Here is a 288,358-nt window from a genome sequence, read left to right as displayed (position 1 = left end):
ATAATCCGGTTTTCAAAAAATCAGGCATTTCAAAAGATGGCAAAGAGCCATCTTTGGAGAATGACTTCTTTAGCAATGCAGACAAACAGGCATAGCCATGGTTATAGTCAGAGCAATTTTCCATGTGCAGTATTTGCAACACCCAGATTATCCAACCCTATTTTGTATGAAACTTATTTTATGTGAATTTAAGGATTTTATACAAACTGCTAGCATTGCATCTCATGCACCTAAACTGATCAGGCTGAAAGTATGATCCAGACCATCATGATGTTCCCAAGTAGACTGCTGGGGACACTGGCCACCTGCATTTGCCAAATGTCTCATTAAAAACATCTGTAACTTTATGTTCAATAGCAGGAGTTGTGGATGTGACCGATTGGCACTTAATACTAATACTATCATTCTGGTGCATGGGTTTTCAAACTTTTCTAAAAACTCAATTCATAGAAATGAGAATATCTTACACCGAAATTGATTGTACACATCTATGTATGTCACATAAAGCAATATTTACGTTATTGATTTGATGCTTTGGCATTTTTATTCTGTTGTATTTCATTTCTTTTAATGCTTATATGACTCCCAGTTTGAAAACTATTACTGTGATGTGCTGTCTACGTTAGTTAGAAGCTGAAAAGCTGAAGACATTTCCCACCTACTTTCTTTTTAAGACAAAGTTTCACTATGCAGTTCAGGCTGATCTTGAACTCACTTTGTAGCCCAGGTTGGCTTCAAACTTACAGCAGTTCCCCTGCCTCAGCCTCCTGGGTGCAGGGATTACAGGCATGTGCGACCAAACTCAGCTCCCCACCCACTTTGACCAAATTTCTGAGTATTTTAGGCTCTGAAAAGTACAATTCCCATTTATTTTTTAAAATTTAATTTTTTACCATATCTGCTGGCCAAAATGTTGCAGAGATATTTGGTCTTCCTTGGCAGTGTCAGCAGAAGGTTAGTCATTAGCACAGTTTCTTTTCATTGGTGTCTAGAAAAAAGGCAAAGGACTTCCACACTTTACTCATTTCTTTTCTTTTCTTCTTTTCTTGTTTTCTTTTCTTTTCTTCTCTTCTCCTTCCTTCTCCTGCTTCTTCTTCTTCTTTTTTTTTTTTTTTTTTCTGGTAGTGGAGGTTAAATTCAGGGCTACACCCCCAGCCTATTTGCATTTTGAGACAGGGTCTTGCTGCGGTGCTCAGGCTGGATTTGAATTTGTGTCCTGCCTCAGCCTACCAGAGTGCTGGAATTATAGGTGTTGTGGCTTGTTGTGTCTACACGTCCTTGCAAGGACTCTTGTACTCATAGGTGAGGCTTTATGAGAAGGTGGCTGGATGTGTGACCCTGGGATTAAGGGTATGAGGTACTAGGTTACTCCACTGATTGTGTTAGCATAGTCTTTAGTATGGATACCGGGAAGGCCCACCACAGGTATGAATAGGACCATGCAAAAAGCTTGGAGCCTGGATGGGTAAAGATGGAAAGAGGGCTGCTTGCTTTGCTGCTTCCTGCCTACTCTACCATAGATTGCTTCTTCTCTGCAATGCCCCTCTGCCCTGCCACTCTGCCTTGGAAACAGCTAGATGACTGTGGACTGAAATCTCTACAAACTATGAGTTAAAATAAAGCTTTTCTCCTTTGACTTTAGGTATCAGGTATTTTGTGAAAATACCAGGTATTATGAGAAAAGTAACTAAGTCAACAAGTGTACACCACCATGCTTAGCTAAGAAATAAATCCAGTCTTGCTGGTAGCATTGGTGTCAGGCATAGATAGTTTTGGAGTTTGCAGTAGAAATGGTACTTTCTGGATTCAGAAAGTCTCTGATGGCAGTGTCTTCACGATCAAGATAGTGGCAGCGCTGGACTAGGACCAGGGGAGTCCTGATGCCAAATGGCAGGAACTCCTTTGGTATTCAGTACTGTGTGCAGCTGGCCAGGGCAAAAGCTCGTCCTAGCCAGTGTTTCATCCACCCTCCCAGTGATTTTGTGGTAAATTTCTACACATCAAAATTAGGCTAAAGGAAGCCTGACTTCTGTAGCACTGTCCTAGACACACGATCATCTGTCCTGTACAAGTACCAATGAAGTCCTAGATGGAGGGGGCCCATCTAGTCCTGTCACTCATCAGATCCTCTCTTTGTGCAGACAGAAACATGATCAAAAGACAATTTCATCTATCAGCATGGGCCAATTTTAATCACATAAGGTTGGACAAACACAGCAAAGCATGTGAACATATGCTGTGTTTAGATAAGAATTTTTTAAAAACAGACACATTGAGCCTGTTTAAGTATCCACACTGGAAGAACATTTATAAAGGTCATGGGAGACTTGTTAGAATATATGTTCTGTTCTGCTCTGGACTGGCACAGTGATTTTACAGATGCTTGAGTTATGTACTTTCATATGAGCATTTCATATTACGTTCTCTCTCTCCCTCTTTCATTCATAAGCACAAAGTAAAAAACTGCAACAATAAACAAAATGTTATTGGGAGTCACAGTTTTTATATATATATTTTATATTTATTATTATTTTATATATTATATATATATAATTTTATTTCTTTACTGGGGATTGAAGCCAGGGACCACTAAAATATAGCCTCAGCCTTTCCCCCGCCCCACTTTTGAGAAGGGTTCTTGCTTAGTTGCTCAGATTGGCCTTTAAATTGCAATCCTCCATTCTCAGGGTCTCAAGTAGCTGCGATTATAACCACATGCCACTACAGTTGGCTATGAAAAATTAATTTTCAGTTGTTCCACATTCACCTGTTTTCCTGATGCTCAAATCTTACTACAATCTGTTTTTAGACAATTATCTATCACTGCTTGACATCTTCTAAGTTGCAGCTGGGTAAGTAGGTGTCACCCTTGAGAGCAGTAACATCACTGGGCAAATAGTAGATGAACCTCTGTGTTTATCATCATTTAATTATGATTGTCTGTCTTCTTCCTTCAACCTCAATGGCGCAGTTACTGAATATCATTTTTATTTTTATTTTAAAGAGAAAAAACCCCAGGAAAATCAAGAAGTAAACAATTAAGAGCAACAAAAACAAAATGACAACAATAACAACAACAAAAACAATGACAATATAGAATTTCAAAACAAGATGGTAGGAACTTACAATAGTCATTGCATATTGTTATTTTCAAAGTGATTGTTCAGCTTACCAGATATAGACATGCAAGACTGATCAAAAAACAAATTTTTCCTTTGAGCAGTTTTTTTTTCCCTTTTACTATATCCATTGTAACTTTTGGATATTATTTACTCTTTCAGTTTTTTTTACACTAATGAAACAAGTTTGATTTATTTCACTTATAAATACATTTCTAATTGCATCCATTCATCTATAAAAGCCTCCATTTATCACTCTTTACAGCTGAGTAGTATTCCACTATATTAAAATACCACATCTTTTTTTTTTTGTTAATCCCTCATATGATGGGCATTTAGGTTGTTTCCAAGATTTAGCTATTACAAATTGTGCTACTATAAACATGGGCTGTGTACCATATTTAGATAACTCAAAGATTATCAACAAATAACATTGAAGCTTAACATCCTCAGGATGTAACATCTCTCCTCCTGATTCTTGAGTAGTTTAATTTTTAGTTAAGAAAGGTATATTCATGTGTTATTTTTGTTATGCTTATAAGAAATATGGCAGCAATAATCAATACCCATAATAGAAAAGGAGATGCATAACTATGGTGTCAATTTTACTTAAGAATCACTTTCTTTTTCAAATATGTTCTAAGATTTGTGAAGGTTATCAGAAGAGCAGAAATGAGAAGTGGGTGAATGAAGACCAAATTGCCTTATTTCAAGGCATTTTAAGACTTTACAGATGGGTTTAATGAACTGAGTAGACAGGAAACAAGTTGGCCTAGATGTGAATGCTCACTCAATAAAAGAAAATCTACTACTTCAACCTTCAAAAGGAGATAAACCATCCCCACCCCAGGACTGGTGTCAATAGTAAACATCAGTTCTTAGAGCTTTGCCAGAAAATGGTGCTGTATAAATTTCAAGCCCATTTGTTTTGCAAGTTCAAGTTTTTGTGTTTAAGAAAACTGCATTTCAGGACAACTTTTCCAAAATATTTTTACTTTTCCTTTGTGCTTTAAAATACTTGAAAGATTTTTCTACTGGTTAGTTTTTCAAACACATAGCAGTACACATAAAGACAATGTATCTTTTGTTTGTCCAGTAAATATTTGCTGAATGAATTACAATGAATAGGTGAAAAAAATTTTTAAAAATACAAATAAACCATATATAACTAAGTGGTTATTTTTAAGTACACAAATTTATACATTTTTATAGAGTTTTTTGGATTTTTTGGAGACAGGGTCTTGCTGTGTAGTGCAGGTTGGATTTGAACTTGTTTATGTAGCCCAGTTGGCCTTAAACTTGCAGTGAGCCTCCTGCCTCAGCCTCATCAGTGCTGAAATTACAGGCATGGGCTACCACACCTGGCATTATAAAGCTTATTTCTGTTTATTTGTTTGTTTGTTTGTTTTAGTGGGGTTTTTTTTTGTACCAGGAATCGAACTCATGACCTTGTGCTTGCCAGGCAGGCACTTATGCCTCTGAGCTAAATCCCTGGCTTTACAGAGCTTATTTTTGAAAGTTAAGGTTAATAGCCCTACTATTAAAAAGACAAAACTAAAAAGGTAGAGTCACCTGTCTACTCCACACAGGCAAAGGGAAGTTAGAAAGTGAAGCAATTATATGGATAATTCAGACAAAAAATCAGCCATTGAGGGGGAAAAAAAGGCCCTTTTTAGTGACCCAAATTCATTTGAGCCGTCCAATAACATGACCCACTGTAGTGGAATTTGGCATTAAACAGGCTTGTCTTGGCTCCTGTCCAGTGGGATTTAGTTACTGAATTCCTTAAAGGACATTGTTCAAACATGGTCTCCCATGTAACTTGGTTCTAAGGCGTGAGCTGCAAGAACCTTCATGTCACCAAGCGACTCTAGGGCATTACTCCATTGGATCAAATTATCCAGAAAATTACTGTCATTCCAGTTTACTTTTCCTGGGTTAGACAAAAGCAAAGTGTATTACCCAGGCTTTGCTACAGAGCAGTTACATGTGACTACCGGGAATTTTTGCTGGCAAAGGTGTTAATAAAATTGATCCTGATTCCTGGATTTTGCAAATAGCAGCAAATGAGTGAAAAGTGACAGTTATTTGGTAGTTCTTCACTCGTCACCCCCTGCCTTCTATATTCACTGTTCCTCTAAACGCACAGATGGCAAATGACAGAAGTCACAGATGAGCCAATTACTCACTCATTCCAGAGTTTCTTGTGGCTCTACTATTTTTCTCTGGGTATTTATTTCACAACTGGAGAAAAAACAAAAATGTTTTGCACAGAGTAGCTGTGTTGCAGAAATAGCAGGGAAGGCCTTTTGCTGGCTTTCCTGGTGCTTTACTAACCATGCCTGAGTAGGATGGTAGTGTTTTGTATGTTTGCTGGTTTTGGTTTTTGATTTTTTGTAAAATTACCTGGATCTGGGCCTTCTGCCCTGTACAACACCTGGCAGGCTACACTCTCCTATCCTTGGGAACTCAGATGCATTCTGAGTTCCAGTTTTCTTTGCCTGCAAAACAGACAAAGACCAGCTGGTCAGTGCTGACACAATTCACACTACTGGTGGGAATGCTACTTACGTGTTTTCCATTTGCTCATGATTTATCAATGGGGAGATATTTCTCTGGACAAAAGCAAGTCTTGTCCTCCAGTGGAAAGCCTATTCTTTCAATGGCGATGACCTAGGAAGAGAAAGTTGATGATTCATTTCCCATGTTTAAATCCCATGTGTAATTCCCCATGTGTTAGTTTTCATTCAGAGCTTTGAGTTCAAATATAAGAAATGAATTGTAGTCCTGGAAATACCAGATACTTTTTCTGTAGGAGTAGAATTTTCAAGAGATGAGTATATCATCTCATGTAACAGATTCCTTTTGTTACCAAATTGAAGCACATTGTTATGAATACAATTAATGATTTGACAATAATCATTAACATTGTTAGCCTCAAGGCATCTAACCATGTAACTGCTCTGTTTAGAGACAACATATGGTGCAGTGTGGACACAAGGACCTCTCAGGAACCTGGGAATATGGGAGACAGCAAAACAGAATTAGACACATGGCTACTAAAGGAGTATGAAAGAATCCTCTAGTACCTGTCCCATTTTCTTTTCACTAGTCACACATTTCCAACATTATGTAGGAAAATGCAGGAAAAAAACTTAAAACTGAAGTTTTCTATGCTGAAACCTGAAATTAAAATCTCCCAAACCCTTACTGTTCCTTCCTCCTCCTCCTCCCTCCTCCCTCCTCTCTGCTTCTCCTGTTCTTTTGAAACTTGTTAGATCCAATATCAGGTTTCCTTTTTTCTTTGAATTATTCATGTTACTGCTTAACATTGTATTCATATTCATCCAAGGAAGCTTATTTTTGCTTAAGTTTTCCAGCTATGAAACTAATAAACCATAATGGAAATGTAACTGATACTGAGCTATTGTCCTGGAAATAGATCTTATTACAATTACACTAAAAGTTATTAAAAATAGCTGTAAAACAGGAGGCATATTTATGCTTTTCTGAAGATGAATAGGCTTATTTATAGGTAGAAAGACATTCCGTAAGATAAGCTAAAATTAATCATGCTGCTGAAGTTTTCAAAGAGGTTAGAGTCCAAATTAAATATAGAAAAGCAAACCAGTTTCTTCCTCTTGTGTATTTTAATGAAGACGAGAGAGGCTGGAGAAATATTTATATTCTTTTATTCATATTTTCACGATTGCCTCATGTCTCAATTTCTTCCCCAAATCTCTCATTTAAGTTAGGATACTTCAAAGGGAATATGGGTATTCTCAACTTCTCATATCTTTAAAAAAAAAAAAGAAAGAAAGAAAAATTAATGAGACTGGAAATTTAAAAACAACAGATGTACTAAAAGTGTGATTATCACCATGAGTAAGACATATGGAGGAGGTCCACCACTTTATGTAGTTTAGTTAAGGGCTGATGATATCTTAAAGAGACCGGAGTCTCAGAGCAGTGCTAAGACCTTCTCTAGGAAATGGCTGCTGATTTCCCTGAGTGTGGTAGATAAGAGGCTGTTACTCTCTAATCTTAGCAATCTAACTGCTTTGTGGCCAGCAAGAGACAAGCATCATGGGTAATCTACCTACAGATGGAGGTTGGAATGTGCTGCGCAGTGAGAGAGAGGAAACACTGCTCCCAAATGACTTGCTGCATTACTCCAAAGGAATGCACGGGCACACAATGATCGCCCTTCCCGTGCTCTCCACCGACCATGGAACTAGGAAAGTAAGCTAAACTCCAGTGTCAGAGACACACATAAGCTCCTGTTATGTCTTAAATATCTCTTCCACTCTGGCCTCAGACTTTTGCTCTCTGAAGAACCACATAGCTGAATCATGATGCCCTGAGTGAGAAAACATCTTCAGACAGTGGCCAAGATAAGAAAAACAAGGCAAAGCTGAATCCCAGGCACAATGGTGTGCATGTTGATATCACTGAGTTATGAACTATTTCCTTTTAATCCAGTTTCAAAAGATGACTTCCTCCATGTGCAATTAATTCCACATATAACTACAAGGAACTGCATATTTTAGAACAGTTGTGTCATCAGTATGAATGTTTAAACAATCTCTGTGGTCTCTTTCCCACAAACTGATTTAACATGTATATAAAAAGGCTTTTGGAATGAGCACTTTGCATTTGCTTCTCAAACTTCAGCGTCTGTTTTCAGTAAATATTGAAGATGAAACTTCCCTCATTGATGCCTGGAGCATTGGCCAATTGCAACTGAGGAATGCAGTTTTGGGGTTTCTCATGAATACAGTTCTTCAGTTGTGAACCCAGCCTTTCTCAGGCCATATCAATAGGTCCACACAAAATGGATAGGGGAAGAAAGCATTTATGGTCAATCTGCTGAGCTGGCCAGAGGTTATCCTAATCGTGTGAGAGTCACCAGATCTGAGCTCCAATCTGGGCTCTGGAATTTATAGCTGCTGTGACCATGTTACCCAATCTGCTTGGCGTGGTCCCTGTTTACTCTTACTGATCTGGTGTAATCAGTAATGACAATTCCTCTCTGTCAAGCACTCTCATTTGTAATAACCACACTCATTTGCATTCTGTGTCCTTACTTTTTATGGGTGCAACAGTCTGTGTTGAGGTTCTCACAAGAGTCCCATTTTATATGACAAAAAAATAAAAACTTATTGTAAATATAACAAAGCTAAACACAATGATCTATGTGGCATAACAATTTATTGAAATGTTCATGTGTGAGTTGGAAGGCAGAAGATACTGACGCTGCCTGACTCTTTCTGTATTTTAAAAAAATCCATAGCCATTCAAAATATAATGATAACTGGGCATGGAAGTACCTGTCTATAATCCCAGCACTCTGGGAGGCTGAAGCAAGAGGATCACAAAATTTGAGCTCATCCTGGGCAACTCAGTATCTTAAGAAGACCCTGTTTCATTAAAACGTTTTAAAGGGGTTGGGGATGTAGCTTACTTTGAAGGTTCTGGGTTCAGTCCTGAGAGAGCGAAGAGACAGAGACAGAGACAAAGAGATGGAGCGACGGACAGACAGACAGTAGACAAACAGAATGGTAAGTGTCTTGGTCATGAAGGCAGAGGGGCAAAAGCATTGTAGGACAAAGAATAGAAGGCATCTTCCTCCTGGAGTAGAGGAAGAAGACTAGAGATGCCTTGAAGAAAGTGATCAGAGGACGTGGTGACTAGGGACAAGCAGTTTGTAAGGTCCACTGCAAAATGGCGCTGAGAAGCGGCTTGTTCAGATTTCAAGACAGCCATGGCAGAGTATTAACAACAGGCTCAAGATTCTTCCGAGATGAGGTTCTAGGAGATCACACAGGTGTTATGTCCATACAGCTTTCACTGCTTAGAGGATATGGCTTCTCTGTGTGCCTACAAGGCCCTCTCTGCAAAGTCTAACCCCAAATGACATCACCAAAATCCAAGGAATTGCTTTGGCTTTCATAGTCTGGTACAAGTGGTACCCTGAAAAACGGGAGATTAGAGGCCTCAGTTATCCTCATTTCAAGTAAGTCTTTCAGATTCTGGGAAGGAGTGGGACTCTAGACAAGGAGGAGAGGTAAACATTTTTGCTATCTTACAAGAAGGATAAAAACTCAGGGTCAGAAAATTAAGATGATTTAAAGAAATAAGGAAATTGATATGTTTTGCACACTTTGGTTTGTGGGCTGAAATTTATTCCACATATGCTTTTATAAATATTTAAGTATATAAAACCAAATGTTTAATATAAGATCCACATTGTAAATATTCCTTTGAGAGTATTTTTCTGCATGGACTGGAATGGCTGAGCTTCTTAAATACAAGTCCATGAAGTGGAGTAGAAGATGCCTGCTTTTTTGGTAAACCTCCTTGAAATACCCAAAGGCTTTCTCTACTGCTTCAAGGGCTTTTGATCTGCATTTAAAATTCAGATTGTTTGCCCCAAACATTTTCCTTGTCTGTTTCATGCCCTGAGAGCCACTGAATAGAAGGTTCTGTGGGAAGAGAGGTCTTTCTGTCTTAGTTAACTAAAGGTTTTAACATCTTATCTGTGACAGTAAATGTTTAAAGATAATTTGTGATTAACTGTGAAGGTGCATAATGTCACAGCAAGTCATTTATCCTGATAGTATCCTTCTCTGTCAAGTGGGTATCCAGGAATTGAGTATGTAGGGACTAACATGGCGACCTATGCAGCACTTGGTACCCAGCTCCTGCAGGGCCAAGGCATGAGTCTACCATGTCAATCATATCCTGGGGACCCACTGTCTAGCTCATGGTTAGCTGAGTCCCCTCCCCTTTTTGATTGTATATAAAAGAACCCCCAATCACTATGAACATTTTTTTTGCTTTAACATTAAAATAATTGCATGTTTATGAAAGGACAATCAAGACAGCAATCTCTTCAGATGCCCAGTGGTCATGGAACAGATTATTTCATGCTGCTGCCAGCCACTCCTGACCTGGGGCAGATATCAAATTATTGGAGGTTAAATTTGAAAAGAAACAGAAAGATCATAGACTTCAGGAATCTTCAAAGAGAACACCCAGGAAGGGATCTGTGGAGGTGGCTTGCTCTGGTGGAGCTGCAGGTTCCCCTGTCCCACCCAGGGCACTGTGGTTCCAGATACTTCCTCTCTACATTGCCAGGGGCCAATTGTATCTGTTTTTTTGTGTATTGGCCATCTATGTAAATTATATTTAACAAAAGGGCTCTGCAGCCAAAAAAAAAAAAAAAAAAAAAGAGAGAGAGCAAAATAAAAGAACACTTGAAAAATCACTGATCTGGTCCAAACCTTTAATTTCAGAGTCGATGAAATCTAAAAGTAGAAGACTAAGTGTCTTAACCAACATCACACAGAAAGTTAGTAGCAGAGCCAGGATCAGCTCCAAGTCCCATGCAGTTTTTTCTCCTGCTGAAAGATGGAGCTAAAATCGCAGATGTTGCAGGGTCAAGCTTTACACCTTACACATTAGATGTACAAAAGACAGTAGCTTATTTATTTTCAATAACTGACTTAATGTGCTTTGAAGTTCTCATTTCTACAGATGGCAGAAATAAACTTAGGAAGCAACAGTTTCTTCCAGACTGAAAGGGGCAGGGGGCTCACTTCACTCAAACCAATACTGACACTCTCTAGCAAAGCCCATGCTAGGCCTCCTGTAGAGCTCCTCTTCCTTCTTCCCCAGTGGTGTCCGGTTGATGGAGAAGCTTATGGATCTCATGGAAGCAGAAAGAGGGCACGTCTTGCAAGTCTGCTTTCTTTATAGGTTTCTGTCATTCTACAGCTGGGGCACGACTCCTTTCCAGCTCTGGGCATTGCTTGTGGTCGCCCTACATGTGCTATGTAAGTGTCTGCAGCTGGTGTAATTTGTGGTCTGTTCTCTCAGCATGGGCAATCAATGGTGATAGCTCTCAGGGAGTAAGGCCATCCCTCCCTATGAAAATTCTAAACAGGGCACCAGTGCCATAGGAAGGCCACCTTCAGAATAGACACTGCTGCTGTTTAGAGAAGTTCTACTTCATCGGGAACCTCAACAACTGAACATTAACTAAAATTGTAGCCTTCTTCCTTTTTTTGTGAAGTAGAAAATTAAAAGCAGACGCATAATTATTTTGAAAAGTAAGTCTTCTTGTTATAGACAGCAGGGTAAAAATGCTTAGGCCATTCCCCCTTCTTAAAAATCCAATGAAAACAATAAATGGAACAAAAATAGAAGGAAAAATCTCTCCATCATGAATGAAACAAGGAAACAGCTATAATCCCAAACCACAACTATGAGGAACACCTGCCAAAGACTGTGGGCGTGGACGGAGACAAGGGAGGCCCTGCGTGCTGACAAATGCCTCTCTGGATCTCCAGCAGGATCTGTGTTTCTCTCAAAAGTGAGGCAGCCTGAATAAAGTCAAACCAACAATGCTTTGATTACAGAGAACCTTGAAGGTTGTGAGATGTGGAAGAAATGAGGACTGTCCTTACAGACAGAGTTTTGGATGCAATAGATTTTTACTAAACATTGTGCTTCTTCGATCTTTTGAAATTATTTATGATTACTTCTCACAAAAACAATAGTTATTCTAGCAATAACTAAAAATGGAGCAAAGCAAAACAAAGCAACTGGCCTCGTTAGCCTTGGGGAGAAAGGTTAAAGGGTAATTAACAATGACAGAATTCTTCTTAGAAAGGACAGACTTTATTATAATATTTTAATAGTTTACTAAGTATAGAAAGATAAATCAGAATGAGAGTTTGGAAGAAGAGTAAGTTCAAACTGTTTTGTGTTTGAATATGGGTCCAGCTACCAGGATTTAGCTGAGATGTTTCTCTCTTGCATCAAAGAGGAGAGAAAAGGAGCTAAGAATAGTCAGAACCAGAGCAGAAGTGGGACAAGTATTAGAAATTGAAGATTCTTTCAAATTTGAAAATTCTGAGATTTTTAAGTTATTTGAATCTACTTTATAAAAAGCAAAGTGAAACCAACTTCTTGACTTCCCTAAACTTCCTGCTACTTCACAAAAATCTTGGTTTTGTTTATTTGTTTGTTGGTTTGCTTTTATTTCATGAGGTTAAGGTGAAAGGACAATTGGGAAGAGGAAATGACCAGTGACGGTCCAAACTCTAAATCACATCTAATTAGAAGAGCCCCAAGCTTCTCCCATCTCTACCCCAGAACATCCACCTGTTGCTCCAAACTTCTTGCCCACACCAGCAAAGGGGGTTTGAGCCATGTCCATTTGTACTTTAGCTGATCTCCAGGCTTATTGTGCTAAACACTGAGTTGGGAGTGAGGATGGCTTTTTTGATTGAGTCCAAGTACAAAAGCATTGCAAGGAGCAGTGAAGATAACAGAGCAGAGAGAGCATCGTGGTTTCCTTGCGCAGGTGACACGGCTCCATTCAGTTGGCCACCTGTATCATGTCTAGTACCCTAATCTTTTTTAGACCACTTCTTCCAGGCCATCAAGGCAAGCCCACAAAATCTGATAAATGAGAAATATTGAAAGACAAATGATAATGGTTATTCCTAATATCTGAAGCCCCTTCGAGGTCTTGATCCTTGTCAAGATATCTGAGTAATGTTTTAAGTCCACAACATGCTCCTTCTCATTTGGGAGTTTCTCTTCTGAAGAACTTTCCATTTTAAACACAAGGGTAATATTGATGTACTAGTCAGCTTTCTGTCACTGTGACAAAATACCTAAGACAATAAACTTAAAATGAGGAAAGATTCGTTTTGGCGCTTGGCTACTGTGATTTCAGTCCAGATCACCTGGCCTTATACCTTTGGGCTTATAGCAAAGAAGCACGTCACGAGAGGAATCGTGTGATGGAGCAAAAGGCTTACCTCATGGCAGCCAGTGAGCCAAAAGAGAGAGTGAAAGAGACAGGGCCTCCGACATTCCATTCAAGAACATGCCCATGTAGGCATGTGAGCTTTCTTACACTTCCTAAAGTTTCCATCACCTTCCCATAGTGCTGCAAGGTGGAATCCAAGCCTTTGGGGCCTTGGTGGAGCATTTCAGATCTAAGCCATTGCAAATGATTACTTCCTAAAAGCCCAAAGCTCAAAAGACAAATCAACAGCTGACATACTTCTTATACCACAGTGAGAATGGGAGTAACCAAGATCTTTAAACTTCAACTTCAAATGAGAGAAAGCAAAGACACCCTCAGGAGTCACTCATCAGTAGCAAATAGTAAGTCCTGCTGAGCAGGGGTAGTAATGACTCCCAGAGCCAATATTACTTGGGTGACGCCCTCTTGGATAATAATCTTGTTAATTATTCCCTATGAATACATCCTTGATGGGTAATAAAGAATATAGTTTTCCTAGGGAAAGCAATTTCCACAGATCTCTTCATGCTGGTGTGGATCTAGAGGCCTGGCATTTGTTTTAAGAATAAAAATCGAAGCCGTTACCAGGTGGGGTTTAGGTGTCATTGACAACATGATTTCCTAAAATCTTAGCTGTAGCTGTAGCTTCCTGTCACTTCCATGTGTATGAACAAATAGCCAAAGATTCTGCATGCCCGGTCTTTAACTCTGCAGATTCCCTTCCCTGAGTTCCAACATTCATGACCTGGCACTGCCTACTCCATCAGGGCCCACTTCTTTGAGACAATCTGAAGTGATAGCTTCTCATAGTGATGCCTCTATGAACCTGAACTTTTCCAATGGGCCCAACCAAGTATCTTGCAGAGAACTTTTAATTCATTATAGAGAGGCTCAGAGTATTTCTATCCCAGGCTATTTCTTTTAAGGCACTGTTGCTTATAGATTTGGAGGGACACGTAGAGAAGACATTGATTGGTCCACAAAATGCCATGTCATGGGGCTTCTCTCCATTTTAGCTGTGGCCATAATCAGTGAGAACCTCCTTTAGGAAATAATATTTGCATCTAGTTTTGGCATCTAGCCTCTGGTGCATAATAAAAACTCCTAGGCACAGTTCCTCGTTTTAGATCCTGATGAAATTTAGATTTACCCTCCGTTTCTTCTGTCATGGACCAAATTTATTACTTTCTTTTCTTCTTTTTTTCAAAATCTTTGTTGTTTTTATAGCTACAAACTATAGAATCCATGCAGTCTGGTTTAAGAAGAAAAGGAATTTATCAAGAGTGGCTCGGTGACTTATCGGGAGGTCTAGAGAAAAAGGAAGCTTAAAGCCAAGTCCGTAAGAATGTTAGGGTCCCAGCCCTGTCCACACAGACGTGGCCCGGTGGGGATGCAGCTGTTTCTGCTCTGTCTTGCTGCCTCCTTTCCCCCAAGCACAAGTTCAAACCCAATCTGTTTCCTGGTGTTGCTGTTCAAAATCAGACCCTCATGTGACCATGCTTCAATAAAGGACCTTTGCTCACGGCCTAGTAGCCAAGGGTGCTAGGAAACTGCTCCAGAAAGTAAAATTCACAATGTGGGAAATGATGAAAATGTATAGTAGAGGTTTAAAGGGTGACAGACCTCTGCTAAGGGTATTTTTTTAAATGAAGAATTTCCCTTTAGACCTCTAGAATACAGCAGGCCCTAATGGGCAGCAAAAACTGTAGAAAATATAGGTGAAGCATGAAGCTAAAAACATGGTGTGGTTTAAGATTTGTGAATGGTACAGCAGTTACATCTCTAGGTTCTTTTGTCTTCCCCCCACACAGCTAGGCAGCTGTGCGCCCCTCTCCTCCCCTCCATTCCACTCCCCTTCCCTTCCCTTCCCTTCCCTAAAAGATTCGGAGACATTCCAGGCTTGGGACACCAGGTCTAAGGGAGGGCAGGGCCAAGGTGCTGCACTAAAAACAAGGAGATTAAATTAAGTTTTGCTTGCTAAGTGTGGAAATAACCTATTTTCATAACTCCAGAAGATATCTTCAACTGTCTAACTCTATCCCATTAGCAAGCATTCTAGGAAACGCCACTGTGGTTCTAAGTACTTTGGTTGTGGGCCACGGGAAAGACGCAAGGAGCTTATGACAAGCAAGAGGGGAATTATGTTCTCATCTCCCTCCATCCGTCTCTTGCTTGTCCTGCAATTCTCAAGAGTATCCTGGACGCGTTAAAGAGAAGGGTGAGCCTTACTCATTTCCAGCTAGAGGAATGAGTGAAATGGGCCTGAGTTACATTACAGGTGAGCTAGACGGCATGCAAATAAAGACCCCGAACCTCAAGCACAATATCTAATAGTCAAAACCAAAATCACACTTTTCTTCTAGCTGCGGTTCAGCCTCCTGTGGTGAAGTTGGCTTTGCTAGGGCTCCCTGTGCACTCAGCCTGCCAGCCTGGCACTACGCGCCATCTGCTGGCTCCAAGCTGCATAGCTCCAGAGTAACTGCAGAGCTGCGGAGGGGCCTCTGCTGCAGGCTGTAGGTGTGAACGCGGTATCCCACTACCCCATGAGGTGAGCAAAATGAAGACTATCCCATTTGGGCACGTACCTTAGGGCTGTCATCATTTACTTAAAGTTCATAACCACGGAGGTATTTCATTTTTTCCCTCAGGTGTTTTAAAGTTTTGACATGAATAGAAAATACCATTTCTAGAAAGATAAAAACCAAACTAACTCAAAGTACCCTGATTTTTACACTAACCCTCTTCTAATAGACAAGTGCAATTAGGTAGTCCTAACTAGCAACTTTTGTGAATGTTACTTTATTTCCTGTTGCACGTGTTATATTGTCTTTCGTTACAGTTGAGTTTTTTGAGCCAAGCAGGTCTGTCCAGTCTCTACAGGCTTTGCTCCTTAGAAAGTTAACAATGGTAACAGGTTTACTCTCAGGGTATGCTTCCAACTGTTAAAAAAAAAAAAAAAAGACTATCGCACAGAGCCACATCCATACTGACCCAATAACCCAGGAAATGAGAGCAGAGAAATTATACAGCTATCTTTGTATATTAAAAAATATTTTAAAATATGGTCACTATTTGCAAAGGGCCAAGTGCACTGTAAATATAATAAGAATCCTTTTCCTTATATCTTGTTCCAAAGAAACACTATAGCTAGTAATTTATTGAGCAATTGGCTTGGAACTTGCCCTGACTTGCAAGGTTGAAAAGGTTTGGGTTAGAGGGTGGCACATGGTTATTTTCCAGTCTTTCAAGGCTGTTGATGGAAATACCAACTGGCCAGCATCTTTGTTTGATCCTCAAAATGTGGCCACTCTTTTGACCAAGGTGCAGATTGTAAATGCTTAGGTTAGTTATTATATGTAAGTATAACAGAAAGAAATTAGCACATAGGGTCAGAGAGGTATTGCAATAGAAGCTGAGCATCCTGAATGCTGAGTTCTAGATCAGCTTTCCCGCAATCAGTTTATTCACAATGTGATTTATCATCCAAAGCTTCAGTTTTTCATTTTCTAATTTCCACCTCTACTTGCTACTTACTCTTTCCCTATCTCCTGTCCCTTTCCAGCCTGGGTTAGGGGATGAGAAGCAACAGAAAGTTCTGCAAATTCCTCAAGGTTACAAGAGTACTAAATCTGTCCTGATTGCTCTACAAATCCCACAGAGCATCGTTAAATTCCCATCCCTGTATTCTGGTCTTTAAATAACTTTCCTCCTCCTTTATCACTGCTCACCTTTCTCTATTGTTTCCTTTCCTGGGCCTTTCTGTTCCCATCAGAACCTTTCCCTTAGTATTTAACCAATCTCCCAGTCCTGTTTCACTTGATTATCCACCATGATTTAGTTCTAAAATGTTCCCCAGACAGTCATGTGTTCAGGAGTGGAGCTTTTGGAATACGATTGGACTTAGGGCACTGTACTCATCAGTAGATTAATCCATTGATAAGTTCATAGCTGAGTGTGCTGTTTGAAAATGAAACTTGGCTGGAAGACGAGGGTCACTGGAGGCATGACCTGGAAGGGTATATTCTTTTCCCTGGGGTCTCTGTCTCTCTCTGTCTCCCTCACCATCTCCCTCTCCCTGTCTTGGCTAACATGGATCAAGCCCCTCCGTTACCACACCCTTCTGCAATGTCATTTCTTCCCTGGAGTCAGCCAACCATAGACTTAACCCTCTGAAACCATGAGCCAACACAACCCTTTCCTCCTTTGTGGGTGTTCATGTCAGGAAAGTGGCTAATACACTGTCTTGTAATGCTAGGTACTCATGGCTAGGTGCTGTCTTTTTAAAAGAATGTTCAAAAATATTGCATGTATGGGTATCTGGGCTTGTTGCAGGAATTTTGGGAAATATTATAAAGTTCATAATGGTGATGCTGATGATGATAGTCACGGTTCACTGAGCGCTCAGTCTTACAGAGCACTCACTCTTCATACGCATGTGATATTAAAAGCATATCACATATATTCCTTGACTTAAGTATCATTCAACTATCATTACAAAAGTGCTAGTATCATTCCTATTGTTTAGGTAAAAAAATTGAGTCATGGTGAAGTTAAGTAATATAAAAGCTAAAATTGCACATAACACCATGCTCCTGGTTTGAGAAAGAGGAGAAGTCCTCTTCCTCCATGCGTGCGTTGATTCACACAAAAGCCACTGTGCTACAATTCTATGCTGCCTTGGGGTCAGTGGTGGAGACCGAAGAGCTCTTTCCAGTAACTCCGTCTTGAAACATGGCCTTTGTCATTGAATGCGGAAGGAATTTCAGACCAGTGGAAAAAATCTACCAACACCCTACCTTTCTTCTTGCATATACAGCCATGCCAGGGACAGAAATTCAAAAAGGAGCTAAAGGTTTTGCCAAATGCCCACTTCTGCCCTGAAAGCAAGCATTTAAGTGATTGGCATATGTTCTAAAATGAATGTTGAGTGTTATCTCTAATGTGTCATTTTCAAATGGGCTCTCCCTGTAATAGTAACTACACTTGAGCATGCATGAGAAAGTGCTATTAAAGGAGAAAAAAGCAACAAAACCGAATGCATGATATGATGACAAACATCATGAAGAGAGGGAAGGGGACGCATGCCTTGAAAATAACTCGGAAAAATAAAAATGTTTTTAAAAATGAATGATCCTATTCCAAGGACATTAGAATATCATTTTATTTCTTTTGGTTTCATAATTTTCAGCATGAACATATACTATGTGTATACTCAGAAAAAGTCAATATATTATCTTTATAAAAGTTGTCTAAGTTAATTAGGAGTTAGCAGTCAATAAATTACATTCAGGTGAAAACTGGTCTTTCTGATTTTTTTTTTTTTTTTTTTTTTTTTTTTTTTTTTGTACCAGGATCGAACTCACAACCACGTGCTTGCAAGGCAGGTGCTTATGCCGCTGAGCTAAATCTCCAGCGAGAATTTTTTAAAAGGGAATAAAACAAATATTTAGTGATTGAGCATTTTCAACTAGATTACTTTATGCAAGTTTCACAGCAATCTGTTTGGATTATTGTGAGGACCGTGAATAATGTGTCTAAGATCACCAGAAAGTGACAAATACGAAATTCCAGAATACTGACAAGGCCCATTGCCCCAGAAAAATACCTCTCCACTCTGGCTCAAGATTCTTTGTGACTTTAGCTAAAATGTAATTTTTCTGAGCATAAAATTACCCTGAGGAACACCATTCCTGAATATAAAAATATTTGTCAGCTTCTCTCTCAAGATATTGGACAAAAAGGATGACTATCGAACATCCACAGGATGCCATGGAAGGCAAGAAGGGCCAGAAAAGCCACTGGAAACTACATCTCTTTCTTTACAGTTCTGCCAATGGCTAGCCTTGATTATAATATTTAGGTTTCTCTGTTTATATCCTGTCAGGGGAAGCAGAATATCGCATTCTATTAAGTCACTTGAAAAGAACCACTGATTTACAACTCCAAGGCACTAACAGAGTGTTTGATTTAAAGGAGTGTATCTATGTAACTGGAATAAACACACCACACTTCAGAAAGTCTCCAGATAGCTTCCCTGTGAGTAAACGGCAAGAATGAGGACTTGTTTATATTCCTTCCCTTCCCCCAAGGGTTATCAGGGCCTTTTTCATCACCTAGAAAGGGAAACAAATGATCAAAAGATGGATGACCTCTGTCCCTTCCATATCTCCTCCGTGGTATGTCAAAAGGCTTTCTAGCAAGGCAGGGCAAGCTAATTATTTTCTTCTAATCAATCAGCTATTTTAATGATGTGTGACATGCCTGATCTATCAGTACCATTAAGATAATGTCTGTTCTGTTGGATAGAAGCTAGTTTATGGACAATCCACTAGCCAGCCTGGACCCTCAGGAAAGTTTAAACTCATATTCATCTGGGTACAGGCTTCAGGGCCTCAAGAGGGAAAAGGAGACAAAGAAGCAGCATCTTAGTGTCTGGCTGATGATAATTTAAGGATTTTTTTAAAAAGGTAAGTCTACCCCAAAGGCCTCCCACAGAATCTGAAATTCCCACTTGTTTCTTTGAACTCTTTCTTGGTATTTCTGTAAAAAAATTTTTTGAAGCATCTCTCAATATACTTACCATTTACTTCGACAGTTACTCAGAAACCTTTATCAAGAGACAAAAGGCAAATTCTGAAATGCCGTCTGGATGTTCCAGCCCTGTTGGAGGGAGGAATAAAGTTGTGGTGTGAGAACATGAGGATACTAGGGAGGAGGTCAAGAGATAAAGGTTAACAGAGGTTGGGAGATGTTGGCAGGAACATGAACCTAAATTAGTAAATATACATACTCAGTTTTGCTATTCATGTTCCTCAGAGCCTTGTGGATTTAACAGAGAATTGTACTTCATTTTCAAGAGCTTAAATTCCCACCCTTGCTCGAGCAGAAGTCCCACAAAGGCCACTGGGGAAAGTAAGAATGGGAGGAATGTGCCTGGTGGGCCTGCACACCCTTCTCCTCGATACTTTCTCAGCTGCCTGGGTGCCTCCTGCAGTGCCAAGCAATGGATGGGGAGCTCACTGGTCTCCAGGGCGCACCAGCTGACAGTGGCTTTGGCCAGATGTTTTGCTGGAAGCCTTCACACCCCTCTCCCATTAGGCAGTAACAGCACCACGGCTGTTGGGGGAGGGGCCCTAGGCCACTTGGCCACAGCTGGCAAGCAGCTTTTGTTCTGGATGACTTCAGCTTGAAAATCTGCCTGAAGACTGTTCTCTCAAAGGAAAGAAAATCCTGTCGAGGCATGGACACAGGCTGGTTTCACCTCTGAACGGGTGACTGGATGAGCAAAAGAGACTATCCCACCTCCCTGTTCATAGATCACTCTGTCCAACAGGAGGAACCCAGGGGAGATGTACCAGCAGCTCCACCACTGGCAGACCTCTATGAGTGGCCAGGTTTCCCTGTGCCTGTCCCCATCTGTGATATAAATTGAAATCTGTAGTCACTCTGCAAAATAATGTAATGCAAAATCATGTTCCAGATAGACACTGGTGTTAAAGAGTAAAGAGGAATGAAATGTATTTCCTGTGCCTAGAGAATCCACCGTGGAAAAAGGAGGCACAAAGCTATAAACATAGAATTACAAGATGGTGCCATAAATCCTCGTGAAGTTCTGTGTGATAGTGGGACAACAGGAGACACAGAGAGAGATGACTACTATAGAAACACTCTAAAAAGGAAGGAAAGGGTTCAGTTCTTGAAGAACAATGATAGGGTTTTGGAAATCAGCCTTATGGGCACACAATTTTCAAGTTCCAAGAACATGCAGACTCTTTCTACATTGTTCTCTATTTTATCTCCAGAATCTACCACATTGCCTGACATATAATAGACATTTGATAAGTAGTTGTTGAATTAAAAGGAAAGTGAGTTGATATCTTGACACAGTTTAAGTTAAAATTCTAATCTTTCTATCTTTCATGCATGGATTACCTCTAGTAAAATACTGAATGTAGCTGCAGAAATCACAACAAATGAAAGCACTCATCCAATGTGATCTTGCAGTTGATAAACATGTTTTGTGCAGTTTATATCAAAGCCATAGCCTGTGTTCATGGCAGTTGAACCAAGGATTTGTAGACGGAGTGAGGCCACGTAGAGAGCAAATCTCAGAGTAAGGATTTTTCACTTCTTTGGCCCCAAGACCTCCTGTAGTGGTACCACCCTCCTGCCCTAAATGTGCACGTGTGCTCATACACAGTTTTCTACACTTTTTATGGAAAACCCAATCAAACTCCCTCCCAAATTCAAGGTTACCTCTCAGAGCTTTCCTGACAAATCTGGTGTTTAATGCATAGGAAGGTCTTCTAATAAGCTATACATCACCACAATGAGTGCAGATAATCCAGAGCCTCAAGGCAGAGAAAAGAAGGAGAGACAGAAGTTTACAAAAAGCGTTGCCCTTTTTGTGCTCATAGGGAAGCAGGCAAGTCAACTCATGGAACTCCTAATTTGCTTGGAAAGCTAAAGGATAGCACAAGGTTGGTGAAATGATTCTTTCAGACTCTCCTGCTCAAGAAACCTCAGAGCAGCCTGCTGGTTGGCGGACTTGCTTTTCATTTATTTCTGAGGCATGAGAGAAGGTTGATTGTACATTTAAATCCTTGCTGACCTGCGGCTGGGAGCTGAGTGGGTTGACACATTGCATCAAGTCTTGGTTATTCATATAAATACGATCTACTTAGTGATTGATTTATCCTCAGAGAATTTTGAGACCCAGACCATTTTTCTACCCCTTCTCCCACTAATATTCTTGGTAAATACAAATAGAGTGGTTTTATAAACATTCTTTTAATAAACCCCAGAAATACAGCCAAGACTAGCACCCACGATCCTGCTTTCGGGAACAGGTCCCCTTCCCTCAGATCATTATTCCTTGTGAAAATACCACACTCAGTTAAACAGACTTGCTGGTGTGGTCAAATAAAATGGTAAAACCCAAAATAAAAAACCTTTTGTATGTAGGAATGAATGAAGTAAAATAATTCTGCCAGCTCAAAAATATCTAAACATCTCGGGAGTGCTGTGACCTTCAAAATAAAGATGAATTTGTGAAGATTAGCAGTGACAGCCATAGGAAACAGAGAAGGATAGCAGAGTTCAGCCTAACTTTTAATGAGGAAAAAAGAATTCAACCATTGAGCAGTCAGGGACCCCCAAATGCTGTATATAGCAACTGAATACAATGTAAGCTTCCCATATCCTGCTTGCAAGCACTGTGCCTCCACCTTTGAAAGGCCAAATTTCTCCAAAAGAATGCAGATCATATGTAATTAACACATAGTATATATTTTTAGAAAAATATATAAAATAAACATATATCTATTGCACTATAACAGTGCAATATATTTAACAAAATACTATGTTAAATGTGCATATTATAAACTATTAACTAAAAAGCTTAATATTTAGGCAAGCTTGAAAGTAAGGAATAATAATAGCAAACCAACATTTAATGTTTATAATGTGCCAGGCACTGTCTTCAGTATTTCACACATATCAATTTGCTCGGTTCTTTTAACTCCTTGAATATACAATTCCATTTAATAGTTGAGGAAACTGAGGCAGAGAGAGATTAAGTAACTTTCCCAAAGTCATGTAGTTTGGTAGTGGCATAACTGGTATCTTTTTTTTTTTTAATCAGTATCGGGGATCAAACTCACGACCCCCTACTGGCAAGGCAGGTGCTTATGCTGCTGAGCTAAATCCCCAACCCCATAACTCGTATCTTAATTTCAAGTTTTCAAGCTCTAGACTTTACACTTTTAATTACTACAATAATAAGAAAAACTCAAAGTAGAAAATTGAAGGTCAAACTTCTTATGGACATGTTGGAACTGGAATACACCTGAAGGTTAGTTAGGGTGTATCAATCGTTCCATAGGAGTTAAGGTCACACAGCCAATGTTTACTGAAAAGCTGCACCTGAGATTTGCTTACAGTTAAGTTCCAGGACGTTTCCTCTTGATGGAGCACAGGAAAACTGTCTGTGAGGCCAGGGATATGGCCCTAAAAAAGGTGAAAGAAGTCATTTACAAGAAATAGAAACCCCAAGACCATTCTCGCTGTCCAACAGCAGGTTCTAAACTCACACTATCTATATAATATGGGAATGATAAATTAAAAACTGGTCTACAAGCAAACTTTGAACTTCCCCATAGTGATACCTTCCATGGAAAACAGCTCTCCAAGGGGAGCTCAGAAGTACATAAGAAAACATCTACAAAACATAGTAAGAAATGCATAGTAAAAACAACTGAGAAATATAGAAAAGAAGCATTAGAAGCATTTTTGAGGGTGTCAAAGTAAAATAAAGAAATTGGCAAAAAGAAATATTTTTGGAAAAAAATTTGTTTTTAAAAAGAGGCAAATGTAGATTGCAGTTATAAGGAAAATAGTCATTTAAAAATTTAAGCTTTGGCTGGGGATTTAGCTCAGCGGTCTGCCTTGCAAGTGTGCAGTCATGAGTTCGATCCCTGGTACAAAAAAAATTAAGCTTTAAAATGTAAATAAATCAAAGTACAACTGAGGAGTAAACTAGAAATTTAGGCACAGATGTGAGGAAATCACTCAGAACACGGCTCAAATTAGTAAAAAGAGTATTTAAAACAGATGATAGAAAGGAAAGGAAATAGAGTAGGAAGCCTTAGATATAGAGGACAAATATTAATTGAAGAAAATGGTAAAAATGTTTGCAAATTTAAAGAAAATTGTAAATCTTCAGATTGAAGAAGAATTCAGGCTGGGTATGGTGGCACATATCTGTAATCCTAGCACTTGGGAGCTGAGACAGGAAGATTACCAAGAATTTGAGGCCAGTCCAGACTACACAGTGAGTTCAAGGCCTGCCTGACCTACATAGTTCAAGGCCTGCCTGACCTACATAGTGAGACTCTTTTTGTCTGAATAAACTGGGAAAAAAAAGAACATGTGATAATTAAATATGTCTATACCTAAATATATATCACTGAATTATATTATGTAAAAGTAAACATACACAATCCCAAGGAGAAAAAACAAATTGCCCTTTAAAGGAGGACAATGAAATTATTAACATGACTGACTTCTCATAAACAACAATGGATTCCAGAAGACAAGGGAACAATATCTTTTCTGTGTTAAGGCACAACTATTATTTTAGCTTTTTATATTCTGTTAAGGTTTCTGTCTTACATGAAATCAAAGTAAAGGTATTTTCATACTTCTTAACCTAGTAAGATCTTCATGGAAATACCAAAGGCTCTTCAGGTGATGATCAAAATATGCACTGAATGATTAATTTTTAAAAATTATTACAGTAAAAGACACACTGATATTTGTCTCCTTCCAAATACTCCCTCTCGGGGGCTGGGGATTTAGTTCAGTGGCATAAGCGTCTGCCTTGCAAGCAGGCAGTCGTGAGTTTGATCCCCAGTACCGATAAAAAGGAAAAAGACCAAAAAAAAAAAAACAAAAAAACAAAAAATATTCCCTCTCACTTCAGATACACTCATCCTTGCCACTTTCTGAAGCAGGTTGGAATCTTCTTTCACGAGTGCCTTCACGAGGTATAATAACAAACACGGGGAATGGGGCTGCCAAGGGCCATCCAGTGAGAAGGCAGGCTTCTAAAACCCCCACAGCATGACTCCTCCAGCTTTTTCACTGGATCTGGCACCATGTGACTTCTGGTTCTTCCTCAAAGTCAAAAGGACCATGAAAGGCAAACAGTTTGAATTGATTTAGGACAGCAGAGACACCATAATGGCACAACAAAAGACATGAAAGACTTTCAGAACTACTTCAGAAAATAATGAGAATGACGGATAAATGTGTCTTAAGTGACAGGCAGTATTTGGGGGGGACTGTTGGCAAGGTGTCATTTATTGTAATACATTTTTACTTTAAACATTTACCGCATATTTTGATCACTCCTTATACTTTAATTAGAACAAAATTTAACCCAGATGGTAAAAGGGAAGTACAAGAAGAAACACGGACAAACAAACAAATTAAGCGCATTGAAAATTTAGATAAGCACTGACAGTAGAGATGCAATATCCTGTCAACAAGAGTAGAGGGGAGGGAAGGTGACTCTGGAATTAAGACTTTCAGGGGTACTTGTCTATTCCTGAAAGCAAGACATTGGTAAACTTCAGACTCGGGAAAAATAGGCCACAAATTTAACAATGTATACTATATTAACTGGCAAAGATAGTACTTTAGTCTCTTAACTAGTCATTTCCAAATCCCCTGAGATTTTTTTAAACAGACATTTCCAGTCCTCGATGGTTGCTGCACAACATATTTAGAGGGGGCTTCTGTTTCTGTACTTTTTAATACTGTGCCCTTCCTTCCAGCCAATTTTGCTGAGCTCTCATAGTTGCTAATGACTGGCTCAATGGGCCACATCGTCTGAGCACCATAATTTTGGGGTCTCCATGATGGGGAGACAAGCTACAAGCCAGAATCCATAGGAAAACCCATGTGCTTAAAGCAAAGCTTCGTGGGCAGGAGGTGTCCTGGGATTACAGTGAGAAAAGTCTCTTTATTTTCCTGGGCATGTAATGTTTTTCCAGGTGATCCGTTTGAGGAGGTAATTTAGTAGGTCCTGATAATCGGAAACAAATTATTTTGAAGTGATGATTTAAATTGAGTATTGGCAGGAATTGAATATTTAGGCATAATGAGTTTAATTGAGTATCAGGAAGTGTTTTTTATAGTTTTGTAATAACTGTTGGCATTCTGTATGTAATAGCAGTGAGGTTTAAATAGTGAAGTGTTTGAGTAGTTATTGCTTGTGAGAAAGTGCTTTTACAAATATGTAAAAGTTATTAGCTCCCTCTTTAGCTGGGGTGAGAAGCAAAAGTCAATGCTTTAAAGTCTCATAAAAATCCAGGGCAGGTCTGATGAAATTTAGTGTTACATATCAGATCTTTGAGTAGATGTCCATGATCTATTTATGAAAAATAAGAACCAATGGGCTCTGCCTTTTGCAAATTCAGCAATGCATGTCTGTGTGTGAAGAGCCGACATTGATAGAAATGAAAATCTACCTCTTTCCAATACTGATATACTGAATTTGGGATTTTTTAAAATCTGTGGTGTGTTATGTTAATTCCACCCCTCTCTATCTGAAGGCCGTGGAATGTGGAACAGTTAGGATTTGGAAACCATAACTAGTCTATGCAGCTGAGCATAGCCAGAGGTGAATCAGTCCTTCCCACGGGAAGAAACCAAGTGATCCTGTCATAAAGTCATGCTGCATTGCTAACACCACTATATGTGTGTCCACTCCTCTAGCCTTTAAATTCCACAAGCACAGGAGTGTGGTTTTGTTGATCACGGAATCTCCGGATCTAGCCCGGTATTGGCATGTAGTAGGCACCTCCGGACTTGTCGTTTTAAGTGACTAAGAAACACAATGAAGTCTGTGACAGTAATGTAATATCAAAAAAATATATCATTTCCTCTCCACCTTTAGTAGCTCTCTGCCCAGGTAACCTGAGCTAGTTTAGGGCTAGGTCCATACAGATCTGGACTTTTTTTTTCTTTTTTTTTTTTTGGTACTGGGGATTGAACTCACGACTTCATGCTTGCCAGGCAGGTGCTTATGCCACTGGGCTTAATCCCTGATCCTGGACTTTCTAATATGTAGCTGTATTTGGCTATTTACACTTAAATTTCTTAAAATTAAACTTCAGTTCCTCAGTTATACTAAGCACAGTTTATGTGTAGTTGCCATAATTAATGGCTGTATTGAGTAGCACATCTATAGAACATTTCCATCACTGCATAAGTTCTGATGCACAGGACCGGGATTTAGCTCAGTGGTATAAGCGCCTGTCTGGCAAGTGTGAAGTCGTGATACAAAAAAAAAAAAAAAAAAAAAAAAAATCCCTGATACAAAAAAAAAAAAAAAAAATTCTGCTGCACTAATAAGGAAGTTCAGCTGGACTCCTACATCCATGTCTGACTCTACTTGGTGTTAACTGTGTAGCCAAGAAAATTACTCAACTTTATGTGTACAAGCTATTTCCTCTGTCCAAAGCCCTTTTCCTTCTGGTGGTAGCCCAATTATGTCTCATCTTGCAGGTTTTGGCTCAGTTATAATATCCCCATTATGACAAGTTGAGTGATTCCTTGGCAAGGTTGATGTTTTGTGTATTTTTATGTAATTATATGATCAATATCTGTCTCTCAGTGCAAAGTGTTGACTCCAGGAGGATAAGAACATGTTTAATTTTGTCCAGCTTTGTACCCCAAGTGCCTAGTAAAGTAAGTGAAACATAGTAAGCATGCAGTTTTCACTGAAAAGAACAAAGAATCGACCACCAATTTCAGTTTCTTTGCCACCACCACTGTAAGTGGTTAATACTCTGCTAGACTGATAATCAGTTGAGACACACAGTAGTACTACATTTGTATTCACAGTCATTATCCTTCAATTGCCTTCAGCCTTCATTAGTCTTCATTTTTGCCTATGTTAAATACTTTCCATATTAGCCCAGGTGATATTTAAAACTTTCAAGGTAGATTAATTAACTATGCCAACTGAACATTCGCAAAATTGGAGAAGAACGCAGCATTATATTCAGGCTTTGAAACAGATTCTGTGAACATTCATATGTAGAGTCCACTCACCCATATATTCCATTAAGTCAGAACCTAATGCTGAGCCCCGCTGCTTTTCAGGATAGTAATTGTCTCTAGGAGACCTCTTACCTCAGGATTAACTGCTGGCCGGACCCTCAGGATTACACAGAGAGGAAGAGAGAAAGAGGGAGAGAGAGACACACACACAGAGAGAGAGAGAACATGTCAATGTTTCAATACACGAGCTACATTCCTCCCAAGTGCCCCAGAGGTTTGCAACTGTCTGGATAATTCTGTATTTTATCCCAATTCTCCTGCTGCAAGAAATGAAGTAGTTCCAACCAAGTGTCCCCTGAAATCTTCAGGTCTGCACAGACCACAGCCATCAAGCACAAGTAGACCAAAACAGCATCAGAAAGGGCCGCCCACTCGGGCTCCTGTAAGCCTTCACGTCTGAGTTCATGTGGCTCTCACTCAGAAACGGAAGTGGAAAACCAAATAAAGTCAACTCCACGGAGGTCCTGGGACTTAACACTGAGCAGCCACACGAATACCAGAGTGATGCATCATGATTCATGTTATTACAATAAATGCCTAAGAAAATAATAAGGATTTGGCACTTAGTATAAAGCATTGGCAAGACAGCTCAAAGTTTTCTGCCCGTTGTAAAGTGTAGCCTGGGACATTTTCTTTCACTGAGTAACATGCATTAGCAACGTTATCTGTGGTAGTAAAGGACTTACTCATAAAGCTTTATTAAGTGATGTCAAGACTCTTTTTTCCCTGTGTCCTTTACTTTTCTATGTTTTTTTTTTTCTTTGCTGTGAGAGGCTTTATAAAAAACAGTATTTTTTTTTATGAGTCCAATATTAGAAGATGAAACACATACCCAGGGGATTAACAATCTAGAAATCACCTTCCCCAAAATAATTTACTGTGAGAAAGAAGTGCTAAAAAGTTAAACAAGCATCTTCTTGATTTAATGCTGTATGTATTTACAGAATAGACTCTGCAGAGGACAGAAACAAGTTAAAACAATGAGCATTCTAATATAGCTAACATTTAGAGAGTAATGGAAAAACCAAACAAAAGAGCCAGTTCTCTGGGCGCTCCTGAGTACGAAAAAAGATGCGATCCTTCACCAAGAGAAAGATTTTTCTCACTTAGAAAACCAAAATAAACTTGCATCTCCATGGTGGCTCAGCTAACTGGTGATGACCCCAAAAGTGTTCCATTCTGGCCAACTTTAAGACAGATACATCACTGTATGATGATCTGTGTAACTCATTAAGGTAGCTGATATAGATAGGGAAGGTGTAAGTCATTTATCTTTTACATAGAATGAATATTTCCCAGGTGACAGTTCAAAGGTATGAATTTTTGGTTTAGGATCAAAGAGTTGAAAGGGACTTTGCAAGAAATTAGTCCTTTCTGGTCCCTGTTGAATGTCAGAATCTTTCCCTAACTTGGCAGAATTAGGATAAGTGCTGTTCCTCTGGCCCCTCCCATCCTGGTTTGCCTCAGAATCGATGGCTTTATGGGATGTAGAATTTTTGATCCTGAAATCAGAATAATCCTAGGCAGATCACAGAAAGTACTCTTCCCATGATGCTCATGTTATTTCTGTCCCCTCTCCTGACTTGAGGCCTTCTGTTGTACTGCCAGTTTATGTGTGGTATTGCAGACTGTGAGTTCCTTGAGGGTAGGGATGGAGGCATTCACCTTTGTAACCCCGTTGTGTACCCTGCATGGATCTCTCAGGCACATGGCAAATAATCTCAAACTCTAACAACAGCTGGATGAATGAATGTAAAATCAACATCCATTTCCAAAAAGTTCTCTCATTCCTCTTCCCACATTGGATATAGGCATGGACCCTAAGATTCATTCTGGTACCTCCTCCACTAACACCCAAATATGCCTGACAAAGGGTTTTGCATACACTCTGCTTTCTGGTTCCCAGCCACCATGTACCCTTAGTCACCAGGACAAAGAAACCAGGGCTTGGAAGACATCTTATTACTGCTGCTAATATCCTTGGCTACCATTAGATGAAAGTTTACATATCAACCGCTGTGCCACGCTGACCTACATAGAAGACCTTGTCTCAACACTACCAACCCCCTCCAAAAGTGGGGACCTGGTTATTCAAAGAAGTTAACAATCTTGCCCAGGTTAGCACAGTTTGTAACAGATGATCCAGGCCTAGACCTATGCTTTGAACCTCTGCTGTCACTCTTCCCTGCAGTGTTGTGGGGAGTCAGTGTAGAGGGGGGACATTACAGTCTGAAGCACTGAGGCATGGGATCATGGAGTCGTTTCTCTGTCTCTTGCTGTCCTCCACACTGAACCTGGGTCCTTTCAGTGAAAAGAAGCATGGGACAGAAGACTGTCTGATTTTAGGGAAGCCTGGCCCAGGGAACTGAAGGAATTTCTGATAAAGCTCTCCACCACTTTATGAGATAAATGGGAAACCAAGACCAAGCAAGGGTCCTACTCCTGTCCCAGGTAACACGGCCAGACGGTGGCATGCCGGGCCTGGAACCCTAATCCCCTGACTTCCTGCCTACATTTTTCTCCCTGCTTTCCCCCATTCTATGACTATAAAAAACACAAAAGTCTCTTTTTACCACATTCCTCAGGCTTTAAAGCCACTGCTCCTGCTGTCCTCCCTCCCCAATCCTAATACTTTTTCTTTCTTTTTAACTTTTGGGGAAGAAGGTTAACAGCATTTGAATTCCACCATGTCACTGGAACATGTAATACATACCTTTTATTATTTATTACCAAAAATGCTTAGGGGCCACGGAAGATGAAAGGCGATGCTATTCTTTCTGATGCAGCTCTAACAAGTTTGTTTCAGGGCCCAGGAAGGGGGTGGGGAGGAACACAGCTGGGCCTGGTGATTTAATCTTCTCAATGCCACAGGCTGCATCTTCATGATTATATGAATTATATGTGAGTGGAAGATTTGTTTCAGCTCAGTCTTTGCAGCCTTGAGAATGACAGGTTATCAGAAACACCTATCAGCCCCCCAGAACCAGCTGAATACACTAAGTGGGAAACTTAACCAAGGGTCTGGGTCGCCCCAGAGTCCACAGTAAACAGAAAATTCTGTCCCAGGGTAAGGATTACAGAAAGCACAGAGCATTCAAAGTTAGGTGGGAAGACTAACTTTGGAGATATTTTTGGGACATTTAAAAACTGGCTTAAAAGATCCAGACTCCAAGTCCTCCACACCCCACCCCCACAGGCCTCCGTACCTGCTTGCACTAAAAAGGCATCTTCCAAGAGGACCTATGAACTTAAAACAAATGCTGTTTAATTTGCCATTCATTAGGGGTGTATCTGGATTGATTTATTGTGCCCTTCTGACCCCACGTCTTTGGAATTGCATTCCTTCACGATTAAACAGGGACAGGATTCAGGCAGAACGTTCAGGGATAAGGGGAGGGGGCTACAATGATACTTCAAATTGGTATGTATCAGGTAACCCAAAGGAAACACCCGGCCCAATTCAACGCTGAATGCATGTGAACCAGACAAGAGTTTGTAAGCTTTTTGACCCAGGTTTCCCAAGCCTTTCCTAAGGGATGCAGCCAGCACAGACCACTATTATTCAGATTATGGGCTTTTGAGTACTTCCATATTCAGGATATTCTGAGAATGCTTAACCACATACAATTGATCACAGAAATTGCAATCTCTTTTGATCCTGAGGAAGTCAGCTCTTCCTGCTAACTACACAGCAGCAAAGAAGGGGGAGGAAAAAGAGAGAGAGAGACAGAGACAGAGACAGAGACAGAGAGACTACTGATAGCTCAATAGGCCAGAGCTAATCAGAAAATGCAAAAACAAAACAAAACAAAACAAAAACCTTGTAAAGCACTAAAAAGAGTGAAGCTACAGCAGTTACTCTAGAAATAGGATCAACCTCCTCTCTTGTGGGTGGCACAAGTATAATTACAGCAATTAAGAGGAAAGACTTTAGCCTTTTTTGCTTTAATGTATAAACAAACAATTCAGGGACTTGTAAAGGAAGAGAATTGGTACATCAGTTTAATTTTATCAACTACTGTGACTCTCCTTGTTTTAGTTGGCTTCCAGGAAAATTTCGAGGGCTTTTGTGGTTGTGGTTATAGTTAAATACACACACTTACCTGGAGCGAGGCTCAAGGAGGAAAGCACTGACTCTTTCTGTTACTCTTCAGATCCCAACCAGCCAGTTAGCCCCAGGACTACCCGCCCAGAGTCCATGGAGGGGAATCAGACTGAAGGCACCCTGTGCTCTTAGCTTCCTGTGAGGCCTTAAACCCTGGATTCCCCTTGGCACAGCCATAATCAGATCTGACCTTCCTGCATTCCTCTCCCAGTCTCCCTGCCTCCCACCCCAAAGTGACATGTGTTGGGGTGTCTTGCAAACATCCTAATTCTGTTTGGTTTTTCCTAGTGAAATCCAATGACTATGAAAGGAATAAAGAGGAATCTGGGGCACCAGATGAAGTCAGGAAGTTGCTCATATTCTGTGGTTTAGGGTCTACTAGGAAGCCTTTCTCAGAACCAGTCCCTCCCCACCCCCAGTGGCTGACATTCTACCATCTGCGAATGGCTGGTTTCCCTAAGGTTTGCTTAGGATTTATTAATGCAGTTAAATAAATGAATCCCTGGCTATTCACCATGGAACTTTGCTGCATGTTATTGCTGCTATGAGAAGCAGCCTGATTGCAAATCAAAGGCTACATCCTCTCTTGAGGATGACTTCTTATGTCTTTCCTGGACAATCTGGTTTATGCTTTGTAGTCTAGCTGTAAGTCAGACCATCCTAAACATAGCCTCAGGACAATGACAATTCATCCAGCTATTTTCTCATGATGCATTAATAGGCCAAAAGACAGAAACTTAATTTCATTGATAGAATTTAACTCCTTCAGTTTAAGAATTCCCTTACATTGCTCTTCCAAAATGCAAATGCTTTGCTTCCCTGTTTTTTGTATGAACACAGAGCAAAAGAATCTTTTCACAAGATGAGGTGATAGGAGACATCCTTGGCTAGGTTGTAAGACCCAAACTTTCCTGTTAGCTCTGTGGCTATTTGTCTGGAAAATCAAGAAGTGGCCTGTGTAGAGTTTTCTCCTGTCATACACTCCTAGGCCAGAGCTTTTTTGCTGCTCCCGGCTGCCTTCCACACTAAATCCCTACAGGAATCTCTCCTCAGGCCTTTCTTCCCTCACAAAGCCCACCTGAGTATCTGAGTATCGTTTCGTTTCAATGATTTGAAAAGTACTGGATCTGGTCAGGAGAACTGCCAGTGACTGGTGAAGCTTTTCAGACAAGTTTATGGATTGAGTGTCAAATTAGCATCCCCCACATGAAGTTTTAGCAGGAAGAGCATTTGTGAAAGTCTTTGTCTCCATGTTAGGAGCATTCATCAATGCTATTGAAAGCCTGGAGCTCAATAGAAAGAAACCAGAGGCTCAGCAGCAACTAAAGGTCACTTTTTATGAAAAAATTGTGTTTATTTTGTGCTCCCCGTTTAATACACTCATTCTGGTCAATTGTTACAAGTCTTCAGAGGTGATTCAATATGGCGGTGGATGGTGGGTAGGAGAAGCTGGAGGGTACATGCTCCGTGTGTTTCCAGTTTCCCCACTTTGTGACCCCACCTTATTCCTTCTGTTTCTCATGGCTGGTTGCCATTGTCTTCAAAATTTTCTACCCTTCAAGCCTTCTTGGCTTCATCATCTTTGTCTCATTTGCTCTGTGTCATTGAATTCGGCTACACAGTGTTCTTTCCCCATCCAAGCTTCCTAAGTCTGTGACCTTAGAATGTCTTTTAATATCTCTCCTCATTTGTGAATGGTGCTAAGTATACAAGTTTCTTCGTTGTGTTATGATGAAATTAAACTAACATTACTAAGCAGAAAGATCTATAAAAAAATTATTAAATGCTCCTTGCCCAGGAATGAAAAGCCTGGATGGAAGGCCTGTGTCTTCTGAATTTCATCTGAGGTTTGGTGCAGAACTGGGGTTGATGATCTCTGGAGCATATGATAAGCTTTTGGCATTAAGTGAACCTGCACTTCATCAGGTACAGAAATACTTCATGCAAAGTGATGGAACAAAAGTACTTAACGTCAGGCTCTTGCCAGATTGTTCCATTTTGAAGCTCTGATTTGAACCAGGGCTAGAAAGAAAGAGTAGCTGTTGGCTGGGAAAAATGAAATGGGGAATAAGTGCTTGGGAGGATTTCTCAGCATCACAGCTGAGGCATCATGGGACAGTAAACCACTTAGAGCCTCTATTTTTGATGACAAACCTAGAGTGAAAAAAATGTAGCACTCAGTAAAATCATGACCATTTCAAATAGTTTATGGTCATTTATCTGGGAAAATAATGTACAATAGAAATAACATGAGAGAATTGATGGGAAAATCCATAAGTATACAACATTTCCCCCAATACTCTATAATGTCATATCTCATCTCAGAGAAGAAAACAGAAAAATGTGTCTCAAGAGAGTTCAACATCTCAAGCTTATTTGTCCCATGAAGACAAATGTTAGAACCATTTTGGGAAATTGCTTTTGTACAAGATTTTATTTAACTGGATAATGTACAAATGGACCCCAAATCATGCCTCTCAGAACCGCCAGCATTCCAGTTCCTACTGTTGCAAATCACCTCAAAATTTGATGGCTTAGAAACTGTGTCTTTACTATCTCTTAAGGTTCTAGGCTCAGCTAGGCAGTTCTCACTGATGTGCTTATAATTTAATGGCTGCTAGGGCTGGAGTAATCACAATATTTTTTACTCTAAATCTAGAATCAATGATGGCTGTGGGATGGGACTTGGAGGTGTCAGCTGGGCACCTACACATGGTCTTTTAGTGTGATCATGGTTTCCACACAGCTTGATGGCTGAGTTACAAGAAAGAATATTCCAAAAGCACCAGGTGGAAGGGGCACTACGTTTTATGAGCTAGCCTCAGAAATTACAGAGTCACCTCTTCCATACACACTTGATTGGACAGATTCAAGGCGGGGATACATCAACCTGTATGATAGGTGCAATCAAAAGCTTTGTAGACATTTAAAAACAACCATAGCTGAGGAAAGGAAATCATCAAATATAAAATGAATATAACCAAAGAATAAATTTTTGTACCATAATTGGTAATAAAATCAAAACACACTCTTGGAACAGAGCTTGTAGATTTCAATGGGTTACATCTGTTGTCAAAAATTTAAGCAGGTTGGGACTGTGAGATGAGCCTTGGACTGAGAATCAGAATGTTTTCATACCATCTTCACTGTTAACATTTAAACAGGCAAATTATTTAATAGCTACAAACCTCAAATTCTTCATTTCTATGACAAGAATACTGATACTATCTATCATGTGTGGTTCATGGATATTTGTAAGAAAGCAGTGAGATAAAAAACAAAAAACAAAAAAACCTTGAAAATTATAAACTTTCATCAATGTAAGGAATTCTAAATAGAGTAGAAATTTTATTCTTACCCTTCTGAGGCTATGCTTTTATGTGTGATTCTGATCCATTGTAATCAATTACATTGGTACCTCAGTTACAAACTAAACTGTTTGCAAATAAAAACATCTGGCAAAATTTCATCTTTCTACACAAACACAAAAATGGCCATCTTTTCCAAATTGTAGAACAAAATAAGTTTGTGAACTGAGGTACTACTGTACTTTCTCATATTTTGTGGCTTAAAGAACATTTTAAGGGAAATGAAAGTCTCATAAATTCTTAAAAATATATCTGTAGGGGCTGGGGATTTAGCTCAGTGGCATAAGGTCCTGCCTGGTAAGTGCTAGGTCATGAGTTCAACCCCCAGTACAAAAAAAAAAAAAAATATATATATATATATATATATATATATATATATATAGAGAGAGAGAGAGAGAGAGAGAGAGAGGGAGAGAGAGAGAGAGATCTAAATATAGATATATATATCTGTAATCTCTCAAATCTCTATATCTCCAATTTGATAGACACTGAGTTTAGGAACTAAAATGTCTCATTCCATGCAGTATCTTTCAATTTTAAGTGATAACTGCAAACAAAAGAATTTTTTTTCTTTAGTCAGGAAAATGCCCTTTAGATTATGATCAATATGAAAACCACAAAATTACAAGATAATGACTGTAGAGCTCTGTGACTCTAGAGAATACATCTGTGAACTGGACCAGGTGATATTTAAGATGTTGTTCATTTTGCTACACAATTCTGTGGGTTTTTAGGGTGATTCACAGAGCTGGCTCTTACTAAGCCAGGAGAGAAAGCCTGTTCCTCAGACCTGTTTGACTTTTTTCAAAGCATTTTGTATATAAAGTGTATTCAGTGACTTTTAAATAAAAGTATAAATGAATAATAACATTGAAAACAATAAGTAGGACAATGTATGCACATTTGAACTCCATTTTTCTCCCAATTTAGTTCCTTAATATTGACACAATCACTCCCCCTTCCATGCAGAATGGCAGAAGTGTTCTTAAAAGCAACAGACCTGACTGCATTGGTTGCTTCAGGATCCAGCTGGTTAGCTCACAGATTGATAGGTCTTGAGTTCTAATCAGGTGACTAGGGTTTGAAACAAACTGACTAGAAGGAGAATTCAAAACATAGAATCCTGCTCTTCTCCTTCGAGTCCTGTACCATCTGGGCTTTCCACGTCTCACATCTCACCTGAGATCACTGCCTCACCCTGCTGTTCCCTTTATCTGGACAGAACACAGGGTCCCAGCTCTCTGTCCGGATCTCACGTATCTACATCCATGCTTCTGTTTCAGTGTCTCTTTTGTGGCATTTGAGCTCCTTGATCGAAGTCAAGTCCTCATTATGCTCCCTTAGTATTTAAAGTCTTTCATTTATAATCACTTTTTATATTAGTTTTCATGGTTTACTCAATTTATGCAAACACCCACACACATACCACTGTAATCTTCACTAGAGGAAGAACAAAGTCTATTTGCACACAATTGTCTCCTTAATACCTGGCATACGCAAGCATCTGAGAGATGCATGCATGAAACAAGCAAAGAGGAACTGTGTTTTAAAGCATTCCATGTGTGTGCAGTATTGTGTCAGCTGCCACAGTTGGTAAATTTCTCAGTGCTTTGAAGGGAAAAAATCTTGCCTGTAATGAAGATTTCTCTTTTGAAAACAGCAGCTGAGAACCCTGTTGTAGGTCAAACATGGCTGTATAAGCCAGATTGACTAAAACCAGATCTACTCCAGGGCCCCGTTTCACACCGTTTCCAATAGGATATGAATCAAAGGAGATAACATCAACCAAACACTAAGTCAGGAAACAAGAGCCTGGTAACCTTTCAAGGTGAGCCACCTTAGAGGGCCAGCATCCAGCCCCCACTGATAACATCCATTATAATGCTGAGGGATGGGGACACACTTAAACTCCAAAAAATATACTTCGGGTTCAGGCAGCAGCAGGAGGCCACAGGAAGTGTGCTAAGTGTGGAAATTCCCTTCAAGCTTCTAAATCAGCTCAAAGTCAGAAGCTAAAGAGGGACTTCAAACTCCAAAGAGAAATTCCACTTTCCTTTTCCTCCATCCTGGTCTTTTTATTCCAAACATGAGTCCTGCTGGTTTGAGCCACTTCATGAATGTGGGATTGTTAGGGACATTCCAGAGACCAGCCACTATTTTTCTTAGGTTAAAGAAAGAAAAGAAAAAAGTAATTTGGCATACCTTGTCTTCTTTCATTTGCCCTGAAGAAATCAATATCCCAGTCTGGGTTACCAGCTATGGTTCACATACACCCTGAGGCATAGCTACTTTATTTTTTAGCTGCCAAAATTCTTCTCTGAGGTCTCAAACCCTCCCTCTGGTCCAGGTTCAAAGATGGGTTTATTATGTAGCCAATGCTTTGACAAGGTCTTACTTTATGAGCAGTTACAGGAATCACCGCAGGAACCAGCCTCACCTCCACTTACTTTCCCCTGTCTTCCCTAATGTTATTTCTAAGTAGGCAGAAGCTATCTGGTATGTGTGTGTGCATACATGTGTGTGTTTTTCTCCTTCATTATTAGCATATGATTGCAATACATAATGAATACATGTATCACAAGGAATTGGTACAAATTTTCAATCCTTTTTATTTTCCTTCTCCTCCACTCTTACCAAATCTTTCCCATCTTTACAAAGTTTATCTCCCATTCCTATCGTCTTTTATTTCATCTTTAAATTATGTATACTTTAAGTTAATCATATAAAAGAAATAAAACACTTAACCTTGTGTGTCTGGCTTATTTCATTTAGCATTATCTTTTTTCTTTTTTTTTTTTTTTTTTTTTTTGTCTTTTTCCTTTTTATCATTACCGGGGATCGAACTCACGACTGCCTGCTTGCAAGGCAGGCGCTTATGCTGCTGAGCTAAATCCCCAACCCCTTGTTGACTTTATTTTTTGTGCAGTTGAGATTCTATTCATAGTCCTAGTTTATGTCTTCAAGAGTTCGACATATTTATCTTCCAGCAGATTCAGTGTTTTTGTTTTAATATCTAGGACTTTGATCCATTTTGATTTTTTAGTACAATGTGAGAGATATGAGTCTCAACTCATTGTTCTACAGATGAGTAACTAGTTTTCCCATCATCATTTGTGCAAGAAGCTATCTTTCCTCTACTTTATGTTTTGGGCCCCTCTGAGGATCAGATGGCTAAAGGTCCCTGAGGTTTTTTCTGAATCCTCAGTTCTATCCCATTGATCCATAGGTATGTTTTTTGCCACTGGTATGCTGTTTTTATCACAGCAGCTTGTAATGTAACTTGAAATTCAGAAATGTAGTGCTTTCTGTTTTTCTCTTGTTGCCCAGGATCACTTTTGCTATTCTGAACTTGTCCTGGTTCCATGCACATTTTAAAATTGTTTTTTTATAGTTCTTATGAAGAATATTGCTGAGATTTTGATTGGAATTATATATTATCTTTGGTAATATCCATTTTGACAATATTAGCTCTGTCTATCCATGCACAGGAAATGTCTTTCCATTTCTTGAAGTCCTCTAATAATAAATAAATGAATAAATATTCTTGAATAAGAAACATTATACATCTTTTTGGAACACTATCTTACTCCAAGATTATTTTCATATCTGAAAGATTTTGTTATGAAATAGATTACAAAAAAGTTTAAACACTTTGAGACAAACCATGAGACTTCCAAAAAGTTGTATCTTGGGTTGGTCACTGAGGATAAAACATGCATCTAAATAAAGGACTTTCGTAAAGCATTTCATATGTGTGCGTTATGGCAGTAGTTTTTTAAAAAATAAAGATGAGTAATCTGGCCAAATTCTGATATAAGCAACTGGCCAGAATAAAGGAGATATGAGTAACAGGAAATGTAATGCAAATAGATGAAAAGGAAAAGGATTTAAACCCTGTACCATTTGGGGCCTCTCACACAATATAGTTTCTTCTAGTTGGAAGATGGGGTTTAGCTATGCAGCAAGAGGAAAGAAAGAAAAAATGCAAAATTGTTATGTCTGACTGATAGTTGAGATGGACAAGCGGTTCCAAAGACTCAGCTTCAGTGACGAGGAGAGGTGACTTGCAAAAGTCACTGCTGGGGAGAATGTCAGTGGTGGTGGCACCTGGCAGCAACAATGCCAAGACACTCCACAAAGCACAAGACATTCTGGTCACTAATATTGCAATAACAACCCCCAACTTAGTGAATTAAAACCATATATTACTCATGGTTTCTTGGACTTACTAGTCTCAGCTCCAGGGTCTGCCAAGTAAGAGTTATCCACAGGCGCCATGGACTGGATACCATGATGATGCCTTCACCTGGATACAACAGATACAGGCTGTTGTCTGGAGGCTCAACTGGGGACTGTCAGCTGTAGTAACTATCTGTGGTCTCTTCTTGTGTTTATGCTTTTCATAGTTTAGAGACTGGGTTCTTAGGTGAAGCATTCCAAGAGCAAGTGGGAAGCATCTTTAAAGGTGCAAGAAACGGAAGCTGCTGATCCTATTAAAGACAACTGATTTACGTCAGTTCTGCTCTATTTTATTGGTAAAGATAATCACAGATCAACCCAAATTTTAGCAGATGGAGGATATAAACTTCACATTTTTTTTTTCTTTTTGACCTAATAATGATACCTATGTGTGAGGTCTGACATGGTAACTCAATATGTATCTTATGAATAGTGATCAAATCACGGCAATTAACATTTCTTTCTCCACAAACATTTATCAGTTTACTGTGTTGAGAACCATTGGACTTCAGTCTTCTATTCTGTATATAATACATGGTGGGTTGTTGTGCATTATACAGACTTCACTTCTTAGTAGAAGAATGAGCAGAGCATGGAGGAGGGAAGGAAGTGATGGAAGCCTTCTTGGAGAAGGTTACCACGTGATAGGTCCCCAGACAAATTTGTAGGTTCAGCAAAAATCCCACAAACTGGTTTCAGGTTGATTGTCAGTCAATCACATAGTTAGAGAAAATACATTAAATTTTCAAAACCTAAAATAAAATCTTCCCTCTTCTCTCTTTCTACCTCAGTGGTGCTTCCCACTCACCAAACACACACCTTGGAGGCAGAGTGAGGTGGGTCAGAATTCTAACAAAGCAGCTGGTGGGACTGAGCTGTGGTGGAGTGGGCTTATGCCATTGTTTTATCTTTTGACTATTCCCTCATGCTGGGATGGCCTAGAAAATTATCTGTTACATGTAAGTAAAAATTTAGACTCAGAGGACTAAGATTTACCATCATCAAGACAATTCAAAAGAATGTGCTGTGGGTTTGAAGACAATTTCCAGAGAGACACAAATTCTCAGAATGTTTCCAGTAATGGCAAAATCATTGGAATAAGCGGCTGACCTTCTCCCTGGGGGACCATGCTCATTAAGATGTATAGTGTTCAGGACTGTTAAAATTCCAGTTCATTACCTAATAGTTGCACCTTGTGCACTTGGATACCTCTGAAAGTGCTTCCAGCCCTTCCATTTCAGTCATAACAACCAATTGAAAGTCTCCTATACCTTTGAGAGACTTTCAGAGAATCTTGCTATAGCAAAGTTAAAAGGGAAAAGGGAAAACTCAAGCAAGTACCACTATAGTTAATCTTCCTTATTTGTTTCTTTTGAAGTAATTTAAGACCACAAGGAATGAATTCTTCTTAGCTTTGGGGTCAATGCTCATTCTTTTCTCTCTTTAGTTTACATATTCCATCAGAGAAAACAATACTCAAGAATGATTCCAGAGCTGAAGCCAACTGTCCCTTGGAAGGAATGTCCATCAATATTCATTGATCACTAACATTTGTTCTTCAGTCTCTAATTTAAACATCCTTTCCACTACAAGCTTCCTCTAACCCTGCTTTTCCTATGGTAGAGTCAAATTATTCTCACCACCATGCTCCCTTTCATTAAGGCATTTAACTCTGCATTTCTTCTGTATTTAATCCTTTTTCTCCCTTTTAAATTTATAACTGTCTTTAAGCAGCTTAAGATCAGTTATCAATTGAATTAATGCTTATGACTCCAGTACAAGCGGTGTCTGACATCTGAGAGAATACTCAGTCAATGTGTGTTCAGTGAATAAATGTGGTAAGAGGTTCTTCCAGAAATATGCCAATAAGGTGCATTGAAAACCAACGAGAGCAGTTTAATTATAGCTAAAACAAAAGAGGTGTGACTTTAGAGAGGTTGCTGCACAAATATGAGAAATAAAACATGTATGCAAATGTAATTCTGGACATTGAAGAATATGTTATAGCAAAGGCATTCTAGTTTGTGAGATTTGGGCGGGTTACAAAACCAGCTCAGGGTCTACGGAGCAGAGGGATCTTTTTTTATCCACTCAAGGCTAGACATCTAATGTACACAAGGACAAAATTAATATTGTTGTATTACTGACTGTGGTTATATAAATAAATCTTAGCTACTCTCACACACAAAAAGTAACTATATGAGACAACAAATGTCAATCTACTTTATTATGGTAAATATCAACTTCAGTACTCATCAGTGGATAAATGGAAAAAGAAATATGGCACACATGCACTCTGGAATACAATTCAATCTTTAAAAAGAAGGAAATCCTGCCATTTGTAACACCATGGATGGAGACAGTACATCAAGTAAATGACAAATACTGTGTGGTCTTTTATGTGTGGAATCGAACATTGAACTCACCGTAGAGTAGAATGGGGAGTACCAGTAGCTGGAAGAAGAAGAGTGGGGAGATGTCAGAGGAGGAATATATAAAAAATCAGTTAGAGAGGAGAAATAAATTTAAGATAGCTATTGCATAAGATAGAGACTAAAGTTAGTAACAATGTATATAAGTCCTTGACTTAAGAACATTAAAGTGTGAATTTTCACAGATACAAATAGACCTGCTGGACATGGTCACAGTAGTGCTGCTGTGTGCTTACTGTACAGTGCAATAGCATACAGTAGTACGGTGCTCAACCAGAGACCGGAATGTCTAGAAGCAGGAGGAAAAGCAGTGGTGACATGGAGGGGACTGCTAGGAAGCCCAAAGCAATGCACATTGTACTGTATATTTGTGCAAAGGTGTAAATGAGACTCACTTTGTCAGACTTAAAACCAATCTGACTTATGAATGTTCTCCCAAAGCAACTGGTTGTTAACTCCGGGGACTTATCATATTATATTCTTGAAAATACAGTGGTACCTTGGTTCACAAAATTAATTCACTCCATGATTCTAGGAAGAAAATGGCCACATTCCTGTCAGTGCAGGACAGATGGTTCTGGTCACATTGGTGTAGGAAAGATGGCTCTGGTCATGGCCTTCAATGCATGCAAAGTTCACAAACAGAAACAAAATTTTGCCAAATGCTTCTGTTTGCAAATCAAATTATTTGCAAATAAAGGCATTTGTGAACCAAGGTATCATTCTAAATTATAAATGTTCTCACTACACAAACTTATAAACATCCGAGGTGATGCACATGAGAATTAGCACAATTTAGCCATTCCGTAATGTATACCTATTTCTCATGTTGTACCTATTTCTCATGTTGTGTACAATAAGTATACACAATTGTAATTTGTTAATTAAAATAATTTTTTAAAATATTTATAGCTAATAAACTTTGAAAAGAAATAATTGTGATGCAATATATACAACTGTAGGATACTGTAATTGGTGGTGTGAGCCAATCATGTTTTGAACAGTGTTTTTTTTTCTGTGTCACTTTCATAATCAATTTTTTCAAGCTTAGGGGACTCATTATTTTCTCACACTCAGATTTCACGATACAAAATAAAGTTTTGATGTGGAAAAAGATTTCAAGAACAAAACTGTAAAAAGTCGAAGCACAAAGACCTTCAAAGCATATGGAAACAGGACACACTCACAACAGGTAGTATTACACCCTGCCTGCTTAACTCAAATATTTAGGTTCATCCAAACAGTACGCAGTTCAAATTTGTCCAGAGCTAATTTTTCCTCAGTGATTGGTGACTTTTCCTTTTCTTGGGATTATAATCTGGAAATTACTCCTTATCCTATATTTAGTGTGTTTTTGGTAATTAAAAAAAAAGCATTATAACACTAACAGAAGACTGGTAATATGTTATCTACTGCTGCATAACAAATTATTTCAAAATGTGATGACTTAAAATTACACAAAGGTTTTAAAATAAATATTTATTGTCTTATAGTTCCTCTGGATCAGAACTCAGAATCACTTTAGCTGAGTGGTTCTGACTGAGAGTCTCTCAAGAGATTGCAGTCGGGTCATTGTCTGGAGCTGCAGTCTCCAGAAGACTCCATGGGAGGGAAAATCTTCTTTCTTTTTTTTTTTTTTGGGTCTTTTTCCTTTTTATCGGTACCAGGGATCGAACTCACGACTGCCTGCTTGTAAGGCAGGCACTTATGCCGCTGAGCTAAATCCCCAGCCCCGGAAAATCTTCTTTCAAAATGGGGTACTCACAGGACCACCAAGCTGATGCAGCACACTGGCGAGAGGCACCAGCTCCTCACCACGTGGACTTTGCCACAGGACTGGCTAAATATCCTTATAACACAGCAGCTGGCTTTCCCCAGAGTGAGTGACCCACAAAACCAAGTCATAATGTCTTTCATGACCTATTCCTAGATGTTTTTGCTTCATCATTCCCTAAATAATCAAGTTAACCGTGTGGGCCACCCTTAACAGTTTGAAAACACACCACACAAAGGCATTAATGCAAGGATGAGTCCTTGTGGGCTATTTTGGAGGGCGAATGTTAAAAATTGTGTGTTTGAAGAATCATTATAGTAAAATTTTGCCAGTTGAACAGAGAAGTTTTATGCTGTTACACTTTATTATATTCACATGTTTAAAAGAGGAAAACAAACAAACAAACAAAAACCAAGGAAACAAATTAATTGGGAAGTTTGACTAGTGTTGAGTGTTGTGAAGAGAATTTAGTGAGGTGAGATCAGATGGACAAGGGGAATGTTTTGTACTATGTAGTCAGGGACAGCATTTCTGAGATACCGATATATGAATTGAGATATAAATGAGAAGAAGATGGCTATGCAAAGATCTAGGAAATAGTGCTCAACAGTGGGAAGAAAAGCAAAAATTCTGAGGCAGGAACTTTATGAAATATTCAAGGAATCAGTAAAGAAGCAAGGTAAGCAAGGAAAAAAGCAGGAAATAAGACCAGACATCAAGCAGGAACCGGAAGGTATATAGCCCATTAGGACATAATAAAAATTTTGGTTTTATTCTAGATAAAATGAGATTGGAGACAATAATTGAGCAGGTAAAAGACATAATCTATTTTAAATTTTCCATATACCACTTTATCATGGAGATTCTTTATGAGATATCCGCAGTAATCCTGTCAAGATCTTATAGTAAGATAGTTACCAGGGTGATGGGAAGCCGGTAAAATCAGGCTATAGTTTGGAAGTAGAAATATTCAATGGATTGGGTGCAGGAGAAAAAGAAAAATCAATGATAAATTGACGGGTTTTAGTTTAACCAAGAGAAGGATATTACCCTTACCAAATGGGGAAGATTGGCAGATTAATAGGTTCTGAGTGTGGCAAGAGTTTTCTTTTGGATATGTTAACTTGAGCTGCCTATAGGCTGTCCAAGTGGGGAAGTCAAGTAAGATATGAACAGATCCACGTGACAAGAGATAATCTAAATGTAGGATGCAATTTGATGCACACAAATTAAGTCTATATACATCTTTATTGTATGATTTCAGCAGAGCAAGAGCCTATATTCCTACTGGGTACATCATGGAGGAAGTGGGGACTAGGTATTGGCCGGCAGAAATCATGGAGTAGGTAGCGGCATTAGGCTACACTTTTCAAGGGACATCTACCAATGCAGACAGTGGAGGAAGAGTTAAAGGACATAGACACAGTCTGCAGGGAGGCAAGAAGACCAGTTAGAAATCTGGAGAAGTGCATCAAAGGATGATGATGGAAAGGGTCATGATGGTGATGACTGATTAGTAAGGGAAGAACACCTTCCATATATCTTTTAGAGGTATTTGAAATGAACATGGTGATTGCCTGGACTGGGAGGAAGAGACAGTTTAAAAAGACTGATGTTTGGAGCATGTATGTGAAGAAGAATAACAACGGTAAATTAAGAGGGTGTTTGGAACTTTTCTCAGTGGAGCGAGGAGGGAGAGAAAAGGGGTGGCCAGTGAAGATGACAAGTCTAAAATCCAGCAAGATACCCAAGCAGAAATACTCATTTCTAGTGCTGTAGAAAGAGGATTGAGAATACAAATCAGGATTTTTACAATCTAAGGTTGTTCCTAAAGGTGAGACGAAAAAGAATATCATTCGGAGTAGGGAGAGAAGGAAAAGAATAGAGCTTTCCAGGCTGGGTCAGGTGGGCAGAGCAGCACTGAACACCTCAGACCATCCAGCCCCTAAAGGTGCCGCCATGGTTCTCCACTGCCTGGCCTCGGGACCAGCTCATTCTCTTTTAGCACCTAGCAGGTTCTCAACAAACGCATGAATTCCCCGAGGAAGTGGCCGCCACTTATGCCAATGTCACCTAGAGCCCTTTGTCTCCACTGTGATTTCTCTATTGCCATTTCTGAAGCTGGAAGCACCCCGCCTTTTCAGGAGCCTGTAGGTCCTCCTTGGGCTTCTTGGGGCATCTGCCTTCTGTCACTGCCATTGCTTACTGGAGGTGTGGTTTCTTCAGCAAGGGTGGAGCAGAGACGCTTGCTGTTTAATTCAGACTCTAACTCTCTGCTGTCTTCTGTTGTTTCTCCTTTCTCTACACAATAGGCATGTTGGGGTATTCTTCAAATTATATTGAGAGAGAAAACCTCAGGGCATCCATTTGCCCTGGGCAACTTGTTCTCACCATGAGAACATTAAAAAGCACATGTATTAAACACATACAATTGGACGCAAAGATTCATCTTTAGTAACTTCATGCATTTCTGTTGGAGGGAATGATGTGGGTGAAATGAAAATGAAAAAAAATTAATGCCTTAACAGGAAACTACCCCTCAGTATGTCAGAAAACACCAGAGTGCATAAGGCAATGTCATGAAATATTTCACTTCAGGGAGATGGTTTGGGCATTAAGATATTACAGCCTCTGGTTGGAGCATTGGTTAGGTCCCCAGCAGATATGGTTTGCTATAATGTAGTACCTGTCACAACATGACTTGATTTGCCCCCAGGAAAGTGACTAGATCGTCACATCACACCCTGCAAGTTAAAATTGCTCAGATTTCTTGGTTCTGACCTAGGGCCAATGAAACCTTCCTTTTCAGGGATGTCAAGATGTGAGTTTGAGGTATCACTCAGCCCTTTCTTACAAATTCCCATTTCAGGTTCCTCAGGGGACAAAAGGAAGGCTTTATGTATGTTGCTGTTTAGATTCTGGTCCCTCAGCACATCCCTTTTCTCGCCTCATTTTTCTTCCTTTTGGACTGCGGTGCAACCCGTCTGCCATGATCCTTATCAGGTGCCCTATCTTGTTAGTCCTGCAGAAAAACTTGTCGTACATTGTATAGCATCTATACATTCCAAGTAAGGGGCAAAAGTGTATTTGTCCAGTTGTGGCTTGGAGACCTCTATTCTTTGTTCAATTTATCTGCATAACAAATTATTGCTGCTTGTAAGTTGGACTTCCTGCTTTCCCTTAGCCCTCCCATCCCTTCTGTGTTTCCCACGGGCAAAGATTAATCTCCATTTCTCTGGAGGGGAAAATGCTACCTTTTGCTGCTCACCATTCTGTGTTAATGTTAAGAACTAAAGTAAGGCTGAATCCCACACTAAAAGGACAGAAGGAAGAATCTTGTTTCTTTCCCAAAGCTATTATAACAAACTGGATGGCTTAAACAGTATAGTCTAGGAGGCTACACATCCAAGTTCAGGATGTCCTCCGGTTGCTTCCTTCTGATGGCTATGAGGGAGGCTGTGTTCTGACCCCTGTCTCTGGCTTGCAGATGACCATCTTCTCTCTGTGCCTCTGCACATTATCTTTCTTCTATCATGTCTCTGTATCAAAATCTCGTCTTCTTATAAGACATCTGTCTCACTGGATTAGAGCTGACCCTAACACTGTACTTTAACTTATTTACCTCCTTAAAAACTCTAACTCCAAACAGGATCACATTCTGGTATACTGGGAGTTAATATTGCACCATACAAATTGTTTGAGATGGAGGTGGGGTAGGGGTATAAGTCAGTCTCTAACAAAACCCCATTGGCCTATGGAACCTGGACCTGAAACCAGGCTGAGGCCCAGTAAGTAGCAGCTTCACTTTTACAGTGTGGAAGTCATGTGCTTTACAGCCTCATGGGCTGATTCCCCTATGTTCTGTGAAAAAAAGGTGTAGCATTTGTGTTTCCTTCCATGAGGCAATGTGGATTGTCAGAAAACTCTGGGGTGCCACTTCATAACCGCTGAAAGAGGGGGAAAAGAGAAAAGGGAAGAAGTGTGGCAGAACTTGTGATGCTGCATTGAGTATGGGTTTTTGTTCTTTTTACTTCTTGGCCATGTGGAAGACAAAGGTGAGAGGGTGAGGTGTGTGTGTCTTTTGCCTGCCTTCCCATGTTCTTAATGAAGTCTTCCCTGACCGTCTACCATCAGTCTCCCCTATCTGGTGTAGTAACCTATTTTCACTTCTGAACTTTTGCTTCGTTTACATGTGTCTTGTCACAGCGTGTATCAAGATGTCCCCTCAAAGCCTCATGTGATCATAGGTGGGGCTTTATGGTGGTGCCTGGATCTCGGGCATGTGACGGGGGTACCCAGGATGAGGATTTCACCCTGAGAATACGGAGGTGGGGAAGGGCTATGACTGGGTTTAGGATGCGATGCTGGGACTGATGCATGGTGTGATGCTAGGATTAAGGTGCTCCAACCTGGGTGTGCTACTCAAAGGTAGCCTGGATAGAGGCAAGAGGCAGAAAAAGGATCCTCACTTGTAGTTTGTTGCTTGTTTCCTCACTACTTCGCTACTTTTCTGCCTTCTGCACACCATGAACTGTTTCTCCTCTGTGACATGCCTCTGCCATGCCACCCTGCCATGGGGCCAACCAGCTATGAACTGAAACCTCTACAAACTGTAAGCTAAATAAATCCTTCCTCCTTTAAGTTCTGGTGTCAAGTATTTTGCCTTAATGACAAGAAAAGTAACCAAGACTTACCTTTATTTGGACATTATCTATCAAAGCATACAGTTAGTCTGCCTGTCAGTGAAAGGAAGAAACTTTGTCCCTATCACTAAGCAACTATGACACATTTATTCAAAGTTGAATGACCACGTAAAGGAGAGAACAACTGTGTGCATAGCCGAGAAGCTGCCAATACTCTTAAAGATGGAGAGCCCAATTAGTATCACGTCAGTCCAGGTTCTGCAGGAAGCAGACATGGATACAGGGATTGAGACATACAAATGATCTACTGGAGAAGTGGCTGGGGGTGGAACTGATCCAAAAGTTTGGATGGAACTGATAAGCAGAAACAATGTAGAGAACTTTCAGACCTAATATAGAACTGGCCTTAGGGTAGAGAGGAAAAGAAGGGACTAAGAGAGCCTCAATTTCCAGGCAGTTCCACCTGATAGAAGGGCTTGAGCTGAAGCTGATGTTGGGTGAGCCCTGGGTTCCTTGGAAATGTGTCCCTGCCAGCTCCATTGATACTCTGGGGCAGCCCTCAGGAAATGTAGCCTTGGGGAAAGCTTACAGAAAACTTGGAAATGGACTTAGGAAGGAGGTATTTTGAGGTGGTGTCACCGGCTCATTCCTCTCCCTGCAACAGAAGATCTGAGTTGGAGTTTCAAATATAACAAAATAATAATAAAAAGAGAAAGAAGGAAGAGAATAAAGAGAAAGAAAAGGAACAAGAGAAGAAGGAAGAAGAGGAGGAGAAGGAAGACGGAGCAAAGGAGGAGAAGCCGGAGGAAGAGGAGGAGGAGAAGGACGAACAAGAGGGGTTGGAAAAGGAGGACAAGAAGAAGGAAGAGGAAGACGAGGAAGAGCTAGATGAGGAGGATGAGAAAAATAAAGAGGAGGAGAAAGAGGAGGAACGGGAGGAAATGGAGCAGGGGGGAGGAAGAGAAGACAGAGGAAGAGGAAGGAGAGGAGGAGGAGAAGAGGAAGAAAGGAAGAAGAGAGGAGGAGAAAGAGAAACATGAGGAAGAGAAGGAGAAGAAAAAAGAAAAAAAAGGAATCTGAAGACGAGGGAGGAGGAGGAGGAGGGGGAGGAGAGGAAAATGAAAGAAGCTTTGTACCATTGATTTCTAATGTGTGACCTCATTACTGTTCCCAACACCTCCACAGTGTAATCCCATTCAACAGATAAAAAAGGAAAACACTCACCCATGCCCACACACGTACATGCACGCACGCACACATGCACACACACGCGCACCACCTCAGCTCTCTCCACTGAGCTGGCCCCAACTCAGTTCAGCTTCCATCAGTCACTCAACCATCCGAGGTCAGGAAAACACAGGGACCCTAAATATCTTGCTGAGGATCCCAGCCTGTCCCCCAGCAGCAGCCCAGGAGCAGCTCTGCCTCCTCCTGACTGTGAGAGCCAGGCTGTGGCTCAGCCTAGGCTTGCGCTTTTGTGGAGCCCCCTTTGTGGTGAACGCACATTTGTACTTTCCTTGGTACCATGCCTGTGGAGTTCCACCGACAGGGGAGAATGTGTGCTGCTGCTCGTGCTAACAGGATTTAGCCTCATGTGACAGGAAGACTAATATCGGCCCTGGGCCATGTGCTGCTGGAGACACAGAGTGTGGATGCTCTTTGTTAAGCTCCCGGGGTCTGGAAGGAAGCGGCTATGCTCTTGTTTAATTCCATATGAGCAGCTTTTTTATTTTTACAAATAGTCCTCTTGCTGTTAGGGAGTGAGTGAGAGACATAAATCATCATCATGTCTTTGGCAGCCAGGATTTCGTGGGCATGGTCCTCATTAAAATCTTTAGTTGCAGGGTTCCTGGAGACCGTCCTTTGATACCTAAAAACATCAAACTGAAAAAGCCATGGAAAGGAGGAGGAGGAAGACGAGAAAGGGGGGCTGGCGGAGAGGAAAGGGCAGAAGCTCATGAGGACCCCAGAATTGCTGTTGGAAAAGAGCAATGCAAAATTGAACGATTATAGCTCACAGAAAGAAAAAAAAAAGTTGCAGGAGCAAGGGCAGCAGAAGCAATAAAACTTCCCTGCTGAACAGAAACCAATCTGCTTGGACAAAGAAGGGAGCAAGCTACACTGGCAGGAAGACGTGATTGAGGAGAAAGGAAAGGTTCTCTCAGCTTTTCATTCCCCAGATCTCAGCCCAGCAGGCTGTGGCCATCAATGAACTAACCTTTTCCTAAGGCCTTGTCTCCCTGCTGGGCGGGAATCCAATCCCTGGGCAAAGGTCACTGGGAATACCGTCATGCTGTTGGCAGTGGCTGTTCATTCACAAAATGAGCTCCTTTGTGATAAAAGGAGCCAGAGCAGAGCGGCTGGTGTGCATTCCAAGCTGGTAGAGGAGAGCTGCCAACAAGCAGCTCGGTCAGTGGGAGCCCAGCAGCACATGAATCTCACTTTACAGGATTGATGTGGCCCTGCAGAACCATGTACCTCCAATTCCTATAAATCAAACTGCATTTTAAATGCACCAGGGGAGCTAGCCATTTCAAGGAACCCTGCAGTGAGTCTTTCTGAAAAGTGAAAAATCACTGCTGAATTGATCTATTTTGCCAGGAAGTAACAAATATTTATTAAGTGCTTATCATGTACCAGGCAAAACGCTGGGGCACTGTGAGAATTTCTTAAAGAGAGGATGTACCTGAGCCTGGGAAAAACCTGTAGAGAGTTATTTTTGGTTTGGCTTAAACTAGGATGAGCTAAGCACAGGAGGAAGGATTCCAGCTGTAGGCAGGTCTTCACATCAGTGCTAAAGGACATCCACCATTGGCCTTCCTCTAGGTAACCACGTCATATTTTTCACTCATGAGGACAAGAAATGCTTAATGTCTTTTTAAGGTATGAAGGAAGAAGGGATGAGCAGGACTAAGAGAAAAGCCTCAGTTCTCTAACACAACCTAAATCAGGTTTAAAAGTCAAAATCCACCCATAGTGCCAATATTCTTTTTCTGTGGCCCTTTCTAGGAAGCCCAGTGCCAAGCTTATTCATTCTCAGCACCTTTCTACAGTTTGATGTTTTTTGGATATGACTTAAACCATAAGTTAAATTAAATCTCTAGGTCAAACTGAAAGGTGTAGCCTCTAACCTTTGACTTTTGGGAAATGTGTTATTCTTGAAACACTTTCAAAAGAGAATCTAAAGTAAACTTGGGCTATAGAAGAACAAAACAAAACCACCAACACACATACAAATTTAACCCAGAATCAGGTTAGTACTTGATCATCTACAAGGAAACCTCAGGTCTGCCATGGGGCAATATGAGCAAAGGCAAGTTATTTATCAGCTTCATGTTTTAGTTTGCTTATATGTAAAATGTTAACAAGTAGTAGAACATACCTCATAGAGTATTTGTAAAAATTAATCAGAATTGTAACTGATTTCTACATCAGAAGATTATCCAATACATACATGGTGCGTGCTAAAAAATGTAGTTATTATGTTGGTGTACTTCATTTAGAAAAACAAAGCTCTAAACATATACTGCATGGTTTCAGAGTTCTGCATGGTAGTAGGTGGTTATCAATTGGAGGAAACTTTGTAAAGAATGGATAATACATTTGCTAAAGCCTTATCACTGTTGGAAAAACCAAAGTAAAAGAAATTCTAAGCAAGTCAACTAGCACCATTGCAGACACTATTTAGAGGAAGGTCCTTGGGATTTAGAAAAGGAATCTTGTGGGATCATTTGTCTAAAAACTTAATTCTTTTTAATAACAGAGATTGATCTCACTACCTTACACTTGCCAGGCAGGCACTTGTGGCACTGAGCTAAATCCTCAGACCCGACACTCAATTTTTTTAAAGAAGCAGAACAGAAAACAAAACAAAGCAAACAAACAAACCAAAAAACACCTCACATCAAGTGGGAAAAAAGCCACCATACATATCTTATTGGTAATAATAATAATTCACTCTCTGACCTTCCAATCCAGAATACTTTCTGGATATTTAAATATGTTTTATTCAGTGTTAGAATGAGATATGATATGCTTCAACCAACACAGAGGATAGTTATCACTTTTCTTCCGGGAACTAATTAGGTCATGAGTAGAAATTGACCACAGTCCCTCTAGAAAGATATGATTAGATAGAAACAGCAGAGTTCTGTTTTTTTAGGAGTAAAACTTGGGTCCAAAATTCTAATGCGAATACAGAAGGTGCCATGTGTCCATTTGATAAGGGCAGTAAGGAATATAGTGAGAAGTCGGAGTGCTGCTAACATACTGCCGACGTTTTCCGTGTGTGGAGGATGCTTGTCTCCGGAAAGTGGGGATATAACACTGTGCCTCAGACACTCTTGCACATACCTGGTCAGTTTCCTGAGTGGGATGGGCCTGTCACAGCCTCCCGTTTCTACTCATGTGACCTGTTTCAGAGGTGAGATTGTGATTATTCAACCTGTGCCTCTTACCAACAACAGGGACAGTTTAACAGCAAAACATTCACACTGGCTAAGCAATTGGGATTTAGCACAAGCAGGAATAATTCCTTTTACCTGTAGCAATTTAGTAGGCTGCACATGCTCACCATATGCCGTCTCCTTAAATGTTCTGTATTAAAATGGAATGTACTGAGATGATGTCTCCGAGAAACTCTGCAAGCAGAGCATAGATCCCAGGGAATTCCCTGAGACCTTTCCTTGCACCTGGTAGAACCCATGATTCCTTGAGGAATCTTCTTTCCTCTTCATGTCTTTGGAAACATGTCTTCCACAGCTCTGAAGCACAGTTGAGCTCATGTATAACCAACGACAACTTCATCTCTGGCCTGGTGTTTTTCCTAGCACTTTCTTCTGGAGCATGCCTTTGCCATGCAACTACCTGGAGATATCCTGGAGAAGGAGTACTAACTACCTCACATCGTGTTTGAAAAGCTACAGTATTCCACATGCACACTGACTTGAACAGTAAGCAAAATGTTATCTTAAATAAAAAATAGGAAAAAAGCCCCCAAAATAATACTTGACAACTGGCCCCAGGGTGAGACAAAATCAGGGTCCAGACGCCAATATAAAGTTATTTAAAAAAACAAAAAAAAAGGTAGTGCAGTTCAAAAATATAAGTGACAGATGTTCCAAGGCAATTGCAAATGTCACAGAAGAAAGCAGTGAACTTGGGGCTGGAGGTTTAACTCAGCGGCATAAGCACCTGCCTTGCAAGCAGGTGGTCATGAGTTCGATCCCCGGTATCAATAAAAAGGAAAAAGACAAAAAAAAAAAAAGAGAAAGCAGTGAACCTCCTTTATGGAGCCACTAGGAAGTGACCAGCTTAACAACTGAGACTGAAAAATGAGCTAAGCACAGGAGCTAAGCACTCAACCCAGCAATCCAAAAGAGAAAAAGGTAGAGTAGCGTGGCTATGCCTGAGAAGGAGGCCCTGTGGTAGGCACACGCTGTTGAACATTGAAAAAGTGCTTATGAAATTTTGGGGGTTGATAGTCAAAGAATAAAAGTCATATGCCAAACTACAGAGATACCTGTCTGACTTCAGCACTGGCAGGAAGCAGGATAGCAAAACTTTTTAAGGTGCCTGGGGGAACCCGAACTTCCTGCAGAAGCACAGATATTTACAGACTCAAATAAGGCTCTAACAAACCTGCCCTGGAACAACAAATGCAACTCTCTGTTTTCATCCATTTGTTCCCACCTTGCCTTCAGCAAGGTCAATGAGCCCAATCACCAGGTAACAAGAGACTTCGGGCTTCCTAAGACCCAGATGAGATAGTGACCCAGGTGAGAAAAGCAAATGAGCAGGCTTTCAATCCTAGGAATGGGCTTTGATATCAAATGCATTGGACTCAACACAAGGAAGTAACAGGAACGGGGAGGATTTCCAGGAACCACCATTCCTGCAAGCTCTTGAAAACTAGGGCCAGCGTCTTTCGGTAGCTGTGCTGGGCTTATAGTTCATGCCTTGTGTGGTGCTGCTGACTCAAATGCCATGGAGATATACAGTGAAAAGTCTGTCTAGGGCTGGAACCTGTTTTGGTTCTTACTACCCAATGGCTTTAGCAAGCCTATTCATATCTCTGAGCCACAACCAACCCTCTCATCTGCAAAGCAAAGGCAACCATGTCCTCTGCATAGACTGCCAATGAGGATGACACGTAAAGATTTTTAGAGTGTTGGTACATTGTCATAGGTAGAACTCATCATCTTTTTTTCATTAGTGTTATCTTCAACAGATAGATGGTGACAGTGTAAAGTGGACCAGGAATTTCATTCCTTGAAATCCTAAATACAGGGGAGAGCAAAAGACATGGGCTGAACAAGGGGTTCCTATCACTAGGATTCTCTCTCTTTACCTGCTCTCTGCTCCACCACTATCCCTGCTCCGCTGGGATTACCACTGAAGACCTTAGAACCCTGGGGAAAGAGAAAAGGCTGAATGTCTCACTGCCTTGGCCAAGGTTGGAAGGTAGTGAGGGGTGAGGGCAGGCAGGAAATGATGTTCCTGATGTGCAGGTTGAACTCTGGGACATATTTGTCAAATACCTGCCCAGGACAGCATTAAGTTGGCTCAACCTGAGATGCCAAAAGCTCTAGCCTGCAAACCCAAGTGTGCTTGAAATGACATGTCCTTTTGAAAATAAAGAAAACCCAGGAATCTGAGATATCATGTTTTCCTTTTTTCAGTCATAGCAACTTAATCAAAAGAAAGAGACACAATCCACAGAGTTTGGAGAAAACAAAGACTGGACGGAAGAATTCCTCTTATAAAAGAGTCAGACACAGCCACAATTACACTTTAGGAATTTGTCCCAAGTAAACAATCAGAAATGCACAGAAATGGATATAAAAGATGAGCAACAGAACTTTACTTGAGAAGTGAAAACCAGCAGTCCTCACTTATTAATGGGGCCTGAGTAAGTTTTGGAATATCCAAGTAATGATGTATTACCCAGTCACTACCTTAGAAAATGTTTACTAACTCAGAGAAATGCTCAGGACGCATTATTAAAAGGTAGGACACAATACAACATAATAGATGTGATCCCGGTTCTTTAAAGCTAAACACATACAGAAAAGACTAGAAAAAAACACAAGAAAATGCATAGTGATTTTCTCAGGGGCAGGGAATTGGAATTGATTTGTTTTCACTTTTTTTTTTCATTTAAAATTTTTCCTATACTTAGCATGTTTATCTTTTTCCAATTGTATATATATTTTAATTTGAATTAAATAAGTAATTAAAAATAATAGCTTTAAATAGAGAAAAGTTTCCTGTCCTGCAGAATACTAAGAGCAGGCACCATTTGAATTTCATTCTTTTCTCACCCTGAAAGAGGCAGAATTACTATTATTTTCTTTTTAGAAAAAATCCTTCAGCCTTAGCTTTTGTCAGCATTCCTCATCTTCTTCTAGTGTGGTGCTTGTGAAATATAGAACCCAAGTTAAATTCAAGTTTCAGATAAAACATTAGTAATATTTTGGGTCATGATATTTTAGGAACATACTTATATAAAAATTATTCATTATTTGTCTAAACAATTTTAACATGATGTCTTATATTTTATTTGATGAATCTGGAAGCCATTCCTCTCCCAGGTCATCCTATTGCTTTTAGAAGTGTTATTTTTCTTTCTTTCTTTTTTTTTTTTTTTTTATCAGTACTGGGGATCGAACTCACGTTCGCTTGCTTACAAGGCAGGCGCTTATGCCACTGACCTAAATCACCAGTCCTAGTGTGTTATTTTTCATAGGAATAAAAGTAAAATTCATGAGGAAGTCAGCCAGTTGCCTTGAATCCAAAAAGAATAGGGGGAAAATCCCTTTGCTAGTCAGGAACCCTCATAGTTTTGAGTTTTACATTTTATCCTTTGACAACAGGAAAAGACAAATTCTAACTTGGTCCTAACAGCTGAAATTAGTGTTATTTTTTGTTTTTTATTTATTTTAATTGATACATAATGTTTATACATATTTACAAGTCTCTCTCGTATTTACAAGGTTTCTCTTTTACTAAAGGTGAAAGTTCTCCAGGGCTCCTTTCCAGAGTAGAATCTAGAAATAACCACTTCTCACTCACCTTAGCCCTGAGCACCAATTACTGGGCACACGCATTTCTTTCATCAGACTAACAGCCACCTCCGACCATTAATAAATAAGTATTCTTGGAAAATACAGAAGATTGTCTCAGTGAAATACTGTGCTAAATTTTAATAATGCATCATCACATGCATAATGTTGTAGCAAATCTTCCAGGGATTCTGTACCATCTACTTTGAATCCTTGTAAGGTTTTGCAATGTTACTTAGGCTGTGCTTATGCCTCTAGTAAGACTGTGTTCAAAGCATGCTAGCAAAAATAGCTTTACTTTAAGCCTTGAAGTAGTAGAAAAACCCCATTGTACTCGGTTGAAGCTACAGTCGAGTATTTTAAGGTAGTGCATATGTGATGAGTTCAGGTCCAAATTTTGCCAGCGATGTGGCCTTGAGCAATTTAACCCCCCCTCCCCCCGTACTTTTGTTTCCTCAGCTATAAAATAAGGGTCGTGCTAAGGCTCAAACAAGTTTATATATGTAAAGCCCTTAAAATAATATCAGGCACAAAGATGAGAACTACAAGACAGGTGGTCATTAATATCACTTTACACTATTGATGGATGTGTAACTTGTCTCAGTATTTCCAGCAAACAATATGGGGACATTCAGCAAAAACTTTAAAGCTACTTTTACCATTTAATAGCATGAATTCATTTCTAGTAGTCTACAAAATAAGTGGAGATGTCAGTATAATTCAGGTACAAAAAAAATCCTATTCTTATTTATCATAGCAAGATACTGGTTTCAGCCAGCATCTTACTAAATAAGCAGAGGTACATCAATTTAGTGACTATTTACTCAGTCACTAAATATTGTGTTTTAAAAAAATACTTCTTGAGTGCCATAGGCAATTATTAGGATAAGCTAGAAAAAGGAAAAAGCACAATAAAAGAGAGTTTCATTTTATTTCCTAGTCTACACTGACAAACCCTTGTTATAGCTGCTAGGTAAAAGGTATTTGTCATGTGTTTGTCTTTTTAGGCAGTTTATACTAGTAGTCAGCAGTAGAATCCTTGAAAAATTTATGCATCTATGTAATTCAGTCTAATGGAGCAGACCAGAGCTATGTGTATGACTACAAAGATCATATTAACATGTTCACAAAACCTAAGAGAGATAATAAGGAAAATGGTGTAGAGAAAGTAGGGAACAGACTTTTCCCCTCATAGGGCTGCTCTAATCAAAAGGGAATGCATGCCTGGCATGACGCACTCAAACTGACTCTGGCTGACATTCTGTCCCTGATCACTAAAGAGTGCAGCGTAATCAATTACTAACACCTATCATGGGCTCAGGAATGTATAGGCTGCATATGCAACCTGTATCTGCCATCGTTGACCCTACTTATAAAGATAACAAGACATCACAAGAAAGGTAAATATATTCAAGAAAAATGCCAAAGAAGTTCCAAGATTCTTCACGAAATTGGCCTAGAACCATTAATCTGAAAATATATAACCCATTACAGGAAATATGTGCAGTAGCCAACAAAGCACTAGTTAGATAAAGGGGGAAAAGGAAAAACCAAATAGGTTAGACTGGAGACTAAAAATAGATAATGCACACAACAGACCATTCATTCCATTTGTTGGGAGGCCATGAAAAGCCAAGGAGTCAAGATAAAAATTATCTCATTTTATTCTCTCAATACCTTCAATATAGTATGAACTGCAATTTTGTCAAGGCAGAAGTTTTATCAAAGAAAATATTAAGATCCAAAGATTTTTAGGTTCACACTGATAGAAATTTGCAGAGCCTTCTTTAAGCATAGATCTGTGTGATGCCTACAATTGGAGTTCTTTCTAAGCCCTTACCCACATCTTTGACAATATGGTAAAATCCAACTACTCTCTGGATTATAGGAAGATTTTGCCAATCAAGTTAAAAGCAAGGAAGAAACCAGAGATCTAAATATTGTCATGTTGACTGTTTTATTTGCTCTCAAACTCTCTCCTTATCAACGCTCCTGGGCTGGATCAATTAATCCAGTTAGTTAATAACTTTCAAATAATCAAACTCTGAGCTAATGATTTCATGAAATTTGCATAACTATTCTAGTTGGAATGTCTAGGAGTATCATGACAGTAAAAAACAAAACAAAACAACTGTGGGGGTGATTTTTGTCTTCCAGGGAGGAGGACGAGCTATGTACTGAGACCATCAGAGGAAGCCCTTCATGGCCTCAAGCACTGAGCAAGTCCTGGTAGACCCAAGAGCTAGCATAGCTCCAATTTTCCTCAGCTGAGCTCAGCAGCAGGGTCACCAAAAGCCAGATCCAATTCAGTAAACACAGACTTTGGTTAGGGAAGTGTCAGCCCTCTGTTGCATACGGCCAAGTACTAAAATGTTCTGCAGAGTAACCAGGTGCAGAAGTCTATACTGGAGATTTTCTGCTATTGCAAGAATGATCATATGGACGCTCAGTCAAGGTCAGCCTGGAATTGGAAGACTGCAGCTAGGCTCCGGGGAGCCAGAGCCAAGTTGGGAAGCTGCAGGTGCTGGGAGGGCAGTGACAGGGCAGGTAGAGTGAAAGGCCAAGTGTGGGAATGTTTATTGAAAAGACCGTGCCAAGGATAACCCAACCCTCACACCTTGGGGGATTTGGGAGCTGGCCATCTAAGATGGAGAGCTCAACCAGATGAGTTCAACCATTTCCACTTCATAAAATTCTTGATACAAAAATTGAATGGTAAACCCAGTTGTGAATTGCTAAAAAAAAATTATTGAAACAAATTGTTTTGCTTTTTCAAATCTATCTTGATGGTGACTAGGAGTAAAGTAGGAAAAAAAAAAAAAACAAAAAAAAAACAACAAAAAAACCCCACCTCTCTGGCTACTTGCAAACAACCCAGTCTAACTCCAGGATCCAGGAGTGTCATATACTTTCTATACTTACTATTCTTTCTCACTAGGAAAGGGCCAAAGTCTGACGTACATGAACTTAAGTGTCTGGATCTCATTGCCAGGAGAGATTGGGAAAAACTGTAGAAACTCGCAAAGGGAAGAATCATCTATGTGTGATGCCAAAATAACAAAATCCCAAACTGCCCTTGGGTGATTGAACTTCAAGGCATACTTTTGGTGGTTCAAGGAAGAGACGTGCTGATTGTGTATCTAATTTTCTGTCGCTGTCCTCACTATGTCACATGTGTCACTGTGGCTTTCCAGATTACTCTTAACCCCTAAGTACCCAAATCTACTTTCCCTGATGACTCAATTTGAATTTTTTTCTTGGCACTGGCTGGTTTCATCTGCTTACTTCCTGTCGGCATCACTTCTGAGGACATCACTAGGGTTTTTAGTGTCTCCCAAATTCCCAAGTACACTGTCCAGTACCCCTAGTCTTGCCCTCTCCTGATCACTCAAAGTGATTTCAAACCTCAACACACTGTGTAACCTAGCTGTTTCTGGGCCTACATCTACAGTCCAGCCTTTACCCCTTGATCTTTTCACTGTTTTCCGGGATAGAGTAGGTAAAGTCATCACAATTGCTTTTTCAAGCTCATGGAATTTGATAAATGAAGTTGTGTGGGGTCTTGGCAGGCACTACATTTGAGTGGAGTGCAGTGACCATCTGCAGACCAGTCTCCTCTTCTCTTTTTTATAGGCACATATTCCAGTTCAAATTGCTTAGTTAGACTTTTCAGTGTGTCTCTTTTCTATATTTCAGCTTTATACAATTATTCCTAAATCTTCCAAACTGACAGTGAGGGAGAGTAATTTGAAAGGACTGCTCCATTTAAGTCTTTTGAAGATTTGCACCATAGATGCATTTTTCTAATTTCCTGGCATCCACTCTATTCTCTCAGGCTTTTCAAAAACAATCATAAGTGAATAAATATAATAACTGAGTCCACCAATATTCTTGAATCATCTTTTGAATTTTCTGCTTTTGGATATTTTGCATTTAAAACTCTTTTAGCATCTATAAATGTTCCAAAATAAGAACACTTTCAAAGATCTCATGGATCTCATTAAGGGCATGGAGTAGGTAATTTCTTAAAGAAAGAAGAAAGTTTATAAATTAATGAACTGTCTTCATGATTATAATTCCATAATGGTTTTGCCCACTCACCGTGAGCTTTGAAAATAAAATAATGTATTTCAAATTTTTCAAATGAAATGCTCTGTCTTGCTACTAGAAGACAAACTTTTTTTAAAAAACAATATCCTTTTCTCCATCACAATGGAAACAAGAAATGAAGGCCATTTCTGATCCTGATTGCCCCGGTGAAATTTGGTTACCCAGCAGACTGAGAGTAGCTTTTGCACTGATGAAGGCATCCTACTCCCTGGGGGTACCATTGGCAGCCCCCAGAGGCTGTGCGGTGGGTGCTTAGGGAACCTGTTACTGTTTCTGATGTGACTGGAGCTGGGTGTGCCCTTTTGGGGGGCAGTTCTGCTACTTATCCTAAAAGCTTCAAAAGTTCAAGTGGCGCTTTTATATTAAAGCCAAAACCCACTTCTTTTTGCAACCAGAATTGCTTCTTCTTTTGAGTGAAATCTCACTGACTTTCCAGATTGATTTGGAGAGAACTGATATCTTTTCAATATTGAACCTTTCCATCAAAGAACATAATATGACTCATGTTTATTCATGATGTGAGCCATACCCTTTGTAACTGAGGATCACTGTACTCTCCAGATGTCATGTCTGATTATTTGTTGAACCTTTTTTCTAGTTCATATTGTTTTTTTACTTTGGAGTTTCTAGACAGAGTTCTATTTCCAGTCGTCATATATTTTTTTACTTATTGTAATCGGTAGGACACTCATCACCATGTTGTGTGATATCAGAGACAGTTGATATCATCATCTTCTGTCCATCTTAAGGTCCTGCCTAAGTATTTTACCAGTGCACACAGTACATCGTAGATTCAGGGCAGAAACTGTTTCTGAAGTTAGAGAAATTTTCTATCTAGGTTTGCTAAGATTTCATACCAAGAAAGATGTTGAATTTTATTGAATGGAAAATATCATAAACATGAGAATTTTAGCAACATTTCCAAAAAGATGACAGTTTTAGAAAAAATATCTATAAATGAATATATTTCTCGGGACAGGAGGGTCCTATTCTTATCATGATGGGATCTCATTTTCATAATTAAAATTTATAGACTGTGAATTATTATTCTAGATGAAGACCATAATAATAGAATAACAGAAAAAAACAACCAAATTATGACTATTAAAACCAAAATTACAGGTGTCATTTCAGGCTCTGATGAAGAAAAGAGAAAAATCTTACTTTTGTAACTCTAATCAATTTTCCCCTTTTCAATTATTAAAATACTTCCTACCTTTACAATATACCTTGTCTCCCTCAAACTCCTAACTCGTCAGCCTCAATCACAGAAAAAGGACCAGCTAAAAAGAAAAATTGTAGTTCCCCTCCATACCCAGGAAACATACTTCACTTAAAACAAACAGTTGGTAAAATTCCAACAGGGATGGAACACTCAGCAGCTTTGCCTTTCATGTGGAGAAGAGGGAAATAGGCTGTTGTAGAATAGGGACCAATATTAGCCAATGTCTGGAAATGTCAAAACGATTAACATGAAATACTACACTCATGTGAAATCAGTGCCCAAATGGTGTAACTCCTGAACACTCTCTGTACCATATTGCACGCTGGGATTAAGAAAACAGCCCTTGAGTGGTTCACAATAGTGCCCTCTTCACAGCTGACCTCGTGTGCTTTCCAAAGTCCTTAACTCTGCCACTTTGAGCATCCCTGTCTCTGTGGATTTATGATGTGTCACCAACATTATTACTTTCCCTGCTTCCACCACTTCCACGCCAAATATCTCAGGCATTGTTAGTAACACATTTCCACATAAGGGCGCTGAAAAGTCAAGAAGCAGAATTTCTCAGCAAAAGGACCTATAGGTAAAGGGGCTCCCCCTTACCATGTAAGCTGGCACACTATTGGGAAAGGTGGAATGGAGTGAGAAGGTTATCCCAAGACAGGGGAAAGATGCTTTAAGGAGGAGATTGTTGCTTATTTTCCAATATCATCAGTGCCAACCAGCCTTGAAATCACAGACACTTCTCTAATTTTACATGGGCATCATTGACTGCCCCCATTTTTCTGAAGCTTTGGGATATCTAGTAGCATGGAAAAGGTTTTGTTTATGTAATTATCAGCATAAGGTCCAGGGGTTTAGCTCAGCGGCATGGAGCCTTCCTTGCAAGTGCAAGGTCCTGAGTTTGATTCCCAGTTCCAAAAAAAAAAAAAAAAAAAAAAAAGATTTTATAATTATCACCATGAGAACGTGTGCATGGAAGACTCTGTCCATCCTTGTAATCCACCTTCATCTCTGTGAGAGGTATAACACAAACTGAGTATAACACAGACATGACCTTTCCTGGCAAACCTCCTTGGCTCTTTTGGCAAAGAACTGCGATTGCCACACTTATGTCATTCTAATTATATAAATATGGAGCTCTGGTGATACAAATATGGAGCTCTTTTGTACTCCCTTACTCTCTGAGTACTAAATAAATACTTGTTGACTGACTGATTATTCTTTCCTTGCTGATAATGCAAAACAAAAGTATGCTAACTGACTGCTGGGTAATGTCCTGCTCTCATCCGTTATATCTTCTCAGCCAGAAACCACCCGAATCCCTGCATCAGGGAGTAGTACTCCCAGTGTCCTGCAGGTAGATTACAATCCCCTGTTAGGGCCAACAGTCTCAACCACCTGGCCTCTAGGAGGATTAGCTGCTAACATCCCACGGCTGTATCTCTAGGACTTGTGCTTGGCTAGAAGGAAGCTCCTTCACTCAGTGTTACAGTGGCCACCTTCCACGACTTCTCAATGGTTTCTCTTACCTCTCTGAAGACAAGTGTGAGCTGCTGGCCCAACCCAGGCGTTCCCATGGGATCTGCTGAGACTTGGGTGCCAAATGTCTTACATTTCACTTTTCCTTTTGTTTCATTCTGCTTCTTACTCCATTCATAGATGTTGGCTCTAATATTTCACTAATCTCCAACTCAGAATCTGTGCCCTGGAAAATCAAACGTAAGTTTTATCCTCCTCCCTCCTATTTGGCTTCTAGTGATTTGTCTCCCACCTCTTCATGTAAAGAAATATCTCCATGAGCAAATAGCTGAGTCTATGGTGTGTGCCTCTGTTGCAGGGTTTAGATTATTTTCATCTCTAGTCACTACTAATCCAATCAGGATCTGGATCCAATGAAAAAAATATGATTTTAAGTGGATTAAGCAAAAAGGATTATATTAATTCACAGGATGGGAATGTTCAAGAAGTAGTCTGACTCTAGAAGCAGCTTGATCAGGACTCACACAATGTCATGAGGCCTGCTGTGCTCTGGATATGGGTTGAATGTGTTCCTCAAGAGTTCACATGTTTAAAGCTTCATCCTTGATGTCACAGTCAGGAGATGGGACCTTTAAGAGATGAAGCTAGAAGAAGATCCTTAGATCAGCTGGGAACCGTCATTTTTTACTGGCTTCTGGTTTGATTGGGTGCTCTCTCCCTGCCCACCCCCCACCCTGCATACCTGTCAGGGCCATTTATCATCATTCATCATAATAAATAAAGGCAACAAAGTTCTCACAACATTCTGTGATGTACTGTTTGTAGTCTCCACCTCCAATATTGTGAGCTAAATTAATTTCTTTTCTTGATACTGTTAGCCCTCTCAGGGTATTTTGTTATAGTAATGACAGAAGGACCCATTTATTTCTGTTTCTTAGCCCTGCCTCTGATACGTTGGTTTTACTCTGAAAAATCCTGCATGAATTAGTTATTGTCATAGTTGCGTTACCTAGCCAGCAACCATGAAACATCAGCGGTATTTAGAAACGGGCATATTTCTCTCATACATCTTGTAGTCCACTGATGTCAACTTGGCTTACTCACATACTTTGGAGGAACTCTGAGTTAAGACCTAGGTTACTTGGCTTTACATGAGGCTCTTGATAAAGGTAACCCCTCAGTACAAGTGGAGAACTAATTCTCCTGTGGTCAGGCTGACCAGCAGCTTGGCAGACTCCTCTCAGAGCCACTGTAGATGCGCAAAGAGCAAGCCCAACTGCACAAACACATGTCAGGTCTCTGCTTGTGTTGCATTTGCTAACATGTCACTGACCGAAGCAAGTCACATGGCCAAGCCCAAACTGCAAAGCTGCCCATCGTAAGCCAAGTTACATGGCCAAACCCAAGACTGACACAATCCAGGAAGAGGTGTATGCCTCTCGTGAAAGCAGGAGGAGGTGTCGGTCAAGGTCTGAAAAAGCAGCACACCTGAGTCTTTCCCAACATGGACATAATCTGATCAGTACTTATTCATTCCCAACTTCATGTTCAAGGGGAAGGCCTGCATCTTGTCCCAGCAAGCCTCATTGTTTCTTGATGTCCTCAGAGAATTCTTAGCCATCTCTGCACCAGTCACTGTGATGAACAGAGTCACATGCACTGACTAGAACTAGAGAAGTGAATCATATTCAAATTTCAAGGGTTAAATTCCACAAGAGGAAATGAGAACACTGGTATAAGGATGAGGCTATGCCAGGTGTGGTGGTGCATGCCTGTAATTCCAGCTCTCAGGAGGCTGAGGCAGGAGGATCATTGCAAGTTTGAAACCAGCCTGCGCTGTGCAAAGTAGGTTCAAGGCCAATCTGACCTGCAGAGTGAGACCCTGACTCAAAAAGCCAAAAAAAAAAAAAAAAAAAAAAAAAAAAGCCAACACATCCTGATTTGCAAGAAATCAATACTCCTCATACTCCTTCTTCCCCCACCCTAGAATCTCTCTGTCTTTCTGCTTTTAATGTTAGGGCTGTTTCTCATGAAGCTCACTATTCTTCCCTCAAGTTCTGCACAGTCTTGCCTGGTCTCGGGATGCTGGACTCACTCTTAGTGTGTTTGCCACTAGGGCCGCCCTCTGAAGTGCTCCGCAGTGCTCTTTCTCTTAGGCCTTTTTCTCCAGAGAACTGATCTCAGGACACCTATTGATGTCCAATCCAGCTTCCAGCTCCTAGTGTCAATGATCTCTTTGACGTCACCCTTTACTTCCTGGCTCATAATGATAATACAACCTTTTGGCTCCAGCCAGTAGCTGTAGCTTTCCAGGCCACACACTCCTCACCCTGACAGCCAGGTCCCTGGATCTGACGGATCTCATGTGACTGCCTTGGGGCCTCTCTCAGGTCTGTTCTGCAGGAGAGAGATTTATTTCCTTGATGTTTTAGAGCAGGAAAAGACTTGCTTCCTGGAGACATGCCAAGAAGGAGGCAATCCACCCAGGAAACAAACAAGACTCTTTTCTCTCTAGTCTTTCCTGCTTCCCCATGTCAAAGCCTCCCTGCTCTCCATGAGTGAAAGGAAAGCTGTCAGGATCAAAGGGCCACATTTGTGATGAATGGCTGTTGGCTGGATCCGCAGAGGAAAGACTGTCAGCACTTTTAACTCCTTGTTACCCGTGAGGTGCTGGCTGCATTCACAAAACTTCTGAAGTCACGTTTTGGTAAATGAAACATCTTTTTACGAGCAGAGAGCCATGCCATTTGGAAGGTTTGAAAGGATGATGAAGGACTCAAAAGGCAACAAAAAGTGCCTCAGAGTATTTCTTGATTTCCTCAACTGCTTCATAATAGATGATCTAATATATTTGCCCCAGGGGAGCACAAAGCCTAGAAACTTGGGCTCTGAAGACAAGCTGGGTGCATTGTTCTCTCTTTCACCGTCACTCACTGGGAGACCTCAAATAAGCATAGCTTCACTGTATCTGTGTTTCTTCATCTGTAAAACAGAAATAAAAATTACAGGGATCCCATGGCGGTATTAGGAAGAATAAATGGGATAGTGCTTATAAGACATTTACCCCATTAATTTTCATTGTGGTTATCATCTTTACTACATTTACTATTCCAAAGAAAAAGAGGCAAGATCAGACTTGCTTCCTCCCCTTAAAGGCAAATATTACAAGATGTGTTCTGCATTATCAAAAATCACATGGACTCAGAGTCTCTGGGGCTTCTGGTTCTGTTAAATGAAACTATGAATGAATCTCTGCTATGCCTTCCAAAAGAGTAAAATTAGATCATTTTCCAAAGGGAAAAAAAAAATAAGTTGCAGCCTAAGAAGAAAGCAATCATCTGGGGAGAATTGGAAGCAACACTACACCGTGAGGGGCCGGGGATATAGTTTCGTGGCTTGGCAAAGCAAAGTCCTGAGTTGGATTCCCAGTACCAAAACAACAACAACAAAAAGACTACACCACGGGTCAGCCTCAGACCTTTCATTCCTTACATAGCTTCAAAAGACTCTGGCTTCATAATATAGCAGTGGGCAAGAAGGGTTTGCCAACTAATGGAAGAGACAAGTATATACATTGCTAACTATGTGCCTGGGATGGGTGTTACAAATATATAAACAAACACTCAAACAGTTTTGCAACTTACTACTTACTTAACTGCATACTTGTTTATGAACATTTTAAATTCTTCACAGTGAAGCCTGTCTGAAGAGTTAAGGAGTTGAGAAAGCACCAAGCGCTTTAAGTTTCTAGACTATTCCACTGATTTAAAATTAAGAATGGGCTGAGACTTTCATCATTTAGCCCAGCAATTTAGAAGATATTTCTCTTCTTGTTAATAAATTTTATTTATTTACTTAAATAGACTTAGAGCCATGAAATCTTTCTAATACCCATTACCATCAGCCAATCTGGTTTTGGAACTGTTGTGAGCCATAACACCACAGATGAGGATGGCCACAAAATCTGAAGAAACCACAGTGAAAAATGTCACTTGTGGTTTATTTTTCTAGAGTCAAATTAAGGAGAAACATGACGGTTTCAAGAAATAAGCTATTAAATTTATAGAGTGAAAAACATCTTAGTTTTAATCACAGTCTAGACTGCCTGTCTTGGCAGCCATCTTACTCAATGCAGAGTAATTTGTGGAATGCGATCAATTCAGCAGCAGCTAATGAGGGGTAGTTTGTCTTAGCACCCTGTGGGAAACCCACTTCCCCTCACTTTCTGAACAAACCAAGTAGATAGGAAATTAATGAAAGGCAAAATACAGAGAAAAAACTATTATCTAACACCTCAGCAGCTGTGATATTACTACTTACAGATTCTGTATTTATTCCTATATTTAGATGAAATACAAATTTGGCTATTCCATGGTCAGCCTCAGACCTCCATTCCCTAAAAGACTTTAAAGAACTCTGGCTTCATAACATTACAGTGAGCAAGAAGGGTTTGCCAACTAATGGAAGAGACAAGGATACGCATTGCTAATTATGCGTCTGTGATGGTGTTATAAATACATAAATAAACACTCAAACAGTTTTGTAAAAGTTATTCATTAACTGCATGCACCATAAGTGAAAGGAAGCTGGGAACTGCTTCTAACTTTTGTAAAAGTATTAAGTGTAAAACTACAAATAGAGGATACATATAGATATACAGATATATAGATATATTCAAATAAAATACAGATTTAATAAAGTATTTTTCTATTTACAAATTTATTTCTGTTTGACAACCATTCCCTCATAACAAAAATGTTGAATGTAGATTTTGTATGTCTGAAAGTAAACTAGCAAAAACCAAATTTCATGATTACTTTTCTGAGTGCTCTGTTGATGGCCAGTAATATTTAGGTGAGTAATAAAATGGAAATGTGTATAATTCATAACTCATTATATAGTAATTACATGAATTTAATGGAACTTACTCATTAAGTAAAATCTATTTTCAATTCATGGTAATAATATGAAGGATCAAAATATAAAATTAAACTATGTTCAACATGTACAAAGTTTGTATTTTTCATCCAAATGTAAACTATGATAAATATAAAAATAGTATTATTAGTTATTTTTATTTAATAATTCAAAAGTTATTTTTCACCTAAAATATTAAAAAGTACCTCATAAAATTAAAAAGCAAAATAATTGTTGTTCAAGTAAAGCTGAATTTTTATCTCTCTAAAAATATTTTTAAGTATTACTGAGCTATCAGTGAAATACAAAAAGCTACACAAGCTTATAAACATATATACAATTTGATGAGATTGACCATATGCAGATTACCATGAAACCATCACAATGAAAATAATAAACATTGTTATCACTCCCAAAAGTTGATTCTTTCTTGTTGATTTTTTTTGTGTATGTCTTGTTTATTATTTTTGTGGTAAGAACATTTCACATGAGATCTACCATATTAACATCTTTTAAAGTGTGCGTCACATTATTGTTAGCTATAGGCACTAATATTGTACCACAGATTCCTAGAAATCATCTAGCATAACTGAAACTTTATACTTATTGAAATACTTCCCATTTCGCTATCCCATGACACTCTGACAATCACCCTTCTATTTTCTGCCTCTGTGAGCTCTATTAAGTGGAATCATATAGTATTAATAATTCACTGTGACTGGATTATTTTCTTTAGCATAAAGTTCTTCCGGTTCATCCATGATGTTGTGAAGTGGTATGGCTTTATTTTTTTGTAATGTTGAACAATATTTCTTCTTTTTCTATTCATTACGGATGGACATAAATGTCTTGGCTACTGTGAATAATGTGATGGCTGCTTTCATGTCTTGGCTACTGTGAATAATGCTGCATTGAATGTGGAAATACTCATAACTCGTTGAGAATCTGACTTCAGTTGTTGGACAATTAGGATTAAAGCACATGCACCTTTACGGAGTAGAAAAGATATCGCATAAAGGAAGTCTTTATAAGTTTTTATTTTTTAAAAAATGAATGAAAGCATTTAAGTGACAACTAATGGACACCCCTAGAACTATTTGGTGACAACACCAAATACAGTTTATTAATGGATAAGACCCAAGTTTTCTCTTGGCGTCTTCCTCAGAAATAAAGTCTCTGTAGTACACAGTGGTATAGGCTTTCCCATTGATAGAGCCCCCAGTAGACTCAGGCATACTCCAAAATCAGCTTATGGCTGTGTGTAAAGTACTGAGATCAACTGATCACCCCTCCCCTACTCATGGGGTTTCTAGCTCATGGGACAGCAGTGATGCCAAAGTGCAAAGCCTATGCTATCTCATTTTCTGCTGAACAGAAAACTCTGAATAGAAAACATTTGAATCTTTCACTTTCCATGTGGCATTGGGAAAAACAGGCCATTTGCCCATAACAGATAGAGCACAGGACTTGCTATCAATGTTATTTAGATTTCTTGGGGCAGATCAAATAACTTGAAGGATTAACATCAAAATAAAAAGACTCAGAAGCATGAGGAAAACACAGGAAACTCTAACCTCTTCAACACTGTCATTTTTCAACAGATTCAATTTGGAAAAAAAAAGAAAGAGAGAAAAGAAAGATATTTTGGGATATAGTCCCACTTCTGATACAGGAGACTTGGAGATCAAAATATAAACAGGCAACTTTTTCATGAAATGATTAGACCCCAGATCTAATTCTCTTTTTCTGTTTACTCTTGGCACTCTCTAAGACAGAGAAGCTTTGCAGATAGAGCATGTGCCCAGAAGTCTAGCTTAATGGATCAATTTTTTTCTGTTTCCAAACTCCAGAGACACCCAGTACTGCCAGGTCATGTTGTAATAGACAGCAGCACATTCAGCTAAGGAGATCATTATTAAACCACTTCAGTTCATTCACAGATCTACAGATTTTTGCCAGGAGGATGTGAATGTTATCTGTGTGCATCATTTCCGAAGTCATCCCTCACCTATTATACCATACTTCTCTGTCATAACCCAGCAGTTGGTCTCAGCACTATTATTTATGCTCACTTTCAAACCCTTGTGTCAAATTACAAGGAACACTAACATCTTATTACTGCCTTTTGGAGTGGGGACTATAGTATTTTTCCAGCACTGTTTATTTTAAATTTTAAGTTATTATTGTTATTTCTTCTTGGTGGTAAGAAGTCCAGTTGGAAGGATTTTCCACCAGGCTGAGAGTTCCTGAGAAACCGTGACAATATTCAGCATTCAAGATTACCTAGACAGACATATTTTATAAAAATTGCATTGCCTTTGATTGCCTTCCTATGAATAAGCTTGAATGTTGAGATTCTAGAAGATTGAATTTCAGAACATATTTAACATATTTCTACCCAGCAACCTTGGGATGTCTCCTCAATAACGGAGATTATGAATGGATTGTTATTTGGTATGAAAACATTTGCTCAGGATAGATAGGCTTCCTGAAAAATGTTATACATCTTTACAGCTGACATTTTTGTTGTTTTGAATTAGGTTGGCTTTTCTTTTCCACCACCAGTTTGAAATATTTCGCCTATAAAGCTCTTCCTATCCTACCTTAAACATAACTGGCAATTTTCCCTTGGAAATTTAAGAACTTGAATAAAGTCACATCCATGAAAATACTTTTATTAGTGGGAAAGCCCAAGTTTCCCATACTTGTATAAATACCAAATGATACTTGTTTAGCTTCTCGTGTGTTAGGCTGGTGATCCAAGGAGGTGAAAGCAGGAACATTTTGAAATTTTCATTTTTTAATGGTAGTCTTCATGTTTAAAGAAAATTAGGATTATTTTTTTTTCTCAGGTATCCAAAAGATTACTTAAATAATTCATGAAAGATAATATCCTTAGGAATACTCAAATAAAAGAATACCAATGGTCCAATATTTTACACATAGAGGAAAGAGATTGACATAAAAAGACAAAGTTGAATTCAAGGATGACATAACAATTATATCTCATTAGATTCTAAAGACAGGAATTTTTATATCATAAAATCTATTCAAAGTATATGTGAAAGTCTTTACTTACAGGTTTTTTAGGAATAAGGAAATCAACAGTAGCAAAGGTTGAAGAGAATAATTTTTTTAAAAGTTTCATGAAACACAGATGTTTGTTCCGATTTCTCCTCTCTTTTCATGGGCTAATTAGAAATTCCTTATGTTAATCACCTCTCCAAATGTCTAATATCTTGTCTAACCCAAACAACTCCTCTTCTTGGAGCAGCTGCCCACCACCTCTCACTGAACAGGACCTCAGAGTTGAAGAGTCTGTGCTTAAAATGAACTTCATGGAGTCTAGGATCATTCTACAAAGTTATATGAGTAATCAATTTTGAGAGGCCTTTAAATTGCAGCATGGTTTTAAAGATGACAGAGTAAATCACTTTTCATCTCCCTCACACTGCACAAATTATCCTAAGACAGAATAACAAGAAATAGAAAGCACAAATTCCGTTTTTGGCTAGAAGGTATATGAAGCCACAAACTCTGATATAGGAAGATTAAAGTAGATAAAGAAAGGTTAAGGACATAGCAGAGATGAGGAAGTGAAACCTAAGGCTCTGCAGAGGAAGATAGGAATAAAGGCCAGACTTCAAGAAAAGACATAAGAACTAGAAGCTTCAGGTACATCAGGTAAGATTTTTCTTACGTCGAGTAGGAGTAAAGAAGGTGAGTGGGAGACCAGCTAAACAGTTCGATAAAAAAGAGACTTATTTCTAGTAGTATGATAGAGTTGATTGCACTCTGTGTAAACAACAAAAGTCATTTTAATGCATTTGGAAGTTACTAGAAACCAAGAGAAATCTCCAGTTTCCTTCCCTCCACTCTTAGGGGCCGTGGAAAAATAGTGCTGTAACTTGAGCCCCAAATCACAACAGTAAGTAAACTTCAATAAGTAAGTTTCTAGGTTGGTTGCACTAGGGTTATGAAAGTAAAGGTGCCAACGCCTGATGAACTGGTGTTGAGAGATTCATCATGGATGGTCCCATGGCAAGACATGAGAGATAAATATGAAACTCTTAATTAATTCAAGGTTACGAAACTGTACATGTGACTCCAGCCCAACATGTGCAAATCTTCTCTGGAGGAAAATGTCTCAAAATTCCTAAAGATTAAGGTCTAAAAAGTATGGGCACACAATCTAAAATTACAAAATGCAAAATGAAAAGGGCCACTTATAAGCAAGAGTGAGCTTGGATTTAGATTCCAACATCTTCAAGTTTCAAAATTATCAAAAACATAATCAAGAATAAAAAAATTTCAAAGACCAAAGTTTTTTAAAAAGGTGCTAAGAACACAACCATCAAAAATTGCTAGGCATGTTTGAAAAAATGATCAAAATAAATCTTAAAAGTGAAATACATAATTACTGACATTTAAAACTAAACAAAGGAGTTAACTAATATATTGAACTCAAATAAGAAGATAACTAGAAAACAGGAAGATGAATCTGAAGAAATGACCATAATGGAGCAAAACCAGAAAAGGAATACAAAATACAAATGGGCACTTAAGAAACATGAAAGTAGAAGCAGAAGGAATTATATATGCAGAACTAGGTTTAAGAAGGCAGGAACAGATAATGTGAAGAAAGATCACATTTTAAGAGATGAACGCTGATTTTTTTTCCCCAGAATTTATTAAAAAGGTACTCACAACACAGCATAACTCATAAACACAAAGACCACAGGGCATATTAAGCAAAAATTTTTAAAAACTGTAGAACTGAATAATTCTAGCAAAAAAGAGACAGTATAATAAAAGCACTCACAGAGAGGAAAGAGGCTAACTATAAGATAGCAAGAATTAAGATAGTCAGAAAGGAAGGAATATTGATCAAAATGCTAAGAAAAGTAACTGTCAAGAATTGTATGCCAACACCACCACTCAGCTGAAACTGGATGCCAATTCTATAATTAAAAAACAAATAGAAATGAAACTTCTTGAGGAGAATAAATTTTTTTCAGGTAAACAAAAAAGAAAGATGAGGAATGGTAGAAATGTGTGGCGGATATTTAAATTTAAAGTCTGTTGCCACATTGCCATTACAGTCCCTCAGAATCCTCCCCTTTGCTTAGAACACTCATATCTCACTATTTTTGCACTTTCTAAAGTAGCTCTGGAAATCATCTTTTGTGAGTGTCTTTATGAGTCGTGATAAAAAATGTCATGCGTGCTACTGTCAAATGCCATTCAATAGGAAGGCTGGTTCATGAAAGCATTACGTTATGTCTTGCCCCACCTTACTACTGAGTCTGGCACCAGGAGACTTCTAGCTGTTCGCCAAAGTCATAATCACCGTGAAAAGTAAACTTTTTGAATCAGTGCCAGACATTGAGGCAGACACAACAGCATAACTGAAAGACATGCAAAGGACTTCCAGAACTGCTCAGAAAGTCATAAGAACAATGGAATAAGTGTGTTCCCAGTTGTCGACTCTTTGTGATAGCTCCTGTATGAGTGGGGTTTTATTCATAATGCCATTGCCTAAACCAATCTCTTTAGAAGAGTCCTATCTATTCTCTCTTCCAGCAGATAGAGTGTTTCTGTAACATGGTAAAAGATATGAGTCTAGTTTTAATCTTCAACATGTAGAAAGCCAGTTTTTCCAGCACCATTTGTTAAAGAAGCTAGGTTTCTTCCAGAAAGATATTCAGCTCCTTTGTCAAAGATAAGGTGTCTGAGCATGTTTGGAATTGTTTCTGTACCTTTTAATCTATTTCATTGATCCTCAGGCCTGTTTTATTGCCAGTACCATCCTGTTTTTATCACAATAACTTTGCAGTATAATTTCAAGTCAGGGATTGTAGACTGGTGAAACCACTGGGGAAGTCATAGATTTCCCAAAAAACTAGAATTAAAGGTTCCATTTGACCCAGCTATTCCCATTCTTGATATCTTCCTGAAAGAACTGAAAATGTCTTACCACAGTGATATATACACACCCAGGTTTATAGCAGCACAGTGTTTAAAAGCCAAATCTTGGAAACAGTCAAAATGCCCATCAACTGTTGAATGAATAAAGAAGATGAGCTTTCTTTATATATTGGAGAACTACTCTGCCATAAAGAAGGATAAACGAGATATTTCTAGATAAATGAATGCACCTTGAGATCATACTCTTAAGTAAAATAAATTGGACTCACATGTATAATGTTGCATTATCCATTGAAAGTGTAAATGAGGGCCAAAATGTGTATATCAAAATGTGTAAATGATGTAAAATAGGAAGAAAATATTCAAATGAGAAGGGAACTAGGGAAGGAGGAGGGGAACAGGAAAGGGGTCGGAGGTTCAAAGAAAGGGAAAAGAGCCGGGCGTGGTGGCGCGCGCCTGTAGTCCCAGCTACTCGGGAGGCTGAGGTGGGAGGATCGCTTGAGTCCAGGAATTCTGGGCTGCAGTGCGCTATGCCGATCGGGTGTCCGCACTAAGTTCGGCATCAATATGGTGACCTCCCGGGAGCGGGGGACCACCAGGTTGCCTAAGGAGGGGTGAACCGGCCCAGGTCGGAAACGGAGCAGGTCAAAACTCCCGTGCTGATCAGTAGTGGGATCGCGCCTGTGAATAGCCACTGCACTCCAGCCTGGGCAATATAGTGAGACCCTGTCTCTTAAAAAAAAAAAAAAAAAAAAAAGAAAGGGAAAAGAAAAAGACGAGAAAAGGATAAAGTAGAAACAAAGCTTTTGTAAATAAATAGGAGAGGAGGAGTTGAAGGGAGGGTAGGTGAACGGGTAAAAAAAAGAATCAAGTTATACCATGTACAGGCACAAATTCCTTGTGATGAATGTGATCTTTATATATAACTAAAACGTACTGGTAAACTTAATTTAAAAACTCAATGGAAAGAATTAGGAGTCCAGGAATAAATCTATACATTTATAATCAATTGATTTCAAAAGTGTGCAGAGAAAAACAGTCCTTCAAGAAATAATATTAAGCAAACTGAAGAATAGAATTAGTTGAAACAATGATTGTTTTTGGACATGTCATTCAAAGCACAGGCAACAAAAGTAAAACTAGACAAATGATATTGCGTCAAACTAAAAATCTTCTGCACACTCAATAGAATTTCCTGAAAAAAATTAAAAATAAGATGACCACATGACTTAGCAGTTTCACTTCTCGGTATATATCCAAAGTAATGAAATCAATATGTCAAAGATACACCTGCACTTCCATGTTTATTACAGCATTATTTACAGTAGCCAAGATATAGAATCAATTCAAATGTCCCTTGTTACATGAATAGATGTACAAGTGTGGCATACAAAAGATGGAAATTTTGTCATTTTCAACAACATAGATGAATATTGAAGACATTATGCTAAGTAAAACATGGCCAGACACAAAAAGACAAATATTCCAAAATCTATGTATGTAGACTGTATGTATGAATACAGACTCTAACAAAGTTAAACTCATAGAAACAAAGAGTACAAACCATGGTTGCCAGGATGAGGTGTGGGAGACGGGCACTGGCCTGTATTATTCAGAAAGCAGAAAGTTTCCATTAGTATGAATCAGTTCTGCAGATCTACTGTACAGCATGGTGACAATAGTTAATAATATATTGTATACTTGAAACCTAGTAGTAGAGTAGGTCTTAAATGTTCTCAAGCACATATAATGTACACACACAATAAGTTTGTGAGATGATATACATAATTATCTTGACTTTATTATTTCATAATAAAGTATACATAAATAAATATTGTACATAATACATAAAATATTATATGTTAATAAAGCTAAGGGTGTGTATATATTTATCTATGAAAAATTAGACATCAAATATCTATATTGTATCAAGCAAAAATAGATACTAACTAAAACCATTGCAAAAGATAAAAAAGATCACTACACATGACGTTCAGTTCATTAGACATAATTATTCTACATTTATGTCACTAAAAATTAGTCTCATATACACAAAAATTTAAAAAGAGAGCTACAGGGAGATATTATCAAACTATTGCTATCAACTATTTAGCTCAAACAGGAAAAAAATAATAAAGATATAGAACTGAATGATATAAATATGTATCATAGAATAAGAAATTAGAACATACATTTTTCTTAAGCACATAGGAAGAAATAAAACTACTGAAGTAATAAAATCAGTAAAAATACTCTACAAAGAAACGTTAGGCACTAGGACACTGGGAAACCAAGCAAGCAGCTCCCCTCCATAGTAAGTGGCTACGGTGTGGCAGACCGCGACCCTTCCGGGGGAGAACCACCAGGGCTTCTGAAATCCACACTATGGGTGGAACTTAGGATGCTCGGAAACCAAGCAACCAGCCTGCCCCCCTGGTAAGCAATAGTGAACCTACTGGTGCACGGCCTAGAGTCAAACATCCCACTTCCCTACCCCCCTTTCCTCTGTCCCCGTTAGCAAATGGGAACCAGAAATCTGAGCATCTCTTGGGTGACTGACCGTAGCAAATAAGGCGGATTTCCTTCTACCATCTTTTTGAAGGCAAATATTTTTATTACTGTTTTGCTTTATTCTGATTAATGATACTGATCTATTCAATATTCTGTTTTGATAAGTTCTATAATGTTCTGTTTCATTTTATTTATATATATGATTAAAAGAACAACTCTTGTAAAGATAACGAAATATACTGTGATACCTGTTACTGTTATCCCTGTAAACCTGCTGTAAAGTTCTGTACCAATTTCACTACACGATCTCAGTTGGCTTTATTCTGTCTTGTTCTATTGTATTTTACTACTTTCAAAATTAAAAAAAAACTAAAAAAAAGAAACATTAGGCACAAATAATTATTCTATACAAAAGCTAGCAAACTTGGAAGAAGCAAATTATTATGGCCTAATATAAAAATTTCTGGAGCAGTGAGAAGTAAGGAAAAACTGCCTTACTTAATCAATTGTATGAGACCAATATACTGCAATGCCAAAACCAGCTTAGGGCAGAAAGGAAAAATTATACAGCAATCATACTCATGAACCCCAATACCAAAATCCCAGCCAAAATACTAAGGCATTCATTACACCCAACCAAAATTTACTTTACAAAACCTGTAAGTGTAAATGACCAAAAGTTCCTTAAAACTAGAAATGATTATCATCATTTCAACATGGATAATTGAATAAAATTCAAGAGTTCATGATAATAAAAATAAAAACTATTAACAAAAAAAAGAGATAAAAAAGAGAAAATGGATACATCTTGAGACCATAATGTTAAGTGAAGTAATTTAGACACACAAGCTTAAATATTGCATGGTTTCTCTTATACAAAAACATATCTTTACGTGTATAATGAAAAAGACAATATGAAAACACAGAAAGAAAAACAAAAGTATTGTAATCTAGGGCCCACAATAAAGCTGAAAGCATATCTTGACTTAGTACTATTGTCTATATTTTTATATGTCATTTGACCTCTTGGTCTGGTTTTTAATCTGTATATATGATAATTAACTTTATAAGAAAGTTATAAAAGAAATAAATGCTAGAAAAGTAAACCTGGGGTGAGGGAAAGGCAGAAATGAAGGGTAACTGCAAACATGTACTAATAGAAGTTAAAAAAGAAGAAGAAGAAGAAAAGAAATAAAATAAAAAGTGGATGTTCATAAAAAAGATAAACTTACAGCAACACTCTTAGTGGCAAAAAGTAAGGACAAAGACAAAAATTTCTATTAATAAACGTGTTAATCGTTCTTGCAAATATAGTATAATTTTTAAAATGAAAATTATGGAAGAAAATATTGATAAATTCAAACTATGTTAAAATGTAGAATTACTGTTCCCCAGAAGCAAAGTATATAAGTCAGTATAAAGAAAAAAAAATGCAGTAAGCTGAGAGAAATGTACTGCCACACATATAACCTTCAAAAAGAAGAATATCTACAAGGAAGTCTTTTTATATGTTAGTTAATACCAAAAGAAGATCAAACAATATAGATAGGGACTTTTCACAGTGCAAGGAAACATCAATAGGAAATGATGCTCTGTATCATTAGTGATGAGGAAACTTGAAGTCAAACTTAATATGCCTTTGAGGTAAGGGAATCTCTGCAAGTTTGAGACCAGCCTGGGCTACAAAGTGAGCTCAAGGCCAACCTGAGCCTCATAGTGAGACCCTGTCTCAAAAAGACAAAAACAACAACAAAAAAGCAAAACAAACAAAAAAACCCAAAAACAAAAAACAAAACCCTGACAGATTGTCAAAAATAAAGATGTCTAATCATACAAATAATTGACAAAAAGATACAAAGATTCCTATATATTGTCACTAGAAATATAAACTGTTTTAATCTCTTTGGAATAACTATTTGTCATTCTTGTCAAAATTGAAAAAGCACATAGACTATGAAACAGTATTTTCATTCTTAGGGATGTGACTTGTAGAAACTCTTGCACATTATGAAAGACATCCTAAGATGTCCATGTTCCAATTCCGAGGATCTATAAATATTCTCCCTTCCATAACTGAATGGATCTTGCAGATATGACTAAAAGTGATGGATTTTGAGATGGAAAAATATTCCTGGATTTTCTGGATGAGCCCTGAATAACCAAATGGGTCCTTAAAATCTGAGAACATTTTCTCATAGCAGTGGTCAGAGAGATGCCAGTGCGGGAAGAATCTGATGCAGGGTTGCTCTTTCTAAAACAAAGGAGGTTGGGGAGTAGGGTGGAAAGGGTAAAGGAATGCAAAATATAATTAAGATGTGTTATGCACATGTACCAATCCCCCCGAAAACCGTAGTTATTATATGTGCTGCAAATATGTACTACTAATAAAAATAAAAAATAAAATGAAGGGGCTATATGCAAAAAGAATGATTTCTAGGTGATGGAGAAAGCAATGATACGTATGGATTCCTATTCCCTCTTTGCATCTGCAAAAGGAGTATAGAACTGATCACATTTTTAGCCTACTAAATTTCATGTTGGAGGCTGACTTACAGAACTGTAGGAAAATGAAGTTTCACTGTTTAAGCCACTAAATTTGTGATACTTCGTTAAAACAGTAATAGAACATTAATCTTAACCTGGATACTAGGAGTCATGCACAATAAAACTTTATATAACAGTGAGTGTCATAATGAAAACTGGAAAAATTCCAATTGTCTATTTGCAGAAACATCTATTAAAAATTGTGATATAACACACAAAGAAATATAGTATACAATTATAAAATGAAGTATTGTCATAAACAAGATGAATGAATCAGAAAATGTTGAATAAAAATAGTAAGTCACAGATGACAGTACACAGCATGATACCATTTAAAGCACAAAATTAAGAAAAGTTACCTGATACATCTTTGATGATCACTTACGTACATTATACAACTACTTACTATTTTTTAAAAGTAAAGTGATGAGCTGTTCAGTTAACTATTGGAGCAGGAAAACTGAGAAAAGCATAGCACACACGTAGATAAAATGTGAAGGTGTGGATATTGCTACAATTTTTTTTATTTTTTAAATTAATATACTTTGCAGTACATGGTTACTATGTTCTTTGTGAAGACTCAGTGCATATACATTACACATTTTAATTCTTTTTTCATTTCTTTTCCTTCCTCTCCTCACACCTCCTTCCTTCTATGGATCTCTTTCTCATTTGGGAAACGAGACTTACCTATTTCCTATTAGCTTCCTTTACTTTGCACTTCATTTATATTTTAATTTCTTATGTAATAGAAACCATGTAATATTTAAGCTTGTGTGTCTGACTTATTCCATTTAACACTGCAGTCTCAAGCTGCATCTGTTTTCCTACAAATGACTCATTTATCTTTCTTTATGACAAAGTAATATTTCCTTGTATATGAATGCAAGTTTCTTTATACATTTATCTGTTGATGGGCAATAGGCTGCTTCCATGATTCGTCTAATTTTTAAATTGATTCATGAATTAATGTCCACCTTCAAGACTTAAATATATATTAGTTTATTTCTAGATATTACTTTATAAGTTTTAATATACATATATCTACATAAGGAAAAGCAAAGACTATCAAATTCCCTTCATGACCCACTACATTTAGTGACATTATCCACTCATCCTTCAACTCCAGAGTAGGGAAGGGAAGGCACATTCTAGAGCAATTTTACCACAAAGATTCCATAGCCAGGGACAGAAAAAGATAGGAGAACTTTTTCTAGAAAGGGAAAAATTATTTTCCAAAGTGGTTGCATAGTTGGACATATAAGATTAATAAAAAGGATTCATTCTCGCTATCTTAAAATCCACCAGGAAGCCAGATAATTTAAATTGTGGAGGTCATCTCCTTCCACAAGTGGTGCCCCTGTGTAGGTCTCAAACTGCCCCCCCTGTGTGTGTGTGTGTGTGTGTGTGTGTGTGTGTGTGTGTGTGTGTTAATATTAGATCTTTGCTTTTGCTTTCTACCTGACATCAGGGGGTCTCAGCACACCATTTCCCCTGTGCTCTCTTTGAGATGAGAAGCAAATGGGCTTACTGAGAAGAGTCTGGGCACACTGTAGGAGCTGGATATGCACCTCCAGTTCTCATTTCCTTCAGCAGAAACTCTAGACGACGGTGTAACACTGTACTGACTCTGAGGAAGGGGTAACACAGTCAAAGTGAGACGGCTTCTCTTACTTTTTCCATATAATTGCTACTCTGTTCTATGGGCCACATAGTTGACTCAGGCTTATTACTAATGTTAGATGTTTTTACAAAAAGTGTTCTTATCTGTGATTAGTTGCTAGTTGAATTATCCATAAAGAATAATGAAGTCTGGGGATCTCCATTTCTGTCTTATCACTGGAATCGCTCTGCATTGTATTTCTTTGAGATGTGTTCCTGTTTGTCTTACTCTGTTCTCTATGAGACAGTTTTCCTCCAGTTCACAAGCCTGTCTTACAGGATTTGCTAAAGGAATTTATTTAAACAAAAGCAAAATGCCGCTAATTAATAACATGAATACAACAAAAGCACAAAACTCAATGGTACAAGTAATAAATATTCATAAAAAATTTAGGAATTTAGTAGTGGTATGTAAAGCAATTTTGTCTTTAAAAAGGATAAAAGAAATGTTAATAGCAACTGTTGCTGCAAAAATTGTCAAGGAATGCAAATTACAAAATGATATAAATTCTGGTATCAAAATCATGGGATGAGCAAATGAGGGAAGAAAAGCAAAACAATAATATATTCAAAGTTGTTATCAACTTGAAATAAAATGTTTTAAAATGTCCTTTGTAAGTTTAATGTGACAGTCAAGCTGGATGGTCAACTTGATTGACAGATATTTAGGAGATTAGAAATGCACATTTTGAAGCATATATAGGTGCGTCATGGAGGAATGACCTTGAGTAGCCTGGTATTTGGACCCTTCCACTTTCATGCTATTCTTGTGATCTGAATACCAACCTCTATGAGGTCAACAGCTTTTCCTACCTAGACCTTCCATCATGATGTTTCTGCTTTATAGCAAGACATATATGGTCTGAACCCTCTGAAATATTGAATCAAATAAATCTCTCCTCTTTAAGTTGTAGATGTCAGGTATTTTTACCAACAATGGGAAAACTGACTAATATAAGAAAAGTTCAATGATCATAACTATGTGGTTCAGAAGCCATGAGGAGGAATTTGGCAAGGTTTGGAGATGTAGGTTAGAAAGGTCTTTGAATGCTGTATACAAAGCCTAATGGCTAGTTTTGCCTAGAGCTTAGAAGACCAGAATGCTGATTAAAATAAAGCAGAAAGATTTCAAAAACTTATGTTTGAGCCCCAAAAGAACCATGTGTGAAACTGGGGCCAAAGGAGGTATAGTTCTAAAAAGAGTAGAAACATCAAACAGAAATCAGTTATTAAGAAAGGAGAGAAGATTCTCAGAAATACAGCAAGACACTACCCACTGCAGGCTTAAGGTTGTAAGATACAAATATTTCCTTTAAAAAGAAAGATGCTTCTATAGCAAGGATATCTAAGGAAGTGATTCCCAGTATTTACTTCCAGGCAGCCAAAGGCCATTGAAGCCAGGGTTTAAGAGGGCTGGCTAATGGTTGCTCTGGCATCAGACCTTGGTGTTATCTATGTGATGCTGGTTGTTCAGGTATGATGAATATAAGAGTCATGGGATCATGGAGGCTTTTACTACAGATTTAAAAGGAAGGCCTGGGAGTTCAAGCTATGTACTGCTGTGATATTGGTGCATGTATCTGTAGGAATGAAGCTGAAAGTGTAGCGGAGACTCCAGGAAGTCAAGTATACCAGGAACATAGAATGTCTGCCAAGGAAAGTCACAGGAAATGAACACAGCCAGACAGAGATGGTGGTCATGTGTGTTATAACCAGCAAAGCTATAGGAGTGGGTCACTCAAATCTTCCAGGACTCCCATTTTATCATGATGTTACCACTGCTTTATACCATTGTACATTGGGATCGTGTAACCTGCCTTTCAATTGTTACAGGGGTTCACAGCTAAAAGTTTGTCTTTAGTCTTAGAGAAGACTTTGACCTGGACTTTTGAGCAATGCTATAACTGTTCAAACTTCATAAATCAATTGTGTTTTTTGGTTAGACACAAGATAGTTTTATCATGTTAGGTAGGAGTATGATTTTTTGTCTTTATTTGGGGATAAGTATGGTTTAAGAAGATGTATTTGCATATCAGGGAGTAGATAGAATGTAACAGTTAAGCTGCTATTAGCTTAATTGGCCTGAGAGCAAACTAAGAAATTATTAAAGCATGCCTCTGGGTGTGTCTATGTGGGTCATTGGAGGTGTAACTGTAAGTACTCTATCTAGTCCTTGGATACTTCTCTTCTGCTATTCCCCTGATCTGTTTCCTAGCCACTATGAGGTAAGCAGCATTCCTCTGATAGTAACTTCTGCCATGATATTTCTGCTTTGCGGTCAGCTTACCATGGACTGAATCCTCTGAAATCATGAGCCAAATAAATCATTTCCTAAGTAATGGGAGTCAGGTATTTTGTGTCAGAAAACTACCTAATGCACCCCATTATAACTACAAGGCAAAAACCTATGGTAGTCTGAATAAATAAAAATAGAATTCAAAGCATGCCACCACAACTACAAAGGAAGGCAGCAAGATAAGGAAGACAGAAAAAAAGAATCTGCAGAACCAATAGAAAACAATGGACAAAATGACAGTGGTTAAGTCCTTTCTACTCAATAATTAGTTTGAATGTAAATGAATTAAATCCTCCAATCTAAAGTCATAGTGACTGAATGGATAAAAAAAAAAAAATAAAGGACCTACCTCTATGGTACTATGGTATTTATAAAAAAACTCACTTCATAATTAAAATGAAAGTAATGATATCAAAAAATATCCCATGTAAATGGAAACCAAGAGAGAACAGACTTAGCTATACAAATATCAAAGTAAATATAACTCAAGTGAAAAGATAAAAAAAATGACATTATATAATGATAAAGGGTCAATAAATCAAGAACATATACTAATTATAAACATATATGCACCCAATATCAGCATATCTAAGTATATGAAGTAACTGTTAAAGGATTTGAATGGAAAGATAAATTGTAATACTGTAATAGTAGGGGGATTCATTATCCTAATTTCAATGATAGATCATTCAGATGAGATACTAATGAAGAAAAGTTTGACATGAATAACACTTAATATGAAATAAGCCCAACAAACATTTACAAAACATTTTATCCAACAGTGACAAAATACACGTGCTGGCCAAGAGTATAACTCAGTGGCACAGCACCTGTCTGGCAAGCATGAGGTCAGGGATTCTATTTTCAGTGCAAAAAAGAAAAAAGAAAAAAAAAAAAAAAAGAAAAAAGGCCTTCTTAAGCACACACAGATCATGCACAGGCTAAAAGACAAATCCTAGCAAATTTAAGAAGATTTAAATCATATAAAGTATTTCCAACTGCAATGGTATGGACCTAGAAATCAGTAAGGAGAAATCTGGGAAAATGTGTAAGTATTAGAAAATTGAACACAGGCCTAAACAACCAATCGGTGAAAGATGAAGTTAAAGAGAAATTTGAAATTGGACAACAACTTGAAACAACTGAAAATTAAAACACACTAAAAATTTATAGAAGGTAGCTAAATCAGTTCTAAGAGAAAAGCTAATGACCATAAACACATCAAAAAGAAAAAAACATTTATTATATTTTGATACTGGAAAAAAAAGAAAAACTAAGCGCAATGTTAGCAGAAGAAAAAAAATATCAGAGTAAAATAAACAAAATAGAAAAAAATAACATGCTGTAAAAATAAAAAAAAATTGAGTTTTTTGGAAAACAAACAAAATGTACAAAATAATTACACTAAAAAGTGTACTCAATTAAAACCAGAAATGTAAAAAGAGACATTACAACTCATACAACAGAAAGACAAGAATTATGAGACAATTACATTCTAAAAGCTTATATTAAGTAGGAGAAACAAATTCCTATACATATACAAACTACAAGACAGAATCATGAAGAAATAAGAAAAATTGAACATACTAGTAAAGAATAAATTCAGCAACAACAAAAAATGTCCTTCCATCAAAGAAAAATGCAGGTCCTGGTGACTTTTACCAAACATTTTTTTTTTTTTTTTGTCTTTTTCCTTTTTATCGGTACCAGGGATTCTCGACTGCCTGCTTGCAAGGCAGGTGCTTATGCCACTGAGCTAAATCCCCAGCCCCTTTTACCAAACATTTAAAGAATGAATGCTAACCTTTCACAAACTCTGCCCAAAAACTGAAGCTGAGGAAGAACTTCTAACCTCTTTTCTCTTGTACCATGATGCCAAAGTCAAATGAAGTTATCGCAAAAAAGAATAATACAGGTCAATTTATTTTCAAAAACATAGATGGGAAAATCTTCAACAAAATGCTATTCAATCAAATTTAGTTATATACTGAATGGAGTATTCACTATGTGTAAGTAAATATTTATCCTGAAATACTAATCATTTCTCAGCCTTTTAGCTAAGATCAAGTGTAGAACACAAACATTTTTATATATGCAAAAAGGATGAGTTAACATCACCTTCACAGAATGAAGGACTACATATATCATCCAATTAGGTGTAAAAATTGCATTTGACAATAGTTAATAACTATGTATAATAAAAATGTTCAAGAAATTAGGTATAGATGGAATATATCTCAACAGAATAAATGTTATATGTGATAAACCCACAGTTAACACTATACTCAACAGTGAAAAGCTGAAATCCTATTCTAAAACAGGGATACTCACTCTCAACATTTCTTTTCACACGTAGAATTACAAATATTTGACAAAGTAATTAGACAAGAGAAAGAAATAAAAGGTTTCATACATATGACATATATATATCATATATATATATGGAAAAGGATAACGTGTCCTGCAAACAAATGGTCATGGGAAAGCAATATATTCATATGCAGCAGAAAGAAATTGGACTCTAATATGATGCCATTTACAAAAAATAACTCAGTAAATTAAAGGCTCAAACAGAGAACTGAGTTGTAAAACCTTTGGAACAAAACAGGAGAAAAACTATACTATACTGGCCCAGAAAATGATTTTTAAAAATATGACACCAAAAGCACAGGCAACAAAAGCAAAATAATAGGCAAATGGGATTACATCAAGATAAAAAGATTATGTATAAAGGGAATAATTAACAGAGTGAAGAACAAAAGAAAATTTGCATGTCTAATAAATGATTAATCCTGATAAGAGGCTAATATCCCAAATATATAAGGAACTCAAACAATGGTATGAAATGAAACAATACAATTTAAAAATTGGAGGCAGCTCAGCCAGGGTGACCAGCCAGATCTGCTTCTGCTAACTGGCTTACTTCATATGTGCAGCCAGCATGGGCAGGGACATGCAGTCAGGTAAGCCCCATGCACCTGCAGGCTACCATTGGAGACCCTTGCTTCTTTTGGGCAGTGAGCACCCACTGGGAAAATCAGAAAAACACACTACTGCGTGCCTGCCACCATTGTGGGAGTCCTGCTATAAATACGCAGGCTGAGAGAAGCAGCCCCACCATCACACATCCCTGGTCTTCAGGGAAGCCCCAGTGTAGCTGCACATGTCTGGAGAAGTCTGCCTCATACCCTGCTACCTGCCTGTGAACCTGGGTTCAGAGAGACCCAGGTGCCTGTCCCATTCCCATGCCCCTAAAGAGGGGCAATCTGAGACTTCCAACCAGCACCGAACAAGTCTGGGGATATAGTCATAGAAGAAAATGGAAGTCACATACCTGAAAGTCACATACTTCAGAGGAGAACATAGCAACTAAAGAAACAACTTCATGAAACTGTAAAATAATGTCTCATGTAAAAGAAGAAATCACAAACATGAAAAAATTGCTGAGCGTATCTAAAGAATACACAGTTTTTTAAAAAAAGAGGAGCATAGGAAAATGATGGAAACCTTAAATGAACAATAGAGGAAGGAATTACAATGCGTAAAAAGATTCAAGAGACATTCAGAAAATTAAAAAGTCAATGGAAAGCTGGCAAAACTGCTTGAAAGATAGACTTTCAGATCTTGAAGACAGAATTGTAGCTAGTGATCACAAAAAGAAAGATCTCCTAAAAATAACAAGGAACCAGGAAATAACAATTCAACTATTGAAAGACGATGCAAAGAGAAATGATTTCAGAGTGGTAGGTAACAGTGAAGAAACAGGGATCCACAAAAATGAAAAAAAAAAAAAGGATATTTACAGTAGTAATAGAAGAAGACTTTCCAAACATGGAAAAAGGATCTGGCATGCACATAAGCAAAGCATATAGAACTCCAACTAGCCAAAACCAAAGAAAATCTACACCCACACATACAATAATTAAGATCCCAGGAATTCAGCACAAAAACAAAATACTAAAAGCTGTTAGAGGAAAGAAATGGATCACCTATAAAGGAAAACCAATCAGAATCACAGAAGAATTGTCAACATAAACCATCAAGTCAAGAAGAATTTGAAGTAAAGTGTTTCAAATCCTGAAAGAGAACAACTTCCAACCCAGATTGATGTACCATGAAAAACTATCTTTCCAAACTGATGGAAAAATAAGGTATTTCCTTGACAAAGAACAACTGAAGGAATTCATGACCACCAAACCAACCCTACAGAGTGCTGAAGGATATTTTAGAGAGAGATAAAGATGACCATGGTTCCAGGAACAGCAGCAGAATTAGATCACCAAACAGGACAGGCAACCGAATGAAAAGGAAAAGTGGAGGGCCAACAGCAGGAGGATGGCAGGACAGAGACAGACCAGTGTATTCTGGCTGTTACCATTAATGTATCTGGACTCAATTCAGCAATAAAAAGAACACAGGGAGAATGGATAAAGAAACAAGATCCATCAATGTACTGCATACAAGAAACACATTTAACTTGAAAGGAAATTTATAGAGTAAAATTGAAAGGAGAGAAAACAATTGTTCTTCATGACAGGAGACCAGAAAAAAGCAAAGGTAACTTGTCTATCAATTACAGAATGGATAAGAAAGGTAATGGTATTTTCATACAATGGAAAGCTACCCAGCTATAAAGTAGGGTAATCTCAAGGCTCTTGTAGGTACATGGGTGCAACTGGCAATCATGTTCATGGGAGAAACAGCTTGAACTCATGTGGGCCAACCCTAGCATAAAAAACAGAAGGAATTAGTGGGATTCAAAAAGCATAATAGATATTATGAAAGTGATAGAGGAGGAAATAGCTAGCAGGGGAAGATGATAACCACTGTTAATTTCTTATTGTCTCATCTTGAACTCTTGTATCATTTGCACAATTTTTTGGTTTGTTCTGTCTTATTTTGTTAGATTTTACTATGTCTGATGGTATGGGCAGCTATTTTGAAGATAACAGGATGTATTATGGTAACCATTGTTGGTTTCTTATTATCTTGTTTTGAAGTCCTGTAATACTTTCATTCTTTTGTTTTGATCAGTTTTAGTCTGTTTTCTATTATTTGATTTCAGTATGTGTGAAGGTATGGACAGCTATTTTGAAGAAAACAAGAAATATTATGGTAGCCATTGTTGATCTTGTATTGATTTGTTTTGAATCCCCATAATGCTTTCATTCTTTTGTTTGATTCATTGTATACTATTTTGCTCTGGTTGATTTTATTGTGTGAAGGTATGGACAACTACTTCAAAGAAAACAAGAGATCTTACAGTAGCCACTGTTGATTTCCTGTTGTCCTGTTTTGAAGTCCTGTGTTGCTTGCATTGTTCTGTTCTAATTTGCTTTGTTCTGCTCTGGTTTTTTTATTCTCTTTAAAATAAAAATGGGCAGAATTTGAAGACATTTCTCAAAAGAAGACATACAAATAGCCAACAGATCTATGACAAAATGCTCTCAACATCACTAATCAGTAGGGAAATGAAAATTAAAACCACAATGAGTTGTCATCTCACATCTGGCAAAGGCTGCAAAGGGCAGGTTGTTATTGACCTGCTTTTGAAGGCTGTTCGTAAGCTTGGGTATGGTGGGTTTTTACCACAGCCTACAGGGGATGTGGCTAGATGACCATTACTGGCTGTCCTGCAGTACCTGGAGGAAGAGAGAGAGCCTTGAGACAAGAAGCCTGTTTGGCAAATGTTGCAGAATAGAGATCAACTGAGGATGGTCTGCCCTCGGGCAGAGAGAAAATGACTGCTGAAGGCTCTAAGGTCCTCCTCTTCCTCTTTCTCTCTTTGTCTCTCTCTCTCTCTCTCTCTCTCTCTCTCACATACACATAAATATAAATATAAAAGTAAATGCGAATGAGATAGCATTTTATAGTGTGATTTTAGAAAACTTTTCAAAATAACCAAAAGTCAATTTAAGATACCTAAAGACCCCAAGTGTCTTCCTAGACCACTTTGTTCTTTCTTCCACATGAAAAACTATGTATTTTTCAAAACTCTACTTCTCTTTTATCTCTATATGAAATCTTTGACTGCCACTCGTCCTGCTATATTCCTTTTTAGGAGGATCATTTATTCTCTTTCCACGTCTCAGTCCACCTCATTTACATTTTTGTATAATCCTAGGCAACATGCCAACATTGTGTGTGGTTAGCTACGTATTTGCTTATCCAACTAACTGTGAGCACTGAGTCTGAGTTTTGGGTTTCCTGTGTCTAGCAGTGCCTGGGACACTGGTAATTTAATGGAGGTGTGCTGAACAGATGAGTCCCAACCATACAACGAGCCTAAGCAGAAAATAGTGTAGAGACCACAGGTGGCTTTATTCGTAGGGCTTTTGGCTTTTGCTTTTCTTTTTTTGATATGATTAGTCATGTAAGGGGGTGATAGTGCTTAGTAGAGAAAAGGCTTGGCATCTGTAAAATCTGGAATGTTCTACAACCTATATTAAAACTTTGGGACAGTACTGAGGAAAAGAAACAGGTGAAGATTTGAAAAAATCTCCATTTCGTCGGGAAGTCTCTGTGTCTTTTACCTTAATGTATTACAAAACCGGGAAAGATATTCAGGAACCCCAATGGCCATGTGTGGGGAAAGGCCCTCCCATGAAACTGATGTTAAAAAAAGAAAGAAAGAAAGAAAATCTCTTTTAGTCAGGCACAAGATTTTGGCTGAAGTTCAACCGCATACCTATTCTAAGCTGAATTTGGGTATAGCCCTAATAATTACAGTTACTCTTTAGAGAAAGAGCCCAAGAGGTTTACCTGAAGATTTTTTCCAGATGTAAGCAGGTATGTGAGAAGCACAGTAACGAAGATGTAAACCGGATGAGGCCATTTTGTGCCCCATAGTCTTCTCTCCAGTCGCTGGAATGCTGGGAGATGTTCTCCAGCAATCAGGAAGATGATGCAACACAGTCATCTAACAAACACCAGATGCAGACTAGCCTCACAAGCTGTAGTGTTAAAGGGAAGGGGGGCAACCCCCAAGTATGAATGCCTTTGCAGTTATCAATCTGTCATGAGTTGTAATCAAACAGAAATGAACCTCTTTATTCCACCAGTTCCGGGATAGGTCCATCATATGCCCCACAGACATGCTCTAGGTTTGGGCTGAGCCCCCATGAATCTGTCCCCTTCCTTCACTTTCCCACTGCAGAATCTCACTGACTTAGGGGCATCAGTAAGGACATGCTAATCCCCAGCCCCACCACACAGGTTCTGTCTTTCTAGGCAAGAAAAGATTAACTGGATCAACTTTGCCAGAAACTGGATGTTTGGGTCAAATGCATGTTTAGTATTACTTATATGCATCCTTTTCCCACCATAAAGCCAGAATATGGTTTATCTTTTCACCTTGGCAATAAGAATTTTTAAAAAGTATTTAAGTTCCCAAGGAAAAGAATGAAACTCTGTCACCAAAGTATAAAAACTGCAGGGCACACAAAACTTACTTAGCTCTCTCTAAAATAAAATCATCACACTGCAAAATATATTTTGGAGGGACAAATTGCAATTAACTTGAAATAATTAAATTATAAAACCTTTTATCTCTGGGTTAAAGTCCACTCATAACTGAATACTACAAGTAGCTAGCACTCTGCATAAAGATAGTTTAGTGTGGAGTTGGGAGCACAGCCTCTGAGATCACGTGAAGTTGGATTTCAATTTGAGCCTCACTATGCCTTATTAGTGATGTACATCATAAATGATTTGAGGATAGTACCATCATCTTTAAAACAGACATAAGACCACCTACCTCACATTGGAAAGAATAGTGCAAGTAACAGACTTGAAGAGATTATTTAATATATATCATTAAAGTGAGAAGTCCATAGTGGAATTGAAAATCTTGTGAACAGAGATTTGTGGCCAGGCAAATCCTCTTTTCTGGGCTGCCCAATATTTAAAACCTCTCTTCTTTGCATTTGGCTATTTACACTTCTGTACTTCTACCATAAGCAGTTAATGATTGCTAATTAGCTTTTCCTTCTGCTTGTTCCAGAAGATCTGTCAAGTCCAAACCAGCCTGGATGCTAACAAGGGTTCAGTTGTGTTTGTTACGAGTAGTAGGGCAAAAAATTGAATGCAGGGGATTTGAATACCTTAAGATAGGAATAAGCCTCTCTGGTCTCCATAACCTTAGAAGTTAACATGGTCTGTAATCAAACTAAAAACTGGGGAAAATCTCGTGAGCTAAATTGGCTCCCAAATCCCAGGTCTCTCTGGCCTTCCATGAGATTTCATGAATGCTCCGTGCTCATGTGTTAGCCACGCAGGTGTGAGTGGAGGGTGATGCTTTGAACAGCCTAGTTTGGAGCTCAGTACTCACTTTGCACGCATACTAAATTGGAACAATACAGAGAAGATTAGCATGGCTCTTGTGATATAGAGCCTACAGTTAGCTCCAGGCCAATACTTTTCAACATTGGCCTAGGACAAGACTAGTTTCTGAGAGCAACTGGACAGGAAGAGCTCTTGCCAGAATCTTCTTCAATAGCATGGGGAATTTTTTGAGGCTCCACATCAAAATGGTAGAATTTTCATTAGATACCTGGAGCTTAAAGAACACTGACTAGATGTTAGAGCTGGGTATTTGTGAGCTTATCCCACAAACTGTTTTTAAATTCAACTTTGTTTTTTTTTTGTATGCTAGAATCTTCTACCTGTCATCTTGTTGTTAAGATATGGACAGTAATAGTACTTTTCTGAAAAACAAACAAACAAAAAAAGCTGAGATTCTAGCATGTGGCACCTTTGCAGAAATCTCTTGCATGGTAAAAAATACCAAGACTATTGGCTGAGGTGTGGCTCAGTGGTAGAACACTTGAAACCCTGGGTTTGCTCCTCCGCATTGTAAAAACAAATAACATAAATAAACCACAATGATGCTGATGAAAGGTAGAGGAACAAGGAAAAGATGGGGAAGATTGTATATAAATTTATAAACTGAGATCTGTTCTAGGATTTACTGGCCAGAGCCCTACCATGCACCTCTTGAGGTTCTAGAAAGGCCCAGTTAGGGTCCACTGGCAGAGCTTCTGTTCAGCCCAGAACACAAATAGAAATTAACATGACGTTATTTAGTGAGATCAAGTGAATCTTCCAGAACAAGGTAAATGGACAAGGAAAAATAGAAACAGGTGAAAGACATGAAGCTTTGTGAAATCTTTCTGATCCGTCTCTACAGAAGAACTCACAATGATAAAACAGACCATTTTTGAAAGTCAGATAATAATGCTAACTAAAGTCTTTTTACTGGGAGTTTGGAGATGGTAGTGAACCAACTGAACCAACACAAGAATCACACAACTAGCTTTTTAAAACATACACTATTAAGGCAGCAGCCCCAAATTTTTAAGGCCAGGATGAGGCCTATTTTTATCTGTATTTCTAGCAAGTCTCTAGCTGGTGCTGAAGCTGCAGCCTGAGGACTGGGGTCTCAGGAATATGACTTAAAAAGAAACGGTTGAAAACCAAAATGTCTCACCACCCTACTTCTTCCCCAAATTAACAAATCAACAACAACAACAACAAAAAAAAAACAAATAAAACACCAAACAGTCCAACATTAATATATCAAAACCCATCTGCAGAGATGACTTTTAAGATGAATATTAACCTGAGAGCAGAGGGAAACTCTGCACAGGAAACTCTTAAGTTTCCTGTCAGACTTTTTAACAAAAGCTAAGCACCAGCATGGTATCGTTCTTACGTTTTTACCCACAGAGTGATCATGATAAAACTCCCCAAGGACCAAATTTTAAGCACAATAACATACACAAGCTGTTGAAGATTTTGCTGAGGTGAGGTGAAGTTGAGTGATTCTACAAATGTTTCCATTTCCCCCACCCCTGTAGGCCCCTAGAGCCTTTTCCTATGGCCTGGGTCATAGAGAGTAAAACTTAACCTTATTGTCAGAGCCCCAACTTCCAAAGGCTACCTGAGAGAAAAGGTTTGTCTCTATACAAACACACCCAGCAGCTTGGTAAAGAGATAAACAGAGCATTCTGATAATCCATGCAACTGTGTCAGAAAAAATAGGAGTCCTTAGGAATCAAAGAGAAAGAAAATTTATAAAGAAATTTTATTATATAATTTTTGTATTCAACAAACATAAGAAAAGAATTCTTAATGAAATTTTCCTGTCACTTTTCAAAAGTATTCAACTCTGGAGAAAAATTATTACAAAGCTGTCTAAGTCAAGAATAACATTTGACTTTGAATTAAGTGATAATCATTTTCATCATTTTTCATATTGAAAGCAAGACATTTTAAACACAATTAACATGGAGAGGCTTTTAAACCGCTATATTGTTTTCATTAAGAATTTAAATGTATCTAAGAAGTGAAAAGTATAAATAGATAGAAACGCTCTTTACTATGATAGATACTGCTGCATTCTTCAGATCCATTCTGTGTGGCTATACGGATGCATTTTTGTATAACAGTAAAATTCCATGTCTTCCAATGGTACAGTAATGCTGGAATGCAGAGGGAAAGTCCCATGCATTTCCCATGTTAAATGGCATAACTCCCACAGATCACATACACCTCACCATATTGAATCAGTTCATTGCACTCCATATCCTGCAAAAATAAATCTAGTGCTCGACAGCTGACATTATTGCTCACTGATGTTTTAGTAATATATTTCTTTAACATAAGACAGAAATATACTGAAATTTGATACCACTTAAACCCAAATGTAATCTAGAATTCAACCACATGCATATACCCTACTTCATTTGATGAATGTTGCATTTTTCTTAAAGTTGGCGCTGGAAAAAATTGGCTTGCCTTGAAAACTCAACTGAAGTTTAGAAAGGGAGGGAGATTTTCACTTTTTTAAAAGAAATTTTTAGGGAATTTCTAAATCCTACTATAACAATGCAGGAACAATGACGATACAGAACCTCTGGGAAGTGAGAAGCCGCCCTTCATTTGTCCCTCTCATCTACCTCAACACTGTGGCTTATATCCAATGCGTAAGGGAAGCTACCATGCGCAGTCGGAGTGGCTGAGAAGTGCTGTATACAGCTCTGTGAAGTTGGCACCGACTTTTAGGACAGTCTGGATGCTGATGGCCAGTCTGGTCTTAAATCTGACACCTTATTTCTAAAGGGAATGAAGCCTGTGAATTCCAAGGTGACCCTAGGATCTGGGTGAACCATCTGCAGCTGAGGGAGCATCCAAGTAAGAAGGGATTCCTCTGGGATTTCAAAGCTGCAGCACAGATAACAGTGCAGAGTTATTAGATGTCAGAGTGTCCTCGAGGTGTCTGAAGAGGGATGAATCAGGTCGGCTGGCCACTCTCCCATTTTGCTTTGTCACACCTTTCACTCTCATTTCCCATTGTGACTTTGTAGTTACCAAATGTTCTTCTTTCTTAATTTTTCCTTGGTGTTTTACAAGTAAAGATTTCAGTCTTCATAAACTATCAAGGATTTAGAAAAATAGAATTTAAAAAAAATTTAATTTCAAGATTAGCATTCAAAATTACAAATACAATATGGATCAGCCACAAACCATGCCTTCACATCTGGCTACAACCGTATCAGTTTGTATCACATCACCATTGTTCATACCTATAAAAGCCTATATTGACACCCATTCTACCAGACTAAAAGTTATAAAGCAGCTGAACAAAGCTTCTCAAAGTAAAACCAGCAATACTGCTGCAAAGAAAAAGTGCTGGCTCTTGGCCCAACTGTTTCCATACCAATCAGCTAAGTCAACCTGTTTCTTTCCACTTCAAATGCCTAAGCCTTGGCCTTTGCAGCAATTAAAACCAGATCAGTTTAAGTTTATAACACTGATCTTAATTGTGTAGCGATATATTAAGTTTGCCCTGAGAGTGTCAATACATTTTGCAAATATTGTAAGTCCCAGTTTAACATGAAAAAATAGGCACAAAGAGGCTACATCCCTTGTCCTTTGTCACACATTAGTGTTAAGTGTAGAAGACAGGCAGGGTTATTTTTGTATTAATACTCAACGCCTTTCCAGAGGTCACCTAAAACTCCATTAAGATCTCTGCTTTGGGCTCTGTTACTTGCAGTGTCCTGTCAGCTTTTCTTTCCAGCACTGGAGTTTTAGTACTCAAGACTTCATCCTCGGTCTTCTCCACTTTCTCTTCTAACTTCTGGTGTCTTGATGAAGTGTGTTGTCCCCAGTATTTTATTTTATGCAGAGGAATTTGCTCAAATGCCCTTCTATTTTTAGCTGGTATTAGGTGTCAAGAGAAGGTCTTATAAAAAGGCAATGGGCACGTGTTGCTCTTTGTGAATTTTAGACAAAATGAAGCTCAAAATTTTACAGTTGTCTTACATTCCAATGTTTTCAATGGAAAATAAAATAAAATCAGGGTCTAATCGTGAGGTAATGTTTATTTCTCTGCCACAACACTCAGTGCACTCCCTCAGATCTGGCAACAATCTAACATAAGGAAAGACTTTAGACATTCACACCCTCTCACCAGAAAAAAAACAACCTTAGCTCAAACTTTCCACAAAGCTGAGAAGTCTCCTAAGACCTCGGTCCTTATCTAAGGTAGATTTGTGTAATGCCGTAAGGCCCTGTGTCAATGTCCTGTACTGCCCAGCTCTGGTCTCCATGCTGAGCAAATCTCAATCGTTACATCCAAAGATCGGGTGCTTTCTACTTTTTAATTAAGGGGGAAAACAACAACAAAACTCAACAGAAGGTGTGTGCTCAAAGAAAATAATGCCAGTTTCACACAGCTATCTCCATTTGCAAAAGCTACACACAGTTCTGGATCTAGTCAATAGCAAAGTACATAAATGGGCAGAGCCTCTGTTTAAGCAGAAGAAAACACATCATAGCTCAAAACTTTCCTTGCAGTTTTTGAAAAAATATATCTATGAAGATAAACATTTTGATATTTTTAATAAGCTGTGCCTTAAGTACACTTTGTTTCCACCACTCTCCGTGACTCTACAGCTCGGTTTTGTCTGCCTGGGCAGGGCTGCTGACCCTGTTGTCTCCTTCCGCGCCGCTGCTGTCTGCAGGTGTGAAAGACAAGGAAGCCGAATTTATGCAGTATCTTTTGCCGGATGGGCGAGGTCCATCATCAAAAATGTGCCCAAGATGAGCACCGCACTGAAAGAGAAGAAGAGCATGTAAGGTAGAAGTATGTACAAAGCCGGCTTTGAGGAGAACACGCGGTAAGCAGTTTGAATGGATGGCTAGCCTGTGCAGAAATGATGGAAAGCATCCTGGATGATTTCGAATCCACCTGTCAATAGCTGCAAGATGGTTTCTGGCAGGCGTCATACCACATGCTGGGAATAAAAAAACACTGGAACTGCACATATCAGAAATCATTTAAAGCCACTGTATTTTTTGATGTGTGAAGTCTCTCAGCCAGCTGAAAAATGACTGCAGTAATTGTATGAATTGAATTGACCTTTGATCTCTTCTTGTAAGAAACATGACAGAATAAAATCTCTACCCCCTGACATCCCGGCATTTCTTTTGGCTTTGGGTAGGTGGGTTTCAGATATGCAGAAGTCCACTGTGAAAGATACTGTTTAACTGGTCATGACGGAGGTGATGTTTGCTTTCATGGGCAGTAAAACTTAACATCAGACAAATATTGGATACTCTTGGAACTCAGGGAAGCAACAGCAAGGCTCAGCAGATTTATGTCACAGTCACCAGGGCTGTAAGTATACAAATGGCAATGTTTCGTGCCACACAATTGTTTTTCCTCACTTCCAATAAGTGGAGTGTCATGCTGGCTTCTTTACCCAAATGAACTACAATATGTGGAGAAGGAATAAGCTGTTTAGCTAAAATCTATGCTACTGACTACTCAAAAAGCTGAAGAAACAGAAAAGGACTAGAGTTTTGAAAGACTAAAAAGGATTGTTGGTTTTGATGGTGTTTAAGCAAAATCTAGCCCAGAGAAAGTGTCTCCAAAAGGGTTGGCTCATTGAATAAAGCCCTACATTAACCGCTTCCCTGTTAGGTAGCTTCTAGTAGATGACCAATGGGATATGTCACACTTAACTGTCTCCTACCCTCTCTCATCAGGGCCGGGGCAGAAGGGAGGAGATAGAGACATTAGCGCACTGCATTCATGAAAACATACTGTTTTTCATGTGACAAAACCCAAAGGCTGGGATGAAAAACTGCCATTCATTTTTACATTTATGCAGCATCATCCTAGACTCCAGAGACACAAACAATAGTCCCTGACTTCAAGGAGTTTTCTTCCTACTGATAGAAACAGACAATACACAAGACAGTAAGTGAACTATATGGTATGGTAGGTAGAAATCAATGCTAAGGAGGAAAAATGTGGTATTGTGATACTAACAAGACAAAGTTTGCAGGTACAAGCCTCCCTGAGATAACTTTGGAAATAAAACCTGAAACAAAAATCTAGGGGAAAACATTTTGAGAAGAGGGAGAATCAAGATTTAGGTAAGAATATGACTGAAAAAGGCCTGTAGATGATATATTAATTTTCACTAAGCTGGCTCAGTGTATAAAATGCTTATAAAGTACAGAAAAAGAGAGTAAGAGTTGACAGTGAATTGGAGCTGAGATACCAAATGGAGATGGTAAGAGAGAAATGAGGAGAATGCTCATTACAATGGAAAGAAGCAGAATGAGAGTTTATTTAAGTTTCCCCATTGAAAGTGCTAAATTCAATTCATAAGAGTTCCCTATTTATTAATAAATAGCACAAATTGCAACTTTGACTATATGGCACTTCCATGTTAAAAGTGCATTCTTATTTTACTGCCAACATGCCGTGTCAGCTAAAGAACTAAAATCAAACCCTGAAATGATTTGATCTATCACCTGGAAAGTATGAAACAGTCCTAAAAAGCAAATCTTGCATTACTTTTACCACATTCAATGCAAGTTTAGGTAATATCAAAGTTGACATCTCAGATTGCTTTTTCTTTCTAGAAACAACTGAGGCCAAATTTTCAGGCATCAGCAGCTACGATGCACCAGTAAAAATACATATGCCTACCCAGTGGACACAGGAAAAAACCTATTTCTGCTTGCTGAAACAGCCAGGGTACAGGTCAACAGGAACTAATGCTCTCAGTGACCAGTGTATGCACACAATTATTAGGCTCACATGCAGCTCTGGCACTTTGATCACTGACATTTGAGAAGTAAAATTTTCACATCAGAGCCTTAGTGTGTGTGTGTGTGTGTGTGTGTGTAGAAAATGTACCTACATGAGCAAAATAAATGATACTGTCTCCCTTTATTAATCACTCCTTGAGAATAATGAGAAAAATGGTTCTTTTTGCACTACTCCAAAAACAAAGAGTAGTAAAGACATACTCAGAATTGTTTAGAAATGAATTATATGCTCTTTATTTCCTAAATAATTTTTTAAAAATCCAAATTAAAGTAACTCAATCTTAAGCTGAGTTGGTTTTCAATTTATTGTTTCATTTCCTAATTTGGAACTAGTCTTCTGGTTAAACAGAAATGAAAACGTCGATTCTAAATACAGTGCTGGGGGCGGGGGATGAGGTAGGAAAAGTTAATATATTTAGGAAAAGGCAACAAAAATCACTTGTGAACAAATAAACCGGTTGGGAATGGATGTGGAGATTTTCAGAAAAGGTGCTAATCCCTCCAAAAATGACAGTGACAGTTTCATGGTGATTGTCAGATGTACTGAAAGATCTGCACCAAAATTACGTTATCAAGGACAGAACATTTCAAAACATAGATTGAGATTCATTTATAAAATCTGTACCACCACATGCATGCCCACCCATTGCCTGTCAAGTGGCAAGGCCATTTGTCTGAGGGAAGACTAACCACACAGTTCTGTGTGAGCTTCCTCCCTAGTACACACCATCTCCTGCAGCAGCTGTTACCCAGTTTCCCCTAAAGTGTACAAGCACTGAAGGCTCTTCCCAGGGGAGAAAGCACATGGAGCCCATTCTTTCCAGCTTCTAGCCTGGCCCAAAGCTGGGATGATGAATGAAAGTTGTCAGTGATGCACCATTTCCTTAGCTGCCCACAAGCTCTGCCTCCTGCCCCAGCCAACTGGCAATGTGTTGGGAATCCCTCACACACCTGGTTGTAACTGAAACAAACTGGTTGCCCGATGAAGAAATCTCTGAAAACTGCTGTTAATGATTTATTTCAGGATAGAATTTTTGATGTGTATTTTGAAAGTTATTTTTAATGATTATGTAGTTCTTTATTTTACAGGTAAATGTAAATCATATCTGAATATTCTAGTCCTCACTTAAGAACCATGAGATAATGGTTTAAAAGAAAAATTTTAATTCCCACAGTAATCCTTCACATCAAAGTCTCTCACTCAGAAAAGTTGGCAAGAATCTACAGAGAACCAAATGAAAGGACCTCCTAAAAAAAAGTGATTGAGCATCAAATTTAACATAATTCCTTAAAATCTGACTGCAATTCTCAATCATGTGCCTGAGAAACACAAATAGTACATTCAACACAGTTACATATTTCTGCACTGATGTATTTCCCACTGTCCTAGAAGGTTTTGTTCCTAGGATGTTTGGGCTTTATTATTGTCATTTTCTCTTAAGTGTTTGATCTATACCATGAAGCATTTTCAAAGAGGGATTTTTACACTTCGGCACATGGGGCAGGATGAGAAAGAAAATAGTTTTAAGAAGAAATGCAATTTACTTTGCCAGTAGTATTCTGTTTTCTTCCACTATTATTGAAGACATTTGTGTGTAGGTAACGGCCCTTTTCCTCTGTGCTTGTGATATTAATCTTTTGCTAAGGAAATGATTGTGAAGTCACCAGTTCAGCATTATGATTTTACTGAAAGATCAAGAAAAAGAGAGATGGGCTGTGATTTTGAAACCCTATTGTAACACATGGGTATCTTTAATCATCAGCAATATATGAGTTGTCATCTGCAGAAGATTAATAAGGTTTGGAGTTTAACCAAAAACTGCATCGGTGGATATTTACCTTTCTGTTGATTTGGCTGACTTAGAACAAATTAATAATGATCTAAAACAAACTTAAAGGACTCTACCATAGATTCAAGTAACAATAGCAGCAGTCACAAATAGACCCTACCAGGGTAAACTCAGGGATCTGACAGTTCTCTTAAGGATTATTACAAAAAGGCAAATGATTTATTAGTCTCCCATTTACTCCAGATGTAGAATTTTGATCTTAAGAAGGAAGAATTCCCCAAGTATTTCCAGGAGGGACTTATTTTACTGACTCCAGCTTTGACCATGCAAATCTTACCTCTTTGCACTGAATTTAAACTCCTGTCAAAGTGTTGCTTATCAGGTTGGGGTTGGAGGATTAGGGAGATGCTGTCAAACAATTAATCACAGTAGTCAGTAAAACTGGAATAAAAGCAATGAATTTTACTGCGAGCTGAAAATATAAATAAAACTAAGGAAAACTGTTTGTAATTGAAAATTGCTAGAAAATGGTTGTGACCGGGGAAGATACTTGTGCTCACCACTGACTAGAAAGATGCTTTCTGGAAAAAAGAATCAGAATGCAATTTTTCAATTCAGTAGGTAGAACAGCAAAGGAAGAAATATGACTGGAACACAACTCAAGATGCACAGGGTCTTTCCTTCATGTGGCAGTGAAGAATCTCTCCTATACTTGTGGTCGTCTGTTAACCATGATCAAGTGTCGTGCTTGGTTTCTTACAGAACATATCTTTTTTAAAACTTCTTAGAAAAAATGGAAATAGGACTGAACCAGTCTTAACTTAGTCAATGAATGTTATTACCTAAATTTATTTGCCTTGTTTATGCCTCAGTTTTCTCAGTTGAAAATAACCTACCTCACAAGGTCACTGGGAGCATTAACCCAGGGAGCTTCCCGAAATACTGTTATGCTGGCTCCACTCAGTTCAATTAAATTAGTCTCTGAAGATGAAACTTAGCATCACAAAAATGCCATTATCATAATCAGAGTCTCATTTATGAGGAATAAGAGTGAACTGAAAATGAGATTTAGATACAATATGCTTTTCCAGTTAGAGAGTGATTCTCATATTGAGCAGACAGTAAACTTGCCAGCCTTGTTTAAAGAAACAAACAAACAAACTGAAAACAGAAATTCACCAGATGGTGAGGTTCAAACCCATCTTTCTCTCTACTAGGTAGTAAATATGCCACCTACTCCCTAAAATCTTGTGCTTGATGAGGTAGTTAAAGAAAAATGGATAAAGGGCAAGCAGAAGAATCCTGAGGGAGGTATCCGTGGCAATCACTTTGTTGCCTGATGGTGCCTCCTTTACCTCTGATCCATGCAACAGACATTTCCAGACAGAACACTCTAGTATTAATGAATGTCAATGCCAGAATTCCCAAACTGTGCATTACACTTATTTAAAGCAGATTAGGGAAATCGAGGATGTCTAGTAGAGAATGTACTGTTATTCTTATTCTGTGTCATGAAAATAGCTATATTTCTGAGTTTAAGCACAAAATGCCCACATATTTAAGGTTCTCAATAAAGTATTCTTGTACCCTCTTCAAAATGTGTTAATGTCTTCCCTTTGAGCCAGCATTAATTTGTTTAGAGAAGAACTGAAAAAAATAATTAGAACATCCTTGAAGATGAGGATAGGTCTGTGAAGCAGGAGAAGCAGATAAAAGAATTACTTTATGTCATAATCCCACTACCCTTACTTAGCCTAAATAAACTGCTTTTACAAGGTCTCTTCAACTTCCCTTCTAATGTTCACCCAAGGAAAACCAGTTCTGGAGTCTCCATTGATTGTGTTTATATTGTAGGATTGAACAGTGGATACAGAGAACTGCAGGGCCATAGGGATTATCAAAAAAGTATGTTATACAAGACCATATAAATAAAATCTTCAGATGCCCCAAGAGTAGCCCACAACTTGTGACACTGAATCAAATGAAGATTGTTTTTCCTACTAATACTATTTAATAGTGTTGAAGCCAAGGACTGCTCTTTCATCAGACAGGCCCTAACCCAACTTCCAATCCTAACCCTAACTCTAACACTCAAAGATAGAGGAATCATTCAGACTTTGATAAGAATTCCTTGGGCTTGTCTGTCCTAATGAACAGTTACATGACCTAGGTTGCTCTATTTTGTAAAATTAGGAGTCTTGAAAGTGTTTTCAGCGCCATGAGTATCCTACTGAGATTTCAGGTGGGTTAACTGACCTGAGAGCAGCTCGTTTCCACCCTGTGCATCCCATAGGAAAAGTCATCTGTAAATGTGATTGCCTCAGAACTGATCACATCGTGGAACGAGGGCCAACCTGAAGCAGAAAAGCGAGGAAAGACAACTTAGAATGCAATTTAGAAGACACACTAAGCAAATAATGCAAGTCCTTACTATATGACTCATGTTTAACTTTTTCAACCTGAAAATAAAGATCAAAAGCTGAAGAATAATATATTTCATAAGGATACAATTATTTTTAAAGAATAACCATTTATTCACATTCACATTATAGCTATATTAGGGGTTTGTATTTCATGAGACAATTTTAGACCATTCAACAGTTTTTTTAAAGCATCCCCTAACTTAGAAATCTCTTTGTTACCATGTTTTCTCTTGTCTTGAGTCCCTGAAGCCTTCTGCTTGCCCTTTATTCATAATTTTCCATTATGACATTTTCCAAAACACAGTCAATTGGTCTGCTAACTTGTAAACTACTCCAGTTTCTTCAGAAAGTGTGCTTTTTCAGTAGATGTACTTTGGATGATTGAAGTATAAAAAGATAAATATCCTGTTGTCTGCATCTTAATCTAATTTTTGGGACAAATTTATCGGACAGCCTAACTTATATTTCATGGGGAAGAAGATTGCTCACTTCTTAGGAAAAAGTCTTGGAGCATCATTCCTCAGCACTAGTTTTTGAATAGGGTATTGTTCCAATTCTCATGTATTCTAATAACTTAAAAAATGAATTCACAATTTAAGAAATTTGTTGGAAAGAGGATCACCAAATCTGCACATTTGTTTTTCTTTTTTGGCAGTACTAGAAACTGAACTCAGTTCTGGGGACTAAACTCAGGATGAGCTACATCTCCAGCCCTTTTGAAATTTATTTATTTATTTTTTTTGAGACAAGGTCTTGCTAAGTTGTCCAGGCTCAAACTTGCAATCCTCCTGTCTCAGCCTCCAGACTTTTGGGATTACAGGCATGTACAACCATGCCCAGTTTGTACAAATTTTTGAGTGTACAGTCAGGTTTTACATTCAATAACTACTTCCATGTTGGAAGAGACACTTAAAAAAACTAAAACCAAAAACTAATAATAGTATTTCAAAATTCCTTCAAATTCAGTGTCCTTTTGCATCATAAAGAAAAGAATCTGATTTTCAAAATTTCAGATCAAGATTCCTACAAACCACTTGAAAATCATCAACATTCTAGACTCTTAACTTTTCACAAGTATATTATGCTGACATTCATTAACATTCTCAAGGAAACTAATTTCTCCCTATTATTTGATATGTCACTGAACTCTTGATCAGTGAGACTGACGAGAAAAACCACCTTGTTGAAGCCTTGAATCACTTTTGAAGGAATACATTTTAAAAGAGAATCATGGCCAATATCACTAACAAGGTTAATAAAGGACATTGCCGAGTTGCTTTCCTAAATTTTTCAGAAAAAAACAAAACTCTATGGAAAGAGAATCCTTCAGAAAGGAAAGTCCTGTATGACAATTGAGCTAAGAAGGACCTTCATCCAAGAATAAACTGGCTTATGGTAGAGAAGCCACAGGGATGGCAGCACTTTGAAAGTGGAATTCCCTCATCATGTGAAAGTATTTAAAGGAGGAACTCTTCACTGCTGTAAAAATCCTCAAAGGAAACCCTGCCCCCACTGCTAATAATAAGGACAGTGCTTCAAAGAGTGATAGGCAAAGACTGAAGCAATCTGCGTCTTGTTGAGAAAATTATCTTGAGTAAAAAGATTGGGGGAGGGGAGTATGTTTATGTCAGTTTTGACATTAAAGAAAGATCATCCATCCTCCTTTCTGTAGGCTTTTCCTTTTGGTCTACTCATCTAACAAAACATTATTTGTTTTGGATGCATTCCATGTACTTTGTAAAAGAAAAGTCATGTGAAAACCTGTATAAACAGAGTGGGCTCAGTCCATTCCCAATACATCCTTTTGTTTCTATATGGTGAGGTTGGATTTGGGCCTATTATCATTTTGTTTTTAAAAATATAAACTGTACTTCTTAGATATTAGTATACTAGTCTCAAGAATATCATGTTTTCAATAAATATGTTCTCCCCTTGAGGAATTTTTATTTCTAGAGAGCAAATAAACACAGTTACTACAAATGCAACTGATCTGTTTTGCTTCAGTTTTATTTAATCATCAGATCACATCAATCTGCAGTTATAACTCAGGATTTCTTCCGTTTGCTAATATGAAGCAAATCCAGGACATGCTCAGTTATGTCTCTAACGTAAGAGTAAGTGATCCAAATTATGAGGAGTGGCTCCTTGATGCTTGCTACCAACCACACTACAATGGAATTTTTTAAAGACTGCCGTAAAAAGGATTACTTCACCGTTATCCATAATTTAGCTCTGAACCCACTCAAATCTGTAGTTGAACAATGACATGGCTCTCAAAAGTAGACTTCTGGTGACAAAATTTACATGTTTTTTTCAAACTTCTTCTTAAGAAAAACTCATCTCCCTAACTCTATCTATTCCTTTCAAAAATCTTTAAAACATATTTTCAAATTAGAAACAAGTAATAAGTTGAAACCAATCCATCTGGACGAAGTTTAGAAAGTATAGCCCTCATTCCTCTCATCTTAATTTGACAAACATTGGTATATAACTTCCAATTCCTTTACATTCTTTCCTTTCCCATAAATAAAAACTAGAAATTTCGGTAAGATAGCTATATGAGCAGTCACTGGAACACAGCAGAAACTACTCATGGAAATAATTTATTATATTGAAACATAATTACAAATATTTTATAATTTTCAAGTGTAAACTAAGTTTGAAGACAATGAATCCCAGTCAGGCATGGGCAATGGCTTAAAAATGATGATTTTTATTTGATAGTTTTGGTAAAACAAGTGGGAGATGCAGATCAATGTTTCTGTAGTGCTCTATGATTCTAGAAACATACTTGAAAATTTGAAACCTTGAGTTTTTCTGTAGCTAAAATCTGTTCACCTTCCTGACCGTAATTTTCCTTATTAGCTACCTCAAAACAATGAAACTTTCTATGAAAGCCCCCTGCTGACAAGAATTATTTGAAGCTTAGATCCCTGATTCTTGCCAAATTATTCACTTGAATTGACATTTCAAGTATAACTTTTATCTCACTTTAAAAAGGATGAGTCTCTACTCTCCTTCAAAGTCCCATTTGGTTGCAATCTAGTCTTCCAAAAGTTTAAGTAGTAATCAAACAAATATATGCATGCCGTAGAAAGTCAAATAGTGCAAGATGGCTCCTAATGAAATTTTTCCTTTCAATTTTTTACCCTCCCACAGGCAACTATGATTAATAGATTTCCTATTTAATTCTTTTTAAAAATATGCTTATGTTGCTATCTCTTGATTTGTTCATTTTAAACCTATGTTGTATTGTACTGGCCACTATACTAATTATTGATCACATGGTACAATTTAAATTTAAACTGAATTACAGTTCCTTAGTCACTAGAGTCACATTTCATGTTCTCAACAGTCATATATATTATGCTGCTATATTAGACAGCACAGACACACTTAGAACATTTCCACGATAATATCCACAGACACAGAATATTCCCACTATTAGATAATGCTGTTTTAGACATTATGAATTTATTTCTTCTTATTGATTTCTTCTTCAAGGGAAATTTATCATTCATATACAAACTTATATTCCCCCTTTCCAAGTTTTTTTTCCCCCTTTCCAAGTTTTTATACTTACATTATTTTTAATTCTTTTCAAATCTCATTTCTGTCTGCCCCTAAACTGAATGTAAGTTCAGTTTAAAAAGGGAATTTTTTTTTTTGGTCATCAATTTTTAGGACTCATGCCTAGATGTCATGCAGTCATAGGTAGCGCTTTTTCAGAGGTGGCTGAATCTACAGTATGTGACTGGTTTATGGTACAATGCTAGGGCTAAGGGTGCTAGGATTAAGGGTGGGTGATTACTAAATCTTCACTGATCTGTTTGACACTGTTCTAATCCCAACAGCCTAGACATAATATGAGACAGAAAGAGGCTTATCTTGCCCCTTGCTTGCTTGTGTTGCTACCTTCTGCCTGCCACAGCTGTTTTTACTCTGCATTGCTTGTCTGCCATGCTGCCCTGCTTTGGAGCCAGCCAACTATGGACTGAAACTTCTACAAACTTTGAGACAAATAAATCTTTCCTCCCTTAACTTTGGGTATCCAGTATTTTGTCACAGCAATGAGAATAGTAACTATGACACCAATGTATTTCCAACTACCTAAACTAATGCCTACATGGAAGAATTACATGAGCCTGGGAATTCAAGACTGGCCAATGTAGCAAGATCACATTAGGTACTTAAAATAGTGCCTACTACATAAAAGGTGCTCCAAAACACTATGTAACTCATGAAAAATAAATATCCTATAGCTTGAGATGATACTGATTGACATCCTACTCTATAAAATTGCCTTTGCTGCCCTAACACTCTTGGAAATTGAGGCAAAAGGATCTCAAGTGTGAGTTTAGGTTAGACACTTAGTGACTTAAGTGAGATCCTGTTTCACAATTTTAAAAATTTCTAAAAGGGCTTGAGATGTAGCTCAGTGCAGAGGCATTGCATGCAACCCCCAGTTCCGGGGAAAACAAAACAAAACAAGAAACTGCTTTAACATCCTCATCCTCTCTATAACTGCTTTCTCTCTATTCTACTACCAAGCATAATTAACTGTTCTGCGTTTTCCTATAGATTCTAACAGCAGAAAACTAATACAAAAATTAGCTAAAGATAGTTAGGATAGTATTTATTTCTCCACAATCTGATTATTATAATCCCATGCTGCCTAAAGTAAAAAAAAATATTTTATTGAATCACTATTAAAGTGTGTGCCACATTTATTTTTGTGCATGACTATTACACAGTGTACAAAATTTTTCTGTTACTCAGGATATTAACTTTTGAATTTTTAATTACAAGTGTTTTAAGAATAGACAAAAAACAGCACTAACTACCTATCTTTAACAAATACTTACATTATTTTCTATAGCTGCTTCAAATTTTTTTCTTTCTCTCCAACAAAGAAAGATGTTCTAATTATAGCCAGATCTGACTCCAACTTTCTCCCTACTCACCTATCTCTGGATGCTTGAAAGATAATGGATTTATGTACCACTCTTATACTTTGACTCATTTTCTACATGTCTATATCCATAAACATGTAATATTTTTATTGTTTAAAATTTTATATAAATAGCATTGTAATATTTCTTTTGGTGATTTTTTTCATGTTATTTTTGGTCTTTTTCTTACTGTATAAATGAAATGTCTTTTCAAATACCACTGAGAACATGAATTGGATAGAGATAGTTGTTTTATTTTACATTTTCTAGTATGTTCCAAAACATCTTTGCTTCCTCTGGGAAAATTGCTCCCTTATCTTATTTTTTGTTTGTCTGTTGATTCGTTTTGTTTTTTCAAGCTGAGATTTCCTTCTTATATCTGTAGTGATCCTTGACTTACAGTCCCATTTTAGAATAGAGTCCTGGGTCAGTTACCCTACTTGTCTGATACACGTTTTCTCTGTTATCAGGTATAAAATGAGTTTGTCTCCTTAGCAAATAAAGTTTGCCTGTAAATAGAAAAGCTACCTGGGAGCTCTAGGAACACTGTCACTCTTTGCTTGGAGATGGGAGTTCCCTAAAGACCTGAAAGGGGATTGTTTACTCTGTAGTACTGCACCTCAGTAGCAGCCCAATTCTCTTAAGCAGGCTGTTAATATTTTAAGAAAGCAGTCTTTCTAGATATTTTCTTGGAGACAGTTGATGAGCTGCCATTGTAAATATGAAGATGAAGAAAATGTAAAACTGATGTAACTATTCTTTAGACTTTCAGTTAGGCATTTTGTTGTCGGCCCTCTGTTTTTCTCTCATCAATTTGGAGTGCTAAGCTCTTTTGTAATTCTTCTGGGCATGTTTGCAAAAACTCTTGTATATATTATGGCGTAGCTTTCTCTAATCAGTTACACCCTTTAATGCACTTCTGTCCTTTCTTTTCTTGGAAAAATTGTTTAAACTTCCTTGTTTCCTCAACACTCTTTTATCCTACTTCAGCTCTCTTCTTAGTGGGTCCTTTCTCTTTCCTTTATTCTTCCTCTTATTTTTCTGACTCTCATTTTAAAGGGGTCTCTGGAAGGCAGGCAAATAAACAAATGTGTCTACTCAGTGTATCACCCTGAACAAGAAATTGAAATTTTAAAAGAATAAATTGCAGATTTTGGTCCTGATTTAATATGTATATAAGCAACAGATCCTAAAGTTGCAATTTTTCTACTAACCACATTTACATTATTTTTTATTTCGTTGATGAAAATACTAAAATCAATGTAAAGTTTAGCAGCTTTAATTGGCTCAGATTTAGCTCTGGCTAAAACTGATTATGTGGAAACTCTGTAAGGTTATTGTCCTTATTCAATCAGTAGAAAACATTTTCAACTTTAGATTTGACTGCTTCATATTATTTAAAAATTTATTATATTTCTGCCTTCCTGTCATTGCAAAAATGAAGGCAAATATCCCTTTTATGTGGATGACATGATTTCATTACTGGAAACAGGCAATAATCTCATGAGGCAAACTATTTTTGTCAAGACAAAGGAATTAACATAATTATGACAAAAAGAAAACCACTGGTTTTTGCAAACACTCCCCCATGTTTCATTCAGCTTTATTAAGTTGTACCTGAAATAAAAGTGATACTAAGAATACATGTCATAAAAATTAAGAAGCTTAAAAAAATTAGGAAGGTTAGAAGATAAATGAAATCAGCATAGGTCTATAATTCTAAACTTTACAACGATAAGAAATGTTAATAAAATTAAAATGCAATGTACTATTCAAGCATTAATTTTAGTTTGGTTACAAAGTTATTTTATTTCTTCATTTTATTTTCAAGAAAATCAGTAGTTCTAGGTGGGGGTAGCACTGTTACTGGGTGCTATTTTGACTGAAGGTTTTCAAACAGATTACTGATATTATTATATGTATATTAGGAAGATGATTCTAGAAGTAAGCTGCAAGGTGAGGAATAAGAGGGAGCATGGAAACAAGTATATCAGATAGAAAACTACGTACTGGAATAGAATTGTTACTGCTCTCAATGAAAACACTTGCAATAAAATTGGAAATTAGGGGAAAGATTCATTTTTTTTTTTTTGGTACCAGGGATTAAACTCAACCTCATGCTTGCCAGGCAGGCGCTTATGCCACTCAGCTAAACCTCCAGCCCAGGGGAAGGATTCTTGAGAGATTATTGAGATTGTTGAGATTAAGGTGCAAAAATATAGCTAATGAGTAGAATTCATTAATTCTGATGACTGTATACATATGGGACACTGAGGGAGAAGAAAAGCATCAAATTATTACTAGGATTTAAGGTTATATGATTAGCTACATAATGCTAACATATACATTTTTATAGGGAAAATAATAACATTAGTTTCTTGTGAAACTGCTTGGGGGTAGAGTGATACGCAGGTTTAGAAGTCAGAACGAAGCCAGACATACAGATGTGAGAGTGATCAGAACATACAAGCAAGGTTATGGATAAGGATATGTAGGAGATGAATATAAGCAGAGAGGTTAATCATACAGATATTTGAAAGTTGAGCAGAGGAGTACATAGTAGAAGCAAATAAAAGAGAGTATTTCAAGAAACAGGAGAAGAACAGAATCCATAGACAAAAATGTTTAAGGTTGAAGGCACAGGAGAGTGACAAAATCTATAGAAAAAACAACTTAAATAAATTCTGAAATGACACTGATGAATTCAACAATTAGAGTTAGGTTAAAAAGCACATGAAGAGGAAAGAGAGTAAACAAAAGCTACTACTCTTAGATACCCGGCAGGGAAAGATTATGTAACAGGATTGATGGCTCCAGACCAAAATGGTGTCAGGGATAAGATATCTGCATTCTAGGTGTTGCTCCCATTTATCTCATATTTCTGTTTTTCAAATTTCTTTAAAAGTTACAATACTCTTTTCCTGCAATATCTGCAATAAAATGCATGATATGAAAATATATAAATATGTCCAAGTAATGTTGAATAGAAATGATATGTGAAGACTAAAATAAATTTTTAAAATAATTTATAGTGTATGCTTAAATTGCTTCTTGTTGTGTCTATCCTGTGGTCTAATAAACTAAAAGTGATAGGTGTAACACTGTAAATGATCCTTGAAATACATTTTGCTTTTTGACATGAAGGTACATAAATACAGCTGAAGAAATGAATCTATAACCTTAATTCTAGGTTAGGCTCTCATTACCAAGTATTGTTACTTCAAGTCATGTCTCCTAATTTGTAATTACAAATTTATACAGATAGTTTAAAAATTAACATTTGCTTCTTTCACTAAGCACCATAAGATTATGACTGCATTAATTTATTCACAACACCTAGCTCACTGAAGTATTTCTTATATGAATTAAGAAAATATGTTTCTTAATTTAACAACAAAATTCAATTTAATTAAAAGATGATAATATCTCATTTAGAGTAGTCAAAAATCACAGAAAAAAATGCATGTAACCAGGGCTTAGGAAAAGTGGAGAGGTGCTCTTCCTAAAAGGGTACAGAGTTTTGATTTTACAAGATGAGAAGAGTTTATAGAGGGAGATTGGGTGATGGTTGCAATTACATTATGTATATTTTACCATAATAAAGAAAATTAATGAAAAAAAGACAATGACCATCTGGAGCCTGAAAGGATCTCTCATCAAGAACTCAGTCAGTCAGTTCCCTACTTCAAAAACTGTGAAAATAAATTGTCTTTGGAAAGACGATAATCATTTAGTTTCAATATGCTTATCACTAGGGCAACAAAAACATTAACTTTTTTTATTTTAAAGAGAACAAAACAAAACAGAAAAAAAAAGCAAATCAGAACACAACAATGCAGGCAATACATAACTTCAAAACAAGACAACAGGGAATCAACAATGGCTACACTAATGTCTCTCATTCTTCAAACAGGTGTCCATACCATCACACACACAACAACAAAACAAAAAGGTACAAAACCAATTAAAACAAAAGAATGAAAGCATTACAGGATTTCAAAACAAGATGACTTCAAAACAAGATAACAGGAAATCAACAATGGCTAACAATGTCGCTCATTTTTTTCAAAACAGCTGTGTATACCTTCACACATAATAAAACAAAACAAAATAGAATAAAATCAATCAAAATAAAAGAATGAAAGTATTACAGGACTTCAAAACATGACAATAGAAAGTCAACAATGGTTACCATAATACATCCCACTATCTTCAAAATAGCTGCCCATAGCATCAGGCACAGAAAAATCTAACAAAACAAGACAGAACAAACCAAACCTAACAAAACTATCAAAGAAATACAAGAATTCAAAACAAGATACTAGAAAATTAACAGTGGTTTCCACTTTCCCTTTTGAGTATTTCCTCTCCTATCACTTTCATAATACCCCTGGTGCTTTTTGGATCCCACGACCTCTTTCAGTTTTTTAGGCTAGAGAGATAACTCAGTGTTCACCTGTATGAGTCCAAACCACTTTACCCATGAGCATGATCTCCAGTTGTACCCATGTACCTACAAAAGCCTTGAGATTATCCTATTTTATAGCTGGATAGCTTTCCATTGTATGAAAATACCATTACCTTTCTTATCCATTCTGTAATTGATAGACAAGTTACCTTTGCTTTTTTCTGGTCTTCTGTCATGAGGAACAATTGTTTTCTCTCCTTTCAATTTTACTCTATAAATTTCCTTTCAAGTTAAATGTGTTTCTTGTATGCAGTACATTGATGGATCTTGTTTCTTTATCCATTCTCCCTGTGTTCTTTTTATTGCTGAATTGAGTCCAGATACATTAATGGTAACAGCCAGAATACACTGGTCTGTCTCTGTCCTGCCATCCTCCTGCTGTTGGCCCTCCACTTTTCCTTTTCATTCGGTTGCCTGTCCTGTTTGGTGATCTAATTCTGCTGCTGTTCCTGGAACCATGGTCATCTTTATCTCTCTCTAAAATATCCTTCAGCACTCTGTAGGGTTGGTTTGGTGGTCATGAATTCCTTCAGTTGTTCTTTGTCAAGGAAATACCTTATTTTTCCATCAGTTTGGAAAGATAGTTTTTCACGGTACATCAATCTGGGTTGGAAGTTGTTTTCTTTCAGGATTGAAACACTTTACTTCAAATCTTCTTGACTTGATGGTTTATGTTGACAATTCTTCTGTGATTCTGATTGGTTTTCCTTTATAGGTGATCCATTTCTTTTCTCTAACAGCTTTTAGTATTCTGTTTTTGTGCTGAATTCCTGGGATCTTGATTATTGTATGTGTGGGTATAGATTTTCTTTGGTTTTGGCTAGTTGTAGTTCTATATGCCTTGCTTATGTGCATGCCAGATCCTTTTTCTATGTTTGGGAAGTCTTCTTCTATTACTACTGTAAATATCCTTTTTATTCCATTTTTGTGGACCCCTGATTCTTCACTGTTACCTACCACTCTGAAATCATTTTTCTTTGCATCATCTTTCAACAGTTGAATTGTTATTTCCTGGTTCCCTGTTATTTTTAAGAGATCTTTCCTTTCATGATTACTGGCTGTGATCCTGTTTTCAAAGTCTAAAAGTCTATCTTCAGTTTCTTTCAAGTAGTTTTGTTAGCTTTCCATTGACTTTTTAATTTCCTGGGTATCTCTTTGAATCTGTTTCATGTGTTGTAATTCCTTCCTATATTGTTCATTCAAGGTTTCCATTATTTTCCTATGCCTCTCTTTTTATCTGTCATCTTTAGATATGCTCAGAAATTCTTTCATTATGTTTGTGATTTCTTCTTTTACCTGAGACATTATTTCTGATCTGACTACTTTTGCAGTTTCATGATGTTGTTTCTTCAGTTGCTATCCTCTCAGAGATTTCAGGTTTTCTTCTGTATCTCCCAGACTGCTCTGTGTGACCTAGACATCTGAGATTGCCTTTTGCTCCCCATCTTGATGTTATTCTGGATTCCTCTCAACAAGCCAATTGTGAGGTCCCAGGAACTTCCCAAATTCGCTACCCCACTGCAGTATAGGAGCAGGGGACAGGCACCTGGGTTTCTCGGAACCCTAGTTCCCAGGGAGTAAGCAAGGTGTGAGGCAGCGTTCTCTAGACCCGTGCAGCTACAGTGAGGCTTCCCCAACGGCCAGGGGTGTGTGGAGTTGAGGTGCTTCTTCTCTCAGCCTGGAAATCTACACCCAGACTCCCCCGATGGTGGCAGGCACATAGCGATGCGTTTTTATGATTTTGCCAGTGGGGGGTTACCCAAAGGAAGCCATGGTCTCCAGTGGTAGCCTGTGGGTGCACTAGGCATATCTGGCTGTGTCTTCCTGCCTGTGCTGGCTGCCCACAGGAAGCAAGCCTTCTGACGGTGGTGGTGGGCAAGCAGGGGTGGATCTGGCTGCATGTCCCTGCCAGTGCTGGCCACTCACAGAAAGCAAGCCTTCCAATGGCTGTGGTGGGCAAGCAGGGGCAGATCTGGCTCCCAAAACATTTTTTTAACAGGCAAATAATTTCTATTACTTTACTCTAAGCAATTTTTAATAAAGATTAACCTAATATAGGCTTATTTTCTTGCTTATGAAAAAAGTGCATTACTTCAAAAATGTTCATTGATAATTTCAAATACAGAAATCAGGCAGCTTTATTATTCCTAATCATTTTAGACATTTGGGTCAATTTAAGGACAGTATGGCTAAAGACTGTCAAGAACAATGTGGTGGATTAACTGGTCAACTTGCTAAACTGAATCAGCATGGTTGTTGGTGTGGAAAGCCCATTTAAGGATCGCTGACAACAGCATAAAAGAAAAACTGGAGAAGATGGTACGTATTGACTATCCAGGAGAAGTTTGTCTTGATGGTTTTCCTAATAATGAACTCAGCTATTCTCATCACTGGAGGAGCTCAGGTCCTCACTGTTGCTGAGGATGGCTGCAGTTCTCTTGGGAGAGCTCTGGTCCTTACTTTGAGCATTGCTTCCTGGCTCCAGTGCAGATCTCTCAGCCTGGTGGCACTGATTCTTCACTCTGCTGGCGCAGACTTTCTAGCTTCCACCACTGACCTTTGGGCCTTCCAAGTGAAGATCCTTGATAGAGACTTGCATAAGACCTTGTCGTGGGCTTTAGGCTTCCAGCTGGACTCATGCAGGACACTGCCATGAGTTGAGGACCTAGATTCTTTCAGTTTTTAGTGCATGGATAGATATCCTCCACTATTCTGCATTTGACTTTTTGGGTGAATATTATAACATCATCCTACAAATTATAGGTACTATATTAAATCTATTCCCTTGCTAACCCTGACTACAACAAACATCAAGGTGTCCTTTGGGCAGTGTGAACATCTGGTACCAATTCTCTTTTGGGATTAATAATATAAGTGTACTGCAGCAGGCTTTATTAATTCCTTTGAGCCCTGCACAGAATTTTTAAATGATTCCAAACACACAAGATCTCCAATTTGGGCTTTATTCATGGTTTTTTTTACACTCTCAAAATATCTCAGAAACTCCTAAGAAGGAATTGACAGGGGTCAGCTTCCCTATTTCCCTTTGTGGAGACAGATATTAATAATATTTTTTAGGTTAAATAAAATTACTGAACTAAAACCATTTCAACCAAAAAAACTGGAGAAAGAGACTTTATTTTCCCTGGCCTGAGCACTGTCTCTTGCTACTTTAAATCACAGTTAATGTTTTTAAAACTATATCTTACACACAAGTCACTAGTAGACCTTTAGCATCAAAGGATCTGAGCAGCATCACATGGAACAGTCTGACCCTTAGCCATAATTTTTAAGTGTCATTTAAAAATGTCTCTCAAACTGGTTTTAAATTTAGTGTTAACCTAGTAACCTTGAAGCAAAAACATTCAACTTTAGATGATTATTTTATTTTGCTTCCAAAAGCTCTTCAGTCCAGTGAGACATCTATTAGGAAGTTTACCAAAGAGTTTGGAGTTTGCTTAGAATCTGTTAGCTACATAAGACAGGAAGTTGGCAATTTGGGTTGCTTGCTGAGTGAAGTTTATTTACTGTGCTTAATTGACCTTAAGAATACCAGGAGAGGGGCTAGGGGTTTAGCTCAGCGGCATAAGCACCTGCCTTGCAAGCAGGCGGTCGTGAGTTCGATCCCCGGTACCGATAAAAATGAAAAAGACAAAAAAAAAAAAAAAAAAAAATTAAAAAAAAAAAAAAAAAGAATACCAGGAGAGATACAGGATAGTGGAATTCAAAGAAATACAGATTCTATTCATAACAACATGCAATCCAGATTAAAAATGAAATAATGTTCCATTTATGTGCAGTTCTGAATTAAGTATACTCACCAGAAGACACCATTTGGGAGCATCAAACTACTACTTACATTACTTAGCTGGGTATGCATCAAGTTTCAGAATAATTCCATATATGTGAACACACACACACACACATACAATTACATCTTTTAAGAAGCAGTTAATTCACTTAATCTAAATTTTGCAACATTTTCTTCTAACTTGAGCATGTTTCAACTTCTGAATGGACTTTGGACCTTTGTAATACACTTTAAGTGCTACAACTACACATAAAATATTTCCTTGCTTTCATAATCTATGATACCTTACTAGTCTACATCTATAAGTAATTCTGTTATACTATGAAGATTTGTGTATGTGTATTTTAAAATCACAATTACCACCTTTAAGTTCTAGATCTTTAAGGTAAGTATACTGTTGATATGAAAGTATAAGTATACTTTCTATAATATGCCAAAACTCAGCTTACCTGCTACACTTTAAATTTCTAAAAGCTCACCATGAGAAAATATTCTGAAACAGTTTTATCAGAAAACTTACTAAAGCAAAATTTCAAAATAAAAAAATTGGTTAGAGTTCTTTAGAAGCAAAATAAATTTTACCTTTGTTGTATATACATAGCAAAACTGGTGCAATTTATCACTACACTATACATTTTTAATACATGAAAATTTTAATAGATTAAATCAAAAAAGCATGAAACAACCTACATCAAACCTGGTTACTTATCTCTTCTTTTATTAACTTCTTTTTAAAATCTTTAAAGAAATTTTTCAAATACCCAATTCCATATTACTTTGCTCTATGTTTTCATATAGTTATCACTTTCTAATGTACTATATCTGACTGTTTATCATGATTTTTGTAAACTGTCTACATTTCCTACATGTTCCTGTCTGCTCCATGATGGCTCCAACAACTGCTTTGCTCCCAGTTTATTGGCACAACCTCCTAAAACAAGTGTGCCCCACATTCACAAATTTTGGTTGAATGAGCTGTCTGTACACATTTCTATTACCTTAAAGATCTAGAACTTAAAGGTGGTAATTATGATTTTAAAATACACATACACAAATCTTCGTAGTATAACAGAATTACTTATAGAATCTTCAGTTGACTTACTAAATCTTCTTGAAGATTTTGGCTCCTAAGTCTTCTGTCAGTCCCAAATGCCTGCCTAAATTCTAAAGAATCTCAGATCATACCCCTTATCAACAGTTATTTGAGTATTTCAGTCTATAAAGACAAGGTTTTGCAACAAGACTCATAGATGCAAGTAGCCCTTTAAGTCTCAAAGGCCTTATTTATGGCCACTGACAAGTTTAATGCATTAGAAATTAAATACTGTTTTGAGATTTGAAATTCAGATGGATAAATTTAGCTAAAGTACTATATAAATAATCTAATATAGAACTGGACCTCCATGACTAAACAAATGAGTAAACTGCACAAGATCCCATACATACGTATTATATTCTACAATCCACAGGTTGAAAACCTTTCTGAGATATGCAGTAATATTTAATTCCTACCTCACTGAACTATAAGTGATTAATGGATATAAGACATGGCTGCTTAGTACTAAATAGGCACTAAACAGATACCAAATGTATGTTTACTGAGTAAGTATGCCAAATTTGGGCTGAAGAAAACATTAGCAAAAGTTGTGGAAACAATATTACAATAAATGTACATATTACCATAAATGCATTCTGGGTGGAGGCTGAATCAGGGCACTGCACATGATAAACAAGCACTCTCCTACTGATCTAAAACCCCAGCACTATCTCAGATTATTTTTGATGAAGATCATCTCTCAAGCACTTATCAATCCTTGTGTCAGTACAGTATAGCATATCAAGGATTACTACTGTCTCTTGGTAGTATATTATAAACACTTAATGAAATTTCTGTGATCTTTTTTAGTTTGGATACCATAAAATTTAGGAAGCATTGGTCAATATTTATAAACATAAAACATTACAGCACTACTGTAGCATATACATATATTTATGGTTGTCTTTTTAGTGTTGAAATTTTAAAAGTCTCAGGTGCATATTATTAAATAAAGCCCAAAATCATGATCTTAAAAACTATTCAAGAATACATTTTATTACATTTTCTGTATTTAAAAGCTTCCTTGGGGAAAATTTTACTAAGGTCTGGTGCTTCATAAAGATTTTTTAAAATAATCTACCTTGGGCTGGAGATTTAGCTCAGTGGCAGAAGCATTTGCCTGGCAAGAGTGAGGTCATGAGTTCCATTCCCGGTACCAAAAATCAAAAAGAAAAGAAAAATTTAAAAAATCTACCTTGACCAATTAAATAGCTCTTTCATCGCTAACCATTTTTATTTTTGTCCACTTTGTTTATAATGTCTCTTTTGTACAAATAATTTCTCTTTGGTGACATATGAATAATCTTTACAGGGCCAGGGATTTAGCTCAGTGGTGTGTCTACCTGGCAAGGGTGAGGTCATGAGTTCAATCTCTGGTACCACAAAAAAAAATTTTTTTATCTCTCAATCTCAACTTTTTGTGAGCTTTTCGCATTGATTGCTTTGGTTTTTGGCTTTCAAGATATCTTATTATTATTTTTAAATGTCTTGCTGCTAAGCCTTGTTGCTTTTTTCAAAGGTTACATATACATTTATTAACCATTTACAAATGCATAAATGTGACTATATTATACATACTTTATGTACAATTTTCCCCAGTTTTTTCTTGTCTATTTTCCCCATCACATAGGAAACCTTTATTACAACCTAAGGAGGATTAAATAGAATTTTTGTCCATGTCGTTACAGCCATACAAAATTTTAAGTATCGGCATAACCTACACACAAATTGTTCTATGAGTTACATAATAATCCACCATGCAACCATCTCCCAAATCATAGGAATGATTTACTTATTATTGTTTTTCTTCTATGAAACATACTGCACGATCATTAAGCTTAGATGTGTCAACTTGCCTGTCTTGAGAGACACAAAGGGGACTAGTAAAGTACTTTTCTCTGTGTGTCTGTGTGGGTCATGGAGGTAGGAATTGAGTATTATATCTAGTCTTTCACTCCTTCTGAGCTGACACTGCTCCCCTCCTCTGCTTCCTAGTCAACATGAAATGAATATCTTTTCTCCACTACACAGTTTTTCCTTGCTATTTCTCCCTTGACACAGCCAATCTTTGGCTAAATCCCCTGAAGCCAAATTAAACCTCTCCTTATGTGAGTGTCCCTTTTATTACGTCCTAGTACAGAAAAGCTGCCTAATACATGTTGCAGTAACATTCTTGCACACATGCTCTGATATCTGGTAGAATTTCCCTCCCTAATGGATATGTCTTTAAAAATAAAATTGCTACACCAGCTCAGAATCATTCATGGGCTGCAGAGAGAACAAGAAACCAGAGACCTTCTGTGAGTCAGTGCCACATGTGGAGCACAGGGAGGACAACCAGAGGCCAGCCCCTCATGTTGGGCTGAGAGTGTAGGCTGAGAGAAAAGAAGAGCCAAGCCAACGTTCCAACAGCTACCCCTGTGAGTGATCAGCTGATCCAGAAAACACAGGCTGATAGCTATTGAAGTAAAATACAATTTAATGCTTGTAGTGTTTAGTATTTCATTGACATTACAGGCCTAACGCTGATAATCTGTTCATCTATTTGGAGGACAACACATAATATAGCATCTATGGGAGATCTCCTTCTGAAGGTGATAGCCACTGTTAACTCCCTTTTATCTTGTTTTAAAGTCCTGTATCATTTTCATTGTTTTGTTTTGTTTGGTTTTATTCTGTTTTGTCTTATTTGATTTTATTATATCTGATGGCATGGGCATATATTTCAAAGATAACAAGATATATTATGGCAGCTATTATGGATTTACTATTTTTTTATTTGAAGTCCTGTATTACATTGTTTTGTTTTTATTGGTTCTATTCTGTTCTTTTTTTTTTTATGTCTGATGGTATGAGCAGCTATTTTGAGGACAACAAGAGGTATTATGGTAACAATTGTTGATTTCCTAAAATCTCATTTTGAAACCCTGTATCACTTACAGTTTGGGTTTTGATTGGATTTATTCTGTTTTATTTTGCTTGGTTTAATTCTCCTTAAAATAAAAAGAATTTAAATTGCTAGCACAAAGGGTATGTGTAGTTCATTTAAAAGATATTTCTAGATGGCTTTCCCAAACAGAGTTTAATATCTTTTTTTTCACACTCTCATCAACAATATGGTAGATCCTTTAAAACTTTCAGTAAATTATTGTCAGTAACTCATTTAAGCATAATGTGCATTTCATTGATTACTTATAAAACAGATTATTCATAGTGTTTCTTGGCTATTTGAGTTTGTTCTTCTGAGACTTGCATCTTTATATTCTTTTCCCCTTTTCCTACTGCATTATTTGTTGTGATTTCCTTCTCAACTGATAGTGGTTGTTTGTATACTGTTTTTGCATTAGAATTACTCTTATCTATTAATTGTTTTTGCATTATAATTACTCTTATCTATTCATTGTTTTTCTATATTTGATTTTGTTAATAAGCTTTTAAAGTAAAACATGTCTATTACTTTTTCTGTATATGTTATTTCATGTTAATCCTCCTGTCTATACCTTCTAAGTCTCTTAGTTTTTCTTTTTTGACATATTTCTTCATGGTTTTACTTTGTGTTTTAAGATACTACCTTCAATTCATCTTGAAGGCAAAAAATCTGAATCTCAGCAGTAGCTTCTTTTAATTTGCTCATTGAAGTGTTTGCTTAGGAAATCCCAATGTTTTCAAACCTCCCAAATGCTTTCTGGAGACCTGACATTAACTACCTTAGTTGCATAAGATATGATGGTTCAGCTTTGAAGAATGGATGACACAAAGTAAAAATGCCTTAAGTATTAAAGTGTTATTATCTCATATAACAAGAAGTCTGTATTCAGGTGGTTCAACTCAGTGGCATGAATATTTCTTAACAGCCAGTATGCCTTTCTCATAACATTGATAATGTACCCCTCAAGACCATGTGATAGCTCTAGCAATTCCAGACATCATTAGGCATATAGGATGACATCTATGAAAAATGGAGAATTTCAACTAGTGTGTCTTTTCTTGACTTCCCATATTTCCCTCAGACCAGTAGAACAGAAATACAGCATCTGTCCAAGTCAAAAATCAATCACTGGTACCAGAAATTACATTTATGATTGGCTTAGATCAATTACTATTCACCTAAGGAGGGAGTTGAGATCTTTTCCACCTTGAAAAAAAAAAACATCAGTTTAGCTATACTGAGCAACTAGCATCATCATACTGTAACAATCTTTTGGTTTTTCTCACTTAGTAGTTATCTGTCCCAGTAAAAGTTCTTTTCATCAGACATGTGATTGCTAAACTAACACATTGGCTACTGGACTCCCTTAGATATGTTTTTGTTTTCTTTGATGGCTCACTTAGGTTGAGGGTTTGTTACTAAAGTAACCTAACAGCTGATAGTTTTTTAAATGGCAGAAATTCACACACAGATACTCTTCCAGATCTCACTAAGGAAATAAGAAGGTAAGAATAAGAGGAAGCTGCTTGTATCAAAGATTCCTTTGAGGGACAGGGTCTCACCTCAGATGTTTAACTGCTTTTTAATCTCTTTGGAGCAAAAAGTCTGGGTATTATTATGAGTAGCTATGCCATTTAAAATTCTTGGAGTCCATACATCGTGTTAAGTCAAACTTTTCCAATAATCCACTATGTTCAAAATCTCATCAACATGCTTTATGATACTAGCCCATGGTCCCTTAGCCCACAAGGGCAATAACTTAATCCAAGTAGTTCCTACCAAGATTTCCACCACTATTTAGCTCATGAGGTTCAGAGAATAGAAAGTATAAGGATAGTAAGTCATGTTCATAGGTAATAAATATTGTCATTGTTATTTATTAGATGTTCCAACTAGTGCTTTACCTTTCCTGTCTAATATAAACTTTACACCAACTCTGTTTCTATTTTACAGATTAATAAACTAGCAAGGGGAAATTATGGATTTTTCACAAAGTCACTTTTCTGTGTACTATTAAGTGGTAAATTGTCTACAAAGATTGTCTACAAGATTGTCTACAAAGATTGTCTACAAAGTCCTTGCTCTAAGCAGTATTCCAAACTGGCTCTGTGGAACTGAGAATTGTCAAGTTGAAACAATCTGTAATGAGAGAATATACCTAGTGATGAAAAGAAATAAAATAGTAAGATGCGAAAAATATTTCTTGAAAGCTATAAATTTCATATTCTACCAGATGATAATTTATGAACTTTTAAAAATATATGATTCACAAATCTCTTTATTTTAAATTTATAAGAAAAGGTAAAGATAGTAATATTTACCTGGAGAATGTTCTTTTGTACTATATGAATGTACTTATATTAGCAATCAAACATGGCATAAGCATATTAGCAACATGTTCATAGCAATTAAACCAACAGACTTGAACCAGTGCAATGTTGACACAACGATTTGGTTTTAACTGCTCTAGGGACTAACAGATCTGTTATTTAAAAAAAAACTGTTAAAAAGGGCCATACACAAAGGTGGGGTAGGGTAAAGAAAGCTTGGAGAGGCTGCAATGCCAGGCATCTTTGTTCCTTCTCCATCTGCTAAGGAGGTAAAGCAATTCATTTACCTTAATCTTAGAAGTAGAGGAGGATAATAAATGAACAAGAAAATTAACTTTTCAAATGTCAGTTTGTATTAACCTATATATCTCTAAACAACCATTTTAATTTCCTTATTTCATTGTTGAACCATCAAGGTTTTTTTCCTTCTACTTCTTTTGGAATCCATTCGTCTACCCTTACCACAAAATTGTCGTGCACCAGAATCTGATTCTTTTCTCAAGGGTCTAATATTTCAGCCAGTTATAAACAGCATGTGGATCTAGATTTTGCAGTAATAATGTGTGCTACATTCCAAGGACTTATATTTTCTGCATATGTGTGAAGAGTATGCAATTATTATATTGGTTTTTCTCCACTGTCAAATAAATAACATACTAATCAAAACTTTAATTTGATACATATATACTTTTGTGATTTATATACAAAACCCCTTCTTCTATCTACTTAAAAATTTTAAAGCTCTGTGCTGAAAAATGAGATGGTATATATAAACCAAATCATATAAGCCTTCTGGATGAAATTTTAGATTTTTCTGTAAAGATAACATACTGAACATATTGAAGTCTAGTGAAAGATTTCCCACTAACCAACTTCTGAATAATTTATTTGTTAGCACTGATGTTTTACTAGTCCTACATTTTTCATTTGCCCCATGCCAGATGACTTTTGCTAGACTTTAGCATATCCAGACTTGGACTTCAGTCTCCTGAGTGCATGTTCAGCTGCCATTTATTAATAGGACACAGGCATTATCTTTTAAAACACACACAGATCTGAACATGCAGATGAAGTTCTTCACATAATTGAAGTGTTTACCATAATAGTATCTATGATTTTATGCAACTCACATGTCAAAAAGTATCATCTTTAATTGTCTAGACCTTTTAAATGGGAACACAGGGCTCCAACTTTCCACTATAACCTTTTACCTTTTTCAGAAAGAACTAAAAAGAAGAAAGAAAAAAAAAAGGAAGAAAAAGGATATTCAAAGGCATTTCCCATCAATTGCTAAATAGCCCAATATATTTGTAACTCTATCTCCTTTTCCTTTATACCAAATGAGTGATGAAAACCTGATGAGACAGGCAGGCGACATAGGAACATCAAATCACACAGGAGTATTCACAGAAATAGACAGAAACAGACCTAAGCAGGCACAGAAAAGATCAATGCTGGAAACTGCATCAGCAGTTAAAACACTTTAAAATATCCCCATCATGAGAAGAGGAGGTTAAAAAGTTTAGGCCGATCTCTGAATAAAATTACTGGACTAAGTAATGAAAGGGATTAATTTTTCAATTCTTTTTGAAAAATAGGAGTCAATCTGTGACCCAGCTCCCCAAGTATTACACTCAAGCTCAAGAAGACAGTCACTTAGGAAGTAACTGCTTCAAGCAGCCTAACTAAAAGTACAAAGAAATGACATTCCAGTTAGATACAGAAGATTCTTTTGGGAATAAAAGAATTTTATGACTCATGAGATAAAAATCTCCTGAATACTCACAAAAGTAATCTAGTTAAGTATTGTCACCAGGAAAGAAGTTTGATGAATTTATGTATTATACAGGTAAACTTTAAGCAAAGCAGGAAATTTAATAAACTTGAAATTATATTCACCTATAATTTTTCCTTGCAGGGTAAAATTAATTTCTAAAACACCAGATTTTCTTACATAATATGGTATGCCACAAAATGTCACATTTTTAACTTCTAGAACTTTAAGTAAATTTTCATATTCATTTTAAGAATACTGAACAGGTCAGTTCAAGAATAAACTCTGAATTTTAATTTGATTCATTTTAAAAGTTCTTAGTTTTTAATATAAATTGGCTGGTGTGCTGGTGCATGTCTGTAATCCCAGCACTCAAGAGACTGACGCAGGAGGATTGGCATGAGTTTGAGGTCAACGTGGACTACCTAAGTGAGTTCAAGGCCAGCCTGTACTGCATAGAGAGACTCTGTCTCAAAAAAAAAAAAAAAACTATATGTAAATTGAAAAAAGCTCTACGTGCTGAAGTTAAAAGCTTATGATAGATGACGATGTAAGCAGAAAGAAGAAAGTAAAGATTTTCCTGAGGAAATACACAACAAACTAGATAGCACTGTTTTCTTGACTTTCAGACAAAGTTTAAGCATAGGAGAAAATCAACAGCTAACAGGCTACTGGGGACCTTAAAGCTTCTTCCATTTTTTCCTTAACAGTTGTAATTCAAAATTTTGTATATTCAACATGAAATTTCCTTCTTGTAACAGGTTGTAAAAACAGAGCAAGCAATGAAAGCCCTCTGTTTAATCTTTCCCAGGAACAAACATGGTATAATGTATAATATGTAACTATGATTAGATTGCAAATTACTTTTATTTAATTTAGTCTAGTGCTTAGCTTCACCTCTGAAACATCAGTCTGTGTCCTTCTATTTTGGTTTGATTCTATAGTCCACTTAAAATAGTAAATGTTTACATTAAAAGGACAAGAGAATGTGTGATGTATTTTAACTGTCAAAGTGTTGTGAACAGCAGCAGCTGGAAGAAGAATGTTGAACCCACTTCACTGTTATTCTGAATCCTTTTAGATTCCTCATTCAGCAGTTACATCCTTCAATGTCCATAATGAGAAAGGGAGTGGGGTGGGGAGAGAGAAAAAGAGGATGGGTACAATTGTGCCTATTTCTGAAAAAACACAGTAAAATTTCTCTTATTCATGTGTGGGCTTGCTAACTTTCTGGGCATGGAGTTTTTAGTTTTGTGTATCATAAAATCCAGGATGGAGGTCTATATGAACTATGCTTAGTCTAATTCCTCTGTTAGACATTCATTTTGATGTGGCTTTTGATTGAAGGTCCACTCAGAAGACCACACTCTGCAAACAGGTCACTTCTTTTAATGTTTCCAGATCTAGTGAAATTCCACTAATAAAACAGAAAAGAAAAACGTATAACATTCACTCTTACTGCAGTGATTTTAGGCCAGTGGAAATATGGTTGAGAAGAAATATTGGAGGCTAAGGACAATATATACATAATTGACATATTCAAGTCAAGGAATATTGGAGAGCTGACAAAAGCCTAAGTGATCCACCTCCTGCCTACCTCTCCAAACACATCTCAAAGTACTCTCCCTGTTGTCCTTCAAGCACACTGGCATTGTTTCAGTCTACTATATCAAAAATTTGCTTTTTCTTCTGCTTAAAACATCCTCTAAAGTCTCTGTATGAGGGATTTTTATATCTTATAACTCAAATGTCACCTTTCAATATTAAGATATTTTTGGACATATATAGATAGAAAGTAAAAGTTTAGGACAAAAATATGCTGTGTAATTGGAAATGAAAAGAGTATAGGTACCTCTACTTGTATCATACAAAATAGACTTTAAGCCACAAATTATAAAATGAAACAAAGATGAAATGATATATAATAAGAAAGAGGTTAATGCATTAAGAACATATAACAATTGTAAATTGCTATTATGTTTTATATAAACCCTACAATAACTGCAAAGTAAAAATTTATATTAATTCAACATTAAGCACCTAAATATATAAAATATTAATAGAACTGACAAGGGACAGTAAACAGTACTAGCAGAAAACTCCAATACCACACTTTTGACAATGAATATATCATTCAGATAGAAAATCAATATAAAAATATTAGATTTGATTACACTTTAAAACAAATAATCCTAGCAGACATATACAGAGCATAGAATCTAATAGTGGACAAATTCACATTCTTCTCAAGAACATATGGAACATTTTCCAAGACAGATCATATGTTAGGCCACAAAATAAGCCTCAACAAATTAGGAAATGCAATCATATCAAATAGCTTTTCAAATATCATGGTATAAAAACAGAATTTTGTAATAAAATAAATTTGAGAAAATTCACCAGTATGAGGGATTAAATAACATGTTCCTAAATAACCAATAGGTCAAAAAGAAGTTAAACATTTTTTTCAAATCTTCGGAAAATGAAAACACAACATACCAAAAGTTACAAGATGTAGCAAAATCAGTTCTAAGAGTTAAGTTTAAGAAATTAAAACCTATATAAATTGAGAAGAAAGATCACAAATAAACATCCTAACATTACATCTCAAGGAACTAGAAAAAGAACAAACTAAGCCTAAATTAGCAAAATGAAAGAACTAGTAAACATTAGAGTAGAAGAAATAAACTGGGTGCAGTTTTGCACACCTGTAATCCCAGTACTCTGAGTACAAAGAGCTGTGATGTACCTCAGTTCAAAGACTCTGGGTTCAATTCCTCATACTGTTAAAAAAAAAAAAAGATTGGATGGAAGGAAGGAAGACAGAAATGAACAGAGATTAGATAAACACTGGAAAAGATCAACTATATTCAGCTGGGTTTTAACTAAGCTAAGAAAACAAAAGAAGACTCAAATAAAATCAGAAACAAAAAAGGAGATACTACAATTGAGGCCTAGAAACACAAAGAATCTTAAATAGTCTCTCTTAAAAGTTGTAAGACAAAATTTTGATAATTAAGAAGAAATGGAAAACACTGCCTGGCAAGTGAAAGGTCCTGAGTTTAATTTCCATTTTCCAAAAAATGGATAAATCTCTAGACACATACAACCTACGAAGAATGAATAATGAAGAAACAGAAAATCTAATCAGATTATTCAAGTAAGGAAATAGAATCTGTAATAAAATTTGCAAGAAACTGATGGCTTCACAGCTGAATTCTATCAAACATTTACAGGGGAGCTAATACCAAACTTTCTCAAACTCATTCAACAAATTGAAGAAGAGGCAACTCTTCTAAACTCATTTACAAGGACAGTACAATCCTGATATTAAAGTCAAACAAAGATACCACAGGAAAAGAAAATCACAACCCTATATTTTTGATGAACATAGATGCAAATATTGTCAACAAAATACTAGCCAAACTGAATTCAACAGAATTTTTAAAAGAATATTTTAAAAAAATTTTAAAAGAATTTTCAAAAGAATATTTTGCCATGATCAAGGGAAATTTATCTCTGGAATTATATTCTTTGAAATGTAATAATAAGGTTCCAGAAATTCAGCAAAGGAACAGATTATTAAAAGCAGTTAGAGAAAAGAAACAAATCACCTATAAAGGAAAGCCCATCAGAATCACAGATGACTTCTCAACCCAAACCCTGAAGGAGAGTTTAAAGTGAAGCATTTCAATTCATAAAAGGAAACAACCTCCAATCAAAATTGATGTGCCTTGAAAAAATATCTTTCACAATTAATGGAGAAATGAAATATTTTCATGTCAAAGGAAAACTGAAAAATTTCATGATAATCAAATAGCTCTCCAAAATGCTTTGAAGGATATTCTAGAAAGAGATAAGGAAGACCAAAATTCCAAGAATACCAACAGAAAAAAGCCGCCAGTTAGACCAACAAGGACAGGGTAAGGACAGGGTAGTGACAAAAGTAAAATAATATGAACCAATACATATCAGTTATAACCACCAATTTACCAATCAAACAAAAAAGACTAGCAGAGTGGATCAAGAAGCAAGATGCAACAATACACCTCATATAAAAACACATTTAACTCAAAAAGAAATTCATAGACAAGAAGTCAAAGAATGGCAAACAATACTCCATGTGACAGGAATGGAGAAAAAAGCAATGTGAACTGAAAGCGAAGACTGATCAAAAGTGACAAAGAAGGTTACTACTTACTAGTGAAGGGAAAACTCCAAGAAGAAAAGATAACAATCATAAATACATATGCACCAAATACTAGCGCACTTGACTACATAAAACAAATTTTAATGGACATAAAAAATCAAATAAATACTAATACAATTGTAATGGGGGACCTCAATACCCCACTGTGACAAATAGATCAACTAGACAAAAAATCAACAGATATGTCAAAAATAAATCAAACCTGTGAACAAATGGACTTACTACATGTCTACATAGTGCTTCACCCCACAACACCCTAACACACATTCTTGTTAGCTGCACATGGGAAGTTCTGTAAAATAGACCACATAGAACAAGCTTAAGTAAATGCAAAAGAATCAAAATTATCCCATGCATATTATCTAACTGTATTGCAATGAGAATGGTAATCAAAGGTAAAAGAAACCACAAAAACTACATAAATACATGGAAATTCATGAACAACAAATGGGCCACAGAAGAAATTAAAGAACATGTTAAACACTATATATAATTAAATGGTAAGGCCAATACAACATAGTGGAATTTATGGAACACAATGAAAGCAGTCCTAAGAAAGAACTTTATAGTAGTGAAGTCATATCAGGAAAACAGAACAAGGTTAAATAAACAACCTAATATTGAACCTCATACTTTTAGAAAAAGAAAAATAAATTCAAACCAAAGTCTGTACAACGGAAGAAATTATAAAGGTAAGAGCAGAAATTAATTCAACTGAGACTAAGAAAACAATAAAAAGAATCAATGAATCAAATATTTGGTTCTTTGAAAGACTAAATAAAATTGATAAATCCCTAGCCAACCTTATCAAAAATGAAAAAGATTCATATTCATGTAATTGGGAATGAAAAGGATAAAATCACAATGAATCCTGTGGAAATCCAGAAGATCAATAATATCTACCTCAAGAATCTGTAATTAGTAAGATGGAAAATTCAAAGGAAATGGACAGATTCCTAGATACACACGAATTGCCACTATTGAATCAAGATATAAAAATTCTAAATAACCAAATATCAGGCAGTTAAACTGAAGATGTAATTAAAAACAAAGAAAATCCAGGGTCCTGATGGGTTTACTGCTGAATTTTACAAGAAATTTAGAGAAACTGTAATGCCACTACTGATGAAACTCTTTAATGACACTGAAAGGGAAGCAATACTCTCAAAGTTATTCCTGGAAGTAAGTCTTATCCCAGTGTCAAAGCCAGAGAAGGAGTCAAAAGAGAAAACTACTGACCAATCTCCCTAATGAACACAGACACAAAGTGTTCAATAAGTGATTGGCAGACAGCATGCTGCAAATCGTCAAGAATATTATTCATCATGACCAACTAGGATTCTTTGCAATAATGCAGGGGTGGCTCAACATTCACAAATCAATAAATGTAATGTACCATAGCAACATATCCAAAGACAAAAATCACATGAGCATTTCAGTAGATACTGAAAAAAGATTTGACGAAGTCCAATACCCATTCATCATAAAAACTCTACAGAACATAGGAATATATGGTCTGTATCTCAATCTGATAAAGCCAACTATGACAATCTGACAGCCAACATTTTATTAAACAGTTAACTTTCACTTTTAAATCAGGAACAAGACAAAGACATCCACTATCATCTCTTCTATTTAATACAGTTCTGGAAACATTAGCCATTATCATTTTTCTAGAGCAACTAGACAAGAAAAAAAAAAAAGGAATAAGGATAAGAAAGGAAAGGAAGAAGTTCAATTGTCATTATTCGCCCACATAATACTCTACATAGAAGATAAAACTCCACCAGAACACTTACTGATTTAATAACCAAATTCAATAGCATAGCTAGATACAAAGGCAACACTCAAAAATCAATAGCAAATTGGGCACTGTGGCATATGCCTATTATTCCAGCCTCAGGAGCCTGAGGCAGAAGAATCACCATGAGTTCAAGGTCATCCTGGGCTAAATAGTGAATCCAGGCCAGCCTGAAGTACATAGCAAGTTGCTGTGTCAAAAACAAACAAACAAACAAAAAAACCGGGGGCTGGGAATTTAGCTCAGTGGCACAAGTACCTGTCTGGCAAGTGTGAGGTTCTGAGTTTGATCCCTGGTCCAAAAAAAAAAAAAAAAAAAAAAGAAAAAGAAAAAAGTCAACAGCATTCCTGTACACAAATAACAAACTCACTGACAGAGAAATTAGGGAAACAACACATTTCACAATAGCATAAAAAAATGAAATACTTGCGAATCAATCTAACAAAGGAAGTAAAATATCTATGCATTGAAAATTATAGTACTCTGAAAAAGAATCCAAGTGGCTATTAGAAAATAGAAAGATATCCCTTACTCACTGGGAAGAAGAATCAACCTAGTAAAAATGGCTATACTAAAAAAAAAAATGGCTATACTCCCAAAATTGTTCTACAGATTTAGTGAAATCCCCCCAAAAAATCATTAACATGCCTCTCAGAACTAGGCAAACATTCCTAAAATTCATTTGAGACCAGAAGAGAATTAGAATAGCCAAACAATCCTAGGGAATAAAGCCAAGGCAGGAAACATCACAATCCCTGACTTGAAATTATACTACAAAGCCACTTTGATTAAAACAGGATGGTACTTAGCAAATAAGGGGGACTTCCTTCTACCATTTCTTTGAAGGCAAATATTTTTATTACTGTTTCGCTCTTTTCTAATTAATGGTACTGCCCTATTCAATATTCTGTTTTGATAAGTTATATAGTGTTCTATATTTCATCTCATTTTGATATATGTGATTGAAAGAACAACTATTATAAAGATAACAAAATATACTGTGATACCTATTACTGTTATCCCGTTAACTTGCTGTGAAGTTCTGTACCAATTTCACTGTATGATCTTAGTTGGCTTTACTCTGACTTGTTCTGTTGTATACTTTCAAAATTAAAAAAAAACAGGATGGTACTGGCAAAAATCATACTTAAGCATCAATGAAGATGCAGAAACAACTCCAAACACACTCAGCCACCTTATCTTTCACAAAGGGGCTAAACATGTTCACTGGAAGAAAGTCTCTTTTAAAAATGCCAGTTTCTCCACCAGCATTTTTAAAAGAGAGTTTTTTCCAGTGAACTACTCATGTTGCTCATTGTGCACTAAACTAAAATTGAAATGCATCAAAGATCTAAATATTAAGATAGAAACACTAAATCTTCTGGAAGAGAGAATAGATAGAACACTTGAAGACATAGGTGGAAACAAAGATTCCATGAACAAAACCCCAAATGCATGGGAAATACTACAAAGAATCAATGACTGGAATCTCATTCTATTAAAAAGCTTTTGTGGGGCTGGGGATATAGCTAAGCCGCATAAGCACCTGCATGGCAAGCACAAGGTCCTGAGTTCATTTCTTGATACAAAAATAAAATAAAATATAAGAAATAAAAATCTTTTGCACAGCAAAAGAAATTGCAATAGAGTGAAAAGAGAACCTATGGAGTGGGAAAAAATTTTAGCTAGCAGTCCTTTAGATAAATGACTAATATCCAGAACATAGAAAACACTGAAAAAAATTAGACCTCCCATATTTAAAGACCCTATTCAAAATGGGCATCTAAGATGAATACAGACTTTTCAGAGGAAGAAATAGCAATACGAAATAAATATATGAAAAGATGTTCAACATCATTTGAGAGATGCAAATTAAAACAATGCTGAGATTCCATATCACTCTAGAAAGAATGGCAATTAGCAAGAAATCAACTAATAACAAATGCCAACAGGGCTGTAAGAAGAAAACAACCCTTTTCTACTGTTGGTGGGAGTATAGACTGATAGGTACAACCAGTGTGGAAATCAGTGTGGAAATTCTTCAAAAAATGAGGAATAGAGGTCCCACTTGACCCTGCTATTTCTCTGCTGGGTATCTTTCCCTGCTGGGAATTAAAAACATCTTTCCATAGCAATATATGTGTACTTATGTTTATAGCAGCCAGTTTGTAATAGCTAAATCTTGGAAACAATGCAAATGCCCATCAACTATGGAATGGATAAAAAAGTTTTTTTTTTTTTTAAACACAGTGGAGTACTACTCAGTCATAACGGATAAACTTGAGACTTTTATAGGTAAATGGATGCACACTGAGACCATACTTTTAAGTGAAATAAATTGGACACACATATGTAAATATAGTATTGTTTCTTTGGCGTGAAAAACCAAAAGAGTAAATAAGGACTAAAGTGTATAAGTTATTGTGAAATACAAATTATTCAAAAAAAGGGGAACTAAGGACAGGGGAGAGGGAAAAGAAAAAATAAAAGAATAAAATGGAAATAAAGTTTTGTAAATAAGGAGGGGAAGGAAGCTTAAAGGAAGAGGAGTGGTTGGGGAAAAAAAAAACAAGTATAGAACATGTACAGGTACAAATTTTCTAGGATAAATGTGATCATTATGTATATCTAAATTGTCCCAATAAACTTAATAAAAATAAAATTTTATATGACTATGTATGCATTTATATATATTCACTTGTATATAGTGAAATATTATTTAGCTTTTTAAAAAGGGAAATCGTCATTTGCAACAACATGCATGAATCTGGAAAACATTATGTTAAGTGAAATAAGCCAGGTACAAAAAGACAAATAGTGTATGATCTCACTTATATGTGAGATCTAAAAATGCTGAACTATTGACAGAGGGAGAAGAAAGGTGGGGGCTGATGGTGGGTGGGGTGTGGAGCAACCTGGGAGACGTTGGTTAAAAGACATAAAATTTCAGTTATACAAGAATAAGTTCAAGAGAGCTATTGTATAACATGATAACTATAGTTAATAACATATGGTATACTTGAATTGCTAAAGGAGAAGATTTAAAGTGTTTTCTCCTCAGATAAGTGATAAATATATGAGGCAATGCACACATACAGATACCTTGAGTGAGCCAGTCCTCAATGTATATGCATTTCAAAATATAGTGTTAGACACTGTAAGTATGTATGTTATTTACATGTCAATGAAAAAGTTTTGAAAAGAAAAACTTTATGGACTATCCTTCTGATTCTTATTCACATTCATACAACAAAAGTTAGTAGTATAGTCCATATGGATTCGTTCTCATCTTGCCTGCTAACCTCCATCAGCTCCTTTAAAGGGAAACAGACACCAAATAGGTTGCCCACTGAAGGGCAAGAGTAACATATCTGAAGTAAAGTATGTCAGGCAGAGGTAACATACTGATTAAAATTTAACATTTAAAAAAGAATGCATACAGAAAGTATGATCTGATATTTGAATAAATATACCTTGATTTCAGGGGCACTAAGATAACCTTCTAGAAACAGAAAATAAAATAGAATCTATAAAAGAATACACTACTTCTCATTTTATTAAAGAAAGAGGTGCATCATGCTTGCAGTAGTTGACTTGTCCAAGCAGGAGAGAAATGGATCATGTTTGAGGGGTTACTAATATTAAACAGGATGTATGAAAACCCAAGCAGAGTCAGGATGCAAAGAAAATTCAAGGGTACAGATATCAAGTTGGCAAAAGGAAGACAACCACATGCTTTCAGGTTTCCCAGTCAGAATACATTCCTCTTACAAATGTCACAAGGGATAACATGAATGGAACAATAAAGAGTTCAACAGAAATTTAATGATAGGTGTTTTTCAAATCATGGTTAGGATGGGGGGATGGAATCACAACCAGGGTATATCTTTCTGTGTCCTATGTGAGTGGTATAGAAGATAAACACACAGACAAGAATGTTTTGGAGCAAGCAATTAAGGAAGAGGGTCTCTCAGTGCTGATTCGGAAACTGGAAACAAATGCAAAATTGTAACAAGAGATTGAATTACTTCAAGATGCTCTCCCACTGAGCTACAGCCCCTCTCTAAGGGGTTTACAAATCTAACTTTCCAAATCTAACTATAGTTGCCAGCAAGAAAGCTCATGAATTCCAGGGCTCTCCATTAAATATCTCTAGAAACTTCATAGAGCCAGATAAAATAAACCATATTAGAAAAGGTTCTAGCCCGTTTTTCACAAGGTTCATGGAAAGAAATTTCCCTCTCAAGAAACAAACAATGTTTCAGAAAAATTGCAGTGAACTCACTTGAAGACAGCTGTTTGGTCAGATTATAAAGCATCCTACACCTGACAGTAGATAATTTATTTCTCTTGCTTGTAGTAGGATAGTGCTGCCTTAACTGAATTTCCTCCTATCTCACCATTACACCTAAATTCCCTGACTCCTTTTCCTGGTTTATCTACTTTTCCCAACTTATAAACATTTCAATGACCCTCAAACTCACATCTGGATCCTGATCTCTAACCAAATATAGTCCACAGTGATGATCCTCTTGGCTTTATATTTCACTGTGTATGTTTTGTGAGTCTTACCATTTTAATCTAGTCTAGTCACCTCTTTTAAACTCCATTAACCAATTCAAAATTTCCACCTGGATGTCACTCAGACCCTGTTATGGTTTGTGTCTGGATGTCTCCCAAAGCCTAATGCATCATGGGGGCAAGATTCTAGAGTTTGTGACTGATTCGGGGTCCACTGCCTGGATTATAGGTGTGAGTACTATACCCCTCTTAAGGTGAGTATCCTACATACGATATAAGAGACAGTCTTTTCTTGTACTCTTCCCTTTTTGCTCTTGTTGATTTTGCTGTTTTCTGAAACCATGAACTGTTGTCCTCTGGCATGAGCCACCCTGCGTTAGACCCAGCAGATTATGGACTGAAACTTCCACAAACTGTGAGCTAAATAAAACTTTCCTCCTTTAACTTTGGGTGCCAAGTAGGAGTGGGAGAAAAGTAACCAACATAGGGCCCTAAAATTTACATTTCCAAAACTAAACTACTGACTTCTTCCCTCAATCCCCCAATCCCTTTCTAAAATTTATTCTGTCTGCAATCTTCCTCATTTTAACTAAAGCAACTGCAACTTTGTGGTTACCCAGGTCAAGCCTTCGAGTCTTCCTTAGCTTCTTTCTCACCCAATTCAAATTCTGTTAGGAAATAACAATTTGCTGTATGTTTCATTTATATCCAGAAATCTGCTATATCTCGTCTATACTATCACTACCACTTAGTATAATCTACTTAGCCTAAATTATTTTAACAGTTTTTAAACTATCATTTCGGCTTTCACACTTAGTTTCTTATTATCTATTATCTATAGGCAAGTGATCTTCTTAAAACAGAAGTGATAACATGTCACTTCTCTGTTTAAAACTGGAGTAATTTCTCATTTCTTTGATACTGCTTTCTGGACTTTTTGCTTATAACCAGGGATTGGGTCCTGAGGTATCAGTTAAGAGTTTACAAAGCACATCCTGGTGCTATGATCTTTTTTCAATGTTCACTGCCCACTGGAGCTAATCCAATATCTTCACAGTAGCCTAAAATACCCTCTGTGATTTGATCCCCATTCCACTCTGACACTCTGCTCCTTCCACCTCACTGAGTCAAGTAGAGCCATATCGGCTTTTCTGTCCTTAAAAACCAGAAACACGTTTATTTTAAGATCTTTGTATTGCTTTTCCAAGAATAAATACATTGTGAACTGCCTTTTCTCCTGCAAATATTTTCTTACATGTTTTCCTATCCTGGAGGCCTACCTAGATCTATCAAAACTGTGGATGTGCCCCTTCTTCCTTCAACATTCCTGATTCCTCTCTCTCTGATAGTTTTTAAAATAGCAATTACTTTCTCATACGTATTATAAATGTAGATAATTGTATATATTTTTAAACATCTGTCTTCCCTCCCCCTTCCCAAATGTAAGATCCAGAGTGGCAGAAATTTTGTATGCCAAGCACCAAGAACAGTTACTGACACTTAATAAGGACTTAATAATTCTAGTTGTCCCTTCATCCATGGGTTCTGCATTCAAAGCTAACCAACCACAGGCTAAAAGTATCTGAAGAGAAAAATTTGTATCTATACCGAATATGTACAAATTTTTTTCTTGGCTTTATTCCATAAACAATAAAATATAACTACTCACATAGTATTTACATTGTATCGTTACTATAAAAAATCTAGAAATGATTTAAAGTATAGGAGAGGATATGCATAAATTATACGCAAACCTATGCCGTTTTTCATAGAGGACTTGAGAATCCATGGGTTTTGTTTCCTCTGGTAGTCTTGGAAACAATACCTCTGACATACTGGGGGACGAAAGTATTTAGAATTCTTGAGTGAGCCATGGCATTAATCTATGAAGAAAGACTAGAGTTCACAAACCAAAAGAATTCATTACAGCAACAAGCTAAAAGAGGAACCAGAACATTTGAGTAAGAGAGAGAGAGAAAGAGTGCAAGATTGAGAGAGAGAGAGAGAGAGAGAGAGAGAGAGAGAGAGAGAGAGAGAGAGAGAACTCATGAGTTCCTATGTACCGGGTGTTGGCAGGCAACAGCTACCCAGGTATTTGCTTTCACCATAAAGGGCCAGTCAACCAAGCAAACAAGGGCTACAAGAGTACTTATGAGAAAGCTGACTACAAGAGTACTTATTAGAAAGCATCTACTGTCTACTAGATACTCACAGAGCCAGCATAAAAATGAAGAAAGCATATATCCTGGCCTTCCTAAAAGACATATGCCACTAAATACTGATACTGTTTAACCTTCTGTTATATCTCAGTCAAAAAAAAAGTTCATCTTAATATCTTATATCTATTTTAGCAATTTAAAGAACCTTTGTTAACATATGATAGTACTTACCAAAGATTTCTTAATCACTACTTACTAGAGAGATCGTCATATTCAACACCTTATACAAGGAGGAGGGGAAGAAATTACTGTTACCTAATGGTACCATGAACAGTGCAGACAGAAATAGCTGTAATTTTAATATGATTTTAAAAATGTCACAGCCACTGAGGCACTGTTTTCAGATTTTACTTCTAGACATATCCAGTTAACCATGACCTTGACCTATAGTAATTAGAAACTTTAGAATACAGCACATGACTTCAAAGCCCAGGACTGGTATAATGAGCCATAACACCTCTTGAAGGACACAGGTATAGGTAACATAAAGTTTTGAAATAAAGTGTGTGGTACTATATGTTCTTTAATGTTCTCTTTTCAATCACTATCATTTTCTTCCTATTAAACCAAACAAAAAAACACATCCTCCTTACATGCTTATAATAAAAATAAATTCACATATGAAATAAAGGTACAATATTATATGTTTACTATATATTAAATACAAATGTAAGTATATTTAAAACATTATAAATAATGTAGCTTAATTCTGTATTAGATTATTTAGGAATTAACACTTAATAATGACTGTTTCTTCCTTTCTATCAATAAGCTAATTTTCTTTTTGTTTTTTTAAGACAAGGATGACTGAATACTTGAAAACTAAAGTCGCTTATAAAGTGAATTTCATGAGAATTTAAGCATTTTCTAATCTAACGATCAAAAAATATTGTGTTCAAATTTTTCAAAGGTAGAATAACACACATTTCACATTCATTTGTGCATATGAATTTTACAAAGGAGATTTGAGCATAATAGGTAGCATATGCACAAAAGTTGTACTAGTGGCCACGGAGAGGACATATTTTATTCAACCACAGAATAGAGAGATCTGTAAAACATAAAAAGAAACAACAGAAGTAAAGCTTTCCCATGGAAAGCTCGCATTTCCATTCTTTCAAGCTTTTGGGAGAGAAAAATGTCACTAATCAAAAAAAGAAGTGAAATCTCCAAGGCACATTCAGAGCTAAGGAACATCCTTTAGTTCACTTGATACATCTACTTGCCTTTATTATATAAGTAGGAAAGGCAGGCTTAAGTAATCACTGTATCTAAAACACAGTACTCTACTCACTGAGCTGAATTTTTTGAAAGGCACATTAAACTAAAAAATGTATACAAATGTACACAAATGAGTATCCTCAAGTTCCCAAACTGTTGAAATGAAATGTGAATAAAATTATGTATCAAATATACTACCCATAAAAGGTTGGAGAGGGTACTGATAATATTTCTGATAAATAGCATTCAAATGCCACTTTTTAGAAAGGTTTCCAATATATTTTACATGAGGGGAAGATCTCTGGGAAGAAGCCGAAAGACAGAAAATAAAAGTCATATATTAATTTCACATCATTCTCTTTATCTGTGCTTACTTCATCTTTTAAAAAGAACACAAATAGGAACCACCAGAAATGATTTAAGTGCTTCTTAGAATGTGGTAGGTATTTTAAGGTCTTTAGGTCATTTAGTCCCCTAAACAAGCCCATGAAGTTGACATTATTGTTTTATATCAGATAGTTTTAGATTAGCATGCTATAAAAGAAATTAAACAATTTTCCAACTTGACATAGTGGGCAAGTGGTTGAACTGAAATTTGAATCCATGCTCTTAACCATCCCCCAGTGAAACCTCAACAAGCACTGACCTGGAGTCAAACAGAAAGCAGTATAAAGAAATACTTAAAAAGTCAAATAGCTAAGTTAAAAATTAAATTTGCTAATTAACAAGCAGTTAAAACATTAATCACATACTAGGTTTCAAATATGTCATACTAAGCATCAAATAATAAAAACATTAGGTCTTTTTAAAAAAGAGGTTACAAAGAATAGAAACACCCATAAAATTAAGATGGAAATTAAATCAACACAAATTCTCTGGAAAGCAATTTTCAGTAACTACCAAAGTGTTTAAGACATGGAAGCATTCAGAAAGTATACTACACCTATTCTGACTCTAAGCACTGTTTTTCTTGAAAAATCAGAATATAAAGCTTAATGTAGGAGACAATTTACTATCTAAAAAATATTTCTGATTAATGAAATCCCTAAGTTAATTTAATGCTAAATCGGTCTAACTTTTCACACAACTTTGAAAGCTAATGAAACATGAAATATTTTAAAAATTGATGAGGCATTTTGTTAAGAAATAAATTAGTAATAAAGTAGAACCAAATTCTCAATTGCTTCAGAGAACCTGAACAGGTAGAAAAGAGAAAAAGGAAAAATTACAAACACACACACACCGCTATCTATCTATACCCAGTTGTTCAGTCAATGTCTATCTTAATTCTGGAGTTCCCCAGTTCTGGTCAACCACTAACTCTATTTTATTTCTCTATAGATTTGATATTTACTATATCTTATAGCAATGGAATCATGCATTATATCTTTATTTGATTTTTTACATAACATGGTGTGTCAAAAATTCACCCATTGTGTGGCAGGAATCTGTATTCCATTTATTTTTATGGCTGAGTAATATTCCACCGACTAGAATAATATAGTTGATACAATATCTAATCTATTCACTTACTGGGTGATGGACATTTAGATTGTTTCCATATTTTAGTTATTATGAAAAATGCTGCTATGACTATTCAATATGAGCATATGTTATCAATTACCTTGGTTATATAGCTAGAAGTGAAAACACTTTACCACTGAAGAACTGCCAAATTCTCTCTCTCTCTCTCTCTCTCTCTCTCTCTCTCTCTCTCTCTCTCTCTCTTCTCACGTATGTTAGGCAAGCATTCTAATGCTGAGCTATATCCCCACCTCTGTCAAACAGGTTTCTAAGGAGGCTATATAATTTTATACTTACAAGAGCAATACAAACAAGTTTCAATTTTTCTGCCTCTTTGCCAACACATATTATTATCTTTTTTATTATAGTTACACTGGCTAGTGGAAAGTAGTATTTTGCTGGTAGTTTCCATTTGAATTTTTCAAATGGTTAATATAGTTTTAATTTTTTTTCAAAAGTGCACATTATACAATTGCATATTATCTTCTTTGAGAAAATATCTATTTAAATGCTTTACAATTTTTAAATGGTGGATTTTATCCTTAAAGGATAAAATATTGAGTTGTACTTCTTCATATATTCTAAAGACAAATTCTTTTATCAGACATATGTTTTGTAAATATTTCTTCCCATTCTATGGATCACCTTTTCACTTCTGAAATAGTATTCACTGAGACACAAAATCCATTAATGTTTCTTAGGTCAAATTTCCATATCTTTGCTCTTACTACTTGTGCTTTTATGGCCATATGTAGAAGTGAGTCACAAATATTCTTGACAATCAATTTCCATAATTGTGAGGGTGTATTTTTATCCTCTACGTCACCCCAGTGGTTTCTATGCCTATTCATTACTCTTGCCAGTGCTACACTATCTTTTATGTAGTCTTGTACTAAGTTTTGAAATCAGAGAGTGTAAGTCCTTTGTTCTTCAAAGATGTTTTGCTACTATGAATTCATATTAATTGCCATATTAGTAGAATCAGATTGTGAATTTCTGCAAGAGAACACACTGGGACTTTGAAAAGAATTTTTTTGAGTCTGTAGTAAAATTTTACAAACATTACCAAATTTAAAGTATTAAGCCTTCCAATCTATGTGAATAAATGTCTCTCTGCTTATTTCAGTCAACTTTAATTTCTTTCAACAAAATTTTCTAGTTTGCAAAGTAGAAGCCTTAAACTTCCTTTGTTAACTTTATTCCCAAGCATTTTATTTCTTTTGAAACTATTTTACATTTAATTATTCTCTTAATTTTATTTTCAGATGTTTGTTGCTGGTATATGATCTGTTTAGGTTACAACAAAGTACCATCAGCTAGGTACTTATGAACCAGAGAAATGTACTTCTTATTCTGGAGTTTAAGAAATCCAAGATGAAGGTGCTGGCAGATTGAGTGTCTGATGAAGTATCCTCACACAGTTAAAGGAAAAAAGTTCCCTTGAGCCCACTTCTAAGGTCACTAATCCCACTCATGAGAGCTCTACCTCATGACCTAATCACCACTCAAAAGAACCACCTCCTAATATCATCACCTTGGGATTTAGGATTTCAGCATATGAATTTGGGCAGGGTACAAACATTCAAATCATAGCAGCTAGTGGACAGAAATAGTTAAGGTACATTCAGTTTCTGGCCCAGTCAGAAGGAGCTTGGAAGTTGTTGCAATTCGCATCCTCACATTAGGAAAAAAAAAAAAAAAAAGCTGAAACACTGAACATCAACAGCTCTTCTTAGATCCATCAAAAAAAATTGAGATCCTAAACCAAACTGCTGCTCCCAAAACTGAAGAAACAGACTGATAAATACAGAGAATCATAGTTTATTAAAACACAAACCCAGAATCAGAAACCAAAAAAAACACCAATGCCAGGGTATTATGGTTTGTGTCTAGAGGTGCACCCAAAGCCTCATGCAGTCCTAAAACTTTCAGAGACAGCTAAATCTCTCTTAAGTGCGCAATTCTGGGATTAAGGGTGGGTGATTGCTGGACCACTCCACTGACTGGACTTGCATTGCCTTAATCCCAGCAGTCTGGACAAAATAAAAGGGGCAGAAAGAGGTTTTTCCTCTCCATTTTGCTCTTATTGCTTTTGCTGTCTTCTGCCACCATAAATGGTTACCCCTCTGCCATGTGGTATTCTGCCTTGTAGTCAGTCAATTATGAATTGAAATCTTTACAAACTGTGAGATAAAATAAATCTTTTCCCCTTTAACTTTGGATAAGTTTGTCCAATGAGAAAAGTAAGTAAGACAGAGAGCAAGAAAAATTACAGTTTTTGACAAATTTCTAGTGTTTCAGAGTTAGAAACTCTATAGTGAGTTCTAGTCTTGGGGATAAGGGACACATCATCGTAAGTTTACTACTTGTAGTCTTTCAAGGTTGTTACAGTGAAAAATCAGAGAAAAATCTCATGTTTCCAACAAGAAGAAGGTGAAAGTAGAAATTTAAAAATACATCCCAAGCATTCTGTTCTATTTAACAATACCTGTCCTTCAGGTAAACTGTTTTACAAAAGCCTAACCAACTAGGGTCTTATCAGACTCTAATCAGTTTGGGAGAAAAGAAATCATGAGACCTAGTCCACTTTAAGCCTTTAATGTTGAGGAAGGAAATACCCAAATCTTGTGTCTTCTAGCCTTGTTATTTCACTAAAAGGGAGAGGAAGAGGCTGAGAAGCATGTGTGAAAGTCACACTCCAAAGACAGAAGTTCACCAGAAGTCTAAAACCTGATTACAGGTCCACTGTAACACACTTTTCCCCATACTTTTCCGCCATACCAATAAGGCTCCGTGTACAATGACAAGATATTACAAATAAAATAACTATGCATCCGTGGCTATATTTTACAAGTCTGTAGCACAGAAATAATAAAGGCAGTGTAATTCCTAACTAGATAAATATGAAACATCACATTAAAAGCCTACCTACCTCAGTTCCTTTTACAGTCTTTGTATGATTTCAAAACATAAAGCATACTAAAAGATAAAAACAAATTTTGAAGAGACAGAACAAACACGAAAAGACTCAAATATGGCAAAGATTTTAATGTTATCAAATTTTGGATTTAAAATAACTATGATTAACATTCTAAGGGGTCTAATGAAAAGACTAGACAACATACCAGAATAGATGGCAAGGAAGGAAGGGGAAGTAAGAAAAATGAAAGAGATGTTCTAGAATCCAAAATCATTATAATCTACAGTTTCTTTCATGGGTTTGTCAACTGAGGAAGCAAATTAGTGCGATTACAGAACTGTCAATAGAGACAGATGTGGTGATACACATCTGTAAATCTCAGCTACTTAGGAAACTGAAGCATGAAGATGGCAAGTTCGAGGCCAGACTGGGAAACTTTGCAAATTCCTATCTCAAAAGAGGGATGGGAGAATTAGGGATATACTTTGGTGCTCCTCCAGTTCAATCTGTAGTACTTCAAAAAATAAAAATAAATGAAATAAAAATAAAAATCAAGGTTAACAGACACTTTTGAAACATAAGTGCAAAGGAGATAAAAGCATGAAAAAAACAAAATCCAATATATGTGGTATTTTTTAAAGACTACAACATTTGTTCAATGGAAATATTAGAAAGTAAAGAAATACAGAAAGGAACAGAGAAAATATTTAAAGTAATAATGGCTGAAATTTTTCCAAAATTAATGACATCCAACAAACCATCTTTCCTGGAAGCTCAAATAACACCAGGCTAGATAAATACATCTAGCCATAATATTTTCAAGCTTCAGGAAATTAAAGACAATGAGAAATTTTTGAAAGAAGCCAGAAAAGGGGGAAACACTTCAACTGTGAAAAAGTAAGTAAAGGCATTATAATACTCTCAGGAAAGCACAAGCAAAGAGAGTTGAGTAAAATAGTTAAGTGTTGAAAGAAAAAGCCCACCAACCTAGATTTATACATTCTGAAATTTTTTTAAATCAAAAAAGGAAACAGTGAACAAGGAGTGAAATTTTTCTTATACAAAAGAAAATTGAAGTTTTATTATCATTATGTATTGAAGAGACTGTTCCTCCATATGGTGTGTTGATATTTTTGTTTTAAAAAATTGATCATATATGAATACATTTATTTCTGGGCTCTCCATCTATCCAAGTGCCTGGGGTTTTTTTATTCTTGTTTTTATTTTGCCTGTACTATACCGCTGTGACTATTATAATATCTTAGTCCATTTTTGCTGTTATAATAAAGTATCTTAGACTAGATAATTAATAAAAAAAAACACAGTCAATTCTCACAGTTCCAAAGGCTGAGAAGAACAAGATCAAGGTATCTAGATTCAATGTCTGGTGAAGACGAGTTCCGTCTGCTTCCAACATGGTGTGTTGTTGCTATGTTCTCACATAACACAATATTAAAGTACAAAATAGCTCATCCCCTCCAGTTTCTTTTATAAGGAATTAATCCGACCCTCGAGAGCAGAGCCTTCACAATCAACATCCTAAACATCTTAAGGCTTCACTTTTAAACTTACTGAATTGGAGTTTAAATTTTGAGTTTGGAGAGGACTCAAAGATTCACACCATATAGTAAATAGCTTTGCAGTAGATTTTTATCAAAATTGCTTTAGTTCTTTTGGATCTTGTGTTTCTGTACTAATGTTGAGATTGTTTTTTCTATTTTTGTGGAATTGTTTTAAAATTTTGATAGAAATTTCATTGAACTTGCAAATCATTTTATGTAGCATAAACATATTAACAATATTGTTTCTTCCAATTCTTAACAATGAATCTATTTATGTGTGTTTTATTCAATTATTTTCATTAGTGATTTACAGTTTTCAGTGTACATATTTTTACTTTCTTGGTTAAATTTATTCCCACATTTTATCTTTCCAGTGGAATAGTTTTCTGGAGTTTTTAGTAGTTTGTTAGTGCTCAACTACTAAAAACTCCAGAAAACTATTAAAAATTTTTTAATTTTAATTTTTAAATTTTTAATTAAATTTTTAATTTTTAATTTCAAAGACATATAAAAGGAAGAAGTTGGACCTTCATTTCATACAATTTACAAAGACCAATTCAAAATTAGTCAGACTTAAACACAGATCCTGAAATTCTAAAAGTTTTACAACAAAACAGGGAAAAGCTCCATTACATGGCCTGGATAATGATTTTTTTATATATATTCCTAAAAGTAAAAATAACAAAAGCAAAAACAGACAAATGAGACTATATCAAACTAAAAATTTCTGCATAACAAAGGATGTAATAAAAAGAGTGAAGAGACAAACTGTGAAATAGGAAAGAATATGTACAACTCATACATTAAAAATAGCGTTAATATCTAAGATATATAAGAAACTCAAACAACTCACTGGAAGGAAAACAACCTAATTAATAAATGGGCAAAAGATCTTATACACATTTGGTAAGACATACAAATGGCCAACAGTACATGAAAAAGTGTATACTTCACTAAGCATCAGTGAACTGCAAATTATAACCATAAGGAAGTATTACCTTACTCCTACTATTAGACAGATATATGAAAGATAACAAATGTCAAAGATGAATAGAAAAGAAAACTTTTGTATACTGTGTTGATTAGAATGTCATTAATATAGTCATTACAGAAAATAATATATAGATAGGTTCTTCAACAAATTTAAAGTAAACTGTGACATGATCTAGGTATCCCACTACTGAGAATACATGGAGAGGTATGAAAATCCACATTTTGAATAGAACTCTCTATGTATATTGCATTCACAATAGCTAATATACAGAATCAAATTTACATCTATCAACAGATAGCTGGATAAGAAAAATGTAGTATTATACACACAGAATGAAATACTATTTGGCCTAAAAAAAAAGGAAAGAAAAGAAATCCTGTCATTGAAACATGGACTGAAATATTTTTAATGTCAAAGCAACCTTGAAATCTTGAGATAAATCACAACTCACTATATTTTATGTTTTGCTAGTATTTTTAAAGAGTTTGTATACGTACAAAGTGACATTGTACTGTTGTCTTGTAATCATTGTCTCAATTTGCTCTCAGAATTACCAAACTTGTTAAATGACAGGAAATATACTTTTTTTTCTACTCTTGGGAAGAGCTTGTAAAAAATTACTATTATTCTTCAAAAAATCCATTGAGATGCTGCTCTCCTGCTCCCCTGGCCACTCCGAAATGAGCAGCTTTGCTGTACCATGCCTTTCTGCCGTGATGCTCCTATCTTAGATCTAATCAATCATGGACCAAATCTTCTGAAACTGCTACCATGGAAAAGAGTTTGCCATGGGCCCCAGAGAAGATTTTACAGTTAAACTTTTGGGCAGTGCTGAAACTGCTGAGACATTAGGGAAGGCACCATACTTTGGTTGTACGCAGAATAGCTGTGTTAGCTCAGGCAGAATCATGAACATATTATTGTCCTTACTTGGAGATTATGTAAAGTTGAAGGAGATGTGTTTGAGTATTGTCATGGTTTACGTGGTGGCCCCCAGGCCTCATGCATTTGCATTGTACATTTGTGATTGGTTCACTGTCTAGCTTGGATTGATGGTGTCAGTGCTACACCCATCTAGGGGTGGAGCCAGCATGTAATGTAATGGCAGGAAGAAGGTACGTCTAGCTCTCTTGCCAGTTTCTGCCTTGTTGTTTTCTGCTGCCATGAACTGTGGCCCTGCCATGCCACCCTGCCTTGGAGCCAAATTAAACCTCCAAAATCTGTAAGAAATAAACCTTTCCTGCCCAACTTTGGTAATCAGGTATTTTGTCTCAGCAACGAGTAAAGAAGTAACTAAGACAAATACCACTTGACAAGGATTGGATTTTGACAGTTAAACTTAACTATCAAATTAATTGGTTGGAGAATCACCTAAGAGATGAGTAAAGCACACTTTTTGGTGTCTGAGTAGCTTGTGTTGGCATGACCTTGGGTCTATCTGGTCCCCAGTCCTGTCATCTCTGGTTCTGTTCTCCTGCTCTACCTCCAGACCACCATGAAGTAAGCAGGCTTGCTCCCTCTTGCCCTATTGTCATGATGTTTTTATCTTGAAGTTAGTTTATCATGAACTGAATCCTCTGAAACCATAAGCCAAATTAAACTTTTTATCTTTAAAAACAACAACAAAAAAAACCCCATCAAATTTACCAGTGGAGCCACTTTTGGTCTGGACTTGCCTCTGTGGATGGCTTTTTGATTACTTAATCTCATCCTTATACAGTTATAGAGCTAAGATTTTCTATTTCTTGTAAGTCAATTTTGGTAGTTTATATCTTTTTAGGAATTTTCTAATTTGTTGCTATTTGCTTGAATTTTCAAAATGAATGTTAGTTTTTAATTATAAAAATAATATGAACATTATATATTAGTTAAAAGTTAAAATATTTAAAAATATACACTATATAAATACATCATCACAAGGTTGGCAGGAATGGTACAATTAGTATTAAAACAAAAAAAATCAGTTCTGAAACATTAGGATAAGAAGTATCATTTAATAAAAATTAACAGTTCACAGATACATAACACTAATAAACTCTCTACTACAGACCAGTGAACTATATAAATCAAAAAGTATTAGAAATACAAAGAAACTTGTCAATCCTTAATTATTGTGGAAATCATTAAATTTCTCTCTCTCTCTCTCTTGCTTGCTTTTTTTTTTTTTTTTTTTTTTTTTTTTGGAGACAGAGTCTTACTATGTAGCTCAGGCAGACCTTTAACTCACTATGTAGCCTAGACTGGCTTCGAACTCTAAGTGATTCTCTTGCCTCAGCCTTCTGTGTGCTGGGATTATAGGCATGTATCACCACACTAGAGTACATCTTTTTAAACAAATAATATGAATTACATAATTAATGAGATTTATTAAATAAAGTTCTACCCCTACGTATTTATACACTATAATCAGTTCCAGAGCAAGAGATTCACAAAAGGAAATTTGAAATGGAAGAAATAGAGTTTACTGAAAAGGAATCTGGGAGAAAATGGTATTGCAAAAGTTAAAATGTCAGCCAAACTTATAGGCCCTGAGCTATTTGATTGAGCTTTAGGGCAACTTTCTCAGTCTTAGAAAATTAGTCTGACTTGGGATCACAGTTCTTAGATGGCTTCCTGACAAGGACTGAAAAACAGGGATCCAGGGACGAGATGTGAAACCAAAAGGACTGTTTAGACAGTTGATGCAACTGAGACAAGATCAGAAACAGACTAGCTACAAATGTAACCTAATACTGGACTACAATATATGGAATTAGAACTAATTGAATACATTCACTTTTAATTTTTTTTATTTATTCTTGTGTTCAAGCAAATATTCATCGAATTTCTATTAATAGTCAAGTTCTAGTTAAATGCACAGATAAAAATGCTGAGTAAAGCAGACACCATGTTTCTACTCTTATACACAGTAACATTTCTGATGGTGATGAGCAATTATCCTTTCTAGGTATACAATGATCATCTAGAGTACTTTTAAAGCAGTGTAGTTCCTGAGCTCTAAGTGCAGAAACTTTAGAGTAAATGAGTCAAGATGGGCTCAGGCACCTATATTTTTTTAAAGTTCCTTGGGTTATTCTTACATGTGGTTGGTGTTGAGAAAAGTGCTCTAAATGAAGTTGAATTTAGTAACCAGAATTAGGATTAGGCTAAAGTGTATATAAATAACTCCAGGTGCCAGAAACAAGATTGCTGTGACTGGTGAGTCGGGCAGGATCTTTAAAGCTTCATCACTTAAGAAACTCTACTTGTGAAGTCTTCAGTTACCCTCTATGCTCCTCCATCTGTGCATTCCTGGGATACTCTCCCATTTTCTTTTAGCACTTGGCTTAGATTTTCTACTTCCAGTCTAACTTTTCATGATCTTCTATTACACCAACAATCCTGTTGATAACTCTTTTAGCATCTGGGCTTCATGCCTCCTTAATCTCAACAAATCTGAAAACGCTCATTTCCTTTCCTCTTCTGTCATTGATCGACTTGAGTAAACCTTGTACCTGATCACTGTTAAAAATTGCTCCAAACTTCTGAAAGACCTGAGAGCTAAGGTAATTCTGCCCACTCCTACAAAATACTGTAGTGGGATAGGAAGTTGGTTCTTAGCATCTCAACTGGAAGTCCTGAATAAATTTTACACTAAAACTTGGGTACTATCAAGCATATTTTAGGTTGACATTTTTTATGAATTGGTCTTGAAACCTAACTCTTGCATTGTGTTAGTTTTGTAGTAAAGGCTATTCTAAACTCAAAATAAGTAACCTACAATTGCACTTTTGAAAAATAACCTATTCACTGTTTGTGAGCATTCTGTATATCATATACTGGTCAGTGTTTTATATGGCAGCACTACTTATATGAACATGAATTAGGAGCCAAAGACAGACTCACAAGACCTATGTAAGTTTTAATCTACACTTACGAAGTCACAAATTAAAAGTTTATTGCTAAAAGCATATATTCTGGATATCTTTATCCAAGACTGGTTTCTGAAAAGGAATACTGTCATTAGCTACTTTTTCTAATTTGTGGGGGAAACAGAAAGTCATTCTTATTTCTCACTAAATAATGTTTGGGTTTTTACTTTTAATGTTTACTGAAATTATTATGAGAAAATTTAGACAATGTTGATGTGAACCCACTACTATATTAGCTTGAGATATTTGTTTTCAGTTGGTTCTCTTTCTTCTCCCTTCATTCGTTGATTAGTTCTCTCCTCCCTCTCATAATACTGTGTGTAGGTCAAAATATTCCTATCATTGTTTAGACACTGATTTCAGAACTTTATAGGTCTTTTTCCTTTCATTTTTATCATGTAATCCAATGTCTTCTGAAGGTACACTAAGGGACAACGAGGACACAGTGAAAGTTTACAGAAATTAAGAACACCTTTGCACAAAAATTCCTATTCTATTCCTTTGCTGGGGACGAGATAATAAGGTCAAATGGGACTAGGAATTGATATGTACAATTTTTTTCTTTTTTGTTATTAAAGATAATAAACGTTCTTAAACTAGAAAATTATAGGAAACTATAAGAAAGATAAATCACTTATGATCACATCACACTGAAGTAATTAACATTAACACTTGGTGTATTTCCTGCAGGCCTAGAGAGAGAATGGAGCAACCAGTCTGGATTATTAAAAATTTAGACTGCTTAGTTGTTCTTTCATTAGCAAGGGTTTTTTTGCAATGATAACTTCATGAACATTCTTCAACATTTACCTCTGAACATTTTGCATATAAATCCTCCCAAAGTGGAATTATTATAGTAAAAAGTTATCAGGTTGCTTTTCTGAAAGTGCATCAAATTATATTCTTAATACAACACTTAAAGTAAACATCTAACAATACTTATAATTTTTGGCAAACGTTTTTATACTTAATACAATTTGCATTTCGATGGTTACCAGTTTTGGTTAAATTTTTGCAAATACTTATTGACCTTTACTATTTCTTGAGCTCTCTTTTGTACTTGTTAGGCTTTTCACATGAATAAGACAAAGTTGGAAAAAACAGTGTAGTGTACTGAAAATTTCAATTCAAAGGAAAGAAAAGATAGGAAATTAAGAATTGAATGAAAATATAGAGGTCTTGTTTTGTTTGCTTTCATTACAAGATGACTTGGGTTCACCTTCAAGCTTTCCTGAAGAAGAAGAATCAAAGTGCTTCTAAATTCAAGCATTAGAATAAATAACTGATAGGATAACATCATATAAGGCAGCTTATGGGAATACTTTGGACAAAAAAAAAACCCTATTCTTCCTAGCATGCAGTAAGAGTATAAGATAAGTTACAAAGGTTGGTAGTTTCGAGAGAGAAAACTTGAAACTTCATAGCTTCCAATTTCTTTTCTAGAAATAGGGACAAGATTATTGCTCAGAAAGAAAAGGGTGGTAGAAAGGTTCTTGAGAAAAGTGAGAAGACACAGAAAAACTACAGAATGGTACAAAGAGTCAGTATAAAACTGAAGATCATAAATCTAATAGCAACTACCCCATAATTTCATTATTTTCATTAGCAGGGCAAACCTTGGTGAAGGTGTTATAATTACTTAAAGCAGATGTCTGGAAATTTTTATGAGGGAAACAAATCCAGGATCTTGGGGGAACTAGTAAAATTAACAAAATGGTCACCATGCAGTCTAGAGTGGGTATGGAAAAATGTTAAAAAGAAAACTGAGGAAATAAAGGAAAGAGAAGGGCATGTGGGTTGAAGAAACTTGGTTGTTGGCTGGAGTTCCCATATTATTACTGAAGTCACACATGAGGATGGCAAGAACTAGAGAAGGGTAATGTCTTCAGTAATAAAGGGTTACTGCCAGAGAACAGATAAATCATAGTAATGATGAAAGGCAACAAGTGGCTAGAGAAGATGTTAAACCTCAAAGGAAGAGATCTTGTGTGAGAAAGTAAAGATGAAGCCCTAAAAGAAGTAATAAAGAGTTACTGTTGACACTGTGTATGGGTGTGAAGTACAATTATTGCAGGAGGCACTGTGAGAGAGACAAATTTCAATTAAAGCAAAGACACAAAAGAAGGATTTTATTAAGAGATTTGAGGTTGAAAAAGAACACATCTACAGAGAAATCAGAGTTCCAAAAAATACCGTACAAATGATTGAAAGACTAATAACCATCGGTAAGAAATTAAATGGTAAGAAAAGTAGGGTACCACAGATGACTAAGTACAGCTACAATGTGAGACTTCTGCAGAGCACATTTGCTACAGACTTAACATAATATTGACATCACTACAAAAGTGAAAGCATTAAAAAAGACGGTCCTAGATGTATCACTAATATGATTACTTAGTATGAGTAAGAAGTCAGTCCTGAAGAACACTTGAATTAACATTCAAGACAGAAAAACAGGGGTCCGTATGATTGGTGCTAATGCTCTCTTACCTTAGTTTTTGATCACAATATTTATATTAGAAGTATACAAGTACCTGCATAAAAGTCTGCTCGATTCAGTTTAATTATGCAAGTAGATTTATATAAACTAATCACTATTTCACAAACTATTTTAACAGTCATTTTAGAGTGATAACCCTAAAGCATAGAGATACCACAAGAAGTGTCGCATTGTGGGTCAGCATAAAGGAGTCTGGTAGAAGAAACCCAGGAGATCTAAACTCCAGGTCTCAATCTCCTCTGCCTCACACCTTTGTATTTGCCTTGACCCATGAGTCATTTAGCTGCTCCATGAAATGTGGTGGTGATGGAAGGTGGGGTGATCATTTTTCTAAATCACTGGTCCAAAGACACCACCATTTTCTAGTGGACAGAAAGGCACTTGATAGAATCCAGAGACCCTTTCTAAATACACAAAATGTCCAAAGGAATGTGTTGTAAAAATTTTAAATATTTGTTAAAGTTTTGTTGAATTTATAAACTGATGTTTCTAAACTTGTTTGATAAGAGTATACAAAAACAGTATAATTTTTCAAGAAAGTTATTTCACAGTAAAACTCACAAGTCATAAAGTTATGCAGAACTTTTATCCCTTATTTTCACTAAATTTATTTTAATTTATTCATTCATGTTGCTGAATTGTCCCCTGATATCCATTTGTTCTTTTTCAAACTAAAGACTTTATCAGTCAAAATTACTCCCTAAATGCTCATAAAACAAGATAATGATATTGTACTACACCGCTGTCATTCATGATCTCCATTATAGTTTACATAAATAAACTCAAATGCTGGAATAATGAGATAAGGTAAAGAAATATGAAATATAGGCCATATTAAAAGTATATATGTATATTATAGACAATTCTATTCTTTCACTTACAACTAGACACAAAAAGATTAGTGCTTCCTTAATCTTTGTGAACTATAAAAAACCAGGGGAAATCCTGTCATTCCTTAGATTATTCTAGTATGTTTTTAATTTAACGAGGCACTCAAAAGTGGATAATGACATTCAAGAAGTGGTGCAACTTGTACTCCAATTTGAGCAAAGATGCTACTTCTTTAAAATTTAAATTTTATATATTCAATTTTAAAATGCTTTAATAGAAAACCTGAGAATTTTCAAGGCCAAACTAAAGTTATAATATGGAAAAATGCGTATGTTGATGAGCGTGATATTATATTTGATATGGTCCCCCTCAATATTAGGCGTATTTTGCATTTGATGAAGTATTTATTTTTAATTGTTTGCTATCTAAAAAGTTCCTTTCCTTCCTCTTAGAAAAAAATAATCTAGGCAAATGAGTTATATACTAAGTTCAAATTATACCAGTGAAAAAGTTCACTATTGAAAAGAAAAGAAGCCCACCATTAATGAAGCACACATAAAAAACCTAGAATCATGGTAAATTCTCTTTCTCAATTTCCATTCTTCAGGAACAAATTTTCAGTAATATGTCTTCTACTTTTAAATCCTTTCTGATACCATTGTATATTATGGTTTGTGTTCAGATGTCCTCCCAAGCCTCATGCAATCATGGAGGTGGCTGAATCTAGCATTTGCGATTGGTTTATTGTCTAGCTCTGGGATTGGTGGTGTGAGTGCTGTACCTGCCCAGGGACAGGGAGCCAGCATACAATGTAAGGGAAGGCAGGAGGTGTGCTTTGTTCCTTTGCCCTTTCTTTCCTATTGCCTGCAGCTGCCATGAGTAGCTGCCCATCAGCCAGGCCACCCTGCCTTGGAGCCAGCTGAGTATGGACTGAAACCTCAAAAAAAACTATAAAATAAGTAAACCTTTTCTTGTCTAATTTTGGGCACCAGGTATTTTGTCTCAACAATGAGAAAAAAGTAATCAAGATATTATAGGTATGGGTAAATAATCTACAATACATAAAACAACTCAGATAGTTTGCTATCTAGAATAATTTCTGAAAAAATATCCAAAGAAATTCAATGGCAAATGAAAAATAAATCTGTGGTAGACAAATACATAGGATACTAGACACAACTGAGAGTAAACAGGTAAAATTAAACAATAAAATTAAGTAGTAGTTAACATTTTGACTGTGATGCTTAATAAAATTCTTAAGAAATTATTTTAAGGTGCCATAATGAGAAAAGTATGGGTATCTGAGACACATTAAAGGAGTATTAAAGTTATTAATTTGGAAAAATGGAAAGGAGGTTAATTCATTCCCATCATTAACAACAATAAAACACCAGGCCAAATATGTTTGCTAAAATTAAATGGTAGGTAGTATAAACAGAAATAGTAATATTTAACTTATAAGTAGAAATTTTATTAGTATGTTTGCAGTAGATGATTATGTTTATCATGGGAAATTGATAGATGTACATAATACATCTTCTTTTTTTTCTTTTCTTTGCATCCCTATGCCTCCCCTCCATCCTTGCTCTTTCAACTCTTGGTCTCTTTCTCATTAGTAAAAGCTCTATTGACATCATTTTCCCCCTCTAATTTTTTCCATCCTCTTTCCCTCTGTTCCCTATTCCCTCCCTTCATCTTTTGTTCCACATCTATTTTAAAAAGATCATCTTGCTTCCTATGTGATATTATGTGTAATGGACTACTACTCTGCCATAAATGAAGATAAATGAAGCATTCATAAGTAAATGGATGCAATATCAAGTGATATAAGTCAGATCCTGCCTCAAAATTAAAGACTTAACAGGGTGGTGGGTGGGAGATTAGGGATACAACTCAGTGGTACAGTGCTGCCCTAGCATAGCTAAAGCCTGGGTTCATTCTCAGGAAGAAAGAAAAGCAAAGAGGAAGAGAGGCAGCAGGCAGGTCCAGTATCAAATACATTAGTTTTCACAATAAATGTAAGTAAGAAAAGTTAGTAATTAAGATTAAATCATTTGGCTGTGACTTAAGTACCTAATTGTACTTAGTGCTGAGAATAAATATAACAGATTAACTTAAAAAAGTCTCTGTCCCTAAAGAATTCATAGGATTGGAAGTTAAAGAGAGTTAATTAATTTTGTGAAGTTTTAAAGTTAAAAATAATTCAAAGAAAGTAATATATTATTTTCTTATACTGGCATTATAAATTCAAGTACAAGGCTTGCCAGATTATGCAATAAAATACCTGATTAAAGATTAGCTTCAGATTTCTGTCAGAAATCTTTACAAGTTTTAATAAAAATGATATTCCAGTAGTAATGGAAATTAAGAAGTGCTAAGACAATTTAAGGGTATGACTTAATTGGTTTCTCTAAGCAGATGCAATAGGAAAAATATATCTAATTCTTAAAGGGATTTAATACTACTTTACACAATTTGCAACATATTTTTGCTTTGGTTCTAATCATTATCCTCCTCTCACCAAGCAAAATTCATATCATTCCCTTTTCAGAGACAGACTGATGCATTTGTTTAAGATGAATGGTATCTTTAGACAAAACAGACTTCCTTTCATTTGTTATTTTATGCAATATTTACATATAACCTCAGTGAAGGAAAAAAATGAGAGATTAAAAAAGCTTCTTCTAGGTAAATATGACAGAGAATGAATACACATCATTATCTCCGGATAAAAAAGACAGAGCAACTAGAATCAATGGGCAAAATTCCAACATTAATAGCTACATTTGCCACCTATTTGTGCACATAGAAAAGATTTCTAGTTAAGCTTTCTAAAATGGCAAATTTTCAAATAATGAAGAGGTGCTGCCTAATTATGAAAATTTATTTTTAAAATTACATACTAACTTAATTGCTGCTCTGCCTAATCTTATATCCTTTATGCTAAAGTTAGTAAATCCTCACGCTTTAATGAATTTATTTAATTATAGCACAAAAGCTATATTTCAGTTAGAATTTGTTCTGCATTTCTGCTGTCATGGCTAAAAGTCAAACACAATTTGATAAGGTAAAAACAACTTCAACTGGATTATAAACGATGTATTTTTCCTGTAATATTTTACTAGTTATAAATTTTAGTGTAGAAATTTAAGATAGTGGTCATTAAAAACAAAATGTGAAACTATTTTAATCTTCTCAATCATTAATCATGTCATTTTTACTAGATTGCCCTGCTAAGTTATTTAAAACAGATTAAAACAGCTCTAAGCCATAGCTTTCCTATAAAATCATCCTGTTCACTTAGTGACAAATACAGATAACAGGTAAGTATAGAAGCTTTCAGCCTTTGGTTACAAAGAGCCAACACTTGTGTTGTGCCATACTATACATATGAAAATTGATGTGAATTGGGAAAATATTTTTAGGAAAAACCATGCCAAAAGAGAATATCACTAAATCTAGCAGTAAGAAAAATAAAAGAGAATAGTAAGTCCCTACCATTTTATAGAAGACATGTTATCACTGGATTTTAACAAAACAAATAAGCATTTTGAAAAGTCATAAAAGATTATTTTCTTAAAAAGCCAAGTATAAATTAGAAATTAAAATTAACCATATCAAAGAATAATCTGTGTCTTTAAATATTTGGTCCAGAATCTACAGCTATGTGTACTTACTAATAATGCTGGCTGTAACAGAGATGCAGATATTTACATCTAAAGTAACTCTACTAAACAAGGAATCTTTATGTGATTTCTCACTTTAAAAAATATCCATTCATCATTTATTTTACTGTTACCATATCACTAAGTGACTGCTCAGGAAGGTAGCTCAGCCCAGCTCAGCACTTTTCCCCTGCTTCATTCTGGGGTCAGTAAAGTTGAATGCTGCATTAACACTTGTCTAGTGTTTGTTTTGTAGGTGGAAGTTCAGGTATATTGTGAAAGGAATAGACTTAGAATTCTCTCCCTGCTTTATTATAGACGTCTGGTTCTGCTTTTACTAGCAATGGGATTCTGGGCAAGTCAGTTTTCTAAGCCTTCATTTATCTTTATAAATGGGAATTCTGCTGGGCGTGGTGTCTGTGATCCCAGCACTAAGGAGGCTGAGGTGGGCGACCTACAGAGGGCTGGAGGCCACCCCAAACTTCATAATGAAATCCTGTCTTGAAAAATGAAACAAATACACGACAGAAAAGCATTTTCAATAGAGTTGATCAGATTAAAGAAGAATGGTCTTTACTTATCCGAATGCCTAGTACATAATTTTCCTTCCTTGCTTATAGTCCCATCACCTGCCTTCAACAGGCTGAGAAATTTAAGACAGGAAAATTCATGCTGCCTGTGACTGTGTTTCCTGGTCCTGGGGACTGAACCCAAGGAGTGCCCTACCCTTGGGCTTCATCCCTAGCCTTTTTATTTTTATTTATTTAAGTCCTGAGCACTGAACCTAGGGCCTGCACACTGAGATTTATCCCCAGTCTTTTCTCACTAAACTGCCTCAGCTAAGCGCAAACATATGATCCTCCTGCCTCAGCCTCCCAAAATGCTGGGATGACAGGTTTTGTGCCACCTTGCCTGGCTTCTTGTTTGTTGAGAAAGTATCTTGCTGAATTACCTAGGCAGGCTTTGAACTTGTCATATTGTTGCCTCGGTCTCCAAAGTAGCTGTGCAACACTATCCAGGTATACAAACTTTTGATTAAAAAAATATATTCTCTGGCTAGGTATTTAGCTCAGTGGCATTAAGTGCCTGCCTGGCAAGCACAAGGTCATGAGTTCGATCCCTGGTATACAAAAAAAAAATTTTAATTAAAAAAAATTCTCAAATATTATAACAGGAAGTAGGAGTTCAATCATCTGTTAACTGCATTTAGTAAAATGACACTGGAGTGCGATATTTTCCTCAGATTTTTAGTCTAAGAGTGTAAAACAATAATAATAATAGTAGTAAATAATAATAATAAAAACCCTGGGCTTGTTAATTAAAAAAAAAATGGCAGAGAAAGGGAATCTTCTTTCACGCTTATCACAGTCATGTAAGAATGGCCTACCAGTTATTTCTACTAGATACCCAATCATACTAAAATAATTTATAACTAGCTTGTTCATGGCAATGTACAAATCTTTTTTTTTTTTTTTTTTGCTTTTTCATTTTTTTACCGGTACCAGGGATCGAACTCACGACTGCTTGCTTTCGAGGCAGGCGCTTATGCCGCTGAGCTAAATCCCCAGCCCCAATGTACAAATCTTGACCAGTGTATATGATCAAAAATATTGCAGAATTGAACATGGGTAAATTAACATTAAAATTTCCTTTTTAATTTCTACATTCATTCATAAAAATAACGTTTAAGTAAAACATCATAATACAAAATTCTATGAAGTTGCTTCCATACCAGTCCTGATTCTATTTGTTAATTTATAAAATTCTTACTTACTTAGACTGCATAATAGTTATATAAAAAATTTGGGAAAAATAATTATACTTCACCATACACAAATATAACAAAATTTTATAGATTCTGTGGTGAAATTTTTATTCATATATATAATGTGTGTACTGGAAACAACAGGCAATGCTAATACTAGATATACAATACTCTTTTAAAATGATGAAAAAATACGGAATCATACAGCTAGGAAAATAAATATATTAACACATTAAAACAACAGCAACAACAAAGATCCTATAAATTTCCTAACAAGCAAGTCAGTAAAATCACAAACCCTGACAATATTTCAAAGACTAACTAAAAAGCAGGTCATGATGAAAATAAACTGAATAAATTATTATATAATATAATTCAAAAGGAAAATGTATAGGCAAAAATCAATATAAAGCAAGCCACTGAGTACATTTAAACAAATTCCTACAAAAGTAATTCTAATATACAATGTTTGAACAAAACTTCAACATCTGTGTTCAAACATCTGCATTCCCCTAACACAGGGGAAAGATTAAATTTACCAAAATATCGTAACAGAAATACAGGTAAATAAAAAATGTGAGAATAAAATTACATACTTTACTTGTGACTGTTGGGGAAAACTCACGCTTATTCTTTTCAGTGAAAAAAAAGTATGGATCAGCTATAAAACTTGCTTTCCCCTGCCACAAAATATTTCATGGTCGTGAAGTTTCTGGTCCTTTACACTTCTCACCTTCTATAACTGTCCCTCCTTTCTTCTATAATGTGAATGATGTAGACGCAATGTAATTTATTACACATTATTTTTTGAGAAACTATTATTTTGAGCAGTGGCAAATAAACCATATTGTTTTTGGAAATGACAAAACCTGCTTCTTTGAAAATTCCATTTGTTATTCATTCACTTGTTATTTATTCAACAATCATATGATATTGCATGAAACCATAAAGAAAATTAAATTTTTTTTTTAGTATCAACAAAAACAAAGCAAAACTACAACTGGAGTAGAAGGTTATTAACTGTCACATCCAGTCCAACCTCACATTTACACTTTTTCTTTATTTTTGTTGTGTTATAGTAGTGAGTATTGAACTCAAGGCCTTCCACTGAGCTACATTCCCAACCCTTTATGTATCTTTACATTTTAAGATAAGATCTGGCTAAGTTAACCAGGAAGCACTTAAATTTGTCATCCTTCTGCCTCATCTTGCCAAATTCTGGAATTATGGCCATGCTCCACTATGTCTGGCTCCACTTCTGTTCTTATGTAAATACATTATTTCATAAGGAGTAAATCAGGAGGGCTGGGGATTTAGCTCAGTGGCATAAGTGCCTGCCTTGCAAGCAGGCAGTTCTGAGTTCGATCCCTGGTACCGATTAAAAAAAAAAAGAGTAACAGAATATAGGTAAATAGGAAGTAGGGAGATGTTTTCATATATATGAGGGGTCAAGAGCAGTAAAGAGGGAAGAAGGAAGAAAGGGAGGGAAAGGGAGGGAAAAAATAAAGGGGAAAATGAAGAAAATAGATTTTTAGAAGGGGACCAATGGAACCAATGGGAGGGGCACCAGGAGTTAGAGCATTAAGGAAGGAAGAGAAGGAGTAGAGAATAAAAAAAAAACCCTAAACACCTATGTAATTTTAAACATCTATATATATATATTCAAACTTGAAATGTATTTTTGAAAAATCACTAAGACTAAGGATAATTGAGCAAATATTTAGCCTAAATTTGTGTATATTTAATTATTATTCTGGGAAATCAGTGAAAATCAAAAGTCTTACAAAATGTTTTCTATAGCATACTTCTATAATACAAAGAAAAAAGTGAAAAAATTGTGGAGACATAAAAAGAATTTAAAAGTATTTGTTATTTAACAGTACTTTAAGAGGCTTTTAATATTATCAACAATAGTGTATATCTTCCTTTCAGTTATATACATTACTTAAAATATTTTCATGTGAGAGTAAGATGTTGCAATTCTTAAGTCTACAACCAAGTAATGTGTTACAGAAAATTTTCTACATATTATACATAGTTAGATGTAGCTTATTTCTGTCCACGAATAGGCAAGATATGTTAATTAACATGGCTGGCCAAATGATCCATGCAGTGTTCACTAATGAAGGTGATCACAGTCACCAACGCTTCCACTGGATAGATGTCTACCAAAATAAAATAGGGACAAAAAAAATAGCAGACTTCAGTGATCGAAAACTTTGAGCTATGTTAAAAATGAGTACAATATATAAAAAATAACTGATTATTCAAAATTAATTAATCTTTCCTCAGTCATTTCATTTTTATTTTATGAAAAAAGTAAAACAAAATTTCATATCAAAACAACAGGAGAACAATAGTTATTACTATATAATATTATATTTAAAGTAGTTGCTCAGGTTTTAAGATACGGGCATAAAAAACTTCTCCAGTAGGGGCCAGGGATTTAGGTTGGTGGCAGAAGCGTTGCTTATGTCTGGCAAGTGTGAGCTTGTGAGTTTGATTCCCAGTACCAAAAACAAAACAAAAAAACCCTAACGGTATTCCCACAAACCTTCCTTTTAAGGAACTGAGAACCACTAATGTATAATTTTCTTGCATTTGTCCTTTTCCCTCCTGTCTTTTCCCTTTTCACCCATCTTAGCTCCTTTTCCTTTTGAAAAATTTCTTCCCATTTTACAATATCTATTGTTCATTTTAGACCTTATTTACTGTTTCAATTTCTCACACCAGTGAGAAAATATGATGTTTACACATATGAGTCTGATTTATCACTTATGAGTATGGTCTCAAGATGCATCCATTTACCTATAAAAGTCTCAAATTTATCTTGCTTTATGGCTGAGTAGTACTCCATTGTATAAAAATACCAAATCTTTTTTAGCCTTCCTCAGTTGATAGGCATTTGGGATGTTTCCAAGATTTAGCCATTACAATTTGTGGTGCTATAAACATGACTGAAATATATTGCTATAGTTTGATGTTTTTAATTACTCTGGAAAGACATTAAGGAGAACAGCAGTGTCAAATGGGACTTCTATTCCTAGCCTTTGAGGAATCTCCACACTGACTTCCACAGTAGTTGTACCAGTTTGCACTCCTACCAGCAGTGGAAAAGTGTTCCTTTTTCCCACAGCCCCTGCAGCAATTCTGACTGGGTTATTTCTTGATGATAGCCATTCTTCCTGGGGTGAGATGGAATCTCCATGTTGTTTTAATTTGAATCTCTCAAATGACCAGTGATGTTAACATTTTTCATACATTCATTTGCCATTTGCATTTCATGTGAAAAGTGTGTGTTCATCTTAGATGCCTATTTTTTAATTTGATCTTTGAATTTAGAGAGTCTATTTTTCAAATTTGACATGCTCTAGATAGAAGCTTTTTGCTTGAGGCGTAACTGGCTAAAATCTTCCCTACTCTGTGGCTTGTTTTGCACTTTGTTTGTAATTTCTTCTGCTGTGTCAAAGTTTATTAATAAGATGAGATCACAGTTTTTGATTCTCTAAAGTACTGCAATCTGGGTTTGGTTCTTGAACTCTGTGCATATACCTATGTCTTCAAGAGTTTTACCTACTTTTTATTCCAGTAAATTTAGTGTTTCTGATTCATTTTGACTTTAGTTTAGTGCTGGTGACAGACACGCATCTTGTTTTAGTCTTTGGCATCTAGAGAGCTAGTTTTTTCAGCACCATTTATTAAAGAGGCTATCTTTCTTACAGTGAACATATTTGGCCCCTTTGTCAAAGGTAAGATGGATGAATGTGTTTGTAATTGTGTCTGCATCTTGTAATCTGTTCCACCAGTTCTTGGGTCTGGTTTTTTTTTTTTTTTTCAGTACCATGTTGACTTTATCATAATAGTTTTGTAGTATAATTTCAAGTCAGAAATTGTGATGCTTCCTGCCTTGCATTTTTGCCCCAGACCACCTTTGCTATTCTAGATCTCTTCTGATTCCAGATGAATTTTAGAATTTTTTTCTAGTTCTCTGAGGTATATTAATGATATTTTGATCAGTATTGCATTAAATCTGTATAACAATTTTCGGAGTACAGCTATTTTCACTGTTAGTTCTTCCTATCCATGAGCAAAGGGTATCTTTCCATTTTCTAATAGCCTCTTTGACCTCCTTTTTCAGAGTACTGTAATTTTCAATCATTAGATCTTTTACTTCCTTTGTTACATTGATTCCTAAGTATTTCACTATTTGGATGCTACTGTGAAGAGTACAGTCTCCTTAATTACTTTCTTAGTGAGTTTGTTAGTCCTGTACTAGAAATCTGTCCATTTTATGTGTTTTCCATTCTATAAGAGTAAAGATTTTCAAAGTAAGTACTTATGATCTTCTGATTTCCAAAAGATCTGCAGTGACTACCCTTTTAATCCCTCATTGCATAAATATGAGTCTTTTCTTTCTAAGATAAGATTGGCTAAGGGTTTATCATTTTGTTTACACTTCGAAGAACCAACTCTTTGATTCATTAATTCTTTGTATTGCTTTCTTGGTCTCCATTACATTAATTTCTGCTCTGACCTTTGTAATTTCCTCCTTTGTATGGGTTTTGGATTTGTTTTACTTTTCTTTTTCTAGAAACTTAATGTACAACATTAGCTTATCTGTGCTCATTCTGTTTACCTGACATGAGAATTTGTCACTATAAATTTTCTTCTTAGTACTGCTTTCATTGCATCCCATAAGTTCCAGTATGTTGTATCTATATTCTCATTTAGTTGTAAATACTGTTTAATTTTTTCTTTAATTTCCCCTGGGACTCACTGGTTGTTCAGGAATGTGTCATTTAATTTTCATTTTTCTTTTGCCATTAATTTCAAATTTCATTTCACTGAAGTCAGACAATATATATGGGATAATTGGGATTCTTTTGCATTTATTTAAGCATGTTCTATGCGCGAGTATATGGTCTATTTTAGAGAACATCCTATGTGCAGCTGAGAAGAATGTATATTCTGATGCTGTTGGGTGGAACACTCTGTAAATATCTACTAAGTCCTTTGATAAATTTTATTAAGTTCTGTTATTTCTTTGATGATTTTTTTTCTGGTTGATATATTTGTGGCAGTGGGGTATTACCAGCCTCCATTATACAATTGTGTTATTGTTCATTTCATTTTTCATGTCTATTAATATTTGTCTTCTTACACTGTTTGGTGCTCCCATATGTGGTGCACATATTTATGACTTTTATCTCCTGTTCTAGAAGCTTTCCTCTCACAAGTATGTAGTTACCTTCTTTTTTCTTTTCAATCATTCTTGGCTTGAAGTTCATATTGTCTGAAAATACAATAGCTATGCCTGCTTTTTTCTGGGTTCCTGTCGCATGGAGTACTGTTTTCCAACCTTTGACTCAGTCTACGAATTTCTTTTTGAGTTAAATTTGCTACTTGTATTTAGCATATTGTAGGATCATGATTCTTGATCTACTCAGTCTGTTTCACCTGATTGGTGAATTGAGGCCCCTTTACATTGATGGTTATAACTGATATCTACTGGCTTATCTTTGTCATGTTATTTTCTTGCTGTTGATTCCATAGTTTTTCCCTGTTTAACTGCCAGCCCTGCTCAGTGGTTTCTTTCTGCTGTTCTTAGAATTGTGGTTATCTTTTATCTTGTCTAGAATACCTTTCAGTACCCTTAGTAGTATTGGTTTGGTGGACATGAATTTCTTCAGTTGTCCTTTATCATGGAAGTATCTTATTTCTGCATTAATTCTGAAAGATAATTTTGCAGGGTACACCAATCTGGGTTGGAAGTTGTTTTTCTCAGGGCTTGAAATACTTCACTCCAAGTTCTTTTTGACTTGAGGGTTTGTGTTGAGAAGTTTTACATAATTTAAATGGGCTTTCCTTTATAGGTTTCTTTTCTCTAACAGCTTTTAATACTGTATTCTTGTTCTGAATTTCTGGGATCTTATTATATGTCTGGGTATAGATTTATTTTGATTGTTGTTAGTTGGAGTACTACATGCCTCTCTTAGCTGTGTATCAGATTCTTTTCCCATGCTCAGGAAATTTTCTGCTATTTCTTCTGCAATACTGTGATTTGTCATTTGAATTCTATTTTTTCATTGACACCGATTACTGTATTATTTTTCTTTGTGTTGTCTTTCAGCTGTTGAATTATCATTTCCTGATCTTTTGCTATTTTTGAGATCTTTCCTTTTATGATCACTTGCCAAGATCCTATCTTCAAGATCTGAAAGTCTGTCTTTAGTTTTGTTCAAGTGGTTTTGCCAGATTTCAATGGAATTTTTAATTTTCTGGAAATCTGTTTGAATCCATTTCATACTTTTTGTATCTTTCCTATATTTATCATTAGTGGTTTCCATCCTCTTCCTATAATCTTCTTTTTTTTTTTAATCTATCTCTACCCTATATTTGCTGAGCAATTTTTCTATGGATGTTGACATTTCCCTTTTTACATGAAAGATAATTTCTGATCTGATTTCTTCTACAGCCTTTTATGCTAGATTTGAGGTTGATGTTGGCCTCCAGATGTGGGAACCTGGGGCCAAAATCTTCAGTCAGTACTTTGTGTATGTCCCTTTTCACCCTCCTACTCCTTACCCACTTTCTCTTGATGTCGTCTGTCTCCCAGTTGCTGTGCTGTTTTCAGACAGTGACAAGGGGCTGTTCCCAGTTATGTACACCTTTGGCTCCTCCTGGTCCTTGCTCTGCCTTCTGTGTTCCTCTTCCAGTGGCAAGTCTTTGTCCTCTCAGGTCGTTTGTTGTAAAGTGGACAGCGATGCTGTGATATGGTCTGATTCTTTGCTCTTGCTGTTACAGTCCAAAGCTGCTCAGTCTCAATTTTGACTCCTCTCCCGAGGCAGGGTGCTAACTTCCCATTCACTGCTTTACAAGTTCTGCTGCCACCACTGTCATTTGTCTCTTCTGGAGTTCGTAACTTTCATAGGTGAGCTGGAGAGGTGCTGTGGGGTAGCTTTCTGTTCCCACCCCCAGCTATGTTAGCACAGTCCAGGGATGCACAGTCCTGAGGTACAGGGCTGTTTAATTCCCTGTGCCTCTCTAATCACAGGTCACAGAAGATGGGTTAGTTGTTCCATTAATTAAGTGCCCCTATAGTCTTTATTCTTGTTTCTGGCACTTTCAGATAGCACTCTGATGCATCAAAAGAAGGGGGAAAAAAGAGAAAAAAAACAACAACAAAAAAAATGAAAACTGGCTGATTGTCAGGGAAGGAGCAGCTCATGTCAGCAGAATTTACTGCTGGACTATACCATCTTTTGTTTCGAGGAAGGCAGTAGGGGCAGGGAGCCTTGTATCCCAAATCTATCCTGTATGGCTTGGTTTAGCCACATTATTTTAGTATAACTTTTTGCTTGTTTGTTTAAGATTCTAGGTGTGGCAGGCAGTCATCTTGACTTGGTGACCCACCTGCAGCAGGTGGGCTGGATGTCCATTTTATTAAGTCCTTTATCTATGTTTTGCTTACTCTATTAGTCTCATGTCAGAATGAGTTTAGTTTCAGGGTGAATGTCCCTTCCCTTTCTTCCAATTACCTGTGTTTTAGTTGAATTTCTCTGAGTAGCTCCAAATAAGATTTCTCCTCTATTCAGCCATATTGTCTCATTTCTCAGTCATTTTTTTTACAACAACTCTTGCATACATATCATCTTTCTGAGCAGTTAATTTAATGTTGGGGAGGAAATTTGCACATGGAAATTCAAATTCTATGTTATCTTCAAAATCACTTTCTTAACAGTCTACCAAATATAAGTAACTCTAATTTCCAAGGTAGAAAATGTCTAAAATCATCCATGAATATGTGGACGTAAGTTATAAGGAAGTAGGTTACATGAGTAAAAATGTACAAAATATTGTTTTTGTTCTGGATTTTCAAATTACCTAAGTGATTAATACCACTAGCTCTTGAATCAAGCTGATTAAGATCAAATTTGGGCCTGTCACTAGCTATGTGACCTTGAGCTAACTATCCAAACTTCTTATGCCTTAGTCCACCCATTTATACAATAGGAATAATAATGTATGGTCCATACACACTAAATAGGTTAGTAAATATTAAACAGTAAACGTAAAACCTCTGTTAGCAATTATTATCACTATTATTACCTACAGAGTTATGTTTAAAGTATGGTCTCTAATACTTTCAAATATACTAGTACACTGCAACAAGAATCTTCTTGTTCTGGCAAGCAAATTTTTAGTAGTTATGTCTATTGCCTGTTTTAAGTGGCTCCCTAAAATATTCTCCTTTTTATTTGTATCTAAACCAATTCTATCCTTCAAGATATTGCCTCCAAGAAACTGCTCTAATCAATCACATACCTTAAGGTAAATTTCCTTTTAAAAAATCACCCGGGGCAGGGGAAATCTAGGATTCCATTACTGAAATCACTTGTATTGCCCTAAACTCGTAGATATCTCTTCCACTGGATGATAAAATCTGTGAAGGGGGCTGAGGATTTAGCTCAGCAGCATAAGCACCTGTCTGGCAAGTTCAAGGTTGTGAGTTCAATCCCCAGTACCCACCCCCAAATCTGTGAAGGTAGGAACTGTATCATAGTCATACATCCTCCACTATTCTTAAATAGAGTAAGTGCTGTATATACACTGGTAAGTTAGCTGGCTGCTCATGACTGACCACTAAGTCAAAGTCAAAATATTTATATATTGACTCAGTGAATTAATAACAGTATTCTGTACCTAAGAGTGTGAGAAATAGAGACTGCTCATTAAAGACAACTGCATCGATAGTCAAACATGGACCAAAGCATATATCCCAATTTATACTACTCAGCTAACACTGCTGGCACCTACAAATATGTGTATGGTCTTTGGTAAATCACTTCGCCTTTCAATATCTCCAATTCCTTCAATGGCAAGACAGACCCTGTATATCACATAAGATTTGGTAATTTTTAAATGATAAAGCCTTGTTCAAATAGTTTTATTATTATATGTCAGTAGTATCACAACTGAAATTAGGGTCTCAAAAATTAATTTTTAAAGAAAGCATTGGGTCCACTTCAAAAATATAATCACTCTAACTCCAGGAATATTTTTATAAATTTAACTGATTTAATGTGTAATGTTCTAATGTAGTGGATTCAATTATTATCTCCTGCTCTTTCTTTTCATATGCCCACATCTTTCAACGTGATATGCAGTTATTCTCAGCAGAGGAAAGAATATCTAAAGTTGTAGGATCAGTAAAAAAACAAAGAGTTCTTTCCCAAGACTTTAAACTTCTGTGTATGACTTGCTTAACTGCTGTACAATGTATTAACAAACCTGATGCACAGGCTTGTAATATGTTTACAAAGTTCAGTTTATCCTCTTGTCTTAAGCCAGCCATGACAAGACATGTGAGACAAACCTGACCCCAATCCATATGCCAGCCAATTCACAATCAATCCACAGACATACGAGCATGAACAAATGATTAAGTTACTGCTTTTCAAGGGCGATCTATTACACTCATGATAGTCAGTAACAGATAGGCTGGGTGATTATGTCACAGACCATCTATATCAATATCTGTATATCTATATATCTACATCTACATCTATATCTATATGAACTGGGGATCGAACTCACAACCTCATGCTTGCCAGGCAGGTGCTTGTACTACTGTGCTAAATCCCCAGCTTACAGTACCATCGTTATATTAAATAATGTAATCCCTAATCTTTCAATCACTTATTCAACACATATCTAGTAATATTTGCCACTACATAATAACTACAGGAAATTATTTACTAGGGCATATTCCTAGGCACGGGACTATTTGCCACACACACACACACACACACAAGCAAAATATCAAGTGTCCTTTCATAATAGAAGTTTATTTCCCATTACATAAAATCTTATGAAGATATTTTTAAATTTTAATTGCCTTACAGTGATACAAATAGGAACATGAGAGAAGTAGGGAACACTACTATTTATAGGTGGTAAACAATCTCCTTGTTTCACATATAAATTTGAAATAATGTAAGTTTCCTATTTAAAACAGTCTCTATTTGCAAGAACACTGATCTACAATAATGTTTTCCATAAGATCATTCAGTGTAAAACCAATCAAGCTGACTAGCTCCAGTATGGAGGTTATAAAGCTGGTAAAACTGAGGTGGTGATATTTAAAGGGGCAAAAATCAGGATACAAAAAATTTGAGCTAGGCACAGCCATAATCCAAGAACTCAGAGGCTGAGGCAGGAGTATCTCCATGAGTTAGGGGCTAGCCTGGGCTACATAGTGAGAACCTTTCTCAAAAAAACAAAAAACAAAACAAAACAAAAAATTTAATAACAGACTATTTCCTTTCAAACTTGTCAAAACAGAAACCAATAAATAACAATATAAAAGATATATCATGAATTACCTGTACTTAATAATGAATTTGCATCAAATTCTTTACATTGCAAAAAGTTTTCAAGTCATCTAGAGGACAATCACAAAAATTAAAAATATATGAAGCCAAGAATCTTTAGTATTACTTTTAGACTCACTAAAAAATAGTAAAGCCATATTCTTTGATCACTCAGCAAAGAAACTGAAAAATATTAACAAAAACAAAAAGTAGAAAACTTGGAAATATATAAGCACTTCTAAATTACTGTGTCCAAAAGAAAATCAAAATTGCAATACTTAAAGGACAATATAAAAACTTTTAGGATTCAGCAAAAGCCACAATGAAGAAAATTCATAGTTTGAAATGTTTTAATCTAAGTAAGAAAAGAAAATACAAAGTTTAAATATGTAACATAGTGGTACATTTGTATCTGAGCACTCAGGAAAATGAGGCACCTGGGCTACACAGTGAGTTCAAAGCTGGCCTGGATTACATAGCAAGTTCCTGTTTCAAAAATTAAAACAAAAATAATTTTTTTAAAACTTAAAAGATATTAGGAGTAGAAAGAGCTTTTACTTAGATCTGTCACCCAAACCTAAGCACTTAACCACTATACCTTGGTGTTTCAAGATTTTTACATTAACATAGTATATTTTAAAAAATGAATGGCTGAGTCCCCTCTACTTGCTTCTATACAGTCAAGTTAGGTTGCTATGGAGAAGGTTGCCTGATTTTGCAGACCAACCATGACAAGGATCCAATAAATAAGTAAAATGCAAAGCAGAGTGCAACATTCACAAATATTTGTCACTATTCTCTTCTAAATTAATCTCTTATTAACAAGTACAAAACGGCACTTCTTATTTAACAGTATAGAAAAGCTACATACGAACCTTTAGAATTATTGCAGCATGTTTTTTAGACTCAAAAGTAGAAAACAATGTGGCATAGTTTGAATAAAGAAAGGTAAAGTTCAAATGTAAAATGTATCAGCTCATGTTTCAGTATCAAGAGCTCTTTAACTCGCCATCTGGATCTAAGTTTAGGCTTGTTAGATCTCCTCAGTTAAACACAAAGAGAAATCCATGTGAATTTATATAATGCACCAAGTAGTGTAAGATTCCAAGGAATTGTATCCACCATTTTCACAGCTATAATCTCAATATTTGGCATATGGAATGCCCAATAATATATATTGGATTAACTAACAAATGCATATTTGTATATTCCTTATTTTTACTATTGAATGGTGTTCAAATATAGATTTCAATATTTTTATGCAGATTAATATTTTATTTGTTCTTCATTGTTATGAGACCTTTTAAGATAAGTTAAAATGACCAAACTAAATTGCACTGTCAACATATTCCCCCCACTTAAGAACTGAAAATATGTTCCTTATTAGTATTTCTTTAGAAGACTTTTGAAAACCTATTAACAAATAAAAAAATTGGCTAAGTTTTCAAAACTGTAGGTCTACTACAATCAAATTTCTCATTTTCCTTCAACTGACTGACTACCATAACAACCCACTCTATTTTTCACTGCCCTTATGTGTTAACTGACTATATTCTTTGATTTCCTTAGCTTGGTGTGTAGACTCCTTTTTAATCACAAATCCTAAAAGCGACACTAGCTGCTTTTTGTTCCTTGGAGGTTTCCCCCTTCAGGATAATTATAATCTGTTGTGCCTTTTATTATCGTGTCTTTTAGGATCTCCTAACCTTCTACACCCTTGGGCTTTATTTAATAGTGAGCTCCCGCTTCAACACTCCACACTAAACCATGCTCATTAGGTTTCTTAATCCTCCATAATTTGCTTTCATGAAATCTTATACCTTTGAGTTGCCTTGTTCTGTAAACCCATTTCCTTAGCATAGTTATGCCAAGCAGCCCAGAATCGATAGGCACTAAACACAAGCTTATTCATTTTCTCAGCCAACATGACTGGATAGAATTTTTTGTTGTTGTTTTGAATCTTTATGGATCACAAAACTATACCATTTGAGTTAGTATTTTATTTTCTCACTCAGACTTTACTTGGGATGGTTAAAAATACAGAATTAGCCTACAAGTAATCCTAAACATATAGTTATTAACTTTCAAGTATCAGGTTCTTCTCATTTAGATCAGAACAGAACTAATAGTATCCTGATGTATTAGTGATCAGTAAATTCTAACTATACCTTTGCTGTATACCTAGAATTCTGAAGAAGAGAAAAACATCTTTTGCCAGTTATTCTCTTTTTCCAAATGAACTGGTTTTGGAAGACATGCACATTCTTGAAATCTGACTATACAGTCAATTCTGGGTCTTTCCAGATGCTCATTCTCTTTTTTATCCTTCCTTTTCAATCATTACTAGCACCTTTCCTCAAAGATATGTGCAGCAGCCCAAAAGAGTTTATATTTTCCAATTTAAATCTTTAACCACCTGAAAACCTTGATTTAAAAAAATCTTAGTAGTGAATTGAAAGAGTTAATGGAGTTTCCAAAGATGTCTAGCTTACTCTGGCAAAGTTTATACTTCAACCCTGTGCATGTTAACTTGTGATCCTCCCCATCGAGATGATAGAAAGCAAAGCCAGTAAGTTCTTTATTTAATTGGTTTGCATCCACACAGTGACCTCCAGGGCTCTGTTTATATAGCCTATCATGCAATATGCTCTACAGTTCTCTGCCTCTTTCAAAAGTATGTTTCTCCTGAGATTTGATATATGGCTTTCATGTTTAATCACTACATTAAACTCAATGTTCTGCTTCCTCCAGCATCAACTAACTTCCCTTCTTGGGAGGTGGGGAGAAGAGCACAGTTTCTTGCTACTTCTGAACATAAAAGGAAGTCTGTTTTACTCTATTAGTAAAATCACCAACTCTGCATGATCCTAGGCAAGCAACATTACTACTACATCAAATAGGAATCTGTGTTTAAATAGAAAGTTTAAAACACTTTTAGAAAGAAGGCAGGCTCATTCTGTCAACTGGCAAATCCAGCAGAGTTATAAAGCAACAAAAAGGCTTTTTAACCAATATATAAATCCATACATAAAGACCATACCTAAATGGCAGCTAAAATTTCAACCAAATTAATTGTGAGGAGAGAATATTCCTGGGGTTCTCAGATCAGAATTAATTCTGATTGAAGGATTCCTTAACCATGTGATTCATCATAAGCAGAATTTTCAAAGTCCCTTTAACTGAATGTGGAAACAAAGGTACCACAATCTTTTCCATAATTTGTATGTGACCCAAATTTGTAAATTAGATGAAAAATGACCCATTTAAGTAAGTAAAGACAAGATTTTTATATTTTTAAAAGTCACATAAGTGTATGTATTTTAGTTCAAAATATTTCAAACAAAAATACAAGTGAAATAAATATGGCAAAGTATTTTTAACAGTACATTTTAGATAATGGTATGTTAACTGTTCAACATACTATGCTCTACTTTTAAATGTGACTGAAATTTTTCATTATAAAAATATTAACTTTTAAAAGTCAGGCATAGTGGTACATGCCTGTAATTCCAATACTCAGTAAGCGGAGGCAGGAGGATCATTGTGAGTTCAGGATCAACTTGAACTACACAGCAAAACCCTATCTTCAAACAAACAAACAAAAAACCCAAAAAGGTTATGTGGAATTGCTTTCATAAAAATAACTGATAAAATTGTCATTAAAATATTTATATAATCTCTGGTATATTTTCAACAACTGAAATTTTTTGCCATGTAGTAGCAATAAAAATATTTCTTTCTTTCTGAATTTCACTTCACTGGCTGATACTCATTTGCACAAACTATATATAGTAAACTCCAATTAGATACTTTCCTTGAAAACAATACTTGTGTATAAACATGTTCAAATATATGTGTGCTCTTTATCACTCTGTAGATCTATACATACATACATACATATATATGTATGTATGTATGTATGTATATATGGTGTATTGTGATTTGTCTTTAAAATCCTTTCCTTCATGGCTAGCCATTGAACATAGTGTTTACTTTTTTAAACTTTTTTTTAAAGTAAAATTGGCATCATCCTTAATTTAAAGTCTTAATTTGTCATAGTTGTATACAACATTAAACAGAGTTAGTTTACATTCTGTATTTGATGAACCATAGAGAATCTGAACCTATTAAAATTATTCATTTAGTTGTTCTAATATGTAATCTTATTCCTAATCAAAATTTTCATGATACAAAATGCAAAGAATGCATTTCTCACTACCTTTCTCATGAATACTCATTCAATACTATTCTAAAAGAGGTTATAAGAAAAAATGCTCATTTCTTAATTTGAAACCATATGAATTTGCTCTATATTTTAATTTAAAATTAAAAGAATAAACTTTCAATTAGTATTTCCCATAAGGCTTTAAGGGTACAGAAATTTGTAGTTCTCAAAGACATGCAGATGTTGTCCATGATAGACATTTTTCTTAAAGGATCTGAAGAAAACAAGAGTCACAGAGTGAAGGATGTGTGCTGGTGCAGATGTTATAACTATTTCCATGATAAATATTAAGCTCCGGTACAGGAATTTAGCAGCATACTTTAATTTGCATTTGAAAATTTGACGTAAATTATCTGACTTTGACAACAGCTGCCTAGTATTTCAGTTTAGTGCACTATTTCCAGATTTTGACTTTAGAATGAACTAGTGGAAGTTTTCCTTTTAAAAACTTTATTCTAGATCCTATAACCTAAAACCAGTTGCTTGTTTGATGTTTAGAAATCAAATCATAATGAAGTGAGTTCTTAATAATTATTTGGTAACTGAATGGCAGAGATTAAAAAAATAGACATGCAATTCCATATACAAATTTACTCTCTATCAATTTTGATCATTTATGTCTTACTATTCTTAAAGATGTTAAGTACTTTAAAATGAAAGACTTTCATCCCATTTGAGACACCTTCAGCAAATCAGTGAAACTGGACAATGTCATCACACCAGTAGCCTCAAAATAGTCAATATTATTTACCAAAAATCTATCACTTATACTACCACTTTCATAGGTAATTCAGGAGCCCCAAAATATATAGATGGAGCTCTGGAATTTTAAGTTTTGTTTTATTTTCGGCACCAGGGAATGAACTCACGACCTCACGCTTGCCAGACAAGTGCTTTTGCCTCTGAGCTAAATTCCTGGACCCTTAGTTCTTAAATAAAGTGAATTTGTTAACTTAACAGACTTTATAGGTAAAGCGGTTTCACCAAAGTGGAGAAATTCATAAAAGTATACAATAAAAGAAAGATGAAACTCATGAAGAAAAGTATGTCAGTTCCTTAATAATACTATGGAAAAGAAGTTACAGCATTTGGTTCCTCTGTGAACATAAAAGGCAAAAATATTTTTAAGTTAAATTATTATGGAACTCATACCAGAGTAAGAATGTTATTTTTAAACTCAAAAAGTTGTAATTTTTCTGCAAATTATTTTCTTCTGGAATTAAAAAAAAAACTTTATCAACAGCCCATCAAAGAGCACAATTTATTGATGTGGAACGGGAATCACATGTTGTGTTTTAATTGTAAACATCATCAGAAACTCTGAAGTGGATAAATATCAGCAAGTGACATAGACAAACTTGAGAATCACATGGTTTAATGAGAAGAAAACATCTAACAAGGTTGATAGGTCACTGTTTGTGAGGCTATAAATTGTCTCACTAGATACAAAATAATGCTTAGAATGATTTTAATTTCCCATTAACACCCAATAAAATATCAAAAAAACAGTAAGTCATGGACCAAGTTTTATTTCTATTGGTTGAAACTCATTTGCTGGATTAAATGCATCCATTACCTGCATTTGATGACAAAGCACTTTCAGGGAATCTTTAAATTATTCAAGATGCTTTGTCCCATGGAGAAAATAATATTCTATTTTGATCAGTAAGTATGTACAATCTCCATTCGTAAACTGTGCAGATCTAGAATATTTAATGTTATGGCAAAACTGTGAAAATCCCTAAGCGAACCTCTCAAATTATGATTAGGAGCACTCAACAACCCTGCTTCCAGAGAAGGCTCTCATTTCTAAAAGAAACTAACCAGTCTGCTTAAAATCAAAATAGTTGATCTAATAAATTACTCCTCAGAGAATAATGTAAATAAAATATACTCACAATAACATTATAATGTAAACATACCTGAACCGGAGTCAAATTTGGTTTCTGACCTGCAAAGTGAAAAAGAATTTTTATAATGTAAAAGTTGTTTGTAAAGTAACAAGTTACTTTATGGAGAAGTGTTAAAATTTAGAGATTCCTATATAGTCATAATGCAATAAAATGCTTTTCTAAAGTGTAAATATATATTTATTTTTAACAATTTTAAATACATAGATTATCCTAGGTCTCCTAAATATGCATATATCAATAAGCCCAGTATGGAAAAAGATAATAACATCTTAAGCTTATTTTTGAGAGAAAAAGAGGATAATTTTTTAAATGCACCTAGACTTCATAAATTATTTCTTTCAATACGTAAAACAATAAAAAACCCTAAACCTATAATCATGCTGTTTTACTTCATTATTAAAGATTTTCAATTATTTAACACTAAGTAATTTTTCAGTAAGTTCTCAGCGCACAGCAAATGAACCTAGTCACTCCATACATTTAATAAGAGGAAAAAACTTGAGCCCTTGTGGGAGCATTATGTTTCAGATATAAGTTAATACTAGTTGTAAATTCAGAAGCCTTTGAAGCTCTCAGTTTGGCTGTGGGAAAACTTCTGTTGGGTAATTACTCTCAAGATGCTGCTGATGTGCTGTCAAGCAGAATTAACCCTGTGACTAGGCCTATCTACACAGGCTACTATAAGACAGCATTGTCTATATCTAGCTCTCAAACCAATTAGTGGGCATACTGCAGTCGGATTTATATCACACATTAACTATCAATAGTATATACGTTCACAGCTGCCACAGCAAGATACAAGAACAGAGCAGCAGGAGTCCTGTTAAAGGATGTTACATTGACAGAGAAGATTTTTTTTCCTGGGGAAATGTAGTTAACTAGGAAAGGAGAATTCTTTGAAATTATGCCAGGGTACCAAAGCACTTTTGGAAGTAGTGGCTTTTTTCACTTAAATTAGTTTCAAAAAAGTCATCAAAGAGGATAAGGGAGGATAAGCAAGAAGCTTCTTTCATCATAAAAATTCATTTTCTTAAGTACTTTACAAGTTTCACCTGCTGCTTAAATAAAAAATATAAATAACATATAAAACATATGTATATAAAAGTACAGTTGCAATTATATATTTATTATTATATATAATTATATATCATTGCAAATATATAATGCTAAATATATAATTGCAACTATACACGCACACACACACACACACCTGCAATTGTGGTTTTCAATTATCAAACCAAATCTTATCTCAATCCTCATTTCCCTGCCTCTTATTTCAGATACAACGTATTTTTGGTTTTTATCTTTCCAGTTCTGGGAGCACTTGCTCCTATTTTTCCTGTGATTGCATCATCCCTGCTGACAACTCTAATAACACTTTACACATGTCCCACTGCCTTCTGTATCTATTTCTGCCTACAGACTACAGCCATACCTTACTTAACCTGTAGTCACAAGACCTATGTAGTGCCTAGTGCTTGCATTTGGATATCTCTTAAGGGAAATGCCTACATCTACACACACCCTTTGTTTTCTTAGCGTATAGAAAAGCCAGGGCTGTTGTTTCTTCTCTGTGTGCTGAAATGTATTTCCACATCTCCCCTGAGGCCAGGCTGTCACAATTTATTCCTGCTCTCCACCATATCTTTAATACCTGGTTTTCTATAGCTTCCGTGTCTCTTCAGCACATAAGTGATCTAGAATATTTGTAAAGCTTCCTTCAAGTCTATACCTTGCTTTATCTTCTCTTCTGGCTTTAAAATGAAGTGTATCTAATGATAGACAATAGACTGTATCTTATGCCATTTATCTTCCTTTCCTGGACTCCTAACATATTTACTCCTTGAGTCACTAAAATCAGTCTTTGCTAAGGTTTACACATAGCCTCCTAACGTTAAATGCAAAAACACTGTCCTTGCTTTACGAACCTCTCACTCATTGGATATGCTAGTCACTTCTTTCCAGGGTCCAGATGTTAGCATCCTACTTGCTCCCCACACTTTTTCTGCTCCCTGCTCAGTTATTCCACTGGGTGAGGACATGCACAGCACAGTGAAGACACTGTGTAGCACTGACACTAAGCTTAGTCAGCGATAGACTGGGTTTCACAAATTTTCGTTTTCCCAACACTGGGCATAGTACCTGACACTACAGACTTAATTTAAAAATTGTAGCAAGATTTAATAAATGAACAAATAAATCTATAAATTAACAAAAAGTCTAAAGCAAATAATAATACAAAAGCACTATACCAAAAAATCATGTCAGAAAACTTCTTCAAATTATCTTATGTTCCCCAGAGATGCTGATCATTATATAAAATATACCCATAAAAGGCACAGAAAGCACATTCACAAACTTAGTAGCTTCACATACCATTTAAAATTTTTTTTCAGAATTCTCAGACACAGTTTTGAACATTCAAAAGAATACAGCCACTCTATTAATTATTAACACAAGATAATAGAAGTTAAAACTGTAAGATTTGAGGATGGGGGAAATTCTTCCTATTGCATAAGCTAATTCAGATTACCATGAGATTTTATATATACAGAGACACAAGCATTCTCTATTTTACTATGCAGCATGATCTCTCTCCTTGAGGAATTCTCATAAATTCTCCTTCAGAAAGTAAGTAAAATATAGATATATACAAATAAATAGCCAGTGTAAAAAAGAAAATAATGTAGATTATACAACAAAGACCAACCAGGGTATTCATTCATTTATTAAAAGCATATTTCTTCAGTGCATAAAATAGAGTAATGAGGCATAATATAAATTCATCTTCAAAGATACCCATTTTACCCCTAAATTACATACTCATATCTATGATTAAATCTATTTAACCAGTTGTTTTGGTAATAGCAAAAGATAGTTACCCTAGCACTGTTACTGTTTTATAGCATTCATTCTCTTCTTTTTCATTTTAGAGGCAGAATCTCATGAGTTTTAAACAGATACATGCCTATTTGGTAAAACAAGGTTTGTCATGTCTTTTATGGCTAGCTGTGACCATGCAACTACTTTGCACTAGGCCCCACTCTTAAAAGATCCACCATTTATACACCTCCATATTGAGATCAAGGGTCCAGCACATGAATCTTTAGAGAAAGTACTTAAACAATATCCAAGTCATAGCAAGGATTAAATTAAAATTGCCAAATGGTTAAGGCTGGAAATTAACATTTTATGAATTTTAAAGCAGAAGGAGAAGATGCTGAGAGAACTTGAGTATTGTTAATATTTTAAATAATTAAGATACATAATATATGCAATCTTTTGAGACAGAACTGCAGATTTTCAGAAGACTCAGTTGGGAGGTTTAGTCCTCTGGTTATAGTTGTACACTTTTGGACAAATTTATGAAACCACTGTTTTTTATTTACAGAGAACAGCCTATCATCTTTGAAAAGTCTATATGAATTGAAGTTAAAATTTTTATTTTACTTTAACATATTTTCTTTTTTAAGGAATCCATAAAGTCTCAGAGAGCACTGTCTTTTGCTCAATGTTCAACTGCATCAAAATATTAAAATAAAATTATACAAGCAATTTTTAACAGTAAATTAATGAAGTCAGTGATTTCAGAGTCAAAAGATTTCAGACAATGTGTAGGAAAGGGAGGGTGATGCTCTTACTGTTTTTAACTAATGTCAATGAACAATTCTAGCTGTAGAAAATCATCAGAGGGAAGCTGATGATGACTTTCAGTTTCTACAGTTCTCCTCTACGTCATATTGGTATTGTCTCTAAATTTCAGTATTATCTGCTATCTGTGTAACTATGTCTCCTCTAAAATAATTTAATGTATCCTTATGTACTTCTAGAGAGAATAACTCTTTCACAGTTAGGACCCTTCACCTATTAAGAATAAATTTATGATGCCAGAAAAATAGCATTAAAGAGAACAGAGTATACATTTCCACATTAAGAGTTCAATTGTATTTCTGCCAAATTCCACAGATTGATGTCCTAGTTATTGTTATGGTTTGTATCTAGATGTCCCCTAAAAGCTTCATGTAGTATTAGATGGGATTTTTTACTGGGGTGGCTGAATCTAGAGTGTATGATGCTGGGATTAAGGGAGTGTGATTAGTAAATCAGCTCACTGATTGGTTTGGCATAATTCTAGTTAAGATTAAAGGAGTAAACACTATCCTTACTCTACAGTGGGTAGCCGGCATACACACAAAAAAAGGTTGTCTCTCATTCTGCTGTTTTGTTTTGCTACATCTGGCTGACATGAACTATTCTCCTCTGTGATGCCCCTCTGCCAAGACACCCTGCCTTGGAGCCAGATGATTATGGACTGAAACTTCTACCAACTGTGAGCCTTTCTTTTATCTTTGGGTGTCACATATTTTGTCTCAGCAAGGACAGATAACTAACATATCACTATCACTTCAGAAAATGACTGCATATGGAAATAAAAGGTCATTAAGTGAAAGGAAGGTCATTCAGGTAGATTCTAATCCAATAGAAATGGTATCCTTATAAAAAAGAGGGAATTTAGGCCAAACACACGTATAAGAAAGATGGTATGAAGACATAGGGAAAGTACAACCATCAAGTCAAGGAGAAAGACCTCAGAAGACAACAGAAACACTGCCATCTTCATCTTATACTTCTAACCTCCAAATTTTGAGACAATAAATTTTGTTAAATCTGAGGTGGCAATTTGTTATGGCACTTCTAGAAAAACAATATATTTTACTTATTTTATTGTCAAATATTTAGCAACCTCAAACCTTAAAGACAAGGCAAACCCCAGAAATCAGCTGAAAATAAACAAAAAACATATATGGCTACTTTAACTCATTTTAGATACAAACATGTTTGCCTTCCCTATTTTTCCTCTTTTCAACCATTTTCTGCTAACGTGCTTTACTTATATTTTCCCCACTGAATAGGTGCTTCCGGGAATTACTAACGGCCACCAGCAAGCATGCCATACAATACTAACTAATGGACCGTCTTTGTAGCACTTTATGGACCACGTTCCCAATGGCTGTTTTTGCCTGGTGTGTCAAGACTCATGCTGCGCACACACTCATCATGTACTCTCCAGAGAACGTGGCTGATTTAGGAGGTAATAAAACTTAGTATAACAGCTTTACACGTGTATGTTTCCTGATTTTATCTAGAAATTTTCACTTCTACCCTACATTGTAATTCACTTCTACCCTACATTGTAATGAGAAATAGAACAACAGAAGTTGTGGTGGAAAGTTAGTGCCACACATTATTACTGATAGATTCTGAAAATTTAAAGGGACAATAAAGAAAACTCAACATGATGATGCAGAGTTGAATAACACTCTATGTATAACCCGTTAGTCTCTGAGGAAGTCAATGCAATGAAAAGATAAAAGAAGAGTACCCTCTACATGTTACAAAACTCTGTAGGAATTAGTGGGCCAAGGAGAGTCCTCTACAGTTCACTAAGGTCTGATAACACTTTCATAGCATAATATCATAATTAATATTCCTAATGATAATGGCCACAAAATTAATCACTAAAGTTTGTTTTTTGTAAGACAGGTAAGTGTATTATTTAGATAAGTTTTATAAAAATCATTCATTAATTTCAGGATTATTTGAAAAGAGACATAATACCACCTACTATTATTACAAGGTAATAAGACCTACTATTATCTTGAGAACAAAATGAGTATTAGTTAAAGCACAGGAATGTATTATATGAATGAGTATTCCTTGAAAATTTTAGGATTATAAAATTTAACTGCTAAATTGAATACAGAAACTAACTTTCATGGAAATTTTAAATTCACCCATTATTTTACTTTAAAATCTAGCATTTCTTGTTGAAGCAATTAAAATCTGGCCTAAGGCAGAATGGATGAGAAAGTCATTGTTTCTTTTTCCATTCAACATACATTGAGTAGGGACTATGAACAACTCTAAGATGCAGGAGACTAAGACATAGGCAAGATTAAAATAAATAACTTTCCTCTTCTTATATGGAGCTCACATTTTGAGAGAGTAAATAAAAAACCACCTAAATTCTTTCACATAGAGACTGAAATAAAGTGCCTACTGTGAATAAAATCTGGATGGATACTGAGATAATTTCTAGGGTAAGGAATGGGGAGCTATTTGAAACAAAGTGCTCAGGGACATGCTCTTGGAGATGATGTTGCCGCAGACACCTAAAGAATAAGGAGCACACATGCAGTATAGTACAAATTAGACTCTGGTAGAAATTCCAAAGGAAAGGTCAAATACAAAAGGTCAAGGAAGAAAAGAAAGGCAAGAGAGGAAAGCAGAAAAGAACCTAAAGTCACGTATGTTAAAAAGGAGTCAATGAGCAAGCAAATGGAACATCAGGAAGCCATAGAAGTAGGCAAGAGTCATATCACCACTTTAAAAATCTTCGTAAGAAGATTTTAAAATAACAAGGTTAAACTATCAGAAGTATAAAAGAACAAAGTGTAGTCTGACTTAATTATTTAAATCTTTACCCAGGTATGCGGAAAGTAAACTACAGTAAAATGAAAGTTAAAGCAGTGAACCCATTACCCAGATCACAGTCTTTAGTATTATTCTCTTAGGGGAAAAAAAAAAAGTACTCCCCAGAAAAGTGGCTGATTTTAAGACTGAGCCAGGATATGCACAAGATAAGCATGGAACATCAAGGAGGGCCAGAAAGTAAAGAAGTAGTCAGTGCCAGAAATAGTGGAGCACATCTATAATCCTAGGTACTCAGGAACCTGAAGGACCAGGATTCCAAGATTGAGGTCAGCATGGGAAACTCTGTCTCAAAAATAAACAAACAAACAAAGGCCAAACTTTGAATAATATGAACAACAACAGAAAGCAGAACTGGATTATAACTGGATGACCCATATCCATAAATCAATACTGATCTAATCAATGAAAGAGATAAATGAGAGAACAAAGAAAACTGCAATCTATTGCAGTACGCAGATATTCTTCCTTCAAGGATGAGGAAAGTAAATCTATGTTTAAGAATGGGCCGCACCCAAAGACTTCTTTCCAAACAGTGCAATAAGAAAATGAGGAAATAGGAGTTTTCAGTGGAGAGACCTAACAGTGCCTCAGCAGCCATGTGATCAAAGTTAGTACCTTAAGTGACATCTCATTGGCAGTATATACTTTGAGATGTGATTATTTTACATTACCTCTACTACCTCTATTCATGAGAAAAATACTAGATAAATCCAACTACAGAGACACTGTATAAGATATCTGATCAGTACTATTCAAAACTATCAAGGTCTGAAAAATGAGGAAGTTGAGGCAAAGTGACTGCCAAAGTCAAGTCCCACTTGAGTAATTTAGTGTGACATTGTGGTAAAATAAAAAATAAAAAAGGACGAGGATGCAGCTCCATAGTGGAGTGCCCCTGGGTAAGATGTGTTATACACATGAAGTTGTCTTTGTGGGAAATAAAGAACTACAGTAAACAATAAATATTTGAAAATCCACTGGACTGCCAGGCATGATTGCTCACACCTGAAATCCCAGTTTTTGGGAGGCTGAGACAGGAAAACAGTGAATTTGAGGCTAGACCGGGCTACATAAGTGAGTTCAAGGCTGCACGCACTACATAGCAAGACTTTATCTCAATAAATAAATAAATAAACCCAAAAATTGGAAAAAAACTCAAAAAATAATATATTTACTATTTTTTTGGTGAATTTATTGAAATCATTGTTTACCTGGATGAAGTAATATACCTGCAATTCCAGCTACTCTGGAAGCGAAAACAAGAGGATTCCAAGTTTGAGGCCTGCTTGGGAAACTTAGGGAAACCTACCTGAATAGGGATACAGCTTAGTTGTAGTGTCCATGGGTTCAATTTCCAGTACTAGGGATGGACTGGTAAAGGAACTGTAGTTTTATTTTACAGCTATTGTCTCTAAGGACATAAATCTCTAAGGACATAAATCAAATTATCAAACAGACTACATAAATTACTCAGACTGGGCCAGTAAACTACCTAAGATAATTCCACAATAACAAGGTGATAGGCATATACTGTTTCGAAGATTTACTTATTATATATTTTGCTGCTACAAATGGATGAATGGATAAGGCAAGTATGGTATTTATACGCAATGGAGTACTTGTCTGCCATTAAGGAAAGATCAATGCATAGGTAAATGGGTACCACTTGAGAACATAACGTTAAGTGAAACAAGTCAGACATGAAAGCTGAATTACTGCATGGTTTCTTTTACACAAGAAACTCAAAATACACAAACACAAGAGCAAAAAAGAAGATAGATAAGTAAGAAAAAGACATGCAAATATCCCCAGATTACCTATTTAATTTCAAAAATAATTTTATATATACTAGTTTGTTTCATTTATACTACTAGTTTATCTTAACTTATAGAAGGGTAAGTTTTTAGCTATTATCTGTTTCTTCTTTGGAAGAATCTTTTGTCTATCTTGTACTCTTGAGTAACTACTTTGAAGATAATTACACAGTGTTAACTATTGTTATTGTCTTATTTTCTTATGAAATTTTATTTTTTCATAAAATTAAAAAAAAATAACGAGATGAATTTCATATAGTCAATAAAACTGCACTCCATTAAATCTCCAAACAAAATTCACACAAAAGACAAAGATGCAATGTCAAGAAGACTTCCTTTGAATCTGGAAATCATGAAGAGTTCAGTGGAAGATCTAAATGTGCATTAAGTTATGGTCAGTCAAGGGCATTTATGAAGTGCTCACTATGTAAAAAGCACCCTATGTGAATGACAATGGCTTCTTTAAAGTACATAATTCAGCCTATAAAGCCCTTTAGAGTTTAAGATCAACAATTTGAACCTCGAATCAAGAGCAAATGGACAGCTAGTTCATACTGGAGGATTCATGTGTGAGTATAGTCAGTGTTGCTTGGTTTCTTAAATTGAATGGGTCTTTGCTGCCGTGTAAATTCTCCTTTCTGGGTGGTCTACCAGAACCATCTCAAAAAAGCCACACCACCGAGGTACCAGAGTTAATTTATGCTTATGTAGACTATGACTCAGGCAGCTGCCATTAACACTATATACTTAAGTGAATAAATAAAAGTAAAATGTGCAAATCTTCAGCAGCATAAAGAAACTTCCCTTAGAGCAGAAAATTTGCAACTAAAATGACCACTGAAATACAAATTAAGGCATAAATTAACAAAAGTGTATTTTGTTCTGTATAATGCAAAAAAATAAATATGAAATAGTAGCACAGTGAGTCATAGACAGCTAACTCATGACCAGGTAATTAATGATCAGGAAAAACAGGATTGATAAAATGAATAGAATTATCTAATTTGATATGGTGATTCTCCTTTCCTTTACTCACAGGTGATAGTATAAAGCAGGAATAAAATGTTCTAATAGCAAAAATAACAGCAATAAGAGCTTAAGAGTTGCCAATTATTAAACTCCTACTCTATGTCAAGCACTTATACACAAGCAAAGAAACAATTTTAAAGAGACCTGAAAGTGAAAACGCATCTCAGAGATGAACAAATGTTTACCTAATTTTTTTTTTTACTATTATGTCCTAGAAGGAGAAAAATTAATTGTTTCTAAAGCTTATTGTATATGTCATTTAAATCTCCCGCTCTAACTTTAAGTATTTTACTATATTATCTCCATTTAGGCTTACATATAAAAACATAAGACTGTATCCCAACATCTTTGTAATTTTTCTCTCCTATTTCTAGTAAAATTGTTTTCTAGTATTGCCAAACTAGAGAAATGGTTCTTATTTTTCTGAGTCTCAACAGCATTTCACAGCCCCCATTAATCTCTTTATTGATATTCAAACATCTAGCTTTGACCTTTATACTAAAATTAAGTATCTCCTTGTCTATATAAGAAATAAGGCGCAGTTTTATAAAAAAGCAAAATACAGTATCAGCTCTAACACAATCTTGCTAAATCAGAATTTGGGGGAGAGAGGCTTGGAATTTGTGGGTCTAATGAACAGTCAGACTCAAAAATTACTAAGATCATCTATGAGAGCTCCCTGATTTTTATCCTCAAACTAGCATTGTCAGTTCTGTTCTATCATTTCTTTAAAATAACATGGTTTTGTGGCTCCTACCTACAAGTTGATCTTTTTTCTGAATGTACTCAATTATGTCTATTTATCTTTTAAAGTTACAGTCTCATACTGAACCAGAGTGTTCTGGATATAGGCTGAGCAGTTTGTGACAGATTAGACTATCAATTATCAACTCATTGCTGTCAATTATCAAAACTTACCAATTACCTATTGTTTCTTTTATGCTGGACAAACAACTTCAATTTCCTCCCTATACCATCCCTGTAGCAAGTTACCAGTAGTTAATCAACAACAATCTGCAGTAACCCCCAGAAGATGAACCCCTGCAACAGAAAAACATTTTCCAGGATTTTAAAGAAGCACTTACCAATTTATCTCCAATATCTATTCTAAATACACTGCATGCTTCCTTTTTATTGATGAACTTCACTTTAGAAAGGTGCTATTTTTTTTTTAACTTTTTTTTGTACCGGGGATTGAACTCACAACCTTGCACTTACCAGGCGAGTGCTTGAGCTGAGCTAAATTCCTGGGAAAAGCTGCTATTTACACCAATCCTTACTGGTTGGTATCAACGTTTCAAATTATATAGTGCTTAGTGTATGTTTTTCCATTTACAAAACATTTCACCATTATTTTTTTCAACATTATTTAATCCTCTCGAAATTCTTGTGAGGCTGGCATTATCCTCATCTTACTATTGAATACACCTAGAAATTAGCTTATTCAGAGTCACCTAGCTTATTCAGAGTCACACAGACTTTAACCTCAATTGTATTATTCCTTAATCATAGTTTTTTCCACTTTAAAATCCAAGTAAAAGTTGCCCAATTCCTAGCCATCATCACAAACTTAAAACCAACTAGCACCAGAGTGTGATAATTATCAGATGCTGAATTACTGACTAAAAAGACTAATCACCTGGAATACAAGAAAATATTATAATTCAAAAGCTGAGGAAGCAACTAAGGGGCCAGACAGACTAGAAATTTGGTCTTAGACCCACCCATCACGCATTGAATAAAATGCGTACCTCTTGTGAGCTTTTATTTGCTATTTGTCATTAAGAGTAAAAAAAAAAATTAATTTTCTTTAAAGTATTTAACATGGTAAGTCCCCAGTCAATGGTTGCTTTAAAGTATCACCAAGTCAAACATGAAAAACAGTTTATAAAATACGTCTGTTTGGAAATAAATACAAATATTTTCACCTTGGTGTCCCATATTTTAGCAGTCACTTCCAGGTTTCTGAGATTAGGACTATGTGAAACTGTGGAAGATGAAATTGGCAATGATGACTAAAGTGAACACCAACAGAACATAAATCAATAGAAGAAGTGAGCGGTCTGAGCTGCCTTCCCAAGATACTACATTGGTCCCTTTATTATTGACACAGAAAAGGCTGGGTAATTTGTAAACAAAGGTTGTTTATTTAACTCACAGTTCTGGAGGTCCCAGACCATGTGCCAGCTTTTGCTCAGCTCTGTTGAGGGCTGGCATCACAACCAGAGATGAGACTATATGCTAATGCAGGAAGCCAGAGGCTCTTTTCACTTCATAGCAATCCATTTTCAGAGAAACTAATCATGTTCCCAAACAGAACTACCTTAACCCAGTCTGAGAGCAAAACCCCTCCATGTTCCAATCACATTCCTCTAGGTTTTACCTCTTAAGGGTTCCATGATGCCAGACATTGCATTACTGCAGACCAAGTTTCTAACACATGGACACTCAGGAGATACATTCAAACCATATGAAACCAGATCACCGTTACCAGTCACATTGGAATAAAATAGAATAAAAAGATGCAGCAACAACTTAAAAGAGCTGATGGTAGGGAAAGTATCTTCATGGGACATAAAGAAATGAGGAAGATGGATTTGGACTCTCAAAAATGAATCTAAAATTCTATTCCATTCATTCTTTCAAATTACCATTGTGAGAAGATAAATTTGAGGTTTAAGAGATAATTTCTCCAAAACAAATTGTTCAGAATTTGTAAAATATCGAGTAAATGGTATACTAAAATAATGTTTATATTTTTCTTATTACTTAAAAATATAAGCTCATTTTAGAAAGCTAAAAAGTATAGATAAGAAAAACATCACTTAAATTCTATCATACAGGGATAACATTTGGTGCCTAAGTTTCTCAACTCTTTACTATGTGTAATACATTTATATATCCATATTTTATGAGTATAGAATCACAGAACAATTTTAATTTCAAAATTTTAAATTTATTTTAAATTCTTTTCCAGATACTTAATTTTTTTTCCTGTTATTTCAAATATCAGAGATATGTTTACCATGTACTACATTTATCTAGATGCTGATGTTACACATTTAAATTATTCTTTGCTACAGTGCTGAAAACCTTCTGAGTCTCTGGGGCATGGAATAAATGTCTTTTGTGAGCTAATGAGGTGACCGGTGGCTGGAAGCTGCTAAGTAGTTTAAGCATAGAAATTACTGTGTATTTGTCAGCTTTTCCATTACTGGGACAAAATATCCAACATCCACAAATGAAAAGAGAGGTTTGATTTGGCTCACAGTTTAGAGGATTTAATTCATGGGTAGCTGGCTCCAGGGCAGAAACAGTATGTAGAAAGGCATGGTGGAAGAAATGTTCTCACATTTAGTTGGGAAGCAGAGAAGGAAAAACAGAAGAATATATCCTAAGTCATGCCCTTAGTGGCCCAGCTCCAACCCAGTTCAATACAATCAGCAGATTCAGCCATGAACTCATTAATGTATTACTTCACTGGTAAGGATAGCACCTCATGATCCAATCAACTTCCAACTTCCCAACTTCTGAATACATGACATTGGGGGGTGGGGAAGCATTTAGATATATGCCATCATAACATTCTACCCCAAAAGGCTCGTGTCCATCTCATTATGTAAAATACGTTTAGTCCATCACTAAGAGTTGCCCAAGTCTCAACAGCGTCAGCACTGCTACAAAGTCCAAGTTAAAAGTACCCTGTGACATTCAAGGCAAATTCTTAGTTGTGAGCCCCTATGAAAACTAAAAAGAAAGTTAACTCTTTCAAACAAACAATAGCAAAGAGCAAATATTCCCATTTCAAAAGGGAGAAAAAGGGGAATAGAAAGAAATCAGACTAAAATAAGGCTGAAAATCAGCAAGGCAAATAATTAAATCCTGTGACTTCATGTCCAGCATCCAGGGTAGGTTTGGTGAGATGTAAACTCCAAAGAGCTTGGGCCAATTTTTTTCTATCATACTTTATTGCTACATTTTAGATATACATAACAATGATATTCATCATAGAGAATTTTATCTGTACATAATATAGCTAGATTCTATTTTTTCCCACTCCCCTATCCTCCCTTCATGTCCTGCTTCCCTCTCCATTTACAAAATCTTTGCTCCTATTTTTCCTTCTTTTCTCACATTTTTTTACATTGCCCTTCTTTCCTTTCCCCATCTCCCTCCTTTGTATCTCTCCCCATTTGAACATTTTCTTCTACTTCACAATATCTAACATGTTTTGGTCCTCAATTATACTTTCAGTTTCTCACACCAAAGAAACAATGCAGTATTTACATATGTGTCTGATTTACTTAAGAGTATGGTCTCAAGGTGCACCCAATTACCTAGGAATGTCTCAAGTGTGTCCTTCTTTATGGCAGAGTAGTATTCCACTGTATTGAAAAAAACACATTTTCTTTGTCCATTTATTAGTTGATGGAAATCTGGGCTGTTTCCAAAGTTTGGTTATTACAAACTGTGCTGCTGTAAACATGCTTGTGCATATATCCATGTGGTATGATGTTTTTATATTCTTTTATACCCAAAAGGGAACAGCTGGGTCAAAAGGAAACTATATTTTAGTTTTTAAGGAATGCCCACACTGATTCACACAGTGCTTGTACCACTTTACATTACTATCAATAGTGGAAAAGGGTTCCTTTTTCTTCATAGCATTTGTTACTGGTTGATTTCTTGATAATATCCATTCTTTCTTGGGTGAGATGGAATCTCACCATTATTTTAATTTGCATCTCTTGAATGACTAGTGATGCTGAATGTTTCTTCATATATTTATTTGCTATCTGTCCTTCTTTATCTGAGAAGTGTTTATTCTTCTCTGACACCCATTTTTGGACTGGGTGATCTGATTTTTTTAAGTTCTTTATATGATCTTGATATTAATTATCTGTCTGAGGAACAGCTGGCAAACATTTTTCCCACACTGTGTATTGTCTCTTCACTCTGTTGGTGGTTTCTCTTGCTGTGCAAAATCTTTTTGCTAAGACAAGGTTTCAATTGTTGACTCTTTATGATAGTTCACATGATAGTGTAATCAGGGTTTTGTTCATACAGCCTTTGCCTATACCCCTGTCTTCAAGAGTTCTATCTATTCTATCTTCCTGCAAGTCTAAATTTTTCTGTTTTAATAGATCTCTGATCCATTTCACCTTAGTGCATGGTGAAAAAAATGCATCAAATTTTATTCTTCACCAAGTCTAAAGTCAATTTTCCAACACCATTTATTAAAGATACTAGCTTTCTTCCAGTGAATGTGTTTGGCACCTTTGTCAAAGATAAGGTGGCTAAAACATCTTATTAAATGGACAAAAGCTGAAAGCCTTCAACCTAAAATCAAGAACAAGACAAGGATGTCCATTATCACCACTCCTATTTAATAAAGTTCTAGCAACATTAGCCAGAGCAATTAGACAAGAGATATAAAAGGAATAAAGATAGGAAAGGAAGAAGTTAAATTATCATTATTTGCAGATGACATGATACGCTACATACAAAACCCCAAAACTAAACTGAAAGATTTCTGGATCTAATAACCAAATTCAGTAATGTAGACTACAAAGTCAATACTTAAAAATCAATAGCATTTTTGTACACAAACCACAAACTCACTGAGAGAGAAATAAGGGAAACCACACCCTTCACAGTAACACACAAAAAATGAAATACTTAGGAATCAATTTAACAAAGGAAGTAGAAGATCCATACATTGAAAATTACAGTACTCTGAAAAAAATTGAAGAGGATTTCAGAACAAGTAAAGACATTCCTTGTTTATGGAAGAAAAAACAAACATTGTGAAAATGGCCATTCTCCCAAAATTGTTATACAGACTTAAAGCAATTCCAATCAAAACACCATTAGCATATCTCAAAGATCTAGAGAAATCATTCCTAAAATTCAGCTGGAACCAGAAGATATCTAAATAACAAAGGCAATCCTGGGAAACAAAAGCAAGGCAAGGAGCATCACAATCCCTGACTTGAAATTATACTACAAAGCTACTGTGATAAAATCAGCATGCTGCTGGCAAAGAAATAAACCTGATGATCAATAGAACAGATTAGAAGATACAGCCACCTTATCTCCCACAAAAGGGCCAAACATATTAATTGGAAGAAGACAGCCTCTTTAATAAGTGGTGCTGGAAAAACTGGCTTTCCATATGCCAAAAAGTAAAACTAGAGCCGTGTCTATCACCATGCATTAAACTAATGTCAAAATGCATCAAATATCTAATTATTAAAAACAGAAACACTAAATCTGCTGGAAGACAAAGTAGGTAGACATCTTGAAGAGACAGGGGTAGGCAGAGAGTTCATGAACAAAATCAGACTGTGTAGGAAATACTTCCCAGAATCAACAACTGGGATGTCATCTTATTAAAGTTTTTGCATGTCAAAAAAAAAAAAAAAAACTCTAACAGAGTGAAAAGAAAACCCACGAATTGGAAAACAATCTTAGCCCACTGTCCCTCAGACAAAGGACTCCTATAAAGAATTTGAAAAATATCAGGCCCTTAGAATTCAAAGATTCCATCCAGAAATGGGCATCTGACATGAATACATTCTTCTCAGATGAAGAAATACAAATGGCAAATAAATATATGAAAAAATGTCCAACGTCATTGGTCATTCAAGAAATGCAAGTTAAAACAACACTGAGATTCCATCTCACTCCAGAAAGAATGGCCAGGTTAAAGAAAACTACCGGGGCTGGGGATTTAGCTCAGCGGCATAAGCACCTGCCTTGCAAGCAGGCGGTCGTGAGTTCGATCCCCGGTACCGATAAAAACGAAAAAGACAAAAAAAAAAAAAAAAAAAAAGAAAAGAAAACTACCAAGAACAAATGCTGGAGAAGTTGTGGAGAAAAAGGAACTCTTCTGCACTGCTGGTGGGAGTGTAAACTGGTGAAACTATTGTGGAAATCAGTGTGAAGATTCCTCAAAAAACTAGAATTAGAGGTCCTATCTGAGCCAGCTATTTTAGGTGTTTTCCTCAGAAGAATTAAAAACATCATACTACAGCTATATAGTGTACCTATGTTTTTAGCAGCATAATTTGTATTAGCTAAAATCTTAGAAACAATCCAAATAACCATCAAGTGAGGAATGGATAACAAAGATGTGGTATTTTTATCCAATGGAGTATTACTCCGCTACAAGTAAGGATGCTTTTACAGGTAAATAGATGCAAATAGAATGTAGAAACTATATTCATACATGAAATAAATCAGAATCACATATGTAAACATTGTATTGTCTCCTTTATGTAAGAAACTGAAAGATTAAATAAAGGTCTAAAAGGTACCAGAGATTTGTGAAAGAGAATAAAACTACTTAAAAAGAAAGAACAACTGGGATGGAGAAAAAAGAGAATAGAAGGGGGAAAATTATATATATATATATATATATATAATTGTACTATTGATCCTATTAGTTCGAGGAAAGAAACTGTCATTGTTTGTATTATTTGATGTTTTGCATTCCTGTATCTTGTAATCAAAGCAAGTATTCTGGGGGCCTGGGGATTTAGCTCAGCGGCATAAGCACCTGCCTTGTAAGCAGGTGGTCATGAGTTTGATCCCTGGTACCGGTAAAAATGAAAAAGACAAAAAAAAACAAAGCAAGTATTCTGAAGATAATAATATGCAATATAGTGACTATTGTTAATTTCTCTTCCGCTTGTTTTAAAATCCTGTATTGTTTCTACTGGTTTTTGTTTGTTTTTAATTTCTTTAAAATAAAAAAGATAAGATGCCTAAGTAGGTCTTGAGTTGTTTCTGCATCTTCTAACCTGTTACATTGATCCTTGGGTCTATTTTTGTTATTACCATGCTGTTTCTATCACAGGACCTTTGCACTACAAGTTTAAATCTGGGATTGTCCCCTGCCTAGCCTTTGTTTCTCAGAACTGTCTTTGCTATTCAAGGTCACTTCTGATTCCTAGGTATTTCATTTTTATGGATGTTACTGTGAAAGGCATTTCCTAATTTCTCTCTCAATGAGTTTGTTAGTCCTATACAGGAATGCTATTGATTTTTGAGTGTTGACTTTGAATCCAGCTATACTACTCAGTGTGGTTATTAAATCTACAAGTTTTTTGGGAGTTTTTGGAGTCTTTTATGTAGAGCATCATATCATGCATAAGTGATAGTTTTTCTTCCTTTTCTATCATTATTCCTTTTATTTCTTTCTCTTGTCTAATGGCTCTGCCTAATGTTTCTGGAACTATTTTAAATAAGAATGGTGACAGTGGACATTTGCTCCTGACTAGAGCGAAAGCTTTCAATTGTTGGTTTGTCATAGATGGCTTTTATCAGCTTGAAATAAAGTCCAACTATTGTGATTTTCTATAGGACTTTTATCATGAATGGTTGCCAGACTTTGTCATAGTTTTTTCTGCTTCTATGGAGATGATCAGATGGTTTTTGCTTTGGCTCTGTTAATGCTGTATGACATTTATTGTTTTATGAATGTTAAACCATCCTTGTATCCTTGAGATGAATCTAACTTGGTCATGGTGTATAATGTTCTTGATGGTTTGCTACATTATGTTTGCCAGTATCTTATTGAGGATTTTTGTGTCTATGTGCATTAAGGAGACTGGCCTGTATTTCTCTTTCTTAGTTGGATTCCTCTCTGATTTTGGTATCAGGGTAATGCTTTCAGCCAGAATGAATTTGAGAACACTGCTTTCCTTTTAATTTCATTAGTATGAGTAGTATTTTTAGGTCTTCTCTAATTTCAGCAGTGAATCCATCGTGGCTTGGGCTTTTCTCTGTTGGTAGGCTTTTAATTACATCTTCAATTTCACTGATATTGGTTTATTTAGGGTTTTTGTATCTTCATTCAGCTTTGGTAGTTCCTATGTATCTATGAATCTATTTTTCTGTGCTTTCCTTCATATTAGAGTAAGGTTCTTGAAGTAGGTTTTACTGATCTTCTGGATTCTATAGGATCTGTTACAATTTCACCCTGTTTATTCCTAATTGTGAGGACTTAAGTCTTTTTTTAAATAAGGTTGGATAAAGGTTTTAATCATTCAAAGAATCAACTGTTTGATTCACTGATTCTTTGTATTGTTTTTTTAGTCTCCATTGCATTAATTTCTGCTCTGATCTTTGTAATTTCCTCTCATGAGCTTTGGGCTTAACTTGCACTTTTTTTCCCTAGAAGTTTTAGTTTCAGCGTTGTTTTTTATTTCAGCTTGCTCTGTTTTTCTGATATGGGCATTTGCTGCTATAAATTTCCTTCATAGGACTGGCTTTATTGTGTCCCATACATTCCAGGATGTTGTGTTGTTATTATTAATTGTAGAAAACGTTTCACTTCTTCTGTAATTTGATCTGTGATCCATTCTTTGTTCAGGACAGCATTATTTTTCATGTAGCTGAGAGGTTACTGTGATGTCTTTTTCCATTGATTTCCAACTTCACTGCACAACAGTATGACAATTTGCGTGAGATAATGTTAATTCTTTTGCACTTATGTTAGCATGTTCTATGAAGTAGTACATGGTCTATTTTGGGTTTTTTTGCTGTTTTTTTGTTTTTTGTTTTTTGTTTTTACAACTTTACTTTTTCCCATAATGTTACAGCTGAGTGAGTAACATAAAACTCTTTTTTTTTTACTTTATTTGTTAATATTAAGAAGAAAAGATTAAACAAATTTTCACAACAAAATAATGAAAAAGTAACAATTGTTGATAAATTACACATCATTATCTTTAGTCACTCAAGTACAAAATATGGGCATAAAAATTTCTTCAATCAATATTGGCACAACCTTTCCTATTCAGTGAACTAAGCGACACTAATGGTATAACTTACTTGCATTTTTTTTCTTTTCCCTTCTATTCTTTCTCTTTTTCCCTATCTTAGTTTCTTCTTTTTATTGAACAGTTTCCTCCCATTTCACAGTGACTATTGTATATACATGATATATTTTGGAGAACATCTAATGTGGAACTGAGAATTATGCATATTCTGATGTTAAGTGTCACACACATTACTAAACCCATTTGTTCAAAATTTGGTTCAGTTCTAGTACTTCACTGCTGATTTTTTGTCTAGTTGATTTGTGAGGGTAGGGTATTGAAATCCCCCAGGATAACTGTATTAGTGCTTATTTGATTTTTCATGTGTTAATATTTGCTTTATATAGTGAATGTGGAATTTATTGCATTTATATTTATGATTGTTATCTTTTCCTCTTGCCTTGTTCCCTTTACAAGGGCATAGGGACCTTGACTTTCTTAATGTCTTGACTTGAAATTCACTTTGTCTGCAAATAGAGTATTTACCACTGCTTTTTTCCTGTGTTCCCATTACATGTAGTTATTATACTCCATGTCAATGCATTTTTTTAATTAAATGTGTTCCTCGTACACAGTATATTGTTCAACCTTGCTTCTTAATCCTTTCTGCCAGTCTGCGACCATTAACACTGATGGTTGTAATTAATATGTATCGACTTATCATTATCATGTTATTTTCCTCATTGGCTCCCTCACTGGCTCTGTTTTATTGTTTTCCTTGTCTGGTGGATTCCTTCTGTTGGGGTCATGGAATTGGAGTCATTGTCATCTCATTCTAGACTGTCCTTTCGAACATTTTAGAGTGCTGGTTTAGTGTTTTTCACAGAAGCACCTTATTTCTTCATCAATGTTGAAAGATAGTTTTTCAGGGTACAGCAATCTGGGTTGGAGGTTTTTTCCCTTTATGGCTTAAAATACTTCACTCCAAGCTCTCCTTGACTTAAGGGTTTGTGTTGAGAAGTAAGCTGTGATTCTGAAGGGCTTTCCTTTATAAGTGATTTCTTTTCATTAACAGTTTTTAATATTCTATTATTGTGTAGAATATCTGGAAGCTTGATTATGATATTCCTTGCTGTAGATTTTTTTTTTTTAATTATGGCTACTTGGAGTTCTACAAGACTCACTTATCTGTATGTCAATTTCTTTTTCCCTCCCAGGGAAGTTTTCTGCCATGAACAGGTTTTTTACATTATTTGTGCTATTCCTCCTTTTTATTGATGCCAATCATTCTTATATTATAGTTCTTTGCATTATCTAGCACTTGCTAGATTGATTTCTCTGGTCCCTTGCTATTTTTAATAAATCTTTCTTTTCATGATCACTAACCACAAGTCCTCACACTGGCTCATTCTGCTGTGGATAATTTCAATAGAATTTTTAGTCTCCTGGATATCTGCTTGAATCTATTTTATAGACTCCACTTCTCTATGTTGGGCATTCATGTTTTCCATCATTTCCCTTAACTCTTCTATTTGTTTTTTGTCTGCATCTGCTCTAGATCACTAACTTTCATTGTGGTCACCATCTTTGTAGTTATCTGAGAAATTATTTCTAATTTGACTTTTTTTCCTAGAGCCTTATTTATTTACTTCATTGTTAGCACTTCAGACAGGCCAGGCTTCTGCATTGTTTCACCTCATTACCATTTGGTGAACTGGATGTCTGGGTTTGCATATTGCTTATCTATTCATTTTCTTTTCTTTTTGTAAGTTTAATTCCCAGTTGATACTTGTAAATTGCCTATGGTGAGTGGCTTTATTGCTAGTATTTAGAATCCTTAAGAAATTACTACTTCTCAAAGGCATCTCCCAGGTGTAGCTGATTTGGGGGTATTCAGTTTGTTGCAAGATCTTACCTCTTCAATTTGTTGGGGATGAGAAGCTGATGCACATTTGGCCCATCTCCTGGTTCTTGGGCACCAGCCCACAGTATTTTCTATGGCAGTTAGGCAATCTCAGTTTTATACACCAGGAATAACAGCTGGTTAGAACCATTGTGTCACTTTAGCTAAAGTGATATAATTAGCAATAAGAGTAACATCAAACGTAGCATAGAAAATGACAAACTGAGGTAACCATTAATTTGTCACCTTTAACCATATGAACTAGATTTGTGGTCATATAAAAAAGTCTAAAACAAACTAGAAAATTGTAAACAATGCATAGGCCCTCAATCTGGCAATTTTACTCTCAGGGGACAAAATTTACAAGTTGTTAGGGGGAAAAATATACAGAAATAGAAGAAGAGAAAGAGATCAGAGACAAGGCTGGAGGACAAAGGGGAAATCAACTTTGGGAAACTGGTGGAGAATATGGAAAGGAAAGAGAGAAGGAAGAAATGGAAGAATAGAACAGAACAACCACCACAAAGAAACTAGAAACAGTGCTCACACTCATATCAAACAATGAAGGAAGAAAAAAGGAAAAGAAGACAGAGGAGAGAGGCAGGCAGACAGACAGACATTCACTTTTGGGTTTGCGTCTACTGTCACTGGTAGATAATATGTGGAGGCAGAGTCCAGAGCCATGTTGATTTATCCAAGCAAGCCAGCAGTAGCTTGGCTTGCTTGGATAGAGTAGCTTGCAACAGGGTAGAGGATAGTGTTGGTGATCCTTTATTCCCCCTAAAGTTCAAGCTGGCTTCTGGCTATGAGCCTGGAACCAGATGTGTCTGGCCTGCAGCCATCAGTGCACCTTCCAAAGGTTTGAACTCATCTATGAGGTGCTAAATGGACTTACCAGTGGTTCTGAGTTCTAAACTTAGTTGACCTATCTCCAAGATGGGTCCTGGCCAACAGCTCTCTCCCACAGCACGCACACCAGCCACAGTAGTCCTTCATGTCCTCTGTTCCTTTCCACTGCTGTTTCTCTCCATGGAGACTTTTGGTGTTTCCAGCAGTCACCATGTGTCTGTAAGTTTTAATTGCTCCTCCCACACAGTGTATCCCAACTCAGAGAGAAAGCTCTGCCTGCTATCTCCTTCTTTGTTGAGGTTTCTCTCTTCTTTCCCCTTGTGGGCTTCCATTCTTGCTTCAGATCTTTCCTGCATTCTGGGGACCCACTTCCCTCCACCTTTTCTTCCCAGGGTTGCTATATTTGTGTCTGGATGGCAAATCTCAGTCTCTGTCTCTGCTGTCTACTACTCCACCATCTTTCTAGAAGTCTCTCTGCCCAATTCTTGAGATGCCTTTAAGCCATCTTTCCTACTGAGCTGATGTAAAGTAATTGAATTCTTTTTAATGCTACTTTTCAGCAGCCAAGCTCCTCGCCTTTGTAACATTTCCTTTCTGACAAAACTGCAAACTTTTTACAAACTTAGTCTTTCCATTTTGCCCTGATTCTCATTTTAAATATGGCTAAAAGAGCCAGAAATATCCTGCCACCGGCTAAAACTGAGTTACTTTGTAATTTCCTCCATCAGTTTAGATAGAATACACATTTAATTAAATCTCACACAAAGTCTTAGCACATAGACAAAATGTAGACAAAATTTTTCCAGAATGAAATATACGTGGCCTCCAATTCAGTTTCCAATATAGTCTTTGGTTTCCAGTTAAAACCTCATTGCGCTGGCCTTTTATCCATATTCTTATCAATATTCTGGTCTTTTGAACTCCCACCAGAATATCCATCAAGCTTTGCTTACAGCATTCTAAAACCTTGCTAGCCAGAATCTCCAAACATTTCCAAAATTCTCCCACAAAGGCTTCTAAATCACGTGGTGAAGAACAAACAGTCAAAAGCAATGATGCCTCTTCTGGTACCAATTTTCTGTATTAGCTTCTCCATCATTGAGATAAAATGCTTAATATCCACAATTGAAAGGAAGAAAGCTTTACTTGAGCTCACAGTTTTGGAGGATTCAGTTCGTGATCATCTGGGTCCAAGGCAAAAAGTGACATAGCAGAGGAAAGTTGTTTACTTCATAGCTGCCAGGATGCAGAGAGAAGAAATACGGGCAAAATATATATATACAGATCATAACCTCCAGTGACTCACCTTTTTCACCAGTCCTTATCTCCTGACAATACATTTAGTCATGAACTCATCAATGAATTAGTCCACTGATAAGTGCAGCACCCCTATGATTCAAAAACCTTTCAAAAGCTCCACCTATGAATACATGAGTTTTGGGGGGAAGAGTTTAGATCTAAATCATAACAGACTGAGCAGTGGAAAAGTCAAAATATGTTTAGAGAATTAGAACTTTCAGATCTACTGTGCAATCTCTGTGGGATGAAGGTAAAATTGATCACCAATGGTTAATGGTTTAATCAATCATGCCTATACAATGAGAAGGATTCATTTCAAAAGAGCTGGAATGGGAAGTTTCTAAATAGCTGAACAAATAGAGGTTTCAAGTGGGTGATTTGCCTACACAGGGCAAGGAAGGTCTCTGATTTTTCCCACTCTACCCAATGCACGTCCTCCATCTACCTGTTCTCTGTATTCTTTGTAAGAACTTTTATAATAAAAAAGAAAATACAAGTAAATTGCCTAATGAATTTTGTAAACTGCTCTAGCAAATTAGGTGAAACTGAGAAACACTCATAGTTGACTGTTCAAAAGCACAAGTGAAACAACCTGTGGCCTATAAATGATATCTGAAGGAGGGAACAGTTTTACAGGACTACACCTTAATATTTAGGGTATTACATTTTTCCTTATTATGTCCCAGGATTGAACCATTTCCATATCCTTGAAATAAACCTTGCCTTGTCATGGATATCAACACATAACTATATTCCTTTTACTAACTGTATCAAGTCTCATGTCTATTTTTTTTTCTTTTTCGTTTTTATCAGTACCAGGGATTGAACTCACAACTGCACACTTGCAAGGAAGACGCTTATGCCGCTGAGCTAAATCCCTAGCCCTCAAGTCTATTTTCGTAACAGTTTTTCTTTACTCATAATGTCTTATGTCACATCTTGGCTTTAGGGATAGTTTATATTTGCCAAGGATGTTGATAAGCTTTCACCCATTTTATATGATGACCTTATAATAGCACGTGAACAATTTATTTTTGATAACTCAGTTTCTTTCAGAGTTAAACACTCTTCAGTCGAGAATTAATTCTTGAGTCCAACCAGCACTTTATTTTCACAATATTTTCCATTTCTCTAAGACTTCTGATTTATTAGGATGGAATTAAACATGCTATTCTCTTATATGAAAATAAGTTTTTCGTATCTTGTTTTATTTTAATTAGTAGTGTTTATGGTCACATTATTAATCTTATAAAAAGTTACTCATTTAAATTTTACATTTCTAAACTTTTATTTTTCAAGTTAATTTATCTGGTCGATTTTGAGATTTTTGACCCTGCCTTCAATATTCAGCAAATGTGCTGCGATGTGTCTAGATGTGGTATTCTTTGTAGTTATTTTTTAAATTTTGCATACAGCATATTGTTGAATTATGCTTCCTGGTCCATTTTGTGAATGTTTATTTTAATTGGTGAGCTGAGGCCATTAACACTGGTGGTTACAACTGATATATATTGGTTTATCTTTCTCATGTTATTTTCCTGTTGTTGGTTCTTTGCTTTTTCTTTTAATTGCTTACTCTGCCTGGTAATTTTTTTCTGTTGTTATTCTGGGAATTGTGATAGTTTTTATCCCTATCTAGAATATCTTTCAGTACTCTTTCTAGGGTTGGTTTGGTGGACATGAATTTCTTCAGTGCTCTTTGTCATGGAAGTATCTTGTTTCTCCATTAATTTTAAAAGACGGGCTGGGGATTTAGCTCAGCGGCATAAGCGCCTGCCTTGCAAGCAGGCAGTCGTGAGTTTGATCCCTAGTACCGATAAAAACGAAAAAGACCAAAAAAAAAAAAAAAGTTTTGCAGCGTACACCAATCTGGGTTGGAAGTTCTTTTTCTCAGGGCTTGAAATACTTCAGTCTAAGCTCTTCTTGACTTAAGGGTTTATGTTGCGAAGTTGGCCAAGGGGCTGGGGATTTTAGCTCAGTGGCATAAGCGCCTGCCTCACAAGTATGCAGTGGTGAGTTTGATCCCTGGTACTGATAAAAAAAGAAAAAATGTTGGCTGAAATTCTAATGGACTTTCCTTGATAGGTGACTTGTTTCTTTTCTCTAACAGCTTTTAATATTCTGTTTTTGTGCTGAATTTCTGGGATCTTATTACATGTCTGGGTGTACTTATTTTGGTTAGGGCTGTTTTGAGTTCTATATGCTTCACTTATCTGTGTATCAAATTCTGTTCCCACACTTGGGGAATTTTGTTCTATTACTTTTGCAAACGTTTTTTATGCGTTGGCTTCTGAGTTTTCATTGTCAGTCTTATTTTGGTTTTTGTTTGCATCACCTTGGAGCTGTTGTTTTTTCATGATCCCTTGTTATTTTTAAGAGTTTTTTTCTTTGGTGATCATAAGCTGCAAACCTGTCTTTTAGCTCTGAAAATCTATGTTCAGTTTCATTCAAGTGGTTTTGCCAGCCTCCAATGGAATTTTTAATTTCCTGAGTATCTCTTAGAAAGTTTTACGCATTCTATTTCTTCCCTATATCGGTCATTCAAGGTTTCCATCATATTCCTACGCTCTTATACTTTTTTTTATCTATGCCTTCTCTATCTATACTGACCAATTCCTTCATTAAGGTGTCAATTCTTTTTTCACCTTAGAGATTATTTCTGATCTGATTTCCTCTATAGTCTCATGTATTTGTTTTTTTTACTTCACTTACTATCTTTTCAGAAATTTCAGGTGTATAACTTTCAAATTTTCTATATTGATGTCTCCTGTACTTGTTATAGATGTGCTGGGGGTTTGAGACTGCATTTTGGTTTTTTGTCATTTTCATCTCTTGGTTAATATTTCAGTCTTTTCAATCCCACTTGTCTCAACTGTCCATTGCACGTTTCTTAGCATTCTACTGTGAATCAGATGTTCACCCAGCTGCCAGACCCCATAGTGTAGGGGAAGGACCACTCACCCGAATTTCTCCTGTGGGGCCAATTAGGCGAGTCTTGCATTCTTTTTGGGCTGAATAGCTTGGGAGTATTGATGTGAATAACATTTAGCTCATATTTTCACTGCAGCTTTAGACTATTCCAGCCAACCAGACCTACCTGTCTATAGTGTACCACAGCTGGAGCCCTACTGTTGTCCCTGGGGGTCTTGCAGGTCCAATCAGGTTCCTCTGGGTGGAAGGAGGGCTCACCAGTGCTCTTGCCATCCTGCCAAGGTCCTCCAGGTGGGGAAGAACTCACGCACAATCTCACCTGCCCATCGAAGTCCTCTGGGTAAGGGAATGGATCACGGAGACTGTTGCCAACCCACTGATGTCCCATGGTTGTAAGGGGGACTCAGCCACACTCTTGCCTCCCTGCTGAGGTTCTGTGGGTGAGGGATGGATCGCTGAGGCTCCAGCTGGCCCACCAGGTCCTACAGGTAGGGGGAGGGGTGACCGATGCTCTCACCCCAACTGCTGAGACCCTCTGCGGGAGGGGGAGGGGTGCCCAATGCTTCCATTGGCTGCTCAGTTCCCCCGAGTGTCTGCCTTTTCAAAGTAATTTTAGCACTTTTTGAATTGATGGCTTGATTTTTTTTCCTCAATTTGGAAAAATTCTTTGCTTCCAGTGTTGCTTCCTTCCTATTGCTGTGGATATAATTTTAGCATATGTTACATACAAAATTGTGTAACATATTCTTTTATATTATCTTTTTTTTAGCTCTTTTAATTTCAGTCTGGGTAGTTTCTATTGAGTTGTTTTCTAATCATTAATCTTACCTTTTTCTATGTATAATATGGTATTAAATTTATCTCTTGTGTTTATAATTTCAGCTATTGCATTTTCAGCTTTAAAACATCTTCTATATTTTTGATAAAATTTCCAATCTTATCTTATTTTTTGGATAAATTTTTCACAATTATTTTAAAGTCTGCCAATAAATAAGGATATCTGGGCCATCTACGTGGACTATTTTTATAAATTTAATTCTCTTGATCTTTTTTTGGTATGCATAGTAATTTTTTATGAATGGAAGACATTATATGTGAAAAATGATTGATATATGGCTGATATAATCTACTTCCAGAGAGGATTCACCCTATCCTCTGATAGGCAGTTATTGTAGATCATCTTAATCCAGTTTACCTTCATTACAGTGAGGTGATGAAACTTGCAACATTCTGTTGTTAAGGTTTTAGAAACTTTCTGATCCAGTTGCTAAAATCTGTCCATTATAAAAAATAAGTTATATAAACTTATCACTTAACAAGTTATATTTTAAAAGGTAATAAATATTTAAAATTCACCATTCTCAATCATTTAACTAAAATTACATGTTATTTACAATATACATAGAAATACTACTAAAGAAACACTATTTCATAGTGTTAGTAGACATTTTTTCCCAACTCCATATTTGGTCCCAATTCCACATTTGTACCTGAAATAAATTAAGGGTGAAGTATTTCTACCTCAAAAATCGGCAAACACTACAAGTCAAAGCTTGTATTGTCTTGTGGAATCACAGCTTGATTTATTGTTTTGTTGACTGCCTGTATCAGTTGTTGTCAATTGTTTTTGTCTCTGAGGGCATGTCTGATAATGCCTACAGAAGTTTCTGCTGTTCACACTGGGAAAGGGGAAGCAGAATGTTACTGGAACCCAGTGACATCAGAAGTACTAAGAAACAGCCTATAGAATATAGGCCAGCTCCGTACAACAAAGAATCATTCACTTGACAATGTCAATAGTACTGAGATTGAGAGATCCTTGTCTTCTGGTAACTCTTGTTCTTAGCGATAAGTCTCTGTCTAGAATGTGTGAAGTCTTTACTTCTATTCCCTTGCTTATAATAAGCAAATGCCTAAAGACAGAAGGAGAGCATTTTATGTCAGTTTATTTTATAGCATTTTTTGGTCATTGCTATTTTTCTATCAATTCGATTTGAATAGTTATTTTTAAGATTTCTTATTTTAAAAAAAACATTTGGCGGGCATGGTGGTACACATCTGTAATTCCAGCACTCAGCAGACTGAGGCAGGAGGATCTATATGAGTTCGAGGTCAGCCTGGGCTACAAAGTGAGTTCAAAGCCAGCCAGAATTCCATAGTGAGACCCTGTCTCACAAAAACAAAAAATAAAGAATTTGAGTATGATCTTTTCTGTTAGTGTAGCATAGACAGAATGAACTCGTTTGTGTGTCATCTTTCTTTATCAGTATTTATTATGAAAGGTTATCAATTCTCATCTTTCTTTTAGTTGGGACACATACGCCTTTGTAGTTGCAAGAAATGTTGAAATAAGCATTTACTGAAAGTAAGTTCTGTAAGTACTGCAGTTTATAGAAAATATTTTGGGGGCTGGGGATTTAGCTCAGCGGCATAAGCGCCTGCCTTGCAAGCAGGCAGTCATGAGTTCGATCCCCGGTACCGGTAAAAACGAAAAAGACAAAAAAAAAAAAAAAAAAAAAAAGGAAAATATGTTAAGGATAATAAGGCAGCTTATTATCAAGTTTTTTTAATATATATTCTCACCATTCTAATGTTAACCAGAGTCATTTAATTCTGTCATTATTTTTAGTTTACCAAAATTAAACTATTAAAGAAATAGTTAAAACCATAGGATAAGCAAAATCCTCTGCCCTTCACTGGCATAGGGTTATAAAACTCTAAGTCATGGCCTATTCTCTCAAGAAGTTTATAGTTTTGGTGGAAAGAGAGGTTTGGAAATGACTAATGCTACCCACCTAAGTTATTATTTGAGGTATTTATAATTCACACTAAAATACTTTTAAACTACCTAACAAAAAACCAAAATATTTTGAATGTGATGAATGATTGGGTCACATAGTATAAAACATGAAAGGCAATACTAGAAAGGCAAACTATGCTACTTAAATTTTGAGAACTTTAAATTTGCATCCTGTTTACAGTTTACCCTGTAAATTTATTTGAAGTTGCAGTTTTAGTAATCCTACTTTATCCCTGCATCTTTGTATCTTTTACAGCATATTTGTAAAATTCATTTGATACAATAGTTCTGTAAGCTAGAAAAAATCGCTATCATTCATACTGTTTTACAGATAAAAATAAGATGTTTAGGTCCTTACTTATGGTTATGCAGCTCAAACTTCACAAGACTGCATTTCCTACTGCTGCTTTGGATGGCTTTTGTACCTTTCTATGACAATGTTACATAATGGATCATTTATTGATGTGTAAGACACATTGAAGATATGTATATAGATCAAAATTTATGGAATTCTCACCAGCCACTTTCCAAAAAATGAATTGTTCATTTATTAGAAGAGCAGCTTTGTGGATTACCTTGGAAGTATTTGTTAAAATGTATACATTATTTTTATGAACTGCCTTAAATAATTTTGAAGTCTGTGAAATGGAGTAATATTCATAAATTTTCTTATTCATGTACACAAGATAAATGTATATGAATTATAGTTTAAATCTGTCTATTATGTTTCCCAGTTTATTCTAATCATCTAACCTAATTCACCAAGAAAAACGTCCATTTCTGTCTACACTTGGAAAATAAAATAAAGGATTAATATTGTGATTTTCATAATATGCATAGTGATTTTCTGAGTTGAAGAAACACACAGCTTCAACTATCTGAATTTTATGTATAGATATTGCTTTAATCCTTTTCTGTATGTGTATATAATTTTTAAAGTGTAGCTACAATTATCTTTGTATTTTGTTACACTTTGAATCATAATGCAATTGTTCTTTCTTTTCTTAATGCTATGCTTTTAGGCCTTTTATGTTCCTCTACCATAAGTCAGGTGTTAGCAGAACTTTTTGCTTATCTTTACTAGTAGCTCAAGAAAGTCTTCTTTCCCAATCCAGCTGTGGCCTTATCTTAAGCTTTCAGATGAGAAGGCAGAAAAGTAACTCCCTCCATTACAAACATCCTATAAATCACTCTACGTGAGGCAAGACAAGAAGGGTCAGTGGGTGAGAGAAGTCAATTTTACATTCTCTTCAACATGATTATTTGATTGATTAAGATATACCAAAGGTTTAAATAAATCATCACTGAGAAATACAGTTGTTTTCTGAGCAGTTTCACTACATTGGAAAGACTTCTTTATTAAAGGATGTAGGACAATTTGAATCTTTTGAAGTTCAAATTAAATACACTTTGTTAAAAGTTAGGAAACTCTTGCTGGAATAATAACTTCCAGTTAGAGTTCCAAAAAGTTAAGTTCACACTGGTGTATTTAGCACTTTACACAGACTGAAATTGTTTATTATTAAATTTTGTATAGCCAGCATTTAAGGGCAACAGAATAAAATCTAAGTAGAGAGGAGTAACAGAAAATCCAATCCTTTCACCCTGGTTTTACATCCTCCCCTATAATACAGACAAAAAATTGTATCAAAAGAGGAAAAGTTCATGAAGGAACTCTCCTTTACCAGTGAATGGAATAGCATATATTGATTAGCATAGTGAATTAAATTGTGTGCACAACTGGACTGGAATTTCCTCACTGAAAAAACTTATATTCTTAAAGGAGCTGAAAAACACCTTAAATTTTCTGGTAGCCTAGAATAAAATTACAAGAGGCTCAAGTTACAAATTGTAGCTGTGTGAACCCTTTTGTAGCAGAGTTCTATCTGAAATGTAGTAACATTGCTAGAGTTGTGACTCATCATGCTAATCTCTACAATTAACAGACAGGCTCTCTCTCTCCAATAAAGCCTGAGCTTACTCAGGTTATAAGGGGGGCCTATCATGATAATATATGTCCCCATAACTTGGTCAGGCAATGTATATTTAGCAGTTGTTGAATACCTAGCATATCTAGTACTAGGCATTTTTCTGCATTTAGTTTTTACACCTGTTTGGTTTCATTTTCTCCATTTTCCAGAACTGAATCTGAGGTAACACATCTGAGCTAATATTCAAGTTCTATCAGGTGCTTTTGGCCAGGGCTTGTTCTAAGGAAGATGAAGACACAAAGAAACTTTCAGACAGCAGGAAAGCCATTTAGGATTGCTCATGTCAGTTGACATCAGACTTCTCAGAAATACAGAAAGAAAAATAAAATAGTAGTAAAAATCTGGTTACTTGAGAAAAATATGATAGGAAATCAATACCTGAAAATAGAATGACCTCCTTAATTACTAAAACCCTACCCATAGATCCACCTGCTGCTCTGCCACTCAGATAGATGCCAACTAGCCTACTGGCTTCCAGAACAATGGCTGCATTACCCTCTCAGGATTCCGAGAGTCTTCTTTGAGGATAAGAACTAATCTGAAACTGAATGCTCCTGATCACCTGTAATTGTGGATCTTTTGAAGCTCTTCATAGATTGATATGGTCTTCAGTTTTCAGCATAAGTACAGTGACAAAAACATTTTTCAAATAATTGGATATGTATATGTGTACCATTTGTTCTTTTGATGTTAAGCAAAATAATCAGACTAGAGTTACCACAATAAAAATTCTATTCTAATTCTTTAATGTTTTTAAAAATTGTAGCAAATATCGTGAGTCCATTTGTATGCTGGCTGAGTGATCTTCTTAAGTTACATTTCCTCAGTTCCCTCTATAAAATGTGTGGCAAAGATTAAATGAGTTAATATATATAAAATATTTAGTACCATGCCTACCATGTGATGAGTGCTATATATTGTTAGCCAGTATTTTAATTGCATTCTATTATTAATGAACCTATATTAAATGAGCTACTCAATGCAAGCCCTGCTGAGTATTCTGTATGTAGAATATTAACTATTCTTTAAAGTCTAAAATTATCAGGAGCAGTTTGTGCAAGGTTAATGTTGAGGTTTATTGCGTAAAAAGGACAAAAACTTTCCACTGAGGTTGTTACAACCTCAATTCCTTATCCTTTTGCTCAAAGAAATCCATTTTGTGCACTATTGTGGCTTATTTCCAATTTTTCATCATGCTATTTGCTTATTCAAAATTTCTCCACTATCTGAACAATAAACTTCAAATAATCATGTAGTGAACAATAAATATCTGGTGATTATTAAATTCCAGAGGCTAGAGATATAAATAGAATTAGGGTATAGCTTGGACCATTTTGAAATACATTTACTGGCAGACAAATAGACAAATCAACAGATAATTCAGAACACAGTGAAATTATGACAACTGAATTGCATACAACATGTTATTGAGCTGAGAAGTTCATCCTGGAAGGATCAGAAAGCTTCATCAAAGAAGAGACTACAACCTTCAAAGATTTCAAGTAGAAATTTAAAAGGTTTCTCTAGTTATAGAATTTTCGATTGGTCACCTATAACACTCCAGCCATATTTCCCATTACTACCAACATAACGTACCTCCCAAGCCAATCTCCTATTTCTTTGAAAAAGCTGCTTTAGATCCCATTTCTAATTTCACTTCTCATGTGACAATCTCTACCAATCCCCTCTACTTGGGAAAATGGAACTCTTCTTTCTTCCTAATAAAATGTGGTCTCATCTCTTCCATGAACACTTTTCCAATTTGATGCAGTCATATATCTTCCTAATGCACATAAAAGCATTTTAAACAGGCACATTAGGATATATAATAACATTATTTTGTTATATTTTATATTAGTCCAACAAAAGCATTAAGTGCTTTCAGGAGAAACTATTTCATAAACTTATTTGTTTCACAATACCTGGTCAAGTGTCAGTCAAAGCACAATGTAAGAGGTCAAAATACTTTTTAAATTAAATTGTTTTACCAATGCCTTCTCTGGTTTTATCTGATACGTAATGAATTTGCTTTATGAAACTTTAAAAGTTCAAATAATGGGAGACAAGAACATTCTTGTTTCTGTCAGTTAATTTACTACCTGAAAATCGATAGTGCTATATGAGAAATAAACTAGCTTGGTAAAATTTGTGAATGTGAAGAAAACATGAAATGTGGAATAAATTATACTTTTAGTTTATAAGAAACCTGTGAATAAGGTCCTTGTACTTGGTAAGCAGTAAGAAAGCTGCATATTGTTCAGAGAAGGAATGTATTCAGAATACAGTGCACGTTAGAAAATAACAGAGAATAATTGAATAGCCTTTTTTACAAGGAAGTACAACACGTATCAGTCAAGTAAAGGAAGAGGCTTACGTACACACGTGTGCACATATACACATACTACAAGCATGAATTAGATGACAGAAATGTAAGTTAGTAGAAAAATTTCACATGGCTAACAATCACACATTCTCAAATTCAGCACTTCTTTTTCTATTCTATTTTGTTTTCCTACTACAGTTATTTCTCATGTTGTTCTTCTATTTCCTGTTTTACCTAATTTTCTTCTCTCACTCCCTTATGTCTAATAAAAATTACCCATACACATGCATTTGAGTGCACACACACACACACACACAAATTGTTTCTTATACTTTGTACATAGTGTGGAACCAACTAGTTAGAAAGCCCATGAGAGAGATATCTCTATTTCAGTAATTAGTAAGTGATTTTCAAACTTTTGATTATGAACTCCTAAAATAATATTTAAAAGATGCAGTCTTCCTGTCAGTTATCAATTTGCTGCCCCTTACCTCCAAATCCACCTTTCCTGCTTGCTCTGCTAGCAAGGAGCTGGATCCTTTTTTATCTTTCTTTCTTTCTTTTTTTTTCTTTCTTTGCTTTTCTTTTTCTTTATTAACTTTAAAATTTGCCAGTAGAGGGCACAGGAGAGAGACCTCCAGAGAAAAAGGTCTTCACTTGCTGGTCTGCATCTGCCAGACTCCTACAGAGCCTGAGGCTTCTCTAGCACATGAATCCTAAAGTACAGACAGCTTCTCTATTTCCAGCCTCTCGCAGAGTGGGTGGCTTCTCCAGTGCCAGGCTCCTACTGTGTACATAGTTTTCCCCTACCCAGCTCCTTCAGTCTAAGCAGCTTATCCAGCTCCTGGCTTCTCCAGAACAGCCTTCTCCTTAGAGGTCATGATTGCTATTCTTGCTTTACAGCAAGTCTTTAGATTTTCTTTACTTAATAGCCAATGCTTCGTTACCACAATAATCTGTTACAGTTCATAGTTATTTATGGTAAACTTTTCTGTTCAAATAACTCTGTAAGTTCTATAGCCTGATTGAGTGCTAAGTAAAACATGTTTCCTGTTTTCCTAAATTTTAAATTAACAGCTAACATGTCTTCCCAGAATTTAAATAACAACAAAATAGTCTGTCATTTTGTATAATACCTAAAATCAATTTTTGTCAAAACCTTAAAGCTTAGATCACTTAAAGGTTAGATCATTTAAATAAATGAAATCCACTATATGAAGAAATTTGCAAAGCCAGTCCTTACTGACAAACCAACCAATCAGACCAGTTTTTCATTGTCTTAAAAAAAAAAAGACATTTATTTCTTTCACTTTTTTCTTTCTATTTGAATAAACACATTGATACATGTTCTCAAGGCAACCCTTTCACTTAAGAAGGTTCGTAGGAAATAATAAACACAATAAATAGACAGGCAGACAGATATGAGATGGACTGAGTCATGCTAGAGCTTTGCAAAGATAAAAGATTATTTCAATACTTTTACAAATGCATTTTTACTTTGCTCTTTTTCCAAAGCAATACATCTCTGAAATGCAATTTTTTTCTTGATACCCTAGAGACTGTACTCCATGACAATACATCAATAATATCTGGGATAGGTGACAGTTGTACCATCTTTCATGAGATAAAAGAAAGGTGACCAAGATGATGAGACGAAAAGGAAGAAGCAGATGACAGATTTTCTCAGACAAAAATTTCAGGACCAAAAAAAAAAAATTTCAGGACCACAGTCCTGTGGAAGTTGAGGACCAGAAAAGTGATGCCCCCAAAATTGTCCATACCCTTTGACCCCTGGAATGTCTTGTGGATATACAGGACACACACTCTCCCATATGAAAACAGGTACAATAGACCACTGAGCTATTCTATCTCCAGTGAAAGACAAGGCAGAGAATTTTTCCCCAAGTAGACTAAATAAATAAAAAACAAGAACAAAAAGGTCAAGAATGAAATAAAGAAAAGGTAGGACAAAAAGAACTAAAGCACATTCCTTAAAAATTTAGAAAATAAAAGCTTTCCTTACAAGAATGCTAAAGGAAAATACAGTAATGTCGCATTAAATACGAAACCTGATTCCCACCATTACCTACGTTTGAATAAGGATCTTGCTTTTTAGGATTTGTGATTCAAAATCTCATTTGAGTTTAATCCTTCATTTACTGTAATTTTGTTTTTTATTTAAAAGGGTAAGTTTTCCGTAGATCTAGTGTTTTAGTGTATCACATGATAGGTAAAGAAATGGAAAATCTTAAACCAAAAGCAAAAGGATGTGGCCAGTTGTTACCATTTGGTATATTTATACCATTTGGTATAAGTTTAACATGGCTCAACGACTATCTAAAGTGTTATATAAACTATTATGACACAAGACAAAGGTGTTGAAATAAAAGATGTGTGTTTTCTGAGAGGAAATATGTGACAATTTGAAGGCTCAAGAATAGCATCAAGAATATATACATAAGAATTCAGATTCTCAACCAATCTAATGTGCAGTAAGACGTGCATTTTAAAAAGCTGTAAACGCTTAATTTCCGGTTATTCCTGGAAAATCTTTAAATGCTAGTGTTTTAAAAGAGAAACATTTATGGAGAGATATAAAGTTGTTTTACATGCTACCAGTACCAGATTCATGTTTATTCATTTTTAAATAAATGACATTTACTCTCAAATAAAGTTCCTTTCTTTTTAGTCCTTCAAATCAGCAACTCTATAGGAAATATAGGACTTTCAGAATTTTCTTCACTTAGATAAATATATTTTTGATTTTAAAAATTGCCCTTTTTCAATAAGACATACTTTCCAAAATACACCATTTAAATAAACTATTTCGATGTGCTACCTGTTTTATGGTAAACTGGATCTTTAAAAGATTTTGGATCAATTAAAAAAAACTGTTAACTTCATATTACATAAATTGCTTCTTTATGTATAAATATGTGCTATGCTTCTCAAATTACTTTCAATACACCTATTTTACTTCTTTGCAGAAGTAGGGACAATATACTTGGTGGATACTATTAAATCTGAAAGATACACATGAAGAATTTTCAATATAGTCCAACAAGATCAGGGATAGAGCAACACAGCACCTGCCAGGAAAGTGCAAGGTCTGAGTTTGATTCTCAGTACCCACACCCCCCCCCCCAAAAAGGTCCAAGAAATAACTTGACAATAAAAATCAATAAACATATTAACATTCCTATGCCATCAAAATCTCTTTGACAGCTCTATTAAGCAAAATTCTTATTGGGGTGAACGAGTTAATGCTGGATATTTTAAAAATCCAAACAGTACAAAATCATCCAGTCTATCACACTAGCAGTTTATCATGAGAGTTAATATTTTTGTTTTGTCAAGGGTGAAAAAAAAAGAAAATTCAGAAATATAAAGATTCCAGGGTGAGCAAGCAATAACTAGTTTGCTGCCATCTATAATATACCCATACTATAGGTTTTAAACATACTTACTTGAACAGTGGAGTTCCACAAACAACACAATTATATATTCCAGGATCTTTGTGATGTATGTACTCTCCTTCAAAGGCACTGATAAACAATAAACAGATCATCAAAGAATATTAACCAAAGCTAACATTATTTTTATAGAACATATTTGCTTAAAATACATTTTTCTAATAAATCTTTCAAGGACTTTTTGTCCTAAAATGAGAACAGACCAAACATGGAACTATGAACAATACCAATACATTTCAAATATGTATAATAAAAGGGTTGCCTATTAACTACTTCAAACTAGTGCAGAATTAAATTTTTAAAAATCAAGCCATTTAGTTACGTAATACTTAGAATTTTTTTCTATTTTTAAAAAAAGTGATTCACAGAAAGAACAGTATTACATAAGATTTCTGCTACTCTTTAGTTTCCAAAAGTATACCAGAAAATGCATAAAGTTCCAGAACTTCAAGCAGAAAGACTTATTTTTTAGTTTGAAAAGGAATATTGCAGCTTTAAGGGAATATTTTTCTAAGTTAACAATCTTAAAGGCTAGGAGGTCATTCAGCTAATACAAATCAGCTGTGCTAGCCCAACAAAAAGTCTATGTGCTCTGCAGCTTGTTTTTATTATCCTTTCACCCTCTTTATGAGGTCCAATTTTTTTATAAACAGCATTTTTAAGAATGACCTAATCTCTGGTTGTTTGTGTGCATTAAATCACTTTGCTAGTCATGTACACAAAAGAACAGGCAGAAGTCCTTCTGAGCTGAGACTGAAGTCCACCACTGGCTCATTGTACAGTGAAGGTTGACTTTGTCAAGAGATTCAACATTTGGTAAATTCAGTAAACAGTAGGTACTGTAATAGGAAGAGCATGCTTTCTACTAACGAGGATCTCATGTGTGGTAAGAGCTCTTTTCAATTCATGAATGAAAACACAAAGTTACATCATTAATAAATTTGGATCAGAGGTAAGTTGCAGTTTTATGCCAAGCTCAATGGTATAAATTAGAAAACAAAATCATTGGACCTTGGCAAGTTACTTTTGAGATGGAATCAGCTGAGAGAGACTTTATTCACTAAAAACAGTCTTGGAAGTGAACAAACTCTTTTTTCAGGATTTAGGGCAAAGTTCCAAGGACCAAAGCCATGTGAGGGCAGTTATTGAAAATTTTTGACATTCCAACCACAAATGAGCCAATAAATACTTTCTCCACATGTGCTTCAAAAAGAAATTGGAGTGGGGTAGAAAGGAACTAAATTATGCTACCTTCGTTTTGCAGCCAAAACGTCTATACTTACAATGGCCACCTTCAAAATTTCAGCATCCTGGCATAGCTCCATGTCCCTCATGGTTTTGCTTACTGTGATGTCTTCCCAAAAATGTACCTAAATCGCTATTACTTCCACACATTTTGTAGCAAACTAAAAACAGGCCCTTAACAAAAGCCTTGTGACTTTACATAAGATAGTGTTCATTAAATGGAGGAAAGAACAAATAAAACTTGGTCTTTACCCAAACAGTGCCATTTTCAATCTTTTCAAAGATACTAATTTATAGACTTTAGCAAATAATCTTTAATTGGCAAAAAAAGAGGATTCAAAGGTGGACGTATGGAGAAAACAAGGTCCTGTTTAATGACGTTTATTACAGCTCACCTTACCTTTCAGTCCCTTTCTCCTGAGTGACATGGTACTGCAGGGGTGTTAGCCGCTTCCTCAGTTCCTGCTGAGAAAAGACCACCTTACAGTTCTTTTTATCCCTACATGACCCTGGAAAGAGAGAGGATATGGGAGAAGGAAGCTTTTTAGCTTGAATCCTAAATAATTGCTTTGGCTGGCGGCCACAACACAGCCTCCACAGTCACTTGTCAATGATCAGACTAGTCCCAAATGCACCAGAAAATTTTACCTGAACTGCAGTTGATAATTTCTCTAAGTTTAAAAAGAATGTTTCTTATCTAACTTTAAAAAGAATGTTTCTTACAACCCGAGTGATTCTACTGAACAATGACAATGTGCTGTAGCCAAAGCTTCTAGCATATAGGACTTACAAAATGGTGGTAACATTACTTTTGCCTTCCAATACTCTGAAACTTCTTTGAAAAAAAAATTGAATTGAAAAACATATGCCTATTTATAATTATTCACATTGTATACATAAAATGATGGGCATATTAGTTAAAATCATAAGTGTTCATTAAATTCTGCAACTTGATGGAATATCTTGAAATCATCATCATTCAGTTTCCAATATAGATGATCCAACTATCTTAAACTATCTTCTGTAAACTCTGAACATATAATCTCTACAATTAGGAATTGCTTTTCTCTGTGATTCCATCAGACAATTCACCAGGTTCGGTGAATGTTTAGAAATAAAATTTCCTTTAAAGACTATGTCTTCCCATGTTAAACAGGCAGCAAGAAACTTTTAATAGACTACAGGAAAAGGCATTTTAAACTACTACAGATTCAATGAATTTCAAAGAAAGTGAGAAAAATAGGAAGAAAAAGGAAAAGTAAATGTGATTTCATTCAGACTTGTTTTTTTTTGTAAAGTATATCTAGGGATACTTTACTGATTGGAGTGTATTTTAATGGTGAAATAATTTTAATGTGACTATAATACAATGATAGCTTTTATTTCAACCTGTAAGACTGTAGTGAAATGTTCAGACAACACCTGTTTATATGTATTTTATTTTACCTGCACAAATGATTGAAAAAAATGTAACTCTGGGACAGGGCAACCATTACTCACTGTAGTAAAATTATTCTTTTTTTGCCATCCATCACACTGGGAAAGAAGCTTGCAGACTGTCTACATGTAAAGATTTCTTACCATCTTTTGAAGTTTCTAAGAGAAAGTTTGCTTAGTTTCCTGAATATTAAATTCGACTTCTTTTGTAATACAAAGAAGTAAGATCAGGAGTAGAAATCCTTTTTAATTATTTTATTTTCAAGATGCCTAACGTCACTGAATGTGAAATCAACTGAGGTTAAACTTGGAAAAATTAGCTAACCAGTTATCCAGATTGTGGGACTGAAGAGGGTATCAGCTTCCAGAATTAGGGCCACCAAGACAGAGTCGCTGATACTCTACCAGAAAATACAGAGACAGGAAAAGAGCAAATCAGAGCCAAATAGAAAGGTACATCTTTGTGCAGGCCTGCGGGTATCAAACAGCACTTCTGCTGACCTTCCATGACATAGCCTGGCCCTTCCTGGCCTGGAAGGAGCCTCAGGAGCTGGCTCAGCACAAATAGCACATGGGCCCTTCATTTCACAGGGCTTCATGTTACACTAGAATCTATGTAAATACCTGTCTACATTTTTACTATTGTCTAAGGAGTAGAAGGAAGTGTTTTCCTAAGAAATGTTTGTTCTATCAGAATAAGCCTCTCAACATCTTGAATGTAGCATGGGTCTTTCTTTTAAACATTTGACTGTGCTCAGTCTACCACACACTTCTTGAGAGCTACTTGGTTTTGATTTATTTGTTAGAAATGATGTATCTTTGTTAATTTTTTTTAAAAATTCATTAATTACATACCTAATGTGACATATGTCTTGGTTAAAATTATTCTTTCCAATGGCATAGATAATTAAGATTTAGACAATAAGAATAAAACAATTCTGTCTAAAATATTTTTGTTAATATAAATTCATTCATACAAAAAGACCAATTGTGTTCCCAAAGTTGAGAGAACTAAGCTACCCATCTGTATGTCATTTAGTACAAGAGAAGCAACTGCAGGTTTAAATTACATGGTATTGGATTGCAATTTCCTAACATTGGATGCTTTTCTGCTTTTTTACCTTGAGTCATTTACTAAGGAGTGTTCATAAAAAGTAGCTTAAAGCACAGATGGTTGCAAATTGTTTAGGCAAAGATGTTTCTCTCTTTTTCATTCTCTCGCTCTCTCTTTTTCTCTCTCTCTCATCTCTCTTCTGAAGAAAAATAATAAAACTGTTGGTCAGTATTGATGAACCATATCAAGTATTGGTACAAAGAAAAAAGGTAAAATTGAAAACATCTGATTGAAGTAAATAATACAAACATAAAAGCTTTACTGGTGAATGAAGGGTATTGAAGAGACTTTATTTCATAGATTAGAAATTACTTTTGATCTAAACATTCTTAAAAACAGATTGTTTTCCACTATGAACCATCTCATTAACTGTGCTACAAAGACCCTGTTTGAATGGCAAGCTTTGAATGAGTGCTGCTGTACACTTTTGTTAGTCTCAGTCTTATTTGGGAGGGGAATAAAGATTTCATTCCAGCTTTCTTTGTTTGTCTTTCAAGAACCACTAAAGCTGTATTCACACAAATTTTGTAGGAATGTGCCCTGTGTCATAGCCTACAAATTATTTGGTTTTGGTGCACTTAAAGGTCATCTTCCAAATTAGCAAAATTTTCTTACATCCTGGCTTTTCAACCTTAAATGTAAATATTGTTTCCTAACCGTAAGTGAGGTTTGTTCTCTAAGAAATGCTAGTGATTATTTAAAGTTGTCAAACTTCATACATTTTTATTCTTTGGTCATATTATGTTCTCAAAATAACTTTTAAAGAGTGCCTAATATAAAAAGGAAGTATATATATACTAGAAACGATTATTGTGATTTTATATTAAACAACTCAATAAGAAGTTAGATTTTAATAAATGCCTTGCCACACAATAATAATATATGTTTCAGACAACTGAAAGCTATACTAACCCATTAGGCTTCCTAGCATAAGTAAAATTAGGCATATATAAACACAGAAAAGCTTCACTTTTGTCTGTGATTTCCCTGCTCCCTATCAGACTCACTTTCTTAAAGTCATATGGTGCCACTCTTAATTTTGAAGATATCATTTCATTTTGAAATTTTAGAATAATTCACTGGATGGTTTCCCTTTACTATCTCTACTTAGGTACTATAATTTTCTTATTACACAAGGTAATTTAACATTAGTATTATATAACATCTGCTCAATGACCTCTAAATTGGCTTAGAAGTATGTTAGGGAAAGATGTTTCCCTTTATTTAAATGTGTACTAGTGTATTTTGAAGCACAAGTGGATGAGTGTGCATGCACATGCAACACAAGAATATCTGTGGTGTATCTGGGGATTTAGCTCAGAGGCAAAGTGCCAGCCAGGCAAGTGTGAGGTCGTGAGTTCGATTCCCAGTACCAAAAAAAGAAAAAATTGTAGAGTCAGTGTTGCCCCTCTGATGTTTCCTCTTAACCCATTCCCTACAAAATAATTCTGTATGCCTCTGATCTATCTTGAAACTTATCTAAAGGTATTTCTATACTGAAATATGCCTCAAGTCTCCTTTCATTAAGAGACTTGTTCAGTGTTGGTTTCTCAAAACAGAACTATTGTGAAACATCATTGGGAAGCTAGATGTAGAACTAAACTTACATCAGTTCTGATCCTGCCTGCTTTCCAACCTTATGATCTCAGACAAATCTGACCTATGTGTTGCCACCCATATAAGTCTGATATGAAAATGGCATCAATGACCACTTCTCAAACACTGAGGAACTGTATCAGGTTAGCTCTCTGATTATACTGAACTTTAAACTTAAAATTGAATTTTGAAAAGTAGCCATGTCAAGTAGTTGGTATGTTTCAGTACTCTATTAGTAATTATTTTCTAATAATTCCCTCAAACCAGTATTTGCCTCACATGGTAGCTTCAAAAAATGGTAAAGACAGAGTGAAGGACAAAAATGAAATTAAAATTAGAATTCTGATATGTGCTAAGAACATACTTTAGTATATAATTCAAGAAGATATCCCTCATGCTCATTTTACAGATACAGAAACTGAGAATCACAGAGGTTATAATATAACTATCTAAATACACATGTCAACTCAAACCCAAAGCTGTTTGTCTGCAAAGCTCATAATCACTGTATTTTGTCGGGGAAAAAAATATGCTACAACTCTTCTTTCTTTTCAAATTATGTAGTAACTGTCGGCTTTAAAGTCTACCAAAAAAAAAAAAAAAAAAAGAAAAAGAAAGAAAACCAAGATAATAAGCAGGAAAGTAATAGTCACTGTAGTACATCCAGGAAAGTAAATACATTTATCCATTAGCCACTGTCTGTTTCCCCTATATCCATTCCTTCCACTAAGGGTCAGAGACCAGGTTCATGCAAGATTCTCACAAAGTCTATAAAATGTTGAAAGGCTTTTTAACTTCCTGTTAAGAAGTCAGATCTGTTACCTAAATACTTAGAGCACTTTTAAGTCATAAATTTTATATTTCAGTGTGGAAAAAAATTTAAAAAAAACCAAAACCTAAAGATCCTACAACTTTAACTTTGAATCTAGGATAAAAAAAAAAGAAACTTATTAAATATTTTCCTCAGCTAATAAATGAATAAAAGATAAAGGTATCTGTTGTGGCTTTGAGTTCATTAGGTTAAAACAGTAAAAGTTAATGTTGAAGTATCTGGCTGCTATATTTAAAAGTGGTATAAATTTAAAGTATGTTTTAATTTTCACTAAAAATTTTAATTTTCAATTAGATATTAGTTCATCATATTGGAAACTGAATAAATTTCTGGTGTTATAACTTCTAAATGAGAAAGAATTTAAAATAAATGAAAATGTATAAATCAAAATCTGGATTACTTCTAAAATAAAATGTAAAATATGCATCATAAATCATTTTTGTATTTGTCTACATTGTAGTAATTTAATAAGGCTTTAAAAAAACTACAAAGCACGAGGAGAAGAAAAATTCCTTACCTATAGGAGCATATTCAGTTCTTCCAACTTTTATCTCAGAGGAGAACAGAAAAATACTCCTGAGATTAACATACAATTTAAACTGTCAGGACACTTTATTTAACACTCCAGATTTCCACAAAATCAGGGCTGCAGAACTTACTTTGAGAACCACTGAACCAAGACTTTTCTTACTCTTATAAGCTATTGAAAATGTTGAGTGTTTAGAGTGCCAGGTAATATGTTAAGTAAAATATATTCAGTCATTCAACAATTGTTTATTGAATACCTACTAGTAGTGGCATTTTTCTAAGTACTTTGTATGTAGCCCAGAACAAAGCAAAAACACTACTTTCCTAGAGTTCTTATCATAAAATGGAGGCAAAGGAAGACAGATAAAACACAAAGAAAATTAGGAAATAAGTTATATAGTCTCGGAGAAGATGGTGAGTATGCAGAAAGAAAAAAAAAGCAAGCCGAGGGCAGGATAGACAATGAGGATTCAAGGTCCTCAAAGTAAAGACCATAATTTTAAGTGAGGGGCCAAAGTGGGTCTCACTCAGAAAAGTGACACTTGAGCAAAGTCCTGAGTAAGAAGGGCAAGTTGGTCATGCTGATGTCTAGAGTAAGACCTTTCTGAACACACAGAGGAAGTGTCTAATATGAGAGGTGCAAACACTAAGAAGTTCATACACCAGTGGCAGCAACAGAGATGGGAACTTGAAAGCAGATGTTAAAACCTGAATATGAATGGAATAGACAAGCAACAGTTTAAACACACAAAGAGTATGCTTTTAAACCAGGAAATTTACAACTATATATCTTAATGCAGACAGCATAAACTTTTTTTACTTCGAAATCTTTTAGTGTGGTGCTACACTCAAAATAGCTCTAAGAAACTAACTTGCCTGCCTGAACTTTGAATACACAATCAGCATGCAGACTCTGCTAATTTGCTTTGTCTAATTAATATAATCCCATTTAGACTACCGACTATCAGTCCCAATCTGGAGTCATATGTAAGAGGATACTCAAAGAGAGTTTTGGTGATGAATTTTGGATGAGCCCAGAGAACAAAATTCTTTGGCCAAACAATGCTTTTACCTTTCTGAAACACTTTAATAACTCTTCTCTTCAGAGTAATCCTACAGGCAATGCCAGGAACAAGCATTGGTAAAGAAACTATAAAATTAGCACCTCAATTAAGTTTTTATTTTTAAAACGTTCTTGGTTTTCACATTTAGCTTCAGTTTAGTTTCATGTGTTCCAAACCCAGAATACAACATAAAGATGACATATGTCACGGAAAAAGAGACATATTTCTCTTTAAGCTTTTTTTTTCCGTTTCCATATGTGAGAAAAATTATATTTTTATTTCTCATAATTCACATTTCATGCATTCTCACTAGTTTTCTATTACGTCACATCAAATAATTCTACAAATCAGTTTTAGTTATATTCTATGGATGCATGCACAGAGTTCTAATTAACATCAATGGACACCATAAGCATGACAAGGCAACATACTATTTTAAATTTCTTGAATTAAACAATACCACATGTTTGAGTAGTAGTTAGTTGAATGATAAAATTAGTCTTCTGGTTTCTATGTTGACATTCATTATGAGTAGATAAACTCAGAAGATACTTAAGCAAATTTTTCTCCCATGTCTACAAAGCCCATTAACTTCACCTCTACCACCACCCTATGTTCTTATTTATCTTGCAAAATAGTATTTACATGGGAAAACACAGAGCTGTTTAGTTATCCTAAAATATCTTCAGTTGTTTCTGCCTTACTTTCCCAAATACACTGTACATTCTTTGAGGATACAAACTGATTTTAGTGTTAATTCATATTTCATAAACACTGTTTCTTAAACATTTAAGGTGAAACAAGAACTTCTGGAAAGGTAAAAAAGAAGAAGGTTCCTGATCTATGCAAACACACAGACAGATAAGGTGATTACTATAAGGTAAAGTTTTGCAGGCATGTGAAGTTTTGAGTAAATAGAGTTACAAAGAATACACTAACAGTCTTAAAATTTACCCACCTGGATTGATCATGTTCAGTCATGACTGGAAAATAGAAAACTAAAATATTTATAGAAACAGTATTTACAGGGTCAGAATGCCTAACAAGATCCAAACAGGGAAGAGAATTTCAATCTGATAGATGCAGTGTGATCAAATGTATACAAGCTGGTAAGTATCCTGTCCTGTTGAAAGTAAACTGTGTCAGCTAATTACACACACCAAAACAAATTCAGATTTTAAAAAAGAAAAATTAAGGATCTGAGAAATGAGGCAGGTTTAAAATTAAAGAGGAGATGTGCAAATGTTTTCTATTTTCTCACTGTAAGACAATGAAAGTAAATGCATTTTGCACAGTTATTAAAGTTTATAGATACAGCTTTAAAATTTAGCCTTCATATAAAAAAATCTCTTTTGCAATGATACATGATTTTCTTAACAGATAATAGAGAGGTTTACCTCTACATTTATCCTAATGAAACATTCATAACAATTCACCTGAATGATTTTAAAATAGAAGTCATGTTTTACATTTCCTTTACTTACATATTACAAATTTTAAACTGTTGAATTCATGTATAGTAGTAATTTTATCAGCCTTAAGTACCAAAAAGAACAAAGGAGCACTTTATGAACTCTTCAAAATTTAATGCAAATTTTGAGAGCAATGATTTTTATGTTAATGTGGACCATAAAGCTTAAAGTTTAGAGAAATATTTAAAACATGTCTAGATCCAAAAAGCGTACAAGTAGAAAGAGAACTGTTTAAAGCATTGCCGTCATCAAGTGACAACAGTGGAAGAGAAAGTCACTTAACTTCAATTCTATCCGATTGCATGTGAAATGTCTGACAAAGTTGGAGTACCCTGTTTTTAATTTTTTTTTTTTTTAGTATGGGTCTTCACTAGAACATCATAGCCCATACAGAAAAAAAAAATTAAAAACAGACAGGCTCATTTCCATTCTACATTTCACATGCAATCAAAAAGATTTAGGAGAAGGAAAAAAAACCCTCTTCCACCCTCCTTCTTCTCTTGGGGAGCAGAGACTGCTAAGGAGATGAGAAGTAACCACCCACAAAAGGAAAGAAAAGAGCCTTCCTTATTATCATGCAGAATTTTATTTAATTGTAACACTTAGTGTAATTCATTTCAAAGAAAATAAAACTGATATTGTCCAAACTCAGCTTTGTGAATTTCCAAAATTACAAATTTCAAATCTAAGCACAATGAACAAAAAGTCTGCATCTGGCATTCAATGAATCTGAGTCTATACAATCCAGAAAAATATGAGATTCTGGATGGAAAAAACTGGTACATAATGTTACATATTTCTTTTTTTATACTGGTAACTCCAGAAAAGTCATAAGACCTCCCTGAATTATTCAGTGTCTCCTTAAACAGTGCTCATACATGTTTAACCTGTTTTTACATTCCCAGCACCCAGCAATGAGCCTAGGAAAGAGCAAGGGATAGAAACTATACATGTGTTTATTTATTCAATTTTAGATTTTAATTATTACTATTTAAATCTTCATAAAGGACGTTTTCTAAATGTGTTGTGTTTCCTAGAGCTTAAAAATCTGTAACAATAACATTTGCTTAATAAATCCATAAAATAAGAAAAACTGATTAAAAGTTATCATTCAACCTTTATTACCTTTAGAATTCTACATCCAAATATGTTTATTATGACTAATATTTCATTAATTCTTTAGATTTAAGACTTTAAGATTACCAGTATTCCTCCAAAAAGTATTTTAAAAAACACTGACTCTGAGAATGCTAAGAGTTTCCTTCTCTTGGGAAACAAAGGAAGGATTCCATAGTACAATCAGTAGGAAACTCCAGCTTATATGTACTTTTTGATGCAGACTTTCTCAAAAGTTTCTTACACTAATGTGTACTTTTAAATAAATGATATTTTGATACATTATTATTTTATGCTCCATTAGAGAAGAGGGAAAAGTTTTCCCAACTATGATGTGGTCTTATCACAATGATTTTTAAGCAACCTCCTAATTACCAATGCAGCAAAATATGAAAAGGTATTTCTAAGAATTGATGATGTATGAGTCATTTGCAGTTAGTTGGATGAAAAATTCATTTTACAGGGTAATCAGTAGAACTAGTATTCTTTAGATTATAATTTGGGGAAAAAAACAATTTCTAATGCAAAAACTATCACGAGGAAATAAAGATCTGAAGAAGTTAATAGAGTCACACACCTGGTTAAAGCAAGTCAGGATCTCTTGCCTGCCTCTTTCTTCCATGAATTTATTTATTCATACATTTCTCTCTTAAAGCCATGGTGGGTTTGCGTGTTTGTGTGTGTGTGTGTGTGTGTGTGTGTGTGTGTGTAACATGCCCATCTATTACTAAGTGACCATAGCCTATTCCCATCCCTATCCTCCTATCTTTCACCCCTACATCTTGCTAATCATATCTACACTTTCCTTTAGTAGCATTCAGAAGAGCCATCACTGTGTGAAATCTCATCTCAAGAAGCCAGTCTGCCATTTGGGACAAAAAGAAGCACACTGATTCTCACTTCCTTCTCAGCTTCCATTGTGAAACAAAAAAAAGTTTATATAGACTCATAAAACTATCAAATATATAACAATTTTGTCCTACAGGTAACAAAATGTGAACCCATCTTTCTCACCAAAATATACATTCCTTAAAATCAGAGATCCCATTACTTACAGGTACCATTATTTTGATTTCTAAGATGATGGTACTTATGCACAGCCATTCGTTCATTCAATGAATATTTGTTGAACATGTATTATGTGACAGACTCAATGATACTAGAAAGATGTACCAAGGAACTAAACAAAAAGTCTCTGCATTTCTGGAGTTGCTTTGCAGGAACCAAGAATGCCCTAAATAGAAATAGATTTTGCCTGATTGTCTTTCCTAGATTTACTTCATGTCCTCTTCCAAACCATTTTTTTCAGTCTCTTCTCCTTCACAGCAAGGAACTAAGGTTTCAAAGGCAACGTTTTGGAGAAATGGCAACTAATGTAATGCAGAAGAGTAATTTCTAACTGTAAAAGATTTGACAAGACTGTAATATAATTCTCTTTACAGAGGAAGAATAGGAATAAAACATACACAATGACAATTCCTGAGGCCACAAAACCAGCTGGTGGTAGAATCAAACTAGTTAATATCACATATAGGATAAGATTATACTCTACTTCTTTATCAATGTTAATAATATGGCAAACTCAGAAATTTACTTTCATATCATCTGAAATTGCACAAAAGTATTAAAATATTACTCAAATGAAATACACTATGAACACCTGTCTTTTACTGACTGAATGTGCATGTCTGTAATGAAGCAAAGCCTTAAAAACATTGATTACAGAACTCTAGATATTTTTTGCTTGCTTAAAATTTAAAAATCTAATAATTTAAATTAATATTCCATTCTTTGTAGTCAAGTGTGTGAACATAATAAACATATTTAGTGTTAAGGGAAATACTTATCATAAAAGTTACTGATTAAATTTAAACTGCATAAATGTACAGCTCTTATAAATGAATTAGATAACTGAGTTTCATATTTCATGGTACATTTCTGTAACATATATTTAAAAATTATTAACACAAGTGCAAACATACTATTGTAAAAGAAGAAAAACTAGAAAATTTGAATAAAATTGAGGTTTTAAATTTTCAACTAAATAGTTGATTTCAAATGTAAAGGCACAAAAAGTAATTAGAGATAATTTGCCACTGGATCTCAATAAAATTTGTTTTAAAGAATTTTAAATTAAAACATATCCAAAAAATCGTAAGGAATTCAATTTCTAAGTGTTACGTTTAGGTAAACTGAAACTATAAGGTAAGAAAAAATAATCAAAATTCATCAAATATCTATCTTCAATATTAGCGAGTCTTTATAAAATGCCACTTATGGCTCACTCCTTCATTAAACTTGTGTTTGCTGAAAGCAAAAGTCAGCTCATTTTAGTGAATCCTCCTATGCTCTATTAAATAACATTATAGTGAGCATGTGTAGATAAGTATCTTAACTACTTGTGTGAATCCCCGAAGTCTATGCTCTCTAGATAGTCTATTCCTGTAGAATTATGTTTTCAAAACTAGTAACTACTGCTTTTCTCAAACTAAATTAAAATTAATTTTTGTTCATGCCCATTTTAATCATGTTTCTATTAAATACTGCTATATATTTATAATTATTAATTAATAATATTAACTTTATGGACAGTAACCAAAATTTAACAAAACCCACATTGAATAAACCATATGCCCAACATCTTATCTATACAGGTATAGTGTTCTATAACACCTTAGCATTGACTAGTATACATTATCTACAAATAATTAAAACTCATCCAGTAATTAGATATTTCATAACTTTTCAACTTTAACTGAAGCTATAGTCTATCATAAAGCTACAAAAACATTTTGTTTTAGAAGAAATATGGCTGTATCAGCATACTCAATCAACATTTTAAATATATTTTTCTTAGTTTCCTAAAATACTTTCATTCATGCAAAAAAAACTCCACCATTCCATGCTTAACATTCAACATGTTAAACTAATAACATTTTCAAGATTCTATAAAAATTCAAAACATAGCAAAACAAAATGTAAAATTTTCTTTAATTCTTGGGTGGTCTGCTGTAGAAAATTTAGCTGCATATAAAAGTATAAATTACTGTTAAATAAGCTATTTGGATACAAGATAAGTTAATTTATGAAAATTTGTTTTAGTTTATAAAAAGTCTATACATGAAAGACAATTTCAATGAAATGTCCAAGCAAAAGAAGTTGGAATCCTATTGAAAACGGAAAAAGGTTTTTACTCTACAAATATTGTTTGAACATAACATAAGCAGAAAAATTGTGGTTTGCAAACCCATATGTTTTTAACTGGATATTCTTTATATACTTTTAAATTTTCACAATGCACCTATGTAATATCAGTGTGCGCCCATGCTGTGAAAGTATGTAAAACTAGTGCCATCTACTGGGAGAAGTGAATAATACTCAACTAACTACAAATTACTTTGTGACCTATGAATTGAAAATGTATATGTCTGTTTTTAAAATGTTTGTTTTCTTCTTTTAAAAAAAAATGCTTCCCAAGGCATTTTTAATGATCAAAGAATTTAGATTAGATGAACACGTAAGAATGGTGAAACTAAAGAACAAGGGGCTTTCATCAGAATACACGAGAGAATTCTGTTGGTGTACACACAAATCAGAAATACTGTGTTCTGATCAGTTTTTATATTAGATTCATATGTATATATTAGGAGAGCAATTCTGAACCCTACTTAAAGAGTTCTTCCTGAAAAACTTCAGAGGATCTAACCAAAAAACTTGAAATTATTTGAAAAATCACTCTTAGGTGCATGCACACATATGTTTTTCTAATAGGACAGTCATGGTTTTTATCAAAGAGCTATAGAAGTGACCCATATTTTCATAACCCAAAAGGTTCCAAAAACACTAATACAGATAATTAATCTCTTCAGGAAGTGAACAGAACAATGGCAAATTCAGTTACTCTTTAATGTAACATTACTAGCAACACTAGCTGTTACTAATGAACTATTGACAGCTCAAACTTAAGGAAGCATTTTTTGCTTATGGATGTTGCTTTGAAACATATATGTATTATTGTCTTTTGAAAATGGAGAATTTAAATGACAAAAGAATATTAATTTGATCTAAAACGTTATTAAAAATCCAGAGTTCTTAAATTTTACAATAAATATAAGATGTGCTTACTGAACCAGAGTCATGCATGGTGACACACATCTGTAATCCCATTACTTGGGAGGCTGAAGTAAAAGAATCACAAACTCAAGGCCAGCCTGGGCAGCCTACCAAGTTCAAGGCCAGCTTGAACTGTCTAACGATATCCTGTCTCAAAAAAAAAAGTAAAGCACTTTTCACTTTCTCAGTTAATATAGCATCAAAACTGAGAAGAAAAATAAGAGCATTTCTGGATAATACATTCTCTATCTGTATTAATCATTTTTATTATCTGTTTATAATATGATTTATACCTAAGATTCCACTATAATACATTAATACAATAAAGTGAGAAAAGAGAAATTGTTTTGAAAATAAATTCAAAGTCAACTAAACTAGGAATCTTACTTTTAATCTTCCCATATAAAGGAATCTCAAATAAATTTTTATGCTGTTACAGTTATGACTTCACCTACATGTAAACTTTCTAAATGTTCACTTATTAATTTAACAAATATGTATTAAGTGCCAAGCACTGTGCCATAAGCTCTAATTCACAGGAGTTCTACTTATTACAGATGACTTTCAAACTCCATTTGCAAAATTCCTCTTTTAAGATCTCTAATTTATCCATTAGAATATTATAATATAATATTATTAAAAATCACATAACATCCATTTTGGGCTTCAATTCATGGAGATTGCTAAATATACCCCTGAAATTAAGTCTTCATCTTACTATTTGTACATGAGGTTAGAAAAAAAGTATACTTTATCATTACAATCAGTACTATTTAGATAAATATCTATCATGATATCTAGTGTAAGTTGGAATTACATTGAATTTTTATCTAATACTAAAACCATGAGTAAAATTATGCTACTAAAATCCTCCTTAGATAATGCTTTAGTCTTAATTTAGCAACCAGAAGTTCTAATGCTCAAATGGAAAATATTTTTGTACTCCCATAACCACCTAGTAGGCTTTTCTGTAAATTTACATCATTAATTAGTATCATTATGGTGTAATTAAAGGTCAAACATTGGCAGTTAATAGAATCAAGTAATTTCAGGACTTCTTAGATTAGCTAATTTTAATTTTTCATTTTAAAGATGACAAGACTGAGATCTAAAGAGGTTTACTGATTTACTCAAGGCCACACAAGTTAATGACAGAGCGATGGTTATTGTTTTCTGACTCCTATTCCAATGTTCTTTTTAATACTTAAAATAAACTGTTATAGGAAATTAAGAGGAAATTCTGAAAGGAAAAAATTACCTTTAATGACACACATGAGTGAACCATAGCTCAGATGCACTTAATAAGCTCTAAATTAAAATTATGCTTTATTAAAAAATAAGTAAAGGAAGTCAAAGCTGAAAAATGATAAATTACTCTTTTGGGATATGACCTTCATACAGGTCAATCCAGTTATAATCAACTTCAAGAGCCTGTTCCAAATATTTTTTAGTTCTGGAATTACTTCATACTGAATAATACTCAAAATTAGTAGGGTACTAGCCTGGGAACAGAGATCTTTTTTATTTACAGAGATTTCTGTTGTAATTGGTTTTGACCAGGGAACAGTAAATTAAAGCATGACTTCAAACTTTAACCTTAATTTCCTGTATCTCCAATTTTGATTTCTTCTCTCTCTACCTGTATAAAGTAATAAAGACTAGAACTCTCATTTCAAGGTCACTTTTATATTTCAAAGTTTAAGTAGTTCCTTTCATTTTATTGACCATAATTTCTTCAACATTTCTATACATATAAGAGTAAAATCCTGTTAGAGAAATAAACAATAAAATTTTGCTAATAATCAAGTTGTAAAATATGTAAGCACTAGAAGAATGACTTTTATAATACTTTAAAATTTAAGTGGTACCTAAATGGTTAAGGAATTACAAAATACTCTTATAGCAATTCATTTATCATATTATAATAGGTCTATCAGCCCTGTGTAAGAAAGATAGCTTTTGTCAGGGTTTTTGTCAATACTGGAGAGTAAGAATAAAATAAAAAATGTGTTGTCAGCAGAATATATAAGTAAAATAAAGCAATCAAAACAATAGACTGAAGTATTATTTTCTCAAATAGAAAGTGTTTTGGGTCTTATTAAAATAAATTAATTAAATGAAAAATGGGCTAATATTTACATGTTTCTGAAATTCTTTTATTGGAAAAATACATATCTATTTGGATATGCACACAAAGATTTCTACAGTGAACTTGAAGACATGCGGTGCCTACTTTATGCCAGTCAGTATTCTAAACATTGTCCACATTCCAGTAAGACACAGAAACCCTTTTAGGTAGGTACTGTTGGTATACTTTCTTTATAAACCAAGTAAAAACTATCAGCTTTGTTAAATGTATTTTAGGATCATTTTGTTATCAAAATGTAAAGACTTTTTCTGTGTGTGTGTGTGTGTGTGTGTGTGTGTGTGTGTGTATAGGCACGTGCGTGTGTGTGTGTGTGTGTGTGTGTGTGTGTGTGTGTGTGTTTTACTATAGATTAAACCCAAGGCCTTCATACTACATTACCAATTCTTTCTTATTTTCAAACAGTCTTGTCAAGATTTCCAGGCTAGGCTCAAACTGGTGATCTTCTTGCCTCACCTTCCCTATGTACTGAGATTAAATTACATGCCACCATGCCTGGCTAAGACATGAATTTCATGTCTCAAGAATATACTCTTAGTAAGTTGCTTCTGTAAACACTAAGCTTTCTCTATGTATAGCAAACCCAAGTCATAAGAACTATACTAGGAGCATTCTATCATTGCCAGCTTCCCTATAAACCAAATAACTTTTCTAGCCCAATTGCTGTACATGATACACAGCAATGATAATGTCCCACATGGCACAAGGACTACCCTGGTTGCTATTCTTCAAGCTCAGGTACAATGTAACAGATAAGCTTGTCAGTTCTCCATCTGGACTCTTTCCAGATGTAATCCATCCCCTCCCCCTTTTCTTCAAATCCATTGTGATGATCACTGCAATGGTCACCACTGCAAATCTTCATGATCATCCAGTCCCAAATTCCTCTGATATACTGTAAGTTTCTATGCGGGGCATGTGAGGGCCAGAAGAAACATTGAGAATATGGTTGGAGTCTTCATGAATTAAGTTGCATTAGCCCCTCATGCTACAAAAATAGTCATAAAATCTTTTTTTTTAAAGTGTATTTGTTACTCACATACTGCAAGACAGATGCCTTCTAATTATCACCTCAGCTTCTCTCATACAAACATAGAAAACCAGCACTGACCTTCTGCATACTCAAGCAGTAGTCTTTATTAAATGCAAATGAAACCATATTCTTCCATTTCTTTCCCAAGATTTAAATTCTTTGGAACATTAAGGTACTTGTAATTTGGCTATCTTTCCTTTATTGCCTCTTCCATTTGCCCTCATTCTCCAAGCTACCTATCTATAGTAAATAACTCGCATGTTTTGAAAACACATGCACTTCTAGGCCCTCATTTTTCACCCCGCTAATCTATATGTTAAAATTTTCTTCTCCCTCCTGGGCAATGGGGCTAACTATTGCCCGTGGTTTAAGATTCAGCTCAAGCACTATCTCCTCTGTGGAGGCCTCTTTAAACTTCACAGACTATGCCTCTCTTCTAAAATTTCTTCTAAAGAAAAGATAGGCCCATCTTCCTATGAAGTCCCATAATGCCCTAGGCATAAATACTTCTGGTTTAATCGTATCATTACATGATTCAAAGATTCTCACAGAGTTCCATCTCTGTCTTGAACATAGTAAAGAAAAAGTAGTTTTACCTTCTCTATATCACTATATCTCACTGCCTAACATAATGCTTAGCATCATAGTTCAAAATCAGTAAATGCTTAATGAGTTAGAACTAAACTCTCCATCTAATATTGTAATATAGATATGTATACTAATGAAAATTTAAATAATACTGGTAATCATATTCACAGAAATAAAATATTTGACCACTACAATTCTCATAACATTTAAACATTAAACTTATATGTACACATTAAATTTTCAAATTTCACAGTTCACTTCTTTAAATGCTTATGCATTTTTTAAAAGTATAATGATTCTAATATATGAACCACTTAACACGTGCTATCTTAATTCTGTTTATGTGTCAATGTTGGATAGAACATCTTTTCTTTTTAACTATAATATACAAGTAACTTAATTATGCTAAAGTTGTTCATTTTACTTTTATTCATAAAGGAATGGCCACATGTGGGATGAAAGTATTTTCATTATCCTTTAGCAAGATGAATGTCCTACTTTGTGTGATTTGAGGCAATTTCTTACTACTACTGCCAGCCTTTATGAACATTATGATTTGCAGATGTGAGTGTGCATTAAAGGACAAGAAGATATTATGAAATATTAGTAATAATTATATAGTTGGCAAGGAAACTGGACAATGTCTTCAAGGGTTGTAAGGATTGTGGAAATGATGTTACTCAAAGTAGAGTGCTGACTTATAACCAATTTCCGTCTTCAAATCAGGGCCCAAATAAAAGAAAACAAATTTAGCAAGGTATGGTGGTATATTATTTCCTGCAGCAAAAACACCCACTCAGACCAGTGCCCTCACTATGTACAACAGAACAAGCAGCAACCTGAGGGAAGCCCACAGGCTCGTAGGGCTACTGGCTGGCTCTTTGTCACCAAATGCAGCAGGTTGAATGCAGACATCACTGTGATATCTTCACCAACAAAACGAGAGGCAAAGAACAGGAGCAAGAGCTGAGTAGGAGAAAAAAAAAAGACAAATTAAAATATCTCAAATGTTAAACCCATCATTGAACCGTGACTATGATTACAGTTTTATTTGGAACTGAACACACACGCATTTCTACTTTTCAGATGATGAGTTTACTTTCAACCCAGGCTTACTTATATTGTATGAATAAAATACACACTATATAATAATAGAGTAACCTGTGAACACATTTTTCAAGAGGCTGAAGTTTAAAACAGTGAAAGGAATTCGCTTTTACTGAGTTTGTACCATGTAACAGGAGCTGTCTGGAATTTAATATATATTGTATTATTTAATTCTTATAATAAATTGAGGAGGCAGGTTTTATCCCCCAATACTTATGACAGAAAACCTAGGCTCAGAGGTCTAGGGACAATGAGCAATAATCAGTGGAAAAAGGACTAGAAAAACTTTGTTATATCTCACTGCAAAGCCATATTCTTTCCTTATACCATGCTGCTTTTTCCAGCAATTATTTGTAAATCTGCCTCCCTAGTGAAGGCTATAAAACACTGTAAGATTAAGAGACTTCTTTTGTTAGAATTTGTTTTAATACAGTAAAAAGAAATACCTCAGGGCAACTAGAAGAATTCTCTTTAGAAACAGTATTAAGTTTAAATAAAACATGGAGCACATGAATTTTCATTTGATTTTATGATTTATAATTCCTAAATAAAGTTCTCTGAACAATACTTAGGCCCCTGTATTAAAAAGCATAACATTTTTCTAAAGTCTTTGGAAATGAATCATGTGGAAGAATCTCAAAATTGTATGAATATTAAGTTTTAGAGAAAAGTTTAGTTTATAGGATTTTCATAAAAGTTCTGTACAAGTACTACAACTGGTAAAAATTAACTTCAAGTGAAACTGGAAAATACTAGATTAATATCAATTTTTATGTTTTATTTAAAATTACCATTTTAAGTAGTTTTAACCACCAAATGTCTAAAAATGGATATAAAATTGATGTTTGTTCATTTCCTGACCACTATATCTACCCCTCCTCCCATACCCCAAAATAAAAGTCTGTTCCTAGACTCTTCTGACCTCCTTGAAGAACAAACACATAATAAGCAGTAATATATTTTACCAAATCACTCTGGAGTATATCTGACAGAAATCTGCTTGTATTAACATGCCTGAACTCTGACTTCTCTAAACTAAACTCACTACAAAACTAAAACATTTTTGTGTTACTAACTGGAGACAAAGGGGAGGAAGAGGGAAGGTAACTATCACAATGCACAGCCTGAAAGAACCATTAAACATAAATAAACATGTCATTTTCATGAGTGACTGCAGAGCAGGGGGAAGAGAGCATGCTTTTGGAGCAGACTACTGACTAATAAAAGATCAAAGATCTATACCTCACAGCACTATAAATAAAAATGTATTTTTTCTTGAGACCCTTCTCTGTGAGGAATAAAGTGTGCACAGTAAATGTAATTGCTTAGGAGGGTTGCAGCCCCATTGTGCTTCTGCAGCTGACTATAAAACGTCTTCCTATTCTGTTGCATCAACTGCTGTACCAGGCAGCCTGGGCGCCTACCGATCACTCTGGCCATCTGGCTTGTGTCAAAGCCAGCGCACAGGAAGAAAGGCAGTGATGTCACCCTCCAGGTCAGGCAAAGAACAAAGATGCATTCTACAATTAAAAGCTGAGGCCGCAAACACCGGGGGGCCCTCCAGCATGATATGGCTGAGTAATTTAATGTTTTGATTGCACTGCCTCTTTTCTACCCAAATAGTCAGAGCTCCATCTAGTGGCTAGTTAGTTTTGCCCAGTTTTTAAAATTTTACTTATTCATTCATTCATTCATTCATTCATTCACTCATTCATTCATTCAACAGCAGACACAGCACTACATTAGTACCAACAAAGTAAAGCAAATAAAGTGATTACTTTTAGAGTAATCTACTCTTTTTATAACTGAAAATGCAAAAAAAAAGCTACAATGTTCTTCATTCTCAATTCTACAAAGAATGTACTTCATAAGTTAGGATTTGATACAATTCTCATTATTTTAATGAGAATTTCCCACAAGGATGGTGGAAAAAGCAGAATAAGTTCAAAAAATGCATGTAAACTAGCACTACTTACACACTACACTGAAAATACATAGCTGAGATGTAAAGTGAAAAACTGCTGCAAATAACATATACTTGCATCCAGATGCCCTGCTAAATCAAAACCTTAACTTGTATTTCCTCAGAACAACAGAATTGTAGTTAATGTGGCTTTAACATGTGACAATTAGGATTAACTCTTCAAAATATTGTTATGCTGAAATGTTTCAAAATGCGCTCATGTGTATGTGTGTGGTACTAGGATTTGAACCCAGGGTCTTTCTACGAACTACATCCCCAGCCCACTTGTATTCTTTTATTTTGAGACAGAGTCTCACTAAGTTGCTAAGTTCTCTGGCTGAGCAGCCCATCCTGACTCAGTCTCCCAGAGGCATGTGAACACCACAAGGGGCTAAAAAAATTTTTGGCTAATAGCAATACCTAGGAAATAATAGTCACTATTATTATTTAAATGTTTCAAATATTTGCTATAGTTAAAGTAGTATGAATCAGAAAATTCTTACAGTCCATTGATACCCAATCCTATTTAGAACCAGCAGGTCATTCTCCAAAGGACCCTATATAGACCAGAAAACTTTACTGTAATTGTTATTCCATGATTAAATATCCTACAAAAAAATCAGTTCAATAAAGAGATCCTAAAGACAACAGTTGACTAAGCACTCAGCATGTGCTAGGCACTATTTTAAGCACTTCACTTTTATTGGCTCTTTTAATCCTTGCAACCTTAAAAGACATAAACTACCATTTTCCCATTTTAGATATGGACAATGAGGCTTAGGGAGGTAAAATAATTTGCCTAGAGCAGTGGTGGTGAACCTATGGTATGTGTACTGCAGTGGGCTGTTTGTTATCACTGAAAGCTCTAAAACGTTTGCCATCACTGGCCTAGAGTCTTTTTTAAAGATGGCTTTAATTTTTTTTTTTTACCACTGACACTGAGAGAAAAAAGTAGAGTTACGTAAATGAGATGTCTGAAATATTCTTTAGATTTCATACTTAACCTCTTCTATTCCACCAGACATCACTTTAACCTCTCTTTTACCTTCTAAATTTTTCTCTAAATTTCTTGAAAGTGTCCTTAGGACATTTTCCAGGGATCCACAGAACTGACTGCACTTTAACCTACCAAAACAAATATATTTGAGAACCAAATAAAACATCAAACACTCTTGTTTTGCAAAAAAATCCAAGTTTCAACTTGATGGCTTTCTTTTTATTATATTCCTTGAACCACCTGTATAAAAACTCTAGTCAGAAATAATCCTGGTCCAAAAAGAGACAAAGGCACAATGACAATCAGCAGGGAAAAATTATCACTAAACATCTTACAGAAATCAGTACTAAGCAAGAATTACCAGAACATCCATAATTGACCAAATTTATCCTCAGCTTCCTTACTTTTACATTACTTTTACCTCAAATAATTAAGAATGATTAACATTTACAGATAATACATGTTCTTTGTTTTATTGTTTTTGGTCTGGGTTTTTTTAAACCAGATGAGAAGTCACATGGATCTTTCTAATCTCCCAGAACATCTGGTACGTAAACTTGAAAATAGTAGTGTTAAAAATTCCAGTTGAACAGTACCTAATGAGGAATACCATACTATGTGTTGAGAATAGGATTAGATTACAAAATTGTTTATAATTTCCTGCTTAAAATGCTTCATGATTTCCCACTGCATAGTACAGTTCCCAAATCAGAAGACAGTCCTTCTAGCAACTTTGGTAATCAAACAGTCATAAAGATTCTACTCATAGAAAGAGTCTGAGAAGTCTTCAGTAAATATACAAGCTTAACTTTGTCTCAAGTGCTATACCTGAAGTATTTTTGATCATACAAAACCCTTTTCTATCCTATCATACTCCACCAAACACATTCTGGTAAATCCCCTGGATAAAGTCCAAATTCCTAAACAAAACACCTACAGTTCTAAATCTAGCTGCTGCCTAAATCTGTAGGCTTTTCTCTCACCATAGCTCCATTTCTTGTACCACCCCACACTTACAATTTCTCCCACATGCTCATGATTTCGCCAAAAAGGATCACTATTTCCTGCCTCCACCTCTACATTTTTATTCTGTATCATCACTCTCTGCTCCCACTTCCCACTATTGCTCTGAAACTCTCCAATTCTAGTCCCTACTGGAGTACCCACCATACTAATAATAATAATTTCCAGGGCACTGATCTGCCTTCATCTCTTTCTCTTCAAGATTATAAATCTCTTAAATACAAGGACAGTGTCTTTTTCATCTTTGTATCCCAATGCCAGCACACAATAGCCATTTATTTATTGAATATAAATTATAACACCGTCTTGATAGTTCAGGATCATCCTTTCCAAAGCTATCTCTTTCAGATCATTCTGTTTGTTCCAGAATTACCAGCAGCTCTGATAAAGAAGTGGGGAGTTGAAAATGCAACCTGACGACGCTTAAAGATAATTTAAATGCCTTATTCTGATAAAAAAAAATTTCCACTTTTCTAGAAAATAAAAAAGTCTGACTTTTTCTCCCAGAATTCTAATACTCCAAAATTTGAGTAGAATTATTTGCTGGTGTTTTTGTTTGTTTTTTTCTTTTAATTTTTTCCCTGCGCTTGAACAATAAATTACTAAAGAGGTGGTATAAATAGTGAATCCAGTGATCTCCCAAAGTTGATAACTAGCTTCAGAATAAATGAGCTGATTGTAGTAGTGGATTTAAAATGATAAACCTAAAGGTCAAATCCCTTTCCAATGAATGTCAAAGGAATGTCTATATCAGTGGTTTTCTACAGCTAGTAAAATACCCCCTAAAACTGCAGGAAGTAACAAAGAAGGAACAAACATGAATTTTGTCAATTAGAAACAATTTTTAAAAACCTACAAAACTCTGATTTTTATCATTTTACCATAGATCAGAAAAGAAAAATTACATTAACACTAAAAACTAAGAACAATCAGGGATTCCAGAAAAGATGGCAGACAGATAACAGCAGCTACAGAGGCTCTCTGAGATAGCCAACTTACATTCCAAAAATAATACAGCATGGGGAGTCCCAAACAGAGGGAGATACACCCTGCTGACCCAGGAACAAACTAAGCTGAGAGAAACCAATTAAAAATACAGCCCGGTGCTACGATTGGAACAGCTGAATTATTGGTGCCACCTCATGAACTTGTGGCTTGAATAACCTGCCACCGCTGCGCCTGAATTGGCACAGCTGGGATAGCCTGCTAGTTTCAACTCACTGGAGAGGGAGTGGGAATTGGTGAACCGAATTGAGAGCAGGACTGGCGAGGAACCCTGCATCGACCTGCAGTGAGTGAGGGGAATAAAAACCCTTCCATAGACAAAGAGGCTCCAACAGATGACATTCTGGGACCTGGCAGACTGGCCAGAATAAGGTGCTGCAGTGACTTCAGTCACATACTCCCTTCTCAAGTGGGATTGGTGGGGAGCACTTGACCTGGGTGACCCCACGAATCGAGGCCCAGTAGGCTAGCCCAAACCAAGTCCCTGTGCCTGGCAGTGCACCCTAATGCAGTGAAGCCTTCAGTAGGTTGACCTGGAGGGGCGGGCCCAACATAAGGCTGCCCGGGTCTGTGCCTCCTAGTACACTGCTGTGGGCAGGACCACCTAGTCAGTGCACTTCAGACAAACTGAAACCGACAAAGAAAGAAACTGGGCCTCCTGTATGGAAGGAACAAAAAATATGAGAAGAGGAGGCAACAAGAAAGGGTCCTCAGTCCCCAGTCCTGAGAACACTGATCCAGGAAAGGTAAATGCAAAGGAGAATGAGGACAGAAAACATGCAATATCAGACACAGCACCAACAGACATAAAGCGATATCTCCGGAGCCTCATAGATGAGTTCAAAAGTGAAGTATTTAACAAAGTAAGGCAAGAAATAAGTAGAATAGTTAGAGAAATGCTAAGCACCGCCCAAGAAAAAACAGATGGTGGAATGGAAGAACAGAAAAAAAGGAGAGAATTGTTTGATGGAAAAAATAGAGAAATTATAGAATATGTGAAAGAGGTTCAAAAAGATTACCAGGAAACTAAAAACTCTACTGAAATCTGGCATAACAGCTTGAAAGAAACTAAGGATAGATTATCTGAACTGGAGGACAGATTTGTAATGTGGGAGCATGAAATGAAAAATGTCTTAAAAATAAAAAGGAAACAAACAGCAATAATACAAAGGCTAGAAGATGATAAGAGGGTCTATAACTTAAGAATTAAGAATGTAAAGGAAGAAGTAGGGACACAAATAGATGAGCTACAAAGGCTATTCACAGAAATAATCCAGGAGAATTTCCCTAATTTAGCAAAAGGTAAAGATGCTCAGAAGTATGAGGCATACAGGATCCCAGCCACCTACAACCCAAACAGAACTACACTCAGGCATATAATAATCAAAATTCCAGAAATCTAATATAAGAACAGAATATTAAAAGCTGTCAGAGACAAGAAACAGATCACTTACAAGGAAACACCCATCAGAATTACAGCAGACTTCTCGGCACAAACCATCAAATCTCGAAGAGCATGGGGGAAATAATTCAAACTTTGAAAGATAATAACCTCCAGCCAAGATTGATATATCCTGCACAACTGTCCCTAGAAATTAATGGAAAAACAAGGTGCTTCCAGGATAAAGAGGAGCTAGGGAATTTGCAACCATAAATTCAACTTTATAGAGAATACTGCAGTACATTCTTAAAAAAGAAAAATTCCAGAAACAGTGTCAGAGAGGCCACAATGAAGGGAGCAGAAACAAAATAAAGAAGACAAAATGACAACTAATGACAGAAAAAGAGCTCAACAGAAATGAGGCAGAGAAGGCTGGATGGTAGGAACAGCTATTTTGAGGAAAACAAGACACCATAGTAACTAGTGCTGATTTAATACCATCTTGTTTTGAAGTTCCATCAAGCTTTTTTTCTTCTGTCTTTAATGGTCTTAACATATTGTATCTTTTTGGATTTTATTATACGTAATAATATAAACAAAAACTTTTATAGACAAGGAGATTATACAGAAACCATTGTTCATTTTCTGTTAGTTGGTTCTAAATACCCTGTAATACTGTCATTCTCTTGAATGATTTTACATTGTCTTGATATGTTTGATGCTACAGTATACGAAGTTATACTCAAAGATTTCAAGGAAAGAGACACTATGGTAACCTACTTTTATGTCAGGATATCTTGTAGTGAAACACTATTTTGGCTTTAATGGTTATGTTCTGACCTGTGCTGGTTGTTATGTCCTCTTTTATTTGAATCTCCATTTTTTATTATGTACTTTTTTATTTTTATCACTTTAATTAAGGGAAAAATAAATAAAAATAGCAAGATATATTATAGTAACCCACTTTGATTTCCTATTAACTTGATTTGAAACCCTGCATTGCTCTCACCATCTTGTTTTGACTGATTTTCCTCTATTCTGTTTTGCTTGATAGTACCAAGCTTGAGAGTATAGGCAACAACTGTGAAGACAATAAGATTCACTATGACACCCATTCTGGTTTGACTATTATCTTCTTTTGAAGTCCTGTAATGTCTCCAATGTTTTGGTTTTATTGGTTTTATTCTTTACTGTTTTGTTCAATTTTATTATAACTGATGATATAGGCAATTCTTTTTAAGATAGCAAGAGGCATTATGGTAACCACTATTGATCACCTTGTATTCTGTTTTTACATTATGTACTATGTCCATCCTTTTGATCTGACTGACTCTGTTTTGTTATGTCACATTTGGTGTTACTCTCTTCAAAAAAAAGTCATAAGAACTGTGGGAGTAATAAAACCCAAAATGTGTAATTGTCATTGTAAAAAATAGAGGAAAAGAAAGTGCTCTAAGGAATATAACTGCATGTATATTTAAGTGTATAAGATAGATAACCATATTACTGAGTTTTGTTCGATCATTGAACAGAACTGTTTGCAGTCTCACTGTTGGAATGTCCACTTTTATATGCTTTAATTTTGTAAGTTGAACAACTATTTCTAAGATGACAATATGTAATCTATTAACTAGTGATTTCCTATGGTTTATTTTTTCTGAAATTCTGTATAACTTGTACCCTTTTTGTTTTTGTTATTTTCTCCTTAAATAAAATTAAAAATAAATAAATAGAGAAAACATAAAATACATCAAGCAGGTTCAAAGAGATTACCAGGAAACTAAAAACTCTATTGAAAGCTGGCATAACAGCTTGAAAGAAACTAAGGATAGATTATACAAACCCGAAGACAGGTTTGCAATGTGGGAATATGAAAGGAAAAACTTCTTAAAAATAACAAGGAAACAAAGCAGTAACAATATAATGGCTAAAAGATGCCAAGAGGATCTATAACTTAAGAATAAAGAATGTGAATGAAGAAGCAGGGCTACAAACAAAGGAACTGCAAAGGCTATTCACAGAAATAATCAAGGAAAATTCCCCAAACATAGGAAAAGGAAAAGATGCTCAGAAGTATGAGGCATACAGAACTCCAGCCACCAACAAGCAAAACAGAACTAACCCCAGGCATATAATAATCAAAATTCCAGAAATCCAATATAAGAACAGAATATTAAAAGCTATCAGAGACAAGAAACAGATCACTTACAAGGGAACACCCATCAGAATTACAGCAAACTTCTTGGCACAAACCATCAAATCTCGAAGAGCGTGGGGGGAAATAATCTAAGCCTTAAAAGACAATAACCTCCAGCCAAGATTGATATATCCTGCACAACTGTCCCTAGAAATTAATGGAGAAACAAGGTGCTTCCAAGATAAAGAGGAACTGGAGGAATGTGCAACCACCAATCCAACTCTACAGAGAATACTACAGGACATTCTAAAGAGAGAGAAAAGCACAAGGATTTCAGGAACAGTGGCAGAGAAACCCCAACGAACAGAACAAAAAGCAAAATGAAGAAGACAAACAGACAACTAATGACAGAAAAAGAGCACAACAGAAGTGAGGCAAAGAAGGTTACATATAATTTCTAATATAGATGACCTAGATACACTAACTTAAGGGAAAAAAGGCAGAATCGCAGGCAGAGTGGATCAAGAGGTAGGGTCCACCGAGAGGCTCTTTATAGGAAATATAATTAGCCTGAAGAAGGTTATATGGACCAAAATCAAACATGACAAAATGGATCTTGATGTGATAGGGAACCAGAGAGTAATAGAGATAACTGGACCAGTATATATGGATAGGCTGAACAGACAGGCTTTAAGAAATGAAGAAATATAACTAGAAATCCAGTCCAGAAGTGAGAAAGTTCAGAAACACTTAGGTAAATAGCTGGTCCTCCCCCCCCCCCAATGTAAAACCGTGAGTGTTGGGGAGACCCAAAAACATACAGTTCATCCTGGGGGTGTGAAAGGGAAGGAATAGTCTTTAAAAAACAGCAGAATATATAGCTAATAGTGTATCAGGAATTAAAACCCTTATTACTCACACCAATCTGCTTAGATGGAACTTGTTTCGTCCTAGTTTGTAAACAAGCACTGGATCTGAGGGTATAGACAGCTGTCCCGAAGATATCAGGACATAGCACAGTGGTCATCTTTAATTTCCTATTAACCGAATCAAGATCCCTGTATGACTTATACTGTTGTATCATGACTGATCTTAGTTAAATCTGACTTGTTTGACTGTTGCTTATTATTGACAGATTTTATTCAAAACCTGTAAGTTTGTTGGCAACAAATTGAGGACTACAGACAACTATACTGAAAATGACAATGATTCACTATGATATCCATTTTGATTTGATTACTACCTATTTTTGTAGCTCAGCACTATCTACAAAGTTGTATTTCTATTAATTCTGTTATGTACTGATATATTCAATTATACTTTATCTGATGATATAGCCAATTCTGTTGATGATAATAAGAAACAGCACAGTGACCATGGTAGAACTCCTTATACAGCAGTTATATATATCTTTTTAGTTTTATTTGTGTATAGGAATATGTTTCATTCTGTCCTGTTTTGTTCTGTTTCTCCCTCTACTATAGAAGGATAGAAATACATGTTAAGATTCATGCTTGCATAAAACCTATAAACAGTTTATGAGAACTGATCTTATGACACATGATGAAATGAACAAATACTTTGAAGGAAAGAAAGGGGGCACTGCAGTACCCAGTGTTGATTCTGGAGTGTTATGATGTGAAATCCAGCAATATTATTAATCTTTGTTCAGAAGGATTTTAATCTAGTAAGTTTTGTTAGATCTCAACATGAATGAAGATATGGATAAATGTGTACATGTCTAAGTATATAGGATTGATAGGCATATTACTTAGTTTTTGTTGAATAGTTGAACAGAACTGTTTGCAGTCTCCCCGGTTGAATTCCCATTTATATGTTCCACTTTTGTATCTTGAACAACTATTTGTGGGGGGACGATATGTATACATCAACTAGTGAATTATTTCTGTTTTTCTTTTCTTTGAAAGTAGGTACTATTTCTGCCCGTTTTCTATTTTGTTCTGTCTTTCTTTAAATAATAATAAAAAAACTAAGAACAATCTCAATACAAAGAATATTCTTTAAGTAGAATGTATTAAGTTTGGGAGGGCAGGTTATTATTACTATTTTTCTAATTTTGTATAGAAGAAACTTTATCCAATGCCAACATTTTGGAACCACTAATCTAAATGTCTTTATAAATTTTTATAAAAATGTTATTTTTAATAAGCATAGTACCTGACATCCAGTTCATGTTCAACTTAGATTCATTGAGAAATTTGACCAGTTATTTAATTATTACCTGAAATCAATATAGCTAGTTGATTAGAATTTGTTTGGATAAACAAAGATCCCCCTGTGATTGAACTTGCTTTAAGAAAAACACCAAACCTTACCTACTGAAAATTCTCAGTCTTTTAAGCCACTTACAGTTAAGTGACTGTAAGACAAAGAATTTTTAAAATTACTCAATTCACCTGCATAAATTCATACTACATGTAAAAATGCGTAATGTGCTCGTGAATATACAAAACTGTAAGACATAGTTTTTACTGTCAGAAAATAGTTCCTGAATAGCTACATGAAATATGTAAATGTCTTAACAGAATTAGAAATAAAGTGCTATGATTTTTTTTTAAAAGGAGAATTGTTTCCAGGTTTAGAAGTAGATGAGATACCTGGGGAGGGGAGATGTTACCAAAGAAAAAGTGTATGAAAGAGGACTCTTTTTATGTTTGTCCTTCCATTTTATATCTCTAATCTACCCATTCTCAAACTTTCAATCTCAGAATGCTCTATATTTCAAACATTTTTTGTTTATGTAGATACACCTATCAATATTGTTATAGTTTAGATTGACAAGGCCCCCAAAGTCTCATGTGTTCCCAGGCTGGACTTTTAGAAAGTGACAGTTTATGGGATTAATCCACTGAAGAATTCAGAGGTCAAAGTGCTCTTAAAAGGTGGGGTCTGATCAGAAGAAACACGTCACTGGGGGCATATCCTGGAAGGGTGTATCTCCTTCCCCAACTCCTCCCTTCTCTCTCTGCTTCCTTGCTGTCAATGACATAAGCAGTTTTCCGCTGTCAGATCCTTCTCACACTGTTTCTGCCTTGGAGCCAGCTGATCATGGACTGAAAATGTGAGCCAAAATAAACTTCTTCTTTAACTTGTAGATGTTGGATAAAGTGAATAAGACAAATATTTACTATATTAGAAACTACAACTGAAAAATTGTACAACTGAAAAATATTTGTCATTTAATTAAAAACAACAATAAACCAGATGTGGTAGCACACCCCTGTAATCCCAACACTTGGGAAACTAAGGCAGGAGATGGCCCTGAGTTCAAGGCACTGTTAGTTCAAGGCCAGTCTAAACTACAGAAAAACCTGTCTCAATAATAATAATAATAATAATAATAATAATAATAATAATAATAAATTTAAAAGTAACTTGCAAAACTGAGTTTATAAAAAATAAATATATATGGAAATGTTCAACATTTTAATATCTGGCTTAAAACAATTAGATTACCATTTCTGCTTTTGCAATCTGTTATATAGTGTCATTTTGATTGAAGTATACTGGTGAAGAAAATCTAGCCACACAAGTAAGTAGTTGGAAAAGAAAGGAGTATTTTTAACAATCTTTCCAGATACTTGTAGATACTTTTTTTTTAATCACAACAAAAATCAACAAATGATAATCTGAAACAGTATCAATGAATTTCTCCTACTGTTTCATTGAACTCACTGGTCTACCTCTTATTTTGATTTGATCTTCTAATCTTGTATGATTTTCACAGTTCATTTGGAAAATACTGATTCATTGGGCTATACAGACTTTCATTATTGATGCACTTTAGTATATGATGTCAAAAATCATGTTTATTACTATTATCATTGATTTTATTAGAAAGTTTCTAAAGTATGAGTTTTCAAACTTGCAGTTTTCCAAAATTTAAATTTTTAATTTGAAAACTCAAGTGTTACTACTGACAACAAATGCTGTCAGTGTTTTTTATAAAGTGGAAAAAATCATTTTGTTCATCTTTGAGAATATGCTTGCCAAATAACCAACTCTAAATAATTACAGTTTATCTAGCTGTCCTTCTTTAACATAAAATTGTGTCCCAAAAACTGCACAAATGCTTTTCCTGGAGACAACTGTGCTTTGGTATACAGACGCACTTTACACTTCCATTTTTTATACACAGTATTAAAAATATGCGTATTCATTCAGCAATATTTAATAAAGTATAGATTTTTCTACTCCATTAAGGACACTCTTCAGTGAAACTGTGCCCCCCATACCCCATATATTGACTAAAAACTGAATGATACTGAAGTTTGTTGCCTTGATTGATACCAAGATACTAACAGTTTTAGTCACTTTCGCTTTGCAACATTAGTATAAATGTTGAGAGAAAAAAAGACAGCTGGTGTTAGTAAATAGTTTTGAGTTGGTAAATCCTATGAAAGGGTTTCAGAGGCTCCAGAGACTAACAGTTCACCCTTCAAGAACTGCCAGTCTGATATACTTTGTCATACAGTAAGCACAGTAAATGTTTAATAAACATTTATCAAATAAATGAACAAAGAACAGAACACATTAATAAATTATCCCATAATACTCAAGATATAACAAACAGAACGTAGTATCAGTAGTCTTTAAAGTACCTTGTCACTTCTAGATGCAGTTAGCATATTTCCTAGTCCATGTAACCAGAGGACAAATGAAAATTTTGCACTGTTTTATCAAAGGGTGGAAAACTAGTTATGACAGATTTCTGAAAATATTGCAAACCAATCTTCTCAGTATAACTTGTACAAATTCATAAAAACACAGGATCTAGGGGATAAAATGACAAAGTCTGAAGTAGTTTTATTTTCATAAACAGCTAATTATTTCATTAATAAATTCAGTATTTTTGAGTTTATCATATACATTGTACCATTAATTCACATAATGTCTACCAATGAAAACCTATTACTACAATAATCAGGGAACTGGACATGCTTGAGAGGAACAGAATTCTATTGCTTAGTAAGTTTCAAACTAAGTAAAATCTTAGAGAATACCTAGTGTGTCAGAAATCACCATTAACAAGTACCAAAACATTAGATATAAAGTGTCCCATTAAAAACTTTCTTTAGATACCAAAGTTTGAAAATAAGAATTTTGAAAAAAACAATTTGATGGATTTATTAAAGAGAGTTATCTCTTTAACAAGATGATTTTTATTTACTTATTTTCCGGCAGTTTTTCTGCATAGAATTGAATACAGTTAGATATAGCTTGCAAAGCACTGAAAGCAACACATAAGCCATACTGTTTACTCCACAACCTCCAATCATAAATCTCCATAGGACTATGCAACTATATTGTCATTTGTCACATATATTTCAGTGGGGAAAAAAATAAAAGAAGTAAATCTCTCATTTTGCAAATTGCAAAATAGATGAGACTTACCAAAGGCCGGTTTGAAAAACTAATTATGTCTATATGTTGTAACATCTCCATTTTTCTTGCTTGGTTCACATGAAAAGCACAAAAAGAAGACACAACCGAGTGTGCTAATATTGATAATGCACAGGTTATACTATATCAGTTAAAAAGATACAGGAATCATATAACTAAAATATAATTATAGACCAAAGTTCAACATTTAGTGCCATTAGAATGCTATTAAATTCAATCTTTTTTAAGCATTTTTGAAAAAGTATATAAACTGCTATAAAGCAACCAATCTAATACAGGAATTTATTTGTTCTTATATTAATACTTGACATTTTTACTCTTGCCAATAATGCAACATATTCTGCATTGTTTTACAATGTATATAGTTTTCACAATTCATAGCTTCTACGTTATAAACATTTAAATATGTCACCTAAAATTTTTTCTTAATATTTAAAGTGTCAATAAGAAAGTAAATCCCAAATAAATCATTCTTATTTTATTAGTATGCATTTTATTAGTATGTATTTTATGAAGTTTACATTCATCTTGAACAGTAAGTATATTATATAACAGTTTGTTGCTTTTTGAGTCTCCACTCCCCTTTTCTCCCTCTCTCCACTTCTAAAAATATTCGCAATGGATGTAAACATTAAACATGATCTAAAGACAATAACAACACTAAAAATCAGGCATAGTAGCACATGCCTGAAATCCCAGTGCTTGGGAGGCTGAGGCATGAGGATTGCTATGAGTTCCAGGCCAGTGTGGGTTTCACAGTAAGACCCTGCCTCAAAAAAATAAAGGGGGAGGAAATAATAATAACACTAAGAATAAAAATGGTGAAAGGAATTTCAAACTCCATAAATCATCTGGTTATTATAAAAAACACATTCAGGTCTATTTAAGTTTTGGATTGTTTCATTTCATTGTTTCTAAATAGTGTCATTCTTGATCTTGCTTTTCCAGCTCCTGAGTTCAAATTCAAAGTCAACTATTTTTAGTACCAGAAAAAGACTAAGCCACGAGAAACATTTAATATTGTTAAATATTTTCAAGTGCACATGAATTATTACATATTATTAATAATCATTTTAGCCCCAGTACTAGGTGAGTGTGTGTGTGTGGTGATCAGTGTGCATGTGTGCCACAGCCATACCACCCTAAACGCATCTCATCTTGTCTGATCGATATGTATGCATGTGTATGATCTAATTTTATCCTCATATGAACTCCCAACTAGTTATCTTCATATGCACCTAGTCACTGCTGTTATTCATCAAGTATTTCTGGTTCTCCATTTTCCAACACCTGATGAAATGCACCTCATGGCCCCCTTGTGATTGATTGGGTGGGACCATGTGACTATAGATAATTATGAGCATAAATTATGAAAATTATGAGCATAAATGATGTTATGTAACATTTTAAAGCCACAGAACTGTTGGTGTTAAACACTGCATAGCTTTATTTTGCTTTGTAATATATAAAGGATAGGCAATGTTCTACAAAATTAGATAATGGTTACACCATTAACCATCCTCCTGGAGGAAGTACAGAGATAAGGAGCAGAGTTCCCATCTGGCCCTCAGTGTACATGTAGTATAAAAAAATTCACCTTTAGAATTTGAACTCATTGGGATTTGGGGATTATCTGAAACTAAGACTCAGAGACCAATTTGCATGAGGTTACATGGTCAATAAATGATACATTTAGAATTTGAACTAAACTTTATCTCTTCTACTATATTAAAAATTCCCCAAATTTAGGAACTCTTTTGCTTGAGATTATAGCCCTTGTTTATAATCTTCTATGCAATTCAGGCAAAATGATGGACTCAGTTTGAAAACTTTTGTTATGAATTGATTATTATAAAAGAAACATAATTTTTAAAAGAGAAAGAGAGCAAAATAGTCTGGAAGAATAAGAAGTACAATGTCAATGACAGTGAGATCCCCTCTCCTTAGTCATCCCTTCTATGACTAAACAGCTCAAACAAATTCCTAGGTTGGTCAGAAGACATTTGCATCCTCTTACATCTAGATTTTACAGGCTAGAAGACAGCTATTTCATCTTCATCACGCAGAGCTCACAAACTGACCCCAAACCTTCAAAAACCAAAGATTTCACTCAACTGGTTACAATAAAAAGAGAGGATGTGAAGATTTTATTCCCTAAAATGACTTCAAGTTCTGTGAGCATTAACCATATACACTCCAGCTTTCTTAATGATCCAGGAAGTCTGTTCCTAGAACCAGATCCTACAGATTTTAATCCAACCTGCTCTTATTTTTAACCAATAAAATAAATATAAGAAAAGAAAGAACAATTCATTCACCGTGACATTAAGAAAATATATTTCCCTTTTTAGAGACCCAGAAATCATAATCTTGGACCTAAAGAAAAAATTATTGTAATAGCTCATTTTTTTAACCCAGGAATAAGAATAGTCCTAACAATACAAACTTTTAGAGACAACCGATAGACCAAGGTTCTGAATACACTGCAAATATTAGCAACTTTATAGTATAAAAATAAAAAGTATATAACAACACAATGTAAGGAAGGCCAGAAACAAAAGTGAAGGAACAGGTATTCATGTCAGCATCCTTATCTTTTAAGAGTTCGGAAATACTGACTAGATTGGAAGAGGTAGAATCCATTCTCCTTTCTTCAAAGAAGGCAGACTCCACAGGTCATGAAGCACAGATGGTCACCAAATAGGACAGAGAAATAAACTTCTATTCATATAAGTTAGTCTACTTATAATCTCTTCTCGCAGCAGCTTAGCCCATGGTCTATCACATGTTTATGAGAAAATATAGTAATTAATACTTTAAAAGTAAGTACTTTATGCCCATAAAATATCAGCACAAATAGTAAACAATGGTAAGCAGAATGATGAGACAGTAGACAAATCCTTATCATTAATAACTATATTATAATCTGAAGTTGAATTAATAAATAGTGCTAATACTACATTAAGTAAAATTATACAATTAACTACCAGGAAAATAATGATTCAAAACTTTACTTCAGAGGAGTAAGACAGAGAAAAGGAGGAGCGAAGCCGGAGACTGCTGCTTTTACTCTTGGTTTTCCTGTATCAAGAACTTCATGCAAATATTTGATAAAAATAAAGCTTACACACACATACACACACACACACACACACACACACACACACACACACACACACACAATTCAGAGCCTCATTGATTGGGCCATTTAAAGAAAATACCTGTTGGTGTTGAATGGGTAAATTCTATACCCGGGATTATAAACTAGTGCATCTTTACCTATCACTAAGAGACCATTTCTAATGAGTTCAATATAAGTCCCAAAACACATGTTCTTAATATTTCAAACACAGTAATGCTTCAGTTCACGAATGTTTCTGTTTGCAAATAAAAGTGTTCAGCAAAACTTTGCTCCCTACATGTGTGTAGGACTGATAACCATATTACTAAGTTTTTGTTGGATCATTGAGCAGAACTGTTGGCAGTGTCACTATTTGAATGTCACTGTGTATGCTTTAATTTTGTAACCTGAACAACTATTTCTAAGATGACAATATGTAACTTATCAACTAGTGATTTCTTACTGTTTATTTTTCTGTAATTCTGTATTATTTCTACCCTTTTTTTCTCTATTTTTTTTGTTTCTTTCTCTTTAAATTAAAAAAAAAAAAAAAAACTTTGCTCCCATTCACAAACTCCACATTGGGTGACAATTACTACCACAGTCATTTTCCCCACACAAACACAACCACAGCCATCTTTTCCAAAAATCATGGAAGAAATTAAGTTCTTAAACCAAGGTATAACTGTATTTAGACCCAGAATTTTGCTACCATTCCAGAAAAAGAAAATTTTAGTACTGGAAACTGTAAGGAAATACTTGCTGTTGTATCAGAATTTTAGCATCCCTCCTCCAAGTTTACTTTTTATTGCAGAAAATATGAAAATCTCATCTGATATGGCAAATATCACGGAAGTTTTATGAAAGTGAACTCCACTGATAATAAATCTTAGTGTCCTCTATCAACTATCCTTTGTTACCATGTTAGGTTGGAGAGGGAGAAGACTTAATGAAGTCAAAAAGTGAAAGAAATAAAATATTTTGCAGTGGTTTTCTTTATGAATTCGAAGTGATTAAATCACGTTTTATTTTTTAATCACATTTTGAAAAGAACTGTGGTATTTCACTTGTACTGCAAATCACTTTTCATACCCCCTAATCTCTTTCTTTCTTCACTGGTTTATTAGTCTTTCTGTATTTCTGATTCTGTTAAAAAGTACTCTCATCTACCATTTACTCACTGACATCATAAACCTGGAAGTTATCTCATTTCTGTTCTTTAACCAAATTTAAGCAACACTAAGCATTGTCAGTTTCATTTCAAAGATACTTCTTAAAAATAACCTTTTCATCTCTCTTCTAAAAAGGGTAGTGGCCTCTTCCTGGTCTCTCTGTCACTAATCTGATGCCTTTTACATTGCTTCCTCTCTACTGTGAAAGCCACGTATATTGATTCTGACTATACCATAACCCTACTTAACATTGCCTGTGGCTCATTAGCATATGCAGGGGAAAATTCAACCATTCTATCCAGCCATTCTACACCTACCACGTTCATTTCTTTTCCTTCTTATATAATTTAAGTGCTCAATACAGCCTAGTACATGACACACTTACACAAAATTTCTTGTCCTTTCCTTTATCTCTAGTTCTCAATGTCTAACCTTAATAGGCCTTCTATATTTATATGTTAAATGAATATTATGTTCTGATGATAGTGGGTGGTTTGTAGTCTCACATATACTTTTTCTAGTTTCTCTATACCACTTATATTCTCCATATCATATATAGAGAGCACTTTCATTTTTAACCTCCAAATCCAGTTTAAATATCATCTCCTCTAGGAAGATTATGTATGTGTCATTTATATATAAGATATATTTCAGTATCATTTCTTTCACAGCTGTCCCGCATTTCTTTCTGCTCTTTCTTTACATTAGAAAGTGAATGAATTCTTCCTCTGCAAGCCTTCCTATTTCAGTAACTCTATTATTACTTATTGGAGTTAGAATTTTAGGTTTATAAATTTGCCTATCTTACAAACTTGTTGACAAAAGTCAGTGGTCTTTCATCTCCATAAAATATGTGCTCAAGAAGAAAGCAACACACCCACCTTCCTGGTAAGCAATGATCAAGTGACAAGCGAGCCAGGAAGAGAACCAGTCAGCATCTGCCGTGAGCCTACCAGTGGGCTGAGAGTCAAATATGCCCCCCAACCCCGTTAGCAACTGGAAGCCAGAGGTCTGAGCATCTCTTGGGAGGATGACCATCTGCAATATAGCATATATGGGGGATTTCCTTCTATCATCTCTTTGAAGGCAAATATTGTTTTCACTATTTTGCTTTGTTCTAATTGTTTTGCTCAATTCCCTATTCTGTTTTGATAGCTTTTATAATGTTCTGTTTTGGGTTTGATTTTGGTATACCTGACTGAATGGACAACTATTGTGAAGATAACAAGATATACTATGGTACCTATAAATGTTATCCCAGTATCCTGCTGTGAATTTCTGTACCAATTTCACTGCATTGTCTCAGTTGGCTTTGTTCTGTTGCATTTTACTACCTTAAACATAAATAATAATAATAATAATAATATGTGCTCAATAAATGTTATAATGTAAGTGAACTCAACTGTCCTTCCTGTGTTTCCCTCTTCCTGTGTGGTATCCTACAGTTACCACAGAACCAGAGTCCTATATTGCTGCCTAGGAAGCTTTATGTAGATTATAAACCTACTTCATTAAATTTTACAAAGGTTAGAGAATTTGCCATGCATCATGGTGCACACCTGTAATCCCAGCACTTGGGATTGAGACAGGAGGATTACTGTGAGTTCAAGGTCATTCAAAACTACAGAAAGGGTCAGGGATATTATAGCTCAACAGCATAGCACCTGCCTCGCAAGCACAAGGTCCTAAGGTTGATTCCTGGTGCAAAAAGAAAAGAAAAAACTACATAGGAAGACTCTGTCTTAAAAAAAAAAATGATAATAAAAAACTATCTAGTAGAGTGCTCAGTGAGTTTGACTGCTCCTAAGAAAAAGGAAAAGTAAACAATGAGGCTGAGAGAATGAATTTAGTTTTAGAAAGCCGCTAGAATATAGCATCGTGAGGAAGACAAGAAGGAAGGTAGTGGACCCAGGAAAAACATGAAGTGGACACAAAGAGAGCAAAAAGGAAAACTTCAGTGAAGAAGAAGGCTATGGTAGCCGGCAGCGCCTTCCACCGGAGCCAGACGAACTGCACAAGAGGAGCTGTTTGTGGGGCTGGGGATTTAGCTCAGCGGCATAAGCATCTACCTTGTAAGCAGGCAGTCGTGAGTTCGATCCCTGGTACCGATAAAAAAAGGAAAAAGACAAAAAAAATTGAAAAATGGGGCTGGGGATTTAGCTCAGCAGCATAAGCACCTGCCTTGCAAGCAGGCGGTTGTGAGTTCAATTTCCGGTAACGGTAAAAAAAAAAAAAAAAAAAAAGAGGAGCTGTTGGAACCTGTGGTCAAACAGGTGACGGGTGGCAACCCCAGAGGCTCCTGCAGAGAGATGTGGCATGGAGGACTGCAATGGCTGGTGTTGACTGAAGAGGACTCAGTCCTCTCTCCAGAGAGAAACAGCATTAGGGGCTATTTTGGAGTCAGGCTGGATAAACCCAGAACCAGAACTTCTGCTGGCTTCCTCCAGCCCCTCAGCTGGGCGCAGATCTGTGGAAATTGTTTAGACTGCAGCAAGCCCAATGAGTCTAGTGTTGGGACTGGCCTGCTAAGATAATCTACTCCGCCATGGAGCAATAGCTGGCTTGCTGGAATACAGCGGCACAATTCAGGATGCTGTCTTCACAGGCTGTCTACTAGTGAATCCAGACAGAATCCTGGAAATGGACTCTTTTTTTTGTTTATCTGTTGTTTGTTTTTATCTTTCTTCTTGTTTATTTTATTCAGTTTTTTATTTGCCTTTCTCATTTTTTTTTTTAATGAGTGTGAGAATGATTCCTAACCTCTTTGTGGGTATGATTCAGTTTTGTTCTACCTTTCATCTCTTCCACCTCTCCTTTCAATCTTCTGCACCAGTTGTCCCAAATTAGCAGGACCCATCTTTATCCTTCAACCTTACTTATAATCTCACTCTTTTTCCACTTCTCTAATATCTCTTTAACCCATTTTAAATTTTAACCCTCAGAGCAAAATTGTCACATTACAGACTTACGTACTGCATATAATCATCTGGTTGGTTTTACATTTTGTTATATAATCACAAATCTAGTTTATATGTTAAAAATTGAAAATTAAAGGTTAGCTCAGTTTGTTGTTTTATAGGCTGTGTTTGATGTTATTGGTACCACTACTGCCAAAATTGACATAAATTGTTCTAAACAACTGTTGGCCCTGATTACCAATGACTGAGATTAACTAATGGTCACAGAAAATACAGTGGCACAGTGCCAAAGACCTTGCCAAATGAGCAACAACGTCCCATCTCCAACAAACTGAAGAACTAAGATCTTCTAATAGCTACACCTGGAAGATTCCTCAGGGATATAATCATCACCTAAATGTTCTAAATACCACCAATAAAGCAACCCACCATAGGCAACTTAAAGCATCACCCCAGGAATTAAATTAAAAACAAAAGAAATGAGAAGACACTTAAACAAGATGCAACCCCAAACATCCAGTTCACCAAAGGTAAACCCAGGGGGCCATGAAGTGGGACAGAACGAAAGCCTCCTACCAGATCCCTCTGAAGTGGTAATAACAAAGCGGTTGAATGAGGCACTGCAAAAAAAAGTGAAATCAGAAATAAAATCTCAACTAACTACAGAGATTACCAAAATACACACCATGCTTAGTGATGTTAGAGCAGACACAGACAAAAAAAAAATAGATGAGTTTAAGCAAATTATGGAAGTGCAGCACAGGAAACAAATGGAATCCAAATAGCAGATTGAAGCAGATCTAGGAGAACAAAAATTCCATTGAAGGTATTCAAATCAGGGCTGGGGATTTAGCTCAGCAGCGTTTAAGTGCCTGCCTGACAAGCCTGAGGTCATGAGTTTGATCCTGGTCCCCCTCCCAAAAAAAGAAAGTATTCAAATCAAATTAAGCAAATGTGAGGATAGGATCTCAGATATTGAAGACAGGCTTGCTTGCAGGTAATGACTAGGAAAAGACAGATTTCTCAAAACTAACAAGGGACCATGAGAAATCAATCCAGCAGCTGCTAGCTGATACAAAGAATAATTTAAGATTAACTGGAGTCAATGAACAAGCGGAAGATAACACAAATGACATTAAAAACATTCACAGATATCATGACAGAAAACTTTCCTGGTAGAGAAAATGAACTTGACGTGCAAATAAGTGAGGCATATAGAACTCCAATTAGTAATGACCAAAAAAAAAAAAAATTATAGCCAGCCATATCATAGTCAAGATTCCAGAAATTCAACACAGGAATAGAATCTTAAAAGCCACTAGAGAAAGGAAATGAATTACCTACAAAAGAAAGCCCATCAGAATCACAGCTGACTTTTCTGCACAAACTATCAAGTCAAGGGGAGCTCGGAGTGAAATACTCCAGGTTCTAAAGGAAAACAACTTTCAACCCAGATTGATAAATCCCACAAAACTATCTTTCAAAATTGATGCAGAAATAAAATACTTCCATGACAAAGAACATCTGAGGAAATTTTTGGCCACCAAACCAGCTTTCCAAAATGTTCTGAAGCACAGACCAAGAAATCAACTAGCTAGCCTTCCTGGTAAGTTGCACAAGCCTCTCGCTCCTAGGAGAGAAAAGTCAGCATCTCCTAAGAATCCACGATGCTGGGATTTGGGGATCCAACCAGGAAATGAACTATCAGCCTTCCTGGTAAGTTGTGCAAGCCACACACACTCCAGAGAGAGAAAAGTCAGCATCTCCCAAGAATCGGCCATGCTGGGACTTGGGAGAAAAACCGAGAAGTCAACTAGCCAGCTTTCCTGGTAAGCTGCGCAAGCCACATGCATTCCAGGGAAAGAAAATACAGCACTTTCCATGAGCCTACCAGTGTGCAGGTTGAGAATCAAACATCATCCATCTTTTCTCACCCCATTAGCAACTGGATGATTCTGAGGACAGGCTGAGTTGATGGCAACTAAGGAACTTAAGCAACTAAATGCTTGTATTGTTTGGCTGATTATGCAGGTCTGGGGTCAATGGTCTCAGCATCTCTTGGAAGGATGAAAACATGCAATATAGCAAATATGGGGGATTCCCTTCTATCTTTTTTTTTTTTTTTTGGTGCCAGGGATTGAACTCATGATCTCATGTGTGCCAAGCAAGCACTTATGCTGCTGAGCTAAATCCCTGGCCTATAAAAAGCTAGCACCATGACCACATACTTGCAAGGCAGGCACTTATGCCACTAAGCTAAATCCTCGGCCCTCCCTTCTATCTTGTCTTTGAAGTCCAATATTGTTTTCACTGTTTTGTTGTGATTGTTTTGTTTTATTCAATATTCTACTTTGATTGGTTTTACAGTGTTTTGCTTTTGGTTTGATTTTGCTATACCTGACAGAATAGACAACTATTGTGAAGATAACAAGACATACTATGGTAGCTATTATTGTTTCCCTAGTATCCTGCTCTGAAGTTCTGTATCAATTTCATTGCATTGTCTTGATTGGCTTTGTTCTGTCTTGTTTTGTTGGATTTTACTATCCTTAAAATAAAAACAAAAGAAACGTTCTGAAGGACATTCTACAAAGAGATAATAAGGACTACACATAGTTCCTTGAACCCATTTAATAGAGGGAATCCACCAGGAGAGGCAAACAATTATAGGAAAGGAAAAAAAGAAGGAAGCCAACTTCAACAAGAAAATAACATGACAAGGATAAATCAATACATATCAGTTTTAATCATCAATGTTAATGGTCTTCATTCACTAGTCAAAAGACACAGACTGGTAGAATGGATCAAGAAGTAAGATCCAACAATATGCTACATACAAGAAACACATTTAATTCAAAAATAAATTCATAGACTGAAAGTCAAAGGATGGAAAATAATACACTGTGCAACAGGAATCCAGAAAAAAGCAGGAGCAGCTATTCTATTTGCAGACAAGGTGAATTTCAACCAAGACTATTATAAAGAAGGTCACTACATCCTTGTAAAGGAAACAATCCAAGACGAAGAGATAACAATCATAAATATATATACAACACATATCAGTGCACTCAGCTAAGTAAAACAATTACTATTGGACATGAAAAATCATGTAAGCCCTAATACAATTGTATTGGCAGACCTCAATACTCTACTGTCACAAAAAGATAGATCAATTAGACAAAAAATCAATAATGAAATATTAGAACTAAGTCAAACTTTTGAGCAAATGGACTTACTGGTGTGTATAGAGTGTACCACCCCACAACATCAAAATACAATTTCTTCTCAGATGCACATGGGTTATTTTCCAAAATAAGACCATTTACTGGCTCATAGTATATGCTTAAGCAAATGTAAAGGAATTAAAATTATCTCATGCATCCTATCAGACCACAGTGCAACGAAATTGAAAATCCATGCGAAAGGAAACCACAAGTACTTCACAAACACATGGAAATTAAATAGTATGCTACCAAACAACCAATGGATCACTGATGAAATTAACGAAGAAATTAGACAGTTTTGATAGTTGAATAATGATAATACAATATACAGGAACTTGTGGGACACAATGAAAGAAATCTTAAGAGAGAAATTTATAGCAATAAATACCTGTAGCAGGAAAACAAAGCAAGCGCACATAAACAACTTAAGTTAAACTTTAAGTTTCTAGGAAAAAAAGAGCTGGCTAAACTAAAAGTTCATACAAGGGAGGAAATTATAAAGATTAGAACAGAAATTAACACACTGGAAACTAAAAATTTATACAAAGAATCAATGAATCAAAGAGCTGGTTCTTTGAAAGATTAAATAAAAAGAACAAACTCTTAGCCAACCTTATAAAAAGGAAAGAAAAGACTCAAATCCACACAATTAGGAAAGAAATGGGTGAAATCACAACAGACCCTACAGAAATCCAGACAATTATGTATACCTACTTTGAAAAATTATATTCTAATAAGAGGAAGAACACAGAAGAAATGGACAGATTCCTAGATACATATGAATTACCAAAGCTGAATCAAGAAGATATAAAAATCTTAAATAACCCAGTACTAATCAATGAAATAAAAGATGTAATTAAAAAACCTATCCATAAAGAAAAGCCAAGACCCTGATGGATTCACTGCTGAATTGTACAAGAAATTCAGAGAACTGCAACTTCTCAAACTCTTTAATGAAATTGAAAGGGAAGCAATACTGCCAGATTCATTGCTGGAAGCAAGCATTACTCTGGGTACAAAACCAGAGAAGGACCCAACTAAGAAAGACAATTACAGGCCAATCTCTCTAATGAAAGTCGACACAAAAATCCTCAATAAGATTGGCAAAAAGACTGAAGCAAATTGTCAAAAAATCACACACCATGATCAAGTGGGATTAATCCCAGGGATGCAAGAATGGGTCAACATACATAATTCCATAAATGTAATACACCAGATTAACATAGTCAAAAATAAAAATCATATGATCATCTCCATAGATGCAGAAAAGCTTTTGATAAAGTTCAGCACCCATTCATGATAAAAACCCTATAGAATATTGGAATAGATAGTCTTTATCTCAGTCTGATAAAGGCCCTATGACAAACCAACAGCCAACATTATACTACATGCACAAAAACTTAAAGTTTTCATTCTAAAATCAGAAACATGACAAAGATGTCCACTGTTTCCACTCTTATTCAGCACAGTCCTGGAAACTTAAGCACGATCAATTAGACAAGAGAAAGAAATAAAAGGAAGAAAGATAGAAAAGAAAGAAATTAAACTGTCATCATTTGCAGATGACATGGTATTCTGCTTAAAAGACCCCAAAAACTCCACCAAAAGACTTCTAAATATAATAATCAAATTCATTAAAGTAGCTGGTTGGCTACAAAGTCAACAATCAAAAATCAATAGCCTTCTTGTACACAAATAACAAACTCACTGAGAGAGAAATCAGGGAAACAATACATACAATAGCATCTCCCCCCAAATGAAATACCTTTTACATACCTATCAAAGTATGTAAAAGACCTCTACATTGAAAACTACAGTATTCTGAAAAAGGAGATTGAAGAGGATATTAAAAAATGGAGAGATATCCCGTGCTCTTGGGTAGAAAGAACTAATATACTGAAAATGGCCACATTTCCAAAACTGTTATACAGATTCAGTGCAATCCCAGTCAAAATTCCAATAGCATATCTCATAGAATTAAAGAAAACAATTTGAAAATTCATCTGGAACCAGAAGAGACCTAAAATAGCAAAGGCAATCCTGGGTAACAAGGACAAGACAGGAGGCATCACAATCCCTGATCTGAAATTATACTATAAAGCTACTGTGATAAAAACAGTGTGGTACTGGAAAAAAAAACCTGAAGATCAATGGAATAGATTAGAAGATGCAGAAATAGCTGCAGACACACTAAGCCACCTTATCTTTGACAAAGGTGCCAAATACATTTACTGGAAGAAAGACAGCTTCTTTAATAATAAATGGTGCTGGAAAAACTGGCTCTACATGTGCTGAAGATTAAAACTGAACCTATCTCTTTCACTATGTACTACGATAAAATCAGAATGGATGAAAACAGAAACATTAAATCTGCTGGAAGTTAGAATAGATAAAACTCTTGAAGGCATTGGTGTAGGCAAAGACTTTATGAACAAAATCCAGATTGCACAGAAACTATCACCAAGAATCAACAAATGAGATCTCGCCTTACTGAAAAGCTTTTGCACAGCAAGAGAAAACACCAACAGAGTGAAGAGACAATCCACAACACTGGACAAAATGTTTTCCAGCTATTCCTCAGACAAAGGATTACCATGGAGAACATATAAAGAACTTCAAAAAATTAGTCCTCCCAGGTTTAAAGACCCAATCCAAAAATGGGCATCTGAGATGAATACACACTTCTCAGATGAAGAAATACAACAAGCAAATAAATACATGAAAAAAAATGTTCAACATCACTGGTCATTCAAGAAATGCAAATTAAAACAACACTGAGATTTCACCTTACCCCAGAAAGAATGGCTAGTATCAAGCAAACCACCAATAGCAAATGTTGGTAGAGCTGTAGGGAAAAAGGAACCCTCCTCCACTGGTGTAACCACTATGGAAATCAGTGTGTAAATTCCTCAAAAAAATAGGAGGTTTCATTTGACCCAGCTATTCCCCTTCTAGGTATCTTCCCAAAAGAATTAAAAATATCATACCACAGTGATATATGTGCACCCATGTTTATAGCAGCACAGTTTATAATAGCTACATCTTGGAAATAACCTACATGCCCATCAACTGAAGAATGGATAAAAAAGATGTCATATTTTTCTATAATGGAGTACTGCTCAACCCTAAAGAATAATAAACTGGATACTTTTATAGGTAGATGGACACATTAGCGCATACTCGTTAGGAAAATAAGAAACGTGTTAAACACTGTATTGTTTCACTAGTGTAACAAAATGAAAGAAAAAAGATATATATGTGTATGTATCTGTACATAAAAAATAATTCAGATAGTTATACTCCTGATTTCTCTGAGTTCGTTGAAGAGAAAGATATGTACTGGTATTGTTCGGTCAATAGAAGGCAGATGTCTTGTACTCCATGTGAATGAATTTGGGATGACAATGTGCAATTGATGAACTTTAAAATTTTGTTCTAGCATTTATTCTTTTTTTCTTTCTTTTTATGTTTGAATAAAATGGATTTTTAAAAATTTTAGTTTTAGATAGGAAAATGAGGTGATTATCCAATAACTCAACTAGATTATTTTTCCATTTCAGCAATTATGTTTAATTTTCAGAAAAAAATCATTATCTTTGACAAAAATTAAAAACTTCACATTTTCCAAGTAACTGTTTCAGTCATGTAGTAACCTAATTTTATGCATGGAAGAGGCATATACATTAATAAAATATGGATTTTGACAAAATACACTTTTTTTTTTACTTAGGACCTTGCGCTTGCCAGGAAGGTGCTTATGCCACTGAGTTATATCCCTGGCCCTTCACAAAATAAACTTTTGACCAATTTTAATTTGAATAGTCCAATAGGAGCCATTAATTACTGTACATTAAATAAATATGCCATTATTCCTGTCATTCAAAGATAAAACTATTCAAGGACTTATAAGTAATTTTATACCATGACCCTAAAAATTGTCTATACCACTAGAGGCCTTGAATTCTCAGCAGTGACCTTGTGACTGATACTAATTTGTATCTGAGCATCAGTAAATTCCATTGTTCCTAATCTTCTACATAGAATGCTAGCAACTTTTCATATTCCATAATTACAATATTATTGAATTCAAATTATCCTATAAGAACTTTCCAGCCTCCTAATTATGTTCATTGAATATTCTTGTCAATTAACTGTTGCTTTGCAAGAGAGAAGTCACATGGTAATGGAAAAGTTCAGGGAATATGCAAAAATCCTTCCCTACCAAAAAAACATACTACCTCAAGGATAACTCTCACCAAATGATAGAGGACTCAAAATATCTTTAAAGATGATAAAGTCAACACATAATAGGAGTGGTGATAATCACTGAATGCAATAGATGTTATGTGATTAAATGAAAATTATAAACTTTAAAAAGAAGAATGTATAGCATACAAATACCACTAACTCAACAATAAATTTAGTCATGAGTTCCAGGCCAGCCTGAGCGACACAGTTAGTTTAAGGATAGCCTGAATTACAGAGCAAGGCCCTGTCCCAGAAAAAAAAAGAATTACTCTCATGTAGCGTTATGAAACCAAGATAAAGATAGAGGAACTAAAATTGGAATCAGAAAAAAGAGAGCTTGTTTATACATATGCACACACAAAGGCAAAGGTGGCAATATAAATAAAAACCTTTCAAAAGAGAACTCAAGTTCCTTCAGTCAGATTTATCATTCCCCATCGAAATAGTAAAAAATAAAGGAAAACCTATATCAGTCTTGGGAGCTAAAACTGAATAAACCTACTTTGAAAAACTTCCGCTAGATAATGAGCAGAAAGGAAGTACTAAAAGAAAGGCCAGCTGCTGCTCATGTCTGTGTGACCACTGTTCCTGCAAATTAGTGAAAGAGGATCCAGCAGGAAAGCCAGATAGCAAGTAGGCCACCAGATACAGAGAGCTTACAAACTGGCACATGGTCTCTGTATCTGGATGCAAACGTAATCTGGCAAGCACTGTGGCATTGGATGCTACCTTACACAGGATATGAGAAGCACCGCTAGTCTGACTTTTGATACCCAAAGATACCCAAACCTGGGAAATTCTGATAGCACCACCCTGGAATCTGGCTAGTAACCCAATCAGGGAGAAAAAAAAAAAAACCTACACCATGATAATCCTTCCCTTCCAGAACCACATTCAGCCCTGATGCTACTTCCCTCTGACTTGAGGATGCTAGAGCTTTGAAAGTAAACCAATAGTAAATCTGAACTTTCTGCCCTTTCCTTGCATAATCCTGAAACATTAAGACAAATGCACATCAAACTCAAAGGCTGTAATTCTCCAAACTGAGAAATCTTGTGTTGCATTCCTTACTCCATTTAATGAAGAAATTCTGGGACAGAGTGAAATAAGATGTCATGGTTTCTGTAAGCTTATATGTTAGTTAAAATTAACAAGTGCAGTAAGGATCTCATAGAGGCAGAAATTTTTAAAGATCCTAAACAACAGAGAAAACAATCTGGTTTGGTGGGCGTGAGAAAAGCTTTCTGGAAGAAGTAAAATTTCAACTAATAATACCAGATAAGACAGTTAACTCGGTTTAGGAATGAGCAAAGTGTTCCAGACTAAGAAAAAGAAAGTCAACAGCCCTAAGATAAAAGTGAGTGCAGCTCATTGAAGGTGATGAAAGAAAAACCATTTTTAAGCAAGCAGTAGAGTGCTGAGATGAGGTTAACAGAAGCAAACCTTGAAAGTCTTACAAGAGTTTCTAACTTCACCTTAAAAACAAAATGAACTAAAGAAGGAAAGTAACATGATCAGACTGGCAAATGAGAATTACGATGAAAAAAATAAAAACAGATTTGAGTGGCCTAAAACCAAAGATAGCAAGGAGATGACATAGACAAGAAACAAACAAACAAACTACGAGGAGAAGGACTCTAGCTCTGCTTCAAGCAACACAAGCAATGGTAGTGCCATTTACTAAGCTAGGAAACAGTAGGGGAAGAGTTAAGTTCAGGTGCAAAAAGCATTCAGTCTTAACCTGTTTGTTTAAAGTGCCTGAGGCATAGTCATCCAAGTAAAGGCAATAAAAAAAACAAGTAGATATATAGTCTATGGCTTAGGAAAAAGAATTTGGCAGGTGAATAGGTATGTAGGATGGAGGGATTATTACATACAGATGGAACTGATGCCAAGGAGCAAATAAGATCATCTAAGAAGATGTATTAAACAGAAAACTGTCAGAATCCCAAGGAATTTTAACATTTAGAGGTAAACCCTTCTAGAAAGATCAAAGAAAGTAAAAAAGGAACAACTGTCAAGAGAAGCAAGAGGTCCTGATAAGTACTATTTCACAAGGACAAAGATAATGAGGACTATAATCACAACGATGATGATGATACTATGGATGACACTGTGCTAATTAATTCACATATATTCCTTTATGATCATAAGAACCTATGTGCAATAGGTACAGTATTATTTCCATTCTACAAGTGAAGAAATTGAGGCATGGACAGTTCAATTAATTTGCCTATGACTGCACATCTAATAACAGAGTTAGAAACCAAGAAAAAGGACTATTTCTAGTAGTGAGTGCTCAGTGAGTCAAATACCTGGATCAGAAGGATATAGTCCAAACTGAATCAAACAGATTTAATAATATGAACTCCATCACTGTCTTCAAATAAACTTCTGTGGAACAATCTGAATGGTTCTTCCTTTTTCCTAGACCCTCTATCAAATTCATCATCAAGGTTTCAGTTCTGGCATTTCCACCCTTGTCTAAGCCAGTATCAACTTCTATGTGAACCATTGACATAGCCCTAAATGGTGGCCGCCTTATATTCTTGATTTCTAAAATCAAGCCTCCACACTGCAGCCAAAGTGATTATTCGTAAATATAAATTAGATCTCGTTACTGCCTACCCAAAACCTTCTAATAATGGCTTCACACAGCACAGTATCTACCCTCCTAATAATGGTCAGAAAGCCTCTTATGATCTAGCCCTCAACTCTAACCATGCACTGACTTGCTCCCACCATAAAATGGTCTTGTTGCTCTTTCTACAACAGGTCATTCCAGTTCCAAACAGAGAAGGGAAATCCCTGAGAATGTGGCCTTTCTCTCTCTAGTTCACAGTGTATCCTCCAAAAGTAGACAGGTTAATGCCTACCACGTAAGAGGACTCAATACATATTTTTGGATAGATGGAAGATAAAGAAATAAGAAGAATAAAAACAACTGTAAAATAGCTTGATCACAGGGATGTCGGGTTGAACATGCTTCTGGTTTGTTTTTAGAGATCAGAGGAATTTGAACGTGTTTAAATAAATGAGATATTAGAAAATAATCCAAGAGCTTGTAAAGATCTGGAAGACATAAAAAAAACACTGCATATGAGAAAAAAGAATAATCAGTTAACTACTGTAAAAAAAAAAAAAGCTGCACAAGAAAAGTTATGGTACCACAGGATTTTATCTCTCTATGTTAACCTTTCTTCTTCTGTAATCTCAGGGATTTAAGTAAAATTGGTAATTTCCAATCCCTATCATATTTTAACTATTTTCCTTTTTGAGCTTGTTTATTTAATACTGAAAAGATCTGATTAACAATTATATGTCTAGTTAATAAAGTAAATTTTACTTGACAGATGCAACTTATCTAGGAAATACAATGCTCAGGATGATTCACTGATTCATCTAAGACCACAAAAATATTTTTAAGCGGATACTGCTGCCCAAATATATAGAAACTGGTCCAAAGAAATCAGCCGGCTCAACTCAAAACTACAGTCAAAAAATGTTTCTTTGTAATGGAGAGGGCAAAAATAAATAATACAGAATTTTAAAAATTTGTATAAGGAAATCATCATCTGGAGAGAAGGAAGGATGGGAAAAGGCAAGATGTTGATCAAAATATATCATTTCAATTAGGCTGGAGGAATAAATTTTAGTGATCTACTGCACTGCATGGTAACTCCAGCTAATAATATGTTAAATAGTTCAAAACTGCTGAAAGAATAGATTTTCAAAGTCTGCATCATAAAAGATAAGTTGCATAGGGAATATACATATTAATCAGCAGGACTGAATCTTTCTACAATGTATGCACATATCAAAACATCACATTAGACCCCATAGATATATACAAATATTGTCCATGTTAAAAATTAATAAAACATTTATAATTTTAAAAGAAAAAGGGTTGGGGATTTAGGTCAGTGACACAAGCGCCTGCCTGGCAGGCACAAAGTCGTGAGTTTGATCCCCTGTACCAAAAAAAAAAAAAAAAAAAAAAAAAAAAAAAAAGTGAGAGAAAGAAAAAGAAAAGCACGGTCTATCTATGAGGCAAATTGAACTGTGTCATGACAGCAGTTGGTGCTAAGCAAGAGAATTTATTCAAATGGTACGGGAGGCCCATTTCTCTTTGAATGTCCTTGCATTATTTTAATAACTTAAAAAAGTTAAATGGGAAAAATATAATTTAAAAAGATGACATATGAATTAGTTTAATACTTAAAGCAAGATTGTGAAATCAAACTATCTTCTTTAAATTACAGTCATACAAATTATTGAATAACTCTGTGTTCACTAATCTTAGTACTCTTATTCTTTATCATGATAACTTTGTGTCTCTTTGAAAAAATGCCATAGGCATTCAGTGAGCTAATATATAATTTAGAACAGTGCCTGGAATATACTAACACTCATATGTATTTTTTATTACTCTCACTATTATCATTACTCCTAACAGTATTTAATATACAGAGGATGAAGCTTACAAACATTTGACTTTATGGAAAACACCAAAAACTTAATGGATAAATGTGGAAGAGCATAAGTAAATTAAAAAGTAGAAAAACACGGATAATAAAAGAAATGCTGGGAAAAAAAGAGAAGCTGATTTTAAAATTAAGTCACACAAACCAATATAGACACAATGTTGTAGGGAAAAAAGTCATGGAAGACACATGATGATATGATACTTGAAGATAAGCAGATGATATAATTTATATAAAGTTCTAATGCACACAAAACAACAATGTCATATGGAGAGCTACATCGACGGCAAAAGTTTATCAGTTCTCATTTATGTTCAATGAAAATCAGAAAATGCAGGACTGTAAGTACCTCCAAGAAGAAGCAAGATGTCAGTAGATGAAGTCACTCAAGAAGCCTTACCAATTTATTCTGAAGCTGAGTAGGAGCACCCAGATTTTTTTAAAAAAATTATTTATGCCTTACCCAGATGTTTTATATTCTTTATGTATATAAAATATTTTATAATAAAGACAAAAAGTTACTATTAAAAGTTAAAGACAAGAGAAGAATTCTTTTGTACTGAGGGTTGAACTTAGGGCTTTCTGACGTACATCCCCAGCTCTTTTTATTTTTTGTTTTGAGACAAGGTCTTAAAAGGTCACTAAGTAATGCAGGCTAGGCTCCAACTTGTGATTCACTTTCTCAGCCTCCCAGAATACTGGAATTAGATTTCTGATGTCAAATCCGACAAAAAAGATATTTTCTTACCTGTCAAATAAGTATTTTTTCTTCTTTGAAGATCAAGGTGATGATATGTTTTTACATGATAAGACCAAGATGAATCAGTTGATGAATTAAATAAATTCCTAGCATTGTCAGAGGCAAATATCACTAGTAGCATACCCTGTTAAAAGACTTTTTTCCATCTGAGATATATTCTCAAGCATAAACAAGTAATTCATAACTATACACATAGAGAAATAGACATAATTTCTAGTACATAGTGCCATTACTTCTGGTAAGCTATAATATGATGTTTCCAATATGCTGTAATCTACCTTTTAAATAAATACTGAATCTTAAAAAGGGTTTTGTCATTTTTGTCTACAGTTCAAATTACTGGGTATAGTAGGCAACAAACATTAAGCATGAGATGTTAGAGAACACTTGCAATTAATTCAACAAAATAGCTTATGAAACTTAAAAACAAACAAGAAAAGACAATTTCACATAATTTATTAATCATGTTATAATTGTTAAAAATTACGGCAGAACTTGCAGACTTTTAGACAACCTATAGATTACAGAATCTTAAAAGCAACAGCATTACTGAACCTGACTCATTCATTTTGCAAAAGTGAAAACTGCGGTACAACAAATTTAAATGACTTAAGCTAGAACACACCTGGGTGAACACCGTCTGGGCGAACGCTGTCTCCCCATTTGCCTTCAACGTTCTTTTTACATCACTTCCTCAACTCCCTTGCAACATAACCACAAGCAAACAAATTTGCAAACGAGTCTGCAATTCTTCACATGGCACTGCTCATAGCAAAACATCCTCTACCTCAATTCATTCTCCTTTTGACCCACTAAGGCAATCTGACTAGAAGGCACTATTCACGCACCAGAAATAAATCACAAGCAAGGACTACAGTGCACTTTTTTCTTTTGTTTTCAACTTTTGTTGCTCAAAAATCACTGTGGTCTGTCACTCATTGCCATACCTAATCTCCTGGACTGTGTCGAAAGGCATGGCTTTTAGCTAAACACCACTAATCTAAGTGTCCACCTATAACAGGCACTACAGTTTTCCCTCAACCCCAACCAAAATTACCAGTTTCTCACAACCAAACACAATAAAAACAATGTAAGATAAACATAAACAAAGCACAGACTTTTAGGACTATCTGATTTATATAAGGCTTGTCGATTTGTTTAATAGATTCTACCATGCAACATAGGTTTACTTTCAACAATGTTGTAAATTTGATATTGGACCCTTTAAATAAAACAGTGGGTCCAAAAACTATAAGGATTAATTTTATATGTTATTAGAATAGAAAACAGAGGGGCTGAGGATTTAGCTCAGCGGCATAAGCGCCTGCCTTGCAAGCAGGCAGTCGTGAGTTCGAACCCCGGTACCGATAAAAAGGAAAAAGACCAAAAAAAAAAAAGAATAGAAAACAGTTATGTCGTGGGCATAAAAGTGACTGCTATGCGCAAGTGTGTACATGCAAATAACCCATTAAAACTCACCTTAAAATCACACTATAACCATAATAATGATGCTCATTTACTTGAAATGTAACTTTTAAAGTATTTATATAATGAATCTGAGTTCTAATCATTGAGTTGGTTTAATAACCCAGATGTAGCACAAAGTACATTGCCTGTCATAAAATGCAATACCTGGAGTAAAAGCATTTTGAGAAATTTTCTTGCATTTCAAAATTTCAGTTATGGCTCAAATTTTCTCACAAGTCTCCAGATTCAAAGTGAGATGACAATGAGCCACTCAAAACTGAGGCCAGAATTTTTGTGAAAGTATTCACATAGCAAGAAATCAAGTCTGTCTATAGGCTGTATAAGTCAAAATTTCCACATATGTATAGTTCTCAATAAGAGTGTTTTATATTTTTAATTCATTTATATTTGTATTTTTCATTTATATTTATATTTATATTCATTTATATTTATATTTTTATTTGTATAGGAGCTTTCTGTCGTTATGTACTCTCTGAGTCACTAGCTACTAAAAGCACAACTAATACAATAGAGAAGAGTCCTCTTTTTAAATTTAGAGTTAAAATTTACTCTTAATAACGTATGTTTTACGTATCACTTTAGACAAATGTGATGAACAATTACTATTTTTAGAAACACAGAATCAGAATATACTGCTGGTCTGGAAGCTCAAAATTTAGAATGCACATTTTATACCATTATTCTCTATTTCTTTTATAGTCATCTCCAAGTTTTATAAATCTTTACAGTCTGTACATAAGCCCTCTTATAAAATAAATTTCCTCTGCTCTCCTTCAGGAAGCCATGTATCAACAAATGTCTTAAGGTTTTCCAGTCATCATAAACCTAGATAACCCAAATGCAGAATGAGAATGTTGCTCCAGACCACTGTGCCTATGGGTCAGGGGCTGGGACATGGTGGCGCAGTTGGACCAACTGAAGTGTGTTAGAGTCTTGCAAGTGTCACTTCAAAAAATAACATAAGCAAGGCATTTTGTGAGGAAAAAAGAGGGAGGGATTCGATATCATAATTTTTTAAAATTTAGATTAGGAAGCTGTCAACAATTATTTTATAAAATAAGAACCTGATCATAGCCATAAAGTAGTACCCACAAAGGAATTTTTTTAAAGGTATCAGTAGTACTTCATCTGGTGGAAATTACATCTTTGTATTCTTCCATTCTTGGAGACAACAAAGGGAGGAACAAGAATGTAAGGCAGAATGTGTTCAGGACTGAGCAAGTTGAAAGAAGCCTGACTTACAGAGGAAAACAAGGCTTGCTGATGGTAAAACCACCCAAGGAGTTAGCACTTTATCTTCAGAAAGATAAGAAGCCAAGGAAAACGGGTTAAACCAGTAAGTAGCAGCAACAATTTTGCACTTTTAATGTCATTCTGGAAGCAGTAGCCTTTGTTGAATGTTTCCCATAATTTATCTGTCAAGTTAAGAAATGTGATGTTTCTTAAAGAAAGTTCATGGACAGAATGTCATAGACTGTGTCTTTTACAGTCAGATAAAATTCTATCTTTGTATCATGTTTCTCCTGTAGATCACCTCTTACTCCAGCCACTAAATGTTCTCTTCTTACTTTTATTTTTAACCCTTTGCTCGTAAGTGGTTTATTCTCAATCTTGATCTCTTTACCTTCAATTTCCAGTCTCTCACACGATTCTATTACACATTTCCATGAGTATCCTACAAGCCTGTCAAATGCAAGATATATTTTAAAAATCTCAGTTTTACCCAACTCATAGACCTAAATTCACATTCTCTCAGTTCTTCAGGTTTAGTATCTTACTATAAACTTTTATTCATGCCTTTCTCTCCCCGTATCTAATTAAGTGTTCATTTCTGACCAGTGTACTTTAGGAGCACGTCTCTACTTCCATAGCTAGTACTCTACTGAAGGGCTTTATTCTTTGACAAAAACTCTTAAAGCATGTCTTCATTAATTCTATGGTTTCTTTCTCAATTTGATCTATCCCCTGAACTGCTAGCCTAATTATAACATTTCATGAGTCAAAAAAATTCAATTTCATAGCTAACTCATTCCAAATTCCATGGCCTAGGATTAAAAATTTTCCATGTTCTAAGTGTAACCAATTTTCCATCCTTTATCTCTTTATATGTGCTCAATTTTTTCTCCATATCTGTCCTCCATTTGATCTAGAAAATATTGGTTGTCAATAAGTTGAATTCCTTCCATGTGAGTTTGCTATATATTTTCTTCTATGGAATTTCAGTTGACATAAAAACATCTTATTCGTTCTACATATTTGATTTTCACATAGGAAATCAAAATATTCATAGAAAATCCTGGCATATCTTAAAGGACTAAGAAAAAAAAACAGTGTGGCTAAACTCCAGTGCCAAAGGAGGAAGTCAGTAGGCAAGCCAGATGTCATAAAAACTTGAGAATATTTGAAAAAATCATAATCAGTATAATTTGAGAAAAGGGATACTTGAGAGCATACCAGAATGCTTCTAGGAGATCCTTTGGCTAAAGTATTTTATAGTCTAGTAAAGAAGATTAATATATACAGTATATGTATGTACTATACTATAAATATATATTTACTTTTCTATTAATATATTTACTATACTATACTATAAATATATATATTTAACTATAACCAAAGATTAGTATAGACTGGTACAAACTACAGTATAGTACAAGTACAGTGTAGAACAGTATAGTATAGAATAGAATAGTCTAGTACAGCACAATAGTATAGTACAAACTATAGAATAATTTGTACCTTGCCAACCAAGGTACAAAAATGCCCTAGAAGCACGAGAAAATTACAAAATATCCATCTGACATATGCCTTAACTAAGGACCTCACCTCCCAATGACTTGCATGGAGCAGGAAGAACCTCAACTAATGAATCTTTTGGTCCCTAAAGTATTTCTATTTTGAATATTTCTAAGACTTTCATACTTTTAATGAATTTATCCTAAAGAGCTATTTGAACTCAACATTTTATTCAGTGAATTCTGGGAAATACGCAAACGACTACAGAATGGAATAGTCATTATCAGACAGGATTTTCACAATTTCATTTCATTATATGCCCAGCTTATAATTCCTGCTTGTGCTGCTCCACTCAGTTTATTCCTTACAAGTTTCTTCTCCAGTTTTCTCGCAGCAGTATGAATTGTGCTAGGCTCCTAGAATCACCCTGACGGTATCACACATTTCTGCAGACATTGTAATCAGGAGAAATTATACTCTTTAAGGACCAATAGTTCCAAAATATAAAATAAAAAATAATGCATACTCAAACCATCTAACTGGTTGTACTACATATAACTCTAGAATTAGAATAAAGGAAAAAAAATCTATAGTAATCATGTGACTCAAACTGTCTCTGTCAGGTTCTTCTGCTCAGGAATTCAGGATCAAGACTCAATAATTTCATCTTTCCTTATGCAAGGGATACTTAAATACTCAAAAGCTTCTGAGCAGTTATATTCAACTTTGAAAAATAAGATAAAAAGGAGAAACATAAAAATGTTCACCAAAGAAAGAACAATGAAATAAAGAAAAGCAAAAACTATAGACAGGGAATGTTCCAGGTTTTCCAGTCCCTAGTCCCAGGCCCTAATAAGGTCTGTCTGTGCTTGGCATCCAAAGGTCTTCCAACAAATTCCTTTCTTCCTCCTTTACTTTTCTTTTGCTAAAAACTAGCTCAAGTTCATTTTTGTTACTTGCAACAGACTTAAGTAAAGTAATAACCAATATCTCCCATAAAGTCCTTATGGATCTACATTTTCCATATTTTCTTTTCCCTTTATTTCTATTTCCCTAAAAGCCACAGATGGAAGTTCAGAATGCCATATACTGAAATACATGATATGACCATGTGCTAAGCCTTTTAAAAAGTAAAACATATTATGCCCAAGAAGGAGAAAATCAGAAGATTCACAGTAAAATCTTGAGATAGCTATATAACCATAAGAAATGCTAACAAATTATCAATTAAATAACTGATTATCATTTCCAAAGACAATTTAATTCTGAATAAAGCAGATACATAAATCCAATCTAGTCTTCTGTGAGGATCAAATACTTCGATAGAAGGCATTTTATTTGGACTCTTTCCAGACAACTAGTCACAACCTTCCTAGCCACAGGAAGGACTGGTTAATCTCTGCTGGCATCCCTAACCTGGGCCAAAATACCCAAACTGATTATTAATCAATGCTGTTAGGGTCTGAGTTACACCACCTACGAAGAACATCCATTCACCCTATTACATTATCAGTAATTTTGACTATTAAATGAAGGAAACAAAGTTACAAAAGATTAATAATAAGGAACTCTGTACTTAATGTTAAGGTATATGCCAGACATTAAGTGAATCCTGAGGCTGATCTAGGCTCCCCAAAGCTGTATCCACATTCATCAGGTCTGACTACAGGTAAACCAGTTTAACATGTGTAGCAAGTCAGAGTCCGACAATCAGAAGTTTGAACCAGCTGCAGTGGGTAGCTCTTAAGGGTTAAACAAAAACCATACCCTACAGTTAGAAGAGACATGGGAAGCACATCCACCCTTTTCATTTTCATTTCATTCACCTTTTTCTTTTTCATTTCATTTCATTCAGAGACAGAAGCTATGTATTTGTAACCAAATTAACCAACCAACCCCTAATTGTAATAGGTTATACAACTGAGGATAAAACCAAGAACTGTCAACAGATTACGATAGAACTAAAAAGCATTATTTCCTAAAGGTGGTTTTCAATGGTTTAATGTCTATCTTTGATTGATGAACAATACATATCTTAGAATACTGCTAAATCTTACTTCTAGCATAGCACAGTGTTCAGACATTCCAATTATCACACTTGAGTAAAACAAAATTTCTGACTTTATAGATTAGTATCTTAGTTAAAATATCAGAATAAGCACCTTTAAAATTTAAAAACAGTGTGTTGATTCGATATTTAAATGACATTGTATGCTGCAATACTGGTAGACAGATAGTTTTGGCACCCCAACAAATATCTAAATGACAAAGAACTACTGATTTTAATACAAAAAATTTCAGACATTCATATAGGACCCCACTAAAAGTCACTTGAAATTAGATTGATAAATCAGCAGGGACCAAAATTAAAAGAATATATGCTTAAACGTTCCAAATGTAAACCTGGTATTCAAAAGAGTTCACAGTAGTATAGTTTGGTCTTCAGAGGCTGTTTGACCACAGGTATTAGGTAAGTCAACACATGACTAACACAGAAAAAAAATGTATGCATGTATTCCCTGCAATACAACACACTCTTTATTACACAGCATGGTAGATAGTTTTTAGAAGTCACTGGGAAAAAAGTAAAGTTAGAACCTGTTGTGTTTTCCAAAAGGTGCTATTAAAGCTTCTCTTAAAATATGAACTTATAAAAAGCAGGTCCTTTTAGAAAACAGCATTATTTGGAGACAAATGTGAACTTGATTTTATTAAGTTAGTATTTATAAACATTTAATGAAGTGAAATGTCATACATATCAGCCATTGATTCTGTGACTATTTTACAGATTCTAAAATATCTTAAAAGTTTTATAGATAAAATTATCTTTTAAAATCTATTCAAAAAATTTATCTTGCCACCTCTGTTATAAATGAAAATATGAAGATAAACCAAAGTGCTAAATATAATCTAAGCTTAGAAGAGTCTTTTCAACTAATTTATGTGTCCTAGTTATCCAAATCATATTTTGACAGGTTCGTCTATTGGTGACAAAAACAAAAGAAAACTAAAATCTACATAATATCAGCTCTCAGGAATTACAATATGTCATCTTCCATTACAGACAAAATAAAGAACCAAGAATATCACATTCATAAAGGTTGCAACAATCATTAATTCATCATCACTAAAACAAGAGGTCATGCAATTTCACATTTTCCTTAATCCTTTGTTGTATTTTGAATTAATTGCTTTTTATGACATCCATATCCTTAAAAACTCTCTTCCCTACTACTATTACACGATTCAAAGAAAATTATCTTTTAAAACTTTACCGTCACGGCTTAGAAGTGCCACATTTGATGACTTATAGCCTTAAAACTAATAAGGAACGAACAGTACTTTTCATTCATAGTTTGACTTGAAATAGTGCAATGTAAAACTTTAAAATGGACTTGGTTTTGTTTTTGTTTTCCATTTAAAAACAAAAGTGATACCTGGCAAAGTCGGGGCTCTATTAGACTTCGGCCTACGAAGTGCCAGCGAGGCAGCAGGAGCCTGGCACAGCGGCGCTGGCGGCCCGGGCGCGCCTCTCCTGCGGCTCCCCGCGCCGCCCCCTGCCCGTCCAGCGCCCACTCTCCCGGACGGCGCGCGGCGGAGGCGCGGTCCGGCAGCGCGTTCCCACGCCCCAGGCCCGTTATCCGGGCTCCACGTTCGGCGCCGCCCGGTGCCCTCCGAAACTGGGGCCGCCGCGCCCTCCGCGTCTAGCCGAGGCCGAGCCAGACCCCTCCCTCGGGGCCCCGCGCCAGGACAGAGGCTCCCGCGGCTCAGGTTCGCTCCAGGGACGGGATAAGGTGTCGGCGCGGGGGCCGGACGCCTTTGTCGGCGGGGAGACGCGAGCCGCCACTGACCTCCTTCCATTGGGCCCCGCCTCGCGGGCGCGGGCGCGGGCACGACCCTCCTCGGGCGGCGGGGGCGTCGCGCGCGCGCTGAGGGGCGCAGCCGGAGTCCCGAGGGACCCGGGCCAGTCCCACCCCAACTTGGCAGGGTCGGGTGGGAAGGGAGAGGCGCCGCCGGGAGGGAACCCGAACTTACCCGACTGTGCGGCTCCCCGCGCCGCGGCCAGGCACAGGCTGAGGCAGAGGCAAAGCGCGAGGGGGTGCGGGCGGGTCCGCCGCGCTCGCATAGGAAGGCCCCCAGCCGCCGGCGCCGCGGTCCGAGCCTCCCTCCTCCTCCCGGCTCGGGCGACGGACGGGGCGGCGGGAGGCATGACGGGAAATTCCTGGGCACGGGCCGCGGAGTCCAAATATGAGCATAGGAGCCGGCGAGGGAGGACCGCGGAGCGCGCCGGCCGGCCGCGGCGGGGCCCGCTGCCCGGGCTTCGGCGGCCGCCAGCCCCCGCCTCCCCCACAGCCGCCCGGGGCGGCCGGCGGGCATCCGCTCTCCACTCTGGGCCCAGAGCACACCCGAGCACCCCGCTGCCAGGTTCCACCTGAGACCCCTGGCGGGTGCGAGAACAGCCGTGGAGACGGCGGACAGGGAGTCAGGGACCTGGGGAAGACCTGTCAGAGTTGAGAGGTTTGATAGTCAAGACATAAAAGTTTTGGCAAATACCCAAGTGTAGGAGGCTAAGGCAGGAGCAGCACTGCCAGTTATATCACACAGGTGAGCCATCCCACACGTACTCTGCATTATAATTCAGCGAACCAGTGCCTGCCTGCCACAAACCAGTGCGCGCGTGTGCGTGTGTGTGTGTGTGTGTGTGTGTGTGTACACGCAATTGCAAAGGGGCTCTTCCGGTACTTGTATTTGAATGCTATATATGGAGTTGAGGCAGGCTAACTGGTAGATTTAATTTTTCACACTGGTTGAGGATTGTAGTTTACACGGAACGTTTTGCCTCCAACTTCTATTCATCTATCTCTTATACACACACACACACACATACACATCCCTTGTGTATTTATTGTAGCTTGTCTAAAGCGCAAAGTTGAGATTTATTAAAAAGGCGCTACCTCTGATGACCAGAATTTCAGTCCCAGATGTTTAAGTATAGGTCCAAACCTGTAGTTGCCTTACTATTCTTTGGCACAGCCTTTGAGTAATCAAGTCCAAATGACCCTTAGCTTTTCAGGATAGGTAGTTATGTCTTAATTACTGTATTTTTTTTACTCAGTGGGACAGGACCTGGATATACAAGATGTTATAAAATTACTTATGAACATTTAAGATGCTACAGAAATGATTTATTGATGTAAAACACTTCAGGGGTAAATGTCAAACAGATTTAGAGAGTGGATTATTCCAACATGAATTAAAGTGATGATAATTTGTACATCACACTATTTGTTTGAAAGTACTTTATTTGAAAATCAGAAACCTTATTTCAAAACAAATTCAACTCTGGCACAGTATGAAGGCCTGTAAGCCAAAAACCAGTCCATTTGCAAGTGGCTTCCATTAAAACATCTGGTATTAAAAAACCTCTGCGTCTCATGAATTATGGCTGGCAAGTGGGAAGATTTCACCTTTAATATATTAGCAGTGATAATGGGAGTAAAAGCAAATGACCAAGTAAACTAATGGTAAATAAATTGCAGCACAGTTTTTTAAAAGGGACTTAAACGACCCATAATATTATTATTCAATTAGGTACCTAGAACCTAGGTAGTTGAAATAATTGAGAAACTTGAGTATTCCTTCCCTCTCCTCTTTTTTTAAAATATCTTTTACCTTGCATTACATAAACTTCTGTTTCTTTTCTTAGACCACCTGGCATAGTTCTTTGCCTATAGTCTTAAATGTTTAAAACAAAAATAAAATGAGCACAGCCATTTGTAGACTGGAATATAGAAACTAAAAATAGACAAAAAGTATGTTTCCAAGGATTAGAATAATTATGGCTGCATTAAAATATTTTCATTTAATGACCTTAATTACAAAAATGTAAAAATATATAGAATGTAATGTCATTCTAAACTTAACTCATGTTAATATAAATGAAAAGTTAATTACTCAACTTCTCAACTTTGCAAACATCAGTATCAGCAGCCTTTTTGTTGTTGATGTCGTTTTTTGCTGTACTGGGGATTGAACCCAGGGCCTTCCACTGTGCTATATCCTGAGACAGGATGGACTGGAACTTGCAATCTTCCACCATCAGTCTCTTGAGCACTGGGATTCCAGACATGATCCACCATGCCCAGTTCAATAGCTATTCTAAAAAGTTGATTTAACTGTGTTAAGTAACTGAGAAATGAACTACAATTAATGAATGCATAATAACTGATAAACACTGGGCTAAATGTTTTGTGCCCCATACCTCATTTAAATCCTTACAAATGTCTGTGAATTTATTATTCTTATCCCTGTTTTAGAGCTAAGAACTGATGAAGATAAATGATATGGCACCAGGAAAGAGTAAAGAAGTATTTGAATTCAAACCTCTTTCCAAAGTTCAAATATATTTTTTACTTACTAATATGGTCTATTTTCTCCACATTATTTTTAACAAGGAGTGGTGTCCAAAAACTACGTTCCTTGAACTTTTGAGGTTTTAAGTAACTGGTATGCACTTGGGTTACTTCAAGTACTAGAAGTAAAGACTATATGTGGAAATAAGACCAGAGGCTTAACTGGCTTGTCAGATCATGCTTTCTGCTCCTGGAGGATGGATGGGACCTGTACCTTTGACAACTGGGGAAACAGGAAAAGTCCCACCTTCAGATCACAATCCTACAAATTTCGTAGTTTAATCACTAGTATTTCAGCCATACATTTCACAATGCTCTCTCTGATTATTTTTTCATTAGAACATTAGTAACAAGCATCTTAACATATTACTTTAAAAACTGTGTTTTAAATGCAAGGACCTAATACAGAACTTGTTTCCTCTCCTTGCTATACCATACTTACCCTCACCTAAGTGATGAGGTTGTAATCATTTAACAGCAGTAAAGGGGAGGTGGACCTGATTTGTACCATTAGCAATCTTTGTGGTTTAAATATTCTTAGCAACCTACTTTCTCTGAAGACAGACCTGGGAAGAGATGCATGTAGGCAGCTCTTAGGTCAGTACAGCCAGCTGTTCCAATGTCTCATGAAATGTCTTCAGTATTGCATATTTCACAACTATAGTTCTTTGTCTCTCTGCCTGTCTTTCCACTCCTGCTCCCACGCCCAGTGCCAACTTTCTCTAAATATATCTCATAATCAAAAGCCCCACAGGGAAGAATCTGATTCTATCATCATTCTCTAATGAGTGTATCTCATAAACCACTAAGCAGCCTATGAACTGGCCCCTCCTAGCCAGGTACTCTCTCCTAGTTCTTCAGCTGTGCTAATATGGAAGAGTCACCTGATACAGAACATGACCTGGTATGCTAAAGAAAAGGACTGTGATGTTACCTTCTTACAAAGCCACACTTTAGACATTCCCTTTTAAAAATGGATAAATCTTACAGACATCCAAGCTATAATCTTTTTAACATGCTATTCTCAGCTCTTTAATAAAATCTACCAGTCACTGCAAAGCTTTGGGACAACCCCTCTCCACATTCCCAAAGAACTAAACGGATGCCAAAAACTGGCAGTGGAGATGGACACGGTAGTGCTATGCACTGTTTGAAAGCTTATAGCCAGAGCAAGAAACTCATTATTACTTAAGTATAGTGAACATTTATCAAGTGCAATTGTTTTAAACCAATCAGTGATCAAGTGTAGAGTGAGTGTGGTTTTCTCAGAGGGAATGTAACAGACTTTCAAAAAGAAGATTTTTCTAACTGCCCTCAATCCACTCCAAATTCCTTGTCACTGTCACAGAAAGTAGAATGTTTTCACTCTCACTCTTGTTGAGAACATTTTTATACTGACGGAAGACTGCCTCCTGCCTCACTCTGCTGCTGTGGGAATCGTCTAAAAAGGGTTCATTTTAACAACACATGGGACACAGAGTCAGTTCTTCCTGGCCAAAGGAGATCTTCAGTGTTTCCTCTCAGATTCTCAGAAAGGCTATCTATCAGCATGACATGCTTCTATCTCCCAGTCACCGCATGGACTAAAATAACAAGAATGGTCTACCAGGAAATCAGATGGAACTCCTAAACAGAGACAGGAGACCTAATTAACCTGAGCACTTTCCTTCTTTTTAGGGTAAAATGCATACACCCCAGCTGAATTTTTTTATTTGCACAGTTGCACTCACCCTTCTTTGTTGATTAATTCTGGAGAGATTTGATGTGATTGACATGCCGCTTGATCTGCCAGCTTTGACTTTGGATATGCTGCAGCAAATAATAAGTATTTAACAAAATTGCCAATATTGTAGAGAATTAAGAAATTCTTTCTAAACCAGAAAAGCTGCCTGGCTTTTGGCAAGATTTTATAATGTAAAGTGATATATGTGGAATCAAAAAAACATAGAACGGATTGACTTTTTGGTGGTACAGGGAAGTTCTGATAGACTTCCCTCACTCAGCTAATGTTCCTAAGTGTTTCTTATACTACAAGCATCTCCACAGTAAGTATGTTCAGCATCTCACAGTATGTTTACACTACTTGCCTTTAACTACAAACTAGCCCTTTTATCTGTTGTTCATCCAAAGTGCGTATGATCTGAAACATTGGTGGCAAACTAGCTATGCAAAACTTCCTGGAAAATATATAGTTTCTAAAACAATGCCTCTTTAGATTTTCAGTTTTATCTCTGCCATTCTCCCTGGTGAGCTGCTTTTAAAGCCTTAGCTGTATATAAGATGCAGCTCCACTCATAGATTAAGGGTTTTGGCTTTTCGCGTCAGATGCATTCATGTTCAAGCATGACTTCTACCATTAAAGCTGTTGGACTGAAAGGAAGCAACTTACAGCCTTGATATTTTTGTCTGTAGCATGAAATAGACATGGCCACCACACTTGGGTCTTATCCCCCATGCTAGCATATGGTGATTCCATAATAAATATCAAAATAATTCTAATAGCACTACAAAGTAACTCTTGGCCTTTAAGCATCTGATATGATTTCCTGTGTTAAATGACTCAGTTTCTCTTCACAGCTGAGGCCTACACTTGCATTCATAATGATCTCCTAAAGAAATCTATTCAGATTTAGTAATCTTTTCAACACATTCTCTAAAACTTACTTTAAATATTTGTACTCAACATTACTAATGGAAATTATCCTTAAAATATTTTAACTTCCTCAAAGTAATATTAGGCTATTCTCATAGTTGATTATTAGAACTATCTTCCAAAAGCATAGAATTACCATCAAAGTACGTGATATAAATATTAAAAGTGTCTGCCAAAAGAAAATAATCTTTTTCTTTTATTCACATATTTATGGAATGCTTACTATGTGCTAGATGGTTAAGAAGATAAATCGATAAACTAGTATATCGAGCATGTTATGGATTAAAAACTGATGGTCAACTTAATACCAGCTGAATTAAAAATGCATGGTGCTGAACGTAAATGGCCCACCTGAGGAAAGTTGCCAGCATGAATAGTGACTTGGAGAAGACTAGTGAGGTGGGTTTGTGGGTTTCTTTAAGTGTTGCTGTTTGAGCCATTGTTTCTCCTGGAGGAGCTTATCATGACTAGCTTCCCCAGTGTGAGTTCCACCATTGTCATCTGATGGGACCTTGTTAGTGAGAGTGGCTGTGGTTCACTTTGGGGGAGCTCTGCTCTTTACATTGAGCATCACTTCTTGGCTCTGGAGGGGAAGACATGTGCCATTTAATCTCCAGGACAAACTCGCCATGCTGGCTTTCTGGCATGTACTCGACTGTTCTTATTGTCAGAGGAGCTTAGGACGTCCGTATTGCTGAGGATGGCTGTGGTGCTTTTCAGGACAGCCCTGGTCTTTATCATAAGCATGACTTCTTGGCTCCAGGGTAGAACCCTCACCCTACGAGCAGAGCTCCTTCACCCTGACATAGACTTTCTAGCTTCTACCACTGATCTTTGGGTCTTCCCGGCACATGAAACAAACTGGTGTGAGTTCTTCTCGTGGGCCCTAGACCTCCAGTTGGACTTGTGGGAGGCATTGTCATGGGCTCTAGGTTTTCATCTGGACTCAAGCAGGACATTGCTGTGCAATCCAGGCCCTTGGCTGAATATTCTGGGTCTTTAGTGTTGTGGACAGATTTCCTGCACTTTCTGTGTTTAACTCTGGGTGACCATCACAAAATAATAGTATAAACCCTATGTCGTGATTCCAGTTATTCTCCTCACAACCCCTGACTACCGCAAGGTGTGATAACAACCAATAAGGAAAATGAGGCAGGGAACTGAGCATATTGGGAGAGTGACATTAAGACCTGAGAGAAGTAAGGAAGTTACACAAACACCTGGGAGAGGAGGGAGCAGCAAGTGACAAGGCCACATCCCGGCAGCAGGCCTGGACTATGGAAAGGCCATCCAGGAGGTAGGGGGAGAGAAAAAGGATGAAGAGGGATGGGAGAGCATTAGAAGATATGGCCTAGGAAACAGTCATGTAGGCTCTTCAGCGGATTCAGCGGGCACCTCCTTCCAAACATGGCTGCCATCTGATTCCTTTCCAGCTTCACTGCTCCACATCTTCTCCACATCATCTGCACCCTGTGGATGCTTCTGTTCCACAGTCTGCTTCTGTTCTGTCTTTCTGTCTGTATACTTGTGAGATCAGAGAGAGTCAAATCATGTTACTAGTCTGTTTAAAACCCTGTATCTTCCCATTTCACCATAAAAGCCTAAGTCCTTACAATGACACCGAGAGCCTACATGATTGTTATTTGTTTCAGATTGAAAGAAAATTTTATGAGTTTCAGATAGGTACAAAACAGTTTTAAACATGTTTAAAGTATTATAGAAATGTTGCTATTTTTTAAATTGGCTGTCACAAAAATGTAGAAATAAACTTTCTGTCAGCAGATTTCTATTCAATTTGTATGGCATTTAAAGTTGTGTAGGATTTTCAATTCATTTCATTGCTCAGGGATTTAAACTGCCATGTCTTTAGATGGAAGTATATTAATGCCCACCCACCTATTCCGCATGATGCTGGTGCGGGCTCAAATATCTTAACAGAAGGATTTTGAAACTACTGATACTCAAAACAAGTCATAGCTTAAGCTGCATTTTAAAATTTCACTAATTTTTATTTCTTTGAATAAACCACTCTACTTATCTTAAAGATGCTTCTGTGAGAGTCTGATCAAAATAAAATACCTCCAATAAAATTACATATACACACATACGCAAAACTTGGTATATAAATATACACTGATTAAAGTATCACTTTGGAAAAACAGTAGGAGTCATCATAAATTTCTTGGGTGAAAGAGAAACTTAGTAACTTCCAAAACCTTTGAATGTAGCCAAGAGTGGTGGTAACACTTGTAATCCCAGCACTAAAGGAGGCTGAGGCAGGAGGATCACAAGTTTCAACCTATCCTGGCCATCTTAATGAGACCCTATCTCAAAAAGAAAAATAGACTAGAATAAAGTAAAATAAAGCAGGGGGTGCAAATCAGTGCAAATGCACTGGCCTCAGTGCCCAGTACTGGGGAAAAAAGAAGTCTGTGCTGTAAGCAATAATGCAGACAGAAAGAGGAGAAGAGTGTCAGGTAGGCCACCGGGTGGTACTGCAGAAACTTGGGCTGGAAGTAAGCATGTTTACCCTAAAAGGTAGCAGAGGAGAGATGAACAGCAGATACTGTAGGAATACAGTTGCCAGACAAAAACATAAGAAACCCAAATAAACTTCAGTTTTAGACACATACCAACTAAATTTTTAGCATAACTCTATGCTAAACATGGCACGGAGCATACTTACACTAGAACATTAGTTACGGATTATCTGAAATTCATGTGTAACTGCATTTTGTGTTTTCATTTGCTAAATCTGGTAGCCATAGAGAAAAACTAGTAAACTCCACTCCTGTCTCCACCTCGACATTAAAAAATGTATGTAATGTGATCACCATGTCACTACTAATCTGTCTTTTTAGGGAATTCTGAAGATGTCAAAACAGTTTTTGTAGATCCATTTAATTTGCAGCTGAGGCATACGTGGAACTATTAATGTTGTGGCATATTCTACTGTTTTTACTTTTATTTTGGGTTCCCCACCCCACCCCCTACTTCTGAGTTTAAATGCAAGCACTCTGCCAAACATTCTGTTCTTAATGTAGGTTTGGTACTTTGCAACCTAAATGAATTTGTATCTGTGCGAGCATGCACACACTTAGAATATGGGTTAATCAGCAAAGGAACCAATGACCCTGAGTTCCTACTAGAGAGATCCTGAATGAATGGCATGTGTTGTATTATCTACAGTTAGATAGACACCGTCCTCCTAACAACTGTACACAGAGGTACACACATGTGAACCGTGTAGTACCAGTAGGGGAATTGTTTTTCTAAAATAGTCCATACAGCTTAAGCCCATAAATTTACTTGCTTATACTGTATAGTATAAGGAGAGAGAAAGAAAGGCAAAGAACATGAAACCTCTTTCAGTGGAGACATAGGGACTCTTGGAGAGTTCAAAGAAAGGAATATATTTCCAGCAGATCAAGAAAGCAATTCAGAAGGTGGGTCTCTTATTAGAAAGCTTGAGACCTGTGGGAACTTCCCTTAAGAAATGCAAAGGAAAATCCAAAGTAGGGTGACAGAACGTTAACCCTTGTCTCTCCTTTGTAATTTGTATGGAAGATTTGGTAGGACTTGGTTTCTTTACTGAATTCTCAGTAGTAATAGAGAAACTTAAAAATGAATCTATAGCTTTCTTCCTTTTGTAACTCCTTATAATGCAATGGATGTTTTTAAAAAATGCTACAGACTGATTCTTTAAATGGGAGGAGGAATCATTAAGGTAGCATTTATATATGTTCAACTGTCCTAAGGAAAACATACCAAATAAAGGCATGAGTCGGCACCATTCGCAGACCAGCAGTAGAGAAAACAAAGCCATACCAGCAAGCAAACTCAGTCTGGAAACCAGCGCCATGTGTGGGCTGCTGCTGGACTGGAACAGACAGACTGCAGCCTCTCCCAGTAAAGTAGATAGAACAAAGCCAAATAAAGGCACTAGCCACTTATCTCCCTTAGTAGACAAGAAATAAAAATAGCTCCTCATAGGAAACCATTATATTCTGCTCCAAGTGATAACAAAATTACAAGCATAAGTCAAATTGGCTCACATTAATTAAAATATATAACATACCAAAACTCAGAAAAGCCCAAGATATTTAAGAGAAACACTAAAAAGACATTCACTGTAGTTTTGCAAGTTAAAACATTAAAACAATAAATATATCTTCCAAATGAATCAGATGGGCTCAGTTAATTTCATGTTACTTCATGTCCATAAAGAAAATATATATATATTTTTTTATATATATTGAAAAATCTATATATATTGAAATATATATAAATTTATATATTATATATAATATATATAAATATAAATGTTGAAAAATCTATACATTAAGCATTGATAATGTCAACACAAATGAAGTAGCTCTGCTCTATTTCCAACTTTTCTTTGAATATTCCATTGATCCAACAGCGTATTATTTCCTGCTCTTATACTCTGGGAAGTAGCACACACAACTCAATCTTTGTCACTTTTTTTCTGTATCAGATTCATGGAAAGAATTATTTGGTGTTGCCTGATAATCTTTCCAAAACTGGCACCTCTCAATCAGATCCAGAAGCTATCTGAAGGCAGATTCCTACCATAAAGATCAAAATTATCTGGAGAGTTTGTTAATATATGGAGATGTTTCCCAGATAGAATGATTCAGTAAGTCTGGTTACAGATTTGGGATTTATATTTCTAACAAGTATTCTGGGTAATTTGAAGAGAGATGGTCCACAGATCATTCCCTTAAAAAAAAAAATGACCCTCAGGTTTAGAGTAACTGAAGTAATTTTCAGTGTCTACTTACCAACAAGAGGTGGTAAGGAGATGTACCAGGGATATCTCTTTCTATAATATCCATAACAATGATGGCTAAAACTAGTAGAAAAATATATAAGAGCATATGACACAGTTTTCATGAATTTTTTTCTTGTTTAAATTTTTTAAAAATCATATTTTGAAAGTAGTAAAAATACAACAGAACAAGACAGAACAAAGCCAATTGAGACAGTGCAGTGAAATTGGTACAGAGCTCCACAATAGGATACTGGATGGTAGTAATAGGTACTATGGTATATCTCCTTATCTTCACAATAATTGTCCAGTCAATTAGGGATAGTGAAATCAAGCCAAAAACAGAATATTATAAAACCAACTGAGAGTATTGAATAGAGCAAGCAAAACAAAACAGTGAAAACAACCTTTGCCTTTAAACAGAAGATAGAAGGAAATTCCCCATATTTGTCATATTGCATACAGTCATCCTCCCAAGAGATGCTGAGACATCTATCCAGGGTAACTACAGAGTGAGGGGAAGAGGGTGTTTGATTCTCAGCCCACACAGGTCGGCTCACGGGAGCCACTGGTTCTCCTCCTAGCCTGTGTCAGGGGCGCTTACCGAGAGGGCAGGTGAATAAGCTACCTAAGTCCCAGCATGGCCGGATCTCGGGAGCACTGGGTCTCCTGGCTGACACCAGGGGTGCTTACCAAGAGGGCGGAAGAATAAACTGCCTCTTTCATGACTTTTCCAAAGTATATAGTTTACTCATACTCTGTCTTGGTTACTTTTCTCATTACTGGGAAAAAAATATCTGACTCCTAAATTTAAAGAAGGAAAGGTTTGTTTCAGCTCATAGTATGGAGAGGTTTCAGTTCATAGTTGACTGGCTCCAAGGGCGGCATGGCAGAAGAGCTTCTCAGAGGAGAAACAGTCACATGGTGGGGGAGGACAAGGAGAAGGCAACAGTAAAGCCACCTTCCCTGTCTCCCTAATAGTCTATCCAAATTGTCCGCATACCGATTGGGGTTTCCATTATCCACACCTTTAATTCCAGTATCACACCCTTTATCCACATTCACATACCCTAATTCCAACCATGTTTTGAAACTTTTCACCCTATGACTGCATGAGGCATCTAGTATAAACTATAACATAATCCAAATCGGAAACTCAAACAACTAAAATTTTCATAGCTCTATCCTAAAATAAATGAGGTTCTTTATGTATTCAGGCACTGTAAGATTCTAAGTTGCTTCCTGAGTCATCAGGTATTTACTAGTGATTAAATTAAGCTCCTCATAGTTTTAGTTCTGTGAATATTTTATTGTATTATTTGGAAAGTGGTTACTTTAAAATCTGGTTATGATAAAACTTAGATAACTGAAATATTATACTTATGCGGATATCTCTTTAATCATTATTCCAGATAAATAGGAATTTACAATATAAATCTCTTCTTTACCATGAGTATGATATACTTCATTAAATTGTTACAGTACATATTTTTCGGAACCTAGTGAAATATTTTTCTGAGCATTTGGATTACACATGCAATATTTCTTCCACCGATATCCGTATATGATAGTTTTGTTTTAGAACTCAAAGTATTTTAAATATAGAGAGGTATTCCTAGAGAAAATTTTAAAAAACAATTTGGATTTTTCCATGTTATTAAAGCATAGAAGAAAGAAAAAGGTAATTCTTTACATAATTAGACTTTTATGTAGCTATAAGACAATGTAGTTTTCAAAAATGTGCTTTTAGTTTGATACTGAAACATGTTTTATTTACATGTGAAATAATACAGAATTCATAACAATAAGTAACAGAACAGTCAACAAGACTCATGGACTCTGAAAACAGGATTCAACAACTTGTGTGACTGCTTACAGAAAAAACACTCTTGCTCACTGCCTGCCTCTCATTCATTTCCGCCACTTCCTGTTATAGTCCAGTAATATCTGCAATACAGCTGGGGTGCACTGCTACACGGTATGTGAAATGAATTTTTGTGTGTGTGTGTTTCCTTTTTTATCAGTATCGGGAATCGAACTCACAACTGCCTGCTTGCAAGACGGGCGCTTATGCCACTGAGCTAAATCCCCAGCCCCTTGAAATGAATTTTTAAGACTCCTATGATTAAAAGATTATACCAGTTTAGATGACTGTTTAGCAGGACACTAAGGAATATTTTAATAACAGAACTGATTGTACACATTTTCAAGATACGATGTTGCTATGGTTTGTGTCTAAATGTCCCCTCAAAGCCTCATGCAGTCATGAGGGGCAGGCTTTTTTTGGATGTAGCTGAATCTAGAGTTTGTGACTGATTCCTAGTGCTGAGGATTCCTAATGCTGAAATTAAAGAGTTCTGGGATTAAGGCTGGGTGTTTGTTGGATTACTCCGCTGACTGGATTGGCACTGTATGAATCCCAGCAGTCTGGATAAGATGAAAGGGGCAGAACGAGGCTTGTTTCCCTTTTTGCTTTTGCTGTCTTCTCCTGCCAGGAACTGTTGCCCCTCCGCCACTCCACCCTGCTTTGGAGCCTGCTGATTATGTACTGAAACCTCTACAAACTTGAGCTAAGTAAGCTTTTTCTCCCTTAATTTTGGAATTCAGGTATTTTGTCTCAGCAACAAGAAAAGTACCTAAGACAGGATAAAGTGTAACTTACAACTTGTCCATTCCAGTTAGGCTGACACCATTGTCACAACTGACACCATTCTACTTCTAGAGATGTAACTCAATATTATTCACACTGATAAAAAAGAAATTTAGATTTTGATTTTGCCTTTTTGAAGTAATGAGTATAAAAGGAAGATATCATAGACACGATAGTTGGAGAAAACTAGCAATGAAATGAATTTAAGAGAAACTATACTGTTTCAAAGTCAAATAAAAAAGAGAACACATAAAAAATTAGTGAACAGTAAAAATCAACAAATTTTCAAAATAGAGGACACCAAATAGTTTATCATTCCAACTGTGCCTGATAGGGATATATCAGAAAATCAAACATTAATAGGAAGTTCACTATAAGTTTTTGTTAAGTACCTCTTTGATCAGATTTAGTAGCTGTCATTGTTTGCTAAAAATTACTTTGTACACTGAATTTTAGAGATGCTTTTACTACAGTTTTTTAGATCATCATTTATTTTATGTGATAAATGATAATAATTTTATGTCAACCTAATTATGTATTCTGGAATCAATCATTTAGGTAAGATGTTTTTGTTTTTGTCTTTATGGTGTCAGGGAGCAACAACCCAGGGCCTAGCATGCTAAGCTCTACCATTTGTTTTTTTTTAGTTTCAAACTTTCATTATTTAATGCAGGCTGGCATTGAACTCACTTTTGTAGCCCAGGCTGGCCTCAAATTCATGGTAATTCTCCTGCCTAAGCCTCGTGAGTGATGGGATTACAAGTGTGCACTACTGCACCAGGCTTTAAACTCTACAGTTGAGACATATTCTCAGCCCCATGAAATGTAATGCTTAATATATGTTGCTAGATTTGCTTGCTGACCAATTTGGTTTGTTTGGGATTTTACATTTCTATTCAGGAGATTGGCCTGTAAAGTTTTCCTTTCTGTCTGGCATATGTTTCAAAGTTAAGCTAGTCTAAAATATTATCTCTATTTATTTCCTATTTTAAATGAAGTAGGAAGTATTTCATTTAAAAATGAACTAAAGAGCTGATACATTTTCAAAAGTCTTAAGGACAAGCACTGTTAAGCATTATCACAGTAAATAGCAAAAGGATTTATGAAGTAGTTAATCTCAAAAACCTTGTTATGGTTGATACATTGTGTCAATTTGAATTCAATAATTTAACTGAGAGACTGCAGGAGCCAAGATTCTTACTCTGTAAATATCCTCATCCTGTGCAAAGGAGGGCAAGGAGATTTTGGGGGCACTACACCCGCAGGAATGGGGTGGGGTAGGGGGAGCTGTGTACAGTATCAGCCAGGAGAAAAGGTTTGTTTTCCCTTTAATGCTGTGGTTGCTTTTGCTCTGGCTGCTGCCTTGAAGTGTTGCCCCAGTGCCATTCCACCCTTCTTTGGAGATAGCTGATTATGGACTAAATCTGTAAGCTAAAGAAACCTTTCCTTTCTTTATTTTGCACTTTGGGTGTTTTGTCCCAGGAAGGAGAGAAACCAAATAGACCACCTTGTAAATAGTAACATTAATACTATGCAGCAAGCATTTTACATTATTTCACTTAATCCCATCAGCAGCACAATTACCACTGTAATCAAAAGGAAGAAACGGTCACTGTACTATTTAACTTGCCTAAGGTTACACAATCAAGATGAATCAAAGCTGAAATCTGAATATAGTTCTAACTACAGAGACTGAGCTCTGTATCACTCTTTTCTCTCTCTCTCTCTCTCTCCCTCTCTCTCTCTCTCTCTCTCTCTCTCTCTCTCTCTCCTTCCCTCCCTCTCTCCCTCCCTCCATGCAGAAATTTGGGGTATTTGGGAGGACTTTTTCATACACTCGCTGATAGTAACAACTCATAGGTCTACAGCCAAAAAAAACATGGTCCTTTCACAAACAACTAAAATAATAAAAACTCTAAATGTCTAAGCTTCATTATGGAAAGTTGGCAATGATGCAAAATATATTAGCAGAGGAATCAAATTTTAGAAACAGTAAAGACCATTATGAGAATTCTAATTAAAATAAACATTTAAATATATGTAACATGTACACAGAAAAAATTGTAAAGTAAATGTACAATCCAACACATTGGTCTCCACTGCAAATTTTGGAATATCTTGTTCAATATATGTATAAAACATAAACCATTTGTTCTAGACACATAATTTTTCACATTTTTAACAACTCTGCTATTGAAATACATTTTAGCATCAGTAATGTCTTAAAGTTGTCAAAGTTACAAAAGCAAATTGCCTGAATTAAGGTCCATTTCTGACAAATGATTGGTTCCTAAGGGAACCAATTGAATACTTTTAATAAAATTTTCTCTTCAGGCTTTTTGGACAGTGCTGGAAGTGAAAATTGAAGTGATAATCTGAATGAGGACCAGCTATATGTTCGGTGTAATTTTTTGTTGTTTTCTTTATTAGATGTCAAGTATTACAGAGGCTGTATTTATCACAACTTAAATATTCTCCACGTATTATTTTGGTGATTTCCCAGAATTTCATGATAATCCATTAATCCCATATTTATAGATTTAGGTTGCTTCTAATTTTTATCACAATAGAATTAGAGCTGTGATGGAGATCATTTCTATTCATCTTCATGTTATCTCTGATCACTTCTTAAGAATAATTCCTAAAAATTAAGTCAAAAAGTATTCATATTAAAGCATTTCTATTATGAATTAACAAACTGGTTCATTGCATTACACAACAACCAACAGTTATCCAAAAGACCTGTTTCTTTTCAAGTAAGTGACATTTATCAAGTTTTACATGCAAAAATACAGTCATTCATTAATGTATACTTATTTTTATGATATAATGTTTCATATGTTTATGGCCATCACAGGTCTTCATTTATGAACCAAAATAATATCATTTATTTCTTTTTTGACTATTTCTCATCTCATCTTAGGATGTATTTTTATGTTAAATTTTTAAAAGAATATTATTGCTACTAATATTTTTTCATTTCCTTGTCTTTTTAACTCATTCTTAGAAATTTTAATACAACTAAACATGTAAGATTTTCTTCCTATTTTGTTTCTGTATATATCCTTATATTAAATGGTATTCTCTGATTTTCCTTTTAGTTGTTTTATGATTAGTTCTCAACTTTTCATTCCTTGTGAAACTTATCTAGTTGTGTGCAGAAGGGTATTAACAAAAGTTACAAAAATACTGAAGTGACTAAAGACATATTAATGATATAATGTCTAATATGAAAATAGAATTAGAGTGAACTCAAAGAGGAAAAAAATATGATCTGCCCCCTCATCATTCTCTGCTAGAATCTGCTATTTTGGTACTGAACCAAATGACTGTTTGCATAATGATATTATTCACATTCTCATTGTTCCAAGCTAATAGCTTAAAATAGTAGTTCCCAAGGTTTTTTTTATAGAAAGACTTTATTAGCAAAGAAAAACATAATAATTGCACAGTGCATGGTTAGATGGAGGAGGAAGCTGTTCACATACAGCAGGAGGCAACTAGGCCTTGCATTCCGCCCAGCAAGCCTGGCTACTACCACTCTAAGAACTGTAACCATCTGTAACCCATTCACTACACAGCCATTGGGAGGTTCTGTTCCAGAATTTCTCTGTTCCTTACCATGTTCCTATAGGATTCCTGATGGGTTGATACTAAGATAGTGACTGTAACCATCAAATAAAACAAGAACCCTGAACAAGATGCAGATCAGAAAACCATCCTCCTGTCTCTTGCCAAAATAAGGAAAGGAGACTGAAATTTAAGAATGCAATTAAATAACTGTTACTGGTCATATGCAATCTTTGTAAATGACATCCCTTCATTTCAGTTTGTATAGGGAAACTGAGTGTCTTCCAGACTGTGGAATTATCAGTCATTAAGATCTTCTACGGCCACAGATACAGCTTAGCAGCACAATGCCTGCCTGGCAAGCATGAGATTCTGAGGACGGTTCCTGGTAATAAAAAGATC

At 35.8% G+C, this 288,358-nt stretch overlaps 1 protein-coding gene across 3 annotated transcripts; it reads right to left on the bottom strand.

Moving 5' to 3' along the window:
* Positions 1 to 74,370: 74,370 nt before the first annotated feature.
* On the bottom strand, positions 74,371 to 272,048 carry Msrb3 (methionine sulfoxide reductase B3). 3 transcript variants are annotated; one of them, XM_063255081.1, is made up of 7 exons: positions 271,914 to 272,048; positions 229,530 to 229,656; positions 212,052 to 212,160; positions 210,401 to 210,478; positions 173,742 to 173,770; positions 102,051 to 102,148; positions 74,371 to 95,991 (listed from the first exon to the last, which is right to left on the bottom strand). In XM_063255081.1, the coding sequence occupies exons 2-7, from the start codon at positions 229,603 to 229,605 to the stop codon at positions 95,827 to 95,829; spliced, it is 555 nt and encodes a 184-aa protein (XP_063111151.1). In that variant the 5' UTR covers positions 229,606 to 229,656; positions 271,914 to 272,048; the 3' UTR covers positions 74,371 to 95,826. The 3 variants fall into 3 exon arrangements, with proteins under 3 accessions (XP_063111151.1, XP_003476156.1, XP_063111152.1); XM_003476108.5 differs by lacking the exon at positions 271,914 to 272,048 and adding an exon at positions 271,316 to 271,448; XM_063255082.1 differs by lacking the exon at positions 271,914 to 272,048 and adding an exon at positions 214,210 to 214,341 and having other exon boundaries at positions 229,530 to 229,658.
* Positions 272,049 to 288,358: the final 16,310 nt, after the last annotated feature.

The sequence above is a fragment of the Cavia porcellus genome, unplaced genomic scaffold, assembly GCF_034190915.1.
Source record: "Cavia porcellus strain 051 isolate PalLab524CR breed Dunkin Hartley unplaced genomic scaffold, mCavPor4.1 scaffold_8, whole genome shotgun sequence".
In the NCBI taxonomy this organism is placed as follows: Eukaryota; Metazoa; Chordata; class Mammalia; order Rodentia; family Caviidae; genus Cavia; species Cavia porcellus.
This window is presented reverse-complemented; position numbering and strand designations above follow the sequence as displayed.

Bases quoted from the DNA above. Each gene is read 5' to 3' on its own strand.
- Msrb3 (XM_063255081.1), bottom strand. From the start codon at position 229,605: ATGTCTGCATTCAACCTGCTGCATTTGGTGACAAAGAGCCAGCCAGTA. The intron at 102,149-173,741 runs GTATGTTTACAT...TTTCTGCTTCAG, and splicing joins CAAATTTGACTCCGGTTCAG to GTTGGCCCTCGTTCCACGAT. The intron at 95,992-102,050 runs GTCAGTTAACCC...CTTCTCTTTCAG, and splicing joins TGGAAACGAGCTGCTCTCAG to TGCGGTGCTCATCTTGGGCA.